The sequence below is a fragment of the Aethalodelphis obliquidens genome, unplaced genomic scaffold, assembly GCF_003676395.1.
Source record: "Aethalodelphis obliquidens isolate GAN/ISIS:26980383/991018 unplaced genomic scaffold, ASM367639v1 scaffold8, whole genome shotgun sequence".
In the NCBI taxonomy this organism is placed as follows: Eukaryota; Metazoa; Chordata; class Mammalia; order Artiodactyla; family Delphinidae; genus Aethalodelphis; species Aethalodelphis obliquidens.
Window position 1 is genome coordinate 44,641,919 of NW_020837952.1, and position 288,358 is coordinate 44,930,276.

The 288,358-nt window shown below is 39.8% G+C and overlaps 4 protein-coding genes and 1 long non-coding RNA gene across 11 annotated transcripts in view; 3 read left to right on the forward strand and 2 right to left on the reverse strand.

Moving 5' to 3' along the window:
• Window positions 1–38,659: 38,659 nt before the first annotated feature.
• LOC113620900 (uncharacterized) lies at window positions 38,660–44,826 on the reverse strand. Its single transcript, XR_003432970.1, has 3 exons — window positions 44,544–44,826; window positions 43,030–43,170; window positions 38,660–38,704 (listed from the first exon to the last, which is right to left on the reverse strand). It is a non-coding gene; the product is annotated as an uncharacterized LOC113620900 (long non-coding RNA).
• Window positions 44,827–44,909: 83 nt separating this feature from the next.
• On the forward strand, window positions 44,910–136,829 carry UTP20 (UTP20 small subunit processome component). 2 transcript variants are annotated; one of them, XM_027107321.1, is made up of 62 exons: window positions 44,912–45,105; window positions 45,979–46,059; window positions 48,051–48,117; window positions 48,242–48,374; window positions 48,830–49,018; window positions 52,253–52,334; window positions 53,003–53,140; window positions 53,760–53,915; window positions 54,476–54,622; window positions 54,707–54,841; window positions 56,418–56,495; window positions 58,426–58,604; window positions 60,320–60,475; window positions 60,619–60,707; window positions 62,653–62,758; window positions 66,209–66,359; window positions 67,023–67,085; window positions 67,891–68,049; window positions 69,169–69,245; window positions 69,999–70,078; window positions 70,322–70,565; window positions 80,048–80,233; window positions 83,514–83,604; window positions 84,685–84,770; window positions 85,351–85,476; window positions 89,213–89,379; window positions 91,051–91,259; window positions 95,664–95,807; window positions 96,398–96,477; window positions 99,367–99,584; window positions 100,100–100,244; window positions 101,462–101,549; window positions 102,421–102,564; window positions 102,761–102,811; window positions 102,916–103,068; window positions 104,388–104,543; window positions 104,872–105,012; window positions 105,600–105,737; window positions 109,444–109,583; window positions 109,839–109,921; window positions 112,743–113,032; window positions 114,250–114,389; window positions 114,599–114,755; window positions 117,945–118,043; window positions 118,786–118,953; window positions 120,272–120,438; window positions 121,136–121,277; window positions 122,069–122,185; window positions 123,445–123,615; window positions 123,850–123,981; window positions 124,398–124,508; window positions 126,772–126,851; window positions 127,285–127,354; window positions 127,489–127,671; window positions 128,394–128,525; window positions 129,002–129,134; window positions 130,911–131,098; window positions 131,839–131,910; window positions 134,213–134,476; window positions 134,677–134,803; window positions 136,076–136,221; window positions 136,501–136,829. In XM_027107321.1, the coding sequence occupies exons 1-62, from the start codon at window positions 45,061–45,063 to the stop codon at window positions 136,654–136,656; spliced, it is 8,346 nt and encodes a 2,781-aa protein (XP_026963122.1). In that variant the 5' UTR covers window positions 44,912–45,060; the 3' UTR covers window positions 136,657–136,829. The 2 variants fall into 2 exon arrangements, with proteins under 2 accessions (XP_026963123.1, XP_026963122.1); XM_027107322.1 differs by lacking the exon at window positions 136,076–136,221 and having other exon boundaries at window positions 44,910–45,105; window positions 136,501–136,620.
• An 885-nt stretch (window positions 136,830–137,714) lies between these two features.
• Window positions 137,715–149,828, reverse strand: ARL1 (ARF like GTPase 1). Of its 2 annotated transcripts, XM_027107331.1 has the most exons (6): window positions 149,588–149,828; window positions 148,075–148,212; window positions 146,054–146,135; window positions 144,901–145,012; window positions 142,086–142,264; window positions 137,715–140,955 (listed from the first exon to the last, which is right to left on the reverse strand). In XM_027107331.1, the coding sequence occupies exons 1-6, from the start codon at window positions 149,589–149,591 to the stop codon at window positions 140,925–140,927; spliced, it is 546 nt and encodes a 181-aa protein (XP_026963132.1). In that variant the 5' UTR covers window positions 149,592–149,828; the 3' UTR covers window positions 137,715–140,924. The 2 variants fall into 2 exon arrangements, with proteins under 2 accessions (XP_026963132.1, XP_026963133.1); XM_027107332.1 differs by lacking the exon at window positions 148,075–148,212 and having other exon boundaries at window positions 149,588–149,818.
• SPIC (Spi-C transcription factor) lies at window positions 148,231–199,955 on the forward strand. 5 transcript variants are annotated; one of them, XM_027107328.1, is made up of 8 exons: window positions 148,231–149,444; window positions 149,978–150,376; window positions 185,741–186,075; window positions 189,848–189,873; window positions 190,486–190,579; window positions 192,569–192,681; window positions 194,171–194,279; window positions 199,198–199,955. In XM_027107328.1, the coding sequence occupies exons 4-8, from the start codon at window positions 189,871–189,873 to the stop codon at window positions 199,623–199,625; spliced, it is 747 nt and encodes a 248-aa protein (XP_026963129.1). In that variant the 5' UTR covers window positions 148,231–149,444; window positions 149,978–150,376; window positions 185,741–186,075; window positions 189,848–189,870; the 3' UTR covers window positions 199,626–199,955. The 5 variants fall into 5 exon arrangements, with proteins under 5 accessions (XP_026963129.1, XP_026963131.1, XP_026963130.1 ...); XM_027107326.1 differs by lacking the exons at window positions 148,231–149,444; window positions 149,978–150,376 and adding exons at window positions 173,054–173,099; window positions 179,283–179,385 and having other exon boundaries at window positions 185,717–186,075; XM_027107325.1 differs by lacking the exons at window positions 148,231–149,444; window positions 149,978–150,376 and adding exons at window positions 173,054–173,099; window positions 179,283–179,385.
• A 58,254-nt stretch (window positions 199,956–258,209) lies between these two features.
• MYBPC1 (myosin binding protein C1) overlaps window positions 258,210–288,358 on the forward strand; it is a 111,829-nt gene continuing 81,680 nt past the window's right edge. Inside the window, exons 1-3 of the mRNA XM_027106010.1 lie at window positions 258,210–258,344; window positions 287,381–287,528; window positions 288,037–288,078. Of these exons, the coding sequence (XP_026961811.1) occupies window positions 258,210–258,344; window positions 287,381–287,528; window positions 288,037–288,078 (325 nt within the window). The remainder of the gene's footprint in view (window positions 258,345–287,380; window positions 287,529–288,036; window positions 288,079–288,358) is intronic.

Consider the following 288,358-nt stretch of genomic DNA (forward strand, 5'->3'; position numbering starts at 1 on the left):
AATGTGATCCTCAGGTTTTTCTTCTAAGAGGCCCTCTGGCCAAATAAGCCCTGGCATAGGTGTATTTCAAGCCATCCTTGTTCATCTTCATACATCTTTATGATTTAGCAGTTGACCCTTGGTAAGCAATCCACAGAATGCATTTAGCCCAGCCTAGTATGTGAAGAAAGCTGTATCAGACTGTTTTTTTGTAAACTGACGTTATGTGTATAACACTTTTGAAAGGAAATATAAGCTAAATCCAAGTAATTTAATTATTTAAACAACGACATGGTTTGGAATTATGTCCCAACTGTGTGAAATTTACTATGTTTGCACTATAATATTATGACTCTCTTGGACAGAGACAGTATTTTCTCCTATTGTCACCGCCTGGAGCTCAAACTCTCACCATGAAACAGCACCATAAAAGTTATAGCATCCACTACATCTGGGGTTCTTCCATCTCCACACAAACTATAGTGCTTTACTTTACGACCCCTCCCAAGATTCACTGTGCGCTGCCAGTGTACTCTACCCCCATTAGCGTCCTGCCAGAGGATTAAGTGAGATGATATGTTCTCCGGAGATTATGGCCTCTGATTGTATGGAGAGAGAGGCATTTTGGTGGAAAACACCCAGACAACAGAGTGTTGGCTGTCCAATTCTCTGATGATGGGAGATGTTATGACTTTGAACCCAGCATAGTAGTAGTAGTTGTGGGGAGGACAAGAGGTCTTCCCACCTACTTTTAGGGAGACATTTCCTTTTCAAAATGCACCACGATGCATGTTTTTAGTCCAGTTAAATGTGACTTCCTAGCAATTCATCCTACATTTTCTGGCCCTTGACCAGCTCTCAGACACCTTTTCCTACCACTTCTTTTCTCCATTTACTCTACTCCAGCCACATTATCTTCTCACTGTTCCTGGAACATGCCAAGCCTGTTTCTGTCTCAGGGCCTTTGCATGTGTTGCATCCTCTGCCTTGAATGCTCTTCTTCCAGATATCACCATGACTCTGACCTTCACTTCATTCAGGTCAAATGTCATCTCCTCCAAAAACCTTCCCTGCCCATTCCATCTATCGCTTTCTACTCCCTTACCTTGTTTTTTGTTTTTTTTAATATACAAATACAATCTGACATAGTTCTTTGTTTATCTTGTTTGTAGTCTGTCTTCTCCCACTGGAATAGAAGCCCCATGAAGGCAGGGACTTTCTCTCTCTTTCGTTCATCACTATACTCCCTGGGTCTAAAACCTGGTACATGGTAGTTATTTTAAAAAATATTTGTTGACTATGTGAATAGACAAAGGAAGGGATTATTAGGAAATTCTCTCAAATAAATTGACTCAGTCTTGGGTTTTAATGTTGCAAATTTCATCTTTTTTCTGTGTTTCATAGACATTTTGGAGGAAAAATGAGTGAAGCTACATCAGGAACTACTTTTTATTTTAAAGCTACATTTAGACCTACAGCAGTTATCTTTATGATTTTTTTTTACCCATTTTATCAATTAATATTGCATTTGGCTGAGAACGACAGGAACCAAAATAACGATGGTGTAAGCAAGATAAATGTTTACTTCTCTTTCACACTTAAAGATGTCCAAAGATAAGTAGCTAAGGATTGAGGTGGGGAGAGGGGTGAGGCTACATGAAATGATTTGGGATCCAAACTCCTCTCTTACAGTTCTACCATCCTCAGATTTGATTTCCATCTCAGCAAGAGGAAGGAAAGGGCTGCTTAGGGTATGTCCACATCCTTCAAGGACATTTCCCGTCAATTTTATGTGACAGTTCCACTTATATCTCATTGAATAGAACTTAGTCCCATGGTCACATCTAGTTGCCAGAGAGACTGGGAAATGAAGTCTTTGTGCTAAGGGGCCATGGGCCAAACTAAATTTGGGGGCCCTACTTCTAAAGAAGAAGAGGAGAATAGACACTGGGGATGGCCAGCAGTCTCTGCCACATCTAACTTAACCACAACCTTCACCAAACAAACTTCTTTCTCAGAGTTTGCCAGGAATGTTTATTATTTCCCCATGGGTCATCCTTAGCTGACAAAGTTAGAAGTCTTCAGGTTTAAAAACACAAATCAACTGTGCCAATGACTAGTTCCTACCTTACCCTTCTCTACTTAAAGTTGATAGTCTCTGGTTTTTCCTCTTGTTTTGACAAACAGCTATTCTCTCCTCAAGAAACCACTCAGAAGACCCCTAACACTAGGGCCACACAGAAGCAGACAGGAGCGCGAGTGAAGTGGCTGACGCAGAATGGGGGACACAGAGGGACGCTGCGGTGCCCGGTCACAGCGGGCTACCCCTTACTCAGTCACTCACAGCCCTTGTGATTTCTCAAGTGCATTTTGACATGTGATCTGCTGGTTTTATAATCAATGTGCATTGATTTTAGGAACACACTTAGTACACAGGATGTTGTAAAGTCAAAGTTCATTAAGATTAGGTACAGGCACTATCCCCAACTGTCTTGTTATACAGACTACATTCTTTTAAGGAAGAGTCATGGTGGTAATAGGAAACACTTCCCGTGATACACAAAATGTTGCAATGACATCCGTTGTAATGGGATTATATTTGTGTCAGACACTTGGTGAAGGAAGGACAGGATTTCAAGCTCACAGAAATTCTAAATACAAGGCTATGATAAAGATTGGTTTGGGGGACTTCCCTGGTGGTACAGTGGTTAAGAATCTGCCTGCCAATGCAGGGGACATGGGTTCAAGCCCTGGTCTGGGAAGATCCCACATGCCGCGGAGCAACTAAGCCCGTGCACCACAACTACTGAGCCTGCACTCTAGAGCCCACGAGCTGCAACTACTGAGCCCACGTGCTGCAACTGCTGAAGCCCGCATGCCTAGAACCCGTGAACCACAACAAAGAGAAGCCACTGCAATGAGAAGCCCATACACCTCAAGGAAGAGTAGCCCCCGCTCACTGCAACTAGAGAAAGCCTGCGCGTAGCAACCAAGACCCAATGCAGCCAAAAAATAAATAAATTAATTAAAAAAAAAAAGATTGGTTTGGGAACAAATAATATTTAAAATTATTAACAAGTCAGCAGTTAAGAAAGTTACATGAGCTGCCTTCAAGTTTAAAACATCATTGGCTTATGGCCTAAAAGTTACTTTAGTTTATAAACCAGGTCCCTCCCTAAATAAGGTAAATAATATTAGCTATAGGGTAGAAGGTCTCACTTTTTTTGTTTCTCTCCAGAGCTTTCCTACTGAGTTCACTTTTATCCCTCTCACTAATCAGTGTACTTATAAACATATAAAAATATATAATAAGCTTATTCATGCAATGCCTTATAACTGCACAGTTTATTCAGGTTTTAGAAGTATATTCACATTTAATATTTTGTGAAAAACAGCAACTTAAACCACAATAGGTTTATATTACACCTTTTTCCCAGTCCCATTTATGGTATGTTTTAAAAATATTTCAAAATAAACTTTTCCCCAGAAAAGTAATCGGTGGCCCTGAAAATTGGTGGCCTACTACATCTGAAGGCTCTAGATATAGATGGCTAACAGAGCCAAACAGGTTTCCTTGGAGTGAAATGATGTTTGGTATTCCTATTACTCACCTCACACTGCTGGGAACATGTCTATTTACCATTTATCCTGAAACAAGGAAATAAGAAATTTATATTGAAAATTACAGCACTGTATTATTAGTTGCTTCACACATGTTTTTGTCTTCTGTAGAAATATAAGAGTTTTTCTGAATGGCCTCTTTAATTTTTTTTAAAGCAGAGTAGCTAGGGAGGTCAATGGGAACAGACTGACACTTGCTGGTAATTATGCTCAAGTGGAAAAAGGACCTAGAATGCGCTGACACGGGTCATAGCTCACGCGAGGAACTCAAACCTTCACAAGAAGACAACCATCCCCACTCACCTTGGCACATGCCTCCCCCCTAGTTTTCTCTCCCATCTATGGTTCTGTATAAATGCTCTCACCCCCACCTCCTCCTGGGTGAGATGGGTGATAGAGTCTCACCCATCATTAAAGGTGGACTCAATTTTCAACATTCTTCATGAAATAGTTCACTATTCCTAATCCTACCAGCCCACAACCAGATGTACTCTCTCCCTGCCTTGAGCACTTTTACCATGTTTGTACTGCATTTTTGGCCTTCATACTGGTATGGTCTTGCAGTCGTTTTAATCAAGGCTGTTAATGCAGGATAATCTCATAGATTCCATGAGTCCAAAAGCAGGAACTAGAAAGCCACTCTACATACCTGCTCCATTTTCCCCTCTCTCTCCAGATGGGTTTTCTCTGCACTGCCACAGTTATAGGGCCAGAAATGTCCAAGCCAGTGCTTATATGCCCTTAATTCAGTAAACAACAGAGGTTGATTAGCACCTTTGAATCTTAATTCTCAATCCCTTGGAGAGGAAATATGATTGGTGCAGCTTAGGTCCCATGTCTCTGGACCCCAATCCCATCAGCAGTGGCCGGAAGGGCAGGGTTCCCATTGTGGCTGCACAGATTCACCCTGAGAGTGGGGAAGGGGGACTAGTTTCCCATGTGGGAGGTGGTGAGCTGGTGAGATGCTCTGAAAGGTGCCTCCTCTATCAAACATCTATGCCATTTTGTTATCTCCTGTGAGAGTAAAACAAGCTCCTTGGGAAAAGGGACTGGGCTTGCTCATCGTCATAAGTCCCCAGAACCCAGCACTATTTGTTGCCTAAAAGAAGTGCTAAACATGCTGTTGTATTGACCCTACTTTACCGTGCTTGTCGGCATTAAGATTTTTGCCTGCTTTCAAGACGGAGGAAGAAGCCACGAGCCAAGGAAAACAGGCTGCCCCTAGGAGCTGGAAAGGGCAAGAAAACAGGTTCTCTGGATAAGAGGAGCGGCTGTAACAACACCCTGATTTTAACCCAGTAAGACCCATGTCAGACTTCTGACCTGCAGAACTGTAAGATAATAAATGTTTGTTCTTTTAAGCCACTCAAAAATAAATAAATAAATAAAAGAATTTCCCAAGAATTTCTAAAAGTGAAGTTTGGAAACCTGAGAGTGACCTAATTGGATGTTGAAATCATCATACCAAGTTATTTTTCTTGCTGACAGATTTGCAACAGATATAACAAGATTTCATTTAACTTCTATTAAACCTAGGTGCGGTAAACATATTATACTTAATGTTGATGACTCTAAAGACACATCTATATTAATTAGATCAACAAACTTAAACTAACCTTAATATCAGGTATTAACTTAATAGAGTATTTCCCTGTTCATGTGAACTTGAAACTCATTTTGTCTAGCTTCTCTTATATTTACTTTGTAAGCACTTAAAGTCAATTAAATAGAGCTCTTTACAAATTCAGGGTTTTTTTGGGTTTTTTTGCGGTACGCGGGCTTCTCACAGTTGTGGCCTCTCCCTCTGCGGAGCACAGGCTCCGGACACACAGGCTCAGCGGCCATGGCCCACGGGCCCAGCCACTCCGCAGCATGTGGGATCTTCCTGGACCCGGGCAGGAGGAACCCGTGTCCCCTGCATCAGCAGGCGGACCCTCAACCACTGCGCCACCAGGGAAGCCCTACAAATTCAATTTTGATAATACTTTCCAAAGGCAGAGATATCTCATATGGATAATGTGTACACAGACATATAAACAAACAATACTAGAGATCTCATAGCGTCACTTAAAAAAACTCAGTTATGAATGCGGTATTACAATACAAACTTACTAGCTTACAAAGAACAGTTGGAATACATTAAAGTTGCCTGCTCAGATGACTAAGGCTTTACTATTTGTTCTTGATGATCCCTTATGAAGCTTATGAATTAAAGTTTGGCTGAGGAAGCATTCCTAGCAGTTTTGAGGGTTGGTTTTTTTTTTAATGTTATTCCTGCATCCCTTTTTTTCTTCAGTTCCAAGCAATATAGTTTGATTAGATAAACTCCAGAGATCCCAGGTAGATCATTTACATCTCAAAGGCACAGGAAGAGAAATGCAAATTCCTCCTTTAATTACTTATACAAAACCTAGCCATCTTGGGCTATTTTCAGGGAACTTTCTTTTTTTTTCCAGGTCCCAAATATCCACTTCAGTTTAAACAAATAACAGTAATAGACAATAATACATATCATCTGCTCACATTCGCATGCCCCACTTTCAGCAAAACCAGGAAGCGAAAAAGGGATTTGAACTCAAGTACCGAGACACTCATTCACATACACACACACCCCCCCAAGATAAAAGCAATTGCAAAAGACCAACTTTGATGTAATAGCCGAACCGTTAAGGGCTTTTGCTCTCCAGATCTCAGAGAGTATTGAGGCATTTTCTTTCATTTAGGGAGCATAGCTAAAGATCTCCTAGTTTTGCAAATATACCCCAGGGGACTGTAAGATGGAACAGAGCTCTGATCACCCATACTTAGTTACTCACGGCCAGTGTTATCAAATAGCAAGCAAACAGCAATTCAAATCGGTCTCTCAGGGTCACAGTTCCCTAGCCCCAAAGAGAAGATTCCCAACCGATGCCCCATCAGTCCAAAAGGAGAGAACCCCAACCAATGCCCCATCGGAGATGAAGCTAAATGAATGACCAAGTCTAGTTCAAAAGGGAAAATCCCAACCAATGCTCTGCCTCAGGTGAAACTAATGCAACAGGGACGGATACCCTGGTGTCATCACACATGAACCCCATTATTCTCCAAAGACGTCTCAACTGGTCAATGCAAGTACTAACACACAAACATATGGTCCCACAAACAAAGGATCAGACGAGCCACGGTCCAGAAATTCCACTTTCTTTCCCAGACGGAGGCTCCAGAGCAGCCTGGCTCCTGAAGGAGAATGGACCATGAGTGGCTCACCCCAAAATGATACACACAAAACCACACACAACTAAGCTACGGTCACAAAGACAGAAAACCTGAAGAGGTATAGTCTAAAATTCTGCTTCCACTCCCAGACGGAGGCCTGCAAACAGATTGGCCCGGCTCTCAAAAGAAAGTGGACCCAGTGGCTCACTTCCCGCAAGGGAAGCAGCCCAGATGCGGTGGAGAGAATTCCCAGCCTGCGCAAGCTGGAGTGACTCACCCAATGACACCGAATGTGGACCACGGCTCCAGACAGACGTTTCTCGGCTCCAAACAGCCTCGTGCCATGGGCGGCCGGCGCCTATTGGGGACAGTGCCTCCAAGATTTCCAGAGCGAAATGGGCTCTGGCAGCTGCTGGAGGCTCAGGGAAGGGGCTACCCCCTGCTGGGGTCGACCTGCCACAGGCACAGACTCCTCGGCTGGCTTCGCCAAAATTGTTAGCGCAAGTCTGTGCGCCCGACGCACAGTGAGGCCAAACAAACAAACCGAAACGTTGGAGTTTGGAGCAAAGAAAGGTTTATTGCAGGGCCAAGCAAGGAGACGGGTGGCTCATGCCCTAAAAAGCCCCGAGCTCCCCAGGTGGGGGGGCGGGGCATCACAGGGTATGTGATCAGCTCATGCACAATCCTCTGATTAGCGGATGGTGAGGGAACAGGGTGGTATCTCAGGGGTTCACATTATCAGTCCTTAGGCTCCAGGAGGCCTGGGGCTATGAGCTTATGGTCATCAAGTAGTTAACGTCTTCCATTTGGTGAGGGGGGTTTCACATCTGTAAAACAACTCAGGAAACGTGCATCGAATACTGTTATCTAGGTACTTTGGAGAGGAGCTAAAGCAGAGGCTATGGGGGAAGGGCCTGTCCTGGGAAGGCCCCACAGTGTCCTGCTCCGTTACACTTCCACCTAGGAACACTGAGTAAAGTTGGGAATTTAAAGCAGTTACAAGAGTCAGTGTTGTAGACTAAAAAAAAATGCACAATCTGAAAGCTGAGAATTATGTTTTATTCAGCGGACATACTGAGGACTTAAGCCTGGGAGATAGTCTCTCAGATAGCTCTGAGGAACTGCTCTGAAGAGGTAAGGGAGGAACCAGGATATATAGGAGTCTTTGCAACAAAAACCAAGTAGTCAGAACATCAAAAGATTACTGTTAATTAAAGAAACCCAGACATCCCAAGTTAATGCATTTAGTGCTTTGCTATATCTGGGAAGATGCAAGAGTCTGGGCTTACTGAAGTCACTCCTTCGGTATATACACCTTAACTACCTAGGGCCAGTATCCTGTTTTCCTCCATCCTGAATCCCCTCAGGGTGCACGGTTGGGGGTGGCTTCAGTGACAGATGACTTGCTACACCCTTTGTTTACTGATGTGCTAGATGACATTCATCATCCCCAGGGTCACCACAGGGCTGGAGTTGGGAGAGGTGTAAATGACTCAGAACTACTCCCGCAGGGCTTCTTTTATTTTGTTTTCTTATCTGAGTCTCACTCTAACCAACTCAGTGTAATCAATTCTGAGTTGCAGTATTAGGTACTTTATTAGGTAATGGGATCAACCAGCTCAATACATTTAGTAGGAGGCGTTTTATCTGATGCCCTAGTGTGCTTCCTGTTAGGGAATGAGGGCTACGAAACTCCTTACGTTACTGTTTTTAGCAGAACTGCTATGGTAGCTCAGTAAGGCCAGCTCTTGTGCTATCACAGCCCACATCCTTAGCCTGGTTTTCTGGCACAGATATTTCCCTTCTTTTGCTGCTTGACTTCTGTTGTTTTCCCCAGATTTCAATCTTTTTTGCCTATGTATCTTTTATTGCAAGCAATCTCAACTCCTCTTTTGGGTATAGAAAGTTAAGCACAAAGAAGGAACAACGTCTAATAAAATATGTTGATTGCACATACTCCACTACTTCCTGAAACAGCACTAAGATAACTAAAATGGCATCAAAGGAATTAAAGAAAACAATAAACAAAGAGAAGGTGAGAAGATATGACTGCCAATAAAGAGTTAGGACAATTTTGAAAGAATGAATGCAGATAAACAAGTGGAAATTGACTTGGGTTTTAGATTTCTTCACCTATTAAATACCTTAAGGGAAGGAGGCCAACAAGAACAAAACAGATTGTAGCACAGCACCCCCCAGGAAGAGTCAGAAACAGAGGTGCCGTATACCTTTAAAGGTAAGGATGGGAGGTAGAATGAAAAACTAGAAGGCTTTTCTGGGCAGCCAGGTAACTCCCTCTCCATTTTCTTGTCAGAAAACTAAAAATACCCTTCCTGGAAAGGTTAAACTAAAGAACCTCTGGCTGAGGAACCAGTCACAGCTAAGGCCTGGAGTGGGGTGTTTTCCTAGAAAACAGGGATTAGAAAATGTTTGCCTAAAGAATGATGAGACACCCTCCCCATCCTTTCCACTATTTGGATCCCAGTATGCTGACTGCCAGATTTTTATACTCTTTCAGGCAGGACTGGAGAGGATTCCTTTCTGGAGAAACCAACCAGCCCAAGAGAACACTGGCATTTAGGGGTTCTATAGAAAGACAGGACCGAGCTTCCCTGGTGGCGCAGTGGTTGAGAGTCCGCCTGCCGATGCAGGGGACACGGGTTCATGTCCCGGTCCGGGATGATCCCGCATGCCGTGGAGCGACTGGGCCCGTGAGCCATGGCCGCTGAGCCTGAGCGTCCGGAGCCTGTGCTCCGCAACGGGAGAGGCCACAACAGTGAGAGGCCCGCGTACCACAAAACAACAACAACAACAACAAAAACGGTAGGATGTAGAACCAGCCTGAGAATTAAACTCTCCTGGGACAGGGTTGAAGCAATATTTGAGGAGCAAACCCCAGTGTTGTACCAAAATTATTGCCAGTAATGAATGAATGGCCTAGGCACTTCAACGTTCTCCTCACTTAGGGTAGTGTCCTTTGGATTCCCCCAAAGGCTGAGGATGACCTTCATCTCACCTTTGCTAAGGAGCTGGACCTTACGTCCCTGGACCTAATCCCTACTTTCCAAAGTCCTTTTTAATAATTTTTCCAGATGGCCAGTTGTGTCTTTGTACTCTAGAATTCCTGATAACCTGCCTTGATATTGCCATTGTTCAGAGAAACAAACTCAGCATAGTGAAATCCACTATCTAAGAAACAATTTTCCAACAGAGTTCCCCAATATGCAATGGGGTGTCTCATAAAGTTCACATCACTAGAGATGTTCTGATGTTCTGTTTCACTAAGACTCAAAAAGGCTAAGTAAGTTGCCCAAGACCCACAAGCGGTCAGTGGTAAAGCTAAATAATAAGCAGTCACCTCTGGTTCTAAAGGCCACGAGCCTTCCACCATGCCAGGCTACACTGCTTTTCTAGTCTCTCTAGTATAGACAGATTGCGATGGTATTTTGGCTTTACTCTGTCTCTCACTTCCCTAAATGATCAGGGGTGTGCATTTTCAAGAGGGGTGCCTAGTAGGTGACCACAGAACAATGTGGACTAAATTACACATGATCCAAAGTTATGCCTAATTCAAAGCATAAGATCAGAGATTCTCAATTTCTTCATTAGTAAAATGGGTATAATAAAGAGTCTGACTCCATTTTCTGATGTTTGACTACTGACAGCTTTTAAACCTCACCTCTTCCTCTTTCCCTTCTGCCCTGCATCTGGGGAAATGGATCAGAAAGCCCAGGTGCCCCTCCTTGGTGTTGGTGGGAGGTTCAAACCACGTGTGGGAACCCTCACCCTGATCCCAACCCCTAACCACCAAAAAATCCCAAGCCAGTCTCCTTTCCTTACCCTCTCTCAAGCCAGCCTCCTTTCCTTACCCTCTCTCAAGCCAGCCTCCTTTCCTTACCCTCTCTCAAGCCAGCCTCCTTTCCTTACCCTCTCTCAAGCCAGTTTTTGCTCTGTTTGGGAGCCACTCTGCTCTCCCCAGAAAGCCTCATTATGTGAGTAATAAGCGTTTTCATACCCTCTTGGTGTGTGTGCGACATCATCAGTGTTGACATCCAGACCAAATTTTGGCCATTTCTCAGGAGTAGTCACAACAACGGGAACAATACTAACTACCTTCAAGGATTATTGTGAGAATTAGAGGTAATGTAATAAAGTACAGTACTTTACAATCACAGAGTGGGTGCTCATAAAGTTATGATAAAGTCAAAATGAGTTAATAATTATAAAGCAACTTAGGACATAGTAAGTACTTTCTAAGTGATAAACAGCGTTTATTATCATTTCTGCTAGTGTGTAATCAATGTTTTAATTTTTGCACATGAAAGAAAATCCATAGTTGATATCTAAAATTGCACCAAGAAGCATTTACTTAGAATATGATACGTACCCAATCCACTTATAAGCCCATTTAAGAAAAACAATTCTGATTCCTAGATGTCACATTTATGAGCTCAGGTATAGATATATATTGAATATACATTTATGTATATACATATACATATTCTCCAGTGGTAATAAACTGGAGAATATGTTGGGGGGGCTGGCATCATCAGCACAGATAGAAATGCAGTCTGTTCAGGAATGGAGACCTCCCACCAGGATTCCAATGACAGTAAAACGATGGAGCTGGAATAAGGTTCAAGTCACCCCAGCTGGGGGAGAAGTCAGTGACAGAGATTCACGCACACACACACACAACACTCTAACAAACTGTCCACAGGATGGAACTTAGGAGGAGAAGGTGAGGGCAGCCTTGGAAGAAGCCTTTATAAAGACCAAGCACGGCAATTGGGGCAAGTTTCCGATTTGTACTCTCTCATGCAAAAGTTAAATACGCATTTAATGCAGCTCCACTATTAAGTATGTGGTTGCAGCTAATCTGTAATCCTTTATCAAGTGAATGCCTGCAGCCCTTGACTTTAAGTATCCGTGAACTGCAGGGAGAGATGAGAGACCTGAGCTGCACCAGTGAGAACTACCAGGACCTATCTGGAGAAGGTACTAACAGACACAGACCACAGCTGGCAAAACCTTTAGGAAGAAGAACCCTCAAGGGCAGAAACATCATCAGAATTGTGAGCCGACGTATAGAAGAGATCAATTTAACCATTCCCGCTCTTTCCCCTTAAGAGGTGAGAGGTACCTCTATGAAAGAGGACTTCCTCCTAAACCAGTAGCGATATTAGGACTACAATGGGCCATTGGTCCCTTATTCCCATTGACTAGTATTGCCTTTCTTCCCTTCTAAGAGACAGAAGGAAGATGAGACATTGTGGCCAACGTACTTTTAACTGGAAAATTTCTACCAGACACATTAAATTGAAACATCTAAACCTCTACATGGAAGACTACTTCTTCCATTTTTCATGACTGGTGTTTCTAACAAAAAAACCTGTGTATATGCAGCAAACGTCAAAATCGTGAGAAGTTTCTTCTGTGATAAAACATTTTGCAATGTGTGGGATGATGTATATTACTGGAGATAATTTTAGGTGTGGCTCAGATAGGCATTAAAATTTTTAATTAAGTTAAAATTTAATTTAACTTAATTAAATTAAGTTATTTCTTTCAAAATTCTCCTCATTCCTTCTGATCACTTCCAGGGTAAACTCTCAGCTTGCTGCTGGCCTTTTAGCAGCTCTCTAAATAAGGGGCAAGCCTCGGGCTTAGAGAACAGGAAAGACAGGTTTATTTAGAATTTTTTCTAACGTTTTGTTTTCATTAGATTTAATTTTATAGTTACATTCAATTTTTAGCAAGTGATGCCTGTCTCCAATTTTATGGTAACAATATGAAGTCCCCTTTCCAAAAAAAATTTAATTTTAAGTGAGTTGATTTAAAAATCAAATCAATACACATACAGGTAGAAAGGTATAGCAAATGTGAATTTAGTCATCCTGCAGTGCAGAATGACTAAACTTTGGGAATCAATCACTGACCTACTATATTTAAAGTATTATAAGGCATAAAGAATTCCCAGAATGATATCTCCAATTAGTTCATCTTAATTCTAAATCGTGACCGAAATATCTAAGAAGTGTAGGGAGGGGTGAAAGCTGAGCCTATTTGCTCCCTCCTGTGACTCCACTTTTTCTCTCCCTCCACATTCAACTTTCCAATATGAATGCTTCATCTTCAACTGCTCTTAATGCCAAAATTTCACCATAAGAAGACTGGAGAGTCCTGTTTTATGGGTAATGAAAATAAAGTCAATGTAACCATTTTTAATTAAAAAGTAATAGTTTCATCAAACCCAGAGATGTATTCAATTTACACTTCTGAAAACATCTTCAGGTTCAAAAGACTATAATAATAAGTTAATTAGCTCTGCAGTTACATGAAATTAAGTATAAAATCAACTATTGCATAAAGAAATAATGGGATGGTCTTCAACTCAGACCAAAGTGCAAACTAAAGAATGTCGCTCGCCATCCGGTTCTAAAAGAATGAAGCCACTAGCCACTGCGGTTGCTGACCCTTAACGCACCCTGAAAGGAGTTCAGGGCAGAGATCAGGAATGAGGCCCTCTGTGCTTTGGGAAAGACGGACAGAACAGGTCTTCAGAGAGTTAGATATTTTCAGGAGAAAATTTCATGAATCCAATTTCTTGCATCTTCTCATTCCTAGAAAGGCACTAAAATCATTAATGGAGACGTCTGCTCCTCGTGACTAGCAGCAACCTTCTACCAAGATGTATGCTTGACTGCATAGACCCACTTCACCAAAGTCATCTATACATACTGACCTCCCCCTCTCCACACCTCTTTGTGCAGCAGTTCTCAGAGCTATCTGAGAGGCTGTCCCTCGGGCTATAGTCCTCAGTAAGCCCCAAATAAAACTGAACTCACAGCTCTCGTTGTGCACTTTTTTTTCAGTTGACAAAGGTCAATGTAATTTTAAATGACCTGAGCTTTGGCAAAGATTAGATAGATAGGCAGATAGACAGACAGACAGACATGGGCGCATAACATATACATATATATATTCATTTCATTCAATAACATAAGATACCTGCTACAGATAAGGCACTGTGCTAGCAGATATGTAAGGCATGGCCCCTGGCCTCACAGACCTCAGTCGAGTCTAGGTTCCCCAAAAGACAACATATATAAACTTCCTGGCATAGAGCAAGTGCTAAATAAATGCTAGTTCTCTTACCCACTCTCCCCTTTCCACATTCTCATCCTTAATGCAAAGTGAAGGGGCCCCATGAATTCCTCTTAAGTAAAATTAAAAGAAATGCACTGCTGAGAGAGTGGCATGGACTTATATACACTACCAAATGTAAAATAGATAGCTAGTGGGAAGCAGCCACATAGCACAGGAAGATCAGCTCTGTGCTTTGTATCCACCTAGAGGAGTGGGATAGGGAGGGTGGGAGGGAGATGCATGAGGGAGGGGATATGGGGATATATGTATATGTATAGCTGATTCACTTTGTTGTAAAGCAGAAACTAACACACCACTGTAAAGCAATTATACTCCAATAAAGATGTTAAAAAAATTAAAAAATAAAAACTGTTCTAAAAAAAAACAAACAGAAATGCACTGCTAGAGTCCCTTGGCTCTCCTAATAACGCAAATCATTTAACATGTACTAAAGATTTAACTGGAAGAGAGTCAGAATTTTCAGAGTAAATAATTTGTAGCCTCATTATCCCAGCTTTAGACTAGCTGGAGGAAAGTTTTGGGAAAGTAGGACAGAGGCCACCTCATGGGAGGCCAACAGGGCAAATTCCAGGAACTGTGTGTCCTGTCCCCACACACCAAGCCCCAACATGATGTCCCCACACACTGCCAGTGTGGGCAGCTCTGGCTGCAGCAGGGCTGATACAGATGCAGATTTAGGAAGAGCTGGCATTGGGCAATCCCAATACAATCCCCACGTGACCGATTCTTGCTAAATGACAAGAGTTCTTTGCAGGTGAGCCACAGAGCATGGTCACATTCCCAGGATTCCCACTCTAGTTACAGGGAATTCCTAGTCACAAAGGTTGAGAAAACAGGAAGGGTCAGCTTTTCTTTTTTAAGGAAATGGAAAATGGGCATTTTCTAGTTGCCCAGGGCCTATCATAGTACCTGACATATCTAGCAGAAGCAAAGGTTCCGTTTATACTGTACCCTTCTTACAAAGAGACACTTGAACATATGTATGGCCATGTGTGTTTCAGTAAACACACACCCACATCCTGTGAAGGTGGCACAGTCTGAAATCCTGAACTCTCTTCAATCCAGTGAGGGTTGCAGAACTTACAAATATATAGTCTCTTTCAACTGGATTAGGAAGAAAAACCTCACAGTCCAAACTAAGTAATAGTTTGCAAACACACACCTTTACATACTAACCACACATAGAAATTCACGACCCAGACTTTGGTTTGAGATCCCACTGTGAAGAATAATCATATATTTAACTTAGAGAAGACCCCAGACTGCCTTCCTGAGTGCAGTCGTTAGCTCCAAACAGGTCAGGGCTGATACAGAGCCATATAGAAAGAAGTCCAGGTTACTACAATACATCGTGAGGCTCCCGACAGTATAAAAAAGTAAAGAAATGCAAACACATGGTTACTTGATGTGTAGGTTTTCTTATTTATAAGTTAATAAGTTAACAAGTTAATTTTTAAACAGAACATAATATGGAGTACAAATTGTGCTATTTAAAAGGTAGTTAGGGGACTTCCCTGGTGGTCCAGTGATTAAGAAGCTGCCTTACAATGCAGGGGACTCGGGTTCGATCCATGGTCGGGGAACTAGGATCCCACATGCCGCAGGGCGACTAAGCCCACGTACCACAACTACTGAGCCCACATGCTCTGGAGCCCGAGCACCACAGCTAGAGAAAGCCCGCACGCCACACCTAGAGAAGCCCGCATGCTGCAACAAAGAAGAAAACGAAGACCCAGTAGAGCCAAAAAAAAAAAAAGGTGGGCTTCCCTGGTGGCGCAGTGGTTGAGAATCTGCCTGCCAATGCAGGGGACACGGGTTCGAGCCCTGGTCTGGGAAGATCCCCATGCCACGGAGCAACTAGGCCCGTGAGCCCCAACTACTGAGTCTGCGCGTCTGGAGCCTGTGCTCTGCAACAAGAGAGGCCGCGATAGTGAGAGGCCCGCGCACTGCAATGAAGAGTGGTCCCCACTTGCCGCAACTGGAGAAAGCCCTCGCACAGAAACAAAGACCCAACACAGCCAAAAAATTAATTAATTAATTAATAATTTTTTTTTAAAAAAAGGGCTTCCCTGGCAGCGCAGTGGTTGAGAGTCCGCCTGCCGATGCAGGGGACGTGGGTTCGTGCCCCGGTTTGTGCCCCGGTCCGCGGAGCGGCTGGGCCCGTAGCCATGGCCGCTGAGCCTGTGCGTCCGGAGCCTGAGCTCCGTGGCGGGAGAGGCCACAGCAGTGGGGAGCCCGCGTACCGCAAAAAAAAAAAAAGGTAGTTGCAATTTATAAAAACATTAATTCGAAATATACTACAGAAGATGTGACTTGGTAATGAGGCACAGTTTAAAGTTGCTAGTAAACGCAGTCTTTGTGAATGGGCATAAAATCTCATTTGGAGGTAGAATTTTGAGACTCTTTTTGAGTGTCATGCCCTGAGCCAAATGGCCTTCCTAGTACGGTGTAGCAGACCCTGCTGGAATCTACGCATGGCTCTTTCTTCCTGCCTTCTATTCATTTAACATTTCAAAGAGATTATATATCATTATGTGTTCACTGGAACAAAAAATCTAAAAGCCTAAAAATAATTACAGTCAAAATTCTCTCTCCCACCTCTGCCCCCCTCATCCAGTCAGCTCCCACCTTCCCCCAATAAATACCACTCTCACTAGTCCCTTGAATAACATTCCAGAGATTGTTTTTCTATATATACAAGTGAATACCAATATATATCTCCCCTCCTTTATACCTAAATTCACAACATACTATAGACATCCCTCTATACCTTGCGTTCTTCACTTAATATGTCTTTGAGTTTCCTCCGTATCAGTACATAAAAAGCTTCCTCATTGAACAGTGGGAAAGTATTCCATTGTATGCTTGTTGGAAAATATATTTGGCCAGTGCCCTATTGATGAATATTTGTCTATCCGATAATTTTCTTATTTCCTACAATGTTACGTACAAACATACAAACGTACAAACGTACAAACATGCCAATCATCATTTTACTTGTGTAAGGAAACCTTACGGAAGAATATTAGTGGCTAATAAACAAAGACCTCCATGCAAAGAAAGAATTACATTTGATAACGTATAGGAAACATACTGAAAGAACTTTGTGATCAGGGACCCATCTAGAATGGCCTTATCTTTACCTTCCTTTCTGTTCAACTCTCCCCAAGGCTGAGGGTCTACTGCCATCTGTTTCTTAAAATGTGCTCTGTGGCTTACCCGTATCAGAATCCCATGGGGGTAAGGATAAGAAAATGTGGCTTGCTGGAGCCCATTCCAGGCCTGATGAATCAAAATATGCAGGAATGGGGCCTTGGAACCTGCATTCTAGACAAGTGCCTCCCACTCAAGTCATAATTCATATGCACACAAAGTGCCCACCGTTGCTAGTCCCGCCTGTATACTTGAAGCCCCTTTGAGGGCATGAGCTCCCTCCTCTGAATCCCTGAATGGTATTTATCTTCCATAGATTCACTTAGAGCACTGCTTACCTCTCACTGTTTTGCTGTGACTTAGAAGTGAAATACATATCTGAACTCTGAGCCGTATGCCGTAAGTCTTAGGACGTGGCATTTATTTAAGGTTTTAATTTCACATTAACTGATTTACAATTTGGCCAGTTTGCAAGTTCCAAGTTAATGTATGAGGGCTAGCTCACAAATGATCATTAGATAAATAAACGACCAACTTACCTTCAAAATGTTACTGGTTGTGTTTTCCTCAATTTAGCATTGGTTTCAATTTAGGTTCTATATTCTTATCCACCTCTTGTGGTTCTGAGAGCAACATTTGTTGCTCTATGCCTCTGACTAAATAAAGTTCATAACGATTAACCCTGGTTCTTAAAAAACATCAATATCAATCAATGACAATCACCACTGATTAGGATGCATAATATTTTGCCACAAGCATTTCTATTAATAATGGTTTCTGAGGCCCTTTATACCGTTAAAAAAAGAAGAGCCAATTTTTGTTGAGTGTCTATTATTGCAAGGTGTTTATTATGAGAGGTGGTGTAACATAGTTAAGGGTATAGACCAGAGATAGACTACCTGAGTTCAAATCCTGGATCTGCCACTTTGGAGCCCTGTAAGCATAGCAAGTTATTTAAATTCTCCGAGCTTCAGTTTTCCCTTCTATAAAATGGAGGTAATAAAACCATCTTGCAGATTGTAAAGATGGCCACGAATTCTTCCCCTTCCTCCATCTATGTATGCCTTTACACAGATGTGGAACCTGTTTCTCCACCCCTCAAGTCTGGGTTGGCTATGTGACTTACTTTGGCCAATGCAACAAAGGCAAATGTGACACAACATCAAGTGACAGACGCTTGTAAAGCACTTGGAGAATCAGCGCGGCTGCCTGCAGCTGACTGCAGATGCAATAAGCCCAGGCGAGGCCAGCAAAAGCACCGCCCCACAGAACCCAGCCCAAATGGCTGACTCTGATTCATTTACTTCCTAACCATGTCTGTTTCCTTGCTGGATTCCTTCCACTCTTCACTTGAAATACTGGTCTTCCACAGGGTTTTATTTTCTTTTACTACTATTGTTTCTCTTTAGGAAGTCCCAACTACTTTCATATCTCAACTACTACCCACGTGATTATAGCTCTGAATTTACATCTTCAGCTCCTACCTCTTTACTGAGCATCGCATATCCAACCATCTAAAGGACATCCCAAACCCAGCATGTCTAAGTACAAAGCTACTACTTTCCCCTTTCCTCCTGTATTCCTATTTCAGTTACCAGTTTCATTTGATAGCCCAGGCTATAAAACTAGAGTCATTCAAACAGATGCCAAATACTTTATTCTGCATCCTATCAGCTCTCAAATCCACCCCTCTCCTCTTCACTTCTATGTTTTTGCCTTAGTTCAGTCTCTGCTCATCTTTCACCTGACTTTCGACCTTCTAACTGGCCTCCAACTCCAGAATAGGTGTTACAAACTGAAATGCCTACAGGTGCCAGGCGCATAACTAAATGAAATAGGTCAGGTGTAGATATTTCAGCGTGGTGGCAAACTGGGGAACACACGCCTCATCTAAAGAACTTCCAGATCTTTAAGACAGACACAGGAGCTTGGGTTGCCAGATTTAGCAAATCAAAATTCAGGACATCATGCAATATTTAGGAAATACACTACAAATTTATTGTTTATCTGAAATTCAAATTTAAACACGTGTCCTATATTTTATCCGACAATCCTATCCAGACATTTCTTCCAAGATAAGAAGGAGGAAGGCAGAGGTGACTGACAATACATAACAGAGAGTGGAGTTATGAAAAGTTAGGCTGCTGACTCACGAAGGTCTCTGGTGAATCTCAGGAGGTAGAAAAGTCAAAGAAGGAAGAGAACTAGTAAAATTGTTAGAAGTTTGTGTAGTGGATACTGATTGGTTGTGGGTTGAATTGTGTCCTACCCACCCCCCCACCCCCCGCAAAAGATATTTTCAAGTCCTAAGCCTCAGAACCTGTGAGTGTGACCTTATTGGGAAATAGGGCTTTTGCAGATGTAACCAAGTTAAGATTAAGTGATACTGGATGAGGGTGAGCCCTAATCCAATGACTGTTATCCTTATAAGGAGAAGGAAATTTGAACACAGAGACACAGAGGAGAATGCCATGTAAAGTTGTAGGCAAAGATTAGAGTGCTGCAGCTACAAGGCAAAGAACGCCAGGATTGCTGACCACCAGCAGAAGCTAGGAAAAGGTAATGAAGGATTCTTCTCTAGAACATTCAGAGGGAGCATAGCCCTGCGGACACCTTGATCTTGGACTTCTAGCCTCCAGAACTGTGAAAGAATAACTTTCTGCTTGTGATCATTTGTTACAGCAGCCCTAGGAAATTACACCATAGTAAACTAATTGGCCTAACTCTTTCCCTCCACGACCTCCATGGTTACAGAGGATGCTTTCTGGAGAGATGCTGGTATATGATTGCTCTGAGGCAGGAGTAAAACTAGCGATGGCAGCTGAGCCAATGTCCCTTCCCCCAGTTTGTTTTGGTCATTCGCAAGTAACTGGACCTCAACTATGTAAACTTGGGAACCTATCTGTCTGTCCTACTATAAGGTCTGGAGACTCAAAGCCAATCCATCTGCAGAGATATGACCAGCTCTGATAATAAATGGGTCTCTGGTTCCAATTTGTCCCTGGTTGAGGCCCAGCCCATACCTTTGCCCTTGGGTTTCTAAGATGACCATCTGCCATTACAACAGACTCCCACTTTTTACCTAAGTTCTATTACCTGCTATCAGTAGACCCCTCCCATACAGTCTATCATTGCCTCTGTGGGGAATGGGAAAGAGTCCGTCTAGGTAGGTATACTAGTTTGTTAGGGCTGCTGTAACAAAGTACCACAAACCGGGTGAGGATAGCAGTCCAAAATCAAAATGTTGGCAGGGACGGTCCTTCTGAGGGCTGTGAGGGAAGATCTGTTCCAGGTTTCTCTCCTTGGCCTGTAGATGGCCACTTGCATGTGCATTTGGTGTTCTCTCTGTATACATGTCTGTCTCCAAATCTGCAAACTTTATACAAGGACATGAGTCATACTGGATTAGGGTCCACCCTAATGACCTCACTTTGACATGATCCCCTCTGTAAAGACGCTATCTCTATATGAGGTCACATTCTGAGACACTGAGGATTAGAACTTCAACATATTCAACATGTACGTTTTTAGGGGGACACAATTCAACCTATAAAAGTAGGAGGCCCATCTGAGACGAGAAGTCCTGTGACTTTTAAAATGTATTAAGTTACCTTATATGCAACGGTCAAACAAAGGGCAGGTTATTTTTGGCAATGTCCCCCACCTTGTTTTCAGAATACAGCTGGGACTCAGGGCCAAAGAAAACTGTGCCAACTCTAATTTCACTAAAGAGCTAAGCACAGAAACTTGGTTTAAACCTCCCTGCTTCTCTCATCACCCACTGAAACATCAGTGTTCTTCAAATACCCCCTCAGGCCTCCGAGGCTCCGTTTCTAAACTCACAAAGTTTCACTTTGCTTAGGTCACCATCTTCGATTTTACAACTATTTTAGATATCAATTATTTTCAAACTATTGAATATTATCAATGAAGGAGAGGCTGCTTGTTGTTTAGGCAGGACTTTGGAAGTTACTTTAGGGCCAGGGGTAGAAGGGGGTCCTTAGTCTAGGATCTGCTTTGCAGGGGTTGAAATAACAAAACTTGCAACCTCAGATTTTTGCATATTCATTGAAAATTTTCTCTGCAGATTAACTACATTTCTAAGAAATTTCTATGGCTCAGGAAATGTCAAATTTATGGAGAGATAGTTGAACGGAGAGCTTTTCCAAGGGCTTCTAAATACCTTGGCAGGCTCTCTAAGATTCCAGTCTTGTCCTCCATTAATTTTAGGTTCAGAAATCTACCTAGACAAAACTCATGCTCACCAAGCTAATGAAAACTGATGTATAAACCAGAATGTCGAGCTCTTTACCCATGTTGGTGTACAGACCTTTCAGGACAGACTGTACTCACATTTGCTACTCAGGAGAACCCCTTTATACGAAGCAGGTGAATCCACATGCAAAGCAGCCAGGTGTGGACGATGATAGACACGGCACGCCCCAGTCAGTCTCAGGACTGAAGCAAGTGTTCCCTCAGCTGTGGAGGCCAGGATGCCCAAGAGCTCACACTGTCCTCAGCTGAAAAGAGCCTCTTCATCAAAGATCACGCCCCCTTCTCAGGGGCAGCCTGCGTGTTTTGACTGATTGATACTGTGGTGAAAAGGCTTGGTCCTTTGCTCCAATTCAAGACAACTCAGAACCACTCTGCAGGGCCATTCTTCTTTCAAAGGGATTAGCTTAGGCCTTCGTTGTGGCACCCTTGCAGCCCAACTTTTTCCTCTGCCGCATCTTGCTTCATTCAGTACTCTAGAGGTGTTGATCCTGACAGACCTGCCCAGTAAATTGCTTACACACAAAACTCCATCTCAGAGCCTGCTTCCCAGGGAACTCAATCTACAAATATGCGTAGTCGGAGGTGCTTCTACTGTCATTTTTGACCAAAGATAAGAGGGGTAATAAAAACCAAAATCATAACAGCTACTATTTGTTAGGCAGGGCCTGGACTAGATCCTGGGGGATAAAAGATGAATAAGACCATTCCTCCCCTTCAAGGAGCCTAACATACTCACACAGTCACAAGGCAGGGACGTCTTATGGAAGCTCAAGGAAGGTTTCCTGGAGATGATGTCCCATCTGACTTTAGAGGGATTGGTAAGAGCTCACCAAGAAAAGGAGGATAAGAAAACATTCCAGGTAAAGGAAAGCATGTTCAGGGCAGTCATAATTATTACTAAATGTACCAGAACATGGCACTGGCTAGAAGTTTTATGCCACTGAATTCAGCTCATTCAGTAAACCAGTCACAGTTACAGAAGTGGCAGGCAGGTGGGTGGTGTGGCAACCTAGCATTCTCAGCGCTTAGGTCTTAAACCTTTAAGAAGGGAGATGAGTGGAGAGGGAGCGGGTTAGTATGACCACCCACCTCTTCACCGGGTTCTTCACTTGGGGTACTGTCCACCGAGCAGGCACAGAGGTTTTCCCTTGAGCCATCTATTAGTCCACACCGCATCCTCGTGAACTGGGATCAGGGAATCCCTTCCTCCTGGATGTCTTCTCTCCTCCTCCTCCCAAAGTCTCATCAATCTTTTTGTCCCTCTGCTCTACTTCAAGGCCTCACTTTCTAGACTGTGAGTGAGGCGAAGAGTAAATTGGAGCCATCCAGTTTCCCTCGGGCAGAGCCAGGGGCAGTCTTGGCGTGAGGAAGGAAAGGGGCTTCAAGACCTCTGCTTAGGTGATGGGGAGGAAGGAAACATCCCCAGCCTCAGAGAGAAACGTTCACGAGCAAATCGATTGCCTGCTCGTATTGGCCTACTCAGATGCCCTGGTATGCAAATGGTCTGAATTTTTTCTCCTCTTCTTAACAACAGCTTGCTCGCTCGCTCTCTCTGTCCCTCCTCCCTCTTCTAAATCCTAGAGGTAGGAGCCAGAACCCTAAAAGAAGTGTGGATGGGCACCCTACCCCAGGAAAGGACATCCTCATACATAAAATGAGGCTTGGAGATGCTCCAACAAATAAGTGATAAGCCACTGTCTGACTCCAAAGCCTGTGGAAGTTTCTTATCACTGTCGTGAGGAACGAGGGTGGTGACTCTAACATGCATGGAGCTAAGTGCTAAGTGTTCTAAGTGCTAAGTGTTAGGCATCTCACATGGGTCACCTCATCTAATTCTCTCAACAACTCGATGAAGGAGATATACATTGAAGAGCAATTCTTCTCAAGCAATTCCACCAAAATGCCCTTAACATGCAGAGGAGAGCCAGCTCTCAACCCTGTGTGATCGGGGCTGTAGGTGTGAGCAGATGCTGCAAACAAGAAATATTCGTGCGGCCTCGTGTTTCCTCTATAATTTCGTTAAAAATGCTTCAACTTCACAAAATGTTTATGGTTTGTTTTCATTTTAAAAAGTGATGTTCTTTCCCCTTTAAATTCTCAAGTGAAATTGACCTTCTGATGCATCACCAAGTGGAAGTCTTAGAGTCATCAGCAATAGGTTTATAAACGTTTTTTATGGTGGTTTACGTCAGCAAACAGCAGGATATAAGGTGCATGGGAAGACAAACCCTGCCTGTCTTGTTTTTTTTTTATTCTTTTGGCCACGTGGCGTGGCATGTGGGATCTTAGTTCCCCGACCAGAGATCAAACCCATGCCCCCTGCAGTGGACGTGCTGAGACTTAACCATGGGACCGCCAGGGAAGTCCTGTCTTGTTTACCATAGTACCCCTAGCACAGAAAACAGTGCCTTGAACATAGTAGGAGCTCAAACAATACTTGTTGAATGATAGTAAGAGGTAATACCTGGAGTAGGCCTTTCATAAATAGTTGGCTCTGTCTCTTAATCCCCATCTCCATCTGAGAAATTGAGAAACAATGTATACAACTGCATACTATGCAAATATTATATTGTATCTATTGTTATAGAAAGATGGTCTGGGTTAGTCTAAGGCTTGCCCAAATTAGGGATATAGCCCCTCTCTTGGCAGGATTTTATTCTGATTCTTGTTTTCTTTAATAAGAAAGGTATTGAGGATACAAGAGATAGTAGGTGGACCACCAGGCACCATTCTACCTTGGTTCCCTACAAAATGCTTCACTAGTATACAGATGTAACCTGTACTGCTTCCATCTCTCAGCCAGGGGTGAGATTCCTCAACCATCTAAATAGTAGCCTGGTTGCCTGTTCAATTCAATTATTTTTTCCAACAAGATGGATCATGGAAGGTAGCGGTATTTTGCACCCCCCCCCTTTTTTTTTTTTGCAGTATGCGGGCCTCTCACTCTTGTGTCCTCTCCCGTTGCGGAGCACAGGCTCCGGACACGCAGGCTCAGCGGCCCTGGCTCACGGGCACAGCCGCCCCGCAGCACGTGGGATCTTCCCAGACCGGGGCACAAACCCGTGTCCCCTGCATCGGCGGGCGGACTCTCAACCACTGCGCCACCAGGGAAGCCCTTTTGCCCCCTTTTATTATCTTTTCTAGGGCAGATGTTATGGGCCTGTAACAATATTTGTTATGGTCTGAATGTTTCTACCCTCCCTCCATTATTCACATGTTGAAGGTGGGCCTTGGGAGGCAATTAAGTTTAGATGAGGTCATGAGGGTAGAGCCTCATAATAAGATTAATGTCCTTATAAGTAGAATAGACCAGAGCTCACTCTCTCTCCACCATGTAGGGACACAGCTGTAAGACAGCCAGCCATCTGCAAGCCAGGAATGGCGTTCTCACCAGGAACCAAATCTGCTAGTACCCTGAACTCAGACCTCCATCCTCCAGAACTGTGAGAAACTAAGTGTCTGTTGTTTAAGTCTCCCAGTCCATGGTATTTTCTTATAGCAGCTCAATCTAAGACAATATCCAATCACAAATCTCTTTTTGCCCTATTTTGAATACAAAGGGATAAGCTTCTTTCTAGTTTTTATAAAACTATTAAAAGAAAACAAACATGGGGCTTCCCTGGTGGCAAAGTGGTTGGGAGTCCGCCTGCCGATGCAGGGGATGCGGGTTCATGCCCCGGTCCGGGAAGATGCCACATGCCGCAGAGCGGCTGGGCCCATGAGCCATGGCCGCTGAGCCTGCGCGTCCGGAGCCTGTGCTCCGCAACGCGAGAGGCCACAAGAGTGAGAGGGCCGTGTAACGCAAAAAAAAAAAAAAAAAAAGAAAACAAACATGATTTCTAAAAAAAGGAGCTTCAAAAATGGTATCTGTAAATGTCATTTGCTTTTCCTTCGTTATAGCAGCTATCTGGCCTTTCTCTGGGAAAAAGCCACTGAAGTTTTGGTATAACTTATTTAATAACAATAGACAATTGTAATAGTGTGTTAATCTCAACTGCTTCCCATGACAAGGAAGAGTTGTTGCCTGGCTTGTCAGGAAAGAGATTTTTCCCAAGGGTTCCTATAAATAAGATCTATTGTCTTTTTGAAAAGCAGGTTATAAAATAATATGTATCGTATAATTATATTTTAATAATAAAAGTATTTATAAAAAATGTTCTGGAAGGATACCTCCAAGGGTTTTAACAGGAGCTATAACTACATATTGGAATTATGTGTAATCTTTTTAGTTTTTTCTTTTTGCTTACCTAAATATTCTAATTCTTGTGCTACAAAAATGCATTGCTTTTGTGGGACTTCCCTGGTGGCACAGTGGTTAAGAATCCGCCTGCCAATGCAGGGGACACAGGTTCGAGCCCTGATCCAGGAAGATCCCACATGCCAGGCAGCAACTAAGCCTGTGTGCCACAACTACTGAGCCTGTGCTCTAGAGCCCATGAGCCACAACTACTGAAGCCCGCAAGCCACAACTACTGAAGCCTGCGCGCCTACAGCCCATGCTCCACAACAAGAGAAGCCACCTCAATGAGAAGCCCGTGCACTGCAACGAAGAGTAGCCCCCACTCGCCACAACTACAGAAAGCCCACACACAGCAAGGAAGACCCGGTGCAGCCAAAAATAAATAAATAAATAAATTTATAAAATGATATATTGCTTTTGTAATAAGACAAAATGTTTCAACTACTAAAATAATGCAAGATTCAGAAAAGCTACATAAACAGTTTCTAAGAATACCAGAATTGCACTTGGATTCTACGCTTTCAGAATAGGGTAAGAAAATGAACACATATTATGTACTTGCTACGTTTCAGCAATCCTGCAGGTGAGTGGCATTATTCCCATTTTATAGATGAGGACACCTGAGGATCAGAGGTTGCATAAATAGTCTAAGTCATACACCAGTACAAAGCAGAGCCACGATTAAATCAGATTCATCTGATCCCAATGGCCTCACTCCTTCCACCTGACTGGACAGCTTCCAGCACTGCGTACTAGAAAGCACCAGAGATGCTTTGTGACCGCCTAGAGGGGTGGGGCAGGGAGGGTGGGAGGGGGACTCAAGATGGAGGGGATATGGGGATATACGTATATGTATAGCCGATTCACTTTGTTATACAGCAGAAACTAACACAACATTGTAAAGCAATTATACTCCAATAAAGATGTTTAAAAAAATAAAAAAAAAGAACGCACCAGAGAAATGGTTTAACTCATCACCACTCGGGGTGCCTTGTATACAACATTCTGTCAGTAAGGGCTGCACCTAAGTTGCATCTGAGTCAAGGTCTTTTCTTACAGCTCAGGGAAGGAGTGCACGTCCGGCTCCCAGGCATGCCATTCACTCCCTTAACTCACCCTGAGTAAAGACGAATGGCTCTGAAATTCTTGTTACAACTGCAGTGCCAAGTGCACTAAATGTGGCTTACATTCCCTCTGCCTGTGCTAAAAACCCATTATTAGGGTGACAGAGCCTTTTGATAATTCTGAGATACATATGCTCTTAAGGGAAGTATCTCTACATCATGGTTGATGGACAATTGGCCTTTTATTTTAACAACTGGCAAAGCTGCACAGCGTTGCCTCAACTGCCCTTTGTTTTCCTCTCCTGTTGGATGTTTTGTTAAGTGTTAATATGACCTTGATTCCCCGTCACACCAAGGAGCTTCGGGCAATTTATTTACAGTCTCTCCTTGCTGTCACATCACAAGGAGATGAAGATCATAATTGCTAAACACTGTTTTCCCATCATTAAAATCAAGGCAGTGAGGCACTGCGTGCTGCACCTCTTGGAATAAATTTGGCCAAGTGGCAAGTGATTGGCAAGAAGCCAGTGTGGTAGGTGGAGGAGAAGCAAACTATGAACAGAACATGGACAAGTGCTGACACTTAGAGAGTGGAGGAAAATGATGTGGGACCTGTGGTGAGGGAGGGAAATTACCTGCATTACAACAGGGACTATTTATGAAGCTCTTACAATGGGCCAGACCCTGGGCTAAGCGTTTTGCATGTGTTATGATTCATTCCCGCAAGCAGGAGCTGATCCGAGTTGTCTGAGTCTCTGAAGATTATATACTTTGTGGTGGGGGTGAGGGGTGAAGTTTAGATTATAAAATTAGAAATGAAACATGCCTAAGCCCCCCTCCCCGGCCATGAGGGGCTCATACAAGTGAGGTGCCTTAACGCTTAAATTTCCTTAGCTTCTGGTTAAACCCAGAAGTTAAACTCAAGTAGGTATTATTCAGTCTACATATAAGGAAGCTCAGTGAGGTTAGGTGACTTGCCCAGTGACAGAGCTACCAAGTGACACAGCAAGGAGTCCAACCAGGCTTCCAAAATCCTTCCAGAATTGCCCAAAGTCCCCAGAGAGGCAGTTCATGAAGACAAACTCCCTTGAAACAGCAGCGTGACACCTTGATGTGGTTCTGAGAGCTTCTGGGCAGGGCCCAGCCCCTGGCAGGACCTGCAGGACTTGGGGGTGTGTAATCCTGCCAAAGACCTCTACAGGAATTTGCATCTTTCAGATTCATAGACTCTGTAAAGAAAACCTCTGTGGAGGGAGACAGAAAGACAGGTTTTAATGACTGATTGTTGTGTCCACAATCTAAAAAGCAGGGGAGAAAAAAAAATTCTTTTTAAGACACACATACCTAATTTAGCCACAGTCCTGGATGAGAAGCTACCAGTGATCAAAGCTGGAAGTAGTGATGGGCTGGTAAACCAGCTCCGGCGGTAGAGGGAGCCCCAGTTTCAGCGTTTTCCAATTTCTATGTTGTCAGTCCTCTTCCCAAGGCTGGTTTCAAGCTACCAATGGTTGTTTGGCAGAATTCCTGACTATTTATTTAGCAATCAGCTCTCACAAGCAGGCACGCCACTGGCTGTCATGTCACGGCTTCAAGTTCTTCAGTTTTATGAAGATCTTTCTTAAAAGTTAAAGGCAAATCTTCTTGGCCCTAAAATCTTGTCTAGCTGGTACTGTGGATACATTTCCTGATAATACCTTTAAATGATACCATATCTTCCAGATTAATTTTGTAGCAACATCAGGAAAGTGATAATTTGGCTCTTTGGGGCCCTGCCTCATTTCCCCTGCCTCTGCGTTTTTTAGTTTTCTAGAGCTGGAAACACTCATCCCTGCACAGGGAAGCTCAGAGCTTCCCAATTCAAAGACCAACAGAAAGCGGAGCTTGAGACAGGGGCTTGCGTGGAAGTAGGTAGGGAAAGGCAATCCTGGTGTGTTATTAAGCTCTGGGCATCTGGGACTTGACCCCCACTGGAACCTCATGAGAAGTCTTGTAGAATGCCTTTCAGAATTTAGGGGGTTCCTGCAATGTGGGACTCTCGGCGTAAAGACCAGGAAAGTCCCAGGAAAACCAGGATGGGTTGGTCACCCTACCAGAATCATCTACCCAAGAGCTGGAAAAAAGGAACTTTTATCCACTAACTCCTGTCCTTCACTGGTTCAGTTGCCCCACCAGATGCCAACTCCTTGCACTCTCGTGTTTGCATATGTGAAAGTCAAAACACATTTCTGCAGGTGCCCAAAGAAGTGGAGTGAGAGCAGCCCCAGGGCAGAATGAGACGCGGGCCCCTGAGGTGAGGGACCGTAGGCTCACACCTCTGGCAGCCAGAGGCTGCATCAATGGCTGGAGTAAAGCTAGGCTGAGAGGATGTGAGGCGGTGCACAAGGGCAGCCAATGCAGGGTGTGAAGGGCACGCAAACAGCCTTGGCCCCTGAGCTGGGACGCGCTCAGACCCCCTGGGAGCTGGGGTATGGCGATGACTGAAGCCACTATGAAGTTTACCAGGTGGCCCTTTCATGAATCTACCCATGACAAGATGTTGACCCTTACATGGTTTTCCTTCCTCCCTCCCTCCTTCCTTTTTTCCCTTCCTTCTTTCCTCCACAGATTTTTTTTTTTTTTAATGACATGCAGAACTTCCCCGACCAGGGATCGAACCCATGCCCCCTGCGTTGGAAGCGCGGAGTCTTAACCACTGGACCACCAGGGAAGTCCCCTTCTTTCCTCCATAACTTCCCTTTTTCCTCCTTCAATAAATATTTAGTGAACATCTATCATATCCCAGGGACTATGCTAGGTACTTGAGATACAAAAATAATTAAACCCACTCCTTGCCCTCAAGTAGCATGTAGAGGAGGGACCAATCCTACGACAGTTATAATACAATATAACTCTGGGAGAGAAATGGGCAGGAGGGGAAAGGGAGAACCGAGGCTTTACATGGGAAGTAATACTTAAGCTGAGTCTCTAAGGATGATGATGATGATGTAATGATAATAACAACAACAACAGATAACTTTGACAGTTATGGATGGAGGCTGATTATGTGCCAGGCCATGTTCTAAGGTTGGTTTATAGTACAGTACATTTAATCTTTATAACAGCCCTAAGGAGGTGCTATTATTATCCTTAATTTAGAAGTGACAAAGCTAAACTGTTGAATAATTAAGTTTTCCAAGGTTTAAGGCACATCGGCACAGACTGATATTCACCAAAACCCATTTTTTTCCTTCCTCCTGGGCACATAGCTAGACTACATTTCCCAACCTCCTTTGCAGTTAGATGTAGCCATGTGACTGAATTCTAGCTAATGGAATGGGAGCAGAAAAGACATTTCTAGGCCTGCCCCATAAAAACCCTCTATGTATATCCCCCCATATGCTTTTCCCCTCCTGGATGTCTGGAAAGGTGAGCTTGGAAAGCATATGTTGAAAACGGTTGGGTCTCCATCAATCTGGGTACCTAAAAAGAGGAGGGCTTGCCCCATTGATTATTCACCTGTCCAGCACTGTTCTTTGAGCAAGAAATAAACTTTGATTGTGTTTGAGCCACCATAGATTTTCGGGTTTTTTGTTACAGCAACATTTCCACCTTTTTTATTTATCAAGGAAGTTAGTTTACTGTAATTAGTACAGGAACATATGAGGAAGTGGCAGAAAATTAGGTTGAAAAGGTAAATAAAAGGTGTCATGTACCACATAAAAAAGTCTTATCTTCTTTTTTTTTCTAGAAGTACAGAAGAATTCTTTTAAGGTGGAGCAGAAGGAAACAAAAAGGGTAGCTATAGCTCCAGTTGGGTAGAGAGGATAGCTGAGGGAGGTCATACCCAATGTATTCTTTTTTCTGAGCAATAAGAAGCAGAATCGTCTTCCTAGGGGCATGCTGGGTGTGTGGGCATGTGGGTGGGCTGTTGGGGAGCAGGCTGGGAGCATAAGAAAAGCGGTGAAGGTTAATAATGTGAGAGACAGCAGTTAAGAGAGAAGATTTTGAAGTGTGTATCAGTCAGATTCCTATAGGGAAAACAGATATCACTCTAGGTATTTCAAGTAGAAGGGTATTTAATACAGGAAATTAGGTGCTCACAGAACTGGTAGAAAGACCTGAGAAGCAAAATTCAGGGGGACCCCCACTAGATTTCAGCTTCATTGCCTCTGAGCCAGAGATCTGCTGCCGTCCGACTCAGCAGTGTGCAGGAAACCATTGCCAACTTCAGAGGCCTCCACAGTCCAAGGCAGGTGAAACGCAGTGGCTACCGAAAAAAACTCCTGTTTGGGAAGTCCAGTCCATTTTTAAGAATGTAACTACAAATTCTTTGAAATTCTTTCCACCAAGGCATGTGATCCCTTCCCTTGAGTCTAGGTAAGCCTCGGACTACTTCAACCAAAGGAGCATGGCGAAATGAAGCTATGTGACTTCTAAGGTTAGCTCATAAGTGGCCTTGAAGATTCTGTCTTGCTTGTTGAGAATGCTCATCTAGGAGCTCAGAGCTGCCATGTAAGAACTCTTGTCTACTCCAGGCTACCATGCTGTATGGAAGCACAAGCCACATGGAGAGGTCTGAAGGGGAGGCAGGAGGTTCAGAGAAGGCAATGAGACAATGGAAGCAGAGGGACAGAAGGAGATGTGATGATAGAAGCAGAGGGTGGAGTGGTGCGGGCCACGAGCCAAGGAATGCTGGGAGCCTCAAGAAACTGGAAAAGGCAAGGTAACAGATTGTCCCTAGAGCCTCCAGAAAGAATGCAGCCTGGAGGTCCTTGTGACCTCCAGGACTGAATTGCTTTACCATACTGCTTTAAGGCACTACGTCTGTGGTAATATGTTGCAGCAATAGCAAATGAATACAATGCCTGACTCTGAGTACACCCTCAGGAAACGTTTGTTAGTACATAAGCAGATGAACTAGGCTACAAGCATCTCTTCTTATAAGAAAATGTGGAATTGTAATCTAGTATAATTTTAAAAGATTAATTTACTCCCTGATATCTAAGTATTAGGAGTTGTGATACGTTCAGTTCCCCTAAACTCCTAAACCCAGACTAAATGTAGACAGGAGTAAGCCAAACAGAAAAATGCTGTGTTTTAAGAAACAATGACAGGCAAAATTTATTGAACACTTACTATGTGCTTTATTTACCTTCTCTCATTGAACCCTCACAACAACCCTATGTGATAAGTGCTACTGTCATCATCCAGAGAGGGGTTAAATAATTTGTCCAAAGTCTCATAGCTCATAAGTGATAAGGCCTGGACTAGAACCCAGGCTGACTGACTCCAAAGTTCAAGCGTGTACTGCCTTGGCGTGGGAAGGGAACAGCACAAGATGATGGAAAGCCTGCTGTCACCAGGTAAGGGTCCAGATCCACCTCTGCATGGCCCTGGGAAAGTTCCCTAACTTTGGGGTCTGGTCTCTTCTTCTGAAAAATGTGGCGGTTGGGCCAGATGACCTTCAAAGTCTCTTTTTGGAACAGAGTTTCTATAACTCTTTCCAACTTAAAGAAAAATCACACATGTCAAATGGGTGAAATAAGGACAGGTAAGCATCATATCCTGCACTGAAGGAACGTGCTACCTTTGGTAAGCAACTGGTAATTTCCAGCATCCATTTGCTTATTTTCTCTCTTTACCACCACTGTTTTATAAATGTAACAAGGAGGAGTGTGGTGGACTGATTACAAAAGTGGTTCTAGTTCTCCACTCCTCCCTTTAGTTATGCCCTTTGCAATGAGAACTGGCAGCTCTTCCCATCAAGAGATGGAGACCATTTCCCCACCCACTGAATAGGGGCTATTCTTGTAATTGCTTTGCCAAATAGAATAAGGTCAAAGTGGTGTGTGACCGTCCTGAGCCTAGGTCTTGCTCTCTTCCAGGCTGTCTCAGGCCTCTACCTGTCCATGAGAAAAGCTCAGGCTAGCCTGCTGGATGATGAGAGACCACACAAAGCAGAGCTATGTAGCCAAGTAATCCAAGCCAAGGCCACGCAAGATTAGCCAGCCCCCAACCACTCGGTCAGCAAACCACAGATGCCAGCAAGCCCAGCAAGATCAACCAAGACAAACCCAGAACATCAGAACCAGCCAGCCACAGACTTGTTGCACGTCACTGTGGTTGTTTTTTATGCAGCTTTATTGTGGTGATAACTGATACAGTTCACTTTCAGGCAAAGCAGAAAGTCTGGCATATGAATTATACCTGTATTAATCAGAACAATTAATTAAGCAATCAGGAAAATTAATCTAGGTTGCAAGCAACAGAAATCTGACTCAGATTTGCTTAAACACACAAGGGAATGTATTGGTTCATATTATTGAAAAGTCCAAGGGTAGACACAGCTAGATTTCGATGCTCCAAATTTATCATTAGGAACCTGATTCTATCTCTTCATTCTATTTTTATCTGTCTTAGCTTCATTCTAATGCAAATATTCCCTCACAGGTCAGGATAGCCACCAGTAGCCTCCAGTTTATGCTCTATTGTGTTTAACCATTAAATAGAAAGAGGGTTTCTGTTTCCCAACAGTTCAAGTAAAAGTCCTAGGGAGGGGCTTCCCTGGTGGCGCAGTGGTTGAGAGTCCGCCTGCCGATGCAGGGGACACGGGTTCGTGCCCCGGTCCGGGAAGATCCCACGTGCCACGGAGCAGCTGGGCCCGTGAGCCATGGCCGCTGAGCCTGCGCGTCCGGAGCCTGTGCTCCGCAACGGGAGAGGCCACAACAGTGAGAGGCCCACGTAGCGCAAAAAAAAAAAAAGTCCTAGTGACGACATTCACTGGACTGACTAGGATCGCAGACCTATCCCCAAACCAATCACTTTGTTTTTTCAGGGAGATACACTGGGCCTGGGTCTGGATCATGCATCCAACCCTGGAGATAGGAGATGGGTTGGAATTAAAACCACATGCACTGAGAATAAATAAAGAGGGGATTCCCTAAAAGAAAATAAAAGTAGTGCTACCAAAAGAATATATGGAAACTACGCGTGTCTTCTATAGTCCTCCATATTACTAATGAATTAAAGAAAAAGAGAGTGAAGCAATCTTCTCAGCATTGATTCTTCTGCAGAACAGTAGGCTGTTCACTGCTACCTGTAAAAACTTCAACATTCATGCCAAAGTAACTATTGTTATGCACAACTTTCTTCCACCCCACCAGATGAATGTCTAAAAATCAAATCTTGATCACATCTCTCTGTCATGTAAGTAGATAATATCAAGTGCCCATACACATTAAGGAAGGTCTTAGGATAGTCATTAGAATCATGAGGCATCTGAACTTGATCTCAGAGACTCTTGATGTGTGCCCATGAATCGTAAAATTGCTTGCAAGTCCTAACTGGAGAGGTAGCACAGTGCAGTGGCCAAAAGCACAGGTTCTGGATACAGTCTATGGATATCTGGGTTCCAGCTCTGACTGCTTAATGAAACTATGTGACTTTGGGTAACTCAGTCTCAGTTTTCCCATCAGTAAATGGGGATAATAACAGAATTTACCTTGTAGAAAGAGTAAATGAGTCATCATATGCAAAGCACTTAGAACAGTATCCGGTACATAGTAAGAGCTATAAAGTGTCAGCTATTAATCGTCTGAGCAGACACGTGTGGCAACAAGTCTTTTGAACCTAGAGTAAGAAAGTCTGGCACCATCAATCAAAGGTGCGTGACCCCAGCGGAGTCACTTCTTGCCTCTGGGATTACTTTATCTATAATGTGGCGGAAATTATATCTACCCTGCTTACCTTGCAGGGATGCCATAAGGATCAGAGGAGTTGACGGGTGCTAAATCCTTTAGAAACCTCCAAGTCCTTTATAAATAAAAGGCCTTATTAACACTAATTACCTCCATCTAGATTATCTGACTGTGTGCAATCAGTGCAGTTTTTCATCCCGCACTGCTTTGCGCAAAGAATCATTAGGGAAAAAACCCTGCTGCTGACAAATAATGGATACCCCAACCAAACCCGGTGCAAATGTCCTTAGGGATTGTTTTGTGACTTAATATTCACCATCACCTTTTATACCTAGCCTGACGTAAAGTTCATTGTAATGGAAAGGGTATTAAATTGGTGGTCAGGACACCTGGATTCTAGTTCCCACTTCTGCTGTTAATTTATTGTGTCATCGCAAGTGAGTCAATTGATTTCTCTGGGTTTCCCTAGTCTGTAAAATGGGGAATGCTTATAATGTTGTGACTGCATAGCTCTTGTGACAGAGATGTTCCTGGGCATTGGGATGTGGTCATTCTTGGAGGAGGATTACTCATAACTTAGGTTAAATCCCCACTGAAATTCTGGAAAACACATCTGCCCAGACAGTATTTTATTACAAATACAGTATTTGCTTAAGAGAATACATCCAAGAGTATATGTTGAAATGACAATGTCTTTGTCTCTAGAATTTCCCATGAATATAAGCAAAAATCATCTTACAGATGACCAAGAAGAGGATCGCAATCTTCCTGTCTCTGGTCCCACAAGGCATCTGGTGATGTCCTCTTCCATGGACCTTCCTCCACTGTCCTTGCCTTGGGACCACAGCAGCTCTTTCTAAGAGGCTGTTTCAGCAATTTCCTAGTATGGTCTATTAAGCCCTATGTGATCTGCTCCCCAGCCCTCTGACTTCCCCTCCTACTTGCTGTGTTCCTGATATGCTGGGCTCCTGGCTATTCCTGGACCAGACTGAAGCTCAATCCTGCCTCAGGACCTTTGCACTTGCTGTTCTTCTGCCTGGAATTATCTTCATCTCCAGAGGTCCCTCCCTCCCTTCCTTCATGTTTCTGCTTCCCTGATTACCTTATATAACATAGCAAACCCTTCTCACTTTGCTCTGGTGCTCCCTGAATTAAGTACCAGCTAAGCTGCAATAATAAAGAAATCCAAACCCAAAGTGGCTTATACTAGATAGACGTTTATTTCCCTCTTGTGTAACTGTCAAGAATTGAGCAGTCCAAAGCTGGGGGCTCTGTCATCTTCCACACTTGGCTTCCAAGGATGCTCCAGTCAATGCCATCTCTTAGCCAGTTGGAAGGAGAAAGAAAGGGTACAAAGCAAGTGGCTTTATCCTTCTGCTAATGACCTGACTGAAAGTTACACAAAACATTTCCACTCATTTCCCCTTGGACTGAACTTGGTCACAACACTATATCCAGGTGCAAAATGGAGGGTGGGAGGGAAATGTAGTCTCTAATGCATGGTCATGTTACCAGCTAAAAGTTGAGATAGGGGTTCTTTCTAAAAAAAATTTTTACACAATTTTTAAAGGTTACGCTCCATTTACAGTTATTACAAAATATTGGCTATATTCCCTGTGTTGTACAATACATCCTCATAATCTATATTACACCCAATTGTTTGTACCTACCACTTCCCCTCCAATGTTACCTCTCCCTGCCTCTCCTCACTGGTAACCACTAGTCTGTTCTCTATATTTGTGATTCTGCTTCTTTTTGTTATATTTGCTAGTTTGTTGCATTTTTTATTAAGTGATATGATACATTATTTGTCTTTCTGTGTCTGACTTATTTCACTTAGCATAATGCCCTCCAAGTCCAACCATATTGCTGCAGATGGCAAAATTTCATTCTTTTTTATGGCTGAGTAGTATTCCACTGTGTGTGTGTGTGTTGTTTATTTTTTTGATGTTGACTTGTATAAGCAGTTGAGATAGGGGTTCTTTTTCTAAAAAATGAAAAGGGGAATGAATTCTGTGGAATAATTAAGCTTCTGTCACACTCTCTATCTACCTGCTGTATTTATCTCCATAGCACTTATTGCCATCTGATGGTCTACTAGAGATTTACATATTTATTTTTTGTTTCCCCACACTAGAATATGAGCCCCATGAAGGCAGGGAATTCATTTGTTTACTGTTGTCTCTTAAGCCTTTAGATCAGTGCCTGACACACAGTAGTCACTCAATAAAAATTCATTGAGTATGTAAATACATCTTTTTTCTTCCTAGCTGCTGTTCTGAGTCACTCACTTCTCTTTCTGATTCACTCTGAATCACACAGGTCCAAATTTTCTTGGTTTCTAGTGTTAATGAGATTCTGGTCCTACTTCCTCTTGGAGCTCCCAGGATTCAAGAGCAGGGTGTTGTCTTTCTAGATCCCATCTCAAGTAGCCATGATCTTCTCCAAAGAACTTTTGGGTTTACAAGGAGGAGTTAGGAGGAGATGTAATTTTAAAAAATTAATAGGCTTTATTTTTGGAGCAGTTTTAAGTTTACAGAAGAATTGAACAGAAAGTATAGTGAATTCCTGTATACCCCCTTCCCCTTCCCATACAATTTCCCCCATTATTAATATCTTGCATTACTGTGGTATACTTGTTACAATGGATGGACCAATGTTGATACATTATTACTAACTAAGGTCTGTGTTTAAATTAGGGTTTACTCTTTGTGTTGTACTGTTTTCTTTCTTTTTTTTTTTTTTGTGGTACGTGGGCCTCTCACTGTTGCAGCCTCTCCCATTGCGGAGCACAGGCTCCAGATGCGCAAGCCCAGCGGCCATGGCCCACGTGCCCAGCCGCCCCACAGCATGTGGGATCCTCCCGGACCAGGGCACAAACCCGTGTCCCCTGCATCGGCAGGCAGACTCTCAACCACTGCGCCACCAGAGAAGCCCCTGTTTTATAAGTACTGACAAATGCATAAAATCACGTATCCACCATTACACAAACTATCACACAGAATAGTTTCACTGCCCTAAAAACCCCCTGTGCTTCACCTATTTGTCCCCTCCTCCCAGCCCCTGGCAACCACTGATCTTTTTGTTGTCTCCATAGTTTTGCCTTTTCCAAAATGTCATAAAGTTGGAGTCTACAGTATGTAGCTTTTTCAGATGGGCTTCTTTCACTTAGTGATATGCATTTAAGCTTCTTCTATGTTTTTCTGAAACTTGATAGCGCATTTCACTTTTTTTAATTTAATTTTTATTTTATATTGGGGTATAGTTGATTTACAACATTGTGTTAGTTTCAGGTGTACAGCAAAGTGGTTCAGTTATACATATACATACAACCATTCTTTTTCAGATTAATTTCATGTTATCAATGAATAATATTCTATTGTATGGATGTACCATAGTTTATCCATTCACCTATTGAAGGACATCCTGGTTGCTTCCAAGTTTTGGCAATTATGAGTAAAGCTGTTATAAACATCCATGTGCAGGTTTTTGTGTGGACATAAGTTTTCAATTCATTTAGATAAATACCTCGGAGAGTGACAGGTGGCTCATATGATAAGCCAATGTTTCGCTTTATGAGAAATAGGTAACTGTCTTCCAAAGTGGCTGTACCATTTTGCATTCCCACCAGCAATGAATGAGAGTTCCTGTTGTTCCACATCCTCTCCAGCATTTAGTGTTGTCAGTATTTTAGAGCTTAGCCATTCTAACATGTATGTAGTGGTATCTTAATGTTTTTCAATTTGCAACTCTCTAATGACATACAATGTTGAGCATCTTTCATGTGCTCATTTGCCATCTGTATATCCTCTTCGGTGAGGTGTCTGTTCAGATCTTTTGCCCTTTTTAAATTGAGTTCTTTTTATCGTTGAATTTTAAGAGTTCTTTGCACGTTTTGGATACACATCTTTTATCAGATATGTGTTTTGCAAGTATCTTTCCCAGTCTGTGGCTTCTTTCCATTCTCTTAAGATGTATCTTTTTTTAAATAAATTTATTTATTTTGTTTTATTTTTATTTTTGGCTGTGTTGGGTCTTCATTGCTGCGTGCAGGCTTTCTCTAGTTGCGGCCAGTGGGGGCTACTCTTCGTTGCGTTGTGCGGACTTCTCATTGCGGTGGCTTCTCTTGTTGCGGAGCACGAGCCGTAGGTGCATGGATTTCAGTAGTTGTGGCACATGGGCTCAGCAGCTGTGGCTCACAGGCTCTAGAACGCAGGCTCAGTAGTTGTGGTGCACAGGCTTACCTGCTCCATGGCATGTGGGATCTTCCTGGACCAGGGCTCAAACCCGTATCCCCTTCATTGGCAGGCGGATTCTTAACCACTGCGCCACTAGGAAAGCCCCAACACAAAAATATTAAGTCAGCTGTATAAGTGTTATTTTGGATGAAAGTGAAAGAACCCAATTAAAATTGGCTTAAGCATACAAAAGTGGAATTAGTGAACTAAGGTGACTGAAAAGTCCAAGGACTGGGTGGATGGATCCATTGGCTCACATAAGCTCATCTCAATCAATCTCTCTCCCTCCCTGTCTCTCATCTACTTTGCACAGAGTTCATTCACAGGCAGACCTCTCCATGAAGTGACACAATGGCCACCAACAGCTTCAGGCTCCTATCATCTTGCAAAACTTCAAGAAAAAGAAGCATCTTTTTCCCAATAGCTCAAAAAACTTCCAGATAGGGTCCCTGGCCCAGCTTGGGACACATGCTTACCTCTGAACCAGTTAGTTGGCCAAAGAAATACAACTTAGGACACAGGCCCTCCTAGGTGTCTAGTCTGAACTTCAGACACTAAGAACGAGGGAAGAGTGATTCCTCAAAGGAAAATAAGGATGCTGCTTCCAGAGGAAGAGAGAACAAACACTGTCAAGAAATCAACAAATGTCTACCATAACATCCAAGCATTTATTTCTCTAAACCTGGCCCTTCTAGTTCACATTCTTAAGCTGTGGGGTGGCAAAAAGGCAAACTGATATTAGAAGACCTGAATTCAAGTCCTTCCACCACTTAGAAGTTCTCCGATCTTCAGATTCGTTATCTTTAAAGTGAGGATAATACAACCTACCTTGCAAATGTGGATAGGAGAACAAAATAATGATAATAGCAAATACTTATAAAAGACTAAATAGTAATAATAGTAAACACATTCTATAGCACATGGGATGTGCCAGACAACGTTCTAAGTGCTTTAACATACAGGAGGTCAGTGATTCCCAAACTTGAGCCTGCAGCAGAATCACCTGGAAGGCTTGTGAAAGTACGGATTACTGGGCCCCATCCCCAGAGTTTCTGATTCAACAGGCTTGGGGTGAAGCCTGAGAATTCACATGTCTAACAAGTTCCCCTTGGGTGCTGCTGCTGCTGCTTGGGGACCACACTTTGATAACCAAAGTATTAGGTTAGTGACTCTTTGGAACAGCTCCATGAGGGGCACCAGTATTACCCCAAATTTGGTGGTGAGTAAACTGAGGTTCACATAGCAGTGACAAGGGTGTGAGCCTGGGACACCTGGTAGCAGAGTCCAAGCTCTCCTCTCCTTCAAAGAAGCAACTAAGATGTAATAGGACAAAAGCCAATTCGCATGCAGAGATATAACCAAGGGGAGGGTGGGAAAATGGAGAAGGGGAGATAAATCCAAACTGAGACCCTTATCCTTCCTACAGAAGATGTCAAGTTAAGGATAAAAATAGAGAGTAGAAATCATGAAAGTGGGTATGTAAAAATATGTAGGTGTTTAAATTGTTCAAAAAGCAGGTTAATTTAGGTTATCCTCTGACATCTCTTAAAAGAAAATAAGGAATTTAAAGTTCACGACAGAAATGCCAACGGTGAGTGAAAGTGGGGAAGGAAAACAAGCTGAACACAGAAGGCAGTAGCGTGTGTGCATGTCTGTATGTGTGTTTCAGGAGGTGGGGAAGGGTGTTCCAAATATTTTAACACCGACGGAAAGACTGCACCAGCTCCCCTGTAAAATGCTGAGTCACTCACTGTATTAAACAGTAAAAATGGCAGCAGCGTCAATGATCTGCTCTCTGGAAGAGACATATTCAAAACCGAAGACAACAGCCTTCTTCTTGAGCAGATGCTGCACAATGAAATGCCTGAGGGGGCCAGGTGGGTACCTCAGACATAAACCAGCGAGGGGGTCAGGGCTTGGACTACAGGGAGTGATTGCTGCTCTTCCAAATGTGGGCCCAGTGTTGTGGATTTTTTTAATTTTTCAAGAGAAGCTAGAAATCTGGATTTTCACTTGAAATCTCCAGATTTTTTACAAATTAAAAGATTTCACGAACATTTTTGGTGAGCCAAATATATCTGTGTGCTACACTGGGCTGGTGAAGCCTACCACTTTGCAATTTCTGGTCTAATGTCTCTGATGCCTGAGGCATAAACCAGGAAAGGAGAATAGAAGCTCAATGGTCTCAGTGCTAAAAAGCGATCATATGGTTGAAAAAGAAACAATAAAAATAAGAAAGACTGTTCATATAGGCATGTATAAGTTACAAGAGACTTTGACCTGCTTTATGTCAAAGGATCTCCTTACTAACCAGCAAGTAAAAAGGCAGACTTGGTTATTACTTAAAGGTGAGGAAACTGAGGCTGAGAGATTAAGTCACTGGTCCAATCATCAGCTAATACATGGAAGATCCTAGAACTGGGATCCAAATGTTCTTCTGAATCCAAACTCCATGCTCTTGCTGCCTCCCGATTTATATACAACAGTGAACATGGTTCTCACAAGAAGGGAACGATCTTTGGGTCAGCTTCTCTTAACTACCGTAATTAAGAGTTACTAAAATATCTTCCTTGGCTTTCTTCTTTTCCCTTCACTCCCCTCTACTGGTTTGAGATCTCACTTCCTTGGTCCCTTGTTCTGAGTCAGAACCATTTCCCGTTTGATATATTGCAACTTTTGAGCCCCGCCATGCAGACCTGCCCCCTTCCTGACATCACGTACAATATCTTACTAACCTTTCAAGAGCCTTGGATTACTGTTGCCCCCACCTTACGCTTAAGGAAACTGAGCCTCTCCCTACCTCTGAGTTTCACCCTGTTCTTTGTTTTACTTTTTATTAGCCCAAGGATACTAAGGGTGATACCAGTGCCCAGTGCTAACTTGAGAGGATGTGGCTTTGGATTAAGAGCTAAAAACAACCAAATTGGGCTTCCCTGGTGGCACAGTGGTTGAGAGTCCACCTGCCGATGCAGGGGACACGGGTTCGTGCCCTGGTCCGGGAAGATCCCACATGCCACGGAGCGGCTGGGCCCGTGAGCCATGGCCACTGAGCCTGCGCGTCTGGAGCCTTGCTCCGCAACGGGAGAGGCCACAACAGTGAGAGGCCCGCATACCGCAAAAAAAAAAAAATTTGTATTTGACTACTTTGAACCCTTGCATATACTGCTCCTTCCCTTGTTCCCTCTACCTAGATAACACCATTTGTGTCCATGCTCCTCCCTTGCCTGGTTTTCTTCTATCCATCTTCCAGATCTCAGCTTAGATGTCACCTCCAGCTAGAAGCCTTCCATGTCTAGGCTAGGCAAACTTCTCATGTGTTCTTGTAGTCCCTTGGGCTTTAAATTAGAGTGTGCACTAAGGAAACAAAGATTAAAAAGCAAAACTTCCCAATCAAGCTTAAGAAGGAAGGAAAGAAAGAATTATGTGTCTAAGTGAACTAGCTGGAATGGATGGGGCAGGCAGAACGATTGCGGTAAAAAGAAACAGAGGATTGCAAGGGGTATTTAAGGCCTTGGCATGGAGGGCAAAAGCTGGGGGGCAAGAAGATTCATAAGTAAACAGTGGTGTTCTTCGTGGCTGCTTTGGACATTCCACAGAACCTGAGAAACAGCTTTGGAAGAAACCTTAACAATCCTGTGGCACAACCCTCATCCAGTGCAGGAGTTACATTAGTCTTGAGTTTGTCAGGGTTAAACAAAGTACTGTACGCTTTGTTAATTCAACAAACATTCATTAAACTCTTAAGTTCACGGGATACGCTGGTGATACAAAGTTGAAAAAGTACATGGTTTCTGCCCTTAAGGAACTTGTCAGGTAGCCAGACAGTAGACTGCTTATTCATTCAGCAAACATTTATACCATTCTCTGTGCGCCAATACAATTCCTTGAAAAACTGGTATTATTATCACTTCTTTTAATAGATCAGGAAGTTGGGTCTCAGAAAGGTTAGGTAACTTGTCAAAGGTTGTGCAGTTATGGTACCTGGCACCTTTCATCCATTAGCTTCTTTACTCTGCACAACAACGCCCTATAACGTAGGTGCTTTCATTAGCTCCGTTTTACAGAAAAGGAATTGAGGCTCAGAGAGGGTAAGTAACTTCCCCAAGACTACACCAGTAATAAATGGCAGAGGTAGGATTCAAACCCAGGCAATCTGGTTCTAGCATCTATGCTCTTAACCACCATGTTGTATTGATAAATTGTTCAACCAGAGCTGTCAATATTATACGGATCATATAATGAGTAACAATGCAATATATAACTTGTGTCACTTTTTTGATTTTCATGTTTTTCTCTACTCCTTATTGTCCCATTAACTCCATTACCAAAAATAAATGACAGAGAAGCAAAAGGACACAATTATCTGGGGGTAATTTTAGCAATAGGTTGGGAACATTGCTTAGAGTAGGGGCTCTTACCCTCAGGTAACTGCAGACTTCTCTTTGAAATCATCTATACATTTTAGTGTGAATGAGCTTATTAGTATTTTTCTGAAGAGAAGGTCTACAGCTTTCTTAGACTCCTTGAAGGCTCTGTGACCCAACAAGGTGAAGAACCACCTAAAGAAAAAAAAAAAAAAGCCAATTAGCTTACTGGAAGCCAGTCAAACATTGGGCATTTCTATATTTTATTATTAAAAAATAAAATCCATAAATGCTATGAATCCATTAAAAATATTTACAGCAACCCTGTGACAACATAAAAACATTGATGTCGTAATGCCAGTAACAATACGAAAGTGTTTTATCTACTTTACTTCTTCACCTGATTGCCTCCTCAATCCATACATATTTCGCTTCCTTTCCTCTACACCGGACCATACTTGTCAAGGTCATCAGTGACCATCACCTTGTCAGGTTCAGCAGCTACTTCTCTCTCCTCAGTTTTCACTATAGCTGGCCACTGGCTCTGCTTCCAGGCCAGGACTAGTCTGTTTCTACCTCACTGGCTCTCTTTCCCAGTCACCTTTCTGGTCACTGCTAAATGGTGGAGCATTCCAACGTTCAACTTGGGTCCTCTTCTTTTCTTTGTCCTCCCTTTCATCACTCTCTCCCTAAAACATCTCATCCAGTTCCATGGCTTTAAATAACTTCACACTTTCTGTAAAGTGTATTTAAGTCACACCTCCAGCCCTGACCTCTTCACTGAGCTCTAGGCAGGAATATATTCAATTTGTCTACTGAATATCTCTTCTTGGCTATCTAAGATGTAAGCACCTCAGACTAAACATTTCCAAACAAAATTATTAATATTATGTGTCTCTTTTTCAGCTCACATAACAGAGCATGGCCCATAGCAGACTGTCAAGAAATATTTGTTTAATGAGTAAGTGAAAAAACATACACACACACACACCTGTTTGTATAATTACGTTTAACAACAGGACGTAAGAATGGTAGGAAAATACCAAAACGTTAACTGGTTGTGCACGAAACCATGAGTTTTCTTTAAAAGTCCTTTCCAATTTTAAATGGAAAAATAGTGGTTAAGAATATCAGACATTGGGCTTCCCAGGTGGCGCAGTGGTTGAGAGTCCGCCTGCCGATGCAGGGGACACGGGTTCGTGACCCGGTCCGGGAAGATCCCACATGCCGCGGAGCGGCTGGGCCCGTGAGCCATGGCCGCTGAGCTTGCGCGTCCGGAGCCTGTGCTCCACAACGGGAGAGGCCACAAGAGTGAGAGGCCCGCGTACCGCAAAAAACAAACAAACAAAAAAAATCAGACATTGCAGGGGTGGGATAGGGAGGGTGGGAGGGAGGGAGACGCAAGAGGCAAGAGATATGGGAACATATGTATACGTATAACTGATTCACTTTGTTATAAAGCAGAAACTAACACACCATTGTAAAGCAATTATACTCCAATAAAGATGTTAAAAAAAAAAAAGAATATCAGACATTGGAACTCTGACCTCTGCCAGACTGCCACTTACCGGCTGCACATCCTTGCTTTCTCCGTATGCCAAAGGGACTTAGAAATACGTACCTCATCTGTAGTCATGCAACGTTCACAATGCGCTTTACTGTGAAATTATGAATGTAAAGAGCTTTGCCTGATGCAGTATACATAGTGCGAGGTAGTCGTTATTGGCTGTTAATGATGACAGGCATGTTTTCTTTTATGATAAAAATACACATTTTTCTTATAAACCTTTACTGAAGAGAGTTCAAAATACTCCGCCCCCACATACCCACTCAGCCAGAGCCTCCCAGTCTCCAGCCGGCTGCAGGGGTCGGGCGCGCCTGCTCCGTCCGCTTCTTCCGCCCACGTGACTCACTCTGCCGGCTACCCGTCTCCAACATGGCGGCGCCCAGGGGCTCAAGCCGCACGTGAGAAAGAGTCTGAGTACGTGGGAGTGCAAGTGTGGGAGCCAGTTTCCCTTGTCTACAGTCAGTAGCATCCCTTCAACCCTTCCCGAGATCCTCGCGGGCCGCCGCCCCTCTGCAGCCATGAAGCCAAAGCCAGTTTCCCACAAGATCGAGAACACTTACCGGGTGAGTGAAGAAACTCGGCCGTGGGACTAGTTCTCAGCGGAGCTCCCGAGGCTACAGTGCTCTGGACCGAGCGAAAGTCATTTGTCCGGAGGCTCTAGCAAAAGAGCCTCTCTCTCTCCGGGTGTAGTAAATATGGGATGGGGGAGGAAGCTTCAACTGCAGATTTCGCCCATGTATTGCGGCGTCTGGCCTGGCTGAGACTTCTCTTCAGGCCAGAGTTAAATTCAGTGTGTCACAAACGAACTGCTTAGGAATTCTTTCCTGCTTTTTTATCCTTGAAGACCGAATGGGGGGCGGGCCGGTGGGAGGAGGTGAGTGATTCCAGCTACTGGCTACTACACCACTTTCCCGGTTTGCTTCTTGAGGGTTTCTTTGTTACTCTACAGCCGTAGGTCTGTATATGTTTAAAAACACTGTTGTTGCCACGACTTAGCCAGATCCTGTATTTTCAGCAGGGTATGAAACCTAGCAGTAGATCTGGCGAGGCCACGTTGCTAGCTTTTACCTAGGTCAATCCACCAGTCTAGCATGGAAATTTTGTTGGAAATGATATTTTGCAAATATATCCATAGAAATATTTCATTATCTTCGTACAGTAGTGCAGTGCATTTGTCTTTCAGTTTGTTTTTAAAGTTATCTTCTGTGATTTGTCAGTGATGTCTACTTCTAGTTGTAAAACTCAGTTATACATTTTATGATTGATTGAAAATACAACTCTGAAATTGAAAGCGAAGCGTAACATTATTTCTAATGATAGAACGTAAGGAGGCACATTGAACCTTTAAACTTTATACTTCCACGAGGAAATTGTCCACATATGATTGTGATAAGTATAAAATGTGGATGTGTTGTAAATATACTTCTCCCCTGCAGTTTCTTACGTTTGCTGAACGATTGGGAAATGTGAATATCGATATTATTCACCGGATTGATAGAACTGCAAGCTATGATGAGGTAAGAGAATGTTAAATGAGCTGATCTTCAAGTATTCATAGTTGGTTTTTTAGATTCTCTTTGAAGTGAATTTCTCAAGCCATTCTTTTATGAACATGAAATGCATTAGACCTGTGCTGTCTCAAACAGTAGCCACACATAACAAATTAGATATAAAATAAATTAAAAATTCTAATGCTCAGTAGCCATATGTGGCTAGTTGCTACCATACTGACCAAGTGCGGATATGGAACGTTTTCCATCATTGCTGAAAGTTCTATCGGGTGATGTGGTGTTAGAAAATTTACTTGATTCTCAGGTGGCTTCTGATTCCAGCCACTCCCTTCCCATGTGCATTCCGAGCACTGCTACAGATCCATGTTCCTGAAACTACAATTTTAAAGAGGTTTTGAGCAAGTCACTTTCCTGGGGCTCAGTTTCCTCCTTTATTAATAAACATGGGGGAGCTAAACCACATAATTTTTTCCAGTTCTAACCATGCTGTAACTCAGTCACACCTCTACTCAAAAATCTTGTTTTCGCTGCATCAAGTCATTATTTCTCTGACAGCCTTTTAAGGTCCTGTATAACGTGCCTTTAAATTAGGGATTCAATGTCAGTTTTTACTGTTTTTCACTTGACTCTAGTCAGACTCTGCTCACTATCTCTTTGAATGTCTTTGAATGTCTTTGAATGTCTCCAATATGTGAATTCAGTGTGCTAATTATGTTATCTAGGTAGGCACATAATGCTTTGGGAACTCACCGTGAAGTGATCCTAACCTAGATTCTGTGAGGGTATAAGGTGAGGTCAAAAAAGGTGAAGTGGACTAGGTGATACCTGAATTGAGTCTTGTTTGTATAGGTTTTAGCATGGCAAAGAGAACAGGAAAGGCTGTTTCAGGCTGAGGAAGAAGCCTTTATAAAGGAACAGAGGCTAAAGAGAGCATGTCACATTCAAGAAACTCCCAACCATTTCAGTATGCTTATAATTGCCTGTGGGATGTTTGTTTATGTTGATGGTGACTGCAGATGGGTGAAGGGGGTAGCTGGTGAGAGATAAAGCTGAAGAGATAATCAAGGACCATGAAGGGCTTCATATGTCAAGCTAAGTTTGGATTTATCCTGAAGCTATGGGAAGTCATTCTAGGATTATAAGGCAGGGGAATGTGTGACATGATCAGTTGTAAATTTTAGATCTCTCTGGCTTTATTGTGGAGGAAAGAACAACCAGTTGCTCTGGAGTCAGGGTAACCAGTTGTGATGATTCGGTAGTCATCTAAGTAAGAACTTTTCTCTCATATAAATATGTACAAACACTTATAGAGGTCTTTTTTTTTTTTTTAAAGAAAAATTGGTTCCTACCATATACTTCACTTTGAAACTTGCTTTTCTCACTTTGAAAGTATACTATCAACATCCTTCTAATTTAATAATAGATATAATTCTTTTTAATAGCAACATAATATACCTTATTATGTACAGACCATAATATATATACCAACCATTTTCCTTTTGTTGGATATTTAGGCTTTTTTATGTTTCCCCCCCCACTACAATAAAGCTGAATGAATGTCTTTATACTTGTATATTTACAAATTTTCTAAGAAATATCTCCAAAAAGGGAATTGCTGGATCAAAGGACATACCTGTTTTTAATGTTAATAGAAATGCCAGATTACTTCTCTATAAGGTTGTAGCAATTCATATTTCCAAAAGCAGGATGAAAGAACTGTAAGAGTCAACATTTTTCTTGGCGTAAAATTGTGAAAAACAGAAAAAAATTTTTTTTTAGCGTGACTATTACTTAGTTTTTCTTCTGCCCATATTTTATACCTGATTGCTTTTTTAGGTGTGTTAGTTAATGCCCTGATTAAAAAAAAACTAAGAGGAGTTTTTCAACTCTTGACTATCATCACTGTCTTAACGTATTAATATATCATTATTCTTATTTACTTTGATTATAGTTTTTCTTTGAGTTGTCTGATTAATGGACTGCTTTAATCTTGGCAGGAAGTTGAAACCTACTTTTTTGAGGGTCTACTGAAGTGGAGAGAACTGAACCTTACGGAGCACTTTGGTATTTTCTATTTTGTTTCTATTTTATTCACCCATAATTTGTACTATATATGGTCAAAACAGCTAAATATTGGTGTGATGGAAAAGCAGAACTTATTCTTTTTTTTTTTTTTTCCCTTACCCAGGGAAATTTTACAAAGAAGTTATTGACAAATGCCAGTCTTTCAATCAGCTAGTCTATCATCAAAATGAGATAGTTCAGAGTTTGAAGACTCACCTGCAAGTCAAGAACAGTTATGCCTATCAACCCCTTTTGGAGTAAGTAGCATGTTGAAAGAAAGGCAACAACATTTATCTGAATTTTAAGAAAGGTTGTTTTATAGCTACATATGCTTTAGATCTGGTGTTTGTAATTTAGAAACAAGAATTTACCTTTTTTTGTTAGATGAAAATATTAGTACATTACTGTAAAGCAGAATCTTAGGGGTATACTTTTTTGCTTTTTATACTTTTACAAGAACCTGATTTTTCTTTGACCCTATAGGAATGACTGAATATAACTTGTGATGGAAGGTACAAGCTCTAGCCTGATTTCTTTGCTCAACTCTTAAAACGTGAAAAATTTTATACCTCTCTTGAGACTTGGTTTAGTAGCTTTAATTAATCCTTTCATCATAGGCGATAGGTTATCATTTGTGAAACAGATTTGTAGTATTTGGTTTTTGATCTACATGTATCAGAATCAGTTACCTTTCCTTATTTTTTTCATCCAGTTTAGTTGTACAGTTGGCACGAGATCTGCAGACGGACTTCTATCCCCATTTTCAGGACTTTTTCCTGACTATCACTTCAATCCTGGAGACCCAGGACACGGAGTTGTTAGAATGGGCTTTCACCTCACTGTCCTATCTGTACAAGTACCTGTGGAGACTGATGGTGAAGGACATGTCCAATATATACAGGTGACCATTTCTCCCTCTCACATGGGTTTTTCTTTTCTTCTTCTTCTTCTTTTTTTTTTTTGCTTTAAAATTTTATATATGATTCAGTGCTATTTAGTAAATTTATAGTTATGCAACCATCACCACAATCCAGTTGAAGAACGTTTCCATCATCTCCAAGAGATTTCTCATGCCCTTTTGCAGTCAATTCTGCTCCCCGTCTGCATCAGTTTTGAAAGCAAAAGCAATATACATATATCGAATAGTCAGGATTTCCTCTGGGGAAACACCTGTGTGCTTGAAGCCCCTAAGGAGAATGATCCTCTTCTACAATGATATTTTCTAGCATTTAATTTTTAAATTTTTTATTTTTCGGTCAAGGGCAGTTTTTATGGATACTGACAACAAGCAGATACTTTCTGACTCCCATCTGTATTTAATGAAAACATGTATAATACCTGTCACTTGCACCTGCTGACGTGGCTACCTAACTTTAATATGTTCTTTAATTGGCCTTTTCCCTGTCTTCAGTCTGACGCCAAACTTCCTTTCCATCTCAGTCTCTAATTATTTTCTTATAAAACGTTGGTTCTCCAGCCAAAGTGGTCTGTAGTCTGTTCCATCAGTCTGCATTGACCTGACCTTCTCTTATCTCCAGCTATTGAAATCAGACCCCCCACCATCAAAGTCTGACTTGAATCCATAGCTTCCACATACGTGCCCGGGCACCTTGTCCAGAAATCAGAGCTTTGTACTCTGAACACGTCTGGCATCCCATACCACTTATGTCACACAACTTCTGTTATAATCGTTTCTTCTAATGTAATGGTGTCTCTACAAACCTATAAACTCTTCAAGAACCCCATCTTAAATATCTGAATTTTCCTAGCTCCTAAAATACTGATTAAGACAAAAGAGACACTCAGTATTTGTAAGTAGCTGTGGACAGGGAAAGAGAATGAATTCTGTACCAGCTTTTTGTTTAAAGTAAGGCAAAGATTGTTTGTAATCTATTTCAATCTGGGACTTAATGGAATTTCTACTTGGTGTCCTGATTACTTCTACATACTTCAGTTGGCACAGGAACACGTAAGATTAACCTTTTACCCCAACCCAGTATAAGTATGGATATGGGATAGGACTGTCGATTTTGTTTTTGTACCACCTCCCTTCACTCTACCCTCCTTTGAACACGGAATGAGAAAGAAATATTTTTCTGACCTTTACTAGTTCTCTGTGAAGATTTTGGTAAAACGTATTAGAAACCGAGATTACTTCATTAAAGACCAGCAAGATCTTGGGGTATATATAGTTTATTTGGTCTCATGACTTCTGCTGTTACTTTTATATCTCCTGAGTCAGGCTCTCCAGTTATAAATTTATTCGCTTTCTGTATGACATCTTCAACAGCCTGGATATTTTCACTTGACTGTTGTTGAAATCAAAGTCTACACATTCCTGTTCAAGCCAGCTCTTCTCATTCATTTGTGTGTTCAGTAAATATGTACTCAATGCCAGGCTTTGTTTGTTTGCCCAGTTTCTAACGATGATACCATCATTCTTCCCATCACTGAGATTTGGCCACTTAGAGGCATCTTTGACCCAGTTGTCTTCAAGGACTTTACATCTTTTTGATTCTGCTATTCACCTACTCAATCCAGTGACTACTTATTGTACACTGTGTATCAGGCTTGAGATGCACTCACAAATAAACCAGATAAAAATCCCTCTTATGAAGTTTACATTTTATCAGGGGGAGAACATCTTGGGCGTGGGGCTGGCATGAACGAGGAACAGTGTGGAAGCCTGGGTGGTGCAGCAGCGTTTATAGGGGGAGAGTAATCAGGTGATGTCAGAGATGTGGTAGTAGGGGACCTGACCATAAAGGGCCTTGTGGATACTATAAGATCTTTGGTTTCATTGCAGGGACTCTTGAAATGTCTCTTGGGTTCATCCATTGCCATTTCCTTCTGCCACTGGCCCTCTTTCATGCCCTTGTTTGCCCAAACTTTTATGACTTGACTAACTTCCTAGTTGGACTGCCAGCCTCTTCTTTCTTCCTTTATATCACCCTATACTGGTGCCCAATTTCTCTTTCTGAAACTATTCATTTCTTATTCAGCCAACACTTATTAGTACCTGCTATGACCAAGGAACAATTAGGTGCTGGGGATATGGCAGAAATAGGAGAGATATATTCCATGCTCTTCTTTCATTTGGGAAACCAGTTTAAACAATGTGATTATATGTGTCATTATTTAGTTATAGCTGCATGGCTGTACGACCTTGAGTATGTTGCGTAGCCTTTCTGCCCCTATTTCGTTATCTATATAGGATGGGGATAATAGTTCCTACACCACAGAGTCGTTGTGCTGATTAGATGAAGTAACATAGTAAGTGCTTACTTAAATGTAAGCTAGAGTCCCCACTCCTTTGCTTAGTGTTCAGAGCCACCTGTTGACTTGAATAGCTTTATCTGGAGCTGCCTTCCCTACCCATATCATCCTACTTCCTTTAGACAGACCAGCCTCTCTGATAGCTCTCTCTCTTTTTTATTTATTTATTTTTGGCTGTGTTGGGTCTTCGTGCACGAGCTTTCTCTAGTTGCAGCGGGCGGGGGCTACTCTTCAGTGTGGTGCCTGGGCTTCTCCTTGCGGTGCTTCTCTTGTTGCAGAGCACGGGCTCTAGGCGCGGGTCTGAGTAGTTGTGGCACGCGGGCTCAGTAGTTGAGGCTTGTGGGCTCTAGAGCGCAGGCTCAGTAGTTGTGGTGCACGGGCTTAGTTGCTTCGTGGCATGTGGGATCTTCCCGGCCCAGGGCTCGAACCCGTGTCCCCTGCATTGGCAGGTGGATTCTTAACCACTGCGCCACCAGGGAAGTCCCTCTCTGTTATCCCTTGACTGTGATCACTTCTGCCCACCCTGTGTTTGCTCTTGCTTTGATCTCTGGCAATATGCACTCCATTCCCCACCTGGATTCTTCCTGTCATTCAGGGATCACTACAAGTTTCATCTTTTCATAGTCTTTCTTATATGACCAGTGCCACCAATCCTAGGGTTCTTAATGTCTATGATCTTCAGTCTTCTGTTTGACATGTGGGTGTGATGGTAATCGAATGAGATTTTAAACTGCTAATGTTATTATACCTGCTACATCTTTCTTGCATACCTTGCACAGTGTTGGGCATATAGTTAACATGTAGTACATCTTTATTAAAATGATGATTAATTAAACATGTCTTATTTTCTCATTTATAGCATGTATAGTACACTCCTGGCTCATAGAAAACTACATATAAGAAATTTTGCTGCTGAAAGCTTTACTTTTTTGATGAGAAAGGTTAGTTTGATCATTTATGTGTTTATTGCTCATTAATCCTCAAGAATCTGATGAACAGAAGCAGATATCTTTTATAGTATAGTTATTATGGACTAATATTTTTTATAGAAAGAGAAACCTGTTACTGTTTTGAGTTTATCTCACCGTAAGGTGGTTTTTGCTCACTAATGTGAAATAATTGGGGTTACTCTTTTATTCTTACTTAGTGTATATATATATTCTCTAATTCAAGTCAGTCTATGCATGAACAGTGAGATTAACAGAAATTTTTATAAAAATTTCCTGGAAGGAACTGATTGTATAGTGTCATTTGTGTTTGTTTTTAATAGAGTTTTTGTAATAAAACAAAAACATTGCTATTAAATTTCTTTTATACTCATAAAATATAAGCATACTATTTACTTTAAAAGATAGACTGTTGCCTTAGGTAGTTTTTCTTGGTACATACCTTCATATTATACCAATGAATTAATCACTCTTGTGTGTGACATTACAAGTGATAATATACTCTTGCAGCAGTTTGAAATCATTGCAAGTGTCACTATTCCTTTTAGAATTTTTATCCTAATTACGTTTAAATATGAATCTTTAGAATAGCAAATAATAATTATTCATTAGGATATGTTTATGTTGTAAATACAGTTTTCCATTTGCATTTTGTGTTTTAGGTTTCTGATAAAAATGCACTTTTCAATTTAATGTTTCTTGATCTTGATGAACATCCGGAAAAAGTAGAAGGAGTTGGACAGTTGCTCTTTGAAATGTGCAAAGGAGTTAGAAATATGTTTCACTCCTGTACAGAGACAGTAAGTAACTGGGAGGAGTTCCTTGAATCTATGTGAAAGGGATTAAAAGAAAATAGATAAGATTTACACAGATAGCATGGAGAGAGGATTGCCTAGAATAAATAGAAAACATTCAATGGGGCACATTAGGGCTTTAAAAAACAGTGCTTACCTACTGTAGGCCCTGGGTCATTAGGTATTTTTCATTTAAAAAGCAATCACTGCTGGGGCTTCCGTGGTGGTCCAGTGGTTAAGACTCTGAGCTTCCACCGCAGGGGGCACGGGTTTAATCCCTGGTTGGGGAACTAAGATCTCACTTGCCATGCAGCACAGCCAAAAAATCAATCCATCAATCAAAAAATTTAAAAAATCACTGCTCTCTTCATCCTGGGTGCTAGAAGGTGACATAAATTGATCGATGGGGGGCGGGGGATATTGTGTGATAAAATTCCCCATCCTAGTTTGGAAATTCTTTTGGGACATGTAGTTAACCACCAGAGCTGCCATATCCTTGATTATCCTGGATCGGATTTTAAGGTAGCTTGAGCAGAGTGGGGAATAATCAGAGAGGGAAATACCAATGTAATACTTGAGAATAAGAGTGTGCATGTTCATTTTCATGATTCTTGGATTCCCACAGGCAGTGAAGCTAATTTTGCAAAAGCTAGGACCAGTTACTGAAACAGAAACTCAACTTCCATGGACTTTAGTTGGAGAAACACTCAAAAACATGGTCAAATCCACAGCGTTCTACATCTACAAGGAACATTTTGGTATATTTTTTGAATGTTTGCAAGTGAGTTCTGATTTTTAAGTATTTGTATGTAATTAGGAGTCTAAGAGTTAATTGTTGTTCTTAATTAAGCAGATCACACCTGGATATTATATTTTATAATTGTTGTCATCATATTTTTATATACTTACTAGGATTTTCCTTACCTCTATCCCCTGTACTATTTTTACTTGCTTTGATATCTTGAGATGCAGTAGAGCATAGTGGTTAAGAGCACAGGCTTTGGAGCCAGAGTCCTCTGTTTGAATCCTGGCTTTGTCACTTACTGCTAGTGTGCCTTGGGAAAATGTAAGCCTCTGGTCCTCAGTTTTTTCATCTGGGAAATGGGGATAATAGTATTCCCTGCCAGTGAGGATTATGAGGAAATACTCGTAAAGAACTTACAACAGTGCGTTCAGAAATGTTAGTGGTTATCATTAGTGACTCCCAGTAAATGTGTCTTTTTCTTTCACAGAAAAAGAATGTGAAAATTTGAACTGCTTCACACAATATTTTCATTATTAAATTAACAGATGAGTTTGATCTTTGGTAGTTATTCTTTCTTGTAAATTCTTCATTTGCAGGCATCACTCCTGGATCTACATACAAAAGTAACCAAGACTAACTGTGGGGAAAGTTCTGAACAGTTTAAAAGGTTGTTAGAAACATATCTGATACTTGTAACACATGGAAATGGATCAAAGATAACCAACCCTGTTGACGTTTGTAAAGTGAGTTCCCAGCTCAGTTTGCCTAGAGCCTGTTCATTAGAAGCTGATTGCTAAGCGTGCGTTGTTTTTCCTTTTATTCTACAGGTGTTGTCTCAAACATTACAAATAGCCCATCTCTCCAGATCTTGCCGGGCGACCCTCTTGGATGTAATTTCTGCCTTGATCCTAGGTGAAAATATTTCCTTGCCAGTGACCCTCATCAAAGAAACCATAGAAAAAGTAATTTACTTTTGCAAATATTAACTGAGTAGTTAATACTATGTTTAGCGTTGAGTAAGCCTTCTGGGGAATATAAATGAAGCTTGGGAAAGGCTCCGTCTTCAGGGAATTTATAATCTTGTTAAGGAGATGTGAATCGCGTGCTTTAATGGAAATAAGCAAAACAAAATGTGATAAAAGCTAAATCTGTTCAGCAAATATTCACCAAACAAATATTGGCTTAACCAAGTTCGGGCTGTGGACTAGATATTGTAGAGTGGACATTTTAATTTTATTTATTTATTTATTTTGGCCTGTGATTTTTTTTTAATTAATATTTTTTAAAAATTTATTTATTTATTTATTTTTATTTTTGCCTGCGTTGGGTCTTCGTTACGGCGCGCAGGCTTTCTCTAGTTATGGCGAGCGGGGACTACTCTTCGTTGCGGTGCGCGGGCTTCTCATTGCGGTGGCTTCTCTCGTTGCTGAGCACGGGCTCTAGGCACGCGGGCTTCGGTAGTTGAGGCTCACGGGCTCTAGAGCTCAGGCTCGGTAGTTGTGGCGCACGGGCTTAGTTGCTCTGCAGCACATGGGATCTTCCCAGACCAGGGTTTGAACCCAGGTCCCCTGCGTTGGCAGGCGGATTCTTAACCACCACACCACCAGGGAAGTCCTGCCTGTGATTTTTTATTGTTAGGGAAGTGGGGCCCTGGGAGTATGTAGTTAAAATCTGTTGAATCAATCTATTTATGTCACGTCGAAACATAAAGGTTAATTCTGTCTGGGGTTGAGGGACAGAGAAAGCTTTTCAAAGGACTAATATTTTGGATAGTCGTTGAAGGTTAAATAGCAGTCTGCCAGTCAGAGAAGGTGTTAAAAACTCTAGGAGAGAGAATGGCAAAAATGTGTTCAAAAATCTATGTTGCTGGGCACATGGACACATGAAGTGTGATGTATATCAGCAAGGCTTTGCTTGGCTTTGAAAAGTTAGGTTGGATTTTATCCTCCAAGTAGTGGAGGGCCCTGGAAAAATGTTAAGCAGGGAAATGATTTAATGAGATTGGCATTTTAGTGAGTTTAGAAGATGAATTGGAGGGAAGTGGAATTGAAAATAGATCAGTTAGGTTCTTCCTAGCTTCGTGTAGTGCAACAGTATAAAGTTTAGAGGAAGGTGTAAAGTCGTGCTACTTGCCCTTTTGTAATTCTCTGTAGCTGGGAAAGAATGGAGCAGCTCTTAGGCAAAGCCCTGGGTAATCACTAGAAACACAGCCCTTCGCATTTGTAAGTCTCTTTGGAGAAGGCCGAGCACTTAGAATACTGGTTGAAGTGTGCCCACCATACCTTTACTCTAGTAGCTTCTTTCCCGAGGAGGAAGGCCCAGTGCCTGTGTCTCACACCTGGTGTGTCCAACTGCACAGTGGCAAATTCAACAATCCAGTTCTTTTTGCCTTCCATGACTATTTTAACTTGTATCAAGCATCCCACACTTCCTGCTTGCAAGTTAGAGGATCTTAAAGGTTTCGGATGTTTTTATTTTCAGGAATGGGAAAGTACTCTCTTTGTATTTACATTACTATTCTTTGCCTGTGGTCCACAGATTTTTGAGAGCAGATTTGAAAGATGCTTAATTTTGGATTTTTCGGAAGTCATGTTTGCTATGAAGCAGTTTGAGCAGGTGAGTGAGATATTAAGTCTTGGATTTGTTTTGTTTTAAATCTGTCACGATAAAATAATCAATTTAAAAATCCTGTGATTTTGTTTTTTGAAAGGAATAGAATAAGTATTTGATGTTTTAGTTCATGTATTTTTTTTTAAAGCAATTATATTCCAGTTCTAGGTCATATGTGAAACTTTATTCCACATGCTAAGCGTTTTAAATGATACTAGGTAACCAATTTGTTTTTCTAATAATCTTTTAGGAAATTATAGAACAATGTGATAAATTTGAAAAAAAATGGCTTAAGGAACTTAAACTGTGAATTTGAAGCATAGAAAATAGTTTCTGAAACAGTTTGCATAGGAGGAGGGTTATGAATTTATTTCATTGCTACAGAATGAATTGCTACCTGATAGAATGAGGTAGAAATCTTTCTCATCAAATCCCGAGTTTATTTTATCCTTGCCCCTCACCCTCATCAAATATTTGCCACTCCTTCCAACTGGTGATTCTACAGTACACTTCATGGAAATCTCTGTATCTCTTCTCTCATTTTTCCCTTTAGTCTTTAATAATATATATTTTCATTTGTCTCAGAAAAATACTTCTTTATACATGTCCTAGCCCTGTTGCTTCCTGCCCAGTGAGGGCTCTTTATTTCTCCCAGGTTTTCTTAGCAGCTGCCTCTTTTCTGTCTCCCCTGTTCCCTGTGGTCTTTTTTTAAAAAACTTATTTTTATCAGAGTACTCTATGTATGTTGTTTAAAAGGTTACATGGGGCTAAAAGGCACTCATTTCATTCCCATTCCCATCTTCCTTACCAGCAACAAGCACATCTAATGATTTTTAGCTATTTTTTCCTAGTATTTGCTTTATATTTTTGTTTTTTTTTGGGGGGGGGGTTTTGGGGGGTACGCGGGCCTCTCACTGTTGTGGCCTTTCCCGTTGCGGAGCAACAGGCTCCGGACGCGCAGGCTCAGCGGCCATGGCTCACGGGCACAGCTGCTCCGCGGCATGTGGCATCTTCCCGGACCGGGGCACGAACCCGTGTCCCCTGCATCGGCAGGCGGACTCTCAACCACTGCGCCACCAGGGAAGCCCTACTTCATATTTTTAAATCATCTGAACATACTGCTTTTCCTTGACTCATTAGTTTTAGTCCTCATCTGTAGGCTTCCTCCTGGGTAGGTGGATTTCTAGTTCTTTTACGCTTCTCATCTGCTCAACAGAGTTACATTATAAATTTTGGTTGAATTCATATTCATCAAACACTTAATCCCTATAATCAAGGAGTATTTTATAATTACATTTCCTTTTTTGTATACCCTTTCGTTTTTCCTGAAGTTACCAATTGCCTCATTCTTTAGAAACTTGAAATTGCTGGTGGGTCTGCCAGCAGCATCACAGAATGCCTTTCACGCAGCAAACGGGCAGAATTTTGGCAGCTCTTTGCTTTTCTCTTTTCTTTTTAGGAGACATTCCTCCTAGAGCCTTTCAAGTCTGAACATGTTGCTTTCTCTGCCCACTGCACAGATGTCATACTAGGACTTGCCTCTCTCCTGCTTCCTGGGTCCTGTGTCTTTCTCTTACTGTAGTTTCCCCTCTTATTTTGATGAAACACATTCTCCAGAGGTTCCTGAGAAAGGGTGAATGGAAGTAAAATTTTGAGATTTAGTGCATCTGTAAGTGTCTTCATTCTCTCCTCAAACTACATCACCAGTACGCTGGGTACAGTATTCTAGATGCTGTCGTTTTCCCTCAGTTTTTCAGGCATTGCTCCATTGTCTTCTGGCCTCCACCGTTCCTTTGCAGAGGTCTGATGTCATTACGATTCCTGAGCCTTTATGATCTCTTTTTTTCTCTGTGGAAGTGTTAGAATCTTCTCTTCATTAGGTGTTCTGAAATTTATATCTGTTGTTAATAAGTGTGATTTTCTTTCTTATTTTTAGCTTTTTCTACCCAGCTTTCTCTTGTATATTGAGAATTGCTTCCTGACTGATGACGCTGCAGTCAAAGATGAAGCTCTGGCCATTTTGGCCAAACTCATTCTGAACAAAGCAGCACCTCCCACCACTGGCTCCATGGCGATTGAGAAGTACCCTCTGCTTTTCTCAGAACAGACAGTGGGGTAAGTTCTAAGTCTTTATTCCCTGTATTCTTGGTAGGATTACCCATTTAAAAATAATGCATTCAGAATACTGTAAAAACGGAAGATCTACATGTATTAACTGGAAAGATGTCCGTGATACATTGTTATGTGAAAAAAGCAAGTTGTAGGACTTTCCTGGTGGCACAGTGGTTAAGAATCCGCCTGCCAATGCAGGGGACACAGGTTCGAGCCCTGGTCCAGGAAGATCCCACATGCCGTGGAACAGCTAAGCCCGTGCACCACAACTACTGAGCCTGCTCTCTAGAGCCCACGAGCCACAGCTACTGAGCCCACATGCCACAACTACTGAAGCCCGCATGCCTAGAGCCCGCGCTCTGCAACAAGAGAAGCCTGCGTACCGCAACGAAGAGTAGCCCCTGCTTGCCGCAGCTAGAGAAAGCCTGCACACGGCAACAAAGACCCAATGCAGCCAAAGATAGATAGATAAATAAATTTAAAAAAATAAATAAACCAAGTTGTAGAAGAGTACATGATCCCATTTTGCAAAGTTAAAACCAAAAGTATATATAAGCATAGGAACACGTGTGAAAAGGGTACAGAAACAGGTTATTTAACTTCAAGAGCGTGGTAAGTGAAAGAAAGAAGTCACTATTAATTTTCTTAACCTTTTATTTTAAAACAATTGTATATTCATGGTTAATACTAGAAAGACTGTATATCAAGGTACAGTGACTTTTAGAAATTACCAGTAAAATTCACTTAGTTATCTCTCATAATTTCCAAGCATTCAGTATCCTGATAAGTATGAAACAAAAGAGAATGCAACTTTTTTGGTTAACTTTAATGATTAACAGGTATAGGAATAAAAACCTGATATTCTACTTCTATTCTGTAATAAGTTAACCAAACTGGACATGGAGGATTAATTATAAAAACAGATCAATTTACTTATTGTTTCTGTGACTTTTCTTTCCACTGGATTTCTGTCTTTTAAATAGGACTGAGGTATAGTTCATTGGCAAAAATAGAGGCAAACAAGAATACCGCCAAAGTAACAGATACCTAAAACTGAATGTCATATTAGAAAATAATGTTGGGTAACCACTTATCAGATTAAAGCCTCAGAGAAAGTTACTTCTTGCTTTTCTTTTGGCCGCATGGCATGCGGGATCTTAGTTCCCCAACCAGGGATCGAACCCGCGCTCCCTACAGTGGAAGAGTGGAGTCTTAACAACTGGACCCCCAGGGAAGTCCAAAAGTTACTTCTAAGTCATAATCATTTTAGTGACATTTGTCAAATTCACTGTGATTCCTTTGCAACATCATTCTACACATTTGTGAAGCAGTAAAATTCATGTCAGAAAGGAAAGGGGGGATGGAGGAAGTCAGTTCATGCCAATAAATTACCTCTCCAGTTCTTAAACACATGTCCATCAGCACAAAATTCAGAAATAATACCTAAAACTGGAAGAGAGTTGCTTTAAGTTATGAAGCAAGTTAAAATAGAAAATAGAAGAAAATAGAACCAATGGGGTTGAAAAAATCTGTCACTGAAAAATCAGTAAATGAGTCACTTTTGTTTAGTTATTTGTATTCAACTGTCACCACCAGTTCCTTCCTTCCCACTAATGCTCCATGCACGGAAAGGAACCAATTTTATTTCAAACTTCAGAGGGCTACAGCGATTATATCCTCTCTTATTTTAACTATTTGTTTATCTTTTCTTCCTTCAGATCCAGTATAAGGCAGAAGAAGACCAGATCCAAGGGAGGAAAGGAACAGATCTCAGTATTAGATCATCTTTTATCTATAATTCAGTTACCCCCAAATAAAGAGAGTACTTACCTTTCATGCTCTTGGGCGGCCCTTGTCGTGTTACCTCATATTAGGTGAGAAAATCAACTGTGTTTAATTGTGAAAGGTGTTTTAGCAAGCTGATGAAAACACTTATTAGCCATTTTTTGCCATTTCATGAAAAAGCCATTGAATGCTAGTTTGAGCATTTCCCTTTTTCTCCCCACTTCTTGGACAGACCCCTGGAGAAAGAGAAGGTGATACCCCTAGTCACCTGCTTCATAGAGTCACTCTTCATGACTGTTGACAGAGGGAGCTTTGGAAAAGGTCAGTTACAGTCACCATTTGTTCTCTTGTCTGTCTTTTCTGGCACACCCAGAGTAACTGTAAACACATGGATACCAGAGAATAGTACTGCCGTTGTGTTGTGTTCTGGCAGAACCCCCTGTATGTAAATAGGGAAAAAAGAGGCTGAGATGGAGGCGTTACCCTTGTACCTCATAATGTGGTGGCAAAGTCAGGACAGCTTGAACATTTGCTGAGTCCAAAGGTGTAGTAGTAGAAGGCTGCCATGGTCAAAGAAATCAGACTCAACTTTAAGTCCCAGCTTGTCTTGTTCCTGTCTTCCACGCCCAGTCTAGCCCTGGTATACACTTGTGCTCCAGGCATTTGCTTACCTAGAGCAAGACACTTTCTTGTATGTCCCTCTGGCTACCATTGCACATGTGTCCCTTCTGCCTGGAGTCCTTTCTAGGTCTTTCATCATTTGGTGAACTCGTACTTAGCTTTCAAAACTCAGCTCAGGGCTTCCCTGGTGGTGCAGTGGTTAAGAATCCGCCTGCCAATGCAGGGGACACGGGTTCGAGCCCTGGTCCAGCAAGATCCACACGCCGCGGAGCAACTAAGCCCGTGCGCCACAACTACTGAGCCTGCGCTCTAGAGCCCCCAAGCCACAACTACTGAAGCCTGCGTGCCTAGAGCCCATGCTCCGCAATAAGAGAAGCCACCACAATGGGAAGCCTGCGCACTGCAACAGAGAGTAGCCCTCGCTCGCTGCAACTAGAGAAGGCCCGCGCGCAGCAACAAAGACCCAATGCAGCCAAAAATAAATAAAATTAAAAAAAAAAAACTCAGCTCAAACACAGTACCTCTAGAAAGGTCTTCATGACTCATCCAGGCAGAAGTAGACTGCCCTGCCCCAAACACCATTTCCTGTTGTATACTTGTCCAACTCCCCCAACTAGCTGAGAACAGCAATTTGAAAGTACATATTTTGATCAAAATAAGATTAATAAAAAAAATTTGCTACAAAAATAAGCAAATAATAGTAGGTATTTTGTTTTATTCTAGCATGGTATTTTTTTCCCTAACACATGTGTATAGTAGTCATTCATTTAAATATTAATTGCTAGGTTCTGTGTTAGATACCAAGCAGACATGTTAGAGAATAAAGTAGACCTGCCCCATTTCCAGTGCTCAGTAGCCACGTGTGGCGAATGGCTACCATATTGGATTGTGAGGACATTTGGCAGAAGTATAGGGCCTTTCTACCACTGCAGAAAGGAAGTTCTGCTGGATAGCCCTTTTCTAACTAGAGCAGGTGTTGGCAAAATATTTGTGTAAAGGACAATACAGTAAATATTTTAGCTTTTGTGGGCCACGTTCAGTCTTCAGTCTTGTGGCATATTCTGTTTGTTTGTTTGTTGTTTTAAACAACCCTTTAAAAATGTGAAAAGCATTCTTAGTTTGCCGGCCATATAAAAACAGACTACCCGCAAGTTTGTGGGCCATAGTTTGCCAGCCTCTGGTCTAGGAGTAAATTGATTATCTAATTAATATAAATTGAGTCCGTTATATGTAGTAGCCATTGGATATGTTATTTCTTATAAATTGGAGTCATAAAATCAACATGAGTTTTACACAAAGATAATTTCTTAGCTTTTGAAAAGTCTAAGTCTATTCTCAAAAGTTCTGATTTTGATAATACCAGTTGGTAGAACCATTGAATTTTCTCCTCATCTCAGTTGAAGGGAACATACATTTTTATTCTCTATTTCTGAATATATTTTTCTCTTAAGAAAGTTAAAATATAAGACTTGGAACCTCTTTTCAGTTCCTTTCTGTTATATTCTGACATTTGACAGATAATCCTTTAGAAGGTACAGATTCACTTTAAGAACTCTGTATAAATACCAAGTGGTAGGTAAAATGAGATGTCTATAGTTATTGTGTCAAAGAAATAATGTGTTTTCTCCTGTTTTTCTGCCTTAAGGAAACTTATTTGTTCTTTGTCAAGCTGTAAATACTCTGCTAAGTTTGGAAGAATCTTCTGAACTTCTTCATCTGGTTTCTGTGGAACGTGTGAAGAATTTAGTATTGTGAGTAAACATATCTTACATTCAGCTTAATAATGAATGAAATATAAAGGCTTCTGTGTTGGCAAAATCTTGGATCTATTTTTTACCTGAGTTGTATTCCCGTAGGAAATTTATTATTGATTTAAATCCTCCAGTTAAAATAAGAACATTTTTGGATACAGTCTTTAAATACAGATTCATCTTTGTGAAAGGGTATTTTACTGTGTATGTAAATGAGTGTTGCAGAGTGAAGTGGGTGTATAATGCTGGTCACATGACATGGCACCATGGCTCCAACATACACGTTTCTGCTTTCACAGTGTTTCTCGGCTTGACACACTTAGCCCTTCAGAAAACTTTCCTGTGGTCCTTTTACTACATACCAAAACAATCCAGTTTTGGGTTTTTTTAAGTTTATTTTGATTTGGATCATAGCACAGGGCGTTACTGAGAGCCATTCATTGCTCAGCTTAGCACCCTTTCTAAAGGTCAGGCGTTTTAAAAGTCTTGTAAAGTAGTTTGCTTCTGTTTCTGGAGTCTAGTCCGTTTTATTTACATGCTTTTAACAACAGATTTGCTCATTTACTTCATTCAATAAGTATTCATTGCTTTTCTCATGTACCAGGCCCTGTTCTTGGCACTGGGGGACACAGTAAATGAAACACACAATTCCCTGCCTTCATGGAGCTAACACACTAGCAAGAAGATATACTAAACAAAATAAACAAGTAAAATATATGGCATGTTAGACAGTAGTAAAGTCGGGACAGGGAGAGTCTGGAGGCTGGGGACAAATAGGAGTTTTAACTAGGGAAGGCCTCACCGAGGAGATATTTGAGCAGAAACCCAGAAGCAGCAAGGAAGTAAGCCCTGGGGATGGGATATCTGGGACCTGGGGTGCTCTGTCCCAAACCCAGGGAAGGTATGAGTGCCGAGGCTCTGTGTGGGTGCCTTGCTTGAGCAGCAAGGAACTATCGTAGCTGAGTAGAGCGAGGAGAGGGTAGGCGGAGAGGAGGATACGGGGGGCGTGGTGGCAGGCAGTGTTTGACCTTTGGCCATTGTAGGGCCTTGGCTTTTACTGTGAGTGAAAGGGGAAGCCACAGGAGGTGTTTTTGGCAGGAGAGTGGCGTAGGCCAAAGTAGGATCACTTAAGCTGCTATATCGAGAAGAGACTGAAAGAGGATAAAGGAGACCAGTTAAGAGACTTAGTGCAGTAATCCAGAAGCTCTGTACATTCCCCAATCTGGGCAAGGCTACTGTCTCTCTATTGTTAATTGAATTGCTTTAAATTTTTTTAAGGAGGAGTTTTTCTTTGTTGTCTTCCTACTTTTTTTTTTTTTGCGGTACGCAGGCCTCTCACTGTTGTGGCCTCTCCCGTTGCGGAGCACAGGCTCCAGACGTGCAGGCTCAGCGGCCATGGCTCACGGGCCCAGCCGCTCCGCGGCATGTGGGATCCTCCTGGACCGGGGCACGAACCCGTGTCCCCTGCATCGGCAGGCGGACTCTCAACCACTGCGCCACCAGGGAAGCCCCCTTTTTTTTTTTTAAGTCATTCTATTTAAACTTCTCACACTGTATGCTTTGGTGGGAACAATTGAAGGCATCTGTGGAGGTTTTAAAAACAGAAAAGCACGCATAACAGAGTGGGATTTGTCTGTCCCTTGTGGAAGGCCAGCTGGCCTCCCGGGCAGGTGCTTTTAACCTAGGAGGCCCAGAAACCTCTAATAGGAGCGAATCAGCTTGGAGGGTGGCAGTGCAAGTTTTCATTCGTGAAAGTTGTAGATGCAGGCCTCAGTGCTGGGTGCTGCGCTAGCTACTGGTTACGCCAGAGGTTTCACAGCCAAGACAACCTGGATTTGAACCTTGTCTTCATCACTTACTAGCTAGATAGCCTTGAGTAAGTTAGTTAATCTCAACTTTATTCTCTCTCAAAAGGGAGTAGCAGTACTTCCCTCATGGAGATTGAATTAGACTATGCGTTAACAATACACAAATTGCATTTATTGAATTTTTATTATGTGCCGGTCACTCTTCTGAGTACTTTCCATACATTATTATTACATTATTATTGTAATCCTCACAACAATTCCCTGAGGTATAGGTACTGTTAACATTGTAGAAGGGGGAACTCGAATTCTTAAATAAATCCAGAACCCCAGCTGCTCAGCACCCGCTGCCAGTCTGGTCTCAACCTCCATCTCTCACCTGGATGACTGCAGTAGCCTCCTAACGAGTTTCCTTGCCTCCATCCTTGCCCTGCTGCTGTCTGTTTTGTACCCAACAACAAGGATGATTCTTTTCCGTGAAAGAGAACATGTCACTCTTTTGCCAACAACCCTCGGAAATAGTGATTTTCAACCACGGGCCATTCTGGAGACGTTTTTGGTCATCACAGCTGGGGACTGCTACTGGGGTGTGGTGGGTAAGGAGCACCCTGCTGTGCACTGGACGGCCTCACAACAAAGAGTCGCCTGGCCCGCGTGAGCAGAGCCACTGCTGAGAAACCCTCCTCTCGTGGTACCCAGCCTACTCGGGATAAAACCCGCAGTCCTCATCATGTTCCTCGGGGCTCTGTGTAATCTAGGCCCTGGCTTCTGACCTCGTCCCCAGCCACTCCTCCTCGTTCACTCTGTTCCAGCTGCACTGGTCTCCTCGATTCTCCTCACATAGGCAAGCACACCTGTCTGGGACTTGGCGTCGCTGCTCCCTCTGCCGGGAATGCTTTTCTTCCAGGTGCCTTTTGGCTCTCTTCTTGACTTCCTTCAGTCTGTGCCTTCTGTGACCACCCCCATATCAGACAGCACTCCTCTTCACCCCCTCGCCCTCTCCCCCACGCACCAGTCTCTCAGTCCAGCCTCCTTTTCCTGAGGTGACCTTCCCCTATTAGAATATAAGCTCCAGGAGGATAGGGACTTTTTCCTTGGTTTCCTGCTATAGCCAGTATCTAGAAAAGTCACTGGTACATGGCAGATACTCAGTAAATATTTGTTGGAGGATAGCACATCGTGGTTAAGTGGCTTGTCCAGGGTTACGTGGGTGATGATGATGATGGGCTGGCTTCAAGCCTGGACTGCCCTACCCCAGAGCTGATGTGCCGGCCCCCTGCTCTGTACTGTTTGCCTAATAGCTCAGTACCTGGCACATAGAAAACACTCAGTGAATAGTATATATCCCCCCTTATGTCACTGTCACTTATGAGTATGTGGATTGAAAAGACAGCATTTGACTTCAGTCAAAACACCGTATTATAATCCTGCCTCTGCCTCTGGCTGTGTGTCTGTACTCGAGCGTGTGGCTCACTGTTGGTGGACCTCAGATGCTTCATGTCTCAAGTGATGCTACATGTCCACGTAAAACTTTCACTTGTTCCCTCTTACATTCCTTTCATCAGTGATAATTTTCTGTCGTTTCTAGTATAGCCTAAGTTCTCTGTGGTGTATGGTACGGTTTGGATCTAATATCTCGTTGCAGAGCGTTTCCTTTGGAGCCGTCTGTGTTGCTGTTGGCTGATCTCTATTATCAGAGATTATCCTTATGTGGCTGCAGGGGGCCACTTTCAGAGGAAGCTCTAATGGAATTATTTCCCAAGTTACGAGCAAACATTTCAACTGGCATATCCAAGGTACTACGGTTTTGTGGTGTGTTCTCTGCCTCTCATCTTTTGTTTTATGCGTGTATTGCCAGTGGTTGTCAGAGCTCCTTAATCAGAAAATGCTGCTTTGGGGTGGTTTCTATTTAAAGCAGTGATTCCTAAACACTGACCTACAAACTGATTGCAGCAGGATTAATTGGGGCGCTTACTAAAAATATAAATTCTGGGTCCCAACACCCCCAAATTCTGATTCTGCAGGCATAGGGTGGAAGTGACATATCTGCATGATTTTTCAAAGCTCTGTAGGTGATTCTGCTGCTCATTCAGGTGTATAGAAATACCTGAACATGTTATTTAGAAATAAAAATCATTAATTTCAGTGGAATTGTAAGCTTAATCAGATTCTTTGCGCTTATTTACAGAGATGCCTATAGTGTTATAGTTCAAAGAAGCAGCACCGTTTTATGAGCAACCTTATCTTCTCAGTCTAGTCTGGTCATTAATTGTTCCAAGTACCATTTGAATAAGGTGTTGGTTGGTGTTGAATATGAAATAAGGAATAGAATAAACATGTATTACTCTGACAAGTGGTATATCTTTCATAATTCCATGAAACTTAGGTCTCACTGACTCTTAATCAGTTTCTTATGTTTAAATAGTTGGAGTTTGAAACATGCCTTTTAATTTCTCTAGATTCGGCTTTTGACAATAAGGATCCTAAACCACTTTGAGGTTCGGCTTCCAGAATTAATGGAGGTATTTTAACTGTTCATTTTGGGTAACTTTTAAAAAATGTAACTTGACATATTGTTTTCCAAAATGATAATTTTGCAAAAAATTCAAATACCGTGTAAATATCTATCACGAAGTTTGAAAAAAACTTTGCCATTCTTATTCCCATCCCCTCAGCAAGGCCACCACTGAAAATCCATAGTTAGTTGGTGACTATTCTTTCAGACTTTTTGTATATACACACATAATTTAAACAAATGGTGTCATGCAAGTTTTTCCATATCCGTACCTCTAGCCCTACCTCATTTCTTTTGAGGTTTGAATAGTGCCCCACAGTTTAAAATATTGTATTTAACCAGTTCCCTCTTGATGGACGCTTAGGTGGGTTGTTGGTAGTTTTGCAGCATTTCTAATAATACTGCCGTGAACATCCTTACACAGATACCTTTGTTCAGGGAAACATTTCAATAATGCAAATGACTACTTCCAGAAGTAGAAATTACTTGTACTTAGAAGTAGAATTGTACAGTGAAAGTATATGTACATTTTCTGTATTTCAAAAACTATTGCCAGTCAACTTGAGTGATTTTGAGAATTACTTTCCTGTTTTTTACTTGTCATGTCTCTGCTAGACACTAAACCTAAATTATCTACCAAAAAGTAAATGATGTGAGGAAGAATGAATCATTTACTCAAAAAATATGTTGCTTATTTAATTTAAAACATTAACATATGCCAGTTTTTCTTTTTTAGACTTCTGTTCACATTTAATGTTCTTTTTGGAAAATCAAAATACTGACCTGCCTCCTGGTTTCCTCTGGTTGTTCAGGATGACGAGCTCTCAGAGCGTCAGTCTGTCTTTGCTATATTACGCCAGGCAGAACTTGTGCCAGCAACTGTGAATGATTACAGAGAGAAGCTTCTTCATTTGAGAAAACTAAGACGTGATGTGGTACAGACTGCAGTCCCTGATGGGCCATTACAGGAGGTAAAAACAGTGTTTGAGTTTTTTTTTTTTTTAACTCAGTTTATACTTTAAGATCTGTTTAGCTGGCATTTGAGAAAAGAGAAGCATACTAAATAGTCACCAAAAAGTTTTAAAAAAGAGAGAGAGAGAAAGAATTTTTAAAAGCAAGAATTATAAAAAAAGAATTTAAAACTAAGCAAATACCCAGTTCTGTTCAATGCTTTGAGTTAAATGGCTCCACAGCCTTTTCAACAGTAGAAATAATTTACTATCCTCCCTTCTCCTGAGTATGTGTGTAGTATGTGAGGGTAGGTAGTAGGTGGCAGCAGGAGGAACAAGGTCAAGTTGACAGCCTGATACTCTTCTCCAGATTTGTTCACTGCTGCAGGACGTCAGCCCTCTACCTTTTGTATCAGGGATTTTCCGTCCATGACCCTTGAGGATACATCACTATCCCTTTGGGAAGAAGGTCAAGTGGAGGCATTCCCCTTTCAAGCAGAGCAGTTCTGTTCTTAACCTGTTCTGTATATTAGCGTCCTGTATTATGTTCCATTTGGAAAGGGACTCTGCTGCTAAGGTAGACACAAGCACCCCACCCCCAAATAATAATAGAACTACCACTTTACATGATGTTTCCTGAGTGCACGGGGATGCTAGTAACAGTGACTGTCATTCCAAAAGGCGACTGTGAAAACTTCAGACCCTCTCAACTGAACTCTTAATGGCTAGTTTTGAGAACTCACACATCTGCTCATAAAGCCTCAGCTGCCATTCACATAGTGCTTTGCTGGGTTCTTTGACACCTGTGCTTTACTGATTACCGTTCAAGTTTTGTCTTGTCAGGTGATGGCAGTATTTGTTAGGAATGAATTTAATCATGAGTCAAATCTGTTTATTCAAATATATCCTTTATTTGTGAACATCTGGAGTGAGTTTGAATACTGTGTTTTCTTAAGTGATTCTTCTCTGTTAAATAGTGAGTGACCTTTTGGGAAGAGGAGGAAAATTACTGTACCTGAATTTTGGATTGGCACCTGCAAGTTTTTTCTTAAAGCAGAAGCTTCTTTCCAAACCTCAGGTTGTCCAAGTCAGGATCCTTGCATTTTGGTGCTGATCTAAACTAATTTCCTATGCTTGCAGGTGCCACTTCGTTATCTGTTAGGCATGTTATATGTTAACTTCAGTGCTCTCTGGGATCCTGTTATTGAACTCATAAGGTAAGCCTGGGTGAAATGGATGAAGCTGTTGTGCTTTCACTACTGCAGAATGATGATGGAGCCAGTATTATACTCTGGGGTGTGATTTAAGTGAATGGGTGTGTATGGTATTTATAGCTACCTTAAAGCCTTTGTGGGACAAGATGAAGAAAAAGTAAACATTACTTATTCTATCTGATGCCAAGTTTTTGACAATTCAGTTGTTTTGTATATGTTTCTCTGTACTTTGAAATAACTTTGGAGGACTTTCTCTTTTTACTTTATATTATACACCTGTATTATTGAATTTTTTTACAGTAATAAGTACTGTATAATAATTTTATGCTTTTATTTATATATATTGAGTCATTGAGCCAAACTTTAATTTAAAAATTAAAAATTAAATTTAAAACCCTTGCTGTCTAGTATCCAAAACCCTTTAGCTCTAAAAAGGACGTTCATAATCACATAAAAAATACATATGTTGTGCTTCATTTATAGAAATCTGTCCTTCTGCAGGCATTTGTCTTCAGAGGGCCTACTCTAGCTTTTTGTCAGATTGGAAATATATTATGTGTGGCCTCTCAAAACCCTAAATATTAGACCTTAGCAGAACAGGCATCTTGAAAAATAAAGTACAAAAGTTGTTTACGACCCCACATTCAGGGATAACTTAATTAGTATTTTAGTTATATCCTTTCACTTTTTTTTTGTATGAGATATCTCAAAATAGGGTCCATACCACGGGTTTTATTTTATGATCTTTACTCTTAGTTCTCATGCACGTGAAATGGAAAATAAGCAATTTTGGAAAGTCTACTATGAACATCTAGAAAAAGCAGCTACACATGCTGGTATGTAAAGGGATATGAAGGAGGGGGCTGCGGGAGGAAATGGTTGTTTAACTGTTTAATTTCTATTGCTTAATTACACATAAAGTTGGAAAGCAGAAATGAGAAATGTATTATCTCTGATAACCTTTGGATACTGTTATTATTTGTTTGTATTACTAGAGAAAGGAATGCCATTACTGGCAGAAACACATAGGGTAGTTGTTAACATTTCTCTAGTGGTGATGATGACCTTTTTTCTTTCAGAGAAAGAGCTGCAAAATGACACAAGAGATGAGGAGAGGTCCATTGGAGATGCAAGTTGGGAGCAGACTCAGGAAGGAAACGTTGGAACTCTTTATCATGAGCAGTTCGCATTGAAAACCGACCTTCAGGAAAGACTGGACCATACCAATTTTCGGTTTTTGCTCTGGCGAGCTCTGGCAAAATTCCCAGAAAGGGTAGAGCCACGGTCCAGGGAGCTTTGCCCGCTTTTCTTGAGATTTATCAGGTAAGTGTTCTTGCCTAGGAATATGTCTTTGGTAGGGTGTGAGGAAGAGAAGGTGCAAAGTATTAAATTCCCAGATTGGCTGAGTTCTTTTCTTAAATCTGTCATCTTTTCAAATCATTGGCACCTCTCTAAAGCACTGGCTCCATCAGATAACAACTAAACAACTTTTGTTTACCACTTAATCTTACATAAACCAAAGTTTAACCAGCCCACAAACGCTATTAATAAAAAATTGCAGATTTCAAAGTAAGAAAGGCCGTACCGAGTTAGATCAGTGTACAATGGCCTTGTTATTTCTTGCCCTATTGTTGTTTTCTTGCCTGCCTGGGGCTGAAAATTACTTTCCAGTAACTCAACCTCAGCCACTCTGTTTTGAACCTCTTGACTGTTTCCCATGATGCCGAGGAATGTACTCTCAAAGAATAACAAGAACTTTCTGGAGCACTGTTTTATTTTGACTAGGTATGCTGTGTGAGAGTCAGATTGCTTTAAAACTCTAAAGATAAGGGATGCGGTATATAGAACAGTACTAGTCAATCAATAAAAGTTATGTTTTCTGGAAACATTTCATTACATGGGAAAATGCTGTAGGGTTAGGTTAGGCAGGCTACAGACCACAGCCAGCCAGGCTAGTTCAAGGAACAGCTAGAGAGTCTTGTGGCTACAGCAGGGTGATCCAGGAAGAAAGTAGTTGGAGGTGAGGGCAAAAATTTAACAGGAGACTGAATATGTGTAGGGCCTTTAAGTTTTTTACTGTCAGTGAAATGGAAAGCCATTGGGAGGTTTAAGCAGAAGGATGACATGACTTAAGTTTTCTTGAGGATTTTTCTGGCTGCCATGTTGAGAATGGACTGTAGGACAGCAGTGGTGAGAGCAGAGGGACTGCAGAGTAGAGTTGGGAGGAGACTGCAAAAGTCTGGGCAAGAAGTGATGGTGACCAAGGTGGGAATAGTGTAGATGATGAGAGGTAGTTGAATCCTTGACAACTTTTGAAGGATTTCAATTCAAAAAGATATATTTTTGAAGAATTGCAACTAGATTAGCCTGTGGGACTTACCAACAGATCACTCGTGGGATGGGGGTTTGGGGGGTGCACGAAGGAGGAAGGGGAGGAATCAAAGATGTCTGTAAGGTTTTGGCCTGAGCAACTGGAAGAACAGAGTTACCATTTACGGAGATTGACAGAAATGCAGAAGTTTGCTGACTTGTGAGGAAGATCAAGAGTTCATTATTTAAAACATGTTAAGTTTAGGATGCTGAATAGACATCTAGGCACAGATCTCAAGTAGGCAGTTGAGTGTAGAGTTTAAAGTTCAGGGGAAAGGTTTGGTTTAAAGATAGTAAATTTCAGACTCATCAGTAAGTATATGGATGGTTTTTAAAATTATGAGACAGGGAATGAAGTCACACCTGGGGGTTTAAATGTAGAGAGGGAAAATTTCCAAGGACTAACAGCAATATTCAGAGGTTGGAAGATAAGGAATCAGCCAAGGATGCCAGGAAAGAGTGATAGAAGAACCAAGACCACTTAATATCCCTTGAAGGAAGTATTTCAAGGAGGGAGTAAACAGTGGAATCAAATGTGTCTGAGACATCAGTCAGATGAAGAATAAGAATTAACCGACACAGAAAGATAGACACGATGAAAAGGCAGAGGGCTATGTGCCAGATGAAGGAACAAGATAAAAACCCAGAAAAACAACTAATTAAAGTAGAAATAGGCAACCTTCCAGAAAAAGAATTCAGAATAATGATAGTGAAGATGATCCAGGACCTCGGAAAAAGAATGGAGGCAAAGATCGAGAAGATGCAAGAAATGTTTAACAAAGACCTAGAAGAATTAAAGAACAAACAAACAGAGATGACCAATACAATAACTGAAATGAAAACTACACTAGAAGGAATCAATAGCAGAATAACTGAGGCAGAAGAATGGATAAGTGACCTGGAAGGCAGAATGGTGGAATTCACTGCTGCGGAACAGAATAAAGAGAAAAGAATGAAAAGAAATGAAGACAGCCTAAGAGACCTCTGGGACAACATTAAACACAACGACATTCTCACTATAGGGGTCCCAGAAGGAGAAGAGAGAGACACAGGACCAGAGAAAATATTTGAAGAGATTATAGTTGAAAACTTCCCTAACATGGGAGAGGAAATAGACACCCAAGTCCAGGAAATACAGCAAGTCCCATACAGGATAAGCCCAAGGAGAAACACACCAAGACACATAGTAATCAAATTGACAAAAATTAAAGACAAAGAAAAATTACTGAAAGCAGCAAGGGAAAAACGACAAATAACATACAAGGGAACTCCCATAAGGTTGACAGCTGATTTCTCAGCAGAAACTCTACAAACCAGAAGGGAGTGGCATGATATACTTAAAGTGATGAAAGGGAAGAACCTACAACCAAGATTACTCTACCCCACAAGGATCTCATTAATATTCAATGGAGATATCAAAAGCTTTACAGACAAGCAAAAGCTAAGACAATTCAGCTCCACCAAACCAGCTCTACAACAAATGCTAAAGGAACTTCTCTAAGTGGGAAACACAAGAGAAGAAAAGGACCTACAAATACAAACCCAAGACAATTAAGAAAATGGTCATAGGAACATACATTTCGATAATTACCTTAAACGTGAATGGATTAAATGCTCCAACCAAAAGACACAGGCTTGCTGAATGGATACAAAAATAAGACCCATATATATGATGTCTACAAGTCGCCCACTTCAGACCTAGGGATACATCCAGACTGAAAGTGAGGGGATGGAAGAAGATATTCCATGCAAATGGAAATCAAAAGAAAGCTGGAGTAGCTGTACTCATATCACATAAAATAGACTTTAAAATAAAGAGTGTTACAAGAGACAAGGAAGGACACTACATAATGATCAAGGGATCAATCCAAGAAGAAGATATAACAATTATAAATATATATGCACCAAACATAGGAGCACCTCAATACATGAGGCAACTGCTAACAGCTATAAAAGAGGATATCGACAGTAACATAATAATAGTGGGGGACTTTTAACACCTCACTTACACCAATGGACAGATTAATAAGGAAACACAAGCTTTAAATGACACAATAGACCAGATAGATTTCATTGATATTTATAGGACATTCCATCCAAAAACAGCAGATTACACTTTCTTCTCTAGTGTGCATGGAACATTCTCCAGGATAGATCACATCTTGGGTCACACATCAAGCCTCAGTAACTTTAAGAAGGTTGAAATCATATCAAGCATCTTTTCTGACCACAGTGCTATGAGATTAGAAACCAATTAAAGGGGAAAAAACATAAAAAACACAAATACATGGAGGCTAAACACTACATTACTAAATAACCAAGAGACCATTGAAGAAATCAAAGAGGAAATCAAAAAATACCTAGAGAGAACTGTCAGTGAAAACACGACAGACAATCCAAAACCTATGGGATGCAGCAAAAGCAGTTCTAAGAGGGAATTTTATAGCAATACAAGCCTACCTTAAGAAACGAGCAATCTCAAATAAGCAATCTAATGTTACACCTAAAGAAACTAGAGAAGGGAAAACAAACAAAACCCAAAGTTAGCAGAAGGAAAGAAATAAAGATCAGAGCAGGAATAAATGAAATAGAAACAAAGAAAACAATAGGAAAGATCAATAAAACTAAAAGCTGGTTCTTTGAGAAGATAAACAAAATTGATAAACCATTAGCCAGACTCATCAAGAAAAAGAGGGAGAGGACTCAATAAAATTAGAAATGTAAAAGGAGAAGTTACAACAGACACTGCAGAAATACAAAGCATCCTAAGGGACTACTACAAGCAACTCTATGCCAATAAAATGGACAACCTGGAAGAAATGAACATGTTCTTAGAAAGGTATAAACTTCCAAGACTGAACCAGGAAGAAATAGAAAATATGAACAGAACAATCACAAGTAATGAAATTGAAACTGTGATTAAAAATTTCCAACAGGGCTTCCCTGGTAGCGCAGTGGTTGAGAGTCTGCCTGCTGATGCAGGGGACACAGCTTCGTGCCCTGGTCCGGGAAGATTCCACATGCTGCGGAGCGGCTGGGCCTGTGAGCCATGGCCACTGAGCCTGCGCGGCAGGAGCCTGTGTTTCGCAACGGGAGAGGCCACAACAGTGAGAGGCCCGCGTACCACAAAAAAGAAAAGGAAAAAATCTTCCAACAAACGAAAGTCCAGGACCAGATGGCTTCACAGGTGAATTCTATCAAACATTTAGAGAAGAGCTAACACCCATCCTTCTCAAACTCTTCCCAAAAAGTACAGAGGAAGGAACACTCCCAAACTCATTCTATGAGGCTACCATCACCCTGATACCAAAACCAGACAAAGATACTACAAAAAAAGAAAATTACAGACCAATGTCACTGATGAATATAGATTCAAAAATCCTCAACAAAATAGTAGCAAACAGAATCCAACAACATATATAAAAGGATCATACACCATGATCAAGTGGGATTTATCCCAGGGATGCAAGGATTCTTCAATATATGCAAATCAATCAGTGTGATACACCATATTAACAAATTGAAGAATAAAAACTATATGATCATCTCAATAGATGCAGAAAAAGCTTTTGAGAAAAATCAACACCCATTTATGGTAAAAACTCTCCAGAAAGTGCGCATAGAGGGAGCCTACCTGAACATAATAAAGGCCATATATGACAAACCCACAGCAAATGTCATTCTCAATGGTGAAAAACTGAAAGCATTTCCTATAAGATCAGGAACGAGACAAGGATGTCAACTCTCACCGCAGTTATTCAACATAGTTTTGGAAGTCCTAGCCTGGACAATCAGAGAAGAAAAAGAAATAAAAGAATACAAATTGGAAAAGAAGAAGTGAAACTGTCACTGTTTGCAGATGACATGATACTATACATAGAGAATCCTAAAGATGCCACCAGAATACTACTAGAGCTAATCAATGCATTAGGTAAAGTTGCAGGGTACAAAATTAATACACAGAAATCTCTTGCTTTCCTATACACTAATGATGAAAAATCTGAAAGAGAAATTAATGAAACACTCCCATTTACCATTGCAACAAAAAGAATAAAATACCTAGGAATAAACCTACCTAGGGAGACAAAAGACCTGTATGCAGAAAACTATAAGACACTGATGAAAGAAATTAAAGATGATACCCACAGATGGAGAGATATACCATGTTGTTGGATTGGAAGAATCAATATTGTGAAAATGAATATACTACCCAAAGCAATCTACAGATTCAATGCAATCCCTATCAAATTACCAATGGCATTTTTTACGGAACTAGAACAAAAACTCTTAAAATTTGTTTGGAGACACAAAAGACCCCGAATAGCCAAAGCAGTCTTGAGGGAAAAAAACAGAGCTGGAGGAATCAGACTCCCTGTCTTCAGACTATACTACATAGCTACAGTAATCAAGACAACATGGTACTGGCACAAAAACAGAAACATAGATCAATGGAACAAGGTAGAAAGCCCCGAGGTAAACCCACGCACCTATGGTCAACTAATCTATGACAAAGGAGGCAAGGATATACAACGGAGAAAAGATGGTCTCTTCAATAAGTGGTGCTGGGAAAAACTGGACAGCTACATGTAAAAGAATGAAATTAGAACACTCCCTAACACCATACACAAAAATAAACTCAAAATGGATTAGAGACCTAAATTAAGAGTGGATACTATAAAACTCTTAGAGGAAAACATAGGAAGAACACTCTTTGACATAATCACAGCAAGATCTTTTTTGGTACACCTCCTAGAGTAATGGAAATAGAAACAAAAATAAACAAATGGGACCTAATGAAACTTAAAAGCTTTTGCACAGCAAAGGAAACCATAAACAAGACGAAGAGACAACCCTCAGAATGGGAGAAAATATTTGCAAATGAATCAACGGACAAAGGGTTAATCTCCAAAATATATAAACAGCTCATGCAGCTCAATATTAAAAAACAAACAACCCAATCCAAAAATGGGCTGAAGACCTAAATAGACATTTCTCCAAAGAAGACATACAGATGGCCAAGAAACACATGAAAAGCTGGTCAACATCACTAATTATTAGAGAAATGCAAACCAAAACTACAATGAGGTATCACCTCACACCAGTTAGAATGGGCATCATCAGAAAATCTACAAACAACAAATGCTGGAGAGGGTGTGGAGAAAAGGGAACCCTCTTGCACTGTTGGTGGGAATGTAAATTGATACCGCCACTATGGAGAACAGTATGGAGGTTCCTTAAAAAACTAAAAATTGAATTACAATATGATCCAGCAATCCCACTACTGGGCATATACCCAGAGAAAACCATAATTCAAAAAGACACATGCACCCCAATGTTCATTGCAGCACTATTTACAATAGCCAGGTCATGGAAGCAACCTAAATGCCCATCGACAGATGAATTTATAAAGAATATGTGGTACATATATACAATGGAATATTACTCAGACATAAAAAGGAACGAAATTGGGTCATTGGTTGAGACGTGGATCGATCTAGAGACTGTCATACAGAGTGAAGTAAGTCAGAAAGAGAAAAACAAATATCATATATTAACGCATGTATGTGGAAACTAGAAAAATGGTATAGATGAACCGGTTTGCAGGGCAGAAATTGAGACACAGATGTAGAGAACAAACGTATGGACACCAAGGGGGGAAAGCCGCAGGCGGGTGGGAGTGGTGGTGTGATGAATTGGGCCATTGGGATTGACATGTATACAGTAATGTGTATAAAATTGATGACTAATAAGAAGCTGCTGTATAAAAAAAAATGGTTATCATTAATTTGTGAGAAAATTTTCCACTTATTTTCCTGTATCTAATAAGTTAGTTGTATGCTTTTTTCTTCTTTATTCTCTTAATGTAAGTAACTATACTGATTGACTTTAGAAAGTTAAACCTTTCTTGTATCGTTGGAATAAACCTCACTTGTCATGATAGATTTAAAAAAAAAAAAAGTATTGACCATTGGCTTTGGAAGTGACCTTAACAAGAGTTGTTTTGGTTGACCTGATAGGGATGACCTTCTGATTAAAATGGCTTAAGAGAAGATGGAGAAGAAAAATGGAAACAGCAAGTGTGGGCAGTTCTTGAAAAAAGGAAGTAGACGTAGGTGGAAGGAGGTGTGGGAGCAGAAGGGGAGCCGTTGTTGTCTGGGTTGACGTTGAGCTTAAACAGCCTGTGTGTAGGCGATGCTAGCATGAATGATCCATAAGGGAGGGGAAATGGGTAATGCAAGAGAGGGGATAAAATCGCGAGAGCCCTGACTTTGAATAGGCAGGAGGAGACAGGATTCTGTGCATAAGTGAAGAGGTTTGCCTGGATAATTCATTCTGGGAAAGGTTACAAGCAAAGATGCACACAGGTCAGTAGATATGGTGGTGGAAGAGTAATGATTTTCTCTTTTTTTCACATAGGTCTTTGGGCTTTATGTCTAAACAAGAGCAGTGACGTTCAGCTTCCTTGCCTTGTTTTGAAGATCATGTAGTGTTTATCAGTTGTTTTGTGAATTGCAAGGGGCTGTACCTATGCAAGCCGGTATTAAAGGTGTTAGTAGGATATGAAGTTCCTATCATGTTAATTTTTCAAGTTTTTCCCCAAAGAAATAAATTACTCCTTAGCTTAATGTAAAGACCTTCCTCTAGTAGCACAAGGTGCTGTGAGGTGTGGATGGAGGGCGGAGCCTGTAACAGGATGTGAGTCTCTGAGTTTAAGAAAACTTAAAGACTGAAAAGACACAATTTTTTAAAAATGTTGAAGATTAATTGGCACTGATTACCTATAACTAATACTTTTGTAAATGATCCAAACTAATGAAAAACCCAAAGGTCACCTTTAATTCTGACTTTGAAATATATTATGGGCTTTTAATTTGGGGGGTTATAAATTTATACTTCTAAATATGTTTCATATAATTTGGTATTAGGACTAATTGTGAATCCGTTGTAAACATTCTCTGAGAAGAACCAAACCAGAAGCAGAAATGAATGACTAACAATAGCAACAGTATCTCAGTGATAGGTGACATTTAATAGTACTTGCTGTGTGTTAGACACTCTTATAAGTGCTTTGTATGAATTATGTAATAAATGAATGAGTGAACATGCTGTGCATGGAGGTAAAGGTTAATATGTCATGTGGTTAATTGAGGGCTGAGAGTATAGTACACACGTTTTTAAATGGATAATGGTGCAGTTTTTAAAGGACAACTTTGCTCATTTCATTCATTCATTTATTTTTTATTTATTAAGGGTAAGATCCTGCTAGCTAAGAGTACAGCATTGAGTATGGTAGGGTCTCAGCCTTCTAGGTTTAGTGTTGTGTATTAACCTATAGTGTATTTCTTCCAGGTGTGCTGGTAGGATGCTATCCTCAAATATGTATTGCATCAGTGTATTTTTAAATTTATTTATTTATTTATTTATTTTTGGCTGCGTTGGGTCTTAGTTGCTGCGTGCGGGGGCTCTTCTTTGTTGTGGTGCACGGGCTTCTCATTGCAGTGGCTTCTCGTTGTGGAGCATGGGCTCTAGGCACGCAGGCTTCAGTAGTTGTAGCACGACGGCTCAGTAGTGGTGGCTCACGAGCTCTAGAGTGCAGGCTCAGTAGTTGTGGCACACGGGCTTAGTTGCTCCGTGGCATGTGGGATCTTCCCGGACCAGGTTTCAAACCCATGTCCCCTGCATTGGCAGGCGGATTCTTAACCACTGTGCCACGAGGAAAGTCCCTATCTGTATTTTTGAGTGAGGACTTTAAAGTCTATCTGATCAGTTTCCTTATATCTATAGCCCAGTGTCACGCACAAAACAGACAACAAAGTAATAATTGTTGGATGAATGAACCAAAGTGACACAAAACTAATGCACTGAATGATAGCCTTCAAGATAGCATTAGTTACCTACAGCAATGGACCAAAATTAAAAGGATGGAATTCAGTGAGAACAAATGTGAATACCAACTGCACAAGCTTAGTTTAGAGGAGCCAAAATATAAAGCCTGACTGATTTTCATTGCCTGGACATTTAGTCTGAGTCTGTGTCATGTTGTGACTTCCCTCAAAAGCAATGAATTGATAGTCCCGCCTGTCTTACCAGCTCATACCTGGAGGACTGAATACTATAATATAATCTACCCCTATCCCCTCCTCCCCAAGTTGTGGTTCCAGAGACAGGGAGGCTGATATCAGCTTAGTCCAAAGTAGACATTTCAAATATTTTCAACAGTGTAACAATGAAGTGGCTGTCTTCTGCAGTTAGTGATTGACTTGTCAAATTAGGTACTTAAGAGGGGCTGAGTTTAAATGTTGTAGAAGATGCTTGACTAAGGTGCCTCTGATGTCTCTTCTGTGTGTGAGTCTGTGGACTGGGGACATACATCTGTCATAAACATTTAGGATATTTAGCTTCATCTGTTTCATATTACTCTCTTTCCACTGTAGCAACGAGTATTACCCAGCAGATCTGCAAGTTGCACCAACCCAGGATCTGCGAAGAAAAGGCAGAGGGCTGGGGGCAGAGGAAATAGAAGAGGAACCTGTTGCTGGAGAGGATGAAGAGTTGGGGGAAGAGCTGGCGCCCCAGGATGAACCCTCACAAAAGAAAAAGACAAGAAGAGCTGCGACCAAGTAAGTTCAGCATTGCTGAAAGATTACAGATCCACAGATCCAGGAGGAGCGGGAAGAGACCTCTTGTGACCTCCTGTGAAATAGTCTGGGACAAGATGAATTACTCAGATAATTATTTACCAAAGTGCTGAATCTTCCTGAGATTTTCTTTTACAACCTGAAGAAAACTGCCAGTGTTCTGAGTTTTTTCTTTGCTTGCTTACTATTTATTTTTTCTTGTTTAGCCACAGAATGTTAAGAGTTTGGGGACTTTGGAGTCATCTGATTGTAGCGCCTTTTTATAGATGAGAGCACTGGGGCCTGGAGCAGTTGAATGCCCTTGACCTTTGTCGTTCACTTTCATAGCATTGGGACATTATGTTCGTGTGCTGGGGCAACACAGAATGGAACATCTTTTCCCTTATAAATAAGCGCATCAGCACTCTTGACTTTGCCTTTTGACTTCTTTCCTGATTACTTTTGGCTTTCTTTTTTTCCATGCTGTTACATTCTCTTTCTGACTCTCTGGTTTATTCATTTACCTGAATTGTTAGAAACGTTAGAAAAAAGAAGTGACTCTGCTTTCAGAAGGTACTCCAGCTTACTTGAATATTGTCTGAATTGGGGTGTCAGAGATCCACCAGACTGGCGTTGCTGTGTTATTTTAACACTTTACATCTCAATCTGATATGCATATTTGTTGAGTCTTTCCCATGAGCCATTTGTTAGCTCATCATTCAGCAACTGTATCAAGGTCCTTTTGCTAAGTGCTGGGCAACAGAGATGAATGGTACCTAGCTTCTGCAGAGCTAGAAGCTCAGTCTAATGCCTGGTGAAATATTTTAACAAAGTATTTTTAAAGGAGTTACAGGAGCACAGTAAAAAAAAATGACTTAATTCTATCACAAAGGGAAGACTTTTACAAAGGGGAGGGCACCTTTGAAGCTGCAAGACAAAAGTTTGCCAAGCACAGAAGGGCTTGCCAGCTAATGGAAATAGTATATAAAGCACAGGAGTTTACATACTAAGATCATGGCTAAGCTTCATGGAACCATAGTTCCTTCTCTGCTCCTACCTTCTCACAACTCTGAGCATTCTATCCCCTACTACTTCCTCTAAGACAGAGATTGCTCTTTTCGTCTTTGTATCCTTCAGCATAACAGCTATCCAAAGGTTTGTCCTTGTGTTTATTTGTTGAATAAACGAATAAGCTATTCATGCATTCATACCTCTTCCATTCTCACCCCTGGACCTTTGCTATGTCCTTCTTTCTGCAGTCCCCTTGCCTCATTGCTGCCAAGTGAAATTCTAGTCGTACTTCAAGGCACAGTTCTCATTCTGCTTCTTCACTGAAGCTTTTCCTGTCTTTTAAACTAGAAGTTATCTTACCCACCGTCAAGCTTTGATAACAGCTGTTCATACCTCTAATCAGGTGCTGCTCCTTGCCTTGGGTACTAATTTTTTTATAAATCATCTATGTAAATTAAAAACTCTTTAAAAATAAGTTCCATGTCTTAATTAATTTTCCTGCCCCCTGTAGCCAAACCTAGAATGTTGCTAGCATTCCCCATCATTGAAAATGTAAGTAAATGGATAATCACATTCTTGGGGCCATCTCGGTATATTCATAGCCCAATGTCATAATCCATGGAACACGTTCCTCACTGGCAAGTGTTTAATGAGAACGTGAAAATTAGCTCCTGTTCTCTTTGTCTCCTGAAGGCTACATGGCACATAAAAAATAATAAATGTTGAGGGAAAGCGTATATGTTTCAATAGATTTTAAAAATTTATTTGTAAAACTGAAAAGGCTCAGTGATAAGTAATTACAGAGACATTGTATCAGTCAGAGCTTTCCAGAGAAACAGAACCAGTAGAATGGAGATATATATGGGGGTGTGTGTGTGTGTGGAGAGATCTGTTTTAAGGAATTGGCTCACGTGATTATAGGAGCCAGCAAGTCCAGAATTTGTTGGGCAGACAGCAGGTTGGAAACTCAGGCAGGATTTGATGCTTGTAGTCTTGAATGTGAAGTTCGAAGGGTAGGATTTCTGTGTGACAGTCTTACGGCAGAATTCCTTTTCTGAGAAACATCAGTTTTTGCTCTTATAGCTTTCAATTGATTGGATGAGGCCCATCCACATTATTGAAGGTAATCTCCTTTATTTAAAGTCCACTAGTTGTAGATGTTAACAACATGTACAAAATATTTTCATTGCAACTCCTAGATTAGTGTTTTGTTACATAACTGGGTACTGCAACTTAGGTTGACACATAAGACTAATTATCACAGGCATTTCAGCTAAATATAAATAATAGTGCTTCCCTTACCCCTGTTTCTCTACAATATCTTAAAGAGGTCATAATTTCCAGCCATTTTTCTCTATATTAACTAGTAGGGCTTTCACAGTTTTGCTTTCTTTTGCCTAAAACAGAGAAATGTGTTGTTTGCTAAACCCTTGGGAGCTGAAGCACCACAACTCGTGGTCTTGCATTCAGTCCTCGCAGAAAATCTGGGAGGTCTTGTCTTTGTCGAGATGAGGAACCTGAGACTCTGAGACATTCAGTGACTTTCCCCAAAGTCAACAGCTCAGAATGGCAGAACCACACATGCAGCTGGTTTCCACCTCTCTTCACTTCTCCCTGCTTAAGTATTTTTAAAGCCTTGTAGAGTCTATGAATTAAAAGTTGAGCATGCAAATGCAGTAGAAGCGCTCTTCTCGTTCTGTCTCGGTGGATGATGTGGTTTGTTCGAGGCAACCCCATCTTCAGATTTAACTTTTACCACAGAGCATTGCTCTTCCTTCCTCCTTCTTGGTAAGCAAGAGCCATGGTTACCCAAACTTGGACCTCTGTTGCCTGACATCAGTTTTTATGTTATATAAAAGTGAAGAAGTGTATATTTTTCCACTTTCCTGTCTACTGCATAGGAACTAGATAAGGAATCGTTCCAAAAATTATCTGTGTTCAATCTTGGAATGTATTACCATTTTGATTACTTTCTTTCTACATTTGGTTTAATTTATGGTTTATTCTGAGGACATCCTGAATGATTTTCTGGGGTGGGGAGCCTGAATTTCAGGGGAGGACCTGCCTGAGATTTGGAATTCCTGGAGAATGATTTCCTAAATGCAAATAATTAAAACTTGTCTGTGTAATTAACAATGAAACTATAGTCAAGGTGTTCAGAGTACCTGTCACAGACTAAAATTAGTGGGTACTATCATCTCAAGAAAATAACGTCTGTTCTTTAATTCTGTTTTTTTCTGTTTTTCTCGGGGTTTTTTTGTTTGTTTTTTAGGCAGTTAATTGCTCATTTGCAAGTTTTCTCTAAGTTTTCGAATCCACGAGCCTTATATCTGGAATCCAAATTATATGAGCTGTATCTTCAGGTAAGTAAAATAAATTCTTACCACTACAGTTACTTGTGAACTTTCCTCTCCCTTTTTCTTTGCCAAAATAACTTTTAGGTTTTCAATAATTGTTGGAATAGGGCCCATATCTATACTTTAAGTCTAATTTTTTTTTAATTAACAGATATTTTCTGTATCTTGAGAAACAGTTTTAGACAGTACTAATTTAGCAGATTTTTAAAGAAATTTGCGGTGACTAAACATTGATCGGCTGTATTAACAGTGAGTGTAACAAAGCGTTAGTTGTCTTGTGAGAATTCGTTGTTAGAAGGGAGTGAGGGTTTGTGCCAAGAGAGCTGCTACTTTTCACTGCTAGGCAGGTTAGCCTTATGGAGCGCCAGGGTTCCAGGATCTTTTCGACTGAATGAAAAAAGAGAGAATAATAGTCAGTGGAAATCACAATATATGACCTTGAGTTCCAAAAAACGTTGCAGAAAAAAATTAACGTCAGAAGCAGAGTAAGCATTGGATGTCATTCTAAACCATCTGGGGAAACGGGATTTTCTCTTTTCATTTGGATGTTTTTTAAATGAAACATATTATTTCATCAGAATTTGTCCTTGTTTTGCCCGTAATTCAGATATAACTTGTTTATAGAGCCAGAGCTCAAAACTCTCAGTTGTCCACAGGAAACAAAATTCTGAACTGACTGATCAGAGAGGCTTCAGAGCCAGGTCTTCTTTCCTGGCATCTTCCTGACTGCTCTTACCTTCACGGTATTAGAAGAGCTCTGTCTCATCACAGGACCAGCCCAGTTGGTGTAAATCTAGACTCATGTAGGGAATTGGCCTTGGGCAAAAGACAGATAGACCTGAGAATCTGGCATGTGGGAGGCAGGTGTCAGAGTTGTGTTTCTGTTCTGTTCTTTGCATATATTCTGTTCGTCTTCCTTTACCACCAGGAAAATGTAAAGCTATTATCAGGAAATCATCCTTAACCCATGTCTAAGAATTTAGATTCTAAGAATTTTAATTGAGCAAATTAGTACAAGTAAATTATGATCCCATGGTATGTGTATATCTAACTTCATTAATTTATTCTATAAAATATCATTCCTAGTTGTTACTACACCAAGATCAAATGGTGCAAAAAATAACACTGGATTGCATAATGACATATAAACATCCACATATCCTCCCTTACAGGTAAGTTATTTGACGCTAAAGAAATACTTGGGGGCTGATTTTTAATCTTTCTACCAGATATCTTCTTATAAAGTAATTTTATAAAGGCCTAGGAAATTCCCTCCTTTCTAAGGTGATCATAATGCTATTTTCAGGTAAGAAACGAAAACTGGAAGTATATTTGTTTGTTAAGAGTGCTTCTCTGTAGATAATAAGGTAGGAGAGAGAATATTAATTGAAAAGTATGTGTTGAGGTGGCTATATCATTTCTTCTTGCTTATACAATGTCATAAAATCTTGGTGATTACTTAGGGAGTCATCATAATCACATCCTAAGAACTGAAGAAAGCTTTCATATTATGCTTTTATAAACAGCTGAATTATTGACTAACCCCTTATAATCCCTTTTACCTTTTAAAATTTGAAAACTTGCCATTTTGGAAGGTATTTGTGTGAAGACTTTCCTTTATGGATGTCAACTACAGTATAAACTATTCTTAATACCTATTTCATTTATATATGTATAGTACTCTATTAATTATATTTTTTAAAAAAGTATTATTGATTAAGTGATGATTTGTGCTGAATTCTATTTTTAAAGGGAAAACTTACAAAGATTGCTTGAAGACAGAAGCTTTAAGGAAGAGATAGTGCATTTTAGCATTTCTGAAGATAATACGGTAGTGAAAGCAGCCCACCGAGCAGATCTGTTTCCTGTTCTGATGAGGTATTTATACACTTTCAAAACTGATTTTTTAAAAGTTGGTCACAAAAACAATTGTGAGTATCGTATCATGATTCAGCAATTGTAATGGAATATTTCATTTTGACTTTTATTTAATTATTTACTTTTAAAATTGGTCTTTTGGGGAAGTCAAATTGTTATAGAGACTTATTTTAAATATTTTGTCCCTAACATGAGAAAGGATCTTGCCATGGTGCTATTTTAATAATACTGTTGAAATTAAATCCAATATTTCTCTAAGGTTTGCTATTGAGAAATAGTATAAATAATTCATTCGTTTGGCATGTAACTACTTACGAGCTGTAAAAACTACTGATTTGTTTTATTTAACCATCCACGTTACAAAACTTTATTACTAGTTTTCATAGTTTTCATTGGATTTTCTGGGTCAAAAAATAATAGTGAATAACAGTCATCGGTCAGATTGTTAGTCCCCTGTTTCAATACCCTTTGAGACCCCATTATACTGAGAGTAGCAAAGGGAGTCCTTACTGCGCCTTTAAGGGCCTGGTATGACCTAGGCCAGACCCACCTCTAACTACACCTCTTCCATTTACCACCCCACTCAGAGCCCATTGCACAACCTTTCTTCACAATACTTAGTCATCCAGCATAGCCTCTTTTCTTATTGTGTATCTCCCCTGCTAGAAGGCAAACTCCATGGCTGTTAGTAAATAGTGGTCAAATGAATTTTGTGTTCTCTTTTATGATATAAATCCCTCTTTCTCTGTTTTTTAATTTACGTATTCCTTACAGAGCCTAGAAGAATTAACTGTGGTAGTAGTGGTTGTGGTTATCCTTGTCTTGCTACTGGCTTTAACAGTAATGTTTCTAAAGCAGTCGTGCTTAAAGTGTGGTCTGCTCCTTCTTGGTGGGGGCTGTCTCAGAGATGCTCTCAGGAGGTCCACGAGGTTAAAACTTTTTTCATAATACTACTAAGACATTACCTTTTCCATTGTGCTAACATTTGTGCTCACCAGGCAAAAGCAATGATGCGTAAAACTCCGGGTGCCTTAGAATGAATCGGGACAGTGGCTCCTGACTGTGCTAGCCATTCTTCATTGCCACAGACCTGGAGTTTAAAAAAATAAAATAAAAAGCTGGTTTCATTCAATGCCCTTAGATGAATCTTGAGCCTTGAGTACTTGTCTTTTTATTATTCTATATGCAAAAATGGGAGGTATGCATAAGACACTTCTGCTGCTCACTCGTTCCCATGGAATTTTTTTCATGTTTTCCAAGTAACTGATGCATGTTACAGGATCATTCATGGGTAAAGATCTGTTCAAAGTGCAAGATAGACAGATGGATTTTAATGTAACAGAGTTCACAGAGTTCACTGATACGGTTTCAGATTCCACCTTGCAACCAGCCTTTAAGAAACTGCTTCCTGTTGAGGTTTGGTGTAGTATCAAAGTGGAATATCCACAGTTATCTGAAAAGAATTATCTGAAAGTTTATAAAACATTTTTCTCTTCTACAACTACATATCTGTGTAAGGCTGGATTTTTTTCAACCACAATATGTTGTAACAGATTGAATGCGGAAGCAGATATGAGAATTCATTTATCTTCTAATAAGCCAGGCAATAAAGAAATTCGGAGGAAAACAAAAAGTAAAACAATGCCTCTAGTCTCACTAATTTTAGGAGGGACAGGTTTGGAATATATAGAACTAATTTTTATTAGAAATGTTACTTTTGCTAACTTGTTTTAACCTGTGCTATGATAAATATCAATAGATAAAACTCACGTATACAAAAGCTCTCCAATAATTTTTAAAATTGAAAAGGGATCCTAATATTGAAGAGTTTGAAAACCATTCTCTTTAAATTTTGAATGTTAAGTCAGTAGTTTTATCATGCTAAGAAAGTAGCTTTTATTACTATGTTATTTATATTTCTGCTAAATGGATGTTGAATTTTATTAGAATGACTATTAACCATGTATTAAAATGATCATATTAACTTTTTTCTATGAGCTATTGATCTGTATTAATCTAATAGATTTTACTAATGATTCTTTCCTGCATTCCTGGGATAATCCTTATTCAGCTTTAATATCGTTTTAATGCAGCACTGGGTACTGTTTTCAGAAATGTTGTGGGGTGTTTTTCCCCCAGTTATTTATTTATTATATTTACTGAATATATTATAAATATATAAATATATTATTTATTATTATTACTGAAGTATTTATAATATTGTGTTAGTTTCAGATGTACAGCAAAGAGATTCAGTTATACAGTTTCCTGTGCTATACAGTAAATCCTTGTTGCTTATCTATTTTATGTATAGTAGTTTGTATCTGTTAATCCTCAACTCCTAATTTATTCTCCTCCCCCTCCCTTTCCCCTTTGGTAATCGTAAGTTTGTCTTCTATGTCTGTGAGTCTGTTTGTTTTGTATATAGATTCATTTGTATTATTTTTTAGATTCCACATATAAGTGATATCATTTAATATTTGTCTTTGTCCGACTTACTTCACTTGGTATGATAATCTCTAGGTCCATCCATGTTGCTGCCAGTGGCATTATTTCATTCTTTTTTATGGCTGAGTAATATTCATATATATACACACACACACACACACACACTCTATATATATATATATATATATATATATATATATATATATACACACACACATGTTTATATATACACACACACCACATTTTCTTAAACCAGTCATCTGTCGCTGGACACTTAGGTTGCTTCCATGCCTTGGCTACTGTAAATAGTGCTGCTATCAACATTGGGGTGCATGTGTATTTTCAGAAAAATTAGAGTTTTCTCTGGATATATGGCCAGGAATAGGATTGCTGGATCATATGTTAGCTCTGTTTTTAGTTTTTAAGGAACCTCCATATTGTTCTCCATAGTGGCTGCACCAATCTACATTCCTACCAACAGTGTAGGAGGGTTCCCTTTTCTCTGCACCCTCTCCAGCATTTATTATTTGTAGACTCTTTGATGATGGCCATTCTGACAGGTGTGAGGTGATACCTCATTGTGGTTTTGATTTGCTAGAAATGTTGTGTTTTTGTTTTTAGGCAATATTGGTATGTAGTTTATTTCTCTTCCTTAATCCATCTTGATATCACAACTATACCACCTTCATAAATGAAAAAGGACTGTTTCCTTCTTTCTCTCTGCTGTGAAACTATATCACGGGGATTGTTTTTCCTTGGAAGTTTTAAAAATTCATCTGTAAAACTATGTGAGCTCCAAGTTTACTGATTTATTCATGGTTTCTTAAGTTCCTTTTGCTTATTTATATGTGTGTTTTTGCCAGAAAATTACCCATTTAATTGAAATCTTTCCAGTTTCCTTATTTTACTTATAGTTATGCTCTTATTTTACTTCCTTTTAATCTATATATTCTTGTTTTCATTTTTCCTTGATTAGACTTACCTCTGGCTTGCCTAGTTTATTGCTTTTTTTCTCTTCCAAAGAACCACCTTCTAGCCATTGTCTTTATTATTTCCTTCTTCCTGCTTCCCTTAGCCTTGTGTTTGTTGTTGTTATTTTAAATTTCCATATTAAATATCTAATTTTTATTTTCATTCTTCCTTGTTTTAGAATGTATCCATTTAAATCTGTTGAGTTACTATTGTAGCCTTTCAGGAAAATGAAACAACTGTGTTTTAGGGTTAATGTGCAGATAAATAATGTTTTAGGATGAATGTGCAAACAAATAACATTCTTTGGACTTTTTAGAATTTTGTATGGCCGAATGAAGAATAAAACTGGGAGTAAAACTCAGGGGAAATCTGCTTCTGGCACCCGCATGTCCATCATTCTGAGGTTCCTCGCTGGGAGCCAGCCTGAAGAGATCCAGATATTCTTAGACCTGCTGTTTGAACCTGTGAAGCACTTCAAGAATGGTAGCTATCAACTAGCTGCTGCTCTGCATGCATGTTGTCTGCTCAGACCTCTGCTGTCTCAGGCTGTTTCCCACGCTCTTGGGCATCTTTCTAAGGGGGTCACTCTACCTAATCTCGAAGGTGGTCTTTTTGCTGACACAGTTTTTTTAAAACTTTGATTGAATTAGGTGGAGCTAACAAATGATCCTGGGGATTATCGTCATCCCTGTGCTAATAAGCCCCTGATTACCAAATGTGTATTTTTTATTGTTATTGTACATTTAGGCCATTTGAAAAATGATACTTATCCATAGACGATGAATAAGTTTCTCCTTAGAAGCTTAAAGCATGCTGCAAAATTAATCTTAATTGTCTTGGCATGTATTCATTCACTGAATCGTTCATCTATTGCATAATGATTTGTTGAATACCTCCTGCACCCCAGACACTCTGTTGAATATAGAAAAATGAATATTTGTAATCTCTGCTCTCAACCTCACGGTCTAAACAAAGTGGATTAGTAAGTGTATACAATGAACTGTGATGCTCTGTGGTATGTTCTCCAGTATGCGATCTTAGTAATTAATAGTGATAATAATGGCTAACATTTACTGAGTTCCTACTTCATGCCAGACATTATGACAGGCCCTTTACCTATAACTCAGTTGACTGTTAAAACGGCCATATTAGGTTTCAGTACTTGGTTGTCCCCATTTTATACATAAGGAAACTGAGGCTTAGAGAGGTAAGTGTTTTGCCCATGGTGAACCTGGTATTTGAACACAGATCTTCCCGACCATAGTACCTCTGCTCCAGTCTTAAAATTGCTTTGTTTTGGGCAAACATAGATATTTATTTATAGGGTAATGTGTTGCTTCCCCCCCCCCCACCTCGGGGGGTGGGGGAGGGGAGGGGATAATAGATATAGCTGTTAAAAGGTTTTCATTCAGTGTAATATGGCCCTGTAAAGGAAGCTGGCTGTAATGAATAGAAGAGTTTTTGTTCAGTGTTAATAGCCTCTGTTGTAAGAGGGTAGCTATTAATGATACCCTTATGGATAGACTGTTTTGGTGTATGAATCAGTAAACTCATGATCTCATACCAGTTGGTTTGAAGTAAAGCTCAAGCAATAACAATTCAAGTCTTTTAAGTAAATTATGAAATCAGTATGGTACCTGTTTATAAAGGACCATTGTTTTATGTATTTATCAGGGGCTGCAAGAGAAATAAAACACTTGATTCTCAGCCTTAAAGGAGCTTATAATGTAACAAGACATTTTCCTTGAAACTGCTGAAGATAGCATAGTCCATGAAAGCTGAGAGGGAGAAAGTGTGTGGAAAGTTGATAGATGGAATAAAACGGAATTCCTTATGTTTTGAGGAATAGTATAAATAGGGTGAGAATTGGGCTTAGAGGCTTAGTTCTGTCACAAGTTTCTTACTTTCCTTTACTCCTCAGTTTCCTCATCTATAAAATGATAGTAGTAAAAGCTGTCACATCTAGCTCATTGAATGTTGGGTAAGAATCAAAAGGAGAAAAAATACAAATAAAGTACATTATCATCTGTAAATTATTATAACAGTAGAAAATGCTGTATTATTGAGGGAAAGTGAAAGGAAGCTATAATTATAAATAGTAACAAACTAATATTTCCCTTCACATGCTATCTCTGCTCCTCTCTGTTTCACTAGGAGAGTGCCATTCTGCTGTCATTCAAGCAGTAGAAGATTTGGATTTGTCTAAAGTTCTTCCTTTGGGTCGTCAGCACGGTATCTTAAATAGCCTTGAGATAGTATTAAAGAACATTAGTCATCTGATCAGTGCATACTTACCAAAGATTTTGCAGATACTGCTCTGCATGACCGCAACTGTATCCCACATCCTTGATCAACGAGAAGAGGTGAGAGAGATTCACTTTACACGCTTTCTTCTTGGGTAAAAGTCTGTGTCTTACTTGGGAAATTGGTTGGGGCCTGAATATCTAACATCCTTCTAGGTTAATTCTTTCTTATGTAAAGTATCTCTTTATTTATTTATTTTTTAAGTATTTTTCTCTCTTTTTTTAAATTTAATTTAATTTCTGTATTTATTTATTTTTGGCTGTGTTGGGTCCTCGTTGCTGTGCGTGGGCTTTCTCCAGTTGCGGCGAGAGGGAGCTACTCTTCATTGCAGTGCGTGGGCTTCTCACTGCAGTGGTTTCTCTTGTTGCGGAGCACAGGCTCTAGATGCGCGGGCTTCAGTAGTTGCGACGCGTGGGCTCAGTAGTTGTGACTCGTGGGCTCTAGAGTGCAGGCTCAGTAGTTGTGCCTCACGAGCTCTAGAGCGCAGGCTCAGTAGTTGTGGCTCACAGGCTTAGTTGTTCTGCGGCATGTGGGATCTTCCCAGACCAGGGCTCGAGCCCGTGTCCCCTGCATTGGCAGGCGGATTCTTAACCACTGCACCACCAGGGAAGCCCAAGCATCTCTTTAAAATGGCCTTCCCTATAATGGGAATCTTCACTGTTATAAATATTTATGAATAGCTAGAAAATGCAGATTATAGCAAGCATCTATTTTAAAAGGAGGTGAAATGGTAGGGAGGGAGTTAGTTCTGTATACATCTCAGAACAAAGTCAGAGGTAGTTGAGCTGATGTGTCTTAGATCTTAATTTCAGGAACCTAAAAGTGTAGGACATCTTCTAACTCTCCTTTAATTCAAAGTGGTTGGTGAATGAATAGAATACTGTTAGCACTGTCTTTGTTATTTTGAGACAGAGTTTCCCAGACCTCTTTTAAAGGTAAATGCTTGCCTATTGTAAGTGCAATGTTTTAAATAAAGGTAAGTAGCAAGATCAGGCAAGACAAGTCAGCTAGCTAACTGCCAGGAGGCTTCATGAGTTGGTGCTTAGGAAATGTTTTCTGAATTATATTCAAGACAGTATATTTATGTTTTGTTGTATGTGGACATAAGTATACACATTGGAGTTTAGGGAAACTTAATGTTTTTAGGGACTGACTGAAGGCTTGTTGGAGAAAATGGGACTTGAAGTGAAAACCCAGACTCAGATGTCTGCTGTCGATTCTCAGTTAATGACAAATAGGCACAGTTTTAATTGGCTAAAATTCATCTCATTTGTTTTAGGGATATGCCTGATGAACTGCCTCTCAAATACATAACTAAAAATTGACAGCCAAAGTTTTACACTGCTTTTTCAGGCTATGCATGGATATAAATCTGCTTTAGTAATGAAATAATATTCTCTGGTTAACAAGATCTACAGATTTAGAATATACCTTCCATTTTGGTAGGCACTATTTTATTTTCATCATTTATTCCCTCAACAAATGTTAAATGAGCCCCTACTGCTTGTCAGGCACTGTACTAAGCATTGGGATGAAGCAGCAAACAGAAGTTCCTGTCCATTTAATTATACAGTAAATACTTATTTCACATCTACCATCTCCCAGACATTGTTGTAGGTGGAGAACGAGATGGTAAGGACTCCGTATCTTGGGGAAAAGATTATAGATACATACAAAAGTAATCAGAATAATGCCAGATGGTAAGTTCTAAGAGGAAAATAAACTCAGGAGGCTCCTCTGCAGATCTCTTAAAATCCTTCTCTGTGTCGCTGTCTCTTCTCCAGTACTCTGCTCTGTGACTTCTAGCCACCTTGGCCTCCCCAAGTCACACAACTGTCTCCTCATTTTAAGAAGATTGTTGGATTCTCCCTGGGCTCTTCCTTTCCACACTAAGGCCTGAAACTCTGCACGCAGGAAGCCGGGGACTGTGTAGGACTCATCTCATCTGTTTCCCCTCTCTCAGCGATTACTGTCCTCTGTTGCCTGCTGTCCAGTGTCCAGAAATCATTGTTTCATATATTCTATTCAGCTTTTTAGTGTCTTGAGAGGGGAGGACAAAATCTGGTCCCTGTCACTTCATCTTGACTAGAAGCAGTAAAACCACGCGAAAGGAGCAGGCAGAACAGTCCTCTGACTTAACACAGGGCTGGGAACAGCTCGTGTTCCCAAAAGCCAGAGCAGAAACCTCATGAGACCTGGGGCATCAGGGAGAGTCCTTGGAAGGGGATTGCCTCAGTAGTGGAGCCAGATTAGCCCAAGCATAAAGGCTGCTATGACACCACTAACAAAGCTTAAGATGATCAAACATTTTCCTAATAAATTAACTGCATCCCTGTTCAGAAACTTTTAGATGATTTAAATGAAACTAGAACTCACAGTGTCTGACATCTAGTCAGGTATTACCAGGCATGCAAAGAAAGGAAGATTTTGCCCATAATGAAGAGAAAAACCAATGGATAGAAGCAGACCCAGAAATGACACAGGTAGTAGAATCAGACAAGGACATTAAAACAGCTGTTAGAAATACACTCCATATATTCACAGAAGTAGAGGAAAGCATGAGCATGTTAGGGAAAGACATGAAGCTGTAAAGGATTTAAAATGAGGGAATGTGGTAGGAAGTGACCCATCTGGAGGTGGATGGGTGCTGCTCTTACTAGGGTGTTCAGGGCCACCTCTAAAGAGGTGATATTTGAGCTGATACCTCCCCAGACAATGGAAGAACATTTCAGGCAGAGAAAATGACTAGTCGTACAGAGTCCTGAGGTGGAACATTCTTGACACATCCTGAGGAGAGACAGGAGGCTGAGGTGTCTAGAGCACAAGGAGTGAGATGTGTAAGATGAGGTCAGGAGGTGGGGAGGGGCTCGTAGGCTGTGACGAGGAGCTGGATTTACTCTGAAGTGTACTTGGAAACCTCTGAGAGGTTTGAAAGCAAGGGAATGGTAAGGTCAGTTTGATGTTCCAAAACTTATCTCTTTGCTTGGTGGAAAGAGGCTGTGTAGGGCCAGGAGTGGAAGCTGAAAAGGGGTCTTAGAAGTTTTTTTGTCTGTGTTACATGAGAGCTTCAGGGCCATAGGGAGAATTGTGTGAGAATTTTAGTTTTTACCTTATAGTGAGGGATAGTGACTACCTATACATGGCTATGTTAAGTCATGAAACGTTACAGGTTGTATAAACCCTCTGTAAGTCCTCTGACTTTCTGGTTAACTTAGAAGACGTTACTCAGGAATGCAGCCTTTCTCCTGAGTCAACAATCAGTAACTCAAAGGATCATTTATGTAATTTCACAGTTCATTAGACAGTGAGGTGCTAGCCTTCCAGACACGTAGAGCTTTCTTTTCTGTTCTGTTCTTTTTTTTTTTTTAATTCTTGGACAAGTCCAAGGAATTCCTTGAGGTTCTGTAATGGATTATTGCACGGTAATATGCTCAAGTGAGTTAAAGTTCTACATTTGTGTGTTTGAGCTAAGTTACACATTTACTTTTTTGTATCTTTCAGATCCTCCAGGGCATTGACTGACACTGAAATAGGTGTCTTGAGGGTTCTTGAGGGTCCTTATGGTTTGGGTTTGTTTTTGTTTTGTTTTGTTTTTGTACATTTAAGCAATGAGGTACTTCGTGAATGTCCATAAACTCAGTCACATGGACTGTTCCTCTAGGAATTAAAGCCTCCAGTTGCTCATTTTCAGGACTTTTCTCCAGTTTACTCAACAGTTACTGAGAAGCCTGGGCAGCTGGTTACAGAAGAGAAGAGTACATGCAGATCCTACTTGATTGGATGGGAATAGGGGAAAGGGCGGGGTCTGATTTGGTGTCATGTTTGCCAAGGTTAGTTTCTTACTACTCCGGGGGATCATGATACCATGCTTTTTCAAATATCCGTAATAGTTTCTATTTTTCACCAAACATGATCTAGCAGATCATGCAAATATTGCCAGTAGAATTGAAGCAGAACAGAATGACTTGTAATTGTGTCACCTTCTTATGCTTGCCTGTCGTCTCCTCTCTTTGTAACTTGTATAATGAGATAATTAGCTAAAAGTGAATGTTAGAAACTTGATGGGTATGTGAACTATCATGATTCCTCAGACTTTTGCATAGCAAAGCAATGGCATCCTTGTTCATAGTCTCTTGAATTTAAAGTGTACAGTTTCAGAAAAGTAAAACAATGTAGAATACAAAACAGCTGTTCCCACTGAGACTTTGTTTTTCCCTAAGGACACAGTGTGATTTTACTGGGCCTGATAATAGAACACATCTCACCACTTGGTTTTCTTAAGTATGCTTTCCCCTCTTGTTCAATAAGAAAAGCAATATGACTTACTCAGTTGGCGTTTCCACGTGGATCAGAGCTTCATAACAGGATCCCAGCTTGATTCTTCACCACCTGAGCAGGAGTGCCGCCCTGAGGAGTCAAGAATAAAAGCGATATCTTTTTAATAGAAGATCTTTATTTTACAGATACAGCTGAGGTTTATTAACCCACTGAAAAATTTAAGACGTCTTGGAATCAAAATGGTAACTGATATCTTTTTGGATTGGGAGTCCTATCAGTTCAGAACAGAAGAAATTGATGCTGTATTTCATGGTGCAGTTTGGCCCCAGGTAAAGCTTGATTTCTCTGTTCTGCCTGGATACCTTCTGCTTTTTCCTTTAATACTGCTTCACCAGCACAGTCTGCACCCAGCCACGAATGCTAATCCGGGTCTTTTCTTTCACATCAAGCCTTTCTTTGCTTCTGCAAGTTTTAGAACACTTTTCTTTGCCTCCACTACCACCTAAAGCTCCAGAGCTAGTTTCTCCAATACCATAGCGTTTATACTTAAGGCTAATTTGAATATGACTGTTGTCTCTTAAGCAAATGTAACCTAACTTTTGTAGCACCTCACATAGTATGCCTCTGGGTTTTGACAAGCATGAGGGAAAATACACAGGGTTTTTTCTTATTTCCGTGTTTGATTTCTCTGGTTGTCCTCACTTGGTGATGATAACTGGTGTAGTTATAGCTAAGACTAGGAGAGACTTGATTTTAGGAAAGATTTCTCACTACTCAGTTTGTCCTTTAAATGTTTATCTCTTGGCTCTTTTATCCTCTGGTGTGATTTCTGTTCTTGTTCTGCTTTTCAGTTGTTTGGTTTTTTCTACAATTCTGTGTATGTTCTTATTTTGTATTCTGTTTTTGTTTTGTGTCCTAGATCAGCAGGCTTGGATCTGAGAGTCAGTATTCTCCTACTCCTCTGCTGAAGCTAATTAGTATCTGGTGCAGAAATGCAAGGTATAATCTTTTTTTTTTTTGCCTTTAAAAAGTGCAGTGTTTTAGACTAACTGGTCAAGGGAACTAGTAATGTAATTTATGCTCTTGCCACACAGTGACCTACTTTCAGTGCAGTTAAAAAGAATAAGGCAGTTGAATCTCAAAATACATAGTTTGAAGAAAAATACAAGTTGCTAATTAATAGGTGTAGTGTGTTCCAGGAAAAATGCTTTTATATGTGTGTGTATGTGTGTATTAATACAAAATGAAATAGAAAATGGATCAAGGCTACATGAGAAACAATGTCACCTTAGCAAGTGGAGGTTTGGTGAGCTGGAGTGGGGAAGGGAGACTTTTCATGATATATCTTTGGAGTGTTTGAATTACTTATAACAATAAAAAAAGGAAAAAATAGATAAAGCAACATTTTGCAATTTAATATAAATTAAAATTGTAGAGTGTATGTTATATCAAGACTTACACATTTTTAGCTATTTTTACAATTTCATTAAAACTTGAAAATTAGGGATTTCCCTGGCGGTCCAGTGATTAGGACTCTGTGCTTCCACTACAGCGGGCCCAGTTTCCATCCCTGGTTGGGGAACTAATATCCCTCAAGCTGTGTGGCATGGCCAAAAAAAAAAAGAATTGAAAATTGAAAATCAGTAGTATTGGGGGGCTTCCCTGGTGGTGCAGTGGTTAAGAATCCACCTGCCAAAGCAGGGGACGTGGGTTCGATCTCTGGTCCTGGAAGATCCCACATGCCACAGAGCAACTGGGCCCATGCTCCACAACTACTGAGCCTGTGCCCTAGAGCCCGTGAGCCACAACTACTGAGCCCACGCGCTTCAGCTCCTGAAGCCCGTGTGCCTAGAGCCCATGCTCCTCAACAACAGAAGTCACCACAATGAGAAGCCCGCACACCGCAATGAAGAGTAGCCCCCGCTTGCCGCAACTAGAGAAAGCCTGCACACAGCAACAAAGACCCAGCGCAGCCAAAACTAAATAAATTTTTTAAAAAAGAAGAAAATTAGTAGTATTGGGATTGATATCTGTTCTTCCAATGTGTAGTGATTGTATCAGCAGTTTGATTTGACCTGGCAAAGGGAAAAACAGATGTGAAACACACTAGGTAGTTATATCATCACCCAAATATTACAATTTTGCATGTTTGCTTAAAAATAAAAGCTGATTTGTAATTCGCATTCTGTCATTTTCCCGGTTCCCACTGAAAAATTTCACAAGCTTTCTGGATTTTCTAGGTCATTGTCTTCTGTTCTTTGTAAAACTCCATCTAAATATGCATACAGCGCTAATGGTCACAAATCAGTATCCTTTTGTGGACATTATGAGCCATTTACAGAACCTTCATCTACTGATGGTTCAGAGATGCTGTGTTACAGGCCAAATGAATATTTGCTGAAGAATGTGGGAACTTTCAGTAAAGTGGGGATGTGCGAAACCTATTTTGTTTATCTCAGTAATGGAAACAGACTTAATTTGCCCTGGTCTATTTTGAAGAATGAAAGATAGAATAAAAGAAAATGTGTTTATTATTGATTCAGTGATGTTAAAATCTTGGCATCAGTTTTTACAAAATTGGGATCATGCCTTATAGCTAGCTTTTGATTATGGTTTTTTCATGTAAATTATGTCACGAACGTTTCCCCGTGTCATTAAATAGTCTTCAAAAACAATACCTTGCCATTGGCTTCCTCAGGAAAGCCTGTTTTATGTTTACTGTCATAAAGGCTCTTTTCATTTATTTCCCAATTTGAGAAAGCAATTTCATATCTTGTTTCTTCATTGGACATTTATAAGCAGCACTTCATAGGCATACTTGAGAAATATTTTATAGTTGTGTCATTGTTATACAGATAAGCCATGAAGGACTTTCATCCAAGAAGACTTTACAGTAGTGACTTGGTTTATGTATTAGTTGGGTCCTTACTCGGGTATAGATCCACATCATTGGATGCCACCTCATTCTCTTCTACAATTTCTCTCTCGTTGACAATGGAGATATAATATGTAAAGTATCTTGCTTGGTGCCTGCGCGTACTATCCCCAGTATCTGTTGGACAAAGATGTATGAGTACAACCTCTTAGAACTTTTCTTTCAGTCTGTCAGGACTAAGTATGTTAAAGTGCTTGAGCTCTTTTTCCAGTGATGATGAATTGGTAAAGCCAAACTATTTGAATTTTTTCAGTTTGGCCTTCCTACTGATTGTTGGGATTGCATCTCTGGCTGTAAAACGATTGCTAGTTTGCCCGTGGCTGGAAAGCTTTTGTGTTCTCTACCTTTTTGGGTATCATTCGTGTGAGTCTTTCATTACCAGGGATGGATTCATCTCCCTTCCTTGACAAATTATCCTAATCTGAATGTTGCATATCCTAATTCAGCAAATATTTGTTTCGTCTGTGGTCTGTACTCCTAATTTTCACGTTGTAGTACATGGTTTTTATGTGAGCATATAAACATTCATATTCTAGAAGGCTTATAATTGAAAAATAGCCTGTCTTTAATACATTTCTTTTAGAACTAGGGCTTAGACTGCAGTTCACAGCTCAGGTCTATGACTTATTAGCTCATTAGCTTTAGACAGTTCTCAATTTCTTCATCTGTAATGTGGAGATAAGGATACCACCTTAACATAGAGATGTTGTGAGGATTAAATGAGAAATATACATAAAGTGCGTAGATAATATAATGGTTGTATGGTGCCTGGAATTATTATCCATCAAATTTTAGATTTTAAAGTAATTTCCCTTCTGAGTAATCTTATTAACATTCATATGCACACATACACATATATATTCATTAAACTCTATGAAAATTCATATGGAACGTGTTTTTAGAAATAAACATATTGAAAAAGAAGATGACTATTTTAGTGTTTTTTCTTGCAGATATTTCCCTTTCCTGGCTAAACAGAAACCTGGGCACCCGGAATGTGATATCCTGACCAATGTTTTTGCGATTCTCTCAGCAAAGAACCTCTCTGAAGCCACAGCTAGTATTGTGATGGAAATAGCCGATGACCTTCTTAGCCTTCCAGATTTTGAACCCACAGAAACAGTTTTGAGCTTACCTGTGACAGGATGTGTATACACAGAAAGTGCAGATGGTATGTGAGCTGTACAGAGCAAACAATTCTTATACTTCTGAGGTATCATTTGTGCCCTCAGAATGGAAAAGTTGATAGAATCTGACTCTTTTTATAACTTACTCTATTAAAAGAGTTTCTTTTCTCTAGGAATTAATACCAATTTATATAAGCTGAATTTTCTTTGCAGTAGGTAGAAATTCGGATTATTTACGCTCCAGAAAGCTCAACTATCCTTCAGGACATTATCAGATGATTTCCACTGTCATGTCTCTGAATTCTTACCATATTATCCTAACAGTTCTCTTACTACTACCCAAAATGGTTTAAATCCTCAAGGGTCTCATATAAAATTTTAATTTAGCTACTGATATAGATGTTTTGACTAAGAAGAAAGTTATTTAATATTTAGAGTTGAAATATATTAAATTTTCATGGTAATTGAGTGCTTTCCTTTTCTGTCATTAGGAAGATATTGTACAGTTAGCTTTTAAGAGCATAGTTAATTAAAATCAGTACATTTATCACTGTTTCAGAGTCTATCACGATAGGAGGACGATTAATTCTACCTCGTGTACCTGCAATTCTCCAGTATCTCAGCAAAACCACAATAAGTGCAGAAAAGGTGAAAAAGAAGAAGAATAGAGCTCAAGTCAGTAAGGAACTGGGCATTCTTTCAAAGTAAGTGATACATTTGGTCCTTAAAAGATAACATTACCACCTGTAGTTTTAATTTTTTTAATTATGCTTGGTTTTTCATTTCTTTTAACAAGGTAATAAGCTAAAAAAGTTTTCAGTATTTTAAATGTCCTCCATTTTTAAGTTAATGTAGAATTCTCTTTCTCTGCTGGAATAAACCTTTTATGACATCTGCCTTTATTTAATTATAAAAGATAACAGACTTTTCAAAATTCTAAGGTAGACTAATAGATTTGCCTGTTTATTAGCCTTTACGTATTTTGTTCAATTAAAATTTCGAGTTATGTGAGATCACATAGTTGTGATTTTTTTTTTTAAGTGTGATTGGTAAAAATAATTTAAAAGAGCAGGTTGCTGTATTTGTTCTTTTAAGAGTCAAGAAGATCTTGCAAGGGTTTTTAAAGATTCTCTTTAAAGATTCTCTATATACTGCTAGACCTGGTAATATACAATTGTGATTTCTATAAAGTGCCTGGTTAGTGAATCTGAGTGCACAAAATGATTCTATCTTAAAATCTAAATTGTTACAGGACTTAGTTGTTGAAAGTTTATTTTTTCTGTTACTTTCAGCAACAATAAAAAAATGATATAGTAGAATCTTCCAGGAACTTCTTTTAAATGTTTTATTTATACTAGTGTATTTCTAAGTTTTGCAGAACGGGAAACCATGGGAAATATACTTACTAAATTTTATCATAGGCTACGTGATAGTGAGAAGATGATGAGTGATTAGGCACCAGAAAGACTAGGTTTGAAAGACCTGCTCTGTGACATCAACTTCTCTGAGCCACAGTTTTCTCTGGGCAATGTGGGGTTAATAATGCCTACATTATAGGGCTGTTTTGGGAGTTATATGGAAATGTATATAAAACCTAAAACAAGTCTTAGCACTTAAAATGTTGTTTCCTTGTGAAATAAGTAATTATCAATTACTAATTATAGGATTGGAGTTTACTATAACCCACCTACACAATCAGATATTACAAAAGCAATAGAATAGTAGCCACCAACCTGAAGTTGGAGAGAAATAAGAGTGGGCACTGCTAAATAACTGAGTTAAGCTTTTTACATATACACACATACTTAAAAGCCACCTGGGTCTTTCATCACTGAATTTTTTTTACGAAAAGTTTAACTTGGAGAAATACTCTTAACTTATATATCTTCCTTACATATTCCATTTTTTTTTCCTTCTCTAGGATCAGCAAGTTTTTGAAAGAAAAAGAACAAAGTTCTCTGCTCATTACACTGCTCCTGCCTTTCCTCCACCGTGGCAATATTGCTCAGGCATGAATTCACAGCACATTTATTTGTCTTTGAAGTGGCACTTTATTTTTAGGTTTATTTGTAAACAATAATTTTATTGGTTAGATTCTGTGATGTATTTATCCCAGAGTATTTGTGAAAAGACTTCATACAGAAACATAAAATTGAAAACAGAGGAGAAAACTGGGGACAGAAAGAGGAATGGGGGCAGGCGAGAAGGTGGAGACCTCATCATCTACCATTACAGTAAAAGTCTCAAACCCTTTATTTTCCTTTGTTTAGCTTCTAATCCATTTCAGGATTTTTTCCCCTCTCTGACTTTGATCAATAACAAATCTGCAACCTGAGACACGCATTGATCTTAAATATGGTGACAGTGGCAAACTGAATGAAAAGTCACTGTTTTAATATTCAGGCATAGTTTAGAGTTTCTGATGTGATTTTCAAACCATAGTTCAGTCTTGATGAAAAGAGTCTTCCCATTTTGCACACTCATTTATAAGGCCTTAGGAGTTATACTGAATGACTCCTACTCTATAGTAATTCAGTTTAGAAGACCACAGATTTGTGAACGACCAGAAGTGTGTATTTTTCCTCAGCAAGTTCATTTTTCTTGGCTCTTTAGCTAGAAAATAGAAGAAATTATTTTTCAAAACCATGCATATTTCCTATTAGAATTAAAGGAAGAAACTGTTAATGGACACTATTATAGATTTTTGGTTAAGTTAAAATGCTAAGAACTTTTAAAAGACTATGAAACAACTTTTCTAAGTACTACTACTTTTACTTCTTATTTATACTTATTTGTTTTCTGTGCTATAATATATTAAAGCCAATTTGACCAGTTTTATAAATTACTGAAATATGATTTCTCTCAATATTTTTTCTTAAGGATACAGAGGTTGATATTCTGGTGACAGTACAAAACCTGTTGAAACATTGTCTGGAGCCCACGAGCTTCCTCAAGCCTCTAGCAAAACTCTTCTCAGTTATTAAGAACAAGTTGTCAAGACAGTTGCTTTGTACAGTTTTCCAGGTCTGTAATATTCATTTTTATCCCAAAATCACCCCTTTTTCAAAAGATAACTATGATGTGGAATGCATATTAGCAGCTTGCCTGGTGCTGATACGACGTTTCCATATATATTGGAGTGTGGCAGGGAGTCAAAGGGAGGCAGGCAGACAAGTTAAGGTTTTATTCACTAATAATATACTGCTTTCATTTCTTTTAGAGTCTTTCTGATTTTGATAGTGGATTAAAATATATTACTGATGTTGTCAAGGTAAGAAAGAAAATCTTATATCTCTTTTGCTTCCAAAGTATTATTATTCCTTATTTAAAATTTATATACCTTCATTTATATGGTTTCAATGGCATTTCTCATAGCTTAACGCCTTTGATCAAAGACATCTTGATGATATCAACTTTGATGTTCGCTTCTCAGCGTTCCAGACCATCACCTCTTATATTAAAGAGATGCAAACCATGGACGTTAACTACCTAATTCCTGTTATGCATAATTGTTTCTATAACATGGAGGTAGGTTTTTATAACAAAAATTTATGAATTTTTTTTTATTGTTTTGATAATATGACTAAATGACCTAATTTGGTTTGGAGGGGGATGGGATTTTTAATATAAAATTTCTTTTAGTTGTAGAATATGTTGTTTGGCAAAGACCATACTGTTATGCTCATGATTTGAAAGGCAGACATTTTGAATGAAATAATATATGTGGAAGCACTGTGAAAAGTCGAAAAGCTGTGTGTTAGAATAGGAAAATCCACAGAGACGGAAAGTAAATTAGTGGTTACCAGGGGCTGTGAGGGGTGGGAAGAATGGAGAGAGTGACTTCTAATGGGTTTCCTTTGGGGGTGATGAAAATGTTCTGAAATTAGATAGTGGTGACGGTTGTAAAGCCTTCTGAATATACTGAAAACCATTGAATTGTACAATAAAAGGGTGAATTTCATAGTGTGTCAGTTAAATATCAATGTTTTAAGTTATGTAACTATATTATTTAAGTTTGCCCTCTTTTATTGATATAGTAGAAATAAAAGGGGTTTGCAACTATATTAAGTGCCATGTTGCTAAAATGAATTAAAACTCAAAAATGTGGAAAATGAAACCCTTGGTTAATAGTTAACTATGTAGTGACATCAGTAATCTTTTTGTGGCATTTTATAGTTGTTCATCTGATATTAGGGATTAAGTAATATAGGAAAAAGTAATCTCCCCATTTGGGCTCATTCTTCATATATCTTATCAAATTTTAACATGAGGGATCCTGAATCACTGCCTGGTTGGCTGAGTTGGGAATACTTTCTCTACACTCACAACCTGCATTCCTTAAACCAGGAACTCTGAAGCAGCTAACCAGAATTATACCAGCCAACTGTGTCACTGTAAGTGATCACCTGATTTTGAATATTGAAAACTGGCTTTAGTGAACCTTTTGTTCTGTTTGCTTTGAGAAATAAAGCTAATTAAAAAGTACATCTCTACATCAACTATACTTCAATAAAAAATGAAAAAAAGAAAAAGAAAAAAAATCCGTGATGGATAAAATACCAAATTTCTAAATAAAGGCAAAATCAGTAATATAAAAATAGTACATCTCATAGTATTTTCTGAAATTACTGACACTTCTCAGTAAGCATGACTTTTCAAAGTCACTTACTGTATTCCTCACAACCCTATGTTTGGTTCTTCCTTAAGTATGAAGTACCTGTGGGACATTTCTTAGTAGAGAGTTTTATACAGAACAGTGGCTAAATATTATAAACTCTTTCATTGGGAAATAATATTCAACATTATAGTTATTATACAGAATAATTTGGGTTTTTTCCTGTGTCCAGTTAGGAGACATGTCTTTAAGTGACAATGCAAGCATGTGCTTGATGAATATCATCAAAAGGCTTGCTGCTTTGAATGTCACAGAGAAAGAATATAGAGAAATCATTCATCGTTCACTCCTGGAGAAATTGAGGAAAGGATTGAAGAGCCAGACAGAGGTATTGGGGTTTGCAATTAAGTACTACTATCTGTGGGTTTTGTTTTTGTTTTTCCCTACTTCTGCTGTAGTTGTGTAGAAAAGCAGTCAGGCTTAGTACACTTAAGTAAAATACTTGATTGTATAAATATTCAGCAAACTTTTAACAGGGGAGTAGGAACGGAGAAGAGGGCAGTCACTTCTGATTTTATATAGTTTGTTGTTTCAGTGGGAATGTTTTACTTTATAAAAAATTGTAATGACTTTTTTGGTGTTTCTTTGTATTACCTAAGAAGCAAATTCTTTTTAAAATTAAAAAAAAATTTTTTTTCTCAACTCGATGTTTGCAGAGTATTCAACAAGATTATACCACGCTGCTTTCCTGTTTAATTCAAACCTTTCCAGATCAACCAGAATTTAAAGACTTGGTACAGCTAACTGATTGCCATGATCCAGAAATGGACTTCTTTGAGAATATGAAGCACATTCAGGTAGAAGACAATTATTCTTTCTTTTTCTTGTCTATAAACAAGTGTTTCAAACCGTTCTGTCTCATTTAGAAAGATACATTTTAGGGAATTCCCCGGCTGTCCGGTGGTTAGGACTCCGCACTTTCACTGCCAAGGGCTGGGGTTCAATCCCTGGTCGGGGATCTAAGACTCCACAAGCCACACGGTGTGGCAAAAAAAAAAAAAAGGAAAAGGAAAAAAAAGAAAAAGATATATTTTAATTTTCCAAAAAGTTCTGAGCTTCTCATTCCTTGGTCTTTGTGATCATCAGATTTGCATAGGAGATGATTGTTTCCTGGGGTCTGATTTCCTCAGTGGTATCACAAACCACAATAATAGTGTCACCTTTCCCTGCCATTTCCTAAGAAGTTGCTCTAGGATCCATTGGTAAAGAAATACTATGGATTATGTCTCTGAAAGCAAATCAAGGCACAAGTGTTTGCTCATGTAACACATGGACTGTATTTCACTCTTTTAATCTTTTCATGGAAGAGGAACATGATACTGAAATGGAGCTGGTTGTAGGTGAGATTATTCAGTGACTAATTCATATTTTATCTGACTCGTAGATCCACAGAAGAGCAAGAGCCTTGAAGAAATTGGCAAAACAACTAATGGAAGGCAAAATTGTGCTGTCTTCTAAATCTCTTCAGAATTACATCATGCCTTATGCCATGGCTCCAATTTTTGATGAGAAAATGATCAAGGTAGGGCATTAGATCTAGAAACCAGTAAGCTTCTCCTTGTACCATGACACACTTTTCCAAACTGTAGATGGGGTTGGTGGCATCCATACTGATGTTGTCACCATAATTACAGTCCTAGAATAGTTCTAAAGCCCTTAAAATTGTGCCTGGCACTTGCTCTAAATATGGTGGCTATTATTAGCTCACAAAGGCCAACCACAAAATGTCTCCTCGCTTAGAAATGATCACATTACTAAGATGGCATACTGTTACTTTTGTATCATAGGCCTTAATTCTCATTGTTTTCCCAAATGGCTCATAAGAAATGAAATAAAACAACAGCTGCCTTTTCTTTAGCTCTATACCAGGTACAGACACAATACTAAGTACTTTAATATGTAATCTGATTTCATCCTCACAACAACTCAACCCTATGGGGTAGGGACTGTTATCATTGTTTTATAGGGGAGTAAACTGAGAATATGTGAGGTTATAGAACTTTCTCAAAAACATAGAGTCAGAACTGGTATTTGAACTCAGAACGTCTTCACTTTTATACCTCATAGTGCGTAAGAACAGTGCCTGGCACATGGTAAAGACTTGATAAATATTTAAGTCTAACTGAGATAATATCAGGATTTGTGACTTGAATTTATACTGTTGATTATATGATCTTGTTCAAGGATAGGTTTCCTCTATTTCCGGATATTCAAAAAATTTTTAAGAATTTCTAAAGTGGATAAAAGAATGCATCCCTAAATTCCAGTTTGAAGAGCCAGTAAGCAGCTCAGAGTTAGATGGCAGTAAAATAGGAAAGAGGTGTAGATAAAAAAAATTAATTATATTTAGCTTTAATTGGTATTGTTATGGTATACCTTTCTACAGTCTTTTATTTTTAACCTATTTGTTATTTTACTTTTAAAGTCAGTTTCTTGTAGGTAGCATATAGCTGAATCTTGCTTTTTTTAATCCAATCTGACAGCTTCTGCCTTTTAATTGGTTTTAGACCATTTGCATTTAATATGATTATTAATATGGTTGGGTTTAAATCTATGATCTTGTTATTTATTCTGCATTTGTTCTGTTTTTTTTCCCCTTTCCTCCTTTTCTTCTTCTATTGGATTAATTGGATATCCTTTAATGATTTTATTTTATCTCCATTGGCTTATTAGCTATCTTTGTACTATTTTTTTTCATAAGTTTTACCTGTATGTTAGTTTTAAACCACACAATACACTGTTGTTGTTTTGGCTTCAAACCATCAATTATCTTTTAAAGAGATCCTTAAAACTAAAGAAAAGATCTTTTGTATTTGCTTCCATATTAGATCAGCAATTTCCAGTACTCTTCATTCCTTTGTGTAGATGCAAATACTCATCCTGTATCATTTTACTTTTGACAGGAAGACTTGCTTTAAATTTTTGTAGTGCAGGTCTACTGGTAATGGATTCCTTCAGCTTTTGTTTGTCCTTTCTCATCTTTGTTTTTGAAAGATAATGTTTCTAGGTATGGAATTCTAATTTCACAGGATTTGAGGTTTTTCCCAGTACTTTAAAGATACTACTCTACTGATTTCTGGTTTATATTGTCTCTAAAGGAAGTCATTCTTTGTTCCTCTGAGTGGAATATATCTTTTTCTTTTCCTGGCTGGCTTTAAAATTTTCTCTTTATCACTGACTTTAAGCCATTAAATTATGATGTGCCTTAGTGTCTTGTGCTTGGGGTTTGTTGAGCTTCTTGGATCTATAGATTTATAGTGTTTGTCAAACTTTGAAAGTTTGGGCCATTACTTCTTCAAAGATATCTTTGGTTCCCGTTCTTGACTTTGGAGATTCCGTTGTATTCCATTCCAAGTTGTCCCATAACTCACTGACACTCTTTTTTTTTTTTTTAAATAGTCTTTCTTTTTTCCCTTCTGGGTTTCATTTTGTTTCATTTTTCTATTACCATGTCTTCAACTTCACTAATCTTTTCTTCTGCTCTGTCTAATCTACTGTTAATCCCATCCAGTGTATCTTTCCTCAGAATTGTCTTTTCCATCTCTAAAAGTTCAATTTGGGCCTTTTTCTTACATGTCTCTCCTTAACATGCCCATGCTTTCCTTTCCCTTCTTGATCGAATGGAATATATCAACAATTATGTCAGTCGTTTTAATATCTATGTCTACTATTAAGTCTGTATCATCTGTGTCATTTCTGTTTCCATTTTGATGGGTTGATTCTTCTTCTCATTAGAGTTATTTTCTGCTTCTTTGTATGCCTTGTAGCTATCTTTCAGATGCCAGACATTGTGAATGTGACTTTGCTGGGTGCTGGATGTTTTTGTATTTAAGTGTTCCTGAGAATTTTTTTCAGATGCAGTTGGGCTACTTGTGAGTAGTCTGGTCCTTTTTCTTTTTTATATTTATTTATTTATTTATTTTTGGCTGTGTTGGGTCTTTGTTGCTGCACACGGGCTTTCTCTAGTTGTGGTGAGCAGGGGCTACTCTTCGTTGCGGTGCGCTGGCTTATGATTACGGTGGCTTCTCCTGTTGCGGAGCATGGGCTCTAGGCAAGTGGGCTTCAGTAGTTGTGGCACGTGGGCTCAGTAGTTGTGGCTCACGGGCTCTCTTAGAGCACAGGCTCAGTAGTTGTGGTGCACAGGCTTAGTTGCTCCACGGCATGTGAGATCTTCCCAGACCAGGACTCGAACCCATGTCCCCTGCATTGGCAGGCGGATTCTTAACCACTGTGCCACGAGGGAAGTCCTGTCTGGTCCTTCTGAGGCTCGCGTTTAAGCTCTGTTAGGCACAAGCAGCCTTTAGTCTGGTGCTTACTTGAACCTACCACTGAGTCACTAACTTTCTGAGTACCTGAATACCTAATGCTTCATGTATCATGAGGTTTTTTTACTCTGGCTGATAGGAACATGATCTATTCTCATCCCTGTGTGGTCTTAGATGAGTGTTTCATCTTTTCCTTTTTGGTGGTTCTTTCCCTGTCTCCTCCTTACTCGTGTGTACTGATCAGTTCTCAGCTGAATCTTAAGGAGCTCTTTCTCTGGGCAGCTTTTCTCTGTGTAGCTCTCTTCTGTCTGGTTCTCTGCCCTGAGGACTCTAGCTCCACAGCCTCAACTCTGCCCCCTTAACTCAGGGAGACATGGGGCCCTTTTTGGGTTTCTTCTCATGTGCTGTGACCTGACAGTTATCCCCACACAATGAATTGGGGTAACTATACGGCTCATTTCATTTGTTTCCTTTCTCTCAGGAGTCACTGTCCTGCACTATTTGATGCCCAAAGTCTGAAAACTGTTTCATATATTTTTGTCTACTTTTCTGGTTTAAGGTGTGAGGGTACATCCAGCTCCTGTTCTCCATTGTGGTCTGAAAGAGCTATCTCCGTTGCATCGTACTTACGAATGCTCAGCGGTGCAATCTGTAGTTGATTCTGACATTTGTCAACTTTTACACATTGAATTTACTTCATTCAGTCTGTAGGCTTGAACCAATCAGGGAGGTCTGAGTGGAACAGAAAACAAAATGTGTTAATATCCTTTAATGGGAGGAAGATGTCATTCCTTTCATTGACAGCATCTTTTCCTAGAGCTCGGGGAAAACAATGGAGTATAATTTGGGCATTCTTTCCTTTCTATAATTGCTGATCACCTACTGTCTGAGCTTTTTAATGCACCAAGTTAGCTGTGTACTTTATTTGCAAATGCTTACTGATGCTCCTGATTTGTTTTACAGCATGAAAATATAACCATTGCTGCCACAGAGGTTATTGGAGCTATTTGCAAACATCTCTCTTGGTCGGCATATGTATATTACTTGAAACATTTCATTCATGTCTTACAGGCGGGACAGATCAATCAAAAGTTGGGTGTCAGGTATGGTCAAACTGCTTATTTTTGTTTTGTCATTAAAATGTAAATTTTGGATTATTTTCTGAAACAACCTTTGTACAATCTCAGTTTACTTTTACCTTGCATCAATGAGGTGATACTAAGACTTGTTAAACTGAAAAAATACCTAAGACTGGTAAAAATAATTTAATGTTTATAAGTCTTTAACTTTCCTCTCTTTTTAATAGTCAAGTGATATTATTAATCAAATGAACATTTCTGTGAAAATTTTTTTAACAGTTTGCTAGTGATAGTGTTAGAAGCATTCCACTTTGACCACAAAACTCTGGAAGAACAAATGAGAAAACTTCAGAGGGAAGAGAGTAAGTTTTTTAAACTTTCTTAAACTAGATTTCCTTCCTATCCTTGGGTACTTCATGATCATGAATTAAAGATAGCAAAATTCAATTTACTCCCTTTTTCTGCTCTTGTAGCAGTGACCAGTGAATGAGTCAGGAGGAAGTTAAAATGAATGGTTTGAGTATTTTTGTAAAAAACTTATTTAACAGTAGAGAAGTCCAGACTAAATTGTATGGGTGAAAAAAATCTGACCTGTAGATTATTCACACAGAAATTCAATTATATCACCTTAATGTGTAGAAAGAATGTTAAGCAGTGAATGCAAAGAAAGTCTAAGAATAAAAACTTAGAGCAACAGTTAATGAAATATAAAGTAGATACAACAGAAAGGATCATCAGAAAGAAAAATCAGTCTTTGAAAAGATCATAAATTGGCAAACCTCTGACAAGATTGACCAATGACAATAGAAGGCATAATAAATACTAGGAATTTTAAAAGATCACAATTAAATGAAAAAGTTAAAACAACATAGTGATCTTTGCACTTATAAATTTGAATACTTGGGTGAAATGTTCAAATTCTTAGAAAAATAAAATACAAAAACTGACTTTAGAAGAAATAGAAAATCTGAATGGATCTCTAATGATTAAAGAAATTGAATCTGTAGTTAAAAATTTTCTTCTGATGAAAATGCCAGGTCCAGACTGTTTTATAGGCAAGTTTTACAAACACTCAAGGAATAGATCATTTCAACCTTATATCAGCTATTTCAGGTGACTGAAAAAGAGGAAGCCCCCACTAACTCAAGAAGTTGGTGATTGGTTAATGGAACTTAACACATTAGCAAACAAAAAAATGTGATCATCTATATAGACACAGGGGGAACATTTGATTAAATTCAATATCCATTCATAATAAAAGCAATTATCAAACAAGGAATAGATAGAAATTTCCTTAACCTGTTAAAAGATGTGTTTTAAAAACCTAATGATGGGGGACTTCCCTGGTGGTCCAGTGGTAAAGAATCCACCTTCCAATGCAGGTTGCGCAGGTTTGATCCCTGGTTGGGGAACCAGGATCTCACATGCCACGGGGCACCTAAGCCCACATGCCACACCTACTGAGCTTGTGTGCCTCAACAAGAGAGCCCGTGTGCCACAAACTGCAGAGCCCACGCGCTCTGGAGCCCACGTCACAACTAGAGAGAGAAAAAACCCGTGCACCACACTAGAGAGAAGTCCACGTCACAACTTGAGAGAGGAAAAAACCTGCACACCACAACTAGAGAGAAGCCTGCACGCCGCAACTAAAGATCCCGCATGCCACAACTAAGACCTGATGCAGCCCTAGATAGATAGATAGATAGATAGATAGATAACCAACCAACCAAATAAATGATAGGACTTCCCGGGTGGTCCAGTGGTTAAGACTCCACGCTTCCACTGCAGGGGGCGCCAGTTCCATCCCTGGTCAGGGAACTAGGATCTTGCATGCCGTGTGGCATGGCCAAAAAAAAAAAAAAACCTAATGAAACATCATACTCAATGGTAAAACATTAAAAGCCTTTGCTTTAAAACCAGAATGAGGTAAAGATACCTACTACTACTGCTTTTATTGAACACCAGACTCTAAAGGATTTAGCCATCACAGGAAAATAAGGAAAAGAATAAACACTTAAGTAGCCCAAGGTATTTATTCTAATTGTTTTGGCTAAAGACATTGAAATAGCTTGGCCCTTAGTTTGCATTACTGCAGTGTTCCTACTCAAAATTTTCTAATTGTTTGATTCATTATCAAATCACTCAAGAGCCACACTGATGAAGAGAAAAACTGTTTTGAATTTGTAGAAACCATTTGTGTTTTAAATAATTAATGTACTAAAGCCCCTTAGTTTATCTTCAGTCAATTGAATCTGCATTTTGAAATTTTGCATAAACAGAAACATTAAAAAATTAAAATATTAATTCACTTCACTGTTTTCTTCTTAGGTGTGAATGGAGTTTGAAACAGTTAGTGAGCATCTACTGTGAAATGTGCTTTTATAGACATTATCTCATTTGTCCTCATAAGAACCTTACAAGAACCTTAGGTGTTAGTTACTGCATTTTTTTGATACGAGAAATTGAGATTCAAGAGTAAAGTAACTTTCCCAAAGCTACACAGCCAGTAAAAAAAAATGAAGACTAATAGCTATCATTTTTTTGAAAGTCAATGAAGTGTCAGAAATATATTTTAGGCACAGTATAGGCTTTGTCACATTTAATCCTAACAGTAGCCTTGCAAGTAGGTGCCATCTACAGTTTACTGGTGAGAATCCAAAGCCCATGAGGGTTAAGGTAATTGACTGTAGTCACATGGCTTGTTAGCAGAGCCAAGTCTGGACTTCTCTCTACGATACTGCCCAGGTTTCTTTAATAAATTGAATCCTATAATAAGGTACGTTTCTGCATGAGACTTGTTGGCTGCCATTAGGATTTTCATGTTCATGAATGTAGGTTTTTGCTTTTGGAAACCTCCAACCACAGTACTTTGGAAGCTTTCTTTTGGTTAAGAGCCCTCCTCCCCCCAGCCTCTCCATGTGATCCCAACGTACCCTGGACTTGCTTACTATTCCACACTTTTTTTTTTGTAATTATCAGTTTACTTGTCTCTATTCCTCATTAGGCTAACTGTAAGAAAATGAAGGACCGTAACACTCTCATTTACTGCTGTTTCCTCAGCCCTTATCTTGCCCTTATAGTCAGCGATATTTTTTATTAGATGTTAGTAGAAAAGACTACTTAACACAACTGTGTTGTTTCCTTATTTAATTTAAGGTGATTTTTGTTGTTTACTAAACATAGACACCATAGAAGAGATTGAGTTGCCAGAGCGTGAAGCCATGGAATTAGAGGATATGGATGACGATGAGAAGGAAGATGGATGTAAGACTTTGTCAGACAAGAATGAAGAGCTGGAAAACCCTGACCCAGATGATTGTGAAGGGACAGCAGCTAAGGAATCTGAGTGTATCACAAAGTCCATCTCTTTCCTTCCTTGGAATAAGGAAGAATTGGAGAAAACAATTAAAAATATACAAGGAACCATAACTGGGGACATCCTACCCAGGCTCCATAAATGTCTGGCATCTACGGTAATCATTCTGTTTGGGGCCCAGCAGGTCTGTGTGACCCTGTGGGGTGTCCGTGGGGCCCTGTCAGACTGAGGCTCCTAACTATGTGGATTGACATCAGCTTTTGGATTTTCTTTTATCTCTACATTTCACAGTTCACCTCCCTTCTCTTATCTCATCATCTTCAGGTTCATCTCGTACAGCTAAGGTAGTAATGTTTCTTCTTCATTATGATTCTGATACTGGTAGATATATGCTTTTCTATCTCCAAAGTAGATATTAAGATGACTCCCATTTCCAAAAAAGGTTATTAAAAATTAGAGTATGTTTCCCTTTTCTACTTCTTGGCCACTTCTGTGCTATTCAAAAATACATCTTTTTCAGTACTTCCCTGGCATTTCAGTGGTTAAGACTCCATGCTTCCAGTGCAGGGGGCGTGGGTTCGATCCCTGGTCGGGGAACTAAGATTCCCGCATGCCACGCAGTGTGACCAAAAAATTTTAAAAAAAAGGAAGAAAACAAAAGTACATCTTTTTCTTGTTTAATAGGGGTAACATTTTAGGAGTGCATTCTCATGAAGCCAGAGCCTTTCCTTCTCAGTGTAAAACTTGAGCTGGCAAACTGTGGCCCATAGGCTGAATCTAGCTTGCAGCCTGTTTTTGTAAATAAAGTTTTTTTGGAACACAGTTACACCCCATTCATTTACATATTGTCTAATTCTGCTTTTGCCTTACAACAGCAAAATTGACTAGCTTCAATAGCGGCCATAAAGTCAAAATTACTTACTATCTGACCCTTTACAGAAAATTTTCCAACCCCTGATGTAAAATACCGACTTCATCATTTTGTATATTTGTAAATAAAGTTTATTTGAGGCACCATATTTTTTATGTACCAACGATGTCACTTAAACACCGGAAAGTCCCAATTAACACAAATTTTATGTGACTTTTTAAATATTACACAACAGTCTTAACCCCACATCAGTGAATACTTGGTTTTATTTATTGATTGATTGGTTGATTGCTCCTTTGGAAAGAATATTCTTATTCATATTATTTTTATAATTTTTGGAGGGTTATCAAATTGCATAATTGAGTTTGTTTTTTAAGACATTAAACTTAGAAATGGATATAAGATATATCAAAAGAGCTTATCTTTCAACTGCAAAGTTGTAGTGTTGGTAGGTCCCTAATCCATTTACTTTTGTTTTAGTTTAACCTAAATTTTTCTTACAGACTAAAAGAGAAGAAGAACACAAACTCATAAAATCAAAGGTTGTGAATGATGAGGAAGTAGTTCGAGTTCCTTTAGCTTTTGCCATGGTTAAACTAATGCAGTCCCTTCCACAGGAAGTTATGGAAGCTAATCTGCCTAGGTATGTTGTGTGACAAATGAGAAAAGTTCAGTGAAACTCAAAAATTGGTTCTTCTCTTTTGTCAGGAAGAGAAGTACTGGCACAATTTGCTGTAATTTAGAATCCTAATGGGCATAATTTGGGTTATGAGTGATTCAGAAACTAAAGGATATTTATATTTTTATTTGGTTCTGTTATTTTAATTAGTCAATTAATTTCTCACGTTCTAGTATTTTGCTGAAAGTGTGTGCCCTCCTCAAGAACAGAGCACAGGAAATCAGAGACATTGCTCGCAGCACTCTGGCAAAAATAATAGAGGATCTGGGTGTGCATTACCTACAATATATTTTAAAAGAATTACAGACTACCCTTGTGCGTGGCTATCAGGTAAATTGCATCATGTACTTTATATTCAAATTGGGTTGGGGTTCAAATAGTTGCACTTTAAACACTAAGTCATGATACTTTGGGTCTATCTTTTGTAAAGTTGATCTACTGAGAGAGCAAGCAAGCATATTTAAAAATTTTTAATCAGTATTTTTAAAAATCTGTTTTTTAAGAAGCCCTTATATTTAATTTCTTAAAAGATCCTTATAGACCTGCATTTCATAACCTGTGTTTTTCTCTCAAATCACTTGATATCAAGTTTTGTATTCTCTGAGTTCTTAATAAAATTCTTACTGAATGTATATTGAACGTATAGCCACACATGTGAACAATAAAGAACATAGACATTTGTTTGAGTTGAAATGTATGACATGTCATAAAATTAATAAGAACACCAGGTGGAATACAAAGCTGTTTGAATAGTTACCTGGCGGTCTTGCTACTCCAAGTGTGGGCCCCGGACAGGTGGCATCAGCAGCACCTGGCCTACAGAATCTGCATCTTAATAAGATCCCTGAGTGATCTAAAGTTTGAGGAACACTGCAACTTGTTTTTCTCAAGTACCCAGCCAAGACTTCTGGTAGTTAGCTTGACCTTCCAAGTCCTAATTTGTTCATAGGTAGGTTCCTATTCTATAGGTTATAAGTAACACACTAAAAATATCAGTATTCATTGTCACTGTCTCTCTTTGTATAGTGTTTTAGTGGTTGCTCCAGGTTACCATATCCATACTTAATTTTTAATAATCTATTTAGAATCAGTATTTTACCACTTCAAGTGGAATGTAAAAACCTTATTACCCTATAGATCCCTTCACCCTTCCTTTGTTTAAAAGTTGTTTATGTATTACTTTGCTGAAAACTTATATGTTGAAAACTTATCAAGCGGTATTAGAGTTTTGCTTTTAATCCTCAAATATGCCCAGATATTTATCATTTCTACTGCTCTTCCTTCATTTCTGAATTTCCACATTTCTTCCTGGTGTCATTTCCCTTTGGTCTAGGCAAGCTCATAGAGCAAATGTGGTGGCAACGGATGCTCTTCGTTTTCCTCCCCCTGTGAATGTCTTTGTTTCATCTTCATTCCTGAAGGATGTTGTCACTGGATATATACTTTTGCATTGACAGTTATTTCTTTTCTTTCAGCACTGTAAAATTGTCATGCGACTTCCTCTGGCCTTTCTGATGAATAATTAAATTATTCTTCCCCTCTAAGTAATGCATTATTTTTCTCTGGCAGCTTTAAAGACTTTGTCTTTATTTTTCAGCAGTTAGATTATGAATGTGGATTTCTTTGGGTTTACCCTGTTTGAGGTTTGTTGAGCTTCTCAAGCACATTGGGGAGTTTTCAGCCATTATTTCCTCAAATACTTTTTCTGCACTGCACTCTTTCTCCTCTCCTGGGACTCCTGTTCGACTTTTTTGGGGGGTCCCATCCATCCCTGAGGCTCCATTTTTATTTTCTTTTTCAGTCTCCTTCCTTTCTGTTTAGATAGCATAATTTCTATTGATTCATCTTCAAGTTCACTGACCCCTTCCTCTTTAATCTCCATCCTGCTATTGGACCCATCTAGTAAATTTTCTTATTTCAATTATTGGTCTGTTTGGTTTTTTTCAGTTGTAAAGTTTCCATTTAGTCCCTAATATCTTCTGATTCTTTGCTAACACATTATTTTTCCACTTATTTCACACCTCCAGCTGAAAAGCTGGGGCTTTATTTCTCCCACTTTGCCATATACTTCCCACAGCTGTACCCACACAGAGGCTAAGTGGTGGCAAGACAGAGAAGGAGAAAAGCAGCTAGTTGGCCCATCCTCTCAGAACTGCAGTCCCAATGGGAAAGGAAGGTCTCCCAGCAGAGTTGTGGCTGCTGCAGTCCCCACGTCTATAACTGTATAGAAAACGGGGGTAAACGCACTGGGAGTTTGGTGGTACTTGCACTCTGGTGTTCTTCCCCAGTTGCAGCTCTGTGCATCCTGTCTGGGGCTTATAGCTGCACTCAGTGGGAGAGACAGGATAGAGTGTGCTTTCTCCATCTCACCTGGAACCGGAGCCCCTGTCAGTCTCCATGTTTATTCTTTCAACCAGCCTGTAATTCTTGGCTACTTTGTGTGAGGTGCTCTTGGGCACTGAGCATACCACGATGAATACAGTACAGCTGTCTTTGAGGATTCATTCACACATTTAATTGAGCACCTGAGGTATTTAAACAAGTAGCCCATTTTTCTTTAACCACCTGTTCTTCCAGTCTGTCTCATTATTCGTTGAAGTAAGTAAAATGAGGATGAGAGAACAGCAGTTTGGGTATTAGTATTAATCATGTAGACAGAACCAAAACTGTACGCTTCGAGTTTCATTCTTCACCCCCCCAAAAGGATTTTTAAAAATTATATAAAGTCCTCAGCAAATATTTTATATATGTAAAAGTATTTAAAGATCATAAGTAGGTGCATATGAAATTATGCCTTTAAAATCCAATCAGGTGTATTTTCTTAGTGTATGATCATTATCTGATGTTTACCTTGATAATTTACAGCACCGGAAGCAGTATACAGAATACACCCTTTCGTGGACTCTGTGTACTCTGGCATCATCTCATTTCAAATCCTGACACCACCATTTCCTATTCATGTAACCTTGGGCAAGTTTGATTGACCTTTTTGTGCCTCAGCTTCTTCATCTGAAAATGCTGATAATGTGGCATCTATGCCATAGATAGAGTGGATGAGGATTAAATGATTCAGTACATGTGGGGTATTAATACAGTGCCTAGCCCATAGTAAGCTCTAAGGAATGTTAGCTGTGATCACTGTGAAGGGCAAAAACTTGTTTCCTTCATAACACTTTTTGTACCGGGTTTGACTGCATTCAACGTTGGCAGGCTCCGTAATTCACAGGTTGGTTTTTAAAAGTTCAAGACTTGTGCTCTTCTTTATAAATCATTGGCCTGATTTAGTCACAATAATAGAACCTAAGCATGGTGATGTGTTTCTGAGCATCTTTTCTACAAAGGGACCATCTGGTTAAAGGATTTTAGGCAGTGATATAAGTATGTGTCATTTGTCAAAGCTTCCCCCTGCAATAATTACAGATATATAATCTGAGTGCGCACCTGCCGTACTTCTAAATCTTGTTTTTTCTACTGTGGTGTTCTTAGCCATCCATATTCTTATTATACATTTCGTTTTAGGTCCATGTGCTAACTTTCACTGTTTACATGTTGCTGCAAGGCCTCACCAACAAGCTGCAAGTTGGGAATTTGGACTCTTGTTTGGATATAATGATTGAGGTAAGATTTAGAGGAAGGAATTCTAAATTTTTTTTTAAGAGGTCAAAGAACACAAATCAGTTCACAAAATAAGAAATAATAGCCTATAAATATGAAAATAATGTACTATCTCATCTCTTAGGCTAGCAGAGGTTTAAAAAGTTGAGACTTAAGTGATGTGAGATGGGCACTCTGCTGTTGCTAGTAGGTCTCAAGCTGGTAAAATCAGAGGTGTGGTCTGGAGTTTGTACAAAAGTATATTCATTAGAGCTTTATTTAGAATAGTGAAAAATTAATAACAATTTAAAATCAGATAATATGATAATTTGGGGGGTAGGATTAGAAAGACATTAAATTTGGCACACAATCGTTTGTTTATTCATTAAAAATGTAGACACTACATTTTTAATTAAATGCATTATTTTGATAATTAAGTTACAAGTATGAGAATTTCTTAAAGAGAAATTAAGCTACTCTTTGATAATATCAAAGAAGTGCCTGTTTATATATTATACAATTATATATGTAAATCTACCTGGTATTTTTCTTTTGTTTTCCATTGGTGTAAACCTTGAAGTGTTTCTGTATTTTTGTTTTAGTAATTGGTCCCTAAACTACATTGAAAAAAGTGAAATCTAATAGAAATTCCTATTGTCTAATTTTAATCCTTGACTTGGACATACCACGCATTTTCAGAGACTGCTTATGTTGGCGTAAGTTGCTGAGTGCACATAATTGCCATTTGGCTTTTTTTCGTTTAAAGATTTTTAACCATGAGTTGTTTGGTGCCATTGCTGAAGAAAAGGAAGTAAAGCAGATCCTCTCCAAGGTCATGGAGGCACGAAGAAGCAAGAGTTATGAGTCTTATGAAATCTTGGGCAAGTTTGTAGGAAAAGATCAGGTTACAAAGCTTATCCTTCCACTAAAAGAGGTAAGGACTTGAATGTACTAAAGGGGATCCCCACCTTACAGTATCATGAGTTCTTGAAAAGAGCCTTGAGCATCATGATTTGCTTTGGTGCTAAGGGCACCAGTACCATGTGGCTGGCAGCTCAGTGGATTCTGGTTCCGCTGATTCTGATTCTTGGATTCTGATCCAAGAATCAGAGTCCCTGATATAAACCATGAGATGCAAAAGGAAAGGCGACAAGAATTGAACTACAGGTGAATTATTGAGCTGGGTCCCGTCAGCAGCTAAGAACATAGCCTTTGGAGTCAGACTGCTGCTCCCAGATTGCCAGGAGGAAGAGAATTGGCATTTACTGAACAGATACCCATGTTCTTAGCACTGTGCTTCATTATCTCTTCTAATCTGCACAACCGTCCCCTGAGATTGACAGTACCTCCGTCTTACAGATGAGAAAATTCAGGCTTAGAAAGATAGAAAGGAACATGGCTAAGGAGAAAAGTCAGAATTTAATTCCAGATCTTTCTGATCCAAATCTCACATTCTTTCCACCATTTTCATTCTGCCTTTCCTATTGGGCAGGGACTGTCATTTACCTACCTTCATAGTGTTCTCTGTGCTAATTCCACATGTTTGGTGCTAGATTAACTCCCTAATTGTTCCTAGAATGCATTTAGCTTATCTGAGCCTGATCTAAGAATGTTAGATATGTTTTGAGGATGAAAAAGAGTTGACAAAGCACACTTATTTTCCATGTAAATTATCAAGTCCCTCCAAGGTAATCAAAGTTACTAATCCATGTCCTGTGCAGGGGAATAGCTATGACATGCTGAGGGTTGTACTGGGGTTGATGGTGCTGGGGTCCCATTAAGTTCCTCTGATTTGGCCCAATAACTAATGTACAACCCTGAGGCCTGGCCATCACACCACTTCCTTAGCATGGTTTCCTGTGAGCAGTGACTGCATTTTGTTGATGTTGTGTTATGTGTATGTGCTTGCCTATAAACCACCCCATTTAATGCACTTGGAAGGCTGACATCTTCCAAGCGTCACATCCTATCTCCAGCCCTGTGCCCAGACCTCATCAACAAAGAGAGTGCCACGGAGGCACAAGAAATCCAGCGGCATACACAGCTGGCAGTGGTTATCTCTGGGGCTGAGGTCATGGGTATATTTGACTTTATATGTTATATCTATGTTTGAAATTTTATTAAGAATGTGCTTCTTTTTTAATTAGCAAAAAGCATATTTTAAAAAGTAAATATATAAAAGAAAACTACTATTATAACAAATCAAACTGCAGTTCTTTGTTACCTCAGCGTGCATTTATGTCTGCCTTTAGATCTTGCAAAATACCACGAGTTTAAAACTGGCCCGGAAAGTTCATGAAACCTTACGTCGAATCATAGCAGGATTACTTGTAAACCAGGAAATGACGGCAGAATCCATTCTGTTGCTTAGTTACGGTTTGGTCAGCGAAAATCTACCCCTGTTAACAGAGAAGGAAAAGTAAGTTTGAAAAAAAAAAACAACTATCCTTTAGGTTCATACTTCTAATAAGCCATTCATTACTCAATTACTCTTAAGTGGGTTCATTTAATAATTTGCTTTAGTAGGGAAAAAAAGGTATGTTTATCTGAGTTGTAAGATGGTACTACTTTGTGGTGTTTGGGCTGAGGTCCTTCCAGGTAATACATGTCAACACAAGATTGTTTCTGCTGAATGCGGTAGCTGTGAAGGCAACCAATTATTTTGACATTTACTTAATACCACTTTTGTTTTAGATATTTATTGAATCAAAGTTGGGATAGACTTAAAATATATACTTCTTGTTCTGATCAGAGATTTAGACCTCCCAAGATTTTAAATACCTTATTTGTAAACTTCCTTTGAATTTTGCTTCTGTAGTCTGAAAGAGACTCCTTGGCATTTGTTTTCAGAAATCAAAGGAAGGGAGTGTCCCCTTGCTGTTCATCTTCATTTAAATGTGTGTTCATCCCTCTGACCTCTGTTTCTGGGGTTCTAGAAACTTTGATCAACAACCTAATCATCTCTTCGGTGTCTTGTGGTTAAGGGGGAAAAAAACCCACAGCAAAGAGCACATTATTTGGTACTGGACTCACCTCACCAGAAGGGGCCATAGTAGCTTCCAGGGATGCAGCATACAGTGTGCTTTCTACTAGTTTTCATTCCACTTGATTGACAGAAATCCAGCAGCCCCTGCACCAGATCCACGTCTGCCACCCCAGAGTTGTCTTCTGCTCCCCCCAACTCCAGTTCGAGGCGGGCAGAAAGCTGTTGTGAGCAAGAAAACCAACATGCACATATTTATTGAGTCTGGACTTCGGGTAAGAATTAACCTAAAGTGAGACTTGCTGCACACAGTGAGACTGTGCCTTTTAATCCTCTACTGAATTTCCAGTACTGCTTATTTCCGCTGGAAATGCTGGTACTTTGATGATATAACTTTCTCAGAATTAGTGATTCTGGCCTGATATTTACAGTGCTTTCACTGTTGCTTTGCCCATGAGTGTGCAACTCTGAACTACTCTAAATTTTTTGAAAACACAAATTTGATTGTTTTATTGTACATATTTTTTTAATCCTTCATTGGCTCCCTTTTTTCCCAGGAGAGAGCCCTGTCCTTCATTTGGGCCACAAGGGCATAGCCTCATCCTGTACACGTGGCTTCCCTTCAGTTCTCTAAAGTCACCACACTTTTCCCACCCCAGAACCTCACCATCTACTCCTCCCTCTGCCCAGGTCCCCCCAGAACTCTCAAAGCACCCTGCATTTCTAGTGAATTGTTCCCTAGAGTCTGTCATCCTGGCTAAGATCCACGAGGGCAGTGACCCTGCTGATCTTGGTTACTGCCATGTCAAGCCAGTACCTGGAATCAAAGCAGATGCTGAGGAATAACCATTTGGTAAATGAACTTCGAATCTCAGCTGCACAGTGAGCTCCCACCTTCTTCACATACTGAGACTCTCCCAGGTTGTTCCCCTTTCTTCACACTTTTTATAATTTCAAATAGAAGCATCTTAACATTTCACATTGGTCTCTTAAAATCATTTCACCTTTACCTCACTCATTTGGTCTTAGGGGCAACTGATGTGAAGTATCTTTTTAAATCTTCTAGCTGTTGCATCTTAGTCTGAAGACTTCCAAGATCAAGTCTTCAAGTGAACATGTTCTGGAAATGTTGGATCCTTTTATGTCTCTCCTCATAGACTGCCTGGGTTCCATGGATGTGAAGGTGAGCACCTGTTCCTTCACGGGAGCTGTGTTGTGCGTATACCTAGAACTTGTTTCTAGGCTCATGCTTCACAAGATGATTGAGTTTTTAAAGAGATTTACAACATCACGAACCACCTCTGTTCTCTGTATTAAATTGCTCCCTTAACAGCAATTTAATAATGATAGGTAGCGCTTAACAGTTGTAAAAGCCCTTCGTTTGATCCTCATGACGACTTCATGAGGGTGAGTGGTGCTATCTCCATGGCAGTAATCATCATCTCATCATCATCATCCTTGTTGCTACTGCTCGCTGCTGTGAATCCTCATAACAACCCATGAAGCATATATCATTAATGTGTCTCTTTCATAGATGAGAAATCCAGGCCTTAGGCTAAGTGACTTGCCCCATATCACAGATCTAGGATGTAAGCCTCAGTCTGTCGGACTCCGAAGCCCACACCTTTCCCACTTTCTCAGATTGCCTGTTTTACAGGAAAGGTGCCAAGAGGTTAAGTATTTAACATCTCTGTGGTCAAACAGGTAATAAGCTGCAGAGCTGGGTTTTAAGCCCTGGTCTTTTTGACTCCTGAGCTCTTTGCTTTATCTTCGTCTAATCCAGCCCGATAAGGCCATCCCAGCACCCAGGGTGTAGGGGTGTATTAGGTAGAGGTGAACCAGCTGCTCTAGGTAATCTAGAAGGTTTGGCCTGGAGGTTCAGGGATTCTTTTGTAGTCACTTGGTCCCAACACATTTTTTCATACCTTTGGCACTGCACTTAACTATATTAAATTACGGGTCAGAGTTCCCGTGCTTAATTTCAGCTATCTGCTCCTTAAATGCGGAAAGGCATCCTTTTTATCATCGTATTTCTAACACTCTGTAGAGTGCCTTGTGTACATAATACAAGCCTAATAAGAATGGACTAAATTGAAGTACCATTCTAGAAAATTGGAAAGGCATTTATAATGTGTTTTTCAGGGAAAAAAATGCTAAAATTAGTCAGCCCATCTAATCATTTACCCATAATAGGTTAAGAATATGAGCACCTCTTCTCACTTGCTTGGGATGTACCTTCACTTGCTACGGAGAAGCAGTAAGTTCTACAACAGGGAAGAGGCAACGTCCCTATTTCCTTACACTTTTAGCACAGTTCTCCCTGAGTGGCCTGGCAGAGCGCTTCGTTCCTTCACCTCGGTCGCTCAGTGTCTACACAGCCTTAGGTGCTGGATTGTTGAGTTCGGTCACTTCATCACTTGATTGGCTTTGTCTGTTTTTCAGGTGATCACAGGCGCTTTACAATGCCTGATCTGGATCTTGAGGTTCCCCCTGCCTTCCACAGAAACAAAAGCGGAACAGCTAATGAAGCACCTTTTCCTTCTGCTGAAGGACTATGCAAAACTCGGGGCTGCCAGGGGCCAGAATTTCCACCTGGTGGTAAATTGTTTCAAGGTGAGGTGTTTTCACTTGCACTTAGAAAAGCCAGGACCGGGATTAACATCAAAGTTACTTTTCCTCATCATCTTTTGTGGTCGTGGTCAAAATTTCTTCCAGATTAATTTGCTAAGGCCAGAGTGTTGGTATCCTGTGTGAAAAAACATTGCTGTTGTATTGAGTCCTTATCATTCCACCGTATGCTGATTTGTGGGATGTCCTGGCTGTTAACCTCAGTGTTATAACTTGCAGTGTGTGACCATACTTGTGAAGAAAGTGAAGTCTTACCAGATAACTGAAAAGCAGCTTCAAGTTCTGCTAGCATATGCTGAGGAGGACATTTATGATATTACAAGACAAGCCACCGCATTTGGTCTTCTGAAGGTACGGTGTCACCAGAATGTTGGATTGTGCAGTGAACGAGCCTCATGTCACATATTTAGAATAACATGGAACATAGTGTTCTGACTAGCTGTAGATAGTTCTGAAATTAATTTATAAAGATTATTATGATTTGGTTGATTAATTATAAGCTAACACATCTGCTTATTAAAATGTTTAAACATGAGCTCTCTATTAAACTTCCAGGGAATTCTGTACAAATGCATGTAGTCTCCTTGTATGTATCATAAAATTGACCATTTTAACCATTTTAAGTTTATGTTCTTTTTCTTGTGGAGGTACTTTCATTATGTTTGAAAACTGCCTGTGACTGCTTTTAACATCAGGTCAGCTTAGTAAACAACAGGCCATCTGCAGTAAAACATGAAATAAGTATGTCTTTTCCTTTTGTATCTCAGGCCATTTTATCAAGAAAGTTGTTGGTTCCAGAAATCAATGATGTCATGCGCAAAGTGTCCAAGCTGGCGATTTCTGCACAAAACGAACCTGTCAGAGTCCAGTGCAGACAGGTTTGTAGAGAGAGCGTATTCCCATGGCAAGGGCTGGGCCCTGCCTTCTCTGTTCGGTTTTTAGGTAGAGAGATGTCAACACTGAATTCTGAAGACTTTGTGTCATACTGTTGCTTTATTCTAAGACTCAGGAGCCCATTCACATACCAAGTGTAAGGCCATTTTTCAGTATAAAGAGCATTTTGAGTATAGCCCACATGTGGCATGTTTCAGATGGATGAAGAAACACATTTTCCTTCTGCAGCATGATAACCTGCAGCAAAGATTTCCAGCCAGTGGTCCAGTCATTGACCACTTAATGTATATCACTGTGTACCTGGTATTGCTGGGAGAGTGGTTAACAAAATTTTTATAGTCCCTGTCTGTCCTATAGCAGAGATGCGCAAAGCAGAAATCCCACAAGTAGTTATTAAATTACAGACATCCTGAGTGCCACGAGGAAGAAAGTAGTGTTGTATTTCATCACTTACAAGACACACCATTACGTACATACCTCAAAGGAAGGGGAAAAAACTATGACAGTGATAAGATGGCATCAATTGTAAGACATCCCAATTTCAGATATGTTAAAATGTGGAAAACTGTGCTTCTTAAAATTGACAGAGTATGGAAGAGCATATGATAAGAGCATATGACATGGTGGAGGACCACCCTAATGTGATAGTGGGGGAAAGCTTTCCTGGGGATTGGCATATAAGCAAAGTTTGGAGGAAGAATAAGGCTTAGCCTTGCAGGCTAAGGAAGATAAGGCTTGAAGTGGGTAAGAGCTTAGCTTGTTGAAGGTGAATGACAGGGGAGGGGGCCAGATCAGGCAAGGCCTTGTGGTCTTGTTAAAGATTTAGGGCTTTGTTCTAAGAATAACAAAGAGCCAGTGAAATCAGTAGACAGAGGAGTGACACTAGCAGATTTGTGTTCATACATTTGTCCTGATCTTATGAGTGCATATCAACCCGGGAAATGGAAGGGTCTGAATTGGAAATATGAACTCGGAGTTAAAGGAGGGCTTGGGCTGCGGAGGCCATCTTTAGAAAAAGTTAACTCATGGGGCTTCCCTGGTGGCGCAGTGGTTGAGCGTCCGCCTGCCAATGCAGGGGACACAGGTTCGTGCCCCGGTCCGGGAAGATCCCACATGCCGCGGAGCGGCTCGGCCCGTGAGCCATGGCCGCTGAGCCTGCGCGTCCGGAGCCTGTGCTCCACGACGGAAGAGGCCACAACAGTGAGAGACCAGCGTACCGCAAAAAAAAAAAAAAAAGTTAACTCGTTTAGGAAGAAGGAGGGTCAACTGCTATTTATTAAGTACTAGCTGCACGCCCAGCACTCTACATACATGACTTCTGTTTGTAACTATCCTTCAAAAGAAATAGTACCACCGTTTTATGGTTGGGGAAAAACAGGCCTTGGCAAGTTAAATGATGTGCTTAGTTCTCACAGTTTATTAATAAAGGAAGCTGAATAATACAGCAGTTTGCAAGCAGAGCCTGTGGATGCAGATAGGCTAGGCATGGGATTCTGGCAGTGTCACCGAGCAAGTTGCTTACCTTCTGTGCCAGCTCCATTCTCTTCATCTGCAAAATGGGATCATATTACTTACTTCCTAAGGAAGTAATGAAAACCAACCAAGAAACACTTAACCCAGTGCTTAACACAAAGAAGGTAGTTAGTAAATGCAAAAGTTAGTAGTATTGGGCTTCCCTGGTGGCGCAGTGGTTGAGAGTCTGTCTGCCGATTCAGGGGACACGGGTTCGTGCCCCGGTCCGGGAAGATCCCACGTGCCGCGGAGCAGCTGCGCCCGTGAGCCATGGCCGCTGAGCCTGCGCGTCCCGAGCCTGTTGCTCCGCAACGGGAGAGGCCACAACAGTGAGAGGCCCGCGTACCGCAAAAAAAAAAAGTTAGTAGTATTATCACTATTATTGTTATTCTTATTTCAGGGGAAATACAGGGTTGAACCACAGTCCATACTCAGTTCACCACAGCCTCCTATCAGAGAGATGAGCTGCCAGTGTGTGAGCTGAGATTTGGAGCCCTGAACAACCATGCTAATGATGGGCCAGGACTTGACGCTTAATCAGGCAAGACCTGAGGAAGTGAAGTGGGAGGAGAAAGGAGGGGCACAGTTATTGACTCAAGAGGTGGACTTCACATAACTGATCACCCTTCTGAAAGGTCTTTGTAGCCTACCAGTGTGTCCCAGAAAGCAGCTTAGGAAAGAGGAATCCTGGAGGGACAGGATCCAAGTAATCTCTTGTGTGACTTCTGTTCCTAGGTTTTTCTGAAATATATTCTTGACTATCCCCTGGGGGACAAATTGCGACCAAACTTGGAATTCATGCTCGCTCAACTGAAGTAAGTTAAAGCCATAAACTACACAAGGCAGTGGGGTAGGTTCTTCCCTCCTTTCAGTGTGTGGACTGTCTTGAAAAGAACAAAGCCGAAATGTAATGGCACATTCTTTGAGGATGCTATCCTATGAATCACTGACTTGACTGTCAAGCATTGTGCATGGCTTCATATAGCAGTTCTGCAAGCTGCTTTTCAGTTCACTCTGACCATCGATTGTCATTAGAGTCCACTTAGGAGAACAGTAAAAATCTAACAAAATTACATTTACAACTGCATAGTAGCATGGTAAGTACATGTATTAAAATTGGGAAAATGGAGGTTTTTTCCACTTATTAAGAAATAGACTGGCACCTTGAGACAACATTTTAAATTCTTAAAAATAATTATTGGTAAATTTTAAAGTTACTAACAAGTCCTTCTAATGTTCTTACCCTAGTTATGAACATGAGACCGGGAGAGAGTCCGCCTTGGAAATGATCGCTTATCTCTTTGACACATTCCCCCAGGTACCGTGAATCACAAAGACAAACCCTGTGTTTGTTAACAAGCTGTGGCTCCCAGGAGCCCAGGGTCCTCTGTTTGTGAGACATCTGTGAGAATTCCAGTCTGAGTGTGCTCATAAGTGTCTGTTTTCTTTCAGGGACTGCTCCACGAGAACTGTGGAATGTTCTTTATTCCTCTTTGTCTAATGATGGTGAACGATGACTCTGCCATGTGTAAAAAGATGGCATCCATGGCAATCAAATCCTTACTCAGTAAAATCAGCCTTGAGAAAAAAGATTGGCTCTTCGATATGGTTACCACCTGGTTTGGGGCAAAGAAGGTTAGTGTTGCTTTTAGTCATATGGCAAAGAAAAGTCTGAGCTTTTGGTGTTCATAATTTAAATAAGAATACATATTATACATTGTTGAATTAATTTTTCCCAAATAGCTTTATTGTTTTTACTGGGTTATGTTAATAATATATTCTTACAGTAAAATTTCAGAAAATATAAGAAGTTACAGAGAGTAACAGAAATCACCTGTATTCCCACTACAAGGTCAATGTCACCCAGTTACTCTACATGAATGTATTATAATTTACTTAACCAATCCCCATTGATGAATATCTTTGTTTCCAATTTTGCTTATACAATTTATAGGATGTAACTTTTGCCAATAATTATAACCACTTGCTGACTCTACCCTCATCATCACTGGCCCATCTTTGTGGAATATAAACAACACATGTCATAACTTAATATTGGCTTTAAGTATTAAAATCAGAATGGGGTCGGGGGGCTGAAACTTCTTCCTTTTTTTTTTTTAATTTAAAAATGAGAAAAAATGTATTATTCAGTGGATACCACTTTTTTTAATGTTGTTCTGGATGGTGAAGATTTCTCTATATTTTTGATGTTAGCAACCAAAAATCCACATTGTGTTGATTTCTGGTATCATAAAGAACTACTGAGGACAGGGTCATGCCCACCTTCATTTTACAGTTTTGGAAACAGCTCCCCAAGTTGTGCTGATATTGTCTTGTGATGGTTTTATTTTCGATAGAGCTTAAATAGACAGCTAGCTGCCCTCATCTGTGGCTTGTTTGTGGAAAGTGAAGGAGTCACTTTTGAGAGAAGACTTGGAACTGTTCTCCGTGTGATTGAAAAGGAAATTGATCCTGAAAACTTTACAAATGTAAGTTATTTGCTAGGGAGTAAAACTCTTGCTTATTTTAATAGTTTTACTTGAGGTGGTATAGCTAATAGATTAAATATTTGAGTTCAAAAATTTTTTTATTAATAAAAGCAAGAACTCAGTGTAGTTCTATCTTCTTTTTAAAGTGAAGATTAAAGTAAGTTATCTTCCATAGTATATGTCGATCAAAGTTTCTTAAGCCCCCCAGGAGACAGCAATGTCTGGAGGCATTTTTGGTTGTCACAACTGGAGGGTAGAGGGATGCTACTGTCATCTAGTATGTAGAGGCCAGGAATGTTGCTAAACATCCTCTAGTGCACAGGGTAGCCTGCCAAAGCAAAGAATTATTTGACCCAAAATGTCAGCAGTGTTTAGGTTGAGAAACTCTGGTATAGATGTACATCCTAGAGTAAAAATGTCCATCAAATACTTTGAAATTATTGTCTTAATTGATTTAACATCCCTCCTAATTTTAGATCATGGAAGAGACTGAAGAAAAAGCTGCAGATCGCCTTCTGTTTAGTTTTCTTACACTGATAAGAAAACTCATCAAGGGATGTAATATTATTCAGCTTATCAAGCCCTCTGAGACTCTGAGTAAAATCTGGAGTAAGTATTTCCTTTTTATTTAAATCTAAAATTAAACACTTTAGAAATATATAATGTCAGGTGAAAAGTCCATGATAAAAAGATTTAAAAGGCCCTTGCAGATTGATTACAGTGAAAAGATTTTTTTCTGGGGGAAAAAACAAACAAATAATATATGCATGTATATATGTATCCTCATAAATAATATATTTCATTTATAAATAAGAAAGAATATTAATTATGGACGAGTAAAAGAAAGGAAAAAATTTCCCAAAGTCCTCCTTGCTACTTGATGATTATTTGTTATACATTTCCATCCAGTCTTCCTTTTGTCAAATAACCATAGGGGTTTTTTTTTGAGGTTGCATAATTCCATATAAACTTTTATATCCTGTTTATACCTAAGTAGGCATATTATAGTACTGTAACATACTTAGTAGATATCCTTTTAAATGGCTAAATAATCCATAGTATAAATGTGCCATAATTTACTAAACCGTTTCACTTCTGTGGGAATATTTAAGTTATATATTATTTAAATGAAATAAAATAAAATAAAATTCATTTCTTTAAATGAAAAATAAGATCCTGGAATTTTTAATTTAACGTTTTAGTTTTGATTAATCAGTAGGAAATAGACATTGCAATGAATGTTTTAAATACCCACTTGTTTTAAGAGAACTCATATGATTTTATGAGAAATAATCCAGTCACTAAGTTACTATATGGCCTACTCTGGTATGGCTCCACTGAGATAATTACAAAGGTTCATATAGAAAACAAAGTAAAACCATCTTCCTGAAATAAAGCAGCAGAGACTAAAACTCAGATATGAGGTGGCTCATTTAGAATTTCAGTCTGTTACCACAAGGCTTTTCTACTGTACTTTCCAAGTGTGGTATGTGAAGAATGGCCCTGTATCATAAGAGTATGATCTTTTTTTTTTTTTTTTTTTTTGTGGTACGCGGGCCTCTCGCTGTTGTGGCCTCTCCCGTTGCGGAGCACAGGCTCCAGACGCGCAGGCTCAGCGGCCATGGCTCACGGGCCTAGCCGCTCCATGGCATGTGGGATCTTCCCGGACCGGGCCACGAACCCATGTCCCCTGCATCGGCAGGCAGACTCCCAACCACTGCGCCACCAGGGAAGCCCCAAGGGTATGATCTTTAACGGCTCATCCTTAAGATAGTTTAAGGGGTCATGTTTAAGGATATGAGCTCTGGGGCCAGATTAAGCTGGGGCCCAGGCTTGGTTCTGCCTGTTACAGCTTGGCACGTTACTTAGCTCCCTCTGGAACTATAAAATGGGAATGACAGTTCCAACCTCACAGAACTGTTGTGAGGTCTAAATCAGGTAATATGTGTAACACGTTTAGCCTATGCCTGGCACATAGAACACCTCAATAAATGATACCTTTCCAGTCAGCTACTTGGAGCCACTGATTTCAATAGTTATGAGAAAAGAATATGTACCCATGTATATATTTACCTTAATTTTAGTTTAGAAATTGTAGTTGTTAATGCTACCTTATCTCCTTGAGTCTTCAGCTAGTTCTTATGAAACTGTTCTGTTTTCAGGCTGACTCAAAGCTCTCTCGTATCATTTACCATGGTAGAATTGGTTCTCTAGTTGCTTCTAATCTCTCCACGTCACTTCCGGGAAGCAGGGGCTATTTTGTTCATCTTTGATTCCTAAATCCAAGCACATAATAGATACTCAAGAAACACCTGAATTAGTCACGCTCACCACCACAGAGTCAGGAAAACCTTGACGTCTGAGGATGCGCTTTGGCTCCCTTAGGTCACGTGCACTCTCATCTGAGACATCCGCACAACTGGGTGTGGCTCACCGCAGCCCAGATTTTTGGATTGCTCTTTGCCTCTTGCCAACCGGAGGAACTTATCAGAAAACGGAATGTCAAAAAAACTAAAAAGAAACTCTCAGAACCTGTAGCAATCAGCTTCCTAACAAGTGACCTTGACCAAAAGGTAAGTTTTCTCTGAGACTCTTTCCTTCCCTCATCTACATGAGATGTTCATTCTGGTTCCTGTAACTGTCTTGGGCTTGGCCTTGGGATAAACTCTTACAGTCAACAACTTGATGCACATGTGGATCCATAGGAGTGTTAGTAACTAGAGAGGGGTCACCCTCAAGTCCAAGATTTTTCAAAGATAATTTTTAGACCATTGGTCTAGTCAGACTTTTGATTTGCTTATTTAGCATATTTATCTTCCATTATATATTTAATTTCTTTATCAATACTGGCAAATAAGATACTGTCTGTCCTGCCTCCATAACCTTGTTGATGACTTAATGAGATCATGTTCCTGAAAATGTTAGGTAGGGACCGTGTGTTATCTGTCTCCGATTTCGTAGTGCCTAGCACAATGCCTGGCTTATAGTGGGATCTCCATAAACATTGAATGAGCAGAGAGTGGAAGGGAAGAAAACAGGGGGGGAAAAGTATTTGAATGTAAAGTTGTCTGCCAGTAATCTAAAGGATTATGATCTATATCTCCCCATGTCCTGGAGCTAAAATTCTTATGGCAAATAGAAGGGAACATTTACACAATTTCTGGTCATGAACCTTCCCTCTCCAGATCTACACAGGTGGTCATTCAGAGCAAAATCTCCTACCTTAGTTGTATCATTACAGTTACTTGGAGTTTTTAAAAACAGTCAGAAATACCCTGCATTGTGTCTGCCAATGTCCATTTTCTTTTCACAGATGAAAAGTATCTCCCTAGCCTCTTGCCATCAGTTGCACTCCAAATTCTTGGATCAGTCTCTAGGAGAGCAGGTAAGTATTGTGATCCTCCCAGTTAAATAGAAGGGACCTATTCTACCAACAGTATAGGAATAAGCTTAGGTTTGGTTTTTGGTTTGGTTTGGTTTGGTTTTCCCTAGTTAAACCTTGGGGAATTAAATGAAATATAAACAAACACTTAAATACCTGTTCAGTTAGGCACATGTATCTAATTGACTCTGGTGTCCATGCTGGGATTACTCCTGGCTCCGTTTAAAATTCCCAATAAAGATGATACAGTGGGAAGCTGGCTGTTTATCTTTTTCATCATTGGTTTTAACATATCTACTCCACGTTGCAACTGAAGCTTTGAAGGACAATGATTGATTTTTGTGGTTCTTTTAATTAATTTATTTATTTTTATTTATTTATTTTATTTTTGCCTGCATTGGGTCTTCTTGCTGTGCGCGGGCTTTCTCTAGCTGAGGCGAGCGGGGGCTACTCTTCATTGTGGTGCGCGGGCTTCTCATTGTGGTGTCTTGTCTTTGTTGCAGAGCACAGGCTCTAGGCACGCGGGCTCAGTAGTTGTGGCACGCGGGCTCTAGAGCACAGGCTCAGTAGTTGTGGGCTTAGTTGCTCTGCAGCATGTGGGATCTTCCCAGACCAGGGCTCGAACCTGTGTCCCCTGCATTGGCAGGGGGGTCTTAACCACTGTGCCGCCAGGGAAGTCCCTGATTGATTGTTTTTATATTAAACTGTAATATTGAATTTCCTTCCCTTATCCCTGGAAGCGAAAGAGAAACCAATAATGTTCATGCTACAGTGTGGTCTGAGAATTGTCTGTCCTTAACAGAAGGCAGATGAATGATTCCATCACTAAAAAGCTTTATGTAGTTTCATATAAAATTTAATTCTAAGTAAAATATGGAGAAGAAAGCATTTGTAAATATGCAGTAAAAGTGAATTGCTTTTGAATAGTTGGTCTACTGCTCCATTTTATTTTTTCCTCTTGATAGAGCAGTTGGGCTGGTAGATGATGAAGTGACATGGACGTGGTATCTAGATATAAGCAAAGCACTTGACCACGTCTCTTGTGAGCCATTATGAACAACGGAGCAATGCAGATTAAGGGACGGGGCAGTAGAAACTAGGTGAATGTTGTATCTGAAGAGTGATCTCAGGTGGCATGCCATGAATACTGATACTTCTCTCACTTTTTTAAATGGCAGGGTTGGGGAGGGAATGGATAGCTATTCAATGGACAGCAAAGTGAGGCCAAAGAAATCATGCCAGGGTGGACAGTGGGTGGGGCCTTACACAATATGAGTTTTAATAGAGGATGACAAACCATACAAACTCGGGACAGGTAGGAAGAGATTTACTAGTACCAGACCAGGTTGAAAGAAATGATGGATTTTACTTCACCTTAATCTTAGAGTGAGTTAACAGTGTGAAGTGGTGCCGCAAGGAGAAAAGGCCTCCACATCTGGTTCTGTCCTCGTGCAGGCCCGGCTTCCAGAAGGAAATGATAATCTTGGCATTAACTCTTGATGGCCAGGCTAGCCTTGGACAGTGTGGTGTTCTGAGTACCACATTTGGGGGAACTCTGGGTACACAGCTCCTCTAGCAGAGTTGCCCGGATGGTGAAGGAAATCAAATTCAACTTGGTTTCCTCCTTCACATAACGGGTGTGAAATACCCATGTCAGAGATTTCATGCATGTTGTAGAGTTAGGACTCAATAAATGGGTCCATTATTATAAGACTAAAAAATCACCCCTGGGCAATTGGACCAGACGGTATATGCGGGAAAGAGGAGCTCAGTGTTTAAGAACTTGGGCTGGAATTCTAAAGACCTTTGAATCCTGACTGACCACTCACTTGGTCTTTGGCTGAGATTTACCAACTCTGAGCCTTGGTTTTCTCTCCTGATAATAGTACCTAATAGGGATATTTTAAAGTTGAATTGGAATGCTGTATACAAGGTAACTAGTCAGTGCTCAGTAAATGGATCAGTAAAGGGAAACTGTTATTTTGGTGAAGAATGGATGGATGAAGGAATTTAATGGAATGGGGATCAAAGCTCTCTTGAAAAATGTAAATGGGTGATCCAGAATGAAATTATTTACTCAGTGGAACCTTAAAGAATAGAAGTAGGCCAAATGGATAAAAGTTACATGGAAATAGGTTTGGACACACTGTAAGAGGTAAACTGAAGAATAATCCAAAAAAAGGCTTGATCGTCAGTTTAACAGTGCAATACCCAGTTTTCTGTTTTCTAATTGTAGGATACCTATTTTAGCTTCTGCACAATCAGAATCCAATTCTTACCCTTCCCCTATGCCCCTTTTTTTAAGGTTGTTAAGAATTTGTTGTTCGTAGCCAAAGTCTTATATTTACTGGAACCTGATTCTGGGGATAAGCAAGGTAACATAAAAGAAGACATGGAAGAACAGGAAGTTTTAGGTGATGGCCTGGCCAGAGAGGATGTGGAAGAACACAAGGTGTGTGCAGACAAGAATGAAGAGCGGAGCGAGCCAGCCACGCTGCTGTGGTTGATACGGAAGTTGTCCCGGATCGCAAAACTGGAAGCTGCTTATTCACCTAGAAACCCGTTAAAGGTGCGATGCATGTGCAAAATGACTGAAAGTAGTCTTTTTTTTTTTTTTAAGTATTTTAATGGTTTTAGTTATCCTCCTAAGTCCCTAGGAACTTTTGAACCCAGAACTGCAGCAATAACATCTGCCCTGAAATAGACCTTGTTTTCTAAATTAACTCTGTGTAGCTGCAAGTATAAAAGAAAAATGATCTGTACTTTCAGAGAACATGCATCTTTAAGTTTCTCGGAGCTGTAGCAATGGATCTTGGAATAGACAAGGTGAAGCCGTACCTCCCAGTGATCATAGCTCCTTTGTTCCGAGAACTGAACAGCACCTATTCGGACCAGGGTAATTCTGCGGCCTCTCTTCTGAATACTTGCATGTTAGGATTCCTGTCTTCTCTCCTGAATGCTTCCTTCTTCCTTTCTGTCCTCCCTCTCTGCCAGAGTTTAAGAAAGAAAACTTGCTAGGTATCAAGACAATTAACAGCAAGCAAATAAGGCATATTTGTGTTATTTTTAACTGTCTTCTCTCCTATATGCTTTCTTGTGTCTAAGAGTGAACGTTTCTCTCCTAAAAGATGATGTTTTACTCCTAAGCATAGATTAAATATTCAAAGAAAAATAACTTGGGGTGGTTCTGAACCTCATAGTGCTGTGAAAAATAATGAACAAATGTTATTATATTCTCAAAAATTACAAGGCAAAAATATGAAATAGTTTTTAGTTCAAATATTTTAAATTTTCCAATTTTTTTTTCTTGCCTGGTACATTTGGTACATTTGGTACCTTTGGTACATGATATTAGGAAAAGTGGGAATTAGGGGTTGGAAAGAGAGGGGTTGGAAAAGTGGGAATTAGGGGTTGGAAAGAAAGTGGATGTTAAGAATTTTAAAAACAAAAATGAAGTGAATGTCAAAATAGAAGCTGTTTTAGTCCTACAGCCTGGAGAGAGAGTTTCCTTCTTAGAGGTCAGGTTGACTGTGGTTCCCAGCCAACATTTATTGAGCATCTAAATAAGGGTTCAGCGGTGGAAAAGGCCCAATCCTCATCTTCAAGAAACTTGCAATCTACAGTAGGTGTCATGAGCTTTCCTGAAATTGAATGCAGAAATCCTCGACTCTTTGCATTTGGGAGAGAGGAGGCAGGGAAGGGTGGGAGAATATGGCTTTTTGTCAGCTTCTCAAAGGAGTCTTTGATCCAAAAAGAGGTTACAGCCAGCGCCAAGCCTCTGTGACCCGGGAATTAGAGAAACACAATTACCTTTCTTTGCCCCTATCTGCAGAGAGCTGAGCAGGTTAATAAAGGTAACCCAAAACATTTGTCAAGTTCTCAAATTACTTTGATGTCTTCTGAGCCCAGATTCCCTTGGGAAGTTGCTTCATGGTCTCTGATCTCTTGCTGCATCCTGGATGAGGTGTGGCTCAGAGTGCTGTGTCCAGCACTTCTGCTTGTTCTCCCATCTCAGCAACAAAGAGGCTAGTTTCAGATCAGTGTTTAATGTTGAAATGATAAAAGTGATAAAGCCTCAGGAGTTTAAATTTTGTGTGTTGTTAATTTTCTACATATTCAAATGTGTCCTTCCCTACGTGTTTCTGATTATTATTGTGTGCGTGATTAGATCCTTCGCTGAAGAATCTATCCCAGGAAATCATAGAATTACTGAAAAAGCTGGTTGGGCTCGAGAGCTTCTCCTTAGTGTTTGCCTCTGTACAGAAACAGGCTACTGAGAAAAGGGCACTCCGGAAAAAGAGGAAGGCTTTGGAGGTAGGCCTGCTCTTTGAAGAAATGGCATGTTCATTAGGCTTAACTATTTTTAACCAGGGGTGTGTGCATGCATGTGTGTCAGACTTACCCAGGGAGGAAAGAGGAGTTGGATGTATTTGAGAAGTGGGACTTTATAACTGGGGCTCCAGATTTTCTTCAATGGGCATGTATTGCATTTGTGATGTTTGAGGTGAACAAAATGGTCCATTTCTGCATTTGATTTTTATTGGTTTAACAGTCACTTTAAAAGTAGTGTAACATTTCTATTCTTTTTTCAAGTTTGTAACTAATCCTGATATCGCTGCCAAGAAAAAGCTGAAGAAACACAAAAATAAAAAGGAAGCAAAGAAGAGAAAGATCGAGTTCCTGCGTCCCGGCTATAAGGCCAAGAGACAAAAGAGCCACAGCCTGAAAGATTTAGCAATGGTGGAGTAAAGTGCTCCCTGTGTTAATACAGTGTCCCAACTTACCCCGAAACATGAACTTTCTAGTGTATCTGCTGGTCCAAAATCATAGGTTTTATTATTTAATTTAAACTTTGGCACAGGTTGTATATTATACAGTTTAATATAATTCATGCTTATTTTTAATTAAAATATTTCATACCACTACTGTATCTTCACTGACTAAAAAGCATTTGACACTAGTGATAAAGAGCTTAAAATGTATTTTTCTTTTTAAAAATACACATTAAAATAGCAAGACAACATGTAGAAGTTAGGAATAAATCAAACAAATGATTTGCAATACCTGTATGGAGGAAATTATAAAACTTCATCAAAAGGCATTAAGAAAGATCTGCACAAATGGAGAAGTATAACCATGTTCATGAGTAGGAAGATTCAGTATCATAAGTTGCTAGTTCATCCCCACGTGGATCCCACTGGGTAAATACGTATCTGAGCAAAATCCCAAAGGAGTTCTTCATATTATCCCAACAAGCTGATTCTAAAATTTATATGGAAGGTAGTAAATCAAGAATAGCCATGATGCTTTTAAAAAAGGAGAGTAGGGTGAGGGGCCTGCCCTCTCAGATATGAAAAATAAGATCAAAAGTGCTGTCTGTGGAGGGACGATGTGATAAATTCTACTTCATTAAAATTAAGACTGTCTACTTACAAAAAGATACAACTGGGACATAGTATGTACCATATACTGATAAAGGATTAGTAGCACCCAGGCTATATGATGAATACCTATGAATCAACAAAGATAATACAGTAGGAAAAGTGGCAAAAGAGAGAAATAGGCATTGCAGAGGAAATATAAATGGCCCTTAAACCTCAACATTTAGCAAATATGGCTATACCAATATTAAAGTACTTATGTACTGGTTAGTAAGTAGTCACTATCTTGAGACCCCAAGTGCCACCCTGGCTATATGAGTCCCTAGACTCCATGTCTCCCCATACCAGAAATTAAAGGACTAATACCTGGACTAGTAGGGGTCCTCCTGCATCAGCTATGTCTAGTTGTTAAATATTTTTTTTTGAGTCACTCCTCCTGTATTTAGCCTCATTAATAATTAGGAAAATGCAGATTAACATCAGAATGAAATTCCATTTTGAACCCTTCAGATTTATAAAGCTGACAATACCAAATGTTGGCAAGCATGGTGGAGGAAAGGGCACTCTTATAAACCACTTTGGAAAACAATTTGGCATTATCTTGTTCAACCATATCTTTTGCCTCTCTATACACTTGATGTAGAAGCAATATTCTTTACTGCCCAATATATTTGGAAGGGAGGGGGGAGAAAGAATCTATCCTACGCTTTACATTTTATTTAATTCTCATAGTCTTCCTGAGAGCTTCCTAAAACTCATTATTTTACAGATGAGGAATCTCATCTCGGATTAAATAATCTACCTAAGGGTGACACAGGTTGTAGGTGGCAAGAGTTAAGATTCAAACCCAGGATTGAAAGCCCATGCTCTTTGTAATTTGTAATTATGGGATTAGAAATATTATAGCATAAGGCATAGGAATCAAATGTTCAAACATTCATGAACTTCAGAATTTGTGTTTTGATGTAGTTTATATATCAAACGAGTTCTCACACTTCTAAGGTGTTTGTAATGCGCCAAAAGGATAAACATAGGGCATCTTGGAAGGCAGACTCAATTCTAAGTGATTTAAAGTGCATGTACTGCTTTTATAAAAATTTTTAAATCAGAAAACAAAATACTAAAGCAAAAATCAGGAAGAATAAGTATCTCAAGTATATTGAGCACAGCTTTGTTTTAATCAGTAAATATTTATTGAGTGCCTAGTATGTGCCAAGTGCACCATACTAGATGCAAGGGATTCTAACAGTAGATGATGTATGGTCCCTGCCCTCAAGGAGCTTACATTTCCACAATTTAAAGTGCATCTCAGGTATTCTGGTAATAGAATTCCACCTCAATTTCTCATTTTTGAAAATTTAATCACATGACACAGCACAACTACCAACCAGAATTATAAAATAGAACGTTAGAGCTAAAAGAAAACTTTTGACGTTATTTGTTCAAAAAGAAAAACCAAACAAAAACTGATGGAGTGTGGCCCTTTGTGCCTAGAACTCATGTGTTCTGATTTCAAGTTTGGTGTTTTTTTCATTTTCAGGCTTCTCACAAAACAATACTCAGTAGATTTTTATAAATGAGAACTTTCAAACTCCTGTAACATACCTGTACAGTTGTTTCCTGCTAGATAAGGACCTTATAATTCATACCATATTAAAATAAGTGTATGCTCTATTTACCCCATCCCATTCTTTGTGACAAACCAGAGGGCTCAAGATCATCCAAGTGCTGGCCTTTGCTACCAGGGCTACACGTCAGGCAGCACTCGCCTGCCAGGGCCGCCCCTCCACTGACTTCTACTTTCACAGTGTTCCTGAACCACTGGGGAGTATTTAGCCACTTGGGTACAAGCCCAGCAGTAGATATGTGCCACTGACCAGACCCAAGTATGAACTGCAGATGTACTATTTCCCAGCTGACAAATATAAAAGCATTACTATTTGAACCATGAACATATTCTGAGGTGCCATAATGTGCCAAGCACCATACTGGATGCTAGGGATACAGACATGAAAAAGACAGTCTGCCCATCAGGAGTGCCTTGCAAACTATGAAACAATGTTAGTTATATGCTCAGTTAGTAATATTAGGTGCACTGGGAACACCTGTCCCGGGAAGAAGGTCTCCAAAAGCTTTCCAAGAAATCAAATTAGGAATGGGTGCTAGAGAACAAGAAAAGTCCCACAGATTAGAAAAGAAAGTCACATTCATGTGAGCTGAACGACCACTAGCTTTCCTGAGACCTGAGGGGCACAATGGTATTAAGTTCTCTTTACTGGCATCTAATTTTTTAAATGCTGCTTGTCCAACTAAAAAAAGGAAAAAATTGCTCCCAATTTTAGTAACTACTAAGGACTCTTACTTACTTCTGTCATACTGTAGACTGGGTTGTTTGAAAAGTTCCTTTAAGAAGTCCCTTAGAATATAATTGTTTTTGACAGCCTAGCAGCTGTAAGCCTAATTTTTAAACGAATACTTAATTCTCCCTGTAGAATCAATAAGATTTTGACTTTTCACCAATCAAATTTACATGTTCAATTACAGGTAGATAAAAGGAATCAAAGGCAGCAAAAACATCTTTTACAATGCTTCTTAAAATAGATCTTTTTAAAAAATTTCCTTTCATGTGAAATTTTCTTTAATGTGTTGTGAACTCCAACAAATATAACCATTTGGGATTGTTTTTACTACCTCTACTAGTAAGGACGAATAAATTTATAGACATTATTTTGATTGTAATGTGTCTACTTCAATTAGCTTAATTTTATATAAGGAGTTAAGCTGTGTTGTCAATGTTGGCATTTTCAGGAATTTATGGTATAGTTTATGGGACAAGCTTCTGACCCTGTGAAGTCTCACTTTAAGCCCTCTTCCCACCTCCCTAGCAGGTGACACTGGTCAAGCCAGTCTATCAGAATTTTGGGTCCATGTCCATAAAAATGAAGATGTAAAAATGATGTCCTAGCTACCTCACAGGGTTCCTGTACAAACTAACTAGGAGGGCCCAAATCTGTAAAAATTTCCCAACAACCATAAATACTATAAAATGGTAATTACAGATAAGTCAGTGAAGATAGCCACCAAAATAATTACTTCAACTTCACACCTATAACCAAAAGCTTTTAAATGAAACAGCTTAAAGTGGTCATTAAGCAAATGAAGACTATAATTAACCCACGCTAGGTTCCTAGCCTACTCTACTGAGCCTAATCTTTGGAAAAACTTAATTCATTTTAGGGGGAAAAAAATCTGAGTTAAGATATTTTTTAGTGTTAATACAAACAAGCTGCAACCACTAATTTAAAATTGGAGGGCTTTTTCCTCAATAAGAGTACATTCTTTAATAGGACTGTATCTGAATAAGAATTCCATACAAATAGAATATATACCTTAACACAAGATAACAAGGAAGGAATATTTTACATTATACAGAACACACATTCAGTTGATTCAATCACAATGAGTTACCCTTCCAACCAAATACTTATTTTTAATACTTATTACAAATGTTGCAGTCAGTTTGGTATATGCTGACAATCATACAGTTTTAACATTTAGTAGTGTGAAGCACACTTTAACTATTTCCAAAGGGATATGTGATGTGGTCTTCGTTTCAGAGGAGCAGAAGTGACTGAATTACTGTCTGCTCTTTAGTGTTTCAACTAACCTGTGAAGAGAAAATGAACAGTTTCATAAGATTAACTTCAAACTTTCAGGTATAGATCATTTATTATATAAATTTTATACTGGAGGTGGATTCCAAAGCACTTTAAATGATGAAGGCTAAGACAATTATATTAAAAGAATGAGGTTATGGACTCAATTGCCATGAGGGTCTTTTAGCTTTCACCTTCTCTATGCTTTGAATGAATAATCAAAAAAGACCAGGGATTTCCCTGGTGGGGCAGTGGTTAAGAATGTGCCTGTCAGTGCAGGGGACACGGGTTCAATCCCTGGTCCAGGAAGATCCCACATGCCACAGAGCAACTAAGCCCGTGAGCCACAACTACTGAGCCTGTGCTCTAGAGCCCATGCGCCGCAACGACTGAACCCATGCACCGCAACTACTGAGCCTGCGTGCTGCAACTACTGAAGCCCATGCGCCTAGAGCCTGTGCTCCACGGGAAGCCACTGCAAATGAGAAGCCCATGCACTACAACAAACAGTAGCCCCCGCTCACCACAACTAGAGAAAGCCCGCATGCAGCAACGAAGATACAATGCAGCCAAAAATAAATAAATAAATAAATATTTTTTAAAATAATAAATAAATAATCAAAAAACACCAGATATCCACTTTCCAGGCTGCTACTACTACAGCCAGGCCAGATGTGGATAATTCAGAGATGAAAACTAGTCTCAGTCTTCCAGGAGATGACAATTTAATGAGCAGATGCACAAACCAACTACAAGACAGTGTAACAAGTACTACTATATCACTGACCTGTGACAAGGACCTCTATGTGTGTGGTAAGGCAGTGGGCATGAAGTTATGTCAGGGAAGGCTCTTGAGAAACACAGAGCCTTAACCTAAGTCCTGAAGGATAAGGAACTGGAGGGTGCAGTGAGGTAGGGGAAAAAGCTAGAAATACAGCAGAGAGCTGGTGGCTTATCTAACTATAATTAGGTGTGGTTGAAATAAAAGCAGATGTACATGAAGACTAGTGGAAGAAAAGGGTGGAGGAACAATATGGTAAACTGATAAATAATCTGAATTTTATCCTTAAGACCAAAGGGAAATGACACATGTATGTACACAGCGCATGTACACACAGACGGCTTCTGGAAACATACTTACCATTCCATTGCCTCATCAAGGCCAGTGCCTTTGGTTGCTGAAGTTTTGAATATTTGCCATTTTCGGTCCTTCAAGGCAGGTAACCCAAGTGAATTTGCCATCTCCGAGGGAGTCATGGCCTGTTCCATGTCCTGCTTATTTGCAAACACCACTAAAATGGCTTTCCTCAGCTCTTCTTCCTAAATAACATAGAAAAGGTTTGATTTCTTCTAATCAATTTGCTCCCTTGAGTTTGGGAAGAAATGCCAAAAAAAAATCCATTATTTTAAAAGCGTATTTCCTAATTATTAATATACAATGTTCATTATAAATTATTTGAAATTATAGAGAAGTATGAAGAAAAGAAACTTCACCCATAATCCTATCTCCTAAACATGATCACTGTTTAACATTTTGGGTATTTTCTACTGCTTTGTAATTCAGATACTTATAGTTTATTTAGTATATATATACATTTAAGATCACATTTAAATACAGTTCCATACCCTGCTTTAAAAAATAAACATTAAATTGTGGATGTTTTTCCAAACTATCAAAAAAAAATTTTTTTAATTAATTTATTTTATTTATTTATTTTTGGCTGCATTGTGGCTTCATTGCTGTGCGCGGCCTTTCTCTAGTTGTAGCGAGCAGGGGCTACTCTTCATTGTGGTGCCCGGGCTTCTCAATGCAGTGGCTTCTCTTGTTGTGGAGCATGGGCCCTAGGCACACAGGCTTCAGTAGTTGTGGCACACGGGCTCAGTAGTTGTGGCTCACAGGCTGTAGAGCACAGGCTCGGTATTTGTGGTGCACGGGCTTAGTTGCTCTGCGGCATGTGGGATCTACCTGGACCAGGGCTTGAACCCATGTCCCCTACATTAGCAGGCAGATTCTTAACCACTGCGCCACCACGGAAGTCCCTCAAAAAAAACTTTAAAACATTAATGGTACAGCCACTATGGCGAACAGTATGGAGGGTCCTTAAAAAACTACAAATAGAGCTACCATATGACCCAGCAATCCCACTACTGGGCATATACCCTGAGAAAACCATAATTCAAAAAGAGTCATGTACCAAAATGTTCATTGCAGCTCTATTTACAATAGCCCGGAGATGGAAACAACCTAAGTGTCCATCATTGGATGAATGGATAAAGAAGATGTGGCATATATATACAATGGAATATTACTCAGCCATAAAAAGAAACGAAATTGAGCTATTTGTAATGAGGTGGATAGGCCTAGAGTCTGTTATACAGAGTGAAGTAAGTCAGAAAGAGAAAGACAAATACCATATGCTAACACATATATATGGAATTTAAGAAAAAAAAAATGTCATGAAGAACCTAGGGGTAAGACAGGAATAAAGCCACAGACCTACTAGAGAATGGACTTGAGGATATGGGGAGGGGGAAGGGTAAGCTGTGACAAAGCGGGAGAGAGGCATGGACATATATACACTACCAAACGTAAGGTAGATAGCTAGTGGGAAGCAGCCGCATAGCACAGGGAGATCAGCTCAGTGCTTTGTGACCACCTGGAGGGGTGGGATAGGGAGGGTGGGAGGGAGGGAGACGCAAGAGGGAAGAGATATGGGAACGTATGTATATGTATAGCTGATTCACTTTGTTATAAAGCAGAAACTAACACACCATTGTAAAGCAATTATACTCCAATAAAGATGTAAAAAAAAAAATTTAATGGTTATACTCTACACTAAGAATTCATGCACCATAAACTATATAACTGTTTTCCAGTATTAGATTCTTCCTAGATTCTTTTCACTCGACTATTAGAGAAACCAAAGTGACAGAATCATAATACAGAAATCTTTGTGTGAATCTCTATTTCTTTAACACAATTCTCTAAAAATGAATCAAAGTATGAAATTTTTTTCAGGTTCTTGTTACATGTATTAATAAACTGCTGTCCAGAGAGCCTGTAACAATTTCAACTCCACGAACAGTGTATGACAGTGCCCATCTCCAATGCAGCTTTGGTAGAACTGAAACTATATATTTTTCCAAACATAGCATTTCATTATATGCTTATTTATTATTAGGGTACTAAAAATACAAATGTTATTAGCAATAAATTCTTCTCCTATAAATTGTAGGTTCATGCCTTTTGCTCACTTTTCTATTGATTTGCAAAAGGTATTGATACGATTAAGATCACTAATCCTTAGTCACTGGCTGTAAAACTGTGTCTTGGTTCCCCATTTTACCCTAACTTGTATTGTTTGGCATCTGAGCTTTGTGGATTTTTTTGTTTGTTTGTATAATATCAATATAATTAAATCTATCTTTTCTTTTGTAATTCCTTCCAATTCTTGGATTTAGAAGGGCCTTCTTAATCCAGAAATTTTAAACATATTCTCTTATAATGACTTCCATTTTACATAATTCTTTACTCCATTTAGAATTTTTGTGTACAAAAGTAAAACAAATTGATTTTGTGTCTGTAAGTTTTAATATAATAGTCCTGACTCATATTCCACATGTACTTTATATCACTAATACATAAATATTAATTGATTGCATCAATTAAAAGTTACTTCTGGGGCTTCCCTGGTGGCGCAGTGGTTGGAAGTCCGCCTGCCGATGCAGGGGACGTGGGTTCGTGCCCCGGTCCGGGAGGATCCCACATGCCGCGGAGTGGCTGGGCCCGTGAGCCATGGCCGCTGGGCCTGCGCGTCCGGAGCCTGTGCTCCGCAACGGGAGAGGCCACAGCAGTGAAAGGCCTGCGTACTGCAAAAAAAAAACAAAAAAAACAAAAAAAACAAACAGCAAGCAAATACAAATGATTTACCCACATTTTAATAAAGTTTTCTTACCTCCAACATGGCAACTAACTCTGATTTGGAAATGCCAATTCGGTCTCGGTCACAACTGTCTACTACATAAATGACTGCATCTGTGTTTGAATAATAACATCTCCAGTATGGCCTGAAGAAAATTCAGAAAGGGAGAATACATTATTATTTGAAAGAAGAAGAAACTGGTATGTTAATTCATATGCTAGGACTTGGCAGTGATGGGGTGGGGGGTTTTACTTGCCAATCCTTCCCCATCCATGCCAGAATCAATGCCATAATGATTCATTGTTTCTGATGGACATATATCATATCCCTCAGATGGGATGGGGTGGAAAGAATATTGATGAACATAAATCACAGGACCAAGGAGCTTCAGAATGAGTTCAGACTTTAGGCTGAACAAATATATTTATAATCTATAAAATCACTAAATGTACCGTTAAAAAAAGTTCCACACAGACCTGATTGTTACATCTTAACTAGAAACTCCTTAAGAGGAATGAGTTCTTTAAAAAAAAATTTTAGTATGATTTTATGTAACAGACATTAAACTGATCACTGAAGACACGAAGTAGAAATGGCTAAAATAAGAAATTGACTCAAAAGTGGTTCAAGAAATAAAATGAGTTACCGGGCAGCAGGATGTCTGGGGAATGCACTACTGATCTTTTAAGATGGTAAGTACCCTAGTGAGTGAGCAGTGACAGTCACTAAACATTCACAGTTGCCATGTCAAGCACAGGATGCTGGGCAGGAGACTTGAATTCCAGAGGGCATTTATGTTCATATTAGTCCTAAATGGTGGGCCCAAAAGGTATTTTTATGAAATCCAAAACAGTCTGTCTCACAGAGGAAGGGACTGACAAGAACTAACTAGAGGACTCTTTTTATTTAAAAACTAATGAAGTAATTAGGTCTTGAGATTTTCATGAAAAGATTTTTCATTGAAGTGATATCTGAAAAACTGGCTTCCTTAGATTTTAATTCTTTAGTTAAAATTTTTAATTCTCAGATTTTAATTGAGAGAATAAGGCCGTTTTACCTCATTTTAAACTAGGTGTCTCCCATTAAATTACAAAAGAAGACATATTTTGGTTTACTCCTGTTAACCCTAAAGGAGCCAATAAAGAAAGATTCAATACTACAAAATGATCTGCCCTTTGCACCATACCTGATACTTGTCTGTCCTCCTAAATCCCAGACTTGGAATTTTAGGTTCTTGTATGTTACCGTCTCAACATTAAATCCAATGGCTGGAAAAGAAATCAAATTAGCAGTATATGTAGACTAATACATTCCGTCTTCAAAGTATCCAATCTGACTTTCAGCAATTAATGGTAATTGCTGAATCACACTGTTAGTTCAAATATCATCCCACTTAAGATAAGACAGTATGCTGTGCTACACATGCACACATACGCACACCAATCAGCAAGATCAACACCACTTTCAGGGTATATAAGAACCCCCAGCTACCTCTGCAATTATATAATTCTTAGCTCAATGGAAATCCTATTATGTTAAACTCCCTTCAAAATACAGTACTGGCATACAAAAGTGTTCAGAAAGTTATATTTAGAAAGGACAGTTGCAGATGTATTACAAAAAACGAAATTTTGGTAGGTTGCAAATAAACAGGGAACAAAACCAAGAAAGCCTAGATAGACTCTAAACTTCAGTAGGTAAGGGCACAGCAATGGCTGTGTACCTCTTTATGGAAGCTGAGTTCTCTAAGGCTGGCAATCTCACAGACCCTCTGAAGACTTCCTCAAGAGCTCATTTGTAATAAGGTCATAGCGAGATGGTCAAAGGGGAGGAGTCCCATCCCTTTTCCCAGCCATCCTTCTTAGCTGGAGCTCTCGCATCACATGCCTAAGGCAAGATATTACTATCTTCCATTGAAAGGAATCTGAAGGAGGTGGAGAGGTTACTGAAAAAAACTTAGGAGCTACATATACAAATATTACTAAGATTTCACAAACTTAAAAAAAAATCAAAGTAAAAAATGACTTAACAGCTATAACTGGACAATTAATTTTTTAGATTTAAGTTTATACTGGCAAATGACGATTATGAGTATATGGCAAGTATAAAAAACCTGAGTGAAAAACTAAAAAGCAAGTTCATGATGTCTCCCTTAGAATTAAGCAGCAGGGTAATCACTGTCTCCAGCCTCAGTTAGGAATGTTGTTTATTTGCAAAGGACAAGGGCGTGGTATGAACCACATTTGCTGAAATGCAATCCACTGGGCTATGTGTATTGCAGGGGCCACGGTGACTCAACTGTAGCAGATTGAGTTGGGTGATTTTGAGAAGCAAAAACCAAGGAAACTGAAATTTACTGAAGGTGGCATAAAGAAGTAACAGATGACACAGGGTTTGAAAAGTTCTTCTTTCATAAAAGCTACACTTTTTTTTTAATCTGGAAATTTAAATAGTACTAAATATAGAAATACCTTGAGTGACAGAGTAACTTTAAAGGCATAATTTAAATATTCTTGAGCAAACTCTACAAACTATTAGTTTAAATGTACTAATCTTACTAATCTAAGTAAATTCAGGGCATCAAATGAAAATAGCATAAGTAACAGAACAGTCTTCTTATGTAGTAAATTAAGACTGTTGGAGAATATTCTTCTAAAATATCAATTGATTTAAAGTCAAGGTGTTTCTTTTCTTGATATTTTTAAGTACCAGATTCAACACTCAGTCTCTTCAACTCAGATCTTTAAAAATAATCAATAGAATTACTAAAGAGAAACTAATCTTAATCAAATAGTAACAAATACAGGAAAAAAACCACTTCACATGTAATAATATCACTTCATATCTATATAATTCTTTACACAGGTTAACAAAGTATTTTATATACTAGATTTATTTTCCCCTCAAAGCCAATGTATATTTATTATCTTCATTTTATCAACAAAGATACTGTCTCTCAATGAGATTAGGTGGCTTAACTCTACCTAACTTTTAAAACAGCCCTAAACAGCAGAACCCAGCCATGCACAGGGGTTCATAAATTACACCAAACTGTCTGTAAATTTATGAAAAAAAGTGTTATAAATATTATGCTCATAGTAGAAGTTTACGAACCTTATCAATTACATTATATATTTATTCAGAAATAAAGTTATGTTTGATGGAAAGAGAAAGCCCCTATAATTAGTTTATCATACCAACACTTACTAGGAATAGTAGTAACGACTTCTCCAACCTGTAATCTGTACAAAATTGTAGTTTTTCCTGCTCCATCTAATCCCAAAATTAAAATCCTCATTTCCCGGGTTCCAAACAGACTGGAAAAAATGCTTGAGAAAAAGCCACCTTAAAAAATAACAAAGATGTATTTCAAAATCATTTCATGAACTAGGCCCACAAAACATTTAATCTTACCCTTTGAAAGCTACAGCAAATTAAATAATACTGTAATCTTTTCCTCGATTCATAGGTGCCTATTTTTGCTTCCAATGAAATACATTATTCAACATCAAACTAGTAATTACTGATTGTTACCATGTCCTGGATACTGTGTCAGGCAGGCACAGAAGATACACTCAAAAATAAGAGAAACAGGACCACTGCCCTCATGGAGCTCACTTTCTAATCGAGAGAATATGGATATCTTAGCATGATCTCCTCACTACCCCCAGAAACCAAAGGGCAAACCAGAATGACAGTGGGACAATGAGGTCCTTGAACATGAAAAGCAATTACTGTTGTACAGTAAGTACCTTCAATCACTGATGCCACACACAATACCTAGTTATTTTACCAAGACATGGCAAAATTAAGAGCTGCAAGTCTGGAAAAATGAATCCACTATGGGTTAGAGAACGTTGAACATCTGTAACACAAGGGGTGTGACGTGACAAAATCCTTTCTACCTTTTACAGGTTAAAAAGAAGCAGAAGAATAAAACTGAAGGGGTTATGCAAAAAGACAAGAAAGCGCTTCTGACGTTCCAGACCAAGAAGTAAACTCCCCAGAAAATCGCTGAGCTATTTAAATAAGGCAAAGAATTTGCATCATTTGGAGGGTTGTAAACAAGTTAAGAAATCTGCACCTTCATTTGGGCTCTAGCGGGGAGGGAAGCTCTACCTGATGCTTGCGATGACAATATAGTTCCCTCAATCAGCACTCCAAAAATTGAGATTAAAATGTCATCGCTGACTAGTAATACACTCCCTGCCCATTTCCTTCTCCACCTTCTCTACAGGAAAAGATACAGGTAAGCAGACAAACGCCAAGTCGGCCGTAAAACATTACGAGCACCACCCTCTTTCGGGGTTTAAACTGACGCAGTCCCAGCGACCAGGGAGAGAGAATCCAGAAGCTCATCCTTCACCCAAGAAACCTGAGCGAACCTGCGACTGACACGCTGCCAAGCTTCGCAAGACCAGCTCCATCCAGCAAGTGGCGCTGGGTCCGAGGGGATGACGTAAAAGTTCACCGACCCGCGCTGCCCTCACCTCTGACCCCGCCGGGAGAAAGGAGAACGGGATAAGACGGGGGCGAAGGTTCGAGGCAGGGTCCACGCACACAGGTGAAAATCTAAGGTGAGTTGCGTCCTCAGCAGTCAGCGCCCTAAGACGCTGGCTACTCTGGGCTTTCCAGGCCGGCCCCTCTCCTCCTCCTCCAGACCCCAGCCCTCGGCCTCGGCCTCTCAGCGCGCCCAGGCTCCCTTCTCAGATTCCCTCACCCATGATGAACTGCCTGTCCTCCCTCGTCGACCGGCGGAGACTGGGCCCGGCCTCGGCAGCGACTCCTAATCGAGCCTCGGCGCCGCCACCTCCCCTCGCCTGGGCCTGCGCTCCGGCTCCGGCTCGGCCTCGGGCTCTGGTTCCCAGTGGGTTTCCTTGGAAGCCTAGTCAGCCAGCAACTTCCACGTCGGACCTCCCGGCGGGGGCGGGAGCGAGGCCGCCGCGACGCCGCCGCGACTGCGCGCCGGGAACGGCGGCTGAGCGTCCGCGCCGTCACTTTCGACGCAAGTCCCCGGCGCGCAGGGTGTAGATACTGCGGAAGCCGCAAGGAAAAAAAAAAAAAAAATTCAAGGACTCCAAGTCTCCCCTGCTTCTGTTTTCTTGGACAGGAAAGGCTTCCGAAATAGGGAAGTTCGAATTTTCATTTTAAATTCTGACACCAAGAAGTGGTGAATCCGCCAACCGGGAATGCGCGTCGGGCCTCGATGCGGCAGCCTGACTGGAAGCGGGCGCAGCTTGCGGCGTCGCAGAAATGACTTGTCCTGAGGCGCCCTGCGGGCGTTGACCCGATTTTCCACTGGCTCCTTCCTCCGACTAGGAAAGAGGGCTACCTTATAATAATAGGAAGAGCCCCGCGCCACCAATGCGGAGCCGCCTAAACTGAGGCCGCCAAAGAGACTTTTGGCGTCGCAGTGGCCTGCAGGGTCAGCGTTAGCGTCCCTCCCTCCTTTCTTCTACCTGTACCTTCTCCGATGCTAGCTAAAGGCAGTCATTACTCTATAGAAAAGGTATGTATTTTGAAGGCAACATCGTTTTTCAAAATGCGGTCATTCCTGTGACTATTGATCTGGTTTTACAGTTCCTGCTTACCAAAAAGAAACGTTTGAGGAAACAAGTATAGTAGCGTGCTAGAATTAAAGGTAAACATTTAGTTTATAAGTCTGTGGAATTTTATTCTTCAGACAAACATTTGGAATTGACCTCACCTCTTTAAAGTCTTTGGTCAAATGTTATTAATATTTAAAATTGCAACCTACTCTACATCCCCTTTATCCTGATTTTTTAGTAGAAGGTACCACTAAACATAATTTACTTATTATGCTTATTTATTGTCTACTGCCTCTCACTAGAATGTAACATCTATGAATGCAAGTATTTTTGTTTATTTTGTTCACTGTTTTGTTCTTGTACTTGGGCACTAAACAAATATTTGAGAGAATGTGTTGAATTATACGTTTTTAAGGCCAATAACATAAACATTAGTTAACTTAAACATATATTATGCAATATTATTAAACTTGTTTCCTAAACTAGGCATATCTGAACCACCTGTCCTATTTGATAGGAGAGGCCAAGCTCTCTTCTTCAAGAAAGTTGTTATATTTGAAGAGGAACCACCAGATGGTGGTATTGCTTCAGGCTAATTCTCAGCAGAATGAGATCAGTTGGTCTAATTGATTAAAAGTGGAGTAGACAATCCTTTTCGAATCTTACGGTCCAGTAATAATTTATTAAATTTTAAAACGTGAATGTTTAAATGCAGTCCAAGCAAGTAAAACAATTTCAAAATTCTTTTGACTATAAAGCCACAATACGATCAAATAAGTTTAAAATTTTAAAGCTGGAAGGAACCTCAATTCCAAACATCTCAATTGCACATGAAGAAGTAGAAACAAGCTAAGTGATAGAGCCAGGACAGCAACTCTGATCATTTGACTTCCAGGCCTGAAGTAACTGCATTATGATGCCTTCTGTAACTGAGCCGTGATCTATACATTTGGTAAATGGATTTGCAAACACATGACCATACTGTAGTTTCCTAAGTTAGAAACTTAAACATTTCTGTGCGTTACATTACCTAGTGGAAGTTACTTTCTTTTGCTCAGATTTTATTCCATGAAGCAGAAACCTATGAAATATAATAAGTATAAATATATAAGTATAATAAATATAAGCTTCAGAAGGACTTAATGCTGTGTATTTATAATTGTTTTTTAAACTAAGGAATGTTTTGAAATCATAACTAGGTGTGTGATTTTTTTTCATACATCTTTATTGGAGTATAATTGCTTTACAATGTTGTTTTAGTTTCTGCTGTACAACAAAGTGAATCAGCCGTATGCATACATATATCCCCATAGCCCCTCCCTCTTGTATGTCCCTCCCACCCTCCCTATCCCACCCCTCCAGGTGGTCACAGAGCACATCTCCATGTGCTATGCGGCTGCTTCCCACTAGCTATCTATTTTACATTTGGTAGTGTATATATGTCAATGCTACTCTCTCACTACGAGGTGTGTGATTTTCACAAATTATGTATTGTATTTCAAATGTTTCATTTCAATAACATGTACTTTGTCAAAGAATTTCTCTTTAGACTAAGGGGTCTTCTTTTAATTGAGAAATAATTCACATACAATAATATCATTTTTAAGTGTCCAATTCAGTGGTTTTTAGTATATCCGCAAGGTTTGCAACAGTCACCACTGTCTAATTCCAGAATGTTTTCATCACCCCAAACAAAAACTCTATACCCATTAAGCAATAACTCCCTATTGCTCCCCTCCTAGCTGCTGATAACCTTTCTGTAGCTACGAATTTGCCTATTTTAGATATTTCATATAAGTGAAATCATACACTATTTGTCCTTTTGCGTCTGGCTTATTTCACTTACCATAATGTTTTCAAGGTTAATCCATGTTGTGGCATGTATGAAATACTTCATTCCTTTTTACTGCTAAGTAATATTCTGTTGTATGGATATACCATGTTTTGTTTATCCATTCATCAGTTGATGGATATTTGAGTTCCCATTTTTTGGCTCTTTGAATAATGATGCTACAAACATTTGTGTACATGTTTTTGTGGAAATACACGTCTTCAGTTCTCTTAGTTATATGCCTAGGAGTGGAATCGCTGGGTCATATGGTATCTCCACAACTAGAGAAAGCCCGCATGCAGCAACGAAGACTCAATGCAGCCAAAATTAAAATAAATAAATTTATTTAAAAAAAAATTGTCTTGGCTATCCTGGATCCCTTGCATTTCCATATTGAATTTTAGGATCAGCTTGTTTGTTTATGCAAAGAAAGGCAGTTGGAATTTTGATAAGGATTTTACTGACTTCATAGATTAATTTGAGGAGTATTGCCATTGTAATAGTGAGTCTTCCCCATTCATGAATGTGGGATGTTTTTCCATTTATTACGGTCATCTTTACTTGTTTTCAACAACATTTTATAGTTTTCAGTGTACAGGTCTTGTACCTTTGGTTAAACTAATTCCTGAATATTTTGAGTTTTTTGAGACTAAGGGTTCTTAACCCTTAGTCGGCACTTCCATCATATTCTCATTTGAGGTACAATTTCAAAATTTCATAATATTCTTTTGAGAGAATAGTTAACAATGAGCACCCATGTACCTAACACCCATCTGTAATAATCATCAGTTTATGGCCATACTTCATAGCCACTCTTGTTCCAAAATCATCCCTACCATTTGCACCCACTCACTAAATTCTTTGTAATCAGGTGTCCACACTTGTACCAGTCAGCTGTGGCTAGGGGAACAGTGTCCACTGGAGGATCATATTTGCTTTCATATGTACCATATGCATGAATAAGGGTGCAGGAAGGGGGAAGTTATAGTAGCTGGACACACTAGGTATTCACAGTTATTTTCTAATACCAGTATTTGTCCCCTTGGAGTGGATGTGGCTGGCATTAAGTACAGTATTAATGGCTCTTCCTAAACTATGTCTTGCTGTGATTGTCTTCTGCCCTGGAGAGCTGAGGAAGCAGGACCTCATTCACTAGGGAGGACATAACACACGCCACAGTAGCCCAATGCCTATGGTCTCAGATCTTTCATAAACCACCCTCTTGACCAACCCAGCCCCTTCCTCCCACCTTCCTCTTTTTCCTGAGGGCAAGACTGCCTTGTCTCTCTTATCGAAGTTATTATACCAGAAGTGAGAGTTTCTCTCTCATTGCTTTATTTCCTCTCAAATCTCATTATAGAAAGGTGGGGGCATTTCTTATTTTGAAATTCTTGCCAGCTGGAGAAACCTGGGATAAGGAACCGTTTTATTTTCTAACCCAGGAAGCCTGGGCTCTCTGTATCTCCTCCAAATTATTCTTACAAACTGAACAGTTCTCTAGTGTCTTTCTCTCTTCCCATTGCTTATACTCAGCTCTGAGAAGCCAAATGACACGCTGAATATTCTGCCTGGAAATATCTCAGCCAGCTAGGCATGTTCATTCACTGTGTTATCTATATTTCAAGTTACTACAGGGAACATTTTTATCCACTGTTGCACAGCTGTTTACCCTAAAAGATTTTCGCCAGTCCTTCAGCTCTCACTAACAGCCTCTTCATTTTCCCAGCCTCCACCCACAGTATGGTTCCAAAGTCAATGCCATGTATTTTAAATTTCTGTGTACCCCATCTCTAGTACCAATTTCTATATGTCAGTTGTTTATTGCCGCGTAACAAACTGCTTCAAAATGTAGGGACTTAAACCAGCAGTAATTATTATTTATCACAATCATATGGATTGGCCAGGCAGTTCTTCTGATCTTGCTGGAGGTTATTCACACAGCTATATTCAGCTGGTACATTGGCTGACTTGGTTGGCCTCTCTCTCCATGTGGTCTTTCATCCTCACAAAAGCTAGACTGATCTTGACATGGCTGTGGCAGTGCCATACTCCTAGGTATAGACGTAACAGAAATGCATGCACATGTGTACCAAGAGACATGTCTAAAAATGTTTACATAGCATTATTCATAAAAATAAACTGTAAACAACCCAAATATCTGTCCATAGTAGAATGGATTCATAAATTGCAATGTATTTACATTATGGACATCTATATAACAAGGCAAATGAAAGAAGTACAGTTGTATACTGGAGAAATATAAATACATAATTGAACAGAAGAAGCAGACACCAAAGAAAGCATACTATGTATGATTCCGTGCATATAAGTTCAAAACCAGGCAAAACTGAACTATAATGTAAATTTTTGGAAAGGAGAAAGTGGGTAGGTGGAAGCATGAGGAAAGTTTCTGGAATGTTCTGATATTCTGTTTTTTGACCTGACTTCTTTGCTTCTTTGATAATTCATTGAATAGTACATTTATATTTTGTGTGTTTTTCTATGTGTTATATTTTTTAAAACATTTGAAGAAACCATTAGGATGACATTTCCACCTATCTAACTGGTAAATTTTTTAAGAAGTGGCACGTGGGAAAATTGTCGCTCTCATCCACTGTGCAATCTTTTGGATGACCATTAGGCAGCATCTACATACAAAATTTTAAATGCACATATACCCCTGACAAAAATTTCGCTTACGGGAATTGACATAGATGTGCTTGCACATTTACACAGCCACATTTGTATTATGCTATGCATATGCGTGAAATTCTGAACGTTTGTACAAGAAACCCTTAGGAATGGTTACTCTGCAGAGTAGACTGCAGATCTGAAGTGCAGGGAGACACTTTTTCTTGTATACCCTTTGTGCTGTTTGAATTTTATACCATGGATTACTCTTTTAATAAAAGTAAACTAGTTGGCTTTTTTTGCTTATTTGTTTCTACTTACCCAAGGTCATCTGGTTAAAAGGGACAGAGCCTGGATTTGAGCCCTAGTCTAACACCAAAGCCCACACCATCAACCATAACTCTGAATTTTCCTTGTGGAGTCTCTGTTTTCTCTCCTAGAAAGTGAATGTATTTGTCTAGATTGCAAGGGTCTCTTTGGAGACCGACATGGAAGCCCTGTTATATAATCTGAGCCAACACCGCAGATATGTAGGAGAGATCTACCACTGAGAAATGGCATTAGTGCCCAGGTATCACCCCTGGACACTCTATCCACCAAGTCTACCACAGCAGGATTCATCCAGTCCCTACCAGATGAGAGATAATGCCACACGTGGATGTGCCAGATAGAGGAGCTTACAGAAGCTGGTAGTTTGAATAGTCAATAAATCTTGCCAGGAGCTGGGGGAGAGCAAGAGCATAATAGGTAAATATAGCACAAAATCTACATGTTAAAATTAAATTACACAATTAACTTTTGAGGAATTTAAACCACTCAGCTATGCATTGACTATAATGACCATTTATACAGTTTTCAAATCTTGTATGATACAAGATAGCTGTGGCTTTTGAAGTTAACCAATACATTTATTTATTTATTTATGTCTGCGTTGGGTCTTCGTTGTTGTGCACAGGCTTTCTCTAGCTGCGGCAAGCGGGGGCTACTCTTTGTTGTGATGCGTGGGCTTCTCGTTGCGGTGGCTTCTGTTGTTGCGGAGCACAGGGCCTAGGCGTGCAGGCTTCAGTAGTTGTGGCTCGCGGGCTCTAGAGCTCAGGCTCAGTAGTTGTGGCGCACGGGCTTAGTTGCTCCGCGGCATGTGGGACCTTCCTGGACCAGGGCTCGAACGCGTGTCCCCTGCATTGGCAGGTGGATTCTTAACCACTGTGCCACCAGAGAGGTCCCAGCCAATATATTTAAAAAATGAACACACAGACAAAATGTACTAGAGTAGGACTTTGAAAATGGAATTTAAAAAAAAAAAAAACTTTGTTATTGTCATTTTTTGCTGTTACTGTTGCACTAACAGGAAAAGGAAATAAAGTCATATTAGTGAACATAATAGTCATGATTGAGATCACTAAAATTGCTTGTGTTGTTCGCAGCTAAGAAAGCAAAGGTTTGGAGCTTTATTTAAAAATAAACAAAATGTAATTAACCATCAACGGACAACTTCAAGCTGCACAATCAATTCTATTTACTTTCCAGTGATTCAAATGGGTTGTTAGGAGGAAAAAGCATCTGATCAATCATTGCCTCAGCTCTGCTTTTCTCTTAAGCTACAGTCCTGAACCTCCTCCTCCTTACTAGAGGGTTCTCTATGAACATGCATTCAAGATCCACATATCTAAAATTGAACATATATCTCCCCAACTAAAAAGTAAAACAAACGAAACTCCCCAAATATGGTTCACTCTCTCAACTTCCCTATTTCTCTGCTCAGTGATCCAAATTCTACTTCACCTTACCACTTATGGGTTAATGCAGACTTGCTTCTTTCTCTGACCTTCTGTTGAATTCACAATGACCAACCCCTATTTATTCTTCCTTTACTTCCTACTCTTAGATGGTAGCCACTTAACTGATCCATCTCTGCTTCTCCCCAACCCCAGATACCCTTGAACACCACCATTTTGCATGTACTAAATATTCAATAAATGTTAACAGAATAAATCATGTTTATTTCTCAATTATAACGCTTTAAAACTCATTTGCAGAAAGATATTTGTAATTGTTGGTTACTTACTTTTCCATTAGACTGTGAGCTCCTTAAGGGCAGGGCTTAAGGAGGGCTTATTTTTCTCTGTATCCCCAGTGCTACCACAATGGAGTTCAATAAATGTTTATTGAATTCATGAGTGGATGAGGCCTGAGCTACTTAACTCAGCAGTCAAATACTTCCACAATCTTATCTACCTAACTACCTCTCTCCAGATTAGGCAAACATTGTGGAATTGGGGGGGAAACTGACTGTTTCCAGGAATGTCTAGATTTTGGTTCTAGAGTGAAGTTTGCATTTTCATCAGGGAAGACATCCAATCTTCAAAGCACCCAAAGACCTTGAATATGTGGAATTAGTTTCTGGTTCTGCATATCTACAAGTTCCCAGGGGATGCTAATGCTACTTGTCCACAGACCCCTTCAGTAATTAGAGTTCTATGCTCTGTGCCCTATTTCTTCAATATTATCTTCAGGACATGCCTTCTGCCTGACTAATACTGTAACGTTTTATATATGGCTTCTCCTGCCTGGGATGTTTTCTTCATTTATTTCCCCCTATTCGAATCCAACGCATCTTTTCAGGCTCTTTCTCCCGCGCAAAGCCTTCCCTAGCTATTCTAGTGCTCCTACTCCAGAATGTTTTTTTTTTTTTTTTATGCTATTAAAGTATCCACTGTTGGTGCTTAGAGTTTGACCCATCTACAATTATTGGTTATCATTGTGTATATGCAAGTACCCAGTTATATACTTCTTTTTCTTTCCTGTGAGGCTTAGCACAATAGTAAGCTAAGCCTTGGAATTTCCCCAGTCTACTCAAATGAGGCAGTCCAATCTAAACAACAATCTATTCAAAAATTAATGATATTAAAATACCTAAAATGAGTTTATATTAAAATTCAAAATTTTCTCTTCAGTATCTGAAACAATGAAATTTGCTACTGCTGTTTCTGCCCCAACTTCCAAAACCAAAAACAAATAATATAGTTTGCATGAGAACTTTGGCATTATAGAGAATAAAAGGTTGGTCCTATAGCATATGAACTGGTATTATGGTGTGATTTCAATAGCCTGGTTAAACAACACGCCTTATACCAAATACCATGTTGCATATCAAATATTGAAGTGACCTCCCTGCCTGGTGAAAAACAAAGAATCTTTATTATTGATATAGAGAAGTTGTTTTAAATTTTAAAGTTAAAATAAGGAAGTTCTTTGAATATTGCCTAACTCACTATTGTGGGAAAAAGTTAGAAGCATTCCAGAACATACCACCCTATTTTGCATTTCTATTGAACAGTTTTTTATTTTTTTACCAACTTGCAATATTTGCTTTATAAAATAAACTCTAACTCAAATATCAATTTATCATTTTAACAAGAGAAAAGAGCTGTATTGTATATTATCAAATTCCTGACCAGATAGACGTTTTGGTTGTAAATTATTAAACTACAAAATCTCTTGGTAAACTATGAAACACCAGCTCCACAAATGGAAAGCACTTTAATCGTTATTACACATAAGGTATAACATCTCTGCAAAATGCTGGAAAGTATGTGCTAAATGAGTACACCTGTTAACAGTACTGTATCAATTGAATGGGAGACATAAAGCAAAATGAATCTTATTCTTAGTAAATTTTAGTAATTTAAATCTGTTTCTTTCATTTACACTCCGAAGGATTTTCATTCTTAATTTGGTTTACTTCTGTTCACAAAATGAATAACAAAGTGAAATTCTCAGAATACAGACATCAATACTGATTTTTAATTATCTTTTATTTTATTTAGCTCTCTAGCTTCTGATAAAATATTTATGGAGGAGGTTATTTTTAGTTCAGGCTTTGCAAAGCTCTCTTGTCACCTCGCAACCTGAGTTCATCAGAATGGAGCAACACAGGATATAGACTCAGTAGAGACCAGAAGGGCTAAGCAGGCATGGCATTTTTGTAGAATTGTTAGATCTGGAAAAAACTCGGTGATCATCTGGGCCAGTCTCCCTGTTTTGCAAGTAGGGGCAATATGGCCCTGAGGTCACCCAGCTCATTAGTTATAGAGTCAGGCTTAAATTATTCTCTTTCTCGTCAGTCCATGGTTCTTTCCACCTTGTTAAGTGACACATGGGGAAACTAAGAACAGTAAGAGCATCCAGAAAGACAAGTAGATAACATAGGTAACACAGTCTCTTCTAAACTGACTGGGAAACTCTGCCGTTTTATCCACACCCCATTCAACACTCAAAGGTCTGCCGTCACTGAGAGACCTAAACTTCAACCAGTAATTGAAAATTACTAGATTGTTAATTACACAAATGGAACATCTCAATGTGTTTTATTATCCATATTTGTCACTGGCTGTCCACATTTTTCAAAAAGGGAAACAAATATTGGCTTCCCACGAATCGTCACTGTTGTGTGCCCTTTATTTTCACCATAATGCATTTTCTAATATTTATCAAGTGCTTACCGTGGGTCAGCCAGTATGGTAATCGCTTCAACTGCACTACTTAATTCACTCTTCATAAATAACCCTAAAAAGTAGATACTATTATTCTCCCACATTTTAAAGGCAATGAAATTGAAGCTTAGACAGGTTAAGTTACCCAAGACATATAGCTAGTAAGTGGCAGAGCTAAGATCGGATCCCAAGCTGTTTGACATCAGAACCAGACCTCTTAAGCACTATTGCTGTGTTCTGCTTCTGGGAAAGAAAGCAGCCTACCCAAAATAAGGAACTTCCTTATTAACATATATATATATTTCATATATGTATGAAAATATTTCTCATATATATGAAAACTGAAAATATTTACATAGTTTCTAAATGGTATGTCCTTCTTTTCCTTTTATTTGGGATAGATAGTAATAGTCAATATGAGAAAGTTCAGACTAACTTAGTCATTTTCAATTTAAATTTTATTTTTTGCAATGCATAGTTTTTAAAAAGTTACATATATGTGATATGTAATAACATATATATGTAGATATGTCCAAAAAAAGAAATTCAAATAATACAAAAAGTAAATAATGAAGTCTCTCTTGCCCCAGATTTCCACACCATCACCTTCTCAGAATTAATCACTATAAATGGTCTTGTGTATCCTTCCAATGTCTTCCATGCATATACATGTATAATTCCTTTATTATCAATGGAAGCATGATATTTACATTGTTCTTTATCTTTTTACAATTAACAATAATATATCTATATATTGATATTGATAAATTGATATAGATATCTATATATTGATATTGATATATTGATATTGATATAGAATATTGATATTCTATATCAATACACATAGATTTACCTCATTCTTTTTAACGTTGGCAAAATGTTCTGCTGGGGAGGCATGGGGGAAGAAAGTGAAATGAAAAGGTGGAAATTTATTAACACTAATAAAGAGCGTATCTTAGGTTCTGTCTTCTAGATGTGACTAGAAGATCCTTAGCCCCCCTACAAAGCCCACAGATATGTCATCTCAGCCTCCAAGTAATGGGGACAGATACAGGTGGACATTTTGGTGCCATCACACAGGGAGGCTCACACTGTGCTAGTTTTGGCAGGAAGAGGTGCAGGAGGACGTTTAGTGTTGTCACTAACCTTAAACCAGGCACCCTATGCTCTACTCGTCTCCAGCCCTAGCACACCTTTCAGATCTTTCATCCACACAGTACCTTGCTTAATCTGTTGATTCTTTCTGTAGATCAAAGAAGTAGAAATGAAGAACAAGTGATTAACAGATGACCAGATCTCTTCCCTAGCTCCCCCTTCAGTAACCTCATAAACAAACTGTGTGAACCAGATAGCACCTGAAGAAAAATCACAGGCTGACGAGCCCGCACACAAGCCTGCACACAGTGGGGGATGGCGACGACTCTGACCCCCTATCTCAATGCTTAACTGAGATTACTTCCCTTTTTCCCTTTAAAAGCTTTCATGGCTGAGCAGAATCTTTGGAAATGGTTTTTGGGGAACACTGAGTCCACCATCTCTCCAGATTGCCAGCATTCTGCTTCAAAGCAACTTTCATTTCTACCTACATTTGTCTCTCTCTGTATTGATTTTTGAGCAGTGAGCAGCTGGACCTGATTCGGTAACACTATCACTGCACTACAGAGAACAACAGGACATTCCTTCCCCTACCATGTCCTACTAAAACTTTCGTGTCAAAACAGCTTGTCCAGTTCTTGGTTTTGACACGATGCACAAGTTCTTCAAATCTGAGTGATAGACAACACACAACACTCGAAATTGGCTCTCTCCTCAAGTAACTAATTCCCTTGGAATAAGAGCCTTTTTAGGAAGCTCCAGAGTCTTTCATGCAAACTGGTAGACCCTCTCCAGCTAAAGTCCAAATATTCTCAGTTGGGTCTCAATCCATTTAATAACACTCTATTCATTGGCTCAAGATGGGTCATCCCACCCCCTCCGTACCTCCCATCCCCTAAGCACACACGATGAGACACTGCTATAGAGTCCCCTTAACCTCATGTGAACCCTATTGGTATGCATGGAAAAAAGGGGGTTTTATTAATGGACATAAAAATTGATGTTATTGTTCTCCTTTACAGCTGAGGAAAGTGAGGTTAAGTACCACAGATGGAAAGAAGCGGGTCTGGGGTGTTCAAACAGGGGACTGATATTAATTGATATTAAAGTCTTCCGTCCCTCCAACTCAAAATATACTTCTCAAATGAAAACGTATTCACTTTGCTTTGCCAAGTACTAAAATGTGTCTTAAGGCTGTTACCTGGCCAATTACTATTATTGAAAATAATACACTAAATAGTTTCCATTATTACATTATTTTTTAATTTATTTTTTCTTTTAGTGATGTATACTTGGTGTACAATATTATATAAATTACAGGTGTACAATATAGTGATTCACAATTTTTAAAGGTTATACTCCATTTATAGTTATAAAATATTGGCTATATTTCCCGTGTTGTATAATATATCCTTGTAGCTTATTTTATACCTAATAGTTTGTATCTCTTAAGCCCCTAGCCCTATGTTACCCCTCCCCTCTTCCCTCTCCCCACTGGAAACCACTACTTTGTTCTCTATATCTGCGAGTCTGCTGCTTTTTTGTTATATTTGCTAGTTTATTGTATTTTTTAGATTCCACATATAAGTGATATAAGTGATACTGTATTTGTCTTTCTCTGTCTGACTTATTTCACTTAGCATAATGCCCTCCAATCCATCCATGTTGCTGCAAGTGACAAAATTCCATCTTTTTTATGGCTGAGTAGTATTCCATTGTATTTATGTATACCACAGCTTTTTTATCCATTTATCTGTTGATGGATACTTAGGTTTTATTTATTTTTATAAATGTTCTAATATGTATTATAAGTGATGATCTCTATTTGATATTGACTGAGGCAGCATAATATATTTCTTCAACAAATCTTTCTGCCAGATACTTTGATGGACTCTGGTGATAAAGTAGTGAAGCAAAGTTTATTTGAAATGAATACTGGATTGAGTTTGGGTTGGGGTCCTCAATCCCCTCTCCCACCAGGGCGACTTTCATGTGTTTTATATATTGACATTCCTCGTGAGAGTCTTAACATAGAAACTAGTTCCATTGATTAAAAAAGAAAAAGCTGTGAAAATCACTGGGTCCCCAAAGTCCCCTCAGAATCCTAGATATGTGTATTATCATGGAGAAATGTGGGGGTTTTTTTCTTTTTTCCTTGAAGAGTTACTTACAAGCTATATGTGGACATAATGTTTGAGACAACTCAACAATAATATGAAGTAAAGTAAATTACTTTGCTTGAATGAATGAAAACAACATATTTACTTTTAACAAAATATAGCATTTTCCCTCAAGGATACAGAACACTAAGATTCCTTGCCTTCTCAAAAAAAAAAAAACCCTCATATTTTATTGTTTCTGATATCTTAAATTTGCCTTGTCCTATCAGCATTTTTAAAGAACCGTCTAAATGCATTTTAATTGACTTCTCTCCTTTCAAAATGTCTGACAATCTTTTAAGCAATAAAGGAAGGAAATACCAAACTGGCAAGATGTGGGATGTGAAAATGGTTCTATGGGCATGAGAAAACTGCTCCTATTATGTTAGCAAGTTTCGAGTCCTTTACAAAAAGAAGAACTGGCCTTTTAATACCAGCTTTGCTTAGTCATGTAATTTTTCTTAAAGTTATTTTGCAGTTATGTATTGGCTTTTTCGCTGGCATCAACGTGGGAATCAAAGTCACATGAATTGAAGCTTGTGCTAATTTTTTTGTCGTTTGCCTCTTTGACACCTATCTAGGGTATACAAGTGTTATGAAACTCATAGCAAAGACCTCCAGTCATTACAGGGGGGAAAAATCATACCCCTTATTTTTCTGACTTAAAAGTACTTTGTTTTTTTCTTTAGATTATATAAGACTACTATTTCACATTATTATGGTGCTTGGTACAAGGTAGTGAACTTCTTTGGTAATAAACATGCCAGGTACTCATTGTTGGCCCTTGGCAACATTGTGAGGTAGAGTTGTTATCCCTGGATCCTTCACTGTGGGTGGTCTCTTCAGCCTGGCAGCCAGGGCCTTCCTAGAGCACAAGACCTCTGCACACAGACTCATATCTGCGTTTTCTGGCCAAGTCCCTCAAGCTCCAGATCTTTCTGAGTTCTTTCCCTTCCTTATCCCTCAGTGACTTCCAGCTACCATAAGACATTCACACTGAAGCATCAGAAAAAAAGAACAGTGTTGTTCCCAAGTAAAAACTTTCATTGTTGTTCTAGGATTTTCTGAAGTTACAAATAATATGGGAATTCAGGTAGCTAGAGGGGGAAATATTTCCCCCACCCTCAGATTTCTTCAGGGGCTTTTCAAATTCTACCCCCGGAGAGGGTCATCTTTGCTAAATGGATGTAAGCCTCCTGCCTTTGTCACTCAATGAAACTTGCTTACTCATAGCTCACAAAGTTCCCCTGAAGATGATTAGTAAGCATTATTCCAAAGTTTCAGCAAAAACATTGAGGGAGGCTGCCTAACACTACTGGATTTAAATTAGCAGTAAGAAAAGAAGTCACATTGCCTCATGTGCTAGCCAATGTTTCTGCTAAATTAGTTTTTTTTTTTCAATTAAAAAATGCTCACACAAGGAAAAAAGAGGAATCCACACAAAAATATAAACTATGCGAGCTGGAAGGGACCTTCAGGACCAGCTAGGCCAATGTACCCATTTTACAGGGAAACTACTAGCTATTAAGCTAAGTGTTCCAAGATCCCATTGCTAGTGGTGGATCTGTTTCTCACTTTTAGCCTCTCATAGCACTGTGGTCCTCTCCCTTCTTCATAGCCTAAGACTGGTTACACTTCTGCATTTGCCTATGCCATTGTTTGATTAAGGCCTAGACTATCACCCTCATGATTACAGGAACTCTGCCTGGTTTTCCTGCCACTTGCCAGGACAATCAGGCATGCAGTTAGTGCTCGAGAAATATTTGTTGAATAAGTATCAGTAAAAACACAGAGTGAACTGTCATTAAGGATAGAATCAAGAGTATATTTTAGTCTTTTGCATAATTATCAAATCGTTGTTTACACATTATGTGGACATGCTACTCAAATTAATCAAGGAAATGTTAGATTCTACTATAGTAAAATATAATATCCATGGCTTAAGACAAACAGGTTTACTTCTTATTTATTTAAATTCAGTTTTCCACCTATGTGTTTCTTCCCTGTGAGTCTCCTTTACTATTCACACAGAACACTTAGGACACTTCTGGTCACCAAGAGATTTTTTTCCCACACCAGTTTAAATAGGCAACTATCTCCACCTTGTAGCTACTCCATCTGGAACATGCAGCCTTCAAGGTCACTGTGGCAGGGGAAGAGCACCAGCTTGTAAGGTCCTCAGCCCAGAAGTGGCACATGGCACTTCACCTACAGTCCTGTGGCCAGAATTGATCATATGGCCCCTTCCCAATGGCAAAAGAAGTCAAGAAGTTTTTAGGGAGAACCAGCTGTCTCTGCTTGCCATTGTATGGGTTAATTATAATAATAACAATCACTAATTTTTTTGAGCACTTATTTTGTGCCCAGCCAAGAGCTAAGTGCTTTATTACATTTACTGCTTCCTTGAATCCTCATTACAGATGAACAAACTGCAGACACTCTCATTATGATCAGTTTCCAAATGAGGAAACTAAGGGGTCAATTTGTTCAAGGTCACAATTGCTAAGTGGAATCAGGGATTTGAACCACTGTGTCAGGTGCTGAAGCCTGTGCTCTCAGCCATTCTGACTAAATCCCACCTATGGGATTCATCAGAGTAAGATTTTGAAGAACAGATTGGTTTTTAATAATACAAATGGAGGATAAGAAAGAATTATAAAATCCATGTATATGATTATGTGTCCTCAATTTACCTACTCAGTTCAAGAAGCATGTATTGTTAATACTGCCAATAGTGGAGAAAACTGAGGTCATTTGCATCCTGATAGGACACACTGAGAACACAGTATGTGTAGTATTTCTGCCCAAAGTGCATGATCTGAATCTAATTGTGAGGAAACCAAATGAAGGGACAGTCTATGAAACAATTGGCCTTCAAAATGTCAATGCCATGAAGGACAAAGAAAAGCTGAGAAATTTCTGCAGATTTAAAAGCTATGAAAGGGGACTTCCCTGGTGGCACAGTGGTTAAGAATCCGCCTGCCAATGCAGGGGACACGGGTTCGAGCCCTGGTCCGGGAATATCCCACATGCTGCAGAGCAACTAAGCCCGTGCGCCACAACTACTGAGCCTGTGCTCTAGAGCCCGCAAGCCACAACTTCTGAGCCCACGTACCACAACTACACGCCTAGAGACCGTGGTCTGCAACGAGAGAAGCCACCACAATGAGAAACGTGTGCACTGCAACGAAGAGTAGCCCCCGCTCGCCACAGCTAGAGAAAGCCCGCACACAGCAACGAAGACCCAATGCAGCCAAATAAATAAATAAAATAAATTTAAATAAATTAATTAATAAAAGCTATGAAAACTAAGAAGAAATTTCACTAAAATGGAGTCAGGCGACCAGAAGGGGGACGTCTCTTGCATGTACCACTCCACATCAATACAGATTCCAACAGGAAGAGACACAACTTACATCTCCGTCAGGAAGTGACTACTTTACTACCACCAGCAGAAGGAAGAAAGATTTTGTCGTTGTCTGGCAAGAGCTCAGCCAATGAGAGACTATCATAAGTCAGCCAATGAAAAGCCACTATACTTCTAACTCCCAGTTTCTTCCAGTGAACATTTTGTTTATAAAAGTCCCTCCCAACTTCCCCTTCTCCTCTACAAAATAGTTTCCCCTTCTTTGCTTTACCGAACTTGTATGTGGGTTCACTACAGATGCGTTTCCAGAATTGCAATTCCTTGTTGCTCCTGAATAAACTCATTTTGCTGGTAAAATAACTGGCCGTTTTATTGTTTTAAGTTAACAGGGGACTAAAGAGAACAGCCACAAAGTGCAATGTGTGATCTTGAATTGGATCCTGGAAGAGGGGTCAAAATTGCCATAAAGGATATTCTGGGGGCAATTGATGAAATTCAAATATAAACAATATGTTAGGTGAGTATTATAACTAAAATACATTTCCCAAACCTTATAATTACACCATGGTTATTAAAAAGGAAAAAACTCAGTTTTCCATCTGTGTGTTTCTTCCCTGTGAGTCTCCTTTACTACTCACACAAAACACTTCACTTCTGATGCTTCTGGTCACCAAGAGATTTTTTTCCCCACACCAAGCAATTCTCTGTGACACCAGCCGGGTGTCCTGTAATTTAACTCAATTCTGAGACTGTTTATCTGAAGATAACATCAGATTCCACAGGTTAAGGGCTCAGTTCCACAAGACAGCCCCCCACGCCCTCACCTGACATACTGACTTCGGACACCAGTTGCAAGCCCAGCTTATCACCTGTGCTTCTGACCAACTGGCTGTAGATGGGAGGTTCCAATGACCCCCTCCTTGGGTTCAATTAATTTGCAAGAGTGGCTCATAGAACTCAAGGAAACACTTGTGTTTATTAGTTTATCAAAGGATATGATAATGGATACAGATGAACAGCCAAATGAAGAACATAGAACAAGGTCTGGGAGGATCCTGAGTGCGGGAGCTACTGGCCCCATGGAGTTGGGGTGCGTCACCCTCCCAGAGTGGATGAGTTCACCTACGTGGATGCTCTCCAAATCCCACACTATCGGGATTTTTTTTTTAACTTAAAAAAAGATATATTTATTATTTATTTATTTTTGTCTGTGTTGGGTCTTAGCTGCAGCACACGGGATCTTTCATTGTGGTGTGCAGGCTTCTCTCTAGCTGTGGCACGGCTCAGTAGTTGCAGCACATGGACTTAGTTGCCCTGCGGTATGTGGGATCTTAGGTCCCCCAGGGATCGAACTTGCATACCCTGCCTTGGAAGGCGGATTCTTAACCACTGGACCACCAGGGAAGTCCCGCTATTGGGATTTTATGGAGGCTTCCTCCCGTAGGCGTGATCAATTTTTAACTTCGTTTCTAATCCCTCTCCTCTTTCTGCAGGATGGAGAGTGCGGCTGAAAATTCCAAGCTTCTAATCGTGGCTTGGTCTTTCTCGTGACCAGCCTGCCTCTAGGAGCCATCCAGGAGCCCACCCAGTGTCACCTCAATAGAACAAAAGATGTGCCTAGTGCTCTGTCTTATCACTTAGGAATTTACAAAGGTTTCAGTAGCTCTGTATCAGGAACTGGGGGCAGAGACCAATATATGTCTTCTGTTATTTCACAGCTATATCAGAGAATGTCCTTGTTTAAAGGACATAGATACTGAACTATTTAGACACAAAGGAGCATGATGTTTGTTGATTCATTAAAAATTTATGTATGGATAAAAAATAGAAAGTGAGATAAGCAAATGTAGCAAATCATTAACAATTGCTGAAGCTGTACTGTTCTTGAAGCTCTTTAAAGTTTAAAATTATTTTAAAATACAAAGGTTTCAAAAAGAAGCATTTATTGGTTGGTGCCAGGCACTGCTCTGGACACAGGACAGTACATTTTCGGCAAGGATGTGTACAGAATGCTATAAATATAATTTACTGTTGATGAGATTGACTGGAAGAATCCAAGCTGTGATTGCCTTCCCTTACCATAAAGGTTTTTGATTCACTGGGCTTGAGTTTCAAAGGAAAGTTATGGTTTCTCCCTCCTTAGAAGTTTTGAAGGAGGAAAATAATGAAGTTTCTGAGTGGGGTGGTTGGCAGGGGACATGAATTTTTATGACTGTTTGTCCTATGGCAACATAAAAATTGAGGAGAAATGGAAATCCCATTTGAAAGTAAGGGCATTCTGGCAACAGAAATCCAAGGATCTGGTGGATGGGTGAGAATTAGGAAAAAATGCCCCTTCCATTCAAATCCATTCTCCCTCAAAGCATTAGTGCTCTAAGTCAATCTTTCAACAAAGACCACAGATGCTGGTGGTTTCTCATTCTCCCCTAAAGCATGGAGGGCATATAAACTGCCTGATAAAAACTTTAAGAACAAGCAAGCAATCAACAACATTTCCAAAGCTCCTTTACACCAAGATCACGAGTTTCTAAATCACCAAGAACACTTCCATAGAAGACCTTTGACTGGGAGAATGAAGTTGTGTTTAAAAGGGACACAAATAGGTTATAAATCAGAATATTGCAAAAGCAGAGATTAGTTCTGAGAAAACAAAATCACTTATATACTAGGAGAAATACTCATTGAAGCATCAATATATGTTCCATTCCCCATGGACTTATTTTATCCAACTAGCCATCACCAATTTTGAAAGAAGATGAAAAGCTAACTTTCAAATTTCTCTTCTTCTGCAGGCATGTATATGACTAATGCAAGAAATAAGGATTAAATGATTTAATACAGGCAAGGCGTTCAGAGCAATGCCAGGTGCATAGTACATTCTCAACTAATGATAATTATTTTTTAAAAGAGATAAAAATATTAGCTAAGCAGTGTTGAGATTGAGTCCCATTTAAACCATAGTTGCCTGGGAACAAGTAAGAACCCATTGCAAACTGTTCTAAGGACCTAGAACTTCATCCAATGCAGGAGGAATTTTGCCCTAGAGAGTCATGGATTTGGGAGTCTAGAGATGCTGGGATCAAACTAAAAGACATTTTTAATGCTTTGGTTCTCAGGTCTGACCCTTCCCATTTTCCTGGGGGATCCAAGATCCTCAGCAGCTGGCTATTTTGATGTTTGCCCAGGATAGAACAATAGTGAAAAAGGTCAACCCTAGCAGGACAATGTCTGGGTTTGGTCCCAACACTTCCCGGAAGCATGACCTTGAGAATTTGTGTGCCTTGATTTCCTTCATTGCATAATGGAGCTAATGATAGTATTCAAATGGGGGTGAGGTTATTGGGAGAATTAAATGAGCAAACATGTGGAAAATTCCTAGAACAGTGTGCATCTAACGCATTACAGGTAATCAACAGATGTTAGCAAGCATTGTTATAGTTTACTTCTGTAGCAGCGACTAACTCTTCCAGTTTGCCCAGGGTTGCTTTGACTCTTCAGTTTCAAAACTGACAGTCCCACATCCTGGGAGATGCTTCAGTCCCAGGCAAACAGGGACAGCTGGTCACCCTATGTACACCAGACTAGCTTTGCCAATCCACTTTGGAAGGGCTACTACAAAAATTGTGTTAGCAGACGTTGGCAGAGTCCATTGGTTCAAGATGATTCTGAAGAGTGTGTTTTAAGGCTCCCTTTCCAATATTCCTCCTCTTTGTGGCTTTTCCTGATTCACTCCAGGCCCTCACCCCACATCCATGCTTAAAACTAAGCTCCCTGAACTTTTTTCCCATGTCATTTCTCATGCGTAACTAGTTGGACTGTTTCCTCATTCACCTCCTCTTGAGACTATCAAGGTCCAAAGGGCAGAAGTCTTGTCCTGTTTCTACACATGCAATCAACACTGGTGGGTTGAATGTAGTTTTGCTTTCCCGGATTTGAATGGGAGGGTCTGGATTAATTTGCCTCTGCAAAGTATTTCCATAGAGGTGAGGCTTTTTCCAGGTAGATAGTGCTATGTGACCTTGGCCAAGTTACTTAACCCCTCTGGGCCATATAATAAATAATGTCAGTGATGTTGTCATTGTTATTGTTATTCATATTAGGCATAGGAAAAATTGACTTTGGAAAATGGCAGAGCGAGGATTTCAACCCAAGGAGTCTGTCCCCAACCTTAAGAGTCTGAGCTCTGGACTTCCCTGGTGGCTCAGTGGATGAGAATCTGCCTGCCAATGCAGGGGACACGGGTTCAAGCCCTGGTCTGCAAAGATCCCACAGGCCACGGAGCAACTAAGCCCATGTGCCATAACTACTGAGCCTGTGCTCTAGAGCCTGCAAGCCACAACTACTGAGCCTGCGTGCCACAACTACTGAAGCCCGTGCGCCTAGAGCCCGTGCTCTGCAACAAGAGAAGCCACCGCAATGAGAAGCACGTGCACCTTAACGAAGAGTAGCTCCTGCTCACCACAACTAGAGAAAGCCCATGTGGAGCAACAAAGACCCAATGCAGCCAAAACTAAATAAAATTAAAAAAAAAAAAAGAGTCTGAGCGCTTAACGATTTTTCTTGATTTCTTAAGTTGAGAAAAAAGAAAGAGCAAAAATAGAAGACTTACAGGAGGAAATATAGTATGTTAATGAGTTTGAATGAGTGCTGATACACAGAAGCAAGGTCAATAATTCACAGATTCAATTTTAGCTTTATCTTTTTTTAAGTGTAAGAAAAATAGGGGGGGGTATAATTTCTTTAATAGTTTTCTGTTTAAAGGAACCAAAAATTCAGTCCAGAGACCTGTCTTTCTCTCTTACCCACTACCAGATGTTCATAAAGACATATTAAGTAAGATTTGATTTTCTACCAAAGCCAAACTGGGAATTGCAAAGACAGGATGAAAGAAAAAAAATTCTTTGAGACTGTTCTTTCTATCATAATTTTTTAATATCTTGGGTATATACTTATTTTCATACTGAGTTATATATGTCCTTTATATATTTAATCATTTGTTTTTCTTTTGTGCTTTTATAATTAATTTTGGGGGGCTTTTATAATTAATTTGAACAATACATGTCTCCAGGTTTCTGGTAAACAAATATAGAAATATAGCTGAATTTTTTCTGAAAACGATATAGTATTCATTGATAAAGTTCCTAAGAAAAGGAGGGATAGGGAGTTCCTTAGTGGTCTAGTGGTTAGGATACAGCACTTTCACTGCCATGGCCTGGGTTCAATGCCTGGTCAGGGAACTGAGATCCCACAAGCTGTGCGGTGTGGCCAAAAAAACAAAAAATGGAAAAAAATGGAGGGATAAATATGGTTTCAACATATTAGCTCCAAACAAAACAAACAAAACAGCAACAACAAAAAAAAGTCCTAATTGTACCCTCTTCACACTTCTGACATGTATGATGCTTGTTTGTTTGCCAGCATTAACTTCTTTTTCACAAATGTACTTAGTTTAGAAAAACCCTCCTATTGATGTCACCTCAGTAAGTTGTGTTTTTCAAAGAATTTGCCCATTTCATATAAATTTTAAATTATGGACATAAAGTTGTTCATTATATCTTCTGATTATTATTGGTTCAAATGTATACAGTTATGTAACCATCACCACAATCACAATATAGAACATTACCATAACACCCCTCCCCTCAAATTTTCCTTGTGCTCCTTTGCAGCCAGTCCCTTCTCCCAGTCTCCCCAACCCTAGACAGTTGTTGATCTGGACTCTGACACTATCGTTTTGCCTGTTCTGGAATTTCATATAAATTGAATCTTAAAGTTTGTAGTCTTTTGTGTCTGGATTCTTTCACTTAGCATAAAGCTTTTGAGATTTATCCATGTTGAACGTGTGTATATCAATAATTTGTTCCTTTTTCTCCTGAGTAAAATTCCATTGCATGGCTCTACGGCAATTTGTTTATTCATTCATGAGTGACAGAAATTTGGGTTATTTCCGATTTGGAGCTATTATGAATAAAGCTGCAATGATCGTTTTCATACAAGTGTTTGTGTGAACATGTTTTCATTTCTCTCAGGCAAATATCTAGGAGTGGAATGGTTGGGTCATAACAGGAGGTGCATGTTCAACTTTATAAGAAACTAACAAATTACTTTCCAAAGGGCTATACCATTTTACATTCCCACCAGCAATATATGAGAGTTCCGATTGCTGCATATCATTGCTAACATTTGGTAATTTTCAATCCTTTTAATTATAGCCATTCTAGTATACCTGTAGATGTAGCTCATTGTGGTTTTAATTTGCATTTCTCCAACGACAAGGATGCTGGTGAGCATCATTTCATGTTTATCGTTCATATATTTTCTTTAGTGAAATGTGTGTTCAAAAATTTTGTCCCCTTATTTTATTTTATTTTGTCCCCTTTTTAACTTGGATTTTAGTCTTATTATTGAGTTTTAGAATTTTTTAATGTTCTAGCTATAAGACTTTTATCAGAAATAAGTTTTGCATATGTATTCTCCCAGTTTGTGGCTTGGCTTTTAATTTTATTCATGGGTGTTGACGAGCCAAGGTTTAAATTTTTATGAAGTTCAACTTATCAATTCTTATTCTTTTAGGTTTTGTGTGTTTTGTGTCCTATTTTAGAAATTTTTGGGCTTCCCTGGTGGTTCAGTGGTTAAGACTCCGTGCTTCCACTGCAGGGGGTGTGGGTTTGATCCCTGGTTAGGGAAGATCCCGCATGCCACATGGCACAGCCAAAAAAAAATTTTTTTTTTTTTGCCTAACACAAGGGCATTAAATTTTTCTCTTATGCTTTCATATTGAAGTTTTATAGTTTTACCTCTTCAAATCTTTGAATCAACTAATCAGCTAATTTCTGTATATGTTATGAGGCAAAAATCAGGGTTCACTTTTTTCCCATCTGGATATCAAATTATTCCAGCTTCATTTTTACTTTTTTTTTTTTTTAAGGCTCCGGACGCGCAGGCTCAGCGGCCATGGCTCACGGGCCCAGCGGCTCTGCGACATGTGGGATCTTCCCGGATCGGGACACGAACCCGTGTCCCTGCATCGGCAGGCGGACTCTCAACCAGTGTGCCACCAGGGAAGCCCCCAGCTTCATTTTTAAAGAAATAATCAACCATACAAGTGTAAGTCTGTTTTTGGACTGTCTATTCTGTTCCATTGATCTGTGCCTATTCTTATGCCAATATCACACTATGATATTGATTACTGTAGTTTTATGATGCCTCTAACAAAAGTTCTTCTGTTGAAAAATTGTTTTCTTTTAGATTTTTTGGACTTCCATATAAATTTTATAATCAGCTTGTCAATTTCTACAAGTGATGTGCTGAAATTTTGATTAGCATTGTCTAGACTCTATAATTAAATTTGAGAGATTTGATACCTTAACAATATTGTCTTCTAATCGATGAACGTTGTATAACTCTCCACTTATTTAGGTCCTCTTTAATTTCTCTCAAGAATGTCTTCAGTATTCAGGTCTTACACATATTTACCCTTAAGTATTTTATGTTTTTAAAATGCTATTATAAATGATATTTTTTATTATAAATCTATTTATTTATTTACTTTGGCTGCGTTGGGTCTTTGATGCCACGCACGAGCTTTCTCTAGTTGAGGTGAGTGGGGACTACTCTTTGTTCTGGTGTGCGGGCTTCTCATTGCAGTAGCTTCTCTTGTTGTGGAGCAAGGCTCTAGAGCACAGGCTCAGTAGTTGTGGTGCACGGGCTTAGTTGCTCCATGGCATATGGGATCTTTGTGGACCAGGGCTCGAACCTGTGTCCCCTGCACTGGCAGGTGGATTCTTAACCGCTGCGCCACCAGGGAAGTCCCTATAAATGATATTTAAAAAATTTTAATGTCCAATAGTTTCTTGTCAATATATAGAAATACAATTGATTTTTGTATATTAATCTCATACTCTGCAACGCTAAATTCATTTCCTAGAACCAGCAGTTTTTTAGTGGATTTCTTAGAATTGTATAAATAGCTGATCATATCATCTTCATTTTTTTTTTGGCCGAGATGCACAACTTGCAGGATCTTAGTTCCCTGACCAGGGATTGAACCCAGGCCCTAGGCAGTAAAAGCTAACCTAGTAGTCCTAACCACTGGACTGCCAGGGAATTCCCTGATCATATCATCTTCAAATAAAGACAATTTTACTTCTTCCTTTTCAGTCTATACATTTTTTTATTCCTCTTTCTTGCCTTATTACAATTGTTAGGACCTCTAGTACACTATTAAATAGAGCTATATATTGAAATGGGTAAATTTTATTGACCATAAATTATATCTGTTAAAGTAGCTAAACAAAAAGACTATTTTATGCTGAGGTGGCTCTAATGCCTTGGTAGCCTCCATAAGCAAACCAAAACTTAAGCCAGAATCAGTTGGAAATGCTCTCATATCCAAGAAGACAAGATTTAAGAACAACCAATCACAAACAGGCAACTAGCCTCCCCCAAAACAAGCAAATGCTTAAGCTACAGCCAATCAAATAACTTTCTTGCTTTGCTTCCTTGTCTGCTCCACAAGAACCTTTCTCTTAGCTCCTGTTGGTAGGGTGCTCCTAACAATTTTCTAACCACTTTCATGTTGGAAATTGATGTTTGCGCAAATAAACTCTTGTAAATTTTAATGTGCCTCAGTTTATCTTTTAGTGTACCTCAATAACACTGATTTTTTTAAAAAACTGAACTGAATATAACACAGAAGTGAACAGTTAAAGAGGCCTTTTATGGTAGGATGGTCATTGAATCACAGATGCAAAAGAATTACAGATCTTGATCTGAAAAAAAATAATAAAAGAAATGGAAACAGTGATGACTGAAATTAAGAAAGAAGTTATTGGGATGTGTGAAAATGATTGAAAAAGTGAAATAAAAATATTGAAGATTTTCAAAAGTATTATAATGGTGGAACAGGAAGACTAATATTAAAAATGTCAATGTAATATTTAACTTGTGATAAACTTTAGGAAATGTTTGAAGATGCTGTCTATAACAGGGATAGAACAATAAATAAGGAGAAATTATTAAGAATGGTTAAAAAACTTTTTTTATCAGTATAGGCAATTTTTATCTTTTTAGAAAATTGTCAATATCGTGTGTGTGTGTGTGTGTGTGTGTTTTAATGTTTTCACAATTTAATTTCTGAGTGTATACCTCCCCAATATTCAGCTTAATGTAGAGATTAAATTCTGACTTTTGGTTTCTAAACCACTTTGGCACACAATTTTCTTTTTTCTTTCTAATATATTTCTAGTCTATAGCATGTAGGAGCAAAAATAAATAAAGCTGGCTACCTTGAACTATGAACTAAGAACAATAGCAATCCTAGTTGCTATATTAAAAGTTTAAGTTCTAGGGGCTTCCCTGGTGGCACAGTGGTTGAGAATCCGCCTGCCTAGGCAGGGGACACGGGTTCGTGCCCCGGTCCGGGAAGATCCCACATGCCGCGGAGCGGCTGGGCCCGTGAGCCATGGCCGCTGAGCCTGCGCGTCCGGAGCCTGTTCTCTGCAACGGGAGAGGCCACAATGATGAGAGGCCAGCGTACCGCAAAAAAAAAAAAAAAAAAAAGTGTTGTATGATAAAATGCCAGCCTATAATTTTTAAAAGGTTTTATACTTTTTTAACTAGGTAGTACAAATTGTAAAAAAGAAATTCAGAATACCGAAAAGTATATAGTGAAAAGTAAGTCTCCCATCTTTGGTACCCAAACCCTAGTTTTCCCCAGAGATGCTCATTTTTAACAATTTCCTATGTATCCTTCTAGGATATTCCATGCATATGTAAGTACGTATAATATTTAATATAGCCTTTAAAATATAAATTGAATTATCATATATACACTAGCATCTTGCATTTCTTATTTTATAACGTAGCTTAGAGTTCCATATTGATATTTTAAAAATGAGTCATTGTAATGGGTACATAACATTCCATTAAAATGTTATACCATTATACCACAGAAGGGAATTCCCTGGTGATCCCGTGGTTAGGCCCGGGGTTAGATCCTTGGTCAGGGAACTAAGATTCCCACAAGCCGCTCAGTGTGGCCAAAAAAAAAAAAAAAGGGGTATGCCACAGAAACTATACATTGTTTTGCAAAGCCTAAAATATTTACTACCTGGCCTTTTACAGAGAAAGTTTGTCGGGTTCTGTTTTTGTTACTAATTTTTAACTCAATAGTGAATGATTAGAGAACATGGTCTCAGGGTTAAAAATTAATAACAAAAAACATATTAAAAGGACTTCCCTGGTAGCGCAGTGTTAAACAATCCACCTGCCAATGCAGGGAACGTGGGTTTGACCCCCAGTCTGGGAAGATCCCACATGCCGTGGAACAACTAAGTCCGTGTGCTGCAACTACTGAGCCCATGTGCCACAACTATTGAAGCCCATGTGCCTAAAGTCCATGCTCTGCAACAAGAAAAGCCACCACAATGAGAAGCCAGCGGACCACAACAAAGAGTAGCCTCCGTTCACTGCAACTAGAGAAAGGCCACGTGCAGCAATGAAGACCCAACACAGCAAAAAATAAATAAATTTATTTTTTAAAAAAAATTAAAAGCCCTTGAGATATTGTATTTAGAAATCAAAAACATTAACTCCAGGGTAAAAAAGAAATAATAATGAAAAGTTAATAAATAATTGGAACAGAATGATAGTAAAAGCCCTCTGCATCAAAACTTGTAGAATAGAAAAAAAATGAAACAAAAACAAAAAAAAAAGAAAAAAGAATACTTGTGGGATAGAGCAAAAATGCTACTTTTAGCCTTATATGCTCACATTAGTTAAAAAAACAAACACAAACAAACAAACATTAAAGACATGTATCTCAAATAAGAGATTAGAAAAGGAACATGAAATCAATCCAAAGAGAATGAAAGGAAGGAGATAATAAAGGTGAGGATGAATAGAAGAAAAGCAGCATACAATAGAATCAACAAGGTCAAACTTTTTTGAAAAGGTCAACAAAATTATTTTGGTTTGTTGTATTTTATAGAATATAGAAGACATGAATGGATGTACTGAGTTCTTATTTTAGGTTATTGCATTTTTCAGTTCTAGAATTTCTATTTGGTTTTTCTTCACATCTGTCATGCCCCTAAAGTCTGCTATTAACAAAAATAATAATTTCCAGTTCTCTGCTGAGATTTTCAGTCTTGTGTTTTATCTCCTTAAACACTATCAAACATAATTATTTTAAAGCCTGTGGCTGACAACCCCAATATCAGAAGCCCCGGGGTGTGGCTACCTCTGTTTTCTGTTGTTACTACTTATTTCCCTTCAAATTGCCTAATCTCCTTAGGGGCTTAATGATTTTTTAATACCTGTGGGCATGATATTTGAAACACTGTAGAAGTAACCATGTAGAAGCCATTGTGTTATCTTCTATCTAAAAGTGCCACAGGGCATTTGCAACTTAGATTCCCTAAATCCAATTTCGGGGATTAAAATGATAGCTACAAACTGGGCTAAAATTCCAAGCAGTGTAAGTTCACTTCCAATTTTGACTTAATTGCAGTGTAGAAGCTTACGAGCTCTCAATCCAAAGCTAGAGGGAAAATTTATGCCTCCGCCACCACAGCAAGCCACTCTGAATGTTTAATGGCATCAGAAGAGAGAGAAACAAGTGGGCAGCCTGAGTAGGCATATCAATTTTGTGCACACTCAAATCGATATGCCTGAAATAGTAATGTGACATTTAGGAGTGAGTTCTGAGTGCAAGAAAGGTGGAATAAAGATGACTTTCTTCAGTGTCCCCAAGCAACCAATATAATCCCAGTAATTAAGTGTGACTCTCCCTCCTTCAAGAAGCCCTTGGTCCTAACCTGTCTTTCAGCCCTTGACCTGCTGTCTCACTGGCTGCTGAGCGGTTCACTTCCTCACCTCCTTCCAGTCTTGACACAAATGCTACCATCGTAATATGGCATGGCTGATGAGCCTATTTAAAAGGGGAACCTCTCCCCTTCCTGCTTCTCCTTACTCTACTCAGCTTTCCTTTTTTCATAAACTACTTATTGTCTACTATGCTATGTAATTTACTTAGTCATCATGCCCATGTTTATTATCTGTCTCCCCCTGCAGAAATGCTACAAAGACAGGAATTTTTTCTTTGTCCACTGATGTATCCTGGCATCTAGAACAGCATCTATTTGAAGGAATAAATCAAGGCAGCTCTGAGACCTCCATGGATACAAGAGGGTGTGTCTCAGAGGTCGCACTTCTCACCTCTAGCCCACAGTTTATTAAACCTTTTTTCCTAACTACTTACAATCCTGTCCTCAAGAAGATCAGCAGCTTCTGGGAAGAACAACTGTCAGAAGTAAACACGATCTGAAACACACTAGGTAGTTACTAGCAAGTGTGCAAAGAAAAAGTGTCTAGGGAGTTCCCTGGTGGTCCAGTGGTTAGGACTCTGTGCTTTCACTGCTGGGGGCCCGGGTTCAATCTCTGGTTGAGGAACTGAGATCCTGCAAGCTGCGCAGCGAGGCCAAAAACAAAAAAACAAAAAACATGTCTACATTTGAGTAAAATTTCGACACAGATAATATTCAGTGATTGGAATACAGTAAAGGGCAGACATTTCAAACACACCTGAAGTCTTTTTACTCATTAAGTTTCTTGTTAAAAAATCACTGAGGTGCATGATTTCTATTCATACTGAGTGCTCTACGTTTACAAAGGTACCTGGCTACCTGTGTTCATGTGACGTAGTTGGGGAACAGGAGGTAAATAAAAGATTTTGCTGAAAACCAGAAAAACAAATAAAACCAAAAACATTTCCCTTACCTCTGTATATTTGTGGTCTTATTTTAGATTTAGATATTGTAGGTTGTCGTTCTGCCTGGCCCACCCTTAATCTGGCTCTGCACTCACGATAAAGATGGTCTTAGAGATTCCTGCAGTATTCTAATACTCATATGCTACCACGCCCTGCATCTATCACCACAATATCGATTCTTTTGCCCAGAAGCGGATTACTTCTCCTTCTGGATACGTCTTGGATTGTTCTAGAATAGGCTGTTCCTTCAGTAGCAGCCCTCCCGTCTGAATGACTCATTCTCCTTTTGGATATTCCTCCTTGCCCTTCTCTTTCAGGAGACTTTGAGGTTGGTTTTATTCTTCTTGCTGTTTCACCTAATGGGCGCAAGATTTTCCCTTTTCCAAGTTCCTGGAGACTCTCACTTGGACCTCAACTGATAATGATCCTCTCAAATTCATGAACATTCTGGCACAGTAGCATCTAGTACTGCAGATCTGACAACTAGAATCTGAATCTTAACTTCCTCTTTTCCACAGAAACCTTGGGAATTCACACCATGAACGCAAAAGAAAAATAACCGAGCTCTTTGGTTTCTCATTAAACAAAATAAGATGCCTTACTAAATGTATTTAAAACCAGGTGGGTCTGCTTTTATATTTTTCCAAAGTAGCATGCCAAGAAACATGAATCTGGGGTTCATATGTGAGGTATTGTGTTATCTGATGGCAAAATTATTCCCATTTGAGTTTAGGGCTTCAAGTAAGAAATAATGCTAGGAATTGATTGGAGGCTGAGGTGAAAATGACAGAACTGGTTTTCTAAATTTTATACATCTTTATTACTGCCATACGTCTTTATTTCTGTCATAAATTTATAGATTATATTTAAATCATGCAGGAGTTTTAATAGAATTAAAAATGTAATTTGGGGAAATTCCCTGGTGGTCCAGTGGTTAAGACTCCACGCTTCCAAAGCAGGGGGCACAGATTCATCCCTGGTTAGGGAACTAAGCTCTCAGAAGCCACGCAGCACAGCCAAAAAACTTTAAAAATTAAAAAACATTTTTTAATTAAAAAAATAAAAATGTAGTTTTATAACACTGACTGATGAGTGTTTTCATTGCCCGAAGCAAAATTGTTTCCTTAGAATTTTCTTTTTTGGAATTTCATTTGCTTTGTTAGATAACCTTTCTGTAATCCCTTGTTCTCTTTGTCTATTGTTTACTATTTTAGTATGTTATTTGAAACACATAAAAGCATATGTATGCTTTTACTTTAATGAACCATCCCCTGGTCCAAAAACTAAAACATTTTAAATAAATGGTGTGTTACTCCCTAGACCATCTCCCTGCTTGCCCCGTCCCGGGAGTATTCACTGTCTTTAAGTTTGTGTTTATTATTATTCCCGGGAGTATTCACTGTCTTTAAGTTTGTGTTTATTATTCCCGGGAGTATTCACTGTCTTTAAGTTTGTGTTTATTATTCACTTGGTTTACACACACACCATATAAAGATAGATAGAAAGATACATAGATACATAGGTGATAAATAGAAACAAAGAAAAGAAAAGCTGATTAAAAATATATCGTTTAGTTGTTTATTTTTGAAACTTGTAAAAATCCTGTCATATTCTAAGTGCTTTTCTGGGTTTTATTTTTTCACTGAACTTTATGTGTTCAAGATTCTTCTGTGTTATTGCATTTTCACTTTTGTATATTATTCCATTATGTGAACACACCTCAATTTATTCATTCTCTTGTCAGTGTGTATATATGTATATATCTATGTATTATTTATCTATCCTGTGTGTGTGTATATATATAGAGAGAGAGAGAGAAAGAGAAAGAGAGAGAGATGAGTTGTTTGCAGAGCTTTTCCATTATTAACACGGCTGCTAACATCTTTCTACATATATCCTGGCATTCATGTACAAAAGTATCTCTTGTGTATACTCCTAATAACTAGTTATTTTCCTAAATGATTGTCCCAGTTTAGACTCCTACCAGTAATGTGAAGAATTCCCACTGATTCACATCTTCTTCATTTAGTTAGTATTGTCAGACTTCTTAATTTTTGTTAATCTCAACCACAGCATTAAAAACAGAACAAAACCTTCTGTCAAAGTTGATGGATTTGTGGGGCTTCCCTGGTGGTGCAATGGTTAAGAATCCGCCCGCCAGTGCAGGGTACACGGGTTCGAGCCCTGGTCTGGGAAGATTCCACATGCCACGGAGCGACTAAGCCTGCGAGCCACAACTACTGAAGCCCGCACGCCTAGAGCTCGTGCTCCGCAACAAGAGAAGCCACCACAGGGCTTCCCTGGTGGCGCAGTGGTTGAGAGTCCGCCTGCCGATGCAGGGGACGCGGGTTCGTGCCCCGGTCCGGGAAGATCCCACATGCCGCGGAGCGGCTGGGCCCGTGAGCCATGGCCGCTGACCCTGCGCGTCCGGAGCGTGTGCTCCGCAACGGGAGAGGCCACAACAGTGAGAGGCCTGCGTACCGGAAAAAAAAAAAAAAAAAAAGTTAGTTGGTATCTGCCAATGTTCCCCAGAGACGATATCTGAAAAGCTGAATTGAGAACAAGGAAATCCCAATTCTAAACCTAACACTCACTCACTGAGTGACCTCTGATCTCCCTGGGCATCAGTTTCCTCACCGGCAAAATGGGAATAACACCTGCCCTGCCAGCGTTATGGGCGGTTGTGAGAGTTCAGTGATACAATGTACTCATTCACCCATCCAACCTCCACTGAAGCCCTATGTTGTGTTATAGTGTTTTACCACCTGCTTTGGGAAAGCAAAAGACATGTAAGATTTGCTCCCTCCACCTGCCGCCCAAAGTTGGCAAGGTACTATAGCAGAGATAATGCTGGAAATGACAGAATCTTATGAAAGTGTAAGGTTATATTATCGTGGTTGTTATAATGAAGATTATAGGAAAGTTGTAAAAAACTGGAGCAAAACAGTACTGAGAACCCCTTGAAGAAAGTCTTTGAAAGGTTTCTCTCTTTTCTAACCATACCAAAAGGCACTCTACAGATTTCTCTTTTAATGAGTATTTTCATTGCTAATTGTGGTTATCTGATAAAAGTTAAATATAGAGAAGCTGTAAATATGACGATTAGTAACTGGAACCAGAAACGTCTAGGCTGTTATAGGCACACAGCTGTAACTTGGGATCCCATTAATGTGTCAATTTCCCAAACTATTCTGAGCTCAGAGAATCCCCTCCCCACCCCGTCCCTATCAGTTCCCTACCCAGTTAACTTCTGTGGGAATGGGATGCCGCTTCTCCATAATGAAAGATATCTGCCCTGCTAACCGGTTTTGTTAAAACATAGGGAATTGCCACTCACAAATCGCTAGGAAAAAAAAAATCCTAGCCAAAAGGGCCTGGAGATGAAGCAGAATCACTTGCAAGCCTGTCTTCTTAGTGAACTAGAAAGTGAAAATATGCATGATGACCCCAGTAAGAGGGAGGAGACATTCCTCTTCCCTTTCCCAGGCCAGTGAATGGTTTAGTTTCAGAAGCTTCTGAGGCTGGAAGGGCTGAAGTGGAGAGGCATTCTTGCTCTTGGGGTTCCAGATAAAGATGTATACAAATTTCACAATGGGTTAGCTCACCGCTGCCTGCCTAGAATGCAGCAGGTACACCAGTAGGTTGTCAGAACTTAGCTGTTTTAGGACTAGAGACAGCCCTTGCACAGGCTCTGTCATGGCTCTGAACACAGGACTAACAAACCAGCACTCCTTCAGCGCCTCCACAGAAACCAGGAGAGTAAATCTGCTGGCTCCCCGCCTCTCTGTGGAGCTGGGTGGCTTTTTTTTACCAGTCCTGTGTCAGAGGAGTTTCCTCCATTGGTGTGAGCAGTGGTGGGAGCTATTACAGTAATTACAGTAAATACTAGAGCCTATGGAGAATTCGTTTTCTTGCCTTTGCCTATTTTTTTTTAATTTTTAAAAAAGTTTTATTGAAAAAAAATTTTATTGGAGTATAGTTGATTTACCATGTTGTTATGGAGAATTTTTACACAACCTGGTTTTTGGGAAGAGGCACCAGACATGGCAGGAAAGACCTGGGTTTGAGTCCTGGCTCTGCCACTTGCCAGGTGGCTGCAGGTCTCAGGTGTGGTGAAGGTCCCAGGTGTGGTGAGGGTCCCAAGTGTGGTAAATAGGAGCAGTTTTGTGATTAATAGCTACCATCGGGTGTGTTTACTACTCTGTTCCTATGCTATCTCAGTAAAACCTCTCAAGAGCCCTTTGACATAAGGCCATTAGCGAATTCTTGTTCTCATGCTTGTTCTCAGTCTTACTCCATAGATAAGGAAGCAAATTCTGGTTGAATGGTTAAAAGGCTTTGGTTGGAGTCAGGTAGAACTGGTTTGAAAGCCTTCATTTCTATCACTCACTGTGTGATCTTAAGTCATTTAACTTCCCTTGAGGCTTTGTTACTTCATCTGCAATACGGCGATAATTATAAAGCAGGACCTAACGTTCGTTCAACATTTGTTAAATGCTTGGACTGTCCAAAGTACATGACATGAATTCACTCAGATTTTCACAATAACTCTATGTGGTAAGTAAAATCATTATCTACACTTTATAGAGGAAACTGGGAGGTTAAATAACTTGTCCAAGTTTACACAGATAGGTGCAATGGAGCCACAGTTGGAACCCAGGGCATTATTGTGAGGGTTAAATAATCTATTACGCTGGCCTATGTAGAAGTAAATATGTGACAGGAGTAGCACAAAGGATAGGAGGGGATGTAAATGGAATTATACTGTGGTAAGTTTCTTACATTATGAAGTGGTATAACAGTTTCTTATACATGACGTGGTATAATAGTGGTAGACTTGATAAATGAAGAATGCATATTGTAACCGCTAAAGATAAATTACAGAAGTATGTCATACCGTTATTTTACCATGACATTATAAAGAGCTAATGAAGGAAATATAATGAAATAATAAAATACTTATTTAATCCAAAAGAAAGCAGGGAAGGAAGAACAAAGGAACAAAAAATAAACAGAACAAATAGAAAACAAATAGCAAGATGGTAGATTTAATCCTAACTATATCAGTAATTACTAAATTGGACTGAACACTAAAAAGGCAGAGATCATCAAACTAGGTAAAAAGCAGCACCCAACTCTATGCTGCTTTAAAGAGACATACTTTAAATATAAAGACAGATAAAGAGAACATGTTGAAAGTGAAAAGGATAAGAAAGCTAGTGTGGTTACTATCAAAGCAGACTTCAAGGACTACCAGAAAGGATTGCAAAAAAGAAAGAGAGAAATTTTATAATGATAAAAGGCTCAATTCATCAGGAACACATAACAGTTCTAAATGAGTCTGCATTTAATAATAGAGCTTCAAAATACATGAAATCAAAAATTGACAGAATTAAAGGGAGAAATAGACAAATCCACAACTATAGTTTGACATTCCTCTTTGTAATCTCTGTAATCGATAGAAAATGCAGAGAAGGGCTTCCCTGGTGGCGCAGTGGTTTAAGGTCCGCCTGCCGATGCAGGGGACACGTGTTCGTGCCCCGATCCGGGAAGATTCCACATGCCGCGGAGCAGCTAGGCCCGTGAGCCGTGGCCGCTGAGCCTGCGCGTCCGGAGCCTGTGCTCCACAACAGTGAGAGGCCCGTGTACCGCAAAAAAAAAAAAAAAAAAAAATGCAGAGAAAATAATCAGTAAGGATATGGATGATTTGAATAACATTATCAACCAACTTGATCGAATTGACATTTATCCAGCACTACATATAATAACTATAAAACACATATTCTTTCAAGTGCAAATGGAACAAGATAGGCCCTATATTGGGCCACAAAACAAGTCTCAATAAATTTCAAAGAGTAATCTAGTAGAAGTTATTATTAAAATGAGGGTGAGGATTAGCGATTTGTCTCATAACCTACGGTTCTATGAATTCTACTAAGACATAACAAATTTTCTAGCACCTTCTTCCCGGTCTTGCAAAATTATTTGTTTATTAGGTTTTCAGAGGTCTTACTAAGATTAAGACCCACTTCTTAAGTCCCTTAAGGAATCGAATTATTATTATTATTTTTTTTTTTTGCGGTACGCGGGCCTCTCACTGTTGTGGCCTCTCCCGTTGCGGAGCACAGGCTCCGGACACGCAGGCTCAGCGGCCATGGCTCACGGGCCCAGCCGCTCCGCGGCATGTGGGATTTTCCCGGACCGGGGCACAAACCCGCGTCTCCTGCATCGGCAGGCAGACTCCCAACCACTGCGCCACCAGGGAAACCCGGAATCGAATTATTTAAATAGAAACTGCAAAGAAAGATAAGAGCTTGAATTTAGTCTCCTTTTCTTGGGTTCTGAAGTTCTCTATTCTCAGAAAAAGCAATTTTCCACCTGAAGCTTGGCACCATAGGATGTAGACTCCACCACATCTGTTGCTTACAATTTTCTAAAATAATATCAGTTGCCACTGAGGACAATGAACTTCTGCAAAAAAGAATCTGTTGATCAGGGATCCTCTCTGTAGAGCTCTTGTTACTCAGCTCATTTCTAGAGTGAACAGAAACACTAATGACCACCCCTAAAAAGATGCTTTGTGTGTGTATTGGGTACAAGTGTCTCAAGAAGCAGTCCTTAGATAAGAAGGCTTTGAAAATATTTACAATACAGTAGGAGTTCCTAAACTGGGCTCTATTGGCCTGACTGAGAGTTTGCCTGAAAATGTGCTGATGGCATTTTCCTGGAGAAAGAGCTCATCATAGCTTTCATCAGGTTCTCAAGGAATAGGAGCCTTATTCTCTAGAATGCTAAAAGGACAGTGTATCATTTCTTTTTTAAGTTGCTGAAAGCATTTTCATACTTTATCTTTACAAAGAACTCAAAACTGCATTTTTATTTTTCATCTGTAATATAGAATTGTGCCCCCAAAACATGATGTGCTCATTGGTTTTGCTCAACTCTTTTTCAGGGTCCATTTATTTATATCTTGCAGAATAAAACTTTGGAGACACCTGTTGGGGAAAATGTTGGCTTAGAAAATTGACTTTTTCCCATTGATTTCAAATACATAACAAGCTTGTACTACTATGAGAATCTGCCGGGTGCTATGAAGTCTGCCGTCGGGACTAAGAACCCTAGTCCAATGGAACCTAATCTGCGGACATAGGGCTCCAACGTGGTTGAGAGCGTGTGCATGAAGTCATTTGGGCCTAAATCTGGACCCAGCCCAGCCCATTTCTCACTAGCAATTGGACCTTAGAAAAAAAAATCATGAAATGTCTTTGATCCTCGGTTTAGATTCTTCATCTGTGAAATGGAGCTAAGGAGGTAACTACTATCATATGTGATGTTTAGATTCTTTTGAAAAAGTTTTATATTATTTTTTGGCTTGATGTGTGGATTGATCTGGATCCTTCCTCCTTCCTCTCTAACTTTGCCTCTTGGACCCCACACTCATTTTGCTCCAGCTGCACTGGCTTTCTTGTTTGTGCCTTGAATAAACCAAACTCGTTTCCACCTAAGGCTCTTGGCGGCTGTTGTTTCTTCTGACTAGAGGTGCTTCGCTGCATTTCTGCTTTTCTTTTGCTCACTCTTTCTTATCCTTGGATTTCAGCTCACACACACTCCCTTAAAATTTTTGTGACCATTCACCATGACTGTATACACTTACTATGACCGTTCTCTTACTGTTTTCTCAGTACTTATTGTTAATAACACTTCTCTAGTTTGCTTTAAAAAAAAAATCATTTTTCCTCACCAGAACTTGTTCAGGGCTGTGGTCCCTGGACTCAGGACAGTGTCTGGCAAAGAGCTCATTTATATATATTTGTTGACTAAATGAACCAAACAAAATAAAGTGGCACGAAAAGGGCGTAGACTGGCGATGGTACAGATTAAAAACTCATCAACATTCGCGATTTGGTTTTATACACTTTTTACTTAAACATCTACATTTCAGAAGAGGGGATGTGTGTTTACATTTGCATAATAAAACTCGGTCAAAAAAGTAATTGGTGTAGAACAATAGTCCCATATCAAAGGTGAGCTCAGATTCCAACTATGCAAAACAGAAAATCTCTCTCCCCACCCATAACATTTACAAAAAATTCTTAGGTGGTTTTCCCCCTGGCTAAATGTGACATCTATTAAAATGACAGAAGGTTACAGTTACTTAAGGGTGTTGCCTACCTGCGCTTCAGAGAGGAAAGTTATTTCCACCTGGACTATACCTAAATGTTAGATTGGCCTCTGATGGACAGGTAAGATAAAATAGGTAAATGGGCAGATGGATGGGCTGGGAAGGAAGAATTATAGGTGGAGGAAGTCCCCAATAATTTCCATCAGAGCCACCAAAAACCATCCCAAATAAACGTTCAAGCTAAATAAGAGAACTGGACCTGATCTATAAGTGCAGCAGCTTCAAGCATGTCCAATCAGATCACTACCCAGAAGCTTCTCCTGTTTTGGAGTTGTTACTGGATCCAGGTAAGAAGGGAAGACCATAGCATGGATTCATTTCCTCCTCTTAAATGCATGGTGGTAAGTAAGATTAAGGCTGGAATGAGGAGCCTCGAATGCCAGGGCAAGGGTCTGCGCCTTTAAGATCTCTAAGTAGGGCGATCAGTGAACGACATTAGAAGTAAAGCGGTTTGAGAGGAAAGAGACCAGAGTGAAGGCTGTTAATAGTTCAGGCAAGAAAAGCAACGTAGGCTCCAGAATCAGGGGAGAAATAATAGGAGTAATAGAAAAAGAAAGGTGGACAAGGGTTGTACAGGTCAGAGGTGCCCAGTGGGGCTGTGTAGGCCGGAGGAGCCACAAATTATGCTCGGTGGCAGGCGGGTTTCATGGGATTTGTTCTAATGCTTTTGGCCCATAGGATACAAATATTCTGTGCCTCTTCAAAATAATAGCCTCTGGTGTCCACTGGCCATATCATGAAATAGAAATAATGAAGGCACTGTATCTTTTAAAAAAAATCCCCTTTTGTAGCACTTCCTTAAAAACAGCTACTTAATGAAACTCTGCCAGTGAGCTCTTGACAGTTCTGTCTTATTTCTGATATTAATGAAACAACTTGGTAAAGGGCTGAAGTGTCTTCCTGGTAAGTGTTTAGTTTACGCTTTTCAAAATTCTTTGTAATAAGTGTTAATTTTCTTCTCTGGCCTAATGAGTGTTTCTCATTGACTGCCTGTTCCAATACTAGAAATATTAAGCAATTGAAGTGATCAATAATGTTTTCAAGCTTTTTTCTTCCCTTTGGGTTTGCTACTTTTAAGAGTCATGATAGTTTTGTGGGGTATTTTAGTCAAAGGGAGTAGTCTCATTTAAGTATTTAATTCAAAGTACAACACTCACCTGAGTATGTATTTGCTTCGGTGCTTATGAGCTGAGGCATAATTAATTGAAAGTTACTGACATGGCCTTTTAAAACCTATGTACTGATAATATTCATTAGGGACTATAGCCCAAAATGTGATTTATGGATTTTCTTCTTTTTTTTAAAGTTTTTGCTAAATTCTTCAACATCTCCCACATTGAGAAGCTGTATTTTTTTTCAGCTTTCTTGAGATATAATTGACATATAACATTGTGTAAGTTTAAGGTGTACAACATGATGATTTGACATACATATACACTGAGAAAGGATTACCACAGTAAAATTAGTTAACACATTCATCACCTCCCATAGTTACCTTTTTTTATGGTTTTTCTTCTCATATTCTCTTTTAAATGACATAGTGATTTCAAAGAGCAGAATAGAATTTCGATGTTTGACATATTGTATTGCTACATTATGGATATGTATAATAATAGCATTAGATTATATCATCTAATCATATTATGCAGTGTTAAATATGAAAGAGTAAGCTCATTGTGTTTGCAGGATAAATGCTAAAAACTTGTATAAACAGAGTTGCTTCATGTGCTAAATGAAATGGTAAGCAATGTGGACCCACCACCCGCTCTTTCTTGTTATGTGGATTTGTTTGTTTTGTGTAGTTCTATAGAACAAAGTTTGAAAACATTTAATGTGGGTCAGTATGATAATTGCTTATTTAAAACAAAATCTACATTACTTACAGAGATAAGAATGTAAATAATGTAAAATTGTAGACCAGAGTTCTTAACCTAGGATTTTAGAAAGTCCACCGACAGTTTTCATAGAGTACGTTTTATTTGTAATGTAAAGTCACATTCATGAGAGAAAAAGCATGTCTTTCACCAGATTCTCAGAAGTCCATATGACACCAGAAACTTAAAAAAAAAAAAAATCACTGTTATAAATGGAGAGCCATGCTAAGGTAAAAAAGATTTTGATTTCCAGAACTTTTTAATACTTTAATATTTAAAAGAATTTAAAAATACTTAAACATACTCGAATTATTTCTATATTTTCATATCAATATAGTTTGTGTAATTAACTCTAGCTATTTTATTTATTTTTTAATCTCTTTTTATTGAAGTATAGTTAATTTACAATGTTGTGCTAGTTTCAAATGTATAGCAAAGTGATTCAGTTATACATATGTAGCTATTTAACACTTAAGAAGTTTTGTAGGACATCCCTGGTGGCACAGTGGTTAAGAATCCGCCTGCCAATGCAGGGGACATGGGTCCGAGCCCTGGTCCAGGAAGATCCCACATGCCGCGGAGCAACTAAGCACATGGCGCCGCAACTACTGACCTTGCTCTCTAGAGCCCGCGAGCCACAACTACTGAAGCCTGTGCTCCTAGAGCCCGTGCTCTGCAACAAGAGAAGCCATCGCAATGAGAAGCCCGTGCACCACAACGAAGAGTAGCCCCCGTTCTCTGCAACTAGAGAAAGCCCACGCACAGCAGCAAAGACCCAATGCAGCCAAAATAAATACATTAATTAATTAATTAAAAAAAAGTTTTGTGATGACAGAAAAGCAAAAATAAATTTTTGTAGGAAATTTCTGTAGAAAGAAAATTTGTACTCATCAAAGAGAATTCAGACGGTACTTTTGGTTTATATAAGGTATATTCAGAAAATATTTTAAGTAAAGTCTTTTAATTCAGAGGCAAATTAAATAGAAACACTATTTAATTTTGTTTTTTAAATATTAATCTTTTTCAGAATTGTCAATTTATTAATGAAGCATGGTAAGTTGGCATTTAAAAATCTTTACTCTTCCTCCATTTTGAAAATAAAATATATGGGCTAGATTAATAAGGGTATGAAATGGTTTGCAAAACAGTTCAATTTTAGGTCTTGGAGGCATGCTTTTGAAATTAAGAGCATTTCATTTTTTTTTTTTTTTTAGAGCATTTCATTTTTAAATAATGATTCAGATTCTGTTTGATTAAAGATATTTCCCTGATCCCTTTTTCCAAATCAGTCTCCTGCTATATAACTCCTTATTAAAAATTTATAAAATGTTGAATACTATACTATAGAATGAGGTTGCTCTCTAAATACTATGTTACAGAGCAATGGATCTCAGCCAGGGTTGATGTTGTTCCCCAGGGTATATTTGGCTATGTCTGAGACATTTTTTGTTTGTCACAACTGTGGGAGTGCTACTGGCATCTAGTGGGTAGAGACCAGGGATGCCGTTTAGCACCCTGCAATGCACAGGGCAACCCCTCTGCAACAGAGTCTTGGTCCATCTAAAATGTCAGTAGTGCTGTGGTTGAGAAACCCTCCTTTATATCAGGAAAATTAAGTTCTACTGGTAATTTCCTAACTCCAGAGTTCTGCAATTGTTCTCACAGGCTTGTGTTGAACAAGACAAGCTGGGTCAAGCATTTGAAGATGCTTTTGAAGTACTGAGGCAACATTCAACTGGTGATCTTCAGTACTCCTCAGGTAAAGATGTCAGTCCCCTTCTGCTGGTAGTTTGTATTTGTTTATCCCACACTGCTAAATTGTCCCTCTCTGCTTTCCTCTCCCCTTTTGTAGCCCCAAGTTTGTTTTTGTTTTGTTTAAATTTATTTATTTATATTTTTTGGCTGCCTTGGGTCTTTGTTGCTGCGCATGGGCTTTCTCTAATTGCGTCGAGCAGGGGCTACTCTTGGTTGTGGTGCACAGGCTTCTCATTGCGGTGGCTTCTCTTCTTGTGGAGCACGGGCTCTAGGCACGCGGGCTTCAGTAGTTGCGGCACACAGGCTCATTAGTTGTGGCTCACGGGTTCTAGAGCACAGGCTCAGTAATTGTGGCACACAGGCTTAGTTGCTCTGCGGCATGTGGGATCTTCCCAGACCAGGGCTCGAACCCGTTGGCAGGCAGACTCTTTTTTGTTTGTTTTTTTGCGGTACGCGGGCCTCTCACCGCTGTGGCCTCTCCCATTGCGGAGCACAGGCTCTGGACACGCAGGCTTAGCGACCATGGCTCACGGGCCCAGCCGCTTCGCGGCATGTGGAATCTTCCCAGACTGGGGCACGAACCCGTGTCCCCTGCATCGGCAGGCAGACTCTCAACCACTGCGCCACCAGGGAAGCGCCCCCAAGTTTGTTATCTATATCTGTTTGTATTTATATATATTTATATATATATATATATTTATATATATTATATAAATATATTTATATATAATATTATAATATAATATTATATATATAATAAATATAATATTATTATATTTATTATTATATTATTATAATAAATTTATTTATTATATTTATTTATATTTATATTTATAAATATATTTATATTTATTATATTTATTTATATTTATTATATAAATTTATTATTATATTATTATAATAAATATAATATTATATATTATATATTTATATATATATTTATATATATATATTTATTTATATATATATATTTATATATCTGTTTCTGTTTGTATTATTTTTTAGATTCCACATATAAGTGATATCATACAGCACTTGTCTTTGTCTGACTTATTTCGCTAAGCATAACATTCTCTCAGTACATCCATGTTGCCACAAATTGCAGAATTTCATTTTTTTTATATAGCTGAGTAATATTCCATTGTGTATATATATACCACATCCTCTTTATCCATTTGTCTGTTGATTGGGCACTTGGGTTGCTTCCATGTCTTGGCTACTGTAAATAGTGCTACTATGAACATTGGGATGCATGTATCTTTTTGAATTAGTTTTCATTTTCTTCAGGTATATTGAATATATCCAGGAGTGGAATTGCTGAATCATATGGTAGTTGTGTTTTTGAGGACCCTTCATACTGTTTTCCATAGTGGCTGCACCGATTTACATTCCCACTAATAGCATACAAGGGTTCCCTTTTCTCCACATCCTCTCCAGAATTTATTATTTGTAGACTTTTTGATGATAGCCATTTTGACTTGTGTGAGGATATTTCTCATTGTTGTTTTGATTTGCATTTCTCTAATAATTAGTAATGTTGAGAATCTTTTCATGTGCTTATTAGCCATCTGTATGTCTTCCTTGGAGAAATGTCTATTCAGGTCTTCTGCCCATTTTTTGATTGGGTTGTTTATTTTTTTGATATTGAGTTATATGAGCTCTTTATATATTTTGGATATTAACCCCCTTGTGAGTCACATCATTTGCAAATATTTTCTCCCATTGTGTAGGTTGTCTTTGTTTTGTCAATGGTTTCCTTTGCTGTGCAAAAGCTTTTAAGTTTAATTATGTCCCATTTGTTTATTTTTGCTTTTATTTCTTTTGCATTAGGAGACAGATCTGCCTATGTTCTTTATCCTAAATAAATTTAACATCTCAATATAAAAATGCCAAGAGCAATCACGTATATAAGCATATAAACATGTATAAGCATCACACACACACACAAATAGAAACTTTGACTTTGTCAGTTTCTTTCTCTGTTTTTAAATAGATTACAGAAATTACCTGGCTTTCATCAACCACTGTTCTCATGTCAGAGGAAATTCCAACAGCTATGGTGTGCTGCCCACAGAGGAACCGGTCTACAATTGGAGAACAGTAATAGTGAGTACTTTTACCAGGGGACCAGCATCCCTCAGTAACAGGCAAATTTCCTATTTGTCCCAGCCTTCCCCTTGGTGAATTTGATGGTCAGTGTGGGGGACCATCAATGCTGTCAAGAAGGAAACTGCGCTTTATCATTGTTCTTCATCTGACTTCAGATGGGTTTGAATGATTTCTATAGAGGAGGTATTTTAGGGTTCTCACATCAATGCTTCTCCTCAGTCCATCCGAAAAGCTGCAGGAAAGTTATGGATCCCCTAAAACGTTCCCTGCACTGGCTTTACCCACAATCTTGTATTAACCTGCTCTATTTCCCCTCCCAAGCTCAGAGCTAGCTATGTGTAGTGGACCAATTCATTTCTATTTTAGTAGCCTTCTGCAAACGGGAGTGTCCCCACCATCTACCTCTCCTTCCATGTGTTCTTTTACATTGTTTACTTTCTTTCTTTCTTCTTCTTCTTATTTATCTATGTATTTATTTTGGCCATGTTGCGGCATGTGGGATCTTAGTTCCCTGACCAGGGATGGAACCCATGCCCCCTGCAGTGGACGCGCCGAGTTCTAACCACTTGACTGCCAGGGAATTACCTGCATTGTTTCCTTGATGTGTCCCTTTTATCAAGCAGTCTTAATGTGGTAGAGTATAAATATTAAAAAAAGGTTTTTTTTCAGTTATTACCTTCAACCATAGTATGTCAAATGTCCTTTTTCTGTCCCTGTAAATTATACTATCTGGGCCTCTCCAACAAGACATTTCTTTAAAGAGGGAGTTTTCGTTTTACTTTAACCTCTCTCACCTCCCCTTAGGGTTGCCAGGTAAAATATAGGATGCCTAATATTTTTAGTTGCTAGATCTGGCTACCCTATTTCCACTTCAGCTTCCATCCCCAGCATACACTGCACAGCCTCTTGTGGTGGGGACTCCTTACCTGCTGGGCAGCCCTCCTGTATAAGGAGGGTTCAAGTCCACCCCCTTCCACCACCATGTCTAGTTAACCCATGGAGGCCCACATTTCCTTGCCATATGTAATGGTAGGAACTCAGGCTGCTTCTTCCTGCCTCTCTTGCCTCTGTCCTCCCTCAGCTGCCATCTTTCTCCTCTTACCTTCTCTTGCCAGATGGGCATCCAGCTCAGGAATGGAAGCCCATCTTCCCTTTTTGCTGGCGCCTCAGTTTCTACTAATGATTCTTTTGGATCTTTCTTGCTGGGCATTTTTAGGGGAAAGGAGGGAAGCAACCCACCCTCCTTTCTCATAAGGAGGGGAAGATACAGAACTCCTCACAAAGCCTCAGATTACCCTCTGTCCCTTGGCCCTCTCCATATATGGGTTTGATGCTAGCTCTGCCCTGGGAGACAGCAGTTGAAGGTAGGGATTTTCAGAATTCGAGAGATGCTGAACACTCTTTTTGCCCTCAGCTTTTGACTTTGGCCATAATTGGGGGCCACACGGGAAGTCCCACTTAACATCCTGATACATTATTTATATAGAACAGTGCTGCGGACCTCTATTTTGAAGGAAATATTCATCAGTCTCTGCAGAACATCCCTGAAAACCAGCTGGTGCAACCTACTCTTCTCCAGCAAAAGGGAGGAAAAGGTATGTGGATCCATTACTCCTCGCATAGGTAAAAGAGTCAAATCTTCATCAAAGCAGCTTTAAGGGAATTTCATATCTGAGTTTGGAATTGATTTGCAAAATATTCTCTTCTCACAGTTGAGAGTAATTTAACTCTGACAGACAAACTACTCCAAGCTGTTTATCTTGGGTGAGCTTTCCTATAGCTTCATAGAGATGTTGTAAAGGTGCAAAGTGTCACTTCAGTCAAATAAATCTGTATTCAAGAATAACATGTAAGATATGGAGAACAAACGAGTGATTACCATTGCGGGGAGGGGCAGTATAGGAGTAGGGGATTAAGAGGTATTATGTATAAAATAAGCTACAAGGCTATATTCTACAACACAGAGAATATAGCCATTATTTTAGAATAGCTTTAAATGTCATATAACCTTTAAAAATTGTGAATCATTATATTGTAAACCTGTAACTTATATAATATTGTACATCAACTATACTTCAATAAAAAAGGAATAAGTTATATAAATTTTAAGTATAGAAGGGAGAACTTTTCCGTAAATTATTTTAGCAGTTTTATTTCAACTGTGAAGCCCTCAGGATATAAATCATCTCTATTAAGTTCTCCACAAACTTAATCATCTCTATTAAGTTTTCCAAGTTCCATCATAACTTTATTTCATAAATTTGAAATCTTGATTTCATAAATGAAGATGATCTCATCGAACAGGTAGGCAAAAGTGTTAAAGTAGGATAATAGCCTCTGTTGGCTAAGATGTGGGCCACACACATTCACATGCATTATTAAAGAGAGTATAAATTTTTACAAAGTTTTGTAAGGCAATTTAGCAATACCTACCAAAATTTTAAATGTTCATATCTTTTGACTCTTAGTGACTATATAACTCACTTAGTGTGAGTTATATAGTGTGAACTCTGGGTTGATTATGTGACCCTGGCCAAATCACTTACTTAACCTTCTGTACCACAGTCTCCTTATTCAAAAACAACCAAACAAATAATAATAATTGTACAGACATTGTAAGGTTGCTAGAAAAATTAAGTGAGAAGATCCACGTAAAGCATTAGGCTCATAGTCCGGCACTATGGATATTTCCCCAAATACCTTAGATGCATGTGTGTGCATATATATGTATTAGGATGTTCCTTGCAATGTTGTTTGTGATAGTAAATTACCTCCGATATACAAAGACATATAAGATGCATCCCAATTTTATAGTGTAATTTAAAAAACGATCCCTTATCATAGCTACTTAAAATTATTATTTTTGTAAAAATTTATTTTATTTTTTATTTTTTAATTGAGGTATAGTTGATTTATATTATTAGTTCCAGGTTTACAACATAGTGATTCAAAATTTTTATAGCTTGTACTGCATTTTTATTATAAAATATTGGCTCTATTTCCTGTGCTGCATAGTATATCCTTGTAACTTATTTCTTTTATACGTAGTAGTTTGTACCCCAATCTTGCTCCTCCCTCCTTCCCTCTCCCCACTGGTAACCACTACTTTGTTCTCTATATCTGTGAGTCTGTTTCTATTCTGTTACATTCATTTGTTAATTTTTAAATTTTTTTTTGTTTATTTTTTAGATTCCACATATAAGAGATAATATACAGTATTTGTCTTTCTCTGACTTACTTCATTTAGCATAATACCTTCTAGGCCCATCCACTTTGTTGTAAGTGGCAAGATTTTATTCTTTTTTTAATGGATAATATTCCATTGTATGTATATATACATCTTCTTTATCCATTCATCTGTTTATGGACACTTAGGTTGCATCCATATCTTGGCTATTATAAATAATGCTGCTATGATCATTGGAAAGCATGTAACTTTTCAAATTAGTGTTTTCATTTTCTTTGGATATATACCCAAGAGTGGAATTGCTGGGTCATATGGTAGTTCTTTTTTTGTTTTTTTTGGCCGTGCCATGCGGCACGCGGGATCTTAGCTCCCCAACAAGGGATTGAACCCAAGCCCCCTGCATTGGAAACGCGGAGTCTTAACCACTGGACCGCCAGGGAGGTCCCTGGTAGCTCTATTTTTAGTTTTTGAGGAATCTCCCCACTGTTTTCCACAGTGGCTCTATCAATTTATATTCCTATCAACAGTGTACAAGGGCTCCTTTTTCTCCACATCCTTGCCAACATTTGTTATTTGTGATTTTTTTTTAAATTATAGCCATTCTGACAGGTGTGAGGTGATATCTCATTGTGGTTTTGATTTGCATTTCTGAATCTTCAGCGATGTTGAGCATAAACATCGCACAGATTTGCATGTGCCTGTTGGTCATCTGTATGTCTTTGGGAAAATGTCTATTCAGTTCTTCTGCCAATTTTTTAATTGGGTTGTTTGTTTTTTGATATTGAGTTGCACGAGCTATTTACATATTTTTGATATTAACCATTTTTTGGTCATATCATTTGCAAATATTTTCTCCCATTCAGTAGGTTGCCCTTTTGTCTTGTTGATGGTTTCCTTTGCTGTGCAAAAGCTTTTAAGTTTAATTAGGTCCCATTTGTTTATTTTTGCTCTTGTTTCCTTTGCCTTAGGAGACAGATCAAAAAAAATATTGCTACAATTTTTGTCAAAGAGGTTCTGCCTAGTGCTTTGTTTCCTTCTAGGAGTTTTATGGTTTCTGGTCTTACATTTAGGTCTTTAGTCCATTTTGAGTTTATTTTTGTAAATGTGTGGAAAAATCTTCTAATTTCATTCTTTTACATGTAGCTGTCCATACTTAAAATTATTTTAAATGAATATTTTTTGAGATAACTAGTTTTGTTCTTATAAAACAGTATACTGTATCCTAGAATTGTAAAAGTCTAACTATGCAGTAATATTCTAATCCAGCAAGGAATAATGTATAAAATCACATAAGTAAAGTAAATCTACTGAGTATTACTATTGAATATTAAATAATGGTAGTAATTTAATATGAGGCCAATAACACTTCTACATCTGTCACCTATTTTTTTTTTAAACAAACAAACCAACCAGTTACTAAAGCCAGGGTGTGGCGCCTGTATCTTTTCACTGATGTTTTCGGCTGTGGATCTCGCCATTAGGGAATGTATCATTTACCATTTTCTGTTTTTAGAGCTTAGTCTTCCACCTGAAATAGTGATACATTTAAAACAATGAAATTTCAAAATAATTCGGGAATTCATTATTGAGAGAAAAATAGTACATACATAAAAATAGAACATATATAGTTATTAAAGAGAAAAAGGCATACTTTAAGTATTGAAACAGAAAGAGCTCTAAATACATTTTGGGTTTTGTTTTAATCCTTTTTAATCCCATAATTCAAAAGTAATAATGCTCATTATTAAGAATTCAACTGATTCAGAAGTATGTAAAGAATAAGTGAAAAAATGTTCTTCCTTCCCATGCTATGCCCCACAAGTAACCTTTGTCAACAGTTTAGTATTTCCTCTATCTATAGCTAATCTCTATATTGTTCTATGATTTTATTTAAGATATATTATTCACTGGAAAAAGTACAAAATACTGTGATACCATTTTTAATTTTTAAAGGATATGCATATGTTTATATAGGCAAAACAAATTATTTTCTAGAAATATGTAGGATAGATTGGAGTTTTTACTTTCCGTTTGTGCTTCTGTTTGAATTTTTTATCATATAATACTTTTAGTTTCAAAAAGTAAAAACTTAAACATTTTTTTCAAAATTGAAAAACAAACTTTTAAAGATGAGAATCCATCATAATTGATTTGACCACTGGGTGAGAGCCAGAGAACTTCTTTAAGGCTGTGACTTTAATTCATGATGTATTTTTTGGTAAGTCCCTTTCATTTCTCAATTCATAAACTCAAGATAATATAACGCAAAAGATAATCTTTGTAAAAACGTTTGAGGTTTTTGGATGAATGATGACAGATGCATGAGTATTACACCCCAGAGACTGTTTAAAGCAGTTTGAGAATCCACTATTCTACTTTCTCAAGGGGAAAATGGAATTTGGCTGTGGAGCTTTTAGCTACTGACAGATCTGGTGGGACATGGTGTTTACAGGCCAATTCAGAAGTCACAAAACCGGTTGTCACCTTTGTTCTCCAATCCACCAAACAAGCAAAAACCATAGCAACAAATCTTCCCAAAGTTTCCTTTCTAGTTATTCTGAAATATAAAGGGCTGTGCTCCTAAAAGAGATTAAAAACTCTGGCAGTACCATCTTATTTCACTGCAATGAAAAAATACCACAACGCTCACTGTCATTGCTCACTAATAATGTCAAAATGTCATGAAGATATTTTGGCATTTTGACTCTGGTTTTTTTCTCTTCTTTATTTTTTCAAGTAGTTATGCAGAACCGGAGTAAGCATTTTTACATGTCTGTTACTGATTTCATTTGTATTTGCACACTGTTTTACATTTTGCCAAATACATTCACCTTCCTTACCTCATTTGACTTAACTTATTTGAATAAAGCCCCTTCAAATGAGTTGTCTTTTGGAAATGGCTTTTGAGACTTCTCTTTAAAACCACTAAACTTTGCAGTCTATTTTGCGCAGTCTTGTTGTTCTGTAGACAGTTTAACATACAACATAAAATTAGAAGTCAAGATTTAACTGTGACAAAAGACCACGTGACAAATGGGAGACTTGAGTAGAGAGATGCCATGCTTCCCTTCTCCAGTGAAGGACGGTACAAAATTTTGGACAACTTCCCTAACAAAGAAAGGTTCAGTTGAAACTGCAGTAGGCCAAATAGACCCTTGATTTTCAAGTCCCATAAAATGATACCATAAATGCATTCTAAGGGGTGAGTAGGAAGAAAACCAGTCCCAACGCAACTTTGAATTCTGTAGTCACTCAACAAACCCTTCCCGAGGATGTTCCTTGTGTAGAGCCATGGTGAAGTATGACATTGTTTTCCTCTATTTTAGGCAGGAAGAAGCTCCGACTGTTTGAATACCTTCATGAATCCCTGTGTAATCCCGAGATGGCATCTTGTATTCAATGGATAGATCAAACCAAAGGCATCTTTCAGTTTGTATCAAAAAACAAAGAAAAACTTGCCCAACTTTGGGGGAAAAGAAAAGGCAATCGGAAGACCATGACTTACCAGAAAATGGCCAGAGCACTGAGGAATTATGGAAGGACTGGGGAAGTCATCAAAATCCGGAGAAAGTTAACTTACCAGTTCAGTGAGGCCATTCTCCAAAGACTGTCTCCATCTTATTTCTTGGAAGAAGAGATCTTCTACTCACAGTGTGTTCAACCTGATCAAGGATATCTCAGTTTAAATAACTGGAATGCAAATTATAATTACACATATGCCACTTACCATGATCTAAGTCACCCTGATTGCTAAATATACTCTTATATATCAAAATTTTCTGGCATCAGAAATCCCTACAAGTTTTAGGACTTTTCTCTGAAGACAGATACTGAAAAACAAAACAAAAAACCCAAACTTCATTATTGCTATCTTTTATGAAGTAGCATATAATCTATAATAACTTGGTGAAAAATTTTGCCAGTGAACAACTTGAAATGATCAAGTCCCATTTGAAAATATAGACTAAATGTCCTTCCTTTTACTATTGTCTATGTAATACTTCCTTCTAGATGGATAATGCTAGTGGAGATGCTTTGACTTACATATTGATTTAAACATTATTTTCCTGTCATACACTCAGACAAAAAAAAATCATTCTAACATGTATCCAACAGCTTTAGCAACAAAACAAAAAATGATTGCCTGTGATAGTGTTCCTGCTAAATTACATTCATGGCTTTAAAAATTTCAGTGACTAAAACTAGAACTACCATATGATCCAGCAATTCCACTCCTGGGTATATATCCAAAGAAAACGAAAACACTAATTTGAAAAGATATATGCACCCCAGTGTTCACAGCTGCATTTTTTTTGGCCACACTGCACAGTTTGTGGGATCTCAGTTCCCCGACCAGGGATTGAACCCAGGCCTCTGCAGTGAAAGCGCAGAACCCTAACCACTAGACTACCAGGGAACTCCCATAGCAGCATTATTTATAATAGCCAAGATATGGAAGGCAACCTAAGTGTCCACCAACAGATGAATGGATAAAGAAGACGTGGTATATATACACAATTGAGTACTACGCAACCATAAAAAAAGAGTGAAATTTTGTCATTTGCAACAACATGGATGGACCTGGAGGGTATTATGCTTAGTGAAATAAGTCAGGGAGAGAAAGACAAATACTGTATGTTATCGTTTATATGTGGAATCTAAAAATTGAAATGAATATAACAAAATAGACTTAAAGATATAGAGAACAAATTACTTATCAGTGGCGGGAAGGAAGGAGGGAGGGGGCAAGATAGGGGTGGAGTTTTAAAAGGTACAGACTACTATGTATAAAATAAATAAGATAACAAGGATGTAATATACAGCACAGGGAATATAGCCAATATTTTATAATAGCTTTGAATAGAGCATAATCTAGAAAAATATTGAATCACTATGTAGTACACCTAAAACTAATATAATATTGTACATCTGAAACTGATATTGTAAATCAACTGTATTTCTATAAAATAAATACATAAAAATCAAAAAGTAAATACTTTAGTGGCTATTCTGAACCTATCTTTTTTCTGCACTTCAGACCTCATGGTCTGTAACCCTGCGGTGCTAAAGACACGATGGTCTAGGGAAAATGCCACTTATAAACTCCAAAGTTACACTTCCCACAAATCATTTGCTTGCATTTCTCTCTTGCTTTGGGTAGATCCAGGAGCTAAAGTTTCTTGCTCTCCTGCCACTCAGCCACAGGGAGGTGCTCCTGCACTGTTACGTCTCTGCCCAAACTTCGGCCATGATCTCTTCTTTCCTTGAACTAGCCCAGCTAAACCAGATTGGAACAGTTGGAGGCAAAAAAAAAAAAAAAAAGAAAAGAAAGACTTTGATAAAAGATGGAGGCTAGCAAATAATAAACCCTAGAGAGGAGCCAGGATTTAGGCAGTCTTTCTTGGGAGCTATGGTTTATCCTCAACGTTCCATAAGAAACCCTGGGAAGAAACCCTTTGTCTCTTACTTGCTGCTTCGCAGGTTTATGCATATGCCATCTGTATTACCATGAAACAAGAGAGCTTCATGGACTATATGGGCCATCTTCAGTCCAGACCAAGAGGGCCTGGCCAGCAGGTCAAGAGCTCCTTGGAGCTTGCCCTATTAGATTTTCAGCACTGGGACTTCGCTGAGTGGTGTAGTGGTTAAGAATCCACCTGCCAATGCAGGGGACACAGGTTCAAGACCTGGTCCAGGAAGATCCCACATGCCGCGGAGCAACTAAGCCCGTGTGCTGCAACTACTGAGCTTGCGAGCCAAAACTACTGAAGCCCGAGCACCTAGAGCGCATGCTCCGCAACCACAGAAGCCACCGCAAGGAGGAGCCCATGCACCTCAACGAAGTATATTCCCTGTTTGCCACAACTAGGGAAAGCCTGAGCGCAACAACGAAGACCCAACACAGCCAAAAATAAAATAAAGTAATTAATTAATTTAAAAAAGATTTGCAGCACTGCCATGGTCGTATAGTGGTTAGTACTCTGCATTGTGTCCAGCATTCCCAGTCTCCCCTTTTCTTTTGTCCCCTCCTGGTGCCCTTCCTTCCCCAGGGACTCTTAAGAAAGAGCATGGTAGACCCAGAGTGACTAAATGGAGGCTAACTCAATATTGGCCATATCCACACGTAGTCTGAGTTTGTTATAGGCAATCTTTGTGTCCTCCCAAAATTCATGTTGAAACCTAGTCCCCAGTGTGATGTTATTTGGTGGTGGGGTTTTGGAGAGGTGATTAGGTCATGAAGGTAGATCCCTAACGAATGGGTTTAGTGTCCTCATAAAAGAGATCACAGAGAGCTCCCTTTCCCCTTCCACCATGTAAGGGTACGAGAAGATGGTTGTATGAACCAGGAAGTGGGCCCTCAGCAGACACTGAATCTGCCAGCACCTTGATCTTGGACTTCCCAGCTTCCCGAACCGTGAGAAATACATTTCTGTTGTTTATAAGCCACTTGGTCCATGGTATTCTGTTAGACCAGCCCGGACAGACAAAGAAAGTTTCAATTAGTGCTAAATTCAAAGTAAGACTCAGCTTTTATACTCATTCTCCCACACAGAAAATAGGCTTGATAAAATATTAATCAAGCACATAAATTTTACCAAAGATTTGAAAGAGGAAATGGTGAAGAGGGTTTACAACAGAAATCATTCAGCCAACAAATTAATAAAATTCTATCAACATTTTTCCTCGTGCCATAGTCCCTCCTATACCCAATGCAAGCCTGAGGGGTTCATCTTGACAATTTTCCCCAAAGCCCCCAGTCAGCATCAACTCTCTTTTCTACAGAGTTGCTTCCTCTTGGGCAAAAATCTGGGCTCTGCCTTTTACCTAAAATACATTGATCAAAGCCCATTTTCACAAGCAAGTTCTTATAAAGATGCTCATACTAGCTGCTCAAAGACTAACCCTCTCCATATATTATGGGAAATGTTACTCCCTGCCACCACCCAAGGACAAGGAAGAGAGACTTCTTAGCCTTTATTCATGGCCCCTCATTTTCTGGTATATGAAATCCCATCCTCCGTCTTGTCACTTTCATCCGGTTGAACAGATCAGTTAAACTCTTCTCTAGAGAGCAGGAGTTCCAAGAAGCAAACTCTATCCAGTTACAGTGCATCCCATGGGCAGCTTCCCATTATTTGGTCTTTTGGCCCAGGTATTAAGCATGAAATCTTTCCTTCCTTTAAATCACAGGATCCTCCTCTGGGCTCTGGTCCTGGAGCTTATGGTTCTGGTTAGTTTATCCTCTTTTCTCTCTTCAGTTATTCCTATTCATAAGGCATAAGTAAGGGCTGAGAATATTTTCTTTTTCCTTATCCCAGCCATTCTGTGGACACATTCTATGGGGCAGCCTTGCTCAAAGCCATCTCCTTTACTAAATTAAGGAAAAAACCAAATACACAAAGTGGATGGCAGCATTAATTACAATACATAAACTGAAAAATAGCTAAAATAAAGTCCTTTCTTTCTCTCTCTCTCTGTTCCCTCCTTTCCATCACCCTGTGCCTGGTAGAATATGTTGTGCTCTGGGTATCCAGTGCTAAGTGAAACAGATATTGTTCCTCTGTTATGAAGCTTCAGTTCTATCAATATTTAATCAAAGATTTATAAATTCTATTATTATATAACCAACATGTACTTAATGGCTGACTGATGAGCAATTTCTTGATTAATTGGGTACACATATGTAGTAAAGTATGTAAAGTGTATTAATATGACAGCATTAATTATATCTAAACTTAACTGTACAGATTAATGCATATACCTATATCACCATCATCCAGATTAAGGTACAGAAACATTTCTAGCACCGCATAAGTTTATCTCACTTCTCTTCCCAATCTATGCTTACCTTCTGAACATCATATAAATCGAATTATACAACATATACTCTTTTGCATCTGGTTTTATTTTCCTCAATATAATATTTACAGAGTTTATCAATGTTGCTGGGTATATCAGAAGTTTATTCTTTTTCATTGCTTTTCAACTGCTGACTTTTAAAGGACAGTACCAATTTTTTTTTTTTACAGCCCTGAAACTTCTTTTAATTTCCAGACTTTATAAATATAAAATAGACCCTGATTATTCCCATACTCACATGGATAGTGTCGCTTTACTATCAAACATCATCCATACCTGTCCTTCAAAGATCTGGAATGACTTTTATACACTCATATAGCCACCACTTTAGTTTATATTTAGATATTTTGGTTCATATATTTTTTCCAACTCATATAATCTAAGTGGAATTTGATTTTGTATTTTGATGGTGTGGATTCTGATAGCAAAGATTTTAATGTAAAATAGGCTTTAAAAATTTACTCCTTTTTCATACGTTGATGAATGTTAATGAAAACATTTTTTTTTTTTTTTTTTTTTGTGGTACGCGGGCCGCTCACTGTTGTGGCCTCTCCCGTTGCAGAGCACAGGCTCCGGACGCACAGGCTTAGCGGCCATGGCTCACGGGCCCAGCCGCAAGTGGGATCTTCCCGGACCAGGGCATGAACCCGTGTCCCCTGCATCGGCAGGCGGACTCTCAACCACTGCGCCACCAGGGAAGCCCTGAAGATTCTCTTTGATAAGCAAACCCATCCAGGATTTGTAGTGGTGGATTAACCAACAAAAGGCCAGTGAGTTCATAAACAGCTTAAGTTAACAAACTGAATAAACATTTTTATGATCTGTGTGAACAAATAAAATTTTACCTAACAAGTATGTTTTACATAAGCAATTAAATTATAACAAGTTCATGTGATGAAATATCGCATTTACAAATTTTAGTCAGACTGATATCTTTTGGAACACTTTGTTTCTTCTCATTAACTCTTAGTAAAATCAGGGAGATCAGTTGGGATGCTCTGGGTTTCAAATAACAAAAAACCCTGACTCAAACCGGTTTAAACATTTGCTACTGACAACACCCTACTTGCTGGTACTGAATTTTGAAGCAGTAAACTTTCTTGGTTGTAGCTAACTGAAATCAGCTTTGACTCACTGAAGTATTCACTGGGATTTATTGAAAGGTATTAGACTGCTTACAGAATTTCTGAGAAGGCTGGAGGACAAGCAGCCAGACATAAAGCCCCAAACCACATCAAAGATCTGGCCAAGTGAAGACATCACTATCATTGTTACCAGTCACTAAGTGCCGCAACTTTACATCATCTTGCATGTCACTGAACAGAGCTAGCATAGCATCACTGCTGCCCCAGAAACTATCTAGCTGCAACTGCCATGGCATTCAGAGATGGTTTTTTACCCTCCTTGCTTCTGTGCATCACTAGATCCTCATTCAAATTCTGGGAAGGGAATTTCTTTTTTAAAAAAAAATAAATTTATTTATTTTTGGCTACATTGGGTCTCTGTTGCTGCACGTGGGCTTTCTCTAGTTGCAGTGAGCAGTTGCCACTCTTCGTTGTGGTGCGTGGGCTTCTCATTGTCATGGCTTCTCTTGTTGTGGAGCATAGGCTCTAGGGGCACGGGCTACAGTAGTTGTGGCTCACGGGCTCAGTAGTTGTGGCTCACGGGCTCTAGAGCAGAGGCTCAGTAGTTGTGGCTTGCGGGCTCTAGAGCACAGGCTCAGTAGCTGTGGTGCACAGGCTTAGTTGCTCCATGGCATGTGGGATCTTCCCAGACCAGGGCTTGAACCCGTGGCCCCTGCATTGGCAGGCGGATTCTCAACCACTGTGCCACCAGGGAAGCTCTGGCAATTTCTTATTGGCTGAGGCTTGGTCATGTGCTTATGCTTGGCTGCAAAGAAGGCTAGAAAAGTGACTATCTAGAACTTTCAATTCTTATACTGGGAGACTGTTTCTGCATCCTATCAAGACTCATAAGTTCAAGAATTCCCCAAACATAGAAAGGGGTTCAGATGCTGGGCAGCCAAAAGAATGACAAAAGTTCATTAGAATTTTAAACTACAATAACAAGGATCAGAGCATGTATAGTTTAATTTTAAAGACCTTTGCCCTACCTGGCTAATCTCCAAAAATACTCTTTGTTCTTAGTACTTCTGTGGTCACAGGAATTTAAACAGTTTCTAAACAAATTTTCCTTATCTTTCTGAGAAGGCAATTTCAGCATAGTATTTAAGTTCTCTAGATATCAAGTAAATTTGTAACATATTTCTAGAACTGAAGCTAATCGAAGAAATTAAATCCCATAATTGGTAATTTTCACACTATGGAGTCTTTACTCATATCTATTTTCCTTTGTTCAGGGAATTCTTATAATGTTCCAGTTTCATGATTTAGTTTCACTGAGATTGTTCGAAAAGCTAAAACTAATATAATCCAGTTACAAGTATGAAAGTTAACTGATATTCTTTTCCCAAGAGCATTTTTCTGATTGCCAGAGCTGGCCTTGAGGATGTGAGGAGTACACTGAAAGTGCTAAGAGTTCAGTGGTGTCTCGGGACCAGCTCTCAACCAATGAAGGTTGGGGGTTGGTAGATACTTACCTCTGTTTCTTCACCTCTTAGTTAGAATAATGCTGAGACGTGTTCTTACACTTTCCTATTCCCCTAATGCTGTTTCCTGGAACCACCTCTCAAACCACTAACATTCATCTTCTTGTCTCAGTTTTGGCCTCTGGAGGAAGGGGAGGACCCAACCCAATCCATTAAGTGAATCAAATTACTTAGGACACTCAGTTTTATCAATTATGGATGAGAACAGTGGGCCAGCAGTTAGAACTTACTGGAATACTAGTATGTTTGCTGTCTCCTCTCTCTCTCTTCCAGGCAGGCTATGCCATGAGTCACACTGGGTGTTAACGGCCCCATTTGATAGATTGGAAAACTGATGCTGGAAGAATTTAAGTATCTTTTCTAAAGCCACCCTGCTAATGAGTGTCCCACTGTGAATTTGAACTCAGGTCCATCTAATTCTTTCTACTATGCCGTACCATCTGCTGATGTCAAGACCATCTTAAGTATGCATGAATATAAGTTCTCTCCTGTGCCAGTGCTAGATCTTCATAACACTATTATTTTGCAGAAAAGCCTTTGCTAAATTTATTAAATGCCATTAACAAAAATCATATATAAAATCACCACCTGCCCTCCATCACTGTTGATGGGGGTGTATATTAGTACAATCTTTGGAGGACAATGTGACGATATTAATCAGAGTTTTAAAACACATAGCTAAAAATTACAGTATTTTTAATTTATATCAGGGTTCTGATGTACAGAATTTAAACTTCAAATAGTTCTGAAAGGCTTATAATGGGAAACAACAGAACCCTCCTCCAACCCTTTCCTCTTCTTTTAGCTGTTTCTTCTGTATTTATGACACATGTCTAAATAAATGTCATTTCTGCTTTTTTTTTTTTGGTTTCCCAACTTTATATATTATCAATTGACATTATCAACCTGCCCCCACTTATAGGATATCAGGCTTCCTCTCATTTTGCTAAGGCACATCTTCAAAGAGCTTCTTTTTTTTCTTAAGTTTATTTATTTAATTTATTTATTTTTGGTTGCCTTGGATCTTCGTTGCTGCGCGTGGGCTTTCTCTGCTTGCGGCGAGCGGGGGCTACTCTTCGTTGCGGTGTGCGGGCTTCTCATCGCGGTGACTTCTCTTGTTGCGGAGCATGGGCTCTAGGTGTGCGGGCTTCGGTAGTTGTGGCACGCAGGCTTCAGTAGTTGTGGCTCGTGGACTCCAGAGCGCAGGCTCAGTAGTTGTGGTGCAAGGGCTTAGTTGCTCCGCGGCATGTGGGATCTTCCCAGACCAGGGCTCGAACCCGTGTCGCCTACATTGGCAGGCGGATTCTTAACCGCTGTGCCACCGGGGAAGTCCCGAAGAGCTTCTTAATATAACTTCATAGCAGGTTAATGTTTTTAGCACCTGTAGGTGTAAAACTACCTTCATTTTATTCTCATATTGATTTTTAGTTTGACTGGGTATCAGGTGCCCTGAATTTGGGAGGCATTTTTTTCCATCACCTTCTCACATTCACTGTTTTTCGAGACATCAGATGCCCTTCAGATGGTGGTTCCTTTTCTTTCCTTCTCTGAAAGCTTTTGGATCTCCTTTTTAACCTGGGTGCTCTAAAATTTCTTGATTTTGCCCTGGCATGGGGTGGGTTTTTTTTTTTGGTTTTTTATTTTTTGCGGTTCGCGGGCCTCTCACTGTTGTGGCCTCTCCCGTTGCGGAGCACAAGCTCCGGACGCACAGGCTCAGCGGCCATGGCTCACGGGCCCAGCCGCTCCGCGGCACGTGGGATCTTCCCGGACCGGGGCACGAACCCGTGTCCCCTGCATCGGCAGGCGGACTCTCAACCACTGCGCTACCAGGGAAGCCCGCTTTGTTTGTTTTTTACTACCTCCTTTTCTATTACCCACCACCCTTTCTCAATGTTTCCTTAGCTTAATTAAATTAAATCCTAAAAAATGCTGCTGACTTGTAGCTTCCAAGTCTGCATCACCTTGTAGCTCCTGAATCCACAAATAGCTGGTATCTTCTGCCTTTATCTCTAAATTCAAATCCCCAAACATATAATTGACTTGAGCAACCTGTCTTTGGTACCAGTTTTCAGATGTCATTAATTATTGGCTCATCTGTAAAAGGGCTCCTTCTTCAGCTGGGTGCTCACCCTAGTTCCATGTAACTGTGACTGGTGAAGATGGGCAAACATTATTTGAGAAAGGGTATGCTTAGGGTGGGCACCCCCAACACATTTCTACTGCAGCTACTGTGGTTAAGAGAATACATCACCTTAGAATGGTGATATAGGTAGTATAGTAACTGCCAGAGATGGCCATGTCCTAATCTCCAGAACCTGTGAATAACTTCTGTTACATGGCAAAGGAGTACTTAGGGTGCAGATGCAATTAATGTTGTTGATTAGCTGACCTTAAAATAGGGAGATTAGCCTGATTACCCAGGTGGGTCCAATGGAATCATTCACAAGCATCCTTAAAGGTAGAAGAGGGAGACAGAAGAGTCAATGTTAGAGTGATGAGATGTGAGAAAGACTCAACCAGCGGTTGCTCGCTTTGAAGATGGAAGGGGCCCGAGAGCAAATGAATGTAGGCAGCCTCTAGAAGCTGGAAAATGCAAGAAAAAATATTCTCCTCTAGATCCTCCAGAAGGGAATGCAATCCTGCCAGCACCTTGATTTCAGCCCACTGAGACCCACTTTTTGGACATCGGTCCTATAGATTGTAAGAATATAAGTTTTCCTTTCTTGTTTTAATTGAAGTAGAGTTGATTTACAATATTGAAAGAGTTCCCTTTCAGGTGTATGGCATAGTGATTCAGTTTTTTTTTTTTTTTTTGCAGATTATATTCCATTATAGGTTGCTATAAGATATTGGATATAATTCCCTGTGCTGTACAGTAAACCCTTGTTGCTTATCTATTTTATGTATAGTAGTTTGTATTTGTTAATCCCATCCTCCTAATTAGTCCCTCCCCCTGCTCTGGTAACCATAATTTTTTTTTCTATGTCTGTGAGTCTGTTTTATATATAGATTCATTTGAATTATTTTTTAGATTCCACATATAAGTGATATCATACAGTATTTGTCTCTCTTTTTCTGACTTATTTCACTAAATATTCTCTAGATCCATCCATGTTGCTGCAAATGGCAATATTTCATTCCTTTTTATGGCTGAATAATATTCCAGTGTCTTAAGCCAATTGTCTGTTGATGAGCACTTGGATTGTTTCCATGTCTTTACTATTGTAAATATGCTGCTGTGTACATCAGGGTGCATGTATCTTTTCAAATTAGAGTTTTCTTTTTTCCTGTATATATACCCAGGAATAGGATTGCTGGATCATATGGTAGCTTTATTTGTAGGTTTTTGTTAAGGAACCTCCATACTATTTTCCACAGTGGCTACACCAATTTACATTCCCACCAACAGTGTACAAGGGTTCCCTTTTCTCCACACCCTCTCCAGTATTTATTTGTAGACTTTTTGATGACATCCATTCTGACCGGTGTGAGGCAATACCTCATTGTGGTTTTGATTTGCATTTCTCTAATAATTAGCTATACTGAGCATCTTTTCATGTGTCTGTTGGCCATCTGTATATCTTCTTTGGAAAAATGTCTATTTAGTTTTTCTGCCCACTTTTTAATTGAGCTGTTTTTTGATACTGAGTTTTATGAGCTGTTTATATATTTTGGATATTAACCCCTTGTCAGTTACATCATTTACAAATATTTTCTCCCATTCTGTAAGTTGTCTTTTCATTTTGTTGATGGTTTTCTTTGCTGTCCAAAAGCTTTTAAGTTTGATTAGGTCCCATTTGTTTCTCTTCTATTTTTCTTTTTTTTTTTCTCTCTCTCTCTCTTCTATTTTTCATTTCTTTTTCTGGGAAAAGTTTCTGGGAAACTTCCTTAACTTCATATTCCAACTCCTCAACTAAATTTCATTTTAGATATTATTATTATTTTTTTTTTTAATTTTTTTTGCGGTATGCGGGCCTCTCACCATTGTGGCCTCTCCCGTTGCGGAGCACAGGGTCTGGACGTGCAGGCTCAGCGGCCATGGCTCACAGGCCCAGCTGCTCCGCAGCATGTGGGATCTTCCCAGATCGGGGCACGAACCCGTGTCCCCTGTATCGGCAGGCGGACTCTCAACCACTGCGCCACCAGGGAAGCCCTAGATATTATATTTTAAATATCAAAAGTTTTATCTTGTTTTCATTTTCATTACGTCTTGTTTTTATTTTATGGGCACATTATCCTCTCTCTCTCAAGTTATTAAATATATGTATGTAGCTTTAAGTTTTTCTCCATTTCCAGTATAATCTCCTTTCTTTCCAAGCACCACCCCCACACTTTATTTTTCCTATTTGCTTTTTGTTCTTTGCTTCCCTTTGCTTTTTATGTTTGTGACTTTCTGCAAATGTATGGTTGATTCTTATCTCTCCACTAATGTGTAAGGCACTAAAAAGCATTTTTGGACGGAACTTGCTGGCTGTGGGCTTCACTTCAAGATGTTATGGTTGGGAGCTGGCTATTTCTTTGGGGGTCCCAAATATCACCACCAGCAAATGATTCTTTCTGAGATGAATATTACTAGGGAGACTGAAAAGGCATAAAACCAGTTCCTGGGGTTCTCAGAGCAGGTTGAATAAGGGTCTAGAGATCCCACCATTCAGTAAGCTGATGTTCATTTAATATTAGTGTTTTCAGCTTCATACTTAACTCTACTTTCCAACCTAAGTTGGAGCCACTCTGATACAATTTCTCTACATAATAAATCTGTTACCTCCTATTAGATAGAAGAATTATTTTCTGGATAAAGGACCTGGGGATGCAACTTCCCCATTTAAAAACTTTCAACTAATCACTCTATTTTCAACTCAGTGTTGCTCACTGCTTTCCATGATACCTGGTGCTTCCAAGTTTTGAACTTCTCAGGCAGAGGCAAACCAACTTGGTTCTTAAGTTTCTTCTTCTGTGTACATGTGGATTGAAGCTTTCTCTTCTTGGCCAAGGCAGTTAATAACCCTCCACTGGATCATTTGTGAGTCTGTATCTACCGTCTGTTTTTGCTGTTGGTTCCATTTCCCGGTATGTCTGGTAATATTAAGTTGAATGCCAGACACTGAATATGAAAAATTATAAACTCTACATGATATTATTTCCCACCAGAAAGGATTTATCTTAGCTTTGATTAGAAGATAGATTAGGAGCAGATCACCTTAATTCAGTCAGGGACTGAACTAATACAAGACTGGGTTTCAGTCTTTATAAGGTATAACATTTTTTATACAATCTCCTAAATTATAGCCTTGCATATATGTTATACCTAAATCTTAAAATTTCACTTTAAGGGCCCTGAACCAAGATGGTGGAGTAGAATGATGTGCTCTCACTCCCTCTTGCAAGAACACCAGAATCACAACTAGTTGCTGGACAATCATTGACAGGAAGACACTGGATCTCACTAAAAAAGATATCCCACATCCAAAGACAAAGGAGAAGCCAAAATGAGATGATAGGAGGGGCACAATCACAGTAAAATCAAATCCCATAACTGCTGGGAGGGTGACTCACAGACTGGAAAACACTTACACCACAGAAGTCCACCCACTGGAGTGAAGTTTCTGAGCCTCACATCAGGCTTCCCCACCTGGGAGTCCAGCAACAGGAGGAAGAATTCTTAGAAAATCAGACTTTGAAGTCTAGTGGGATTTGATTGCAGGACTTTGACAGGACTGGGGGAAACAGAGACTCCACTCTTGGAGGGCACACACAAAGTAGTGTGCACATCGGGACCCAGGGCAAAGAGCAGTGACCCCAGGGGAGAGAGAACCAGACCTACCTGCTAGTGTTGGAGGGTCTCCTGCAGAGGCGGGGGGTGGCTATGGCTCACCGTGGGGACAAAGACACTGGCAGCAGAAGTTCTGGGAAGTATTCCTTGGAATGAGCCCTCCAAGAGTCTGTCATTAGCCCCATCAAAGAGCCCAGGTAGTCTCCAGTGTTGGGTTGCCTCAGGCCAAACAACCAACAGTGAGAGAACCCAGCCCCACCCAACAGCAGTCAAGCAGATTACAGTTTTACTGAGCTCTGCCCACAAGAGCAACAGCCAGCTCTACCCACCACCAGTCCCTCTCAACAGGAAGCTTGCACAAGCCTCTTAGATAGCCTCATCCACCAGAGGGCAGACAGCAGAAGCAAAAAGAACTACAATCCTGCAGCCTGTGGAACAAAAACCACATTCACAGAAAGATACACAAGATGAAAAGGCAGAGGGCTATGTACCAGATGAAGGAACAAGATAAAACCCCAGAAAAACAACTAAATGAAGTGGAGATAGGCAACCTTCCAGAAAAAGAATTCAGAATAATGATAGTGAAGATGATCCAGCACCTCGGAAAAACAATGGAGGCAAAGATCGAGAAGATGCAAGAAATGTTTAGCAAAGACCTAGAAGAATTAAAGAGCAAACAAACAGAGATGAACAATACAATAACTGAAGTGAAAACTACACTAGAATGAATCAATAGCAGAATAACTGAGGCAGAAGAACCAATAAGTGACCTGGAAGACAAAATGGTGGAATTCACTGCTGCAGAACAAAATAAAGAAAAAAGAATAAAAAGAAATGAAGACAGCCTAAGAGACCTATGGGACAACATTAAACGCAAGAACATTCACATTACAGGGGTCCCAGAAGGAGAAGACAGAGAGACACGACCCGAGAAAATATTTGAGGAGATTGTAGTCTAAAAATTCCCTAAAATGAGAAAGGAAATAGCCACCCAAGTCCAGGAAGCACAGCAAGTCCCATACAGGATAAACCCAAGGAGAAATATGCCAAGACACATAGTAATCAAATTGACAATAATTGAAGACAAAGAAAAATTATTGAAAGCAGCAAGGGAAAAAAGACAAATAACATACAAGGGAACTCCCATAAGGTTAACAGCTGATTTGTCAGCAGAAACTCTACAAGCCAGAAGGGAGTGGAATGATATACTTAAAGTAATGAAAGGGAAGGACCTACAACCAAGATTACTCTACCCGGCAAGGATCTCATTCAGATTCGATGGAGAAATCAAAAGCTTTACAGACAAACAAAAGCTAAGAGAATTCAGCACCACCAAACCACCTATACAACAAATGCTAAAGGAACTTCTCTAAGTGGGAAACACAAGAGAAGAAAAGGACCTACAAAAACATACCCATAACAATTAAGAAAATGGTCATAGGAACATACATATCAATAATTACCTTAAGCGTGAATGGATCAAATGCTCCAACCAAAAGATGCAGGCTTGCAGAATGGATACAAAAACAAGACCCATCTATATGCTGTCTACAAGAGACCCACTTCAGACCTAGGGACACATACAAACTGAAACTGAGGGGATGGAAAAAAGATATTCCATGCAAATGGAAATAAAAAGAAAGCTGGAGTAGCAATACTCATATCAGATAAAATAGACTTTAAAATAAAGAATGTTACAAGAGACAAGGAAGGAAAGTACATAATGATCAAGGGATCAATTCAAGTAGAAGATATAACAATTATAAATGCACCCAACATAGGAGCACCTCAATACATAAGGCAACTGCTAACAGCTATAAAAGAGGAAATCGACAGTAACACAATAATAGTGGGGAACTTTAACACCTCACTTACACCAATGGACACATCATCCAAAATGAAAATAAATAAATAAACAGAAGCTTTAAATGACACAATAGACCAGATATTTTAACTGATATTTATAGGGCATTCCATCCAAAAACAGCAGGTTACACTTTCTTCTCAAGTGTGCACGGAACATTCTCCAGGCTAGATCACATCTGGGGTCACAAATCAAGCCTCAGTAAATTTAAGAAAATTGAAATCATATCAAGCATCTTTTCTGACCACAATGCTATGAGATTAGAAATGAATTACAGGGAAAAAAATGTAAAAAACACAAACATATGGAGGCTAAACAATACATTACTAAATAACCAAGAGATCACTGAAGAAATCAAAGAGGAAATCAAAAAATACCTAGAGACAAATGACAATGAAAACATGTCGATCCAAAACCTATGGGATGCATCAAAAGCAGTTCTAAGAGGGAAGTTTATAGCTATACAAGCCTACCTCAAGAAACAAGAAAACTCTCAAATAAACAATCTAACCTTACACCTAAAGGAACTAGAGAAAGAAGAACAAACAAAACCCAAAATTAGCAGAAGGAAAGAAGTCATAAAGATCAGAGCAGAAATAAATGAAATAGAAATGAAGGAAACAATAGCAAAGATCAATAAAACTAAAAGCTGTTTCTTTGAGAAGATAAACAAAATTGGTAAAACATTATCCAGACTCATCAAGAAAAAGAGGGAGAGGACTCAAATGAATAAAATTAGAAATGAAAAAGGAGAAGTTACAACAGACACCGCAGAAATACAAAGCATCCTAAGAGACTACTACAAGGAACTCTATGCCAATTAAGTGGACAACCTGGAAGAAATGGACAAATTTTTAGAAAGATATAACATTCCAAGACTGAACCAGGAAGAAATAGAAAATATGAACAGACCAATCACAAGTAATGGAATTGAAACTGTGATTAAAAATCTTCCAACAAACAAAAGTCCAGGACCAGAAGTCTTCACAGGTGAATTCTATCAAACATTTAGAGAAGAGCTAACACACATCCTTCTCAAACTCTTCCAAAAAATTGCAGAAGAAGGAACACTCCCAAACTCATTCTATGAGGCAACCATCACCCTGATACCAAAACCAGACAAAGATACTACAAAAAAAGAAAATTACAGACCAATATCACTGATGAATATTGATGCAAAAATCCTCAACAAAATACTAGCAAACAGAATCCAACAACACATTAAAAGGATCATATACCAAGAACAAGTGGGATTTATCCCAGGAATGCAAGGATTCTTCAATATACACAAATCAATCAATGTGATACACCATATAAACAAATTGAAGAATAAAAACCATATGATCATCTTGACAAAATTCAACACCAATTTATGATAAAAACTCTCCAGAAAGTGGGCATAGAGGGAACCTACCTAAACATAATAAAGGCCATACACGACAAACCCACAGCTAACATTATTCTCAATGGTGAAAAATTGAATACATTTTGTCTAAGGTCAGGAACAAGACAAGATGTCCACTCTCACCACTATTATTCAACACAGTTTTGGAAGTCCTAGCCACAGCAATCAGAGAAGAAAAAGAAATAAAAGGAATACAAATTGGAAAAGAATAAGTAAAATTATCACTGTTTGCAGATGACATGGTACTCTACATAGAGAATCCTAAAGATGCCACCAGAAAACTACTAGAGCTAATCAATGAATTTGGTAAAGTTGCAGGTTACAAAATTAATGCACAGAAATCTCTTGCATTCCTATACAGTAATGAGGAGAAATCTGAAAGAGAAATTAAGGAAACACTCCATTTGCCACTGCAAGAGAAAGAATAAAATATCTAGGAATAAACCTACCTAGGGAGGGAAAAGACCTGTATGCAGAAACCTATGACACTGATGAAAGAAATTAAAGATGATACCAACAGATGGAGAGATATACCATGTTCTTGGACTGGAAGAATCAATATTGTGAAAATGATTATACTACCGAAAGCAATCTACAGATTCAATGCAATCCCTATCAAATTACCAATGGCATTTTTTACAGAACTAGAACAAAAAATCTTAAAATTTGTATGGAGACACAAAAGACCCCAAATAACCAAAGCAGTCTTGAGGGGAAAAAACGGAGCTGGAGGAATCAGACTCCCTGACTTCAGACTATACTACAAAGCTATAGTAATCAAGACAATATAGTACTGACACAAAAACAGAAACATAGATCAATGGAACAAGATAGAAAGCCCAGAGATAAACCCACTCACCTATGGTCAACTAATCTATCACAAAGGAGGCAGGGATATACAATGGAGAGAACACAGTCTCTTCAATAAGTGGTGCTAGGAAAACTGGACAGCTATATGTAAAAGAATGAAATTAGAACACTCCCTAACACCATACACAAAAATAAACTCAAAATGGATTAGAGACCTAAATGTAAGACCAGACAGTATAAAACTCTTAGACAAAAACATAGGAAGAACACTCTTTGACATAAGTCACAGCAAGATCTTTTTTGATCCACCTCCTAGAGTAATGAAAATAGAAACAAAAATAAACAAATGGGACCTAATGAAACTTAAAAGCTTTTGCACAGCAAAGGAAACCATAAACAAGACAAAAAGACAACCCTCAGAATGGGAGAAAATATTTGCAAATGAATCAACGGAAAAAGGATTAATCTCCAAAATATATAAACAGCTCATGCAGCTCAATATTAAAGAAACCAATAACCCAATGAAAAAATGGGCAGAAGACCTAAATAGACATTTCTCCGAAGAAGACATACAGATGGCCAAGAAGCACGTGAAAAGCTGCTCAACATCACTAATTATTAGAGAAATGCAAATCAAAACTACAATGAGGTATCACCTGACACCAGTTAGAATGGGCATCATCAGAAAATCTACAAACAACAAATGCTGGAGTGGGTGTGAAGAAAAGGGAACCCAGTATGGAGGTTCCTTAAAAAATTAAAAATAGAATTACCATATGACTCAGCAATCCCACTACTGGGCATATACACAGAGAAAACCATAATTCAAAAAGACACATGCACCCCAGTGTACATTGCAGCACTATTTACAATAGCCAGGTTTAAGCAACCTAAATGCCCATCGACAGATGAATGGATAAAGAAGAGGTGGTACATATATACAATGGAATATTACTCAGCCATAAAAAAGGAACAAAATTGAGTCATTTGTTGAGACGTGGATAGATCTAGAGACTGTCATACAGAGTGAAGTGAGTCAGAAAGAGAAAAACAAATATCGTATAGTAACACCTGTATGTGGATTTTAGGAAAATGGTACAGATGAACTGGTTTGCAGGGCAGAAATTGAGACACCGATGTACAGAACAAATGTATGGACACCAAGGGGGGAAAGTGGTGGGGGGTGGTAGTGGTGGTGTGATGGATTGGGCAATTGGGATTGACATGTATACACTGATGTGTATAAAATTGATGACCAATAAGAACCTGCTGTATAAAAAAGTAAATAAAATAAAATTCAAACATTAAAAAAAAATTTCACGTTAAAAAGTCTGTTGTGTGGGGCTTCCCTGTGGTTAGTGGTTAAGAATCCGCCTGCCAATGCAGGGGACACGGGTTCAAGAGCTGGTCCAGGAAGATCCCACATGCTGTGGAGCAACTGAGCCCGTGGGCCACAACTATAGAGCCTGCACTCTAGAGCCCACGAGCCACAACTACTGAGCTCCCATGCCACAACTACTGAAGCCTGCACACCTAGAGCCCATGCTCCGCAACAAGAGAAGCTACCTCAATGAGAAGCCACCTCAATGATCAGCCCACACACCGCAACGAAGAGTAGCTCCCGCTCACTGCAACTACAGAAAGCTCGCGTCAGCAATGAAGACCCAACGTAGCCAAAAATAATAAAATAAAAAAAAAAAGTAAAGTCTGTTGTGTGATTTTAAAAAATAAGATGAGAGTTCTGTAAACATATACTTTTCAAACCTATATATTTACTTTCTAGGAATAATAGGAAATGTAACATGTTGGAAATTGGTGTTAAGGTATAGGATTAACATGCTACTTAATTGTGGAGAATAAATTTTACTCACAGATAGAAATAATAAAAGTCATTATTTTTTCATTAAAACATTTCATTGTATTAATGGTAGAATACAGTATTTCCATGAATTCTTATGCTAAATCATAAAATGATTTTTCACTTCTGGTGGATTGTTTTAGTTTATGTATCCCAGGAGTCATTCTCCTTGAAATTTAGGGGGGGATGTTTGAGAAGCACTGATTATATCTCATCTTCTTTTTCCTCCTTCTTTATTGCTCTAATGGCTAGGAAATTCAGAACATCATATCCCAGACATTCAGTAATATGCAATCCCATTAATTTTGTTATCCATTTATTTAAACACTCATTCATGATTTCTGACTTAATTATCACTCTCATTTGTATTTGCTTTCTGTTTTTTTTCCTTATCTTTATTTATCAGATACATCTTTATGTGTATTCATTATCTGCTGCTTTATAGACTTTTTGGGAAGTAGATGGAGGCATAAACTATATCTATTTTTATCTACCTATCCCATTATGTTAGTCATTGTCTTTTTTGGGTAAGTTTATTTTGAGTTTTTCTTCAAAGACAGTGACATGACTTACTAATTTTGTATCGCACTTTTATTAAAATCACTAGGAAATTAACCTAATCTAATACAAGGAGGTTAGGTAATCAACATAAGAGACATTAGTATTCCTTAGGCTATCTAAAAGGAATAATTATATTGCTGTACTTTAAAATACGTAAGGCACTTTAAAATACAAGAAAAACCATCAGTTCTATGCATTTGAGCACAAGAAATTTGTATTTCTCCTAGGTTTTCCTATGCAATTTTTTTCAGAGGCAAAAACAACCCAACATTTTAAATGGGTATTTTTAGAAGCATTTATATGTAGGGGCCACATGATATCATGATGATGTAAAAACATTTTTGTAGAGTAGGAATATCCTATCATGTCCCCTGAGTGGCAGAAGGAATATGTCATTCCAACCCATAAAAATATTTTTGCTATCTTATTACCTCCATACTGAATAACTTAATCAGATCATTTGACTTTGTGGAGTACAAAGCGACTCATTTTGGTTGCAGTAAATGAGAGAACTTTTAAAATTATTTCTTAGATTGGCATGTGACTTTTGATAGGGGAATTGTGACTACCTGTGGGGGAAGTTGTAGGAGAAAGGAAATGACAAATAAATTAAATAGGTGAAAGAGCATTACAATGAGGCTTATGGCATAGAAAATATCATTCACATAACAAGGTATAGGAGTGTTATGCTTTTTAAAAATAAGTGTGAGTGTATACCAGACTTAGAGTAGAAATGATTGTGTTTGAATCTTCAGGTTTGGACAGTGACTTAAAATTTTTGACACAATTTATTCATTGTCATAATGTAGATATTACTCTCTCTCAAGGCTGTCCTGAGGGCTAAATGACATACTGATAATCACTCCACTTAAGAGTGGCCCCAGGCTTCCCTGGTGGCGCAGTGGTTGAGAGTCTGCCTGCCGATGCAGGGGACACGGGTTCGTGCCCTGATCCGGGAGGATCCCACATGCCGCGGAGCGGCTGGTCCCGTGAGCTATGGCCGCTGGGCCTGCGCGTCCGGAGCCTGTGCTCCGCAATGGGAGAGGCCACAACAGTGAGAGGCCCGCGTACCACAAAAAATAAATAAATAAATAAAAGTGGCCCCAATATAACTTAATCTCTCATTTTCTCAATGCAATGTTCAAAAAATGTTTTAAGTCACTTGAAAACATAAACTTCTAGAGTGTACATTAGTTAAATGACTATGTTAAGTATAGTAATTTTGTTATGACTTCTGGCTTGACTGACCTTGGGCAAACTATTTACCTATGACCTTTGGTGACATCCCCCATAACGGAGGAAAATATGCTGACCCAACTCAAATGTCTATTGGTAGAATTCAACATACACATATCCTTAGGATATATTGCACTTTGTATTAGTTTGCTAAAGCTGCTGTAACAAAGTATAACAAATTGGGTGGCTTAAGCAACAGAAAATCATTGTCCTACCGTTCTGGAGACTAAAAGTTTGAAATCAAGATGTTGTCAGGGTTCACAGATGTAGAGAACAAACATATGGACACCAAGGGGGGGAAAGTGGCAGGGGTGGTGGTGGTGGTGTGATGAATTGGGAGATTGGGATTGACATATATACACTAATATGTATAAAATGGATAACTAATAAGAACCTGCTGTATAAAAAAATAAATAAAATAAAATTTTTAAAAAAAGCTCATCTGCACAACATTGTAAATCAACTATACTCCAATAAAAATTAAAAAAATAATAATAATTAAAAAAAGAAAAGATGTTGTCAGGGTTGGTTCCTCTGAGGGCTGTGAGGGAAGGATGTGTTCTTGGCTTCTCTTTTTTGGCTTGTAGATGGCCATCTTCTCCCCATATCTCTTCACATTATCTTCTCTGTATGCATCTCTCTGTGTCCAAATTTCCCCTTTTTATAAGGACACTAGTCATATTGGATTAAAGGCCACCCTACTCCAGTATGACCTCATCCTAATGAATTACATCTGCATAGATTCTATTTCCAAAAGGTCACATTCTGAGATAGTGGGGGTTAAAACTTCAACATACGAATTTTGGAGAGACATGATTCAACCCATAGCATGCCCACATAGAACTCTGTGCTACATATCACAATTGTGAATGTTGAATATGTTCTTATACCTTCCAAAGTATTCATGAAAAAGACAACCTCTTTCAGATTAAATATTTGCTCAAAATGTTATGCAGTTTAAATGAATCAACGTTTGGGCAGAATATCCAGTCGAGGAAAAAGTTGAGGGGAAAAAACCCTCTCTCTAAATTGAAGAGGTAAGAAAACTGAATATGGAGGTTGAATTTGACACTGACACATGGAGCACTAAGCTTTCTGTTTCCCCTCCGCCATGTGTCCTCCATGTTAACTCTCATGGTCAAGGTGCCTGAAGCTCTTTCATCTCCTACCTTGCAGGTTTCATCTTCTCCTCTCCCAGTGTTCTATGCCTTTCCTAGACTCCTATGTAAACAACTGTTCTTGCCCCAAAGATTTCAATGTTAATTAGTTCCTATGAACTGACTATAAACGTGTGGCTATGATGCCGATTAGTTAGTATTTCTTCTTTTTCCTCCATTGACTTTTCAGATGTTCTTCGAACCCAAATCTACACATCTACTCAACACAATATATAAGCAAGTGGGGGATGATTTTAGAAATAGAACTTTCTTTCATGAGAATATTAGAAATAATGTTTGAGCTAAGGACCCTTATCGTACAGGATTTCCCTTAACCACTTGGTCAAGGACCAATTTGATCACCGTCTTTTCCCTTCAAAATGGAAATTGCTTCATTTTTTTTTTTCTGGTTTTACACACACAATCCATACTTCTTGTAATAAGTTCAAAAGATAACAATATAAAGGCACAGTAACAACCTTTTATTATTTTTATATCTCCTTCCAAACTTTTTCTATACATTTATAGCCATGCACACATTTTACAAAATGGTGCTATATGTGTACACTCTGCTTGTAATAATCTTTCTGCACAGAAAAATGCTGCATGAACATATTTCTTTGTGGCCAAAGGGAGCTTCATATTATCATTTTAATAGCTACATGATATTCCTTATGTAGCTATGTCATGATGCATTTAATAGACTGACCCTTCAATCTTGAGCTATGACATTTTTTTAGAAAAGTTTCCAGATTTCACACCAATTTTTACCTCTTTGTTAGGGGCCAGCCTTTTAAGGTTCAAACTACCGTTAGGGGCTGGCCTTTTTAGATTCAAACTACAAGTTTTCACAATAAAAATAGAAACCCAGGGCACTGACACCTGAGCCAAAACTCCTGTCAAGTCACATCCTGTGCAGAGTGCTACCGTTTTTCCACTGTGAAACATTACTTGAGCAGAGTCTCAAAATAGCCCTCCCTCTGTTTAGCATGCCAGGGTCTTACTTGTGTTATCTGGCCCTCCCAAAGCGGCCAGCAAGAATTCTCAACTCCTCAGCCTTGGGGTCTCCAAGTCCTTGTGACAGACCAGACTTAGCAATCAGGGCATAATGTCAGGGGAACTGTGGGCAGTTGGAACTTCGGGAGAGCAAGTGGGAATGCAGACGCGTGGAGCCAGCCAGTCCCCTGTCTCCACCCGTGGCAAGAGATCCCAGCATTATGCATAGAAATATTCTGAGCTGGGGATAAAGGTCAAGGGGTACAGGCTTATGGTGTGCCCAAAACCCAGCCTAAGCAGCTCACACTTTGTACATGCTGTTACCTATAAATGACAGACCAGGTTTAGGGGGATTATAGATTTTTCAAGTCTTTAATTCTTTAATTTCCACTAGTAAAACTTGGTCAAAGAACATGGGCTTCAAAATCAGACAGTCTTAAGTTCAAGGCTAGATTTGCCACTTATTGTTCATGAGAACCAATACTTCAGGCACTCAACAAATACTTATTAAATAAACGTGTTGAATGTATGTCTGTGAATAACAGTTTCCCCAGCTGTAAAATGAGGATGATAATCATACGAATTCATGGGGCTGTTGTGAGGACAATTTGATGAATGCGCAATTGGCATATAAAAGATGCTCCATAAATCACAGCTGGTACTTTATTATTCTCAGAAGAAAAATTAGAACTTTTCTTCCCAGAATCCTCTTTTTTTTTTGCAGTACCCGGGCCTCTCACTGCTGCGGCCTCTCCCGTTGCGGAGCACAAGCTCTGGACGCGCAGGCTCAGCGACCATGGCTCACGGGCCCAGCCGCTCCGCAGCATGTAGGATCTTCCCGGACCAGGGCGCGAACCGGTGTCCCCTGAATCGGCAGGCGGACTCTCAACCACTGCGCCACCAGGGAAGCCCCCCAGAATCTTTTTTATAGTCCTCTCACCAGATTTATTTGTTCAACAAGTAGTTATCAAATAGGCACCATGATAAGTATGGGGAAAACATGTTGAATAACACACTGTCCAGGACTGCAACCTAGAAATATCCATTCATTCATTCATTCATTCATTGAACATTTATTTATTCGCCACTTGTTAGTCAGGTACAGAGCACACAATCTACCTCCAAAATATTTTTTTTGTATCTATCTACTTGCTTCCATCACCATCGTCATCATCCTATGGACCAGAGCCACAGGTTCCTTACTCTTCTCCCTGCTTCCATTCTTGACTTTTTAAAACCACTTCACATCCAAGGTGATCTTTTAAGACTATAAACCAGAATGTGCCTTCCCTTTGTTAAAGCACATCCATTTAGAATAAGATACAAATATGTTACCTTGGCCCACATGGCCCTACATGACCTGGTCCCTTCCTACATCTCCAGCCTCAGCTTAGCTCACTCACATCACTCTCTCCCTGCCCCTATGTTTCACAGCCTCAGTTCCTAGACCCATTCAAGCTTTTTTCACCCTCAAGGCCTTTGCCCATGCTGTTCTTTCTGTCTGAAATGCCATCTCCTCGGCTCTTTGGCTGACGGGCTTCATGTTTCAGTCAAAGGTCACCTTTTCAGAGAAGGTCGTCCCTAATGACCATTATTTATTCCTTCACACAGCATCTTGTATATTTCCTTCTTACTGCTTTTTGCAATCTTCGTTTATTGTTTTTATTTATTTGCTTACCTTTTTATTGTCTTTCTCTCCCACTAGACCATAAGCCCCATGAGGGCAGGAGCTCTGCCTAGGGCTGTGCCTGCCACAGAGTATGGGGTATGAAAGAATGAATGAGTGAATTTCCATTGCTCGATAACCTCCAGGAATAGGAATTCTTTTATTTTAATTTTTAATATTAAAAAAACAATACTTTTTTGGCCACGCCATGCGGCTTGCACGATCTTAGTTCCCCAACCAGGGGTTGAACCTATGCCCTCGGCAGTGAAAGCACAGAGTCCTAACCACTGGACTGCCAGGGAATTCCCAGGAATAGAAATTCTGAACTTCAGGTCGGTACATTCTAGGATTCATATCTTCTGATGTGAAAAGTTATTTTTATGTTGGACTAAGTTTAAAAAATGGATAGAATGTGACCTGGAGAGGAGAAAGGAAAGTCAGTCTCCTCTAGGAGAACAGAAGAGTGGAACACACTGCAGCAGCAAAGAATTTTAAAACTCATTTGTATTTAGGGACACAATGACTTCCTTCTCCACTGTCCTCTAAGTAAGGTTAAGGCTTCATGGTGAAGAGGATGGGCTTTGGCGCCAAGAGCGTGGATTCACATCTCTGCCCTACCATTTATTAGCTGTGTGACCGCGGGCAAGTTAGATAATGGCTCTGAGTCCATTTGAGTGAGAAATGGACCCCTGAGTCCTCTATGGAGTAAGCATTCAGTTCATGTTAATTAAATATCCTTTTTATTCCACCCAAAAGATTTTTTTAGGCTTACCGTTGCAAGTTTAAAAGACACCAATAGCCAAGACCTAGCGCTGGGTGTGTCATAGATGCTTAAAAAGTGGGAGTTCACTGGTGGGGATGTAAGTTGGTGCAGTCACTGTGGAAAACGGTATGGAGGTTTCTCAAAAAACTACAAATAGAACTACCATTTGACCCAGCAATTCCACTCCTTGGTATATATCCCCCAAAAATGAAAACACAATTTGGAAAGATACATACACCCCAATGCTCATAGCATTATTTACAATTGCCAAGATATGGAAGCAACCTAAGTGTCCATAAACAGATGAATGGATAAAGAAGTTGTGGTATGTACACACACACACAAACACACACGCACACACACACGCAATGGAATACTACTCAGCAATAAAAAAGAAGAAAATTTTTGCCATTTGCAGCAACATGAATGGACTTGGAGGGTATTATGCTAAGTGAAATAAGTCAGACAGAGAAAGACAAATACTATAAGATATCACTTATATGTGGAATCTAAAAAATACAACAAACTAGTGAGTATAACAAAAAAGACGCAGACTCACAGATATAGAGAACAAACTAGTGGTTACCAGTGGGGAGAGGAAAGGGGGAAGGGGCAGTATAGCTGTAGGGGATTAGGAGGTACACATTATTATGTATAAAATAAGCTACAGAATATATTGTATGCCATAGGAATATAGCCAATATTTTATAATAACTATAAATGGAGTATAACCTTTCAAAATTGTGTATCACTATACTGTATACCTGTAACATATAATATTGTTCACAACTATACTTGAATTAAAAAAAAAAGAATGCACTGGTGAGAGAGGCACTAGCATCAAGAAAAAAAAGTGGGAGTGCAACATAAGGGTGCAGTGGTTCTCATACTTGAGTGTGCATTAGAGTTAGCTCGAGGGCCGGTTAAACCACAGAGAGCTGGGCCCCTCCATGAGTTTCTGATTCAGTAGGTCTGGTGGGGCCTGAGAATTTGCATTTCTAACAAGTTTCCAGGAGATGCTGATGCTGCTGATACAGGGACCACACTTTCAGAATGACTGACAGGGGTTAAATGCACCAACCAACTCTGGGTGCCAGACTGGTTGCATTCAAGTCCTAAGTACATCTCCTCACTAGGTATGTGATCTCCAGCAAGTTGCTTAATCTCTCTGGCCTCAGTTCCTTCATCTGCAAATAGAGATAAAATAGAGCTTTCCTCTAGAAGTTTTTTTTTTTTTTTTTTTTCGGTACGCGGGCCTCTCACCGTTGTGGCCTCTCCCGTTGCGGAGCACAGGCTCCGGACGCGCAGGCTCAGCGGCCATGGCTCACGGGCCTTAGCCGCTCCGCGGCATGTGGGATCTTCCCGCACCGGGGCACGAACCCGTGTCCCCTGCATCGGCAGGCGGACTCTCAACCACTGCGCCACCAGGGAAGCCCAACCTCCAGAAGTTTTTATGAGGTTTAAATGACGCCTTTCACCTTGTAATTGTTCAATACACATTGACTGTTATTTGAAAATAAAAGCCAATTCAAATGAATTTATACCAGTGCTATCCAGTAGAACTTTCTGGGATTATGGACGTGTCCTCGGTGCTGTCCAATTAGGCAGCCATTAGCTGCACGTGGCTACAGAGCACTGGAAATGGGGCTAGCACAGCTGAAGAGCTGAATGTTTAATGTCAAGTTCAATTAATTTGAATTTAAGTAGCCACACGTGACTAGAGAAGCACAAATGTCCAGTTAGCATTCCTCCCCGAGACCCGGGCAGAGCCATCGTGGCGGCAGCTCTTTGGAAAGCTGACAAGGAAGGGTGGCGTGAAGACCTGGGTGTGCGCGGATCTGCCACTTTCTGACAGCTGCCCTTAAGCAGGCAGCTCAACTTCCCAGTAACTCAATCCCATCTGTAAAATGGGAACAGTAACACCTGTCCTGATTCCTCAGGAATTCTCTGCGTGTTTTAGAGGGGTCATTAATGTAAAACCATAAATGCAGTACAACTGCAAGGATTTCCTTAAAGATTTATATCACTTCTTCAGATTTTCTTCCCTAGGACCTGTTTTAAGGGTTATGATTCTTCAGCCTTTTGTGTCCACAGTGTCCAACACACAGTAGGTCCTGAGTTAAAAGGCAGCCTCCACACAGAACGTCTTCTCAGTTGGCCTGCGTATATCAGGGCTCTAGGACATGTAGTAAAAAAGGAGGAAATATCTATGTTATTTTAAATACACCAATATTCCTTTTAAAATTTTACTGAGGGAATTCCCTGGCAGTCCAGTGGTTAAAACTCCACGTCTTGGGGCTTCCCTGGTGGCGCAGTGGTTGAGAGTCCGCCTGACGATGCAGGGGACGCGGGTTAGTGGCCCGGTCCGGGAGGATCCCACATGCCGCGGAGCGGCTGGGGCCGTGAGCCATGGCCGCTGAGCCTGTGCGTCCGGAGCCTGTGGTCCGCAACGGGAGAGGCCACAACAGTGAGAAGCCCGCGTACCGCAAAAAACCCAAACAAAACAAAACAAAAAAACTCCACATCTTCACTGCCAAGAGTGTGGGTTCGATCCCTCATCCTGATCTAAGATCCTGCAAGGCACACAACACAGCCAAAAAGAAAAGTGACTGAGAAGACTCTGAGGCTGATGCCCACCCCTGGCAGGTGAAGCCAGGTCCTGGGGTTGGTTTAGTGCCGGTCTATGAGCAGGCAGAGCTGGTTCCTGGAGTCTGGCTTCAGGGCCCAGCGATCCCAGAGCTCGTTTCAGATCGTTGAGGGAGGGTTGGTTCCTGACACAGTTGGGTATGTGTTCTTGAGTGTCCTGAAGGTGGCGCTGTTCTGCTAGTGGGCAGGGCCAGGGCTCAGATGGTCCCAGGATAGGATCTGGCCTGCGTTCCGGGAATCGTAGTTTCTTGCTTCTGGTGTCTGCCCCCTGGTGGATGAGGCTGGTCTAGACGTTTATGCAGGATTCCTGGTGGGAGGGGCCCGTGCCTCGGCCCTTCGGTGGGCTGGGTGAGCCCAGAGGAGGCGTGGGCCCTTTAATCTTTAGAAAGCCTGTCTGCTGATGGGTGGGGCTGTGTCCCAGCCCAGTTAGTTGTTTGGCCTGAGGCGTCCCTGCAGGCTGCTGGGAGGACCCGGGTCTTAGAGCTAATAAGCCAAGATGTCAGCCGCCTGTATCAACCGTGTTCGTGCGGCTGAATGTTCCCCGGTGTGTCTGACACCGGTGTCAGTGTTCCCAGGGTGAACCACTGCCACCCCGGCATCTCCAGGAGACTTTCCAAGACCAGCAGGTAGGTCTGGCTCAGGCTTCTATCAAATTACTGCTTTTGCCCTGGGTCCTGGTGCACGTGAGATTTTATGCACGCCCTTTAGGAGTGAAGTCTCTATTTCCCCCAGTACCTAGGGGCTCCTGCCAATAAGCCCTGCTGGCCTTCAAAGCCAAATGCCCTGGGGGCTTGTCTTCCTGGTTCCAGAGCCCTGGGGAGCCTGTGGGAGAACCTCTGCAATGTAATTATTCTCCAGTATGTCGGTCACCAACCCAGGGTGTATGGGATTTAGTTACGTTGTGAGTCTGCGCCTCCTACACGTCTTGTGGTTCCTTCTTTATGTTTTTAGCTGTAGAAGATCTTTCCTGGTAGTTTCCAGTCTTTTCATCGATGGTGGTGATGCTGAAAGCTCGGCCTCTCTGCACCCAATGCCGAACTGAATCTCAGAGACAGAGTTTTGGGTGAAGTAGAAAAGAATAGCTTTATTGCTTTGCCAGGCAAAAGGGGGACACAGTGGGGTCCTGCCCTTGAAGACTATGTGTCCCAACCCAGGAGGATTTGATGAAGAGTTTTATAGTGATAGTTCAAGTGTGGGCTTGGTGACAAGATTAGGGTGTGTGCAGGATCTCAGATGGTCAGTCTCCCAATCTTGATGAGCTTCTCTGGTGCCCCCCCCCCCCACCGCCTTTTTTTTTTAATTTTTGGCTGTGCTGCATGGCATGTGGGATCTTAGTTCCCCAACCAGGGATCGAACCACCACCCCCTTCACTGGAAACGCGGAGTCTTAACCACTGGACCAGCGTCTGGCCCCTTTAATCTCGCCTCAGGTGGTTTCTTGCCTGTTCCTCCCTTGATTAGCAACTGTTGGAATCTGCGCTTTGGAACTCACGGAAGGTCGTGGAGGCTGGAGTCTTGCCTACAAGAAATGGCGGACAAAAAAGGCTTCCAGGGCTTCCCTGGTGGCGCAGTGGTTGGGAGTCCGCCTGCCGATGCAGGGGACACGGGCTCGTGCCCCGGTCTGGGAAGATCCCACATGCCGCGGAGCGGCTGGGCCCGTGAGCCATGGCCGCTGAGCCTGCGCGTCCGGAGCCTATGCTCCGCAACGGGAGAGGCCACAACAGTGAGAGGCCCACGTGCCGCAAAAAAAAAAAAAAGGCTTCCATGCCCAAGAGCCCCACAGGGTCCTTCTCGGTTTCAGTTGTTCTGCAGACCGTTGTGATTTTGGTGTGCTCGCGAGAGGAGGTGAGCTCAGGGTCCTTCTACTCTGCCATCTTGGCCGCTCTCCCCATTCTGAAATGTTTTGCCTAGCGTTGGCACTGAAGGGGGAAGCACGTTTTAGGAACCAAGGGAGAAGATGGACCAGCGCAGGCTTCAGGACCCACGGAGAGGACTGGCTGGAAGAGGGCAGGCGAAACACTGACTCTGCCCACCTGCGAGCCAGCACTAGCCCCGGGGGCCCCCTAGGATTCCACAAGCAGCCACCTGGTGACCGGGCCCTGGTAAGCAGCCTCCGCTCAAGGCAGGGCCTGGCGATCAACCAGACTCGGGGCCTACATGCGCACCCACGTGGTTAGCCCATGAAGGACCCGTGCAGCCCTCTTAGGGGGAGCCCCTAGAGCATAAAAAAGTTATTGTCCAAAAATAATGTTTATTTTGTCACAATTATGAACAACACATACTTATTTTAAAAATTGGAAAATGGAGGGTATTATATAAAAAATATTTAATTCTCCCACAACCCCTCCACCTGAGATAACCCTCATTAACCTTTTTTTTTTTTTTTTTAACTTTGGCCATGCCGCACAGCATGTGGGATCTTAGTTCTCTGACCAGGGATTGAACCCATGCCCCGTGCAGTGGAAGTGCAGAGTCTTAACCACTGGACTGCCAGGGAATTCCCACCCTCATTAACATTTTGAGGCATTTCTTTCCAATTATGAGTATGGGTGTGTATTCATTCATTCATTTAATAAGTATTTTATGAATGCCTGCTATGGGCCAGGCACTTTTCTAGGTGATGGTAATACAGCAGTGAACAAAATAGACCAAAAAAAAAAAGTTGCCGTCATGGAGCTTACATTCTAGTGGATGATATTTGAAAACTCAGTAAAATATATATACAAATTTAAAAACATAATTAGGCTAATATTGTTTACACCATTATATATGCTGCTTATTGTGTTTTCCCCTTTGCATTATGTTGGGAGAATTTTCTAATATTTTTTTTTTTTTTTTTTTTTTTTGCGGTACGCGGGCCTCTCACCGTTGTGGCCTCTCCCATTGCGGAGCACAGGCTCCGGACGCGCAGGATCAGCGGCCATGGCTCACGGGCCCAGCCGCTCCACGGCATGTGGGATCTTCCTGGACTGGGGCACGAACCCGTGTCCCCTGCATCGGCAGGCGGACTCTCAACCACTGCGCCACCAGGGAAGCCCTAATTTTTGTTTTTTTAAGCAGATCTGTCCTTATACCCATTGCCTGCTGAGCCAATACACGGGGCTTGCTGGGGCAAAAGGAAAAATAAATACTTAAGTTATGTGTTTAGGATCTTGATAGCCTGGGGTGTGATGCTCTTAGGAGATCAACTGGACTGTCCAGTACTGTGTCCCTTGGACTATCCTGTGCAAAACCAGAGAATCCGAAGTCCAGGAGTCAAGGTTCACGTCTCAGATTTTACTGAGTCTTCAGGCATCACCATTTCATCTGTGACTCTGACACATTTCTTTAGGTTTTAAAAAAAAGTTTTCTGGCGTCCTCAGGACCCATATTGTTTGTGGTCCACCCTCTTCTATTCCTACACGACTAACGTGGCGAATTATTCTACTCCTTTGTAGGTTCAGGTGAAAACAACTAAAACTTAAATCCTGAAAGAGGCTTCTGAATCAGAGTAGTGAGGAGCATGGGTGGGGAGAGCAAAGCTCATACTATGATAAGGGGAGGGTAGTAGCCAGTGGACGGAGAGAGAGCAAGAAGAGTTCGTCCTCTTCTGTGCCCTGGGCCTTGACAACCATGGTCCCCTCCTTTTCACACGGAGACTCTTTCTTCTTATTTCTTCCCTTCCTCCTCTCTCCCATGCCCCACAGACGTTGCCCCTTAGGGTCTGCAAAAGGAACCCGAAGGAACCCATATTTCCTCAAAACATCAAGGGCAGGGATCTTGTCTGACTTGAGAATAAAAGAACAAATCCATGAGTGAATGAAATTCACTAGGGTAGCCTTTGATGGGCAGCAAGTGTGTTCTGCTGATGGGCCCCAAGGTAACTCATCAAGAGGGGTGTTTTTTTCTATTGTCTAGAAGGCAATAAGGAAGATGTCCGTTGGTTGCTGGTGTCTGCCCATCAAAGGTTTCAGCCAAGACAGAGAAATGAAGACATTCTACACAGTGAATAGCATCACAGAGCCATATGTGCTGAAGACAATAGCCAACAGGTCTTGCTGCTTTGGACTTTCACTGCTGGTAATTTCAGATGACATCTCTGCTTCTCTTCTTTTGTTCCTTTCCACATTCTTCACTGCATCATTCAGGCTGACAGGTCATTTACATTGCTAGTAGTCATAAAAATGCAACCATTAGCAGTGAAAGGCTTTGCTACCAGAGGAAGAGACCATATAACGTAGTATAAGAGTGTGGAGCAGAGCTGTCCAATAGAAATAGAATAAAAGCCATGGATATATTTGAAAATTTTCTCATAGCCACATGAAAAAAGAAAAAAATAGATGAAACTAATTTTGATCATGTCTTACTGAACGCTGTGTATCCAGAATAACATTTCAATGTGTAATCATGAGAAAAATTGTTAAAGAGACATTTTGTATACACGCCTTCAAAATCTATCGTGTATTTTACACTTACAGTGCATTTCAGTTCCCACTGGCGACGTTTCATGTGCTCAACAGCCATGTGGGCTAGTGGACACCGTATTGGACAGAGCAAGTGTGGGCTCTGCACCCTATACTAGGATTATGCTAGGGGTATAATCCTAGGAAAGTAACGTAATCTCTGTGTTCAGTTTCCTCATCTGTAAACTGGAGGAAGTGTTAGTCCCTACCTCATTTAGAATTAGATTTTATGAGGATTAAATGAACACTTAGAACATTGCCTGACACAAAGTTGGTGATTGGTAAATGTTAGCTCTTACGATCTTCAGATGGATGATGTTGCCACCATCCTTATGATGATCACAGCTGTCTTTCAGTATGGTCTTACTCTGGGCTTTCTAAATTGGGACTGTATGTCTGATATCTTGCGATGATGAAATTATGTGCCACTTCAGAATTCCTGTCTCACTTCAAAGATTTTCAGGGAGAGTTGGGTCCTGAGCTATGCTTTCACAAAGCTGGATAGCCTGTAATTTAACAAACTTCTTTAATACTATTAACGTCTGCAATTAGAGTCCTTTTGAATTTTCCAAATAAGCAGTATCATATTTTTATTAGGAGGTAAAATTAGGTTGACAGCTATAAAGTTACCCAGCTTGCTTTTTGATGATCTTTTTTTTAAAAAATTTTTTTCATCCATTGTGCTTAGCACTCTGATGGGCCGTTTTAATTTTTTTGAAGGTTTATTTATTATTTACTTATTTAGTTAATTTATTTTTGGCTGCGTCAGGTCTTAGTTGTGGCACGCGAGATCTTTGTTGAGGCATGCAGGATCTTCACTGTGGCGCGCTGGCTTCTCTTCTCTAGTTGTGGCGTGCAGGATTCCAGGGCACGTGGGCTCTGTAGTTTGCGGCACGTGGGCTCTAGTTGAGGCACTCGAGCTCAGTAGTTGTGGCACGCGGGCTTAGTTGCCCTGCGGCATGTGGGATCTTAGTTCCGTGACCAGGGATCGAACCCACGTCTCTTTCATTGCAAGGCGGATTCTTTACCACTGGACCACTAGGGAAGTCCCTTGATGATCTCTTAAGAGACTGAAACCATGTTTCACTACAGTAAGAAGACAGTACTTGCCTTCTTGAAACTATGGCTTACAGCCACAAATCCTTATTAATATCTCAGGATGTATTTCAGGGCCTAAGCACCATGATATAGAAATTGTTACCTGAGGCGCTTTTATGACAGCTTTTGAATAAACAATGGAGAAATTTTACAGAAGTTGTTTTGGACCACTTTCAAAATCAGATCTTCCTCGACTTACGATGGGGTTACGTCCCCATACACCCAGCGTTAAGTTGAAAATATTTAAGTCAGAAATGCATTTAATACACCTGACTTGGGGAATATCATCACTTAGCCTAGCCTACCTTAGTGTAAGTGCTCAAGAACACTTACATTGACCTACAGTTGTGCAAAATTATCTAACATAAAGGCTATGTTATAATAAGGTATTGAATATCTCAAGTAATTCATTGAATACCATACTGGCAGTGAAAAACAGAACGGTTGTCTGGGTACAGGATGGCTGTAAATGTATCAGTAACTACATGATCGCCAGGCCGACTGGCCGCTGCACCGGCTCCCATTGCCCAGCATCATGAAAGAGTATGTGAGAGAGTATCCTACTGCATAAGCTAACCAGGGAAAAGATCAAAATTTAAAATTCAAAGTACAGTTTCTACTGAATATCTATTGCTTTTGCACCATCATAAAGTAGAAAAATCCTAAATCTAGCCATCGTAAGTTGAGGGCCATCTCTATATCTTAGAAGTTTCCAGATCTCTAATTCTTTCCTTTATTTATATATTCACTCATTCATTCATTCGTTCAACTATTTGTTTATTCAACAAATATGCATTGAAGGCTTACTATGGGCCAGAAGCTTTGCTAGTTACTGAGGAGTCGACAGTAAGCAGAACATATAGTCCCTGCCCCCGCAAAATTCCAATCCGGGGGAGAGAAAGATGTTAATCAGATAATCATGCACATATAATTGCCAACTGGCATGATTGCTATTAAGAAGAGGAAAAGTTGCTTTGAGAGCCTATTAGGAAGGAATTTGATTTGGCCAGAGAAGTCTTCCCCAAGGAGGTGCTGATGGGGCTGAGAGCTGGAGGAGTAGGGGGAGTTAACCAGGTGGAGGTGGGAGGGAACTGCATTCCAGGTGGAGGGAACAGCATGAACAGCAGTCCTGAGGTGGCAGGGACGTGGTGAGGGGAGAGACGGAAAGAGGACCGTGAGCCTGAAACAGAGTGAGGGTAGCCTGGCTGAGACTGAGCTGGAGAAGTAGGTAGAACCAAACATTGCAGGTTCCTATGGCCACATTAAGGATTTTATATTTTTAATTTTATTGAAGTATAGTTGATTTACAATGTTGTGTTAATTTCTGCTGTACAGCAAAGTGATTCATTTATACATATATGCATATATATATACACGTTCTTTTTCATATTCTTTTCCATTATGGTTTGTCACAGGATATTGAACATAGTTCCCTGTGCTGTACAGTAGGACCTTGTTGTTTATCCATCCTGTATATAATAGTTTGCAGCTGCTAATCCCAAACTCCCAATCCATCCCTCCCCCCCGCCCCCCCTTCCTTGGCAACCACAAGTCTGTTCTCTATGTCTATGAGTCTGTTTCTGTTTCAGAGATAGGTTCATTTGTGTTGTATTTCAGATTCCACCTATAAGTGGTATCATACGGTATTTGTCTTTCTCTGAGTTACTTCACTTAGTATGATAATCTCTAGTTCGATCCATATTGCTGCAAATGACATTGTTTAGTTCTTTTTTATGGCTGAGTAATATTCAATTGTGTGTGTGTGTGTGTGTGTGTGTGTGTGTGTATACACACACATACATACCACATCTTTAAGGATTTTATTTATGTGAAGAGCATTGGGAAGTTGTCATTGGGACCCCAAAACTCGGGGATGCTTTTCTTTGCTGGGTCAGATCTCACTCTGATACTTTGTAATTATGATGAAATTAAAATCTCAGGACACCAAGACGTAGAGACCAGGCAAAGGGCTACACATGACCCTTATTCCTTACCAAGTGCAACCCAAAACAACAGCCACATTAACTCCTGCCTCTGGTCCTCCTTTAAGCTGCTTTTCTTCAGTTTGCCAACCAATTCTGGGCCTCGATCTTTGTGTTTCTCTCTTGGTGTTTGGAAGAACAGACAATAGAGGAGTTTTTTGTTTTTTGCGGTACGCAGGCCTCTCACTGTTGCGCAGGCTCCGGACGCGCAGGTTCAGCGGCCATGGCTCACGGGCCCAGCCGCTCCGCGGCGTGTGGGATCTTCCCAGACGGGGGCACGAACCCTTGTCCCCTGCATCGGCAGGCGGACTCCCAACCACTGCGCCACCAGGGAAGCCCCAATAGAGGAGTTTTGACCATAACTTAGATGTGAACCCATGAAGAGACCAACTTTCCCAGAAAAGGAAGTAAAGCTCTTACATATTTTAAATCAGACTGTTGAGTCTCAATTCTGGATAGGAGACAAAGAGGAAAAACATGATCATATTTGCCTTTTGAAAAGATAACTAGATACAGTGTGAAAAAAAAAGAGGAGGTTAAGAGAGGCTACAGAGAGACAAGAAAAACTATTGCTGTCACGGTGATGTTAAGGCAGAGGTGTTAGGAGCTGATGTTAAGAGGTGATGCTAAATGTGAATGCAAGTAGATGTATTTACAAGATAGAAGGCAAAACCAACTGGACTTGGAGATGGATCAGATATAAAAAGTATAGGAGAGGAAGATGTCAAGATGTCCTAGAATCTTAAGCTGTGTAACTAGATGAATAGTCATAGCCTTCAAGATATGGAGCACAGAGAGAAGGTTTAAGGGGAAAAACGAGTTCAATTTTCAACTGGTGGAATTTGAGATGCTTCAAAGATTTCCAAGAGATGGGATTTAAGCAGTGGATGTTAAGCTCTGGCATTCAAGGCATACATTCTCCAAGATGCTTGATGGATGTTTTCAGTCCAGAAGCTCAAGCCCTTCAGTCTGTAAAATGCTCTTGAATTATTTCTTTGAGGCTTCCCTTCCCTTCATTTTTCTCTGTTCCTTCTTCTACAACTCTTGTTATTCAGGTGTTATCTTTTCTCTATTTTAAAAAAATATATTTATTTATTATTTATCTATTTATTGGCTGCATCGGGTCTTAGTTGTTGCACATGGGCTCTTCGTTGCAGTGCGCTGGCTTCTCTCTAGTTGTGGCGCGTGGGCCTAGTTGCCCTGTGGCATGTGGGATCTTAGATCCCTGACCAGGGATCGAACCGGCGTCCTCTGCATTGCAAGACAGATTCTTAACCACTGGACAACCATGAGTCCCTCTTTTCTCTATTTTTTATCTCTCTTTTTTCTGACATATTTTCTGGAAGATTTCCTCAAATTTGTCACCCAACACTTCTACTGAGTGTCAGAGAAAAAGAAGTAAATGTAGGCCTGGCCTCACAAGGAGATATCTAAAAATGATCACACAGAGCTTCCCTGGTGGTGCAGTGGTTGGGAGTCCACCTGCCAATGCAGGGGACACAGGTTCAAGCCCTGGTCCGGGAAGATCCCACATGCTGGGGAGCAACGAACCCGGGCGCCACAACTGCTGAGCCTGCGCTCTAGATCCTGCGAGCCACAACTACTGAAGCCTGCATGACTGGAGCCCATGCTCCACAACACGAGAAGCCACCGCGATGAGAAGCCCGCGCACCGCAGCGAAGAGTAGCCCCCACTGGCCACAACTAGAGAAAGCCCACACAGCAGCAAAGAACCAACGCAGCCAAAAATAAATAAATAAAATTAATTAATTAATTAAAAAAATAAAATAAAAATGATTACACAAACCTGAGTGGTGATTGGTGCTGCTATAGGCTAAATGTTTGTGTCCCCACCAAGGTTCATAGGCTAAAACCTAATCCCCAGTGGTATTAGGGGGTGGGGCCTTTGGGAGGTGATTAGGTCATGGGGAGGGGGCTCATGAACAGTATTAGTGTCCTTATAAAAGAGATCCTGGAGAGCTCCCTTGTCCCTTCCACCATATGAGGATACAGTGAGAAGGCAGCCGTCTGTGAACCAAAAGGCCATCTCTCATCAGACACTGAATCTGTGGATGCCTTAATCTTGGACTTCTCAGCATCCAGAACTGTGAGAAATAAAAGTTTGTTGCTGTTGTTTGTTTGTTTGTTTTAAATATTTATTTATTTGTTTGGCTGCTCCAGGTCTTAGTTGCAGCATGCGAGATCTTCATTGTGGTGTGCAGTATCTTTAGTTGTGGTACGTGAGATCGTTTAGTTGCAGTATGCGGGATCTTAGTTGCAGCACGTGGGATCTTAGTTCCCTGACCAGGGGTCAAACCCAGGCCCCCTGCATTGGGAGCACAGAGTCTTAACCACTGGACCACCAGGGAAGTCCCAAATGTTTGTTGTTTAAGGCAACCCAGTCTATGGTATTTTTGTTATAGCAGCCTGAACTAAGACAGATACTTTTCTAAAATCTGTCAATTGTTGCTTCTCTTGCTATGATGACTCCTCCTCCCTTCTTCTGCTCATTCATATTATATTAAGGTTGAGTTCTGCCATGCACCTATGCAGTGTCCATGGGTATTACTGGAAAATCTTATACTCAAAAGAGGAAGAATCTAACAGAGGTTCAGAAAATGAAAAGAAGAGATAAAAGGGAGAATAGTTTGAGATGAGAATTTGGATAGCCTCTATCGCTGCGTATCTTTGATTAATTAATTTTTCTCTTAATTATTCTGTCATCATAATTTGGAGGGGGAAAAAAGATGCTAGTTCCATCTAAAAGGTCATGATTTCAAAGCAGTCCAGGCTAACCAAACTCAGAAAATGACTTTGAAGAAAGTGTCTTCATGGCTTAAAAGTAAAAGTTGCAGCTATTGCTTCAATGGGAGATTCCATGAGGGACAATGTTTTTGGGTTTTTTTTTTGGCTGCATTTGGTCTTCGTTGCTGCGTGCGGGCTTTCTTATTTGCAGCAAGCGGGGGCTACTCTTCGTTGTGGTGCGTGGGCTTCTCATTGCGGTGGCTTCTTTTGTTGCAGAGCACAGGCTCTAGGTGCACGGGCTTCAGTAGCTGTGGCACATGGGCTCAGTAGTTGTGGCGCATGGGCTTAGTTGCTCCACGGCATGTGGGATCTTCCCGGACCAGGGATCGAACCCGTGTCCCCTGCATTGGCAGATAGATTGTTAACCACTGTGCCACCAGGGAAGTCCCATGAGGGACAATGTTAGATGGTGCATTGGTCCATATTTTTTGAAAAGGAGGCTTGAATTGACATTTAACATATACTTAGGTTGACCTGCACCCTAACCTGATGCCCCTGATAGAGAAGAGAATCTCTATCGGGGCATCAATAATGCCAAGTGAAAAGTCAAGTTAACTTCCTGGAATATGATTTCCCAAAGTGGCCCTAGGCTTCAAGCTGACTTTTTTCAAAATATACATGCCCCTCCCCCACTTAAAAAAATACCACCACCGCCATATTGATTTCTTCCTTTTATTTAAATCCCCATCCTCTAAGCTCCAGCATTTTGAGTTCACTAAAAAATATTTTTCAAGTCACCTTTGCAAACTCCTAAAACAGAGTCCTGAAAATGTTACTAGGATAAGAAAGGCAGTCCTGTCTCCAGACGCAGTGACCCTAAATAACTCTGTCTTAGCTTCCTCATCTCTCAAAGGAGAGTAACAATAGTACCTACTTCAGAGGGTTGTTGCAGGGAGAAAATCAGTCTATACACGGAAAGTGTCTATATGCTTAGAATAGTTTCACTCAAAAAGTGTTAGTGATACTTTGTTATTATTATCAATGTTATAATTATATGAGAACTGAGTGGCTGGTAGGAGACATTCCTGGCCCAACATTCTCTTGGGATGATATCAGAAAGAGAATGAAGTGGTACTTGAGGGGTCTTGAACTGTCCAGGATGGATGAATATGTTACAGTGTCTTTCTTTACCCACCTGAGGCTCATGTGGACCTTAAACTTTGCCCTTGAGATATTCTAGGGTATCTAGAGCTGCCAGGCAGGCAGAAGGTTCCTTGAGATTCTAACCACTTGTTATTTAAACCTATAGATCCAGAAGATAATACCCTTCACCCTTATGAGGAGCCCAAAGGAGACAGGATTTTTTATCCACCCCAGAACCATAACACAGACTAAAGCAAAGGTGCCGTGACTGTGATAATAGTTGGTGTGGCAAAGTACTGTCTTCACGAAACAGGCCCTGCTCAGCTTTTTATTTAAAGAGTGTTGGGCCATTCTATTCCTAGGGCTGATCTATTTGCACAGCAACCCCTGCCCCTTACCCCTCACACAGGGTGTGATTTACGCCTGGCTGAAAGCACACCAGCTAATTCTCTTTGAGCCTGACTCTTTCCCCAGCTTGCCATTTGAAGATGGTTTACGGGCACAGAGCTCTTGTCTGGAATGCTGAAAGAGCTAAAGGTTTGCCCAGTGGGCTCTGCACCAAAGGCGGCCCCAGCTTTATAGCCATGATGGTTGATTCAAGGCAGGAGTTTGCAAATCTATCTTGCAGCCCCCTTAACCAGAGAGATAGACTTCTCGCCTTTAGGAAGGCATGTAAATTCACAATTCCCTTGACCTAAACTGAAATCAATTCTCCACTCCTGTCCCAGGTTCCTGATTCCAAGGGCAAATCTTTCATATTACTTCTGTAAATTAACTGTACTAGAGAAAGGTCAAAGAGCTTCAGATGAAATTCAGTTTAATTTTGAAGTGCGAGATTATCGCAACTGAATTTGAGGAGGTCCATTCTTTTCAGCAGCTGGTGTTATATTTTCATATGTTGTATAAAAGTATTCTGTACAAATGTCAATCCTACGGTTCTGGGGGGCAGGACGTAAGGTAGATTTAACCAATCGGGAGATATTTTTCATGCCATCTCAAAGTAACTCACAGATGCCTGACAGCTGCAGCTGTCCAGGCCCCTCTCGATGGCATTGCTCTATGACTCAGAGGGCTGTTTATGCCAGAGAATGCTGCCCCTGCAACACTACCCCAGAGATGCCCCAGGACAGAATAATTTGGAGCAATGAGTGAGAGAGGAAGGTCCCTAAGCAGATTTAGTCAAACCCAGCCTCATATCTGAGTGCAAACAGTGGTCTATGGAGAGGCGGTAAATGCGTGAGCTTTGGGGTCAGATAGACCCAGCCACCATTCTTAGCTCTGGGCACTTTATATTCAGTCAGTCAGTCATCCAACTGACAGTTATTGAGGCTCTACCATGTGCCAGAACTGTGCTATATGCTGGGATATAATGATAAGCAGGACTGACTACATAATTTGTGGGGCCTGTGCAAATAAAAAAAAAATGCAGGGCCCCTTGTTCAAAGATCATTAAGATTCAGCATGGCAACATCAGAGTGTTACAGCAAGGATGGGGCCCTTCTGTGCATGGGGCCCTGTGCAACTGCTCTACATGAAGCTGGTTCTCATGAAAAAAGCCTTAGGAAACAAGAGACTTCGTGCTCATGGAGCTGAATTTCTGGGGAGAAATTCTTTAATCACACCAATTAATCTAAAATTATGGCTCTGTAAGGACTGTTGAAGAACAAGAGCATGGTTCTATGAATGCCGGTCAGAGCAAGTATCTTAGTTCAGACTGCTACAGTAAAACACCGTAGAAGGAGTGGCTTCAACAACAGATTTATTTCCTCACAGTTTGGAGGTTAGAAGGCCAAAATCAGGGTGTCAGCATGGTTGGGTTCTGGCGAGAGCTCTCTTCCTGGTTTGCAGATGGCCTCCTTCTTCATGTCCTCACATGGCAGACAGAGAGAGCTCTGGTGTCTCTTCCTCTTCTTATAAGGGCACTAATCCCATCATGGGGGCTCCACTCTCATGACCTCACCTAAACCTAATTGTCTCCCAAAGGTCCCATCTCCAAATACCATCACATTGGAGGGGAGGGCTTCAAGATATGAATTCTGGGGGGATGCAAACATTTGTACCTATCGAGGGGGTTTGATTAGTCAAGGAGACCAGGAAAGACTTCCTCAAGGAAGTGATGCTTAAGATAAGATTTGAAGGATGACTAAGCATTAACTAGCAAAAATGAGACCTGATCTTTGAGGGACTCCATCATTCCAAAGCCTGGTGGACAGTTATGAGCCTGCAAAGGAGAAAGAGGAGACCATGTAAACGTAGGAGGAAAATGGAAGAGGCTTGAGTCATGGGAGCCAAAGGAGGGAAGTGTTTCAGGAAGCACAGAAAATCTATGTGGGTGACCCTGGCAAGTGACAGTCTTGTATCAACACAGGGAAACACTCCCCAAGGTTTAATGGGATTCCTGAAATACACATCATTTTTATTCCTTCCTGGTAATTAATGGTCTCTACCCAAAAGTTGGTGCACCTTTACCCAAACAGGTGACTCAGTTCTGAATCTTGCATAGTTCAGAGAGGGAAGTTGAGGCATAGAGAAGCCAAGTGGAAGACACTCTTCTTCTAGGAGTGAGAAAATGACCTTCTAGGGACAGACCTGTTAATACATGAGGTGTGAAGCCACCAGGCACCACTTCTAGTTCCACCCCCATCACCCCACTCTCACTGTGCTTTCAGTACTGGGATGTAGCACAGTCTCCCCGTGCCACGACCTTTGCAGTGCTGTTGGTCTGCCTGGAACACTTCTCCGTTGCCACGCTCAGGCATGGCTCAGACTCTTACTTGTTCTTCTAACCTCAGTTTACTAATACTTGCTTAAAGAGCCTCCTGCCCCCAAAACAAAGTAGGTGTTCCCTGTTTTCCCCTTTTATGTTATCACAAATATAATACGTAAATAAATAACAAGTACAAAATATAATTCTCTCATAGCCCCTGTTCTTTTCTTGATAGCATTTTTCTACTTATGTGTTTACTTTCCAGTGAAGGTGCATTGTTTCACCATCACCTCCTGGCAGGCAGATTCTGTGTCTGTGTTCCCCACTGTATGTACACCAGTCACCTGGCACATTGAAGCCACTCAGTGAATGAGCATAGAAACGTGTTTGCCACAAGCCAAGGGAGCCCAGCAATGCTCTTGTCCAAGACTGACTTCGAGAGGAAAATGTTCTCGAATATTATTTAAGCGTCATTTACAGTCATTTCTGTAAGTGCCTCTCGATTCCATGGCTCTCTCATCACCATAGCAACCCACATATCCAAAGGGAAGTTTTCTGAAGCTTGCACTCTGTCTCTTCATTGAGGTAGTGTGTGTGTGTGTGTGTGTGTGTGTGTGTGTGTGTGTGTTTAGAGGAGAGGTCTTACAATCCATCAAACAGGATGTGACGTCAAGATCAACGTTGTACTCTGAGATCTCCTGTGACTCAGAATTATACATCAGTAGGGTTGGGTTCCTAACTGGGAAAAGGGAATGGGGTAGGGCTGGGGTAGGGAATGTAAACACTTGGGATTGATTATGGAAATGTCAGTTTAGACACATTCATGCCAGACTCCTAACAAAGAAAAGGAAAAGGAGCAGCTTCCAAGTGTTTTGTTCCTCTGAGTTCATTCCAACACTGTCTGAATATTAGACCTCCTTATAGATGATGTTGAGTTCTGCAGCATTTGTTTTCTGCAGGCTGCACTTGCTGACACTCGTCAACCAATACAGAAGCAAAATGGAAAACCATATGACTAAGCTCACGTGGGGAGGGACTCTAGGCGTCTTGTTCACCAGAGTATATCTAGCCGTTCACAGCATACCTGGCTTAAAGTAGATCTTCCTAAAGGAAGCACTAATAAAGAGGTAAAGGCCAGAACTAAGTATCTGTTGGGCCTGTGCTTGAGTTCCGGCTCTGTTGCTCGCTGGGTGTATGACTTCAAGCATGTCACTTAACATCCTTGAGCTTTAGTTCCTTCATCTCAAAATGGGGGTAACAATAGTACCTAATTCAGGTTTGCCTCGAAGATTAGATGAGATATGCATGACATATGATTACTAATACTACTTAATGACTTCTAAAGTGAATGAGTGAGTAAATAGATGAATGAAGAACTCTATATGAGACACTGCTAAGTGAGAAAGTAGAACGGGACATGTGTGCTTTATGTTATGTAAATTTATTTACACAGTGATTAAAATCAAAACATCAAAAAATCTGTAAATGTTAGTAGTTGGTTGGTTTTTTTTTTGCGGTACGCGGGCCTCTCACTGTTGCGGCCTCTCCCCTTGCGGAGCACAGGCTCCGGACGCGCAGGCTCAGCGGCCATGGCTCACGGGCCCAGCCGCTCCGCGGCATGTGGGATCCTCCCGGACCGGGGCACGAACCCGTGTCCCCTGCATCGGCAGGCGGACTCTCAACCGCTGTGCCACCAGGGAAGCCCAGTAGTTGGTATTTTAACGTGGAATTATCTGCCTCTTTAATTGTATTGACCTCTAACTTGAAAGTTGGTTAATTATGCAGTAGCTTAAATACATGTATGATACTGAAAGCAAATCTGAGACACAAAATTACTTAGCAGGCTATTCGACAATAAGAATAATGCGCTTGGGACCAATGTTTGTTACGTCTCTCCCCACACCATTTCACACACATACATTCCAGGGTATCCCCAGAGTCCCCGGGCTGCTCATCGAACTTGTGGCTGGCGTTGCTGTCTTACCAAACTATGGAGTCTTCTAGGATGTCTTACCAGAAAGACCAAGGTCCAGGCTGGCAGAGACATTTGGAGCAGATTCACTCAGACGGAGATTGGAGAGCAAGGAACACACAGATTTTGTGAACTTAGTCAGGAAAACTATATAAGCCTGGTTTAAAATAATAGAAGAAGAGGGACTTTCCTAGCTGTCCAGTGGTTAAGAATCTGCCCTTCTTCTGCAGGGGGCGCGGGTTTGATCCCTGGTAGGGGAACTAAGATCCCACACGCCGTGTAGTGCCACCAAAAAAAAAAAAAAAATTAAAATTAAATAGAAGAAGCAGCCCAAGTTCCTTAGCAGGGCAGATAAGGCCCCTCTGAATCTGGCTTAGCCTCCTTGTTAGTCTCCACTCCCGGCACTGGGCAGGGCCCTTGCTCCAGTACCACCAGCCCTCTGGCCAGTCCCTGAGCGTGGCATGACGTGCATGCCTCCAAGCCCCCGTCCAAGCTATTTCTTCTGTTGGGAATGTCCTTCACACCCTCCAGGTTCCCTCTGTAAAAATTTCCTGATCATCCTCTTCACCTTTTCTGCAAAAGATGGAATCACTATCCACTGTTCCCAGCAGTGGATACGTTTCTCCACCAGAGCACCTACCATCCTGTACTGTTAACTGTTTGGTTCTATAATGTGACACCCTCAACTAGAGTAGCATCCCTACCCATTTTTTGTTCCTCTTTCACCCTGCACTGTCACTGGTAAATAACAGGCATCCAAGCCTGTTGGCTGACAAAATACATGGGGAATGAAAACACAGGAAGAAGATTGCTTATTCACTGATATCCAAGGACAATTTAATTCAGCACCTTACTATTACACAACCAACTCTAACACAGAATTAAGTATAAACCCGGGTCATGTTCAGATGTCACCCAGAGGGTCCTAGTTACAGGAAGCGCAAAAAGAACTCTGAAAATAATTTCACCTAATTTTATCTCTGCCTTCCGTGAAATCAAACATAGTAATATACACCACTAGATGTTAATTTCCTTTCTTCTTTCTCTCTTTTCCTTTTTTCCTTCTATCCATTTCATTCATACAACAAATTTTGACCAAGCACCTAGGGTTTGCTTAGCATCATGATACGGGTGTACAAGCATTAATAAGATGTAATTCCTGCAGTTTTTAGACTTAGAATCTTGGTACTGTCACTTAAGAGTAGAATAAACTTTGGGGAAAACAATCTCTCTGACCCACAGTTTCCTCCTCTTTGAGTTGACCTAGCTTTTCTTCCACAAAGCAAGAATTCTCTCGCTTTGGGAAGAGGGAGAATTCTCTTTGGCAGGGGAGGGAGGAAAGGAAAGTTGTGGATACTCTTACATGTGGTTTTTTTTTTTTGGTCTCATCACTAGGATGTTTGGCAACCTGCAGGAAAGAATGTGTCAGAGTCAAATGTCAGAGGAGAGTGGAAAGGCACATGACAGGAGTAACAACAGGTGGGTTTGCCAGGATGGACAGATGGAGTGACCCAACCATCTGATTGTACCTTAAAATATCTTTTGACTCTATTGATATTGGATGTTAATAATGTGGTAGAATTTGGACTGTTGATGAATGGATTCTATCCATGGATATAAGGTAATGTGATGTCTTTGGAGAAAATGTTATTCCTTAAATTTTACGTGCCATGTGTGAAAGAGAATTATTGAAGGATCAAATCAAGAACAAACACATCATTGGATTTTGCTCAAAACATATGAACAAGCTTATTTTTAAGTGGGGAAGATAAAATGAGAGACTGAGGGTGTCATTAGCTTGTGTTTTCAGAATATGGGCTGGGAACCTGAAAATCTAGAGTCGGATCTCATCTCCACCACTTCCTAGCTGTGTAACCTTGGGCAAAATGCTGAAACCTTTATTCGTGAGTGTCTTCATCTGTAAAATGAGGATAATAATACTACCTACCACATACAATTGTTGTATGTGATGAATCGTAACCACTAATATTACACTAGCCCGCTTGAGATGGAGAGTTGTGAATGGTTTTCTTCATCTTTTTTTAAAATGTAAATTTATTGATTGATTGATTTTAGTTTTGGCTGCATTGGGTCTTCATTGCTGCACTCAGGCTTTCTTTAGTTGCGATGAGTGGGGGCTACTCTTTGTTGTGGTGCACGGGCTTCTCGTCGCGGTGGCTTCTCTTGTTGTGGAGCGGAGCACGGGCTCTAGGCACGCGGGCTTCAGTAGTTGTGGCGTGCAGGCTCTAGAGCACAGGCTCAGTAGTTGTGGTGCACAGGCTTAGTTGCTCCTTGGCATGTGGGATCTTCCTGGACCAGGGCACAAACCTATGTCTCCTGAATTTATAGGTGGATTCTCAACCACTGTGCCACCAGGGAAGTCCAGTTTTCTTCTTATATCAAACCTTTTGATGAACTAGAACTTGAGCATTATAATTAAATCTAAATGGGGTAAGGAAAGAAAGCAAAGAGGCTAGGAGAAACTTTCTTTTGGCTGAGTAGTTATTAGCTTGGATAATACAGTTGTAATATATCACAAGCAAATAGAGTACTGCAGAGTTTTGGCCAGGTATTCACGGAAACCATTAACACTTTGTATATCAGAAGTTAAAACCTAACCCCATGAGTGAGGCAGTTTGAGCCTATATTTATGACTGTCCTGGAAGTCTGTTGCTGAGATGAAAGATCCTGACTCATTTGGGATCTTTGTCAAGTTCAGGCTAATGGAAGCAAGGGGTGAACGACTTCAGTTAGCTGGTGCTAATCTAACGCAGGGCTTGGGATCTATGCCTTCACTGGTCACAGAGCTGTTTTCCAGAGCAGATACTGAGTGAAGCTGAACTTGGAGGGAAGTTAGTATTATCCAACTAACCATAGTGTGACTTCTTTATTCTTTTTAAAGTGTTTTTGTCTGTATTATTATTTAAAACTTACTCTCCTGTATCTGTCATGGGAGAGGCTTAAAGGCTTGAATATTCCTGAACTGCTTATCTGCAAGGGAAACTGACTTTGAACATACATTCTTGGTTTTGCTAGTCTTCCTTTTCTAATTCAACTTCCACCAGCACCCAGTGCAGTGCTATGAGGACAAAGTTGGCTAAAACCAAGTGTAACTAGAGTTACTAAGATTTTTTTTACTGTACCTGTCACTAGCTATATCAGATGCCCTCTCTGTGTTTCATCAGTCCTATCAAATGTTCCTTTAAGCAGACTGTTATAAATGCTATGGGGAAAACAGGGCTAAACATAGGTGTGGGAATGCTATGGCTTTTTAGGAGAAAGGCAGACCAAGAGAATGGAAACGACTCCCATTCACTAGCCTTTTGATTGGGGTTTCACAGTTGCTTCAGATTCTGGGCACTTAAAACACTTTGCTCCCGTCTGCAACAGGATAAGGCAAGGAGAAGTTCTTTGTTCAGGGTTCAAGTACTCTTGCGACCATCTCAAAATAACTTGAGTGTAATACAGCAGGGCCTCACGTAGCTAAACCCTCAAGCCTCTGACCTGTCATGCTTGTTACCCCAATCGTTCTTTGCTCCTTTCTTAGGCAAGCCAGGCACTTGAATAAAATTTTCCGTCAACACTCAGAGTTGCATAAACCCCCTCTTTTTGCTTTTCCAAATCCACGAGGAGTCTCCCTGTCAGTTAAAGAGAAGAGTACATAAGCTGGACTTATCAAGCACTTCTCTTCTAATAAGTTTTCCTAGTGGCTTATTACTGTTCTTCGCTCAGATTTGAATCAGGTTAAGTCCATCTTCCCAGCTGCTTTCGTTTTACCAAAGGATCTTACTTTCTGAATTTGTCAGATTTTGCAAGGATTGTGACCTTTTCAACCAGCCCTTTATTCATGGGGCCGTGTTTGTCACTGTTCAGCATGTATTTATTCCATCAGGCAAGTTGCTGTGCTGAGTTGGACATTAAAGAAATCTGATCATTTATTTCTTTGCTCTCTATTTTGGAAGATGCTGGAGTTTTAGCCTTGGTGACAGCATGAAAACAATACTTAAGTAGATTGACAAAGAGAAGGGATTGAGATGGGAGGGTCAAGCTACAAATATTTTGTTTTAAATTACCTCAAGTTACAGCTGGGAAATGAAAAAAAGAGTGTCTTTAAAACTAGGAGTTTCTAGAGTTTTTGTAATGTGACGGCAGAAAAGCCGTGCATAAAATATACATGTGAACAGAACAGTGTGAAATTGATACCAAAAGGAAGGAAATATACCAGTTAACATCAGATACTTGGAAAATGGAATCGCAGGTGATTTATTTTTTTCTTTTGTATATAGTATGGGATCTTTCCCCTCTTCATTTCTATAGCTTTTCTATATCTTCTCTATATCTACATAAGTTTACACAATCTTTGATATTTTGTGCAGATGTTTTTTGTAGAATAAATTCCTGAGAAAGGAAGTGTATATATAAACCAAAGTGGTTTTTTTTGTTGTTTTTTGTTTTTTTTTGTGGTACGCGGGCCTCTCACTGCTGTGGCCTCTCCCGTTGCGGAGCACAGGCTCCGGACGCGCAAGCTCAGCGGCCACGGCTCACGGGCCCAGCCGCTCTGCGGCATGTGGGATCTTCCCGGACCGGGGCACGAACGCGTGTCCCCTGCATCGGCAGGCGGACTCTCAACCACTGCACCACCAGGGAAGCCCAAACCAAAGTTTTTAAAATAGGGTATAAACCATTTTTATTTTATAAATGTATAAAATCTAAATAATAAAACATTACATAAACTAAAACCCTACAAATTTTTCATTTTCCTTTAAAAATCATTTGTGTTGGTTTCCTTTTATTCTGGTTGCAAATGGCATGTGTTACTACATTACTTTAACAGTTAACAGTAACAGTAATTGAAAACTGTTACTATTTTAGTGAACAATCCTCCATAGTATTATTATTTACAAAACAGGATCATATTATAATACTGTTCTGCAACTTGCTTATTTCTCCTGACATCTCTCTAACATATCAGTCCATGTCAATATATATCTAACTCCTTTCTTTTTTTTTTTTTTTTTTTGCGGTACGCAGGCCTCTCACTGCCGTGGCCTCTCCCATTGCGGAGCACAGGCTCCGGACGTGCAGGCTCAGCGGCCACGGCTCACGGGCCACTCCTTTCTTTTTGATGGCTGTAAGCTCCTTTGTATGTACCTTTTCATTGTGTAGCAGATATATATATATATATATATTCATAATATATTTAATCAGACTCCAATTACTGGGCACTTGGCTCATTTTCTTAGTAATTGCAAACAGTGCCACAGTAAACATCCTTTTACGTCATCTTTACCATCCTTGTACACAGAGTTTTGTAGACTAAATTTATAGAAATGGAAGTGTCTAAATCAGGCTGGGGAATGGGTTAGACAGTCAACTTACCATGACCACGGGATGATGACTTGTGTATCCTGCACACTGTGTTGTCCGAAAAGACACTCAGTTTTGTTGGAAAAATGGAAAAGTTTTCAGTTTCTTCACCAGTAGATGGCACCTAGTCTTCTTTTATCTTGACTAAAATCCCCCCTAAATTTAGTGCATTCCCGGCGTGTCAGTACACCTGCACTAACAAAGCGATGATCGCATCACATACAAATGCCCCAGTCTCATTCCACTTATCCCATGTTTGTATTGTTCTGGTTCCAGGACGCTGAGACTTTAAGCCAGAGGCTCTAACTTGAGCAGGAAGTGTTTATTTTGGGATGAAGAATCTTCCCCCATAGGAGGGCCTCTCAACCAGCGTCTATTTCTTCGTCTTTAGAAACTGGGAGATGCTGGAGGAGAAAACGTTTTCTAAATCTGCAGCATTGCGTCTTTCTCTCAGAAAATATCAGACTCATGTGTTGGTCTGATTTTCTCAGTCTGTAGAGGGGAACACAGAGTTGCAGAGAGGTTGAGGGGTCATGCTGAGAGCGATTTCAGTCCATTACGCTTAGGAAAATGACCCTATAAATCTCCTTAAGTACATAGAGTTGATGGTTCAAATATACACAAAGTATCCATTTCATCAAACCTATAAATATACATGTTTAAAATGGCCAGGGAGGAAGGAAGAACAAACTGTAATTTTTAAAAATGTGATGACACATCATTTTGTTTTGTGTAGGTGTCAGTTTTCTTTAAAATAAATATATCTGAAAAGCTCAGGCTAAAAGTTTAAAATTTTACTTCTTAAACGTTTTCATCAGAGTGACTGTAAATGTTCTCCCACCCAAAATACTTTAGTATGACCTTGAATAAACCTTTAAGAGAAATACAGGAGAGAATTGGAAATTCATGATTTGCCTTTTCTATAAATATGGAAATGTCTCGACACAGGTCCTGTCTCTCCTAAAATAATGATTCAAACACTTGGGTTTTTCTCAGAATAGATAAGAAGGATGAGCTTTGGGTTTGGTAGGAGAAGACAAAGAGCAATTATGATACATTTGGCTAATTGTGCCATGAGCGCTGTGAAAATTCCACTTTGGGCCCTCTGGGGACCATTTTACACTGTCATGCACAGAATTTGCTTATCGTCACCATAACTTGCAAAAGTATAGTCCTTAAAAAATACCGAGATCTTCTTCCTCCCTTCCTCCCTTCCTCCCTTTTCCCTTTCAAATCCAGATAGAGAATGTAAGGCTAGTGTCTTTTCTAACAGAATATTTCATAAATGATTAGGCGATATGGCCCTGTAAAATACAAAAACATGTTTTGTTCTAAGTTAGCTGAACACATTATTAGGTTGATACCCCTCCCCCCAGAATATCATGATATCGACATTGAGGAAAAAAATAAGTGGAGAATTTTCAACTTAAAAAGTTATAAAATGTAAAATCATTGGCTCCCATATTTATGCAACATTCTTTTTTGGCTATAACATTGTGTTTTTAAATATTCTTGTCCAGCTTAAGTCTGATACATCAAAATCCCATCTTAGCCTAACTTTAGATTTTATTTTTTTTAATTTTTAATTAATTAACTAATTAATTTATGGCTGCATTGGATCTTCAGTGCTGCGCATGGGCTTTCTCTAGTTGCGGCAAGCAGGAGCCACTCTTCGTTGTGGTGCACGGGCTGCTCACTGAGGTGGCTTCTCGTTGCAGAGCACGGGCTATAGGCACGGGGGCTTCAGTAGTTGTGGCACTTGGGCTTAGTTGCTCCGTGGCATGTGGGATCTTCCCGGACCAGAGCTCGAACCCGTGTCCCCTGCATTGGCAGGCAGACTCTTTTTTTTTTTTTTTTTTTGCGCGGTACACGGGCCTCTCACTGTTGTGGCCTCTCCTGCTGCGGAGCACAGGCTCCGGACGCGCAGGCTCAGCGGCCATGGCTCACGGGCCCAGCCGCTCCGCGGCATGTGGGATCTTCCCGGACCGGGGCACGAGCCCGTGTCCCCTGCATCGGCAGGTGGACTCTCAACCACTGCACCACCAGGGAAGCCCGGCAGGCGGATTCTTAACCACTGCACCACCAGGGAAGCCCCTAACTTGAGATTTTAAAGGAAAGGTAAGTGATAACTTTGGTAGGAAATGGGGAAGAAAACTTTTTTTTTTAATGTGACTTATGAACAGAATATAACCTTTTATACTCAGCTCAGTATTAAGCTTTCTAAAAATAATCACAAAACTGTTCACTACAAGATTCCTTTTATATCCTCTTTCTTGGTGGATTTAGTGATAGTTACTAGGTCATTAGCTACATGACAAAGAAGCTGAAGTGTCAATGAACAACCACAAATGAAAAAATAGGCCTTTTGAAATTATAAAGTTAGTCAGTAAGGGGTGCTCTAATACAGTGACCTTTCGAAAATACTTCCATTGTATAAAGTCAGCTATGCCTGTAGGAATCCTTCCTCTGGACAAATCAACTACACCATTTGGTCCTTAAAACTGTTGAGACCTGTGGTTACAAACCTGGCTGCACATTTTAATCACCTGGGTGGGGGGGGGGACATTCATAAAAAAAAAATACTTATGCTGAGCCCTGTCCTACCCGCCCCAATTAAATCTGAATGTAGGTCTGGATAAGGCAGTGAAAGCCCTAGTATGGGTACTCTTTCAAAGTCCCCCAGGAGAATTTGACCTGTATAAGGGTTGCAAACTATCGATCTAAACCTAAAAGAAATTCTCCATTTCAAATTCCCGGAGCAACTTACAAGCATCTGGTTAGAATTTGAAGTTTCTTCTTCTCTTCCTTAGAAGGGGGCAACTAGACTGTGCTAATGATATAGCCAAGACAGTTGAGGAGAGAACAGAATGTGACTTATGGAAAGGTCCAAAGATACCCACAGAAATTGTTTAACGGAAGTAAGCTTTTCTTGCTCAGGGTGCCTCATGACTACTATTTATGATATCGTGCTTGCCAAGATCTTTTTCTCCTTTCGGAGACAGTTTCCTAAGAAAGGATGAAGCTGGACAGTTTAGTTGGCTTCCTCCAGTATCTTGTCCTAGCTCCCATTCAGTAAGCCCTAAAGATGACTTGAGCCTGTGAAACTTTCAAGTGGAGAATGTTTCTGGTCAAATGGAGTCCTCCTAGTTTAGGTAATGGGAAAGCGTCTTATCATTTCTTCCTAGCTTTTTGTGTGCATGAGAAGCAGTGCACCATGGGAGTTAAGGTGGGCATTGGAGACAGACCACCCAGGTTCAAATTCTGACTTTTTAAAAAAAAATAAATTTATTTATTTTATTTATTTATTATTTTTGGCTGCGTTGGGTCTTCGTTGCTGTGTGCGGGCTTTCTCTAGTTGCGGCAAGCGGGGGCTACTCTTCGTTGCGGTGCGCAGGCTTCTCATTGCAGTGGCTTCTCTTGTTGCAGAGCACGGGCTCTAGGCGCTCGGGCTTCAGTAGTTGTGGCACGTGGGCTCAGTAGTTGTGGCTCATGGGCTCTAGAGTGCAGGCTCAGGGTGCACGGGTTTAGTTGCTCCGTGGCATGTGGGATCTTCCCAGACCAGGGCTCAAACCTGTGTCCCCTGCATTGGCAGACGGATTCTTAACCACTGCGCCACCAGGGAAGCCCTCAAATTCTGACTCTTGTACTTGCTAAATATTTATATATTTGGACAAGTTACTCAATTTCTCTGAAGTTTGTTTTCCTCATCTGTGAGATGGTGATACTAATTTTCAGGGGTATCATAAGAATTAAATGGAATAATGAATGTAGAATATAAGAATTAAATGAAATCATGGATGCAAAATATTCAACATAGCGTTTGACTCAGAGTTAGTAGTCAAGAAATAATAGATATTCTTATCTCAATTGTCTTTATCCACCTCCACTTAGCTGACTGGCAGAATTAACCAGCTCTCTTTACTCCCTCTAAAAAACATACTGACTGATGCCTCTAGCACCCCGGAATACTCTTAAGCACGTAGGCTTACTTCTCCTACCAGTTGAATTATAGCCTTATCAAGAGTATTATTTGTTCCCAAACTTGTTAATGCCAGTTATTCTTGTTGTTGGAATTTAATTAAATATTAAGTAAACAGAGGAAATACAAATGTGGAGAGTTGTTTCTATGGAAACTAGGTTGAATGCATAAATAAATGAAAATTGCCAAAAAAAAGGTAGGAGTGGTAAAATAACTAAATGTAACAGACTTAGAAAATGGTAAAAATCTAGAAGAGTTTAAGGCATAGTTTGATTTTTAAACGACCTTAACTGTTGTCTCTGTTTTTGAAAAACAAATATTGGCAGTCATATGAATGTTTTATGTAATAATGATAAGAATCTCTAATCAGCGTATCTAATAAGGAAAACAACTTGGTCTTACATCAAAAGGTTGATGATTGAATGCACACTTATAGAATTTACATTAAAATATTGGTACCTATCATTTTTAAAATTATCAGATCTTTTCTGATTAACCCACCATCTTGTCACATCAGATAAAGGGGCTTTTACTGAATAATTTTCCAAAGATTTCACAATAGAAGAAAGGTGGGAAAGGTGATTTTGTTTCTTCAGGGCAGCCTCTTGCCAGTTAAAATTAGCATGAGATGATAAGCTTTTTTCCTCCTGTTTTTGTGTTTTTACTACCCAAATTTTTAAACATAAGAGTATTATAATGTACCCCCATTCTATAGGTATAATGATCCATCATCTAGATTCAATAGCAACTAGACTGTGTAGGCAGCATCTAGACTGAAAAGCAGAATATTATGACTTTTAACTGCATAGATTATTAGCTTTACCTATTTTGTTCTTCATAAGATGGAAGTGTATAGTGTGTTATCTTCTGTGTCCAGTAGCTTTTGTTTAGCATTAGTTTGTGAGATTCATCCATATCATTTATTCTCATTCCTATCTAATATTCCTTTGTGTGGATAGATCACAATTTATCCATTATAGTCTTGGTGAACAATTGGATTATTTCCAGTTTTTTGATATTATGAATATTGCTGTTATCTTGTGTGCATAAGAATATATTCCTGTTGGGTGGCTAGCAGTGGAATTACCAGGTCATGTTCAGCTTTTGTAAATGGTGCCAAGCATTTTTTCCAAGTTGGTTGTCCTAGTTGCAGTTTTTAAATATTTGCTTCGTGGTGTTAGCCTGGGGGATTCAGACAGCACACGAGGATCAGAAGAAATTTTGTGGTGACGTTCTTAATCTAAGAGGCTCTTGGATAGCATAATCGAACCTCCTCCTTCCTTAAGACCTTTCTGGAGAAAATTTTAAATTTCCTAATTGGGATTATAGAACAGATCCAAACTTCATGGGAGATGGCCAGTGTACTGTATGGAGGGCCCAGGATGACATGCAAACCGTAGGATTTTAAAAGTGCTACTGGATAGAGTCTGTCATACAGAGTGAAGTAAGTCAGAAAGAGAAAAACAAATACCGTATGCTAACACATATATATGGAATCTAAGGAAAAAAAAAGGTCATAAAGAACCTAGGGGTAAGACGGGAATAAAGACACAGACCTACTAGAGAATGGACTTGAGGATATGGGGAGGGGGAAGGGTAAGCTGGGACAAAGTGAGAGAGTGGCATGGACATATATACACTACCAAATGTAAAATAGATAGCTAGTGGGAAGCAGCCGCATAGCACAGGGAGATCAGCTCGGTGCTTTGTGACCGCCTGGAGGGGTGGGACAGGGAGGGTGGGGGGGAGGGAGACGCAAGAGGGAAGAGATATGGGAACATATGTATATGTATAACTGATTCACTTTGTTATACAGCAGAAACTATTGTAAAGCAGTTATACTCCAATAAAGATGTTAAAAAAAAAAAAGTGCTACGGGAGGTTTAGGTCATTTTTGTAAAATAAGTTTGGGATGTGACTCTGTTGATCTTCTGCTTGGGAGTATGTCCCAGGAGGCAAGTTATACAGAAGCAAAGACACTTGAATGTAACAGGTGACTTGATCTATGTGTGCAATTATGGTAATCTCTCTTTGTCCCTGAGAAGGGAAATGACCACGGTGTTACGGTGGAAATAGACTTAGTAGATCTTGGAGAATGGTGGGGTCAATGAGGAGTTAAATTTTCTGGCTCAGATGATTGGGTTAATGGTGGAGTTATTAACCCTGATAAAGAATATAGGAGAAGCAAGTCATGCTGTGTGTCTAATGCAACTCTGACTCCAAGCAGTCTTTATGTTGGGAACGTATTCTTTAACCAGTGAAAGAAGTCATATCTGGCTTCTTAAATAGTTTCTTGGTTTTACCAGCAAACCATACTTAACCAACAATGGCAAGATGGCATCAGCAACAGTGAGCTGTAGTCCACTGGGTGGTATTGAAAAGATGTTCAACCCATGCACTACTTTGAGTGTGATAATGTGGTGACCTGCAAGGTGTCTGTCTCCCCAGCAAACTATAGGCTCTTTGAGGGCAGACGCTAGGTCCTTTCATTGTTGAATACCCAGTGCTAACACTGTGCTAGGCCCAGAGGACATGCTCCATAAATGGGCGTTGAGCTAAATTGAATTCAGGTCTCTTTTAAGGATTGGGCATAGGAGTCTTGTTTATTTCGAGACTGTAATTGAGTTAAATGACAGGTAAAGGATGCTTCCTGTGCATGGAAGGTTTAGGGTGGAGCTGGAAGCTTTTGTATGCAGAAAAGATCATTCAGAGTTGACTTTGGAATAAAAAATCAGCATGAAATTGATTATAATCACACATTCATAAACCTAGGGTTTTTTTTTTTAAGCTTTTAAATTGAGCTTACAAATCTAGTGATTATATTTTTACCTCTGGCAAAATTTAGCCATCACTTTTAAGGAGACAGCATAATCGGATTGTTCCACTTACACATCTGGTTCGCTAAATTATCTCTCTAAACAGCACATTACTCTAATAGGCTAGATTTTATAAATTTACTATATTTGGTTTTATTTTTAAATATTTTACTTTTATGAATTTAATAAAACTTTAAATACTTAAGTAACCCTGGGTGATGTGTAAAATAAAATTCTCTGAGATCTGCTAATGAACTCAGTGAGATTTCAACTTAAAACCACAAATCTAAATCATTTATTCAATTACATATTTAAATTGGAATTACAAGACTGTCTCCTAAATAGCACAGTACAAATGCCAAGTGCTAAATAAAGATATTATTACCATGGTTTTTAAAACTTTTTTATTGGATAAATTTGATATGTAACATTATATAAATTTAAGGTGTACATCATGTTACTTTGGTACATTATATTTTTAATATGGTTGCCATTGTTATGATATTTATCACACTACATACTTATAGTGCAGTATTATTGTCTATGTTCAGTAAACTGTACATTAAATCCCTATCACTGTTTTAGTACTTGTTACAAGTTTGTACCCTTAAACACTATTAATCTTATCCTGCCACCCCCTGTCCCCTGGTAACCATAATTTTGCTCTCTGTTGTTGTTGTTTTTATATGTTTTATTTTTTTAGATTCCACATATAAGTGATGTCATACACTACTTGTCTTTGTCTGGCTTATCTCACTTGACATAAAGTGCTCAAGGTCCTTACATGTTGTTGAAAATGGCAGGATATCCTCCTTTCTCATGGCTGAATAGTATTTTATTGTGTATATAGTCTTTTCTACATCTTTTTTATTCGTTCATCCACTGATGGGCATTCTTGGCTATTGTGAATAGTGCTGCAATAAGTGTATTTACAATAATGAGTATATATGTTTCATCAAATTCCTGTTTATGGGCTTCCCTGGCGGCGCAGTGGTTGAGAGTCCGCCTGCCGATGCAGGGGACACGGGTTCGTGGCCCGGTCCAGGAAGATCCCAGATGCCGCGGAGCGGCTGGGCCCGTGAGCCATGGCCACTGAGCCTGGGCATCCGGAGCCTGTGCTCCGCAACAGGAGAGGCCACAACAGTGAGAGGCCCACGTACCGCAAAAAAAAAAAAAAAAAATTCCTGTTTACTTGCCTTTGGGTATATCCCAGAAGCAGAATTGCTGGATGGTATGGTAGGTCTATTTTTAATTTTTTGAGGAACCTCCATATTTTCCACAGCGCTTGGACTAATTTACGTCCCACCAACAGTGTATAAGGATTCCCTTTTCACCAGTAAGTGCCGGCACTTGTTGTTTCTTGATGGCCATCCTAACAGAATACCATGGTTTTGATTCTCTCAACCTTTGCTACACTTAGTTCTAAATCTTCCTGGAGTTTTAAAAATAATTCATTATTCTCACTTAATGAAGATGATTACTGTTCTCGTTAACTGAGGTTGCCCTTTCACAGTAAAGATAGATACCTTCCAGTTAGTGGTGGTCTTTTAGGACTGGAGATTTGGTCCAGACTTGAGACTTGGAACCCCAGAGATAGTTAGCGATTCTTCTCCTGACTCCACTGTCAACCTGAGCTTCTTCTTACAGTCACTGTGTTTTGGGTCTTGAAACTTGAAAGGCGGTTGCCCTCTAACCTGTATTACCCAATTCTCTGTCTATTGTCAAGTATCTGAAACTCTGGACCAACTCCACACCCAGCTGATCACTTCCTTTCATTTTGTGTTTCTTCCGCTTTTAAGATATGCTCCTGGGTTTCTCAGTTATATCTAAAGATTTTTGGGCTTAACAGGTTTTGAAGATACATAAATGTTTTTTCCCTTTAACTTAAAAGACTTCGAACTTGACTAAATACTAAGATATGAAAATGTTTCTCTATTTTTCTTGATGGAAACTAAGGCCAATCTAACTTTCAGGAATATTTTATATGATGCTTATGACTTTGTCTGACTTGTGGTCCTAAGTCATGAAATCATTCTATTGATACATCCCTCAAAATGAAGACACTGAAACTCTTATTTCTGGAACTTTCCCCTTCATAATCAATAGATAGACATACTGAAGGTCCTTTGCAGACTTTGCTAGTTGATCACTGCATTGTCCTCATTTTCCCGGAGCCCTTAAAAAGTAGCATTGCAGGTGGCACTACGGAGATCTATGAACTGAGCCTAGACAGGACACATCTTTGCCACCTTCCTTGTCATGCTAAGGGATCAATGAACATCTTAGGATTGGGAGACATGTGTTTTCAAAGGGAAGATATTCACCTAAATTTTTTTTTTTTTTTTTTTGCGGTACACGGGCCTCTCACTGCTGTGGTCTCTCCTGTTGCGGAGCACAGGCTCCGGACGCGCAGGCTCAGCGGCCATGGCTCACGGGCCCAGCCGCTCCGCGGCATCTGGGATCTTCCCAGACCGGGGCGCGAACCCGTGTCCCCTGCATCGGCAGGTGGACTCTCAACCACTGTGCCACCAGGGAAGCCCAACCTAAATTTATTTGAGGAAATATAGGTTAATGGTTAAGACCTTGGATTCTGGTAAACATACCTTCTTTCAAATACTGGCTCCACCGCTTCCTAACTGTGAGCTATGGAAAATTATCTAACCTCCTTGTACCTCAATTTCCTCATCTTAAAATGAAGATAGAAATGCAGCATTTTATCAATATGAAAGGAGATAATGCATGTAAAATGCTTAGCAGAATGCCTGGGACACTGGAAACGTTTACTAAATGATGATGGTCACTTCCCTGAGTTTTCTGGGAGTGAGATGAGGGAAGAAGCACACCTTCAACCAGGGAGGAAAATGAGGGCACTGTGTGACAGCAGCAATGGTCCGGGCAGCTGAGCGGGACCAGAGTCTTTTCAAACAAAGGCACCGGTCAGAAAATAAATCTGAGCTGCAGAATCCCATCTCAGAGGCCCCAGCGCTGCAAATAGCAGCTGCAGCTGCAGACCGAGGGCTGGTATTTACATGTCCACAGTGTGAAAAGACTCATGGTGACAAACTGATCTTTTCCATCACACCCACACAAAGCCAGCAATCGCACATAGGAGTAAACTGACTATTTAGCAGCCACTTTTTAGTAGAGTATAGCAGACTAACTGATAATACAGATTACGTATATGGGAAATAGGGATCGGTGAATTTTGCATACTGATTAGATGTTCTTATACGTTCTATAGAGGATTCTGGACTGTTTAGCTGCCAGTAGTAACTCCTTCCATCTGTAGGACATTTACCAGGTCCAGACACTGTGCCAAGGACTTCACACGTGTCAGCTCATTTAACCCTCCTGCATCTCTACGGGGCAGATGTGATTGTTGTCCCCGTCTAAATCTTGAAATGGGACCAGCAACAGATGAGGAAACTAATGCTCGGAAAGTTAAATACTTTACCATACATTGCAGGATTGTAAGTACAAAGCCGAGATATAAACCCAACTCTGTCTGACTCCACTGTCTCATCTGTTAAAACTTTGCTGTGTTGCCTTGAAATGACAATGATATCTTGCTCACAAATTATTTCATGTGCTTATTTCTTGTTGCCTCAAACGGTACCCCCATGGGGCAGGGCAAGGTGCCACACTTGCTTGTTTTGTATCTCCAAGCTTTCAATGCCTAGTAGAAGGTGAATAAATACTTATTGATAGCTAAGATGTTATGATGAAATAGGGGAATGGGAGAAATTGGTCGGATCCCATTGACATTACCTCAAAGTTACTAAAAAATAAAAATAAAAAAAGAAGTAAGACTTACCTGTCTATCCATAGGCATTTATTTTTTTCAGCTACAAATTACTACATGCCTGTTGCAAGCTATAAAGACAATTAAGACAAGATGCTGCCTCAAGAATACCAAAGTTGTGACTAAGTATTGCAAATTCAAATGCCCACTTGGGCTCCATACTTAACACGAATGAGTGAAGTGACCCAAGAAGCAAACTGGGGTGACCCCTCCTCAGCCCTAGCCTATTGTTTCTGTCTGGACCCAGTATTTCCAAGAGAAGCCAGAAATTCATGATTTAAATGATTTTTATATTTTTTACATGAAACAAGTGTGCCGGCCAGGCAAAATTCACTTGCAGACTGGGTTTAGCTCACAGGCTACCAGGTCAAGCTCTCTGGTTTAAACAATAAGACACATAAGTAAGAACAATAGGAGTTAGACTGTAATTACCATACAAGGAATATATGTAAAGTATTCAGTGAAGTCAGAGATACCTTCTAGCTGGGGCATTAGAGAAGACTGTGTGGAGGAAGGAAGTCACCTTAGAGTTTATCCTTCCAAAATGCATCAGCTTTGGAACCACTATGGTGGGAAGGAATGCTGTTTCAGCTGCAGGAGATAGTAGGAGCCAACACCTGCAGATGGGAAATCATAGGTCAGGGTCGGGGACCTCTGAGTTCCACTGTACTTTGGTTTTTTTAATTTGTTTCATTTTGGTTTGTTTTTTCGTTTCTTACGAAACATACATTTATTGCACATGTAACCTATAGTCATCAGAATTAGGAAAATGTGTTTTTCCTATAAACACTGTAAGCATGGAGAAGACATGGAGGCTGAAAATTGTTAGGGTCCATAAATTAAATGAAATTTTAAGGCAATGGAACTCTCAGTGATTGTAAACTACTGCATGGTGTACGACAGGGACATGAAGCTTAAAAGAATATCCGAATCTTGGAGAGGATCCAGCAAAGGCACCAGGACTAATTCGGGAGATGAAGGGTATGTCTTATGAGGAGAGGCTTAAAGGGCTTAACATGCTTCAGCTTTAAAATAAGGCGGGTGAGCAGAGTTCTATTGATAGCCTGCAAAGCTTCCAGTATGAACTTGTACTTGGTGTGAGATAAAATTCAAAGTCACACTAAGGAATGTCAAGAAGGCAGGTTTCTTTCTTTTTCATTTTAAGAATGGTGAGTCCAGGAACATTTTGTGCAAGAAAGTTTTTAAAAATGGAATGGATTTCCATAAGTATTTGGGAGAACAGCTTCAATTTTATCACCATCCATTCACAGTGCTAAATTTAAATGTCAGTTATTCATGATATCAATTTATAATGTTGTGAGTAGAAACGTCACTGTCCTGGTAGCTGCAAGTGCACATAGAATAAACTTGAGACACACACAGAGATAGAGGCAGAGATAGAGAAATGAGAGAGAAAGAGAGAGGGAGAGGGAATTTACTTAGCAATCACTTAGTAAAGCTCTGCTAAAATTTTACAAATTCACAAAACCTGCACCACCCTCGCCACTTGTTCCTTCTTGTTTTACATATAACGAGGTAGTTTATGGCAGGGAGAACTGGTAGAAGCCCCACGTTCTTTTTAAGTATACATGGAGCACTCTCCAGGGTACACCAAACGTTAGGTCAGAAAATAAGTCTCAATAATTTTTTTAAAATTTAGATCATAGGGGCTTCCCTGGTGGCGCAGTGGTTGAGAGTCCACCTGCCGATGCAGGGGACACGGGCTCGTGCCCCGGTCCGGGAAGATCCCACATGCTGCGGAGCGGCTCGGCCCGTGAGCCATGGCCGCTGAGCCTGTGCGTCCGGAGCCTGTGCTCCGCAACGGGAGAGGCCACAACAGTGAGAGGCCCAGATACCGAAAAAACAAACAAACAAACAAATAATAAAAACTTCTCAACAAAGAAAAGCCTAGAACCAGAACCTGATGGCTTCTCTGGTAAATTCTACAAAACATCCAATGAAAAATGAACACTAATCCTTCTCAAACTCTTCCAAAAAATAGAAGAGGAAACACTTCTTGACTAGTTCTTTGAGGCCAGTATTATCCTGAAACCAAAGCCAAAGATACCACAAGAAAACTACATAACAATATCCCTCATGAATATAGGTGCAAAATCCCCACAAAATAGTTGCAAACTGAATCCAACAGCATATTAAAAGGACTATACACCATGACCAAGTGGGATTTGTCCCAGCAATGCAAGGGTGGCTCAACATAAGAAAATTAATCAATGTTATACCACATTAATAGAATGAAGGGAAAAAATTCACAAGATCATCTTAATTGATGTAGATAATGCATTTGGCAAAATCCAACACGCTTTCATGATAAAAACTCTCAGAAAACTAAGAATAGAAGGGAACTTCCTCAGCATGATAAAGGGCATTCATGAAAAACCCACAGCTACATCATACTCAGTGGAAAAGCGTTTCCCTTAAAATCAGGAATAAGACAAGAATACCCACTCAGTACTGCTATTCAACATTATACTGTGAGTTCTAGCCAGAGCAGTTAGCCAAGAAAATCTAATAAAAGGCATCCAAGTTGGAAAGTAGGAAGTAAAAACATCTCTTGGGAATTCCCTGGCAGTCCAGTGGTTAAGACTCTGTGCTTTCACTGCTGAGGGCCTGGATTCGACCCCTGGTCAGGGAACTAAGATCCCACAAGCAGTGTGGCAAAACAAAACAAAACAAACCCCCAAAATGAGGCTTTCCTTGTGGCGCAGTGGTTGGGAGTCCACCTGCCAACACAGGGGACATGGGTTCAAGCCCTGGTCCGGGAAGATCCCACCTGCTGCAGAGCACATAAGCCCGTGTGCCACAACTACTGAGCCTGCTCTCTAGAGCCCACAAGCCATATTTACTGAAGCCCGTGGGCCTAGAGCCTGTGCTCCGCAGCAAGAGAAGCCACCGCAATGGGAAGCCCATGCACTGCAACGAAGAGTAACCCCTGCTCACTGCAACTAGAGAAAGCCCGCATGCAGCAACGAAGACCCAACACAGCAAAAAATCAATCAATAAATTAATTAATTTAAAAACAAAAATCCATCTCTCTTTGCAGATGACATAATCATGTATATAGAAAATTCCAAAGAAAACACACACACACACACACACACACACACACACACACACACACACTATAGCTAATAAATGAATCCAGACAAGTAGTGGGGTACAAGATTAACACACAAAAATCAGTTGCAATTCTATATACTAGCAAGGAGCAAATCAAAAAGGAAATTAAGAAAACAATTCTACTTACAGTAGCATCCAAAAAAATAAAATACCTAGGAATGTATTTAACCAAGGAGATGAAAGACTTGGACACTGACACTATAAAACATTGTTGAAAGAAATTAATGAAGACCTAGATAAATGGAAAGACATCTTATGTTCATGAATTGTAAGACTTAATATTCTTAAGATGGCAATATTACCCAAAGCCTTCTATAATTTCAATGCAATCCTTATCAAAATTCCAATGACCCTTCTGAAGAAATGGAAAAGCTGATTCTTTTTAAAAATTATTTATTTTTTAATTGAAGTATAGTTGATTTACAACATTGTGTTAATTTCTGCTGTACAGCAAAGTGACTCAGTTATACATATATATACACATTCTTTTCTATATTTTTTAAACCTCTAATTTTTTACATTCTTCTTTTTATACATTCTTTTCTCTCTCTCTCTCTCTCTATATATATATATATTTTTTTTAATCTCTAATTTTTTTTTTTGTTGGCTGTGCTGTGCAGCTTGTGGGATCTTAGTTCCCTGACCAGGGATTGAACCCTGGCCCTCAGCAGTGAAAGCGCTGAGTCCTAACCACTGGACTGCTGAGGAATTCTCTTTTATATTCTCTTCCATTATGGTTTATCACAGGATATTGAATATAGTTCCTTGTGCTATACAGCAGGACCTTGTTGTTTATCCATTCTATATATAATAGTTTGCATCTGCTAAACCCAAACTCCCACTCCATCCATCCCCCAACCCCCTCCACCTTGGCAACCACAAATCTGTTCTCTATGTCTGTGAGTCTGTTTCTGTTTCAAAGATAGGTTCATTTGTGTCATATTTTAGGTTCCACATATAAGTGATATCATATGGTATTTGTCTTTGTCTGACTTATTTCACTTAGTATGATAATCTCTAGTTCTATCCATGTTGCTGCAAATGGCATTATTTCATTCTTTTTTTATGGATGAGTAGTATTCCATTGCATATATGTACCACATCTTCTTTATCCATTTATCTGTTGATGGACATTTAAGTTGTTTCCATGTCTTGGCTATTGTGAATAGTGCTGCTATGAACATAGGGGTGCAGGTATCTTTTCTAATTACAGTTTTGTCTGGATATATGCCCAGGAGTGGGATTGCTGGATCATATGGTAATTCTATTTTTAATTTTTTGAGGAAACTCCATACCATTTTCCATAGTGGCTGCACCAACTTACATTCCCACCAACAGTGTAAGAGGATTCCCTTTTCTCTATACCCTCTCCAGCATTTGTTATTTGTAGAATTTTAAATGATGGCCATTATGACTGGTATGAGGTAGTACCTTATTGTAATTTTGATTTGCATTTCTCTAATAATTAGCGATATTTTCTTTTCATGCACCTCTTGGCCATCTGTATGTCTTCTTTGGAGAAATGTCTATTTAGGTCTTCTGCCCATTTTTCGATTGGGTTGTTTGGTTTTTTGTTGCTGAGTTGTATAAGCTGTTTGTATATTTTGGAAATTAAGTACTTGTCAGTCGCATCGTTTGCAAATATTTTCTCCCAGTCCATAGGTTGTCTTTGCTGTAGTTTCCTTTGCTGTGCAAAAGCTTGTAAGCTTGATTAGGTCCTGAAAAGCTGATTCTTAAATGAAATTTCAAGGGACCCTGAATAGCCAAAACAATACTGCAAGATAAGAACAAAGTTGGAGGACCCAACACTTCCCAATTCCAAAACTTACTATAAAGCTATAGTAATAAAAATAGGGTGGTACTAGCATAAGGATAGACATATAGACCAACAGAATAGAATTGAGAGCCTAGAAATAAACCCTCACATCTATGGCCAAATTATTTTCAACTAGAGTGCCTCCATTCAATGAGAAAAGAATAGTCTGTTCAACAAACGGTGCTGGGACAATAGGATATCCCCATGCAAAAGAATGAATTTAGACCCCTACCTCACACCTATAAAAAGTTAACTCAAAATACATTAAAAAAAAGAAGGAAAGGAAGGAGGGAGGGAGGGAGGGAGGGAGGGAAGGAGGGAGAAAAGCATTAACAACCTAAATATAGAGTTAAAGCCATAAAATTTTTAGAAGAAAATAGCGTGAAATCTTCATGACCTTGGAGTCAGCAATAGATTCTAAGATATGACACCAACAGCATAAGCATCAAAAGAAAAATCAGACTTCATCAAAATTAAAAACTTCTGTGCATCAAAGGAAAGGACATAATAAAGAAAGTGAAAGCACATCCTACAGAATAGGAGAAAATATTTGCAAATCAACTATTTGATTATTGTTCAGTATTCAAAATGCATAGGACTCTTATTACTCAACAACAAAAAGCCCAATTAAAAAACGGGCAAAGGACTTGAATAGACATTCCTCCAGAGAAAATATACAAATAGCCAACAAGCACGTAAAAAAATGCTGGACACCATTGGTCATCAGAGAAATGCAAATCAAAACAACAGTGAGATATAACTCCACACCTTCCAGGACAGCTATAATTTTTAAAAAGGAAAATAATAAGCATTAACAAGGATATGGAGAAATTGTGACCTTCATACATTGCCAGTGGGAATGTACGTAGTGCAGCTACTAAGGAAAACAGTTTGGTGGTTCCTCAAAAAGTTAAATATGGAATCACCACATGATCCAACAATTAATCCTAAGTATATATCCAGAAGAATTGAAATCAAGTATTCAAAGAAGTACATGTACACACATGTTCATAGCAGCATTATTCACAAAAGGTGGAAATAACCTAAATATCCATTAAAGATGAATGGATAAGTAAATTGTGGTATATCTATATGATAGTATATTATTCAGCCATAAAAGGAGTGAAGTACTCCTTTTTACATACCACAATGTGAATGAACCTTAAAAACATTATGTTATGTGAAAAAAGCCAGACCCGAAAGGTCATATATTGTATGATTCCATTTATATAAAATATCTAGAATAAATAAATCCATAGAGACAGAAAACATATCATTGGTTGCCAGAGAATAAGCAAAGAGGTGGATGGGAAGTAACTGCTTAATGGGTAACAGGTTTCCTTTTAGGATGGTGAATATGTTTTGGAACTAGATAGAGGTGGTGGTTACACAACATTCTGAATGTACTAAATGCAACTGAATTGTTCACTTTACAGTAAATGGTTAATTTATGTGATGTGAATTTCACCTCACTAAAACAATTAGTTTAAAAAAAAACCAAAAAAACTTAATTCCTTAGAAATTAAGCCCTTTTAGGGGCTTCCCTGGTGGCACAGTGGTTAAGAATCTGCCTGCCAGGACTTACCTGGTGGCGCAGTGGTTGAGAGTCTGCCTGCCGATGCAAGGGACACAGGTTCGTGCCCTGGTCCGGGAAGATCCCACATGCCACGGAGCGGCTGGGCCCGTGAGCTATGGCCGCTGAGCCTGTGCGTCTGGAGCCTGTGCTCCACAACGGGAGAGGCCACAACAGTGAGAGGCCCACCTACCGCAAAAAAAAAAAAAAAAAAAAAATCTGCCTGCCAGTGCAGGGGACACGGGTTTGAGCCCTAATCTGGGAAGATCCCACATGCCACGGAGCAACTAAGCCTGTGCACCACAACTACTGAGCCTGTGCTCTAGAGCCCGCAAGCCACAACTACTGAGCCCGAGTGCCACAACTACTGAAGCCTGCGTGCCTAGAGCCCGTGCTCCACAACAAGAGAAGCCATTGCAATGAGAAGCCTGCGCACTGCAATGAAGAATAGCCCCCACTCATCGCAACTAGAGAAAGGCCGCATGCAGCAACGAAGACCCAACGCAGCCAAAAATAAAATAAATAAATTTAAAAAAGAAAGAAATGCTCTTTTAAATAACTCCTGGATCAATGAGAAAATAAAAACCTAAATCTAAGATTATTCATAAATTAATGAAAAAGTAAGAACTCTAAATCAAAATGTATGTGATACAACTAAAGACTTAGGCTGTAAATAAAGTCTAAATTAAATTCTCAACATAGAAAACAACAACAACAAACTTGACCAAAAGAAGTTAGGAGAAGAAAAGATAATAAAATCATAAACTGGTTCCTTCTTTCTTTCTTTTTTTTACATTTCACGGAAAACCTCTTGTTGGCCTTTTGGATAGAAACGGGATTATATTTTCCAGGAAGGATGATCCCATCATACTTCTGCTGGAACCAGCTCATGGCCTCCTTTTTGCTGATTCTGTTTAGCAAAGGAATGCAGAATTGTATTAATAGAATAATATACCGTAATGAAATAGGATTTTTACCAGGAAGGCAAGGATTGTCCAACATTTGTCAAGTTTTCAAAATATGTAACTCATTATGTAAACAAATTAAAGAAGAAAAACGTGATTACAATGATGTATACAAAAATACATTTGATAAAATTCAGTAGTTGTTACTAATAGTTAAGTAGGAAAAAAAGGAAACTACCTAAAAATGATAGACTATTTACTACAAATAGCAAATATCATATTAAAGTTTAAATACTAGATCCATTTCTATTAAAATCAAGAACAAGAGAGGAAGACCCACCCTCTGCACTATTATAACATATTTGGGCTTCTAACTAATGTAATAAGAAAATAAAATAAATAAAATTGAAAATTAAAAAAAACAAAATTATTATTTGTACATATTATATTACTATCATAAATTATAGTAAATAAATCCAAGTGACTTTCCTAAAAATCCTATTTGAACTAAAAAATTATTTGATTAGGTGTCTGGATACAAAATAATTATACAAATAACTTCATAGCTTTTCTTTATACTCTCAGTAACCAGTTACAAATGGAAATGGAAAACCGAGATTCCATTTGAAATAGTAACAAAACTATGAAATGTCTAGGCACAAATTTAACATGAATGGTATAGGATTAAAAACAATTATTTTTTAATTAAGGTATAGTTGATATACAATATGATATAAGTTCCAGGTGTAAAAAAAAAAAAGAGTGATTCACAATTTTTAAAGGTTATACTCCATTGATAGCTGTTATAAAATATTGGCTATATTTCCTCTGCTGTACAGTGTATCCTTGTAACTTGTTTATACTTCTCTGCCCTCTTTGGTTGTTGCACGGAACATTACTGCTTTTATTTTGAAATATGTGGCAGAGATTGATATTTACCTATTTAACATTCATTCTCATTCTCTTTAGTAAAAGAAGCCCATTGCCACTGACAATGAAAGACTATATTTCCCAGCTTCTTTTGTAGCCAGATATGACCATGTAATCAAGGTATGGCCCATGGGAGGTATCAGATGTTTTATGTGAGACTTCAAAGAAGTCCCAAAGATATTAAGAACATGAGTCCTTTTTTCTGCTGCCTGGAATGTGGATGTAATGGCTAGAGCCCTAGCAGCCATTTTAGACCATAAAGTTACCTTGGATGATAGAGCAGGACGAAGGAGTCTAGATTCCTGATGACAGTGTGGAGTCACTACAATGACTCTAAACTAATTACTTTTGAACTTGCTTTATGTGAACGAGAAATACTACTATCTTGGTTTAACTGTCATTATTTTGTGATCCTGTGTTATATTTAGCCTAACCTCATCCTAAATAACACGAAAGGAAAACCCCAGTAAAGGATTTAGTAAAAGAAAAAAAAAAGAGCCCTATTGACCATTGTCCCCCTTCCTGAGAGTGAGGTTGAAGATAAGGAGTCTGCAACCTTCTAGATGAACGTATGACATCTGAAATAGAGGTCATGTGTTCTTAAAACGATACAGTCCTAGGAAAATTACACATGTCTACTTACTATTCTAACTTGAAATCTTACTTTAACCATCTAATACACTCTACAACTATTTATCTTGAAATTTGTCCATACTTCCAATTCCTCCAATAATGTTTTATCTTTTTTATAATCAAGTCCTTAATTACCAAAAAGTTCCCTGGGTCATAAAATATTTTCTCCATGGGTTGCAACATTTCCTGGCACATGTTCACTTCAGTAAAATGATCAGTGTGTTAAAAACCCAATGCAGTGTCTGCAGAAGCCAAAGATGGCAGGGCACCTCTTTTGTGGCATGTGTGAAATCTGCCTATCACTATAAACATTCTTTGCAACATGACACTTTGCCCTTATGTCCATTCCGTATGTGGTATTCAGTGTGCTGGGAATGCTGAAAAAAATGATTTTTTTTTTTTTTTTAGGATATAGAATCACAATGTTAAACCTAGAAGAGGCTTCAGAGGTCATTTTTTCAAACCCCTCATCTTACACAAAAGGAAACTGAGGCCCAGAAAGGCCACTTGACTTTCTTAAACTCTGCTGGTTAATGGCAGGTCCAGAAATAGAAACCAAGAGTCTGACTTCAGATTCTAGGTCTTTAATTTGTTTCATCTATTAATTGATACTCTTATGATAGACTCGGTAAAAAAAAGTTACTGTTTTTTTCTTTCAATATATCTGACTTTGTATTACAGAATATGCTGTATTCTGACTGACATTTAGCTGTTTGGCATCTAAGATAAAGGAAAATTTTAAAAAGCAAAGCAATGTGCTCCGTAGCACTATGTGGTTGAGAAAAGGCTTTTCTTTGTAGATGTTCATCGAGCTTCTTGACTGGCTTTCCTCCCCCCCCCCCCGCCGCCCCCACAAGTAGCTAAAGAATGATGCTTTGAGTTCTAAGTTGAGTTTCCATCCTTATATGAAAAGTTAAGAGTTTGGTAGAGCTAAGTCTGACCAGCTGTGCTCTCAGCCACAAGGGAAATTAAATGAGACAATGTGGCTGGTTCAGCACAGATCAATCAAAGTCTCTTGAAAATGGTCTTGAAAACACATAGCAATAAAAGCACACAAGTAGTTGTCTTTTCATATAAACTAATTTTAGTCCTGGTCTCTAAGGTGCCATGCATGTGGACAAAGAAAGGAAAATGTCTTTTTTCGGTTGACCACTTGGTAGCTCAAATCTCTCCATCAGTTCCATGAGAGTTTGGGGAGAAAGTGGCCAGATCTGATAGTCTACCAATACCTTAAGTTAGATTTGTGTGTATATCTGCCATCTTGAAGCAAAACAGTAGCTACTGGTCTATCTGAATTTCTCTGCCCATGCCCCGTATATTTTTAAATATATAATTCAGTGGGTTTTTTTTTAATATATTCACAAAGTTGTACATCCATCATCACTACCTAATTCCAGAGCATTTGCATCCTTCCCTAAAGGAACTTCTTGTCCAGTAGCAGTCACTCCCAGTCCCACCTCCCCTCAACCCCTGGCAACCACTAATTGAGTTTCTGATACAATGGATTTGCCTATCCTGGATATTTCATATAAATGGAATCATACAATATATGGTCTTTTGTGTCTGGCATCTTTCACTTATAATGTTCTCAAGCTTCATGCATGTTGTAGCATGTATCATTACTTCATTCTTTTATATACACTGTAATTTTTTTAAAGGATGTTTTTTGAAAAAAAGGTAAATGCGGGCTTCCCTGGTGGCACAGTGGTTGAGAGTCCGCCTGACGATGCAGGGGACACGGGTTCGTGCCCCGGTCTGGGAAGATCCCACATGCCGTGGAGCGGCTGGGCCCGTGAGCCATGGCCGCTGAGCCTGAGTGTCCAGAGCCTGTGCTCCGCAACGGGAGAGGCCTGCGTACCGCCCCCCCCAAAAAAAAGGTAAATGCTAAGCATTCCTTAATAGAAAACCTTGCTATTCTTGGAGGAGAAAATGAGACAAGATATTAAACATAGAAATTTGGCATGACAAATTAGTGTTAATATGTTGATAAAAAGAAGAAAAAATTTAAACCCAATAATTAAGAATAGACAAAAACAAAAAGCTAATGGGAGCATAACATTATCATCAATATAGAGATTCTTCTTTATAATGTTAGTGAAAATTAAAGTATATATTGAATTAGCATGTTATGATTTTTAATTTGATTTAATTTTTTACTATCAGGCAAACTTTTTGCATTTCTGAGTTGACACATGTCTCTGTCAGACAGAAAGTGAAAAGCAAGGAGGAGCACAAGGCTGCAGCTGAATTTAGAAAGTTAGAGGTGTTCTCATAGCCACATGAGATGGACAGGAGATTCCTTCCAGTAGGCGAGAGAGCAGAATACAGACAACAGATGTGAGAAAGGTCCTCATAGCTGTCAAGTTCCAGCATCCTTGTGCTGAAGAAGGGGCGGTGCCAACATGATTGATATTCACAGGGAATATAAAAGGGCCAGACTTCTACCCAGCTGCTTGTCACGCTGACCTGTACCATCTCTCTACTGCTCGTGGGGTTTCTGTCAACTAGTACTGGAAGGGAGCAAACTCATTGGAGAATAACATTTTATTGTGGCCATGCCAGAACCCACTAAGAAAGAGGGTAAGATTCAACCATAGATCTTTTTCTTGTACTTTTTAAGAAAGCATGTTTCTTTTTGGTATTTTCAAACAAATATCCAATTTCTTAAATAGACTGTAAAATAATAGAATCACTATGATTTAAGGAAAAGATCCTTTAGAGTAAACAGACCAGAGGGAAAATAAAGGGAGAGTATAACCAATTGAAAAATATCTGATAATTATTGTTTATGAAGAATATTAACTAAAATGACAAATTATAATTCTATCATATTTTTCAAAGAATCTTTAAAGTTTAATGTAAGGGTGTTAATTGGTCATGATGAGCAGATTTCATTTTCAAGTGTATTTTCTTAGGCTCAATCACAAATTTTTCACCATGTATTTGCAGTTTGTGGGGGGCGGGAGGGGCTTGGAATGCTTTCTTAAATAGTTAATAAATTTGATCAAGGTTTCAAAAAAGAATTTGTAACAATATTTCCAGATTTGCTGTATTTTTCTCCTGGAAAGACATTAAAAATATGCAGATGCATGTATTTTTACTTTTATCATTTTGGAGCTTTATTAGTTATGACATTCTTACATTCTTGCATGGAAAGAAAATCTAACACCAGTGATATCTTTGAATATCACTGATAGATTGTGTTCTTTATGACCTTTATTGAAGATAATTTCACAATATGTAGACTTTTAAAAATAATTAAGCTGAAAATAGTCTTCGTTAGAAGAAATGTTTCCTCCAATAAACAGTTTCTCCTATACATAAAAAATAATATCTAAAAACTAATTAATTACATAAATAAGCTGGAATTAGAAATTACTAAAATAACTAATGAAAAGCACAAATTAACAGCACAAGTATATTGAGTTTAATTTTAAATGGAGACATCTTTTAAAAATATTTTCTCATTCATATTAGTCTTCATTAGTGCTTAGTAAATCTTTATTTTTCACGTCTGTAAATAAAAGCAACAGACAAACGTTAGCAGGGAGCCAGGGAACATAAAAATGGTATTTAGTTTTTTTCATTTTTTAATTCTAAAAACTCCTTTTAACCCTTATTTCAAAGAATCCTGAAAAGGATGCTAGACTTGAATCCAAAGTTGAAATACTAACCAAATTATCAAAAGTCTTTGAAATATATTTCTTTATGTAATTAAGTAACCAGTGTTGACAGGCTGTGGTGATCAGTTTACAGGTTGGCTTTACTTTGTGGCGGAGGGCATTGATGGATGAAGTCTTCCACCCGAAATAACCACACCAAATGCATGCATTAATATGGGAACTTAATCCTGACTCTCAGGCAGTGAGTGCAACTCCTGCTAAAGTGTCTTATTTGTCATGTAAATGATTTACATGTGTATTAAATGTCCTTTTCATTTGATCTGTCACTTGACTAGCCTCTTCAAGGCTTATTTGGGTGAAATGCATTCTGTGTTTCCTGACTGAGGACAGAATATTGTTTTAATTATCCTGCATTTAGTAAATCAATTTGCATGTGTTATTTTAAAGCCCATTGGAAAGTGATCAAAAAAGCTGAGAAACTAATAAATAAGATGATAAGCTGTAGAGCCTATAAAGCTAATTAAATTATTTGGATTGCAGATATGATAAAGTTTTACTTTTTGTCTGACAAAATCTGATCCATTCTACTTTTAAAGACAATGAGATTTTAGAGTGACAAAGAGGAAAATATATCTTCAACTTCAGCTCCCCCCGAAAAACCACGTATATATTTTGGTTATAGATCAACATACATACCAAAGTGCCCATAATCTTTTGCTATAAAAGCAGTGTTGATAGTCTGTGTAGGAGTTCCCCTCACCCAGCACAGTAATTTTATACTGATTCTTTGGTTAGTTTAAATTTGGATGGTGGGGAGTGGGGACAAAAAGAGGTTTTTTTTAAAATTTAAAATCCTTGGAGGAAGTACAGGAATTTTTTTGTTTCCTTACCGGCAGAACTGATTTGTAAAAGATCTACACCTTGAAGAGTTTTCTTAGTGAAATCATTGCATTTTTATTGTTTACATCGGAAGAGTAAGGAGTATGGCAGTTCAGGAACTATTCTGGTCCTTGTACCTCCTCCTAACTGATTTCACTTTTACTGGAGTTGGTTTTGTTACATATGAGCATCCCTCTGAAAGACAGCCTCAAGAATAAAACATGCCACCAAACCAATTCTTCAGAGTCATTTCAAACTATCTGCAGAAACATTCTCCCAACCAGGTTTCCCCAGCCCCTACGAGTCTTCTTACATCTCTTCCTTAGCTGGGAGAACCATGCTCAGGAAGGGATTGAGCACTTGCTATAAATCTTCATAAGACACATGAGCTGGTTTGGCCCTCCTAGGATCCAGCAGCACCTGACAACTCTTAAAAAGAGATTGAGTTTTAATCATCTGAAGGTGCAAAAGATGTCTCTCTCAACTGCCTCCCAACCTGCAGGGGTCTAATTCTAGGAGATTCATGTTGGGTCCTGGGAGAGCTGGTCCTTCTAAGGAGAAGAGGGAAGGACAGGTGTACCTTTAGACCTCAAGGAGGAACTCTAATGGAAGTAATTGGTCAACGGTCCTTACTTAGACCCTTCAAAATATTCTGGATGGCTCTGTAAGCCCTTTCTGAGAAAGAAAGCACTATTTTTAAGGAGTAACCACTTCCCATTGTCCTCCTCTGCACCTTTATCATTTGTACATCTGTTCACCGGAGAACTATACTCTTGGTACTGTCAGTTCCAAAGTTAAGGTCTGTCTTACACTTTAGATTGATGCAGAACCTGAGACCCAGTAAAATTAAATTGTTCTAATCAAATAGCAAGAGAAGATGTGGTAGGAAGTTTCAGATTTGTGGGAATCTCCCAGGATGTCTCATTTACATACCATCTATTAATTGAGCATTTACTATGAACTAGTCGCTGGGATTTCAGAGATGTATACAACATGGTCTATATTCTAAAAACCCTTACAGTTAATTGCACCTGGGTCCTACTGAGTAAATGAATCAACTTTCACTAGAATTTTCTCTTTTCCTGTCAAAGAGTTATTTTATCAAACTAGAAATTAGACGAGTAATTTTATGAAATTAGAAATTTGCAATAGCCTTTCTTCTTTGTTTGAATCTCTAATAGTTTAAAAATACGGTTAATGTTATTTTTGCCTATAAATCATTTCTTCAGAATTTTATCTCTGTAGTATGTGATGATTAAAACCATAAAGCCTGGTTCTTTAATCTACTTAGACAATTGTTAACTATCAGATTCTATAGAACCTAGAAAAATTCTTTTCTAAAACACCAAGTTCGGGCGTTAACATGAATTTTACTTTTTGTTATGTGATATGTCAGCCCTATTACATTTTATGTACTTAACTGGTAGGAAAAAGGCAAGAGTTCCTCCTTGGTGCTTGTGTGTCATTCAAAACACCTTGGGAGAGTCACTGTGACTTTCCTATCTTCCATGTAAGGTTTCTTCTTGAAAACTCAATCATATGGCAAAACATAGCTCCATTGATGAACGTCATTTTAAAGGGTCATTCTGATAACTCCAGGAATCAAAGTATGGCATTGTTGTTACAGATTCTTTTGCTATATCAGCATGAAATATCTATCTATCTATTCTACCTTGGCCTATTTCAGTAGGATTAGGTGGGAACATGGGCATGGAGGATAATGTTTTCAGTCCACAGGAGTTTTTCCTTTGCTATGTCTTTCTCTTGGTCCCTAGAGATTTCATTACATTTTAATGTCCTGCTAAGCCCCAGACCTATCTGAATGCAGAGCAGCGTTCATCACCTCTTACCTATTTCCCAGCATCACTCAAGGCTTAGTCATCATCAGAAAAGGAGGCCTGATGATGGGAAACCTTCCTCTCATATTTACTCCTTGACCTTTAGTTTCCACCTGCATCTATTTCAAACACCAAAATAAATGTGTCTTTGGAGAAGTCATCTTACATATAGGCTATTACCTTTCCCTCAAATTGGGGAAAAGTACATTTGTTGGAAGTAAGCAAAAGAAAGGGAGAAGAGGGAGGAGGTATTTGATCGAGGGCAGCTATTTTCCTCCAAACTTCAAATGGTTCATTTAGGCCACATTGAAGATTTGGATGAAGAATAAAGAAGTTGCACGAATGAATGCCAATGTTTTTCCCCCTGAAAAATCTTTGCCAGGCTGTACTGGAAAGGCACAGTGTAGGTCTGAGCTATCTGCTGTAAGGAGGAACACACTAGAGGGGCTTAATACTTGGCAAAATCATTCTTTTTCAGTAGCCTGCTTTTATGACTGTCCGGCTGCACCTGTTAGGAAGATAAATAAAGGACTGGCCAATTCTTTCCTCTCAAGCGCCCTAAATATATCGCTTAAAAAAAAACTTTGAAAAGACAGGTCGTATCCTTGCTTCTCATCCAGTAAGTCTGAAGCAGTCTCCCCCAGGCCTTGCAAAGAGCAGGGGTAAGGGAGTTCCTGAAATGAACAAAGGTCAAGGTTAGGCTCTCTGGCTGGTCTGAGAGACCCAAGAGAAAGGAAAAAGAGAAAAACGTATAATCCTTTGTTCTCTCAATGCCTCACTTTATTTTGGCCCAAGATATGGCCTTGAAACATTTTATTTTAGGTTCCTCCTGGACACACAATTCAGTTTCCTTATTTATAGCAATTTCAAAGTAACCCTTAATTTGACATGAATGTTAGAGTAAACTGCCCAAGCTGAAGCTACTTTAAAGAAGTAGCTTTGTTGGAAGTAAGCAAAAGAAAGGGAGAAGAGGGAGGAGGTATTTGATCGAGGGCAGCTCGATCAAATAAACCATCTTTTAAAAAGCTTGAGCGAATACAAAACAATGTTTTTGAATCTTTTTTGTAAACCCATATATGCTTTTTTTTTTTTAGGGAGAGTTGTGAGAAGAGGCTGTCACAAAAGGAAATAGTGCTGTTGTTTTTACAGCCCTAGAAAGCAGTTTTGTTGTTTTTGCTTACATTTCTTATGATTGTTTGATTTAAAATTTATTTTTCAACTCTTTATGGTCAAACAGAAGAATTTTTATTGTTGTTAATAATTACTATTTTTATCTGCACTCCTCCTTAATTAGTTTATGAACCTATATTAAGAGACACAAAATACTCTTGGCAGTCCATGACTGTGGTAATTCTAGACCTCATCTCTAGACATACTTGTGTGTGTTAGATAATAAAGAACAGGATGAAAGCTCTAGCAATCAAAAATAAGCAGAAAACTATTAATTTCATGTGTGTACCTGCATAGATATGGCCATGTCTTTTCCTTTCCTTTTTCTTTTTTTTTTCCCATTTCAGTTCTTGATGGGAACAGATGTCTTTTCTGGAGTCCTTAGTTTGTTCGGAATATTGCACCCTGGGGAAGCCCAATAAATACACAGAAAGGTAGTTACTGAAATACAGTGTTTTGAGTTAGGTTAATCATGAAGTAGCTATTGCTTATTCAAGAGCAGTTTTCTAAAATTTGAAAGCCTAGTGATTAAGGAAAATGAAACCATGAAAAAGAAGAAAAGGCTTTATCACTTAATTTCCTACATGCATGCAAATTGTCTTGTAACTGGAGAGAACAGGGCATCTGTCCCCACAGCTTTTTACACAAACAGCCCCCAAACATCAAAGTGATGATACTGTTGCACCCAGATCTCTTCTTCATGGATAGGCCCAGTTATAATTCACAAAGAGTATATTTGTTTTGGACAGCCACACAGATAGACAGCAAGCCAAATTTCAGGATGTTCCCATGCAAGGGGCAGATTATTTTTACACTTTTACATGCATTTCCAGAGTAAAGTTTTAGATTCCATCAGATCGGGTCATGAAGTGGTTGATTTGGCAAAGAAAAAGACAAGGATCATTTAATCCCATGCCTATTTTTCTCTCTAAAATGAGTTCCCAAGAAGTTAACCATAATCTGACTTTCATTATGACTTTCAAGTCTGAAATCCACTTTGATAAGACTTTTGCCTTTTTATGCTCCCTAGAAATCTTTTTATGGGCCAGTTTGGCACATCAGTACAATACCTAAAATTATGTTCATTAATATGTCAAATGTTAGATTTTATAATTTTGTTTTCGTTTTTTGAATTGTACTTTAGATATTTACAAGAACTCAGGGCTCAAATTTTTCTTTTTCTCCAACATCATCCAGTTCTTCCTCTAAATTGCATCAAATCTCTTTCTAAGTTCCTCAGGAATTCTTTGCTTGTAGCAGGTAATGCCTTCTTCCTTCTGTAGAATTTTATGTTTTGGAGCAGAGTGTTCTGCTTATAACTAAGAATCACCTAATTACACAATTCTACAATTTAATTTCTCATTTTTTTTAGTTACATGTCTTTAGACTTGTTCTGCATAGAGTATGTATTTTGGGGGTTTCCTCACATATATTGAGTAATAGTCATCATTAAACATAGTGACATAAACAAAGTATACTATTCACAGAACGTTCTAGACTGTTCAAATTCCAGCTGCACATGTATTGAGTTAGTTATACTTCATATGCCTCAGATTCTTCAGCTGTTAGATGTGAAGAGTAATAGTACCTAACTTTTTTTTTAATAAGAATTAAATGAGATAAATCTGGTAAAAAGCTCAGAATGAATCCTAGCATGTAATTAGAACTCAAGTCTTTTCCCTTTAATGCAGGAAACTCAGAAATCTTGTCGGGCATAAGGCATTAAATGTCTCACATTTAATATAAAATTTGAGGGCATTTCCACCCTCTTATCAGTCACTGTAAGGTATGTAGCAACCACTGTTCACCTCCTTACCTGCTATTAATATTTATCATACAGTCCCAGACAGCTGTGGTGATTCTCATAACCATCATTGCCACCAGGACGAGTATTTCATTTTTTTTAAACTTGTGGTGAAATATCTTCGCTTTCACCCATGGAGGCTGAGATCAAATTAGAGGCCTACACTTCAGAGCCTCTGCTGTGTTCCCACTGAAATGTGTTATGTCCAGCTGGGGGTCCCCAGTTGTTAGCCAGATGGTGGTAACCATTGTGGGAGCATGGCCTTTCCCACTTAGATGAAGGAGTCACCCAGCACAGTTGAACATGTAACTGTATCCTCCACCAAAGGTTATAAGGCTTGGGTGTTGGAGACATTAAGATTTTTCTTCCCACCCGGGGTGCTGTTGGCAGGTGGGGGTCTTCCTCTGGCCTGAACATTTCTGAGATAACCACATAAAGAACTCTGCATGACCACATATGGATAGGGTGGGTGATTGATTGAGTGGCTGTATTTACTGCTGTGGAATTTTATTTTTATGACCCCACCTGGCATCAGGCCTGTCCTTCCTCTATTTTTAAAAAGTCACCCAATGTGAGGCCTAGCAATGGCTTGGGGCAAGGCTCGTAAGGGATTTATTCTGATAAGCCTATAACCGCAGAAGAGTGGTATGATTGTAGGAATGGCCCACTCAGGAGCAGACCCCCAGGAAAGACATACAAAGGGACTAAAGGGAGAAATCGTTAACGATTCGAATCACTTTTGCAATAATTTCCTTTTGACCTGTGCTAAATTTTTAAGCTTCAATTTGAGTAAAGCTTCTTCTACACTATTGTTCACATCTGTGTCACTCGCAACCCTCATTTGATTCTTACTTTAAAACATGGCAAGAATAATGATAAACAGACTAGTCATCAGACCTTAGCAAAAGATCTCATTTTCATCCAGCTCCATGTTAAGAGTGAGAAGCTATTTGTTGCTGTGTCATAATAACCAGATTTTAATCCTGTGTGGAATGACATCTTAAGTTAAAAACATGTATAATTAGAACGATGGGGCTTCCCTGGTGGCGCAGTGGTTGAGAGTCCGCCTGCTGATGCAGGGGACACGGGTTCGTGCCCCGGTCTGGGAAGATCCCACATGCTGCGGAGCAGCTGGGCCCGTGAGCCATGGCCGCTGAGCTTGCGCGCCCGGAGCCTGTGCTCCGCAACAGGAGAGGCCACAACAGTGAGAGGCCCGTGTACCACAAAAAAAAAAAAAAAAAGAACGATGGAAGAACAAATTGACTAGGGAAGGGAAAAAACCCTGTGGATTCAGGGAATTTCCATCAAGCTAAATAATGAGTCACTGAAAATTTACATACTTGATGCACAATTAGACTCCACTTATTCAGAACCTTAGAATATAGTCTTTGGTGATATTTGGGCACGGTAAATAAATATGGATTAAATTGATTGAATCAAATTCTGAATAGCTGGATTCGATGGATAGCTAATAGTTCATTTTGTTCTTCAACCTTATTATTTCAACCAATTTGGTTATCAACATGCCTAAAATGTAATATATTACTTCTTATTTTGAAAAACAAAGTACAGTGGATATAATTTAACTTTGTCATCAATTATAGATATCTGTTATCTTACCACATGATATCCCGAGGGCTCAGATTATCTGCCTTTTTGTTAATGGGCCCACATTGATTTGTATTTTGAATTTGTGTCCAACTTTTGACAGCTTTCCTGTTTCATCCCTTGCCAGGAGGCTGCTGTCTTCTTTAATTACTCTTACCAGTCATATGTGAAGCTTCCCCCTTCTCTTCCCTCTGTTGTTTGCTTTGGATCCCAGCCAGGTCAATAATCTGGCTGAGTAGGGCTGCCCTAAAGAGTACTGTATTTAAGGAGGCACTAATTCTCAGCATCGTGCAAATGCAAGGTCCGCACCTGGGTGTCAGTGCCTCCTTAAGTGTTGCTCCCTGGGCACCTGGCTCACCTCACCATAGTTCCAGTTATGGGCTGGGGACCTGGGGTTGGGGGGGAGGGTCTTCTCTTGGGAGTAAAGCATTTGAGCTCTTAGTGTACCAAGTAGGAGGAGCTTGAGACAACTCTTTTTGCTCTTCAGAAGCCCTTGTAATTTGCTGGTCAGCAGCTGTTATGTGGATAAATGAGGTTGCTAGATAGCTGAATTCTAAATAGGGGACGTGGTACTAGACAATATTACCCTTTTGTTCCTATTATTATGCACATCGGAAAATAAGTTACTGCCCTCCAAATCAGTTTATGGCTTTTATTTTGATTGCTTCATTCATTTTATTAAGCAAGGCTACAGATTTTTCCTAAATGACGCATATGACATGAGTTGTTTTTTTTTTAAGTGTGCACACACAAAATAATTTTTTAAGAAGATTTACCATAAATTCTCAATGATTCTCAAATTTTTGGTCTCAGATCCATTGGCATTCAGTAATTACTGAGGAAACTAAAAAGCATTTGTTTCTGTGCATTCTATCCTTCAATATTTACTACATTTGAAATTAAAATTGATAAACTTTTAAAACTTAAGAGTACAAAACACATGTTCTATTCGCTGTCGGAGTGTTGGTGTCATCACACATGATATATCCTCTGGAAAACTCCATGGCCTGTTTGTGAGAGAATGTGAGTGAAAAAGGCATATAATGTCTTAGCATTATTATGAAAATAGTTTTGACCTCATGGACTCCTCAAAAGGGCCTCAGGGGTTCTTGGGGATCCCAGACCATACTTTGAGAATCTCTGTGTATAATTCCCCCTTAAATCCCAAGGTGTAACCTATCATCCAGACCTGTAGGCTATAATGAATAGAACAAAATAAGTATATAACTGTGAAAACATTAAATTACACATTAATTTATGTCCAAAAATCTTTACCTCTGATGCATAAACAATATGGCCAGTATAAATGCGCTGCCATTTGTGTTTGCTAATTTTTTTGGTGAAACTTATGATTCATATAATCAAAACTTCTGTAAATGTTATGAATGTCCCCATGCAGACAATATTTTACATTAAAGCAGTTTCCATTGTGCTGTTATCTAGGCATATGAGAGATAGGCTGTGACATGTACACATTGCCAGACCTCACTATCAACAGGGGATACACCTGTCAGTGTTTATTGCATATTTAATCTAAAAGGGAAGATAACTTGCTATATTACCAAAAGTAACAAAACAAGCGTTGACCAGATAAAACCTTATTCACCATGATTTCACAATACATAAAGCATTCACATGTTTTATTTCAAACCAAGAACTTGAGAATAAGAAATAATAATTAGTAATAACGTATAATTTTCTCCTGTACCCCAGATTGCCAAAGGATAGTTATAGTATTTGTTTTATCCCAAAAAAAGTGACAAAAAGAAAGCCACACACACACATATACACAAAGACGTATAATCCTACCACTCAATAATAACAACTGTTATTATGTTCTTATCTTTTCTGTGCCTATATAACATATTCATATGATGTAATTATGCTCTCCATGCTATTTAATGGCTAAACTGAATTGCACATGAGGGCTCATAAAATAATTTTAAGTCAAACAACGTATTATTTGAGCAAGTGAGCCCATGGGAAGAAGAGAACTGGGTTAATCATATCATTTCAGTGTACAGACACAGAGGGAGAGGCAGGTTAATGCCTCCTAAAATTAAAAATTTTTTTCCCTTTGGGACTTCCCTGGTGGTGCAGTGGTTAAGAATCCACCTGCCAATGCAGGGGACACAGCTTCCAGCCCTGGTCCAGGAAGATCCCACATGCCGTGGAGCATCTAAGCCCGTGCGCCACAACTACTGAGCCTGTGCTCTAGAGCCCGTGAGCCACAACTACTGAGCCCACGTGCCACAACTATTGAAGCCCACGCACCTAGAGCCTGTGCTCCACAACAAGACAAGCCACCGCAATGAGAAGCCTGCGCACTGCAAGGAAGAGTAGCTCCCACTCGCTGCAACTAGAGAAAGCCCGCATGCAGCAACGAAGACCCAATGCAGCCAAAAATTAATTAATTAATTAATTTTAAAAAATTGTTAATTATAAAAAACAATAAAATAAAAAAATTAAAATTTTCCCCTTTAATTTACTGATCTTGGAACACTTGATTATGGAAAATAGAAGTGGACTGCATTGGAGGGAGCCAACCATTTATGGAGTGACCGGGTTCCTGGTCTTTCAGCAAAGCACGAAGTCCACTTATGGGTTGTCTACTTAATAGCAGCCACCAGTGCCCGTCGGTTAGAATGCCCTGGCACTCACTGTGCAGGCCTGCCATTGGCGGCATACCTGTGCTTTTTACAGTAGGTGGTCATAGGAAAAATCCACCATAAATAGATCAAGCCCTTTGAAAGCATGTCAGCATTGCAGAGGGAAAGAAAGTCTATATCTGCGAATTAGAAAGGATCAAAGCACAGCCGCCCTTGCTGAAGTAGGAAGGAGTTAGCTTTAGTTGCTGATTAAGAATCTGGTTAATTTTTATGTTGTCCATGAAAATATTTCCTTGGGCTTAATTTTTCAAAGTATCCTGGTTTCTTTTTTTTATTATTATCATCCATAAAAAGTTTAAAAACAACAACTTATATAACCCTGCTTCTTGAGTCCATCCTGTTTGTTTTCCAACAGTGACAATGGGTGAGGACGGATGAGGGGGACAATTATTCACCTGGCAGAAAAGTCCCATGGAATTTGCCCTTTGTTTTTTGGGTTTTTTTTTTGCGGTACACGGGCCTCTCTCTGTTGTGGCCTCTCCCGTTGCGGAGCACAGGCTCCGGACGCGCAGGCTCAGCGGCCATGGCTCACGGGCCCAGCCGCTCCGCGGCATGTGGGATCTTCCCGGACCGGAGCACGAACCCGTGTCCCCTGCATCGGCAGGCGGACTCTCAACCACTGCGCCACCAGGGAAGCCCAGCCCTTTGGTTTTTGAATAAGCAGGAGTATAGCAGGACCGCACCTCAAGAGATACCTGTTAGCTCAGAATCTCAAGCTTTAGAGAGCTTCCCAAGGCCTTGTGCTTTTTGACACTTACAACATGGCGAAACTAGGTAACAGTGGAGTTGGCATGGTTGGCTGAGGGTTTTTGCTAAGACATGAAGCCCAGATTTTGAAAAAGGAGAATGCTTAGAAAGGCAAGTGGTGTTTTGAGGGCCAAAAACTCTAGTCCTAATTGCTCTCCCCAAATAGAAGGCGTGCTGACAATAAGAAGAAATCTAAATGATGGGGTTGGGTGAGTGCCTGGGAGCGGTCAGCCAGCAGGAGGGTCACGAATGGGAGACATAGTATTCCCTGTGGGGAAGGCAGACGAAAAAAGCTGCCCTCGGAGTGCCAGGGGACGGTTCTTGATTTCTTGGCAGCGGGCAGAAGGGGCTTTCGTGCGGGTAGGAACGGCCTGCCAGTCAACTATATTTACAGAGCACCTGCTGTGCAGAATTTGAAAAGGAGGAGGAGACAGGCCTTGTCCTCAAGAAGCTTGTGATCAAAGAGAGAAGAGAAGTTCCCAAGTACTGTGAACGGTGTCAGATTTGGAATGGGAGAGGATTTGATGACATGGAAGGCTCAGTCTGAGCATTCTTATTCAAAGTGTGGGTCATGGACCCGCAGCATCAGCATCACCAGGGAGCCTGTTAAAAATGCAGAATCTGGAAGCCCACCGCAGACCCCCAGAGTCGGAACCTGCACTGGACCAAATCCCTAGATGATTCGTCTCCCCATAGCAGTTTCAGAAGCACAAGAGGGGCTGTGGAGGTGCTGAGTCTCGAATGTTTTGAGAGAGAAAACCACCTGGCTTGGTAACTAAACTGATAGAAAAAGGCAGTTAATTTACCTGAGAGTCTTTTTTATTTTTTTTTAATATTTATTTATTTGGCCGCACCGGGTCTTAGTTGTGGCATGCAGGATCTTTGGTGTCGCGTGTGGACTCTTAGTTGCGGCATGTGAGATCCAGCTCCCTGACCAGGGATGGAACCCCAGCCCTCTTCCTTGGGAGCCCGGAACCTTAGCCACTGGACCACCAGGGAAGTCCCTACCTGTGAGATTCGTAAATACAAGCATCTCATCTTAGCCACCTTTATAAACCCCACCCTTGTTAAATTCATAATGAGACTCGATGAATTCTGGTCCCTATTCAGTGGGGTACACTGGAAATTGTTGTGAATGAATTATTGTTATAGAGGCAGCTCATGGATTTGGGGAACATGCAGATGATTCTTAGAGGCGTGAGCAAAGCTGGGCATGACAGAGCCTGTCAGAGACAAACATGAGTGAGAGAGATGCATAAACAGTTATTTTAAGGCAAAAGTGGGGAATAGCTCAAGGCCCTGAGACTTACCCACAGTGGTTCATTTTCAGTCTAAGTCATGTGCTGCTTGGCCTTCACCACACCTGGTCCCCCGTCTCTCCAGATTTAGAACAGCTGGAATTCTTTGGCTCAACTGCCTTGAAGTCTATTGAGTGTTCATCTTCTTATACTTTCTGTCCCACCAGGACTGATTGATTGATCAATGTATTTATATTGCCCAAACTCTATAATGCATGTAGAACTCATCAAAATAATAATTATTACCATTTTACAGTAGGAGAGTGAGGGGCCTCCCTCCTCTGTTCATTTCCCAGATGCTTCCTCAGCCCCGACCCCAATTCCAAACATGTTCTAACATGATGCAGCCCACAGACCTAGCAATAAGGCAAATCCCGGCGGGTAGCATGTGAGGAAAGACCTGAGTGTCATTCTCCCAGGTTATGTCACAGTAAAATCATGATCATAATGATAAGAACCATGAAAAGAGAGAGAAAGCACATATGATGTTTACCACATTCCCTGCCCCTGCAGGAACTCCTTCATTCCTGCCAGCAAACCTTGAGATAGGCTTTGCTATTATTTCTATTACATAGATGAGGAAATTGAGGCATATTCCACTCCCCATTCCATAGGGCAACATCCAAATGAGACTCTGTGGCCATGACAATCAGACCGATCGATTCAGCAGGGAAAAATGCAGGAAAATCTCTGAAAAGCCCATCAGCCCACTTCTGCCTCCACAAGGGTGAGCAGCTGAGAAGGAAAATGCAGCCCCAACCTGCAGAGGCCAGGTGCTGACTCTAAGCGACCTGGTTCCACCCTTCATGGGCGGTGGGACCCCACAGGGCCTCAGTTCCCATCTGCAAAGTGGGGATAGTGATAGTACTGACTGCATAGCGTCGTAAGGATTGTAAGAACTAATATACACTAGGTCGTGCATGCAGTGGGTGCCCATACACGGTTGTTATTTATTTATTCCTTCACTGGCTGTCAAATAATGGGGATTCTATGATTTTAAGCAGGAGAAGTTGTGGCTCTGCCTCTTCACCAGGCAGGCAGGCATTTGCCTACTTGTATTTGTCGCAGCTCTCCTGAAAATGTAGCAGCATTAATACCCTATCGTGTTTCTGTAGTTCTGACTGTCTGATACAGTTGGCTGTTAACGATGGATGTTCTGCGGATTTGCTGGAAGTGGAACTAAGCCCTTTAACTTCTCATTTTGGTCTGATTTGTTACACAGAACACTAGGGCTATAGACACCATGGAAATGAAGAATTCACATTCAGGGCACTTTTACAGTTTCCGTGTCCAGCAAGGTTCTCTTTTCTTCATTTGATTAGAATTCACCCTTGGCCTTTTTTTCCCCAAACAGGATTTTAAGCAACCTCAGCTTCCCTTACAAAATGAGCCTTTGTTTCCAAAGATGCTGGGGAAGAATAGCCAATTTGATAGCTCACACACAGACACCAAAGAAACCCTTCGTAATTCTTTTCTATCAATTCATTTTGCATTTAATATGGTTTCAGCAGTGAGAGGAAGTACCAGGGAGACAGGAAAGGAATGAAAGATCTGTGTTTTTGTTTAGTTGGGAGAGACAAGAAACACAAATATATGGAGACAACTGGAAAATACTTTTAAAATAATTAGGAAATAAATAGTGTATCATGAGGTGGCCCAGAATGCCTCCAGGATAAAGGACGGGAACAGAATGGAATAATCAGCTCTGAGAGTCTTAAGAGAAATGTCAAAAAGACAGACCAAGATTGCCAAAGACTAATAATGGTAATAGTTATTGCTGTAAATTATAGAGCTCTATCCTACACGCCAGGAACTGTGCTATGCATTTTACATAGGATTAGCACCCTAAGAGGTCATTTATCTTGTAATCCTTATTTCACAGATGAGGACACCAAGATCGACAGAGATTAAGGAGTTGTTCCCAATTACACAACTTGTAAGGCGTAGTGTCAGGATTTGAACCTAGATCTGTCTGACACAATCACATGTAGAGGAAAAACAGAAGGTCTGTTGGGGAGAAGATCACCACTCTTCTCAGTGGCAGGAAGGTCAGAAGGTGAACAGAGAAACCAACGCTAGAACAGGAGCCACTGGGGTCACTAAGAAGAGGGAGAGGCAGGAGGTGCCTGTCAACAATGGCTTTGACCCTTAACCTGGAGAGTGTGGACCTAACCTAGTAGGTAACAGGGACTCTCTTGGGTAGAATAACAGGATGAAACACAGTGGTGGCATAAGTAAACCTGCAGCTGTGGGAAAAGAGACTGGAAGGCAGAGAAACTTGTCTTAAAGGGAACCAGGAAGATGTCCGTGGACATTGGATGACAATGGCCAAGTCCAAAAGATAGAGTGTCAAAGGAATAGGCTCCTTGCTCTCGGTATTCTGATACCTGTGTGTAGCCCCAGCTCACCCAAAGCCAAGAGCTCAGTATGAGATTTCCATTGCTGCACTCAAATCTCTGAAAATAAAATGCTTTGACAGAGGGTTTTGTCTCCTGGTTGACACTGGCAGGAAAGATCCTTTCATGACGTGGCAAAGAAACGAAAGTGTTTCTGATGTGCCATGTCCGGGACACTTGTGCTATCACCGTATCTTCAAACCACATCACATTGACCACATTATCTTCTGCCTGTCTGTTAGGTGATACATCTTTTCTCCTTTGGTTAGATTCCCCCCCCCATTAGTAAATCGTAAATACTTGTTTATGATCATCTGAGTGAAAATACGGTGATCATGTATTTTTAAACAATAAATTGGAATTTGTACCCAGCACAAAAATTTAGTGATGAAAGAAGACATTGCCGTTTCCTGGCAGCCCTGCATCACTCCTCCCCTGATTGCTGCTGCAGTGCAGGCTACTCCTGCTTCTGTCTCCTCCCAGCCTGCCTAGACTAAAGCGGGGCACTTGGCCTGCGCAGTGACCACTCTCAGGCCAAACTACTTGTTGTGAGGTATTGTCCTCTTTGCTTGGAAAGAGCCACTTGTGGAAAAAATGTGGAAAATCCTAGATCTGGACAAAGATAAAACTCCTGGGATCCCGCAGTGTGTCTATACTACAAAAACGTTTCTTTGTTATTTACTTATCAAACAGAAAATATTTTTAAAAAGATCACCTTCAGGGCTTCCCTGGTGGCACAGTGGTTGAGAGTTTGCCTGCCGATACAGGGGACACGGGTTTGTGCCCCGGTCCGGGAGGATCCCACATGCCGCGGAGCGGCTGGGCCCGTGAGCCATGGCCACTGAGCCTGCACGTCCAGAGCCTGTGCTCCGCGGCGGGAGAGGCCACAATGGTGAGAGGTCCGCGTACCACCAAAAAAAAAAAAAAAAAAAGATCACCTTGAATAACTGCCTCTTCCTGCCCTGGAGTAGTAGCAGCTGGCTCACATACCCATCACTAAGTCCCTGTTCTGGGCATCCATGGGGATTCAGCAGCGGAACTTCTATGCCCGTTGGTCATAGGATATGCCTTTAGCTACTTGGACATAGTATATTCTTTAAAAAAAGTTTCTTTAACAGACTTTACCACCAGACTGCTCTATAATCCTGGATATCCAAAGCCTAGGATAAAAACCTCAAAACCAGAGCTATGAAACCTTTGCATAAGTGTAGGCGAAAATCTGCTCCAGGCATACAAACTTCCAGAAATGACTGTGACTGTGAAGGGAGTTGATTCTGTTTCACAGAACAGCATAGTGGTTCTGAACAGTGATTTGCTTTGTAATAAAAGGAAACGCTGCAAAGCCAGAGGACTTTGGTCTCATCGTCATTCAGAAAGTATGTCTCATGAGGGCAGGATGGTGTCAGAGATGCTGCACTGTCCTTGCACTCTGGGGAAAGTGGGGTCTCATTTACAGAGCACCTTAGGCTCTAAGGGACGTGCTTGGTACTCACTGTGTCTCATTTCGTCCTCACAGCAACCCTATGCATATGAGATAGGTGTTGTGTCCATTTTTCCAGAGAAGGGAAACAGGCTCAATGTATTAAATGCCCCGCCTGCTGCCGGAGGGGATAACTAAGTGGAAGGACGTCTGCACGCCCATTTTACCTGCGCTCTGTCCGTCACTAAACTCTGCCCCTCCTGGAAGTCCACATATCTTCAAACCACATTTAGATCCTCACCTCACACCATACACCAAAAGGCAGCGTGTCTTGAGTTGATGCTTTTCTTCTCGTCAGTCCAGAGAAGATGGCTGCCTGGAGATGAACAGAGCCTGGGGCTGTGGAAAATATCTTTTCTCAGGATAAATGAGACTAACACTTCCATTACTCTTTACATTTCCAGAAAATGAAGTGCTGGCCCCAGCACCAGCTCCACCCCGGGAAGGTGAGTAAAAACATGGCCTTATATGTTTGGGCCGCAAATACGGAACATCCATCCCAGCACGAGTTGGCCTCCATTGAGGCTGTGAACTTTAACCCAACTCCCATGGAGAAGTTGGATGACCACAGTTCTTATAGGTTTGTAATAATAACCATACCTTGTGTTTATATAACTTTCTTATGTTAATCTGACTTGGATGGCACGTCATATACTTATAAGACCTTTGAAGTTATGCCAAAGTTGTTGTTACGCCCATGCTTTAGCATTGTGGAGGCTGAGTCTC

What these genes read in the sequence shown, in the direction of transcription:
- UTP20 (XM_027107321.1), top strand. Translation starts at nt 45,061, where the DNA reads ATGAAGCCAAAGCCAGTTTCCCACAAGATCGAGAACACTTACCGG. An exon ending in GACATGTCCAATATATACAG is followed by an intron (nt 49,019 to 52,252) that starts GTGACCATTTCT and finishes TCTCATTTATAG; the next exon opens with CATGTATAGTACACTCCTGG. An exon ending in GAACTGGGCATTCTTTCAAA is followed by an intron (nt 100,245 to 101,461) that starts GTAAGTGATACA and finishes TTCCTTCTCTAG; the next exon opens with GATCAGCAAGTTTTTGAAAG.
- ARL1 (XM_027107331.1), bottom strand. An exon ending in AGTCGTTACTACTATTCCTA is followed by an intron (nt 146,136 to 148,074) that starts GTAAGTGTTGGT and finishes TTTCTTTTCCAG; the next exon opens with CCATTGGATTTAATGTTGAG. An exon ending in AGTTAGTTGCCATGTTGGAG is followed by an intron (nt 142,265 to 144,900) that starts GTAAGAAAACTT and finishes TATGTTATTTAG; the next exon opens with GAAGAAGAGCTGAGGAAAGC.
- SPIC (XM_027107328.1), top strand. An exon ending in TGATCTTCAGTACTCCTCAG is followed by an intron (nt 190,580 to 192,568) that starts GTAAAGATGTCA and finishes GTTTTTAAATAG; the next exon opens with ATTACAGAAATTACCTGGCT. An exon ending in CCAGCAAAAGGGAGGAAAAG is followed by an intron (nt 194,280 to 199,197) that starts GTATGTGGATCC and finishes CCTCTATTTTAG; the next exon opens with GCAGGAAGAAGCTCCGACTG.